The sequence below is a fragment of the Dipteris shenzhenensis genome, chromosome 15 (genome assembly GCF_047967505.1).
Source record: "Dipteris shenzhenensis isolate YYH24624 ecotype China chromosome 15, Dip_SZ_1.0, whole genome shotgun sequence".
NCBI lineage: Eukaryota > Viridiplantae > Streptophyta > Polypodiopsida > Gleicheniales > Dipteridaceae > Dipteris > Dipteris shenzhenensis.
In genome coordinates this window covers 26726315-27014672 of record NC_141610.1, presented here as the reverse complement: position 1 = coordinate 27014672, position 288358 = coordinate 26726315, and the positions used below count along the sequence as shown (strand labels likewise).

Here is a 288358-nt window from a genome sequence, read left to right as displayed (position 1 = left end):
TGTATCAGCCTCTGCTAGGTGCTGTGGGATACCCTCGAGCGGCCCCCACGTCCCCTGTGTGATAAGGAAAGTGGGGTCCTGCTGGCATGCCTCGAACAAGTGATGAAGACCAGGTGCGGTGCTGCACCAACAGAACGCGCCCCAAGTGATCACTCCTAGCTCTGGTGCTGCACGAGCAAGAAGCCCGAAAGTCCACCTCCACACTTCCTGGGCGCGCGTGCAGCTCCACAGGCAGTGTTTTGGTGACTCCTCATCCGCATGGCAAATCTGACAGCAACCGTCCTGGCCTATCTGCCTCAACCAGCTCCCCACTGGAAGACCTTTGTGGGTAAGAAGCCACAGGAAGTATGAGATCTTCCGCGGCCGCCAGCTCTCCCACAAGGCCTTCCAGAATGCCTGCAAAAAGAACCTGGAAATACCCTGTGCGTACCAGCTAGGACGCTGGGTGGGGGGGCGGCTCTGCATCCTCCCGAGAACTCGCCTGCCCAGAGTCGTGCTGTAAGCGAAGAAGGAAGTCGGCCCCTGTCCTGTCACAATCTCTGGCCACCACCACTCTCCTGGGTCCCACTCAAGTTCTGACAAGGCCCGCCCCTCCCAGAGCCAAAGACGCCAAAGCTGCAACTGGTCCTGCTCGATACTAGGGTCGGTATGCCAGACCTTCCCCAGAAGGCCTACGACCCTAACCCTCTGCCACGGGAGTAGGGGGTCGATGAGCGCATCCTCTCTCCTGAGTCGTCCATCCCCTGAAACCGCGAAGAAGGCGATAGAGGAGTCATCCAAACGTCCTGCGACCACCAGTGGGATGCCACGGGGGGTGAACTGTCCCAGCCAGTGGGTGTCTCCAGGCATGAGGACCTGAGGCTCAGGTGGAGCCAACCAAGCGGCTGGGATCGCACCGTCGATCTCCGTGCGTCTCGCCTGGACTCCGCGTGCACCTCCAGCTGCGTCTGCAAGATCGGCCATCTCCAGATGTCTGTACGTATCCCTCCAAACTCGAAGGGACCGGGCTGGCCCCCTCATCCAGCCGTCCCACCTGATATGTGATCTCTCCCCCAACTGAAGGCCCTCGGCGTCTCTGACCTGCCCATTCCAGACGAGCGGCTGGCGATCGATCTCCTCCTGACAGCTGGGCTGGGACTGAATGAGACTGAGACGGAGCCGCCTCCAAACCATGAGGAGGCTACGAACGAGTGGGGAGCGGGGCTGAGTGAGCGGGGCAGAAGTGAAGATCCACCTGAAGGACGGTAGCCACTCTCCACCTCGGCGCGGGACACAAGAGCCGACTCCCTGCTGAAGTAACATCTTCCACGTCTGCCCCCCTGGGGTCAAACCGCGGATGATAAGCTTGCCTAACAAGGCCTGACTCTGAAGCTCTGGATCAATGACCCCCAGACCACCCTCAGCCTGCGGAAGAATGACTGTCTGCCAAGCAACCCTGGCTCTGGTATCTCTATGCCCATCCTCCCCAGACCAAAGAAAGTTCCGAACCAACCTCCTGAGCTGTGCCACGCTGGATCTCGAGAAGCACCAACAGGAAGCCACATACCAAGCCGTGGCTAGAAGGACCTGGTTAACTACCAAAGCACGACCTGCAAGGGAAAGCTTAGCAGTGCTCCAGAAAGCCAGCTTCCGTCGGATGGAATCTAGCACCGGGAGAAACTGCTGAGCTGGCGTAATGTCTAGGCCAACCTGGAAGCCAAGGTATCTAGCTGTCTGTCCACGTGGAATCCATCTGAAGCCCAGAAATCGCCCCCACTGAGAACACGCCCCCGGGTCTGTGAGAAAACCAACTGATTTGTTCCAGTTGATTTTCGCACCAGCGGCCGAGCAGAAAACCTCCCGGGCCATCCGCACCCTCTCTAGCATCCTCTCATCGTCCTGGACATAAAGGGCTGTATCATCTGCGTACTCTGAGTCCAGAAGCTCCGTGTCCTCCCGGAGTGGAAGGCGAACACCCCTGAGCCCTGTGGACCTCGCCCGAAGGTAGTAAGTCATGGCCTCGGCGAAGAAGAGAAACAGATAAGGAGCCAGGGGACAGCCCTGACGTACTGATCTCTCCAAGCTGAATCGCTCACCCATCCTGCCTCCAATGATGACTCTGCTGGACGCTGTCCTGTACAAAGCTGAGATACCCTGAATCCAGCCTGCCGGGAAACCTAGCCGCTCCAGAGTCCCCTCCAAAAAGGACCAATCCACGCGATCGTAGGCCTTCTCGAAGTCGAGAAGTAAAATGGCAAGGTGTGATCCGCTGTACTGAGCCCACTCCGCCGCCTCTGAAAAGGTGAAGACATTATCCAGGATACTGCGATCCTGGACAAAGCCTGTCTGAGTGTCATGGACGAGGTCTGGAAGTAGAGGTCGAACTCTGGCACTGATCATCTTGGCGAGGATTTTGTAGGCAGTGGTAAGGAGAGTGATCGGACGCCACTGGCGGATCTCCTGTCTATCTCCTCCCTTCGGGATGAGGCAAATCAGTCCCGAGGAAAGGCTCTCTGGCATCTGACCGCTGCTGAAAATCCCCTGCAGAGCTGCAAGGAGGGGCTGATGGATCTGGTCCCAGAAGGAGGTGAAGAAAGCTCGGGATAGCCCATCCTCACCTGGGCATTTCTGCCCATCAATGGCCATCAAGGCCTCCAACATCTCATCCGAGGTGAACGGCGCCAACAACGTCGCCTGCATGCTAGGCTGGACAAGGGATGGAATGTGCCTCCACACCTCCTCACGGTCACGACTAGCACGAGGGGCAAGTGGCTCCTGCTGGAAGAGGGTCCTGTAGAAGTCAGTGGCCAACCCCAGGACCTCCCCCGGGTCCGTAACAATGTGACCATCCGCTGTCCTGAGACTCCGTAGCTGATCCCCTGCAGCTCTCTGGCCGTGTGTCCTGAAGAACTCCCTGCACATCCGGTCACCCTTCCGGGCCCAGAAGGAGAGAGAGGCGTGATAGGAGAACTCGGAGCGACGCTGGAGGGTCTCCTCCAAGAGGGCTCTGGCTCGAAGGGCCTGGATCCGAAGCTCCTCCGAGCCCGGGGAAGACTGCTGAAGTCGCTGAATGGAGGCGAGGTCCCTCCGAAGAGCTCTCTCTCTGCCCCACCAATCCTGTCGAACCTGTAGGGCTGCGCGCTGGCAGATCTGGCTGGACTCCTGCAGAGCCTGCGCGACCGAGTCTACCAGATCCACGCCCTCCCCCCAGTCTCTGTCCCAAAGACTGCAAATGCTGCTACGGACGTCCACCCTCGAGAAGATGGAATCGGGAATCCTGCATGATCGGGGGGGGAGAGTCTGGGCTGCCGAATCTAATGAAAGGAGCACAGGCGCATGGTCGGAGAGTGTCGTCCCTGGAACAATGCCCGCCTGGCCACCTCTGCTGATGGCCCAATCACTGACATAAAACCTATCAAGCCGCTCCAGGAGTCTGCCTCCTTCCCTGCGGAAGCCCCAAGAGAAGTCCAGGCTCCCGTGCCAACGCCGGAAGGACGGGTCTCTCCAACTGTCCCTCCCTCCTGTCGCGAAGATGAAAGAGTCCCAAGCTGACTGCTCTGCCTGAGCCATACATGTGAACTCCGGATCTCTACCCTGCTGGTCCTCCAAGGTCTCCAGGTTGTTGAAGTCTCCTCCAACAATCCAGGAATCCATGTCTGGAAGAATCCCTGTAAGTGTCCTCCAGAAGGTGGCTCTGCAACGGAGGTCTGTGGGAGCATAAATGTTGAGGATTCCTATCTTGGATCCCTCCAAATTCAGGCCTACCCAAAGGGCTCGGCCTGGGATCAACGTGCCGTGACCGAAAACTATCTGAGCTAACTGCTCGCACACGGAGGTACAGACCCCCCCGCTCCTCCCCTGTGCGCCGATCGAAGGCTCCCAATAAGTGTAGGAGCGTCCAGGGAGAACCTTCCCGCAGCTGCGGGCATGAGCCGCAGAAAGCTTGTGCTCCTGGAGCAGCAGTACATCCAATCGACCAATCACTGCAGGCTGAAGTTCCTGACGCAAAATGAGCTTCCTGGGACCACGGGTGCTCGAAGAGTGAAACCCGTTCACATTCCAGGATACGAGGTGTAGGCTCATGGAGAGGGATGGGGGGCTGCGAACAGCTGTCTGCTCGCAGTCGAAGTCGAAGAAGAATCAGACATATCGGAGTGGAGGCGCTGCCGCTTGTGAGAAGGTTTGGAGGGGGAGACGGGGTCGTCCTGCCCGTTCTTCAACACCTTCAGCAATGGCGAGAGGCCTCTAGTGCCATGAGCAAATGCTTTCTCGAGCCAGCTCGAGATCTCTGAGGTGGTCATCCCGTAGAAGGTTCGGAGTTTCTGTTGGGACCAAGCTCTGACATCCTGGGGAAGAGGCCATGCCAGGGGGGGTCTGAGGATCACGATCAATCGGAAACGTTTGGCAGCGCAACGCCACCGCAAGCGCACATCGCCCTCGGACCACTGAGTCTCGAGGAGCTGCCCACCGGACGGGCCTATCCAGGAGCAAATCTGGGCGTGTGTCTGCTCTCTGAGAGCCTCCCACACCGAGTCGTCTGTCCAGGTCTCGGTGCCATCGCTGAGGAACGTGAAGGCGAAGCTAGGGCCATCCCTGGGAGCCAAGGCAGCAATCTTCCCATCCGCCCCTTTGCGGAGCATGAAGATACTAATGTCGAGACAAGCCGGGAAGGTCCCAAGGTCGGCCACATCCAGGTAGTCCCAGGGGCCAGATCTGTAAAAGTCTCGAGGGAGCTCTCTCTCCTGGAGCTGAGACCCAGTTGAGTCTGCCACTGAGGGGCTAGCGGGAAGGGAGACCTGCTCCACTGGTGGTACAGACTCCGGGTGTCCTACAAGCGGGGGGGGAGGGGGAGGAGGCTGCGGGATAGGCGACTCGTGCTCCACGGAGGCGACTGGCGGAGAAGGTGGAGGAGGTGGAACGGAGGCTGCACTCGGCTGGGAAGGCGACGGTGCAGCTAACTCTGTAGGAGGGGCGAGGGGAGCAGGGGGGGGAGGGGGATGGGGATGCATCTGGAACTGGGGCTGAGGGGGAGGGGGAGGGGGAGGGGACTGAGGGAAAGGAGGCGGGGGCTGAAACTGCGGGGCGGGCGAAGGGGGGGGAAACTGGGGAGAAGGCGGGGGGGTGGGAGAGAGGAGGATCTGAGGCTGTGGAGGGCGGGCTGCCGTCGAAGAAGAAGCTCTCCCAGGTCCCTGGGGCATCTGCCTGTCAGGTCTCTGGAGTGCTGCTGCAGGAAGGGTGACCTCTGCCTCCTTGCCTTTATCCGAAATCTTCTTATTCTTTCCTCTTTTCCTTCGAACCTCGGTCCAACCGCCCACTACCTCTGGCCCAGGCTCCGACTGCCTCGGCTCCTCCTGACGTGGCTGTCCGGGGGGGGGGAGGTGGGGGCGGAGGGGGCGGGGGCGGGGAGGGTCGAGACGAGCTGGCAAAGCGTGGACAAGCAGCCGCCAAGTGCCCAAAGCCATGGCACCGCAGGCACTGACCTGGCTGTCCGGTGACTATCATGCTCTGGGTGATACTGCCGGCACCTGTCACGATCTCGATCACTGCAGGGAGAGTCGCAGGATCCGCCACAGCCACACGGACTCGGGGAGCTCCTGCCGTGGTCACCGCGTCGGCAAAGGTGTCGTGCATAACCCAGCCAAAATGGGAGCCCAAGTCCCTGACAATCGGCCGCAGCTCAGTAGCAAGCCCTGGAAAAACTAGTGTCACTGGGTGGCGAGGTATACGGAACCGAGTATCGAAATCCGCTGCGCTGAAACCACGGTACCACGGGACTATCATGATGATCTTCCCATCCACCGATGTGGGGGAACCGGCAATCAGATTGCTCGCAGCTTTCTCACTGGAGAGTTTGAGCCAGAAGATGCCCCTTCCCATAAGGGCCACCTCCTCAATGTGGCCATCCTCTAGCAAGAGAGTGGACTGGAGCCAGTCCCTGATGGTAGACCTGGAGGGGGAGTGTCCAATGACTCTACCGTAAACAGAGGTACGAGCAAAGTCACTGGCTACCGCCTGAACACGGGATGATTGTTGCTCTGTCAGGATAACGCGGTAGGCATCTGGAGAGGGAGGGTCCGACTGGGCCTCCGGATCCGGGCTGGGGGCCGCCATACCGCCAAGACTAACTGCAAGCTTCCGATGAAGAAAAACAGGCTGCCACCCAAGAAGGGGATGAAGCGGCGGTGGAGCCTGGGGGTGAGGCGGGCGAGGCGAAATGAAGGGTCGGAGGGGTCGAAGCGGAGGGCGGGGCGAAGGCTGCGGGATGCGGGGAGTACGGAAGGGGGCGAGAGGGCGGGGGGGGGGGGGTGAAGTTGGAATGGCGGGGGTGGAGGGGTGAAGCGGGGGGGCGAGGGGAGCGGAATGAGGCGGAGGCGGGTGAAGCGAGGGGGCGGGTTGGAGCGGGGTGGATGGCGAGGGAGCAGCGAGGGGCGGAATGGAGCGGAGGCGGGGCGAGGGCGAGGCGGGCTGAAAAAAAAAAAGAAGAAAAAAAAAAAAAGGGACGAGGCGAGGCGAGGCGGGATGGAGCGGAGGGGAGGGGGCGGTTGGAGCGGCGGCGAGGGGGGGGGTTGGAGCGGGGGCGAGGGGCGGGTTGGAGCGAGGGGGCGGGATGGAGCGGAGGTAAGGGGGCGGGATGGAGCGAGGGGGCGGGTTGGAGCGAGGGGGCGAGGGACGAGGGGCGGGTTGGAGCGAGGGGGCGGGTTGGAGCGAGGGGGCGAGGGGCGGGTTGGAGCGAGGGGGCGGGATGGAGCGGAGGCAAGGGGGCGGGATGGAGCGAGGGGCGGCTGGAGCGGAGGTGAGGCGAGGGGTAGCGGGGTGCCGGCGGGGGGGGAGGAGAGGGGACGGGGGTCGAGGGCGGACGGGAGGGGTGGAGGTGGTCGCGGCGAGGGGGGGGGGGGGGAGCGAGGGGGGAGGTAGGGGCTAACGGCGAGGGGGGGAGGGGAAGCTCGCAGGAGCGATGGTCTCCTTCCTTATACAACAGGTTCATACACTGTGTATATATAATATGAACCTTATTTTGTGTTTGCTGCTTTCCCTGGACTCCAAGATTGTGCGTTGCAATCATACCTCCATAGCATCACCATCTGAAGAGGGTGTCTCCAAGAGGAGCTCCGCTTCTAATCTTATGACCAGTGTCTTATGTCTTACATCCACACTGAATGTAAAAGTGTTCATGGTCTTCTTTTGCTTTCTTAAACTAAGCCTGTCCAGGGGCTTGTTGGCTGGCTCGCCGTGCACCTTGCGATGGATTATCTGATCACTCTTTTGATCCAATAAGTTCTGTAGGAAGACTTCCGGTCTTGGTGAGTAGAATTGAGCATGGTGTGGTTTCTTGATGATCAAGAAGCTGGCTATGAAGCATTTTTAAAAATTTTCCACATCATTCCACTCTCTTTCCCCTTGGTTACCTTTGTAGAAAAGTGTTGAAAGGAGGTGCTTGTATGGTTTATGAGAATGACCTTTGTATTGTTTACATTGACTGTGTCTTGTATGCTGGTCCCAAGGCATGCATCATTTTCCATCTCTTGCAACTTGAGTGTGTCAGAAAATTACCACATCATCCACGTACAGTAGGCAATAAGATGGCTGTCTGTCCAATTCTAGGCATTTCTTTTGTTATGCACAACCACCAATTTGTTCCAGCTGGTCCATGCATAGACCAAAACAAGGTGGAAGAGAGTGGCTAGCCTTCCTTGTCTCCGATGTCACTTGAGAAAACCTCTGAAATCCCTTCTTTCCTCCATCATACATGCTTGTATATTCTAGCCATGGCATCCATGTGATTTGCAAGGACTCCTATTTCATCAATCCCTACCCACAAATTGAGTCTGTGGACTCTGTCAAATGCTTTTTTAAACAAAACGACAAACAGGACTTCACCTTGCAGTAGACTCTCTTTTCCATGAGAACACATAACGTGACCATCTGTTGTAGTATGCTTTTGTTACACTGAATGATATTGTGGGATATAACAGCCAGCTAAAAGAAAGAGGCACTATCCCTCTAGATATTTAAATCCAAATAAAATCTCCACAACATGTATTTGCATGCATTATTACCCATAGGTTAACCACCTTGCTTGCTTGGGCTACCATCTCACTTGTTCGGGTGAACAGTCAACCATCAATATCATTAATCCAAGATACACAAGATTTTACTTGCAGAATTCACTCTTTTCTAGGTTGATATACAATTGATTTTCCCTCAAATTTTCCTTCTTCATTATCGTTGATGGAGCAGCTATCTTTGAAAAGTCTTTCACAAACTTTGGTTCATTGACCATGCCATGGAAGCTTTTCACTTCCATTTCATCGCTGAGGTATGGGTCATGTAACTATGGCCTTGACCTTTGCTGGCTCATTTCCAGCCCTTCCTTGGATATCATAAATCCAAGATATACAAGGTTTTGCTTGCAAAATTCACTCTTTTCTAGGTTGATATACAACTGATTTTCCCTCAATTTTTGCATTACAACTTCCACTTGTATGAGATGCTCTTCAAGTGACTTGCTATATAAATCAGGATGTCATCCAGATACACGAGAAAAATTTGCCCCAAAAAAATGGGCGTAACACCTAATTAAGCAATTGGTTGAAGGTTCAAGTACATTGGAGTGGCTAAATGTATAACCATCCATTCATGCAGTCCATCCTTTGTTTGAAGGCTGTTTTCCATTGGTCTCCATGTCAATCCATATATGCCATAACTTGATTTCAAGTCCACTTTTGTGAAGAAGCTTGCGTCTTGAAATTCATCGATAATATTGTCCATCCAAGGTAAGGAATATCTACACGTAAAAGTGATCTTGTTGATGACACTCTCTCCACATGTGGTCCTTCTTTGGAGAAAGCAAGACTGGACATGACATCCTCATATTGGATGAGCTAAAGTTTGAAATTTTGGAGATAACCCTTCAAATGCATCTATTTTGGCATTTTCTTTCTTTCGTAGCATTAGCAAATAGCATTGTTTGTTCTCCTTGACAACCTTTTTGAATTGTTTTGCTATAAGCAACACTTAATGTCGACTACCAGCCTTAGCCATCTAAATGCCACACTCGTTCAAGGGATACCATGTGTATTTAACACCATCATTCTTCACATTATACTCATTTTTATTTGCATGATGCATGCCACTCCTATCATACTGCCAAGGTCTTCCAAGCAAAATGTCACAAGCTATCATGGGAAAATATCACACAATACCCCATCCTGAGATGCTCCCAAATCTATGGGAACAATGCATTGATGCAATACATAGAGCTCATGTCCATCTCATAGCCCACCAAGTTTATATGGGTGTGGATGAGGAATCTTTTTTAGATTTTGCTCATCTGACTCGCAAAGTTATCAATGCTCCCATTGTCCACAAAAATGCTGCATATTCTCCCATTGATCATGCATCATATATGGAATTTCATCTTCCTTTGTGCATCCTTACAATGAGCATGCCCCACGATGTTGATTGTCATTGAGGCATTCTTCCTTTCTTTCAAATCTCAATCTTGGTTGCTCTTGGGGTTTATTTTTAGCCACTCTTGTAAGTTCTCTTTGTTGTGCCATTGGCTTTCCTTTCTACGAGTTTGGCCATTCAAAGGCCTTGCACTCCACGCTTGTAGCAAATGATGCTATTGCGAGCACTTCCTTGGCCTCTCTTATACCTTCCACCATGGGATGCATATCGTCCCCTAAACCTTTGATTAAGCCTCTTTGAAAGGACTAATTTTTTTCTTGTTATTCTCTATCATAACCAATTTGTTGATTCTTGTCTCGACCAACTAGGTGGTTCGTGATGTCATGGAGTGGAGCAACACAAAACTCCAGTTTCTTGAACTGCAATGCAAGCAAACCTCTGAAGAAAGAGAGAGAGGGACCTAGTCTCTATTGAGTGTCTCAGGGAGCATGAGCCAGCATCTCAACGGCTAGAAGACACATACGAGCTCGAGACTTGACCTGTAGGCGATGTAGATCCGATAGGGAGAGTACTCTTATCACTCTAGAGTGAGGTGGGTGTAGCAAGGAGGTAGGATGACACAATAGATTTTTTAGACCATGGGCCTTAGGTGGCAAGGTCCTACCTCTTGCAGTTGAGAGACAAAAGAGGTCAAATGTATTGGATCCACATGACATCCTAGGGATGACTAGCTCCTATTGGCAGGTCTTCCAGGTAGAGGAGGAGATCTCGTAGGTATTGGCAACCCAAGAGGAGGGCTGCCCACATCCCTCTGTTGTCACCCCAAACATTATGGAATAGTTAAATCTCCCTTTATGGATGAGGGGATCTTAGAATCCCTTAGGGCTTCCAATGCGAAAATGTGTGGGTGAAGATGGTTTGTCTCAAAAGTTCTTTCATTGCTTTTGGGAGCACATTCGTGCTCCCTTGTGTTTGTTTTTTCAAGAGGTCTTTGCTTCAAAATTGCTCTCCTAGTTGCTAGCCCAAGGTTGGTGGATTTACTTGATCCTGCAAATGGACCGAAAAGGTGACATTTGCCACTGATCATCACATTTTTGGACATTGCATACAAGATCTTAGCCAAGGGTCTTGAGTTTGAGGCTTCATCCACACCTCCTTCATTTCATCCACGACACTCAAATAGGTCTAGGAGAGGACAACATCTTTGCTCTTTGAGAGGTAAGAATTTGGGCACTGGAGGAGGCTTAGCATCTCACTATCCTTCTGTTGGATTTTGAGAAGGCTTATGAGACAGGGTCGACTAGGCTTTCTTGGAGGGCTTTTTGGACCAGTGGGTCCATGAGACTTTTGCCCTTTATGTAGGTAGATCTAGCCAAGTTCTTAAGGGGACCCTTAGGAGAGGCCTTCTCACTCAGTGCAACAAGACTTTCCCCTAGCTCCTTCCTCTTCCTTTTGTTGCTAGAGGACGTAGGACTAATTAGGTAGTAGGAGTTGCCGACTCATAGGTTGCTGATGATTCTTTGCCACTTCATTGTGCTGATGATTCTTTGAATCAGGGAGATGCCTTGTTCTCCTATACCACCCGCATTTGTACACCACTTCATTGGCATGGACCCCCCAAGAGAGTGGCACTTGCTCGAGTAGCGGGTGCTACATGAGGTTCTTATTAATTTTGGGCTTGCCTTTGGGCAAGCCTGCACCTAAAGTTCTTTTCGCTAGCAGCTCGTGAAGATTTTGCCATAGGCCTTGGTTGGAGCAAATGAGGGTGGATGGTACGATGGACTGAGTGTCACTCTCTTGGATATCCAAGAATCGGTTCTCCCTCTCTCCAAAGACCAGAGTTCTTTATAGAGGACAATATCTAGGAGACATTTGCCAGGATCATGGTCCAGAATATCTGGGCATCATGATGCAATTTAATGATGGGGGGACAACAAACTCGGTCTGTAGCCATCCTTGTCAACGTCTTGCATGATATCATCTACACTGTGTGAGTCAATCTAGAGCATTGCTTTTGAGCATTCCAAGAAGACCATCGAAATCTGGAAGTGTTTTAGAAAGGCATGGCTGCACTCATTTTTTACACTCTCACTATTTGAGGAATTTGTTGATTGTATAGTCCTTCATCTTAGTTGCGGCCACCTGTTTTCAGGTATTCTAGGAAATGAGCTTAAATTCTAAGAAGTAAGTAGCATAGCTTCCATATGTAATCAATGACTTTGTCCATATTTGTGTACCCATGGGTAAAGTGAGGTGATACCTTCCGGGGCATTGCATTAGAATATGCTTCTCTACTTCCACCTTGTGTGTGTCGCAAAGAGTACAAAGCCTCAAATCTCTACGATGTCGTGTGGCTAAAAAATCCATGGGACGAAGTTTTGAGCTGGCCCATAGTGATCTATACTACATGGGAAAGGTGAATCTATACGTACCCTAGTGCTTAGATGAGTTGTCCTTATTGAGGTGAAGGAAATGCTTATACAAGGCCATTTTCGTTACTTATGGTTGCAGGGGGGTATCCATATCCTATGGGTATATACCTACCATTTATTCTCCTAATGACCTAATGAGTCTTTTGTTGTGCCAAACCCAAGAAGGAAGCATCTAGTGAATGGTAATCTTTGTCGCCCTACTTCTATCATTTGAGTTTCAAGGCGCAAACCTCATGCAGGACAGCCACTTCCTGTTAAAGATAGTGTAAATTGCACTATCCACATAGGGCATAGGGGCGAACCCTAACCCTAACCCTAGCCCTAAGGGGTTCACCCCTCAAAGACAATGAATCACTCAAGGAATGAATAACACACTCAAAAGAGGATATCTCGAGCTCCATGTAACGGAATGGAGAGCTTCTTGTACTGAAATGAAGAGGAAGACTAGCTCTACAAGATGGAACTCGCAAAGAGAAGAAGATGTATGCAAGAACGCTCCTTGCTTGCAATAAAGGCTCTAGCAACCACTGTGACGTGTGGCTCGACCCACAGCTTTCGAGCTTCTTCGACATGTTCACAATAGACTAGCAGCGGCGGCTCAGCCCCTTAACGACTAGACGCCCAGCGAAACAAGCTCATAGTAGCAACAAATCCTCAACCCGCAACTCAGCAACACAAGTTTCCCACGCTCCAAGTGGTCATAGCTAGCCGGCTCCTCCATAGGCTCCCCAGCTCACCTCAGAAGACCTCTCCAGCGTCACGCCAACCTACTCCACTGGCTCCCGCTACGAGCATCGCCTCCTCCAACGCTGTTGACCAGCTACTTTCAACACCCTTAGGGGCCCTGGAAGGTCAGCACGGTGCCCCTTGTCGCCACACCTAAGCGAGACAAGCCACCGAACTTCAGCCAAAGCAACGAGCGGCCGACCTCCTATGCAACATAGCTTCATCGACAGAATCTTTGACAGCTCAGCTTCCAGTTGTTTTGGATGGAATCTTCTTAGCATCTATGCCTCCACTACCGTCTGCCATATGGTGGATAAACTTGACATGTGGCAAACGGCCACATAACCCCACGTGCATATAAGGGGTTAAACTAACCCAAGTTAAGTTACCCTTGGGTCAGATTTTTGGCTAGCCAGCTTGGGGCCACGTGGCACCCAATTGTCATTTGGTTTATCCACAGGGTCATCACACAGGAGCGTAAGGTCATCTATCTCCACATGGAAGATCTCAACACCCCTTGCCACCTCATCACTATAGTCCAATCAATTGCCAACTAAGTAGCCACGTGTCAAATGCCACATCATCATAATACCTCTTCAAATTTTTCCTCTCTTGTGATCTATCCTTCCGAGGGCCGTATCTTTTGATCCAAGAGGAATTTCGCAACGTTGGCATCAGTCCATCGGATCTATCATCAGCGTACACATTCACACATTGTCAGTCTCTTGGAACCCAACAGTTCACCACACCAGTGTGACACTTGGCAGAGTTTTCCTCTCTCAGATTTAGGATTATTGCACCTTGCACGCACACATGGCACCCATGTACAGTCACATTTGTTGACTATTTTTAGCATTGGTTTCCACACACATACATAAGTCTTGTACAGCCTCTTGGCTACACCCGACACTCAGTTGTCATCTTCATTTTATAGGCTTGATCCTTGGCACACATACGTTCTCACATGACTTGGTTTTGACCATTTAGTGTAAGCCCCCCCAATGGCAGCTCACACACAGTGTTCTCATGGATAGACACTCTCGCCTGTACATGGTAAGCTTCCAGCATGGAGTCATTCTTATCACACAGCTAATGATACACCAGTCATGACTCCAAACGAGATCCATGAGTGAAAAGAGAACCTACTTCGACCATTTATTGGCATGGGGTATGTACTAGTCTATGATGCAGACTCGAGCCTCATTGGCCTTGATAGATCAGACGCAAATGCTTCACATATTAGCATGGATCAAACCACAGTTTCTGTGAGTGAAAAGAGAACCTACTTCGACCATTTATTGCCACGGGATATGTACTAGTCTATGATGCAGACTCGAGCCTCATTGGCCTTGATAGATCAGATGCAAATGCTTCACATATTAGCATGGATCAAACGACAGTTTTTTATCATGCACATTCCTCGGTAAGCCCTCAACGTGATGCACACTTCTCGGTAAGCCCTCAGCACGAGGCACATTCGACAGTAAGCCCTCAGCACGAGGCATATTTGACAGTAAGCCCTCAGCAACTGACTCCATCTAATGTCACATCAAATGCATATACTCAGCAGGAGTTCACCAATGATCATGCAATTATTCAGCAGGTAAGTCCTCAGTACGATGCACTCACATCTCCAACTGCATGCAAAGATTTATGCCATGGTGCATCCAAATCTTCAGGTGATTTCATCCCAGCATCCATCATTGATGCTTTCACTTTCGATATGGAGCACATCATATCCTTGGACACAATTTTCGTGAGTAGTTCAGATTAGCACATTAGTCTTCAGGACATTCCAGCATCAGCAATTAACTTAGTCTTAGTGGGGTGGAGAGAGAGGGGAGAGGAAATATACAGTTTTTCAAAAAAAAATAGAGAGGGGGGAAGAGGAAAAAAGGGGGTAATTTAAAAAGATAGAAGAGACAAAGAGTGTGTTAGGGAGACAGGATAGAGAAAGAGAGAGGATAAAGAGATAGAGTGAGGGAGAATAGAGAGAGGGAAAGATACATAAATGGAGAGAGAGTATAAGTAGATAGAGGGAAGAATAAATGGAGAGATTGATGGGATGGGGCCAAATAATGCACCACCTACATTCCAAGCCTAGATACAAAAAGTATTTGCACGATATTTAACAACTTTCATGATGGAGTTTCTTGATGACTTTAGTGTGCTCGGAAAGAAAACAAATCACATTGAGCATTTGCAAATGTGTTTCACCAAATGTAGGGAATCCTAACTCGGTCTAAATCTGACAAAATGTGCTTTTGTAGTCCAAAGAGGAATCCGATTGGGGCACATAATTTCTAAGGAAGGGATGGCGATCGATCCGAGGAAAGTGGCAGCCATCCAAGAGCTAAGGTGCCATACAATGCAAAGAAAGTCATGTGGTTCATCGGATAGATCAAGTGGCACAATAGATTTTCGTGGTACCTTTTCTATGTTTATCAGTTCTTGACAAAATTAACAAAGAAAACAAATCGTCTATGCTGAAGGAGGACCGAGAGAAAGCATTTTAGTTGCTAAAGAAGATGCTAGTTGTAGCACCAATTCTGGTCCCATCAAACTGGGGTTTGGATTTCCATGTGTTTGTGGACGCATCTGACATTGCGCTTGGAGCAATTATGATGCAAAGACACAAGTTTGGATGGTTCCATCCAACCTATTATGCAAATGGGACTTCGACACCGGTAGAAGGAATTATACAGTCATTGAAAGAGAAGGCTGCAAAAATTTTGTCATTCCCTTCTGGGTAATCACATCATATTTCATGTGGATCATCAAGGCTTGCTATAATGAAAAACCCCAAGTCATCAAGAAGATTAGCATCTTACTAGATTATTTGAGTCGATTGGAGTCAAGAGAAAGTCTGATGGGAGGAGTGCCATATGAGAGGAGAAATTTTGATGGGAGGAGTGCCATAGAATTTGCCAGATGCTTCACTATTTTTTGTATAGTCTATGCACACAATAGACTGGTATGATTAGTAGATATAACAGTTCATCATGGATGGAGTATGCCTAGAAACACTTACAAAGGATTACATTCAAAACCATTTATAATAATTGAAAGAGCATTGTATAGTCATGGAATTGATCAGGTCATTTGCCGATGTTGTGTTCCAAAACACGAGCAGCAAACCGTGTTACAGGAAGCTCACCAAGGAGTGTCAAGAGGTCATGAAATAATAGCACGGAAGACTTTTTAGGCCAGGTTTTGGTGGCTGACAATAATCAAAGATTTGCACAGCTTTGCAACAAAATGCTGGTACTGTCAGAGGGATGGACAACTGGAGATGTTACAACATGCCTTTGAATCTTGTACTCCCACTAGAACCATTTCAACAATGGAAACTAGATTTTGTAGGGCTGTTCAAGCTAGCTGCATGGCATATGACAAATAAATACATTTTGGCAGTAACAGATTTATTACCAAATGGGTAGAGGCATCACTCATTTTCGATGTCCGATTGAGTTGGTATCAGATCAGAGTGCTGAGTTTCTCGGTAGAGCAATTAAGAAATCTACTATAGTACAAATGATTGTTCATAAGAAAGCATCCACTTATCATCCACAATGTAATGGTCAGGCAAAAAGTACAACATCAGTCAAATGAGTTTTGAAGTGACAACAAGACAGATTGGGACACTAAGCTCAATTCCACTTTGTGGGCATTTTGGATACCATATAAAGTGAGTACCAAGATGACACTGGTTTATGAATTGGAAGCAGTAGTCCTAATTGAATTCATTGCTAGAAGCCTTCAGATCATGGTAGAGAAATGAAGCCCTAAAGAGTTAGTAGGATTTTGGCGTAATCAACTTGCATAGGGCGATATGAGTAGAGGTGAAAGAGAAAGTGCTTCATAAAATTCATGGAAATGCCTACAAGCTTAAACACAAAAGAAGCACTAGAAATGCAACTGTAACATTAAAGCAAATCCTTGAAGACCATGCATTACCACAGCCTCATCTTCACCAAACAATGCTAGATGGAAGTGTGGAATGCCAACATCATCTTCCTTTGGGAATGACAATGAAGGTTGTGCTAGAAATAGTCAATAAAACTTTACAAGATAGAGAAGAGAGCATGATTTCAAGGTCAACCTTGTATAAAATTTGGCGTGGATAGTTTTGCCATGTCAAGACACCATCAAAGTAAATGATGTCAAAATGCAAGACATATGATGAATTGAAAAATGCCATTTTTGGGAAAGCTGAAGCTGCGATATGATGGTACATTTAAAATTGTTGAGGATTTGGTCAGGGCACATTCTAATTGCTTGATTTGCATGGATATATTTTACCCAAACCAATAAAAGGATTTTGACTCAAATCCTTTGCCGAACTTTGGAACTGAGCGAATGACTCAAAAGTAGCAGTCCAATACCTTGAGATTATAAAAAGTGTCATGAGTAATGGGAGTGGTGATTATGACTGCTCACATATGTGGAATTCATCCCTTTAAAACTCGCACTCCCAACTCACTACACTCATTGTTTGATAGAGAAAATAAACATCCTTAATCCTAGTCACTTGGCACGATCTTCCATCTATCAATCCAATTTGATAATCTATCATGCAGGGAATGCTCCAAACAGTTTCAAAAGAAGGGGCAAACAGAGAGCAAGCTGGTAGTAGTTCCTCAAGTTTACATTTTGTAGCAGTCATTTCCAACCTCAAAAGTGAAAGAGAGAAAGGTTTCTTGGGCAAAGAAATGGTTGTTGCATAGCTAGGCAACAAAGCTAACAACGAGTAGACTTACTCATCAAAACTGCTACACATTTTGAAGACTTTAAGCACAATCTCGATGATGTGGTGACAAAGAAGGCACTTTGGTTATGTGCGATGAGGTTGCATGCATTCTACAAAGCTCCCTGGTGGATGTGGGCTCTTAAGATGGAAGCAGACAAATAGTTTTAACTCCTAAAGGATACTGGTGGCCAATTGACACTAGATATGCATGTGACTCTGGAGTTAGTTTCAAAAAATTTCCAATAACCTCTAGATCCCCATGCCCCAACTAAAGCTCGGTATAGATACTCAGATGAGGTGAAGATCAGGGAATTTGGCCCTCATTCCCATTCCAAGGGGTACTTCTTTGGTAAAGAAAGCGTAGCCAAACCAGTGAAAGGAGAAATGTTACTCGATTTTGGAGAGGCTTGTTGCTAACCAAATACGACTATATTTCACATGACAATTATGATTTGATGCGTTATGTAGAGACAGGAAACCCAGTAAATTGGGCACAACTATTTTGTGATAGAATTATGGAGGAGGTGTAGAATAAAGATAAACACCACATCTGGTGCACAGTAACTTTGTTGAGTTTTATTTGCTTTATTTGTAAACATGCCCAATGCACCCAAGCCACATCAATGCATTCCCAAGTCCTTTGAAGCGGAGGTTGTGGTACAAGCAAAGGCATTACAAGGAGCATAAAACAAAGATGAAGAGAAAGTGCTAAAACAAGACAAATAAACAGAGAATGAGATTGATGTGGCAATTGAGGACAAGAGGAAAGGACTACAAGAACCTTGCATGTGACTAATACATCACAAGGGAAACATAGGAAAGATTCCCCTAAGAAAACAATCAAAATTAAAACCCCTCCAGTAGCTAAATAAGGCTACAACCCAAATCCTAGAATAGGAAAAATTTCCATCATAGGAGAATCCATTAGAGGAGACACTAGTTCTTGACAAAAACTAAATATCTGAATTGCCAAAGAAACAAAATAAATGTTTCTGAAGTTCAAGAGGATAGGTCCCCACCACTAGAGGAAGCATACCTAGTAGTGGAGGAATCTAAATCTCAATTAGATGACAAACCTCCTAAGAGCACATTGATTTAGAGCCCTGCACTTTTTGCAAAGATTCCACCAGGAAGAAGAAAACAAGTGCATTGAAATGCAAAAGGTATATGAGGAGTGGCAACAGATGAAACATGATAATGATATTCTATTACATCAAATTCATAGCTTGAAAGAGGCTTGAACTTCAAGGTTGAAGAACAAAAGATAATGCAGGAAGATTTTGTTGTGCAAAAGGACAGTTTGGAGAGGACAATGCAAGAGTTGCACAATTGGTCTGAAGAAATAAAAAAGAATATTGGAGTGGAATTTGAGTAGCTTGCCAGGCAGAATAAGGTTTTGGCAGTAGAAAACATCATGCTTAGAGAGCAACTGGCAACACTTGGACTTGTTGAAAAATATGGTTGAGGAGGAATCTAAAATTGTGAGAACATTCATGTCAGACACAAAATTGGAGCAATTGAAATCATAGGTGACAGAGTATATGACTGGATTGTGGGCATAGGTTTAAAATAGACTGCTGTACTTGGAAAGGGAACCTCTGCAATCTTGAGGATAGCATAAGGAGGGAATCTTGAATTTCTTACTGCAAAACAAGTTCAAGAGTTGCAAAGGGATGTGTACCTCTTGATATCAAAGTTTCCAACTGTGGAAAGTTCTAGCATGACAGACTCATGTATGGAAGAGGACTCCCGACAGTCCTGACTTGAAGATCAAGAAAGCTCTTCAACTAAGTCTATTGACTTTATTAGCATTTGCATTAGATGATTAGCATCATCTGTTGGCATTTGCAGCCAAGGTGGTAAAAATAACAGAGAAAGTTGAGACTCAAAAGCCACCACCTACTACAGTCAAGATTGTTGCAACAATCTTGGTTATGGTTTCCATTGTGGTTAGTGAAACTAAAAATACTGATGAAGATGCAGAAATCCAACCTGAAACATTACAAAAAATTGATGAATTAATGGATAAAATTGGTAAGCATCTTGATATCCATTTTCCTATTGATGATGGACATACGGAGATAGTGTAGAAGCTAGTTTTACAACTGGTGGATTATGATTATTCGAATGTGCAGATAGATGATGCCAAGTTTAATGATACCTCATAAAAGGATGATGCTACAGCAGTGGAGTCTACTCAAGCAAAAAATTTATTAAAACTTCTTTACAATCTTCAGTATTCTCAGTATTTAGTTTATTAGTTAATCTACCTTTTGTTTCATAGCTGATTTTGTCTACTTGGTACTATTTTTGCAAAGAATTTCTACTTTGGATTGTAGGTGACAACTATGTATGGAATATCTTAGTAACTTGCTATTGCACCAAGCTCTACTATCAGTTAGCGCATAGCCTTGGACTAGTGAGATGTAGCACCAGGAAGGGGTTCAACTATAACTTAGAGTATGAAATGAATAAATTTTTTATCAGGCTCTCATGGGTTCAGGTCGGAATTTTTGTGCCAAAATTTCTATCCACTGGGAGGTGCCTGTGGGGGTTAAAGGTCACTGTGCCTTTATCCCGGTTATGTACAATACTCAAACACATATATAAATGAATGAAAAAGAAGATTAGGGTGGTTCTGCACCCACCAAAACTTGTGTGGCTCTCCATTTCTCTCTCTCCCTCTTCCGTTCTTACTTCCATTGAGAGCACTCTCAACTGGTATCAGAGCCCGGGTGATCTAGCTGAGCGTGCGTGAATGCCTAGAAGCTCAGCAGCTCTGTGGGAGGAAGGAGAAGCTTTGTGGTTGACTTTACTTGCATCCGAGTGTGCAGAGACCTTGGAGGAACCTTTGGAAAAGTCACTTTGGTTTTGTGAAGTGGTTTTGAGAGCCTGTTAAGCTCGGGTGTTGGAACTCAAGTTTGGAGCAACCATTTGCAGATTTGTCAGTTCCGCTAGACTCAGGAGGTCCTAAAACTTCTATGTTGCTCATCATTCGCACTCCGGTGGAGTTTACAAACAGCTCTGTTTTCAAAAGCGTTTTTCAGTCCGTGTGTTGGACCCAGTGATTGAGACCACGGTTTTCAAAATCGTCTGTCCCATTGCGTTCGGGACACCCAAAAACCCCTACCTATCAATTCTTGCGCGATTCAGTGAAGTATTTTTAGAGTTATAGATCTCTATGTATTTGATTTCGTCTCTCTGTTATGCATTTTTCATTCTAAGGTTTTGAAACCTTAGATTTATGCCACATGGCAGTGGATAAGTGTTGACTCCCATTTCTCACTCATCGGTTGGGATTTTGGAGTTCCGATAGAAGAGAGATATTTACAGATTTTCTTGCTGAGTCCGATTATGCAATGGCGCCCATGTTGTGAGGCATCTCATGTTCTATTTTTAGTAGCGGTCTTTTTCGTGGGACTATGATTTCTTGAGCATACCTTATGCAGATCACTCTGGTTGCAGTTTGAGCCATGTGCGCTCATTCGTGGTGTGCATTGGGTTGCAATGGATGATTTATAGGCCATTTGGATGCATTGCGATCCTTATTGGATGCGTTGATAGGCCCAGATTGCCTTGTGGGATGCTATTTTTATGGACGCTTTGCACATGGATGCTATTTAATGTTGAGGGACAGCTTTGACACATTGTAGGTGATGCACTGATAGTGTTATGCTCTCTTGGATGAGATATTATTGATGCATATGCCCATGGACGGTGTTTATGCTTGAGCCATTTGGCACCTATTGGCATTTTGGATTGCCATTGTAGTTGGCATTTTCTTTTGAGCCAGATTTGCTCGTATGGATGCATAGTACATGCACATGAGTCAGCTGCATCTTTTGATGCTTTGAGCTTTGAGTTTTTGGTGATATTTTACTCTATTGTGGCATACACATTTGGATGCACCTAGTATTTGGGTGCACCTAGTATTTGGTGTGATTCTCTCTTATAGGTACTAGCATTTGGGATTTTGCTTTATTTGGATCATGGCATCCTCTTCCATGTTTGAAAAGGAGTTTTTCAACATTAAAAAGTTTGATGGGACAAACTTTTCTTTGTGGAAAGAACAAATAAGGGATGTGCTTATTCAAAAGAAGCAGATTAAACCCTTGGCAGGGATTGAAGCTAAGCTTGTAAATATGTTTAAGGATGATTGGAATGAGTTGGATGCATTAGCAAAGTCTACTATTAGACTTCATCTTGCAGAGTCAGTTTATTTCATAGTAGTAAATGAGCAGACTACGAAAGATTTGTGGAAAAAACTTATGAGAAGGAAACTGCCTCTAATAAAGTGTACCTCATGAAGAGGTTGTTTGAGCTGCAGATGAAGGAAGGGGTCTCCATTGCTTCTCACTTGAATGGATTCATTATTTTCAGCTAGCTTCAGGCTCAGAAGATGAATTTTGATGCGGAGACAAAGGCACTGTTACAAAGTATTGCAACGTTTCAATATGGAGAGGAGGAAGGCAGTGAGTATTCCATTGCCTCCATATGTGAAATAGAGTCATATAGATAGTCCCAAATCAGATGAGGAAAGGGCCATGATGGCCAAGGTTCCTTATGCATCAGCAGTTGGGAGTCTTATGTATGCTATGATAGCTACTAGACCAGACATTACATTTGCAGTGGGAGTTGTTAGTTGGTATATGGCTAATCCAAGAAAGAGGCATTGGGAGGCAGTTAATGCATCATGAGGTACATGAAGGATACCAAGGAGATGTGCATCTGCTTTGGTAAAGAAGACATGCGTGTACTTGGGTACACAGATTCAGACTATGCAGGGCATGTGGATAGTAGGAGATCCACTTCTGGTTATGTGTTCACCTTTGCAGGTGGTGCAGGGGTCTCCATTGCTTCTCACTTGAATGAATTCATTATTTTCAGCTAGCTTCAGGCTCAGAAGATGAATTTTGATGCGGAGACAAAGGCACTGTTACAAAAGTATTGCAACGTTTCAATATGGAGAGGAGGAAGGCAGTGAGTATTCGATTGCCTCCATATGTGAAACTGAGTCATATAGATAGTCCCAAATCAGATGAGGAAAGGGCCATGATGGCCAAGGTTCCTTATGCATCAGCAGTTGGGAGTCTTATGTATGCTATGATAGCTACTAGACCAGACATTGCATTTGCAGTTGTGGGAGTTGTTAGCCGGTATATGGCTAATCCAAGAAAGAGGCATTGGGAGGTAGTTAATGCATCATGAGGTACATGAAGGATACCAAGGAGATGTGCATCTGCTTTGGTAAAGAAGACATGCGTGTACTTGGGTACACAGATTCAGACTATGCAGGGCATGTGGATAGTAGGAGATCCACTTCTGGTTATGTGTTCACCTTTGCAGGTGGTGCAGTGTCGTGGATGTCTCACGCACATAAGTGTGTTACTTTGTCTACCACAAAGGCCGAGTATGTTGCAGCCACAGAGGGTTGCAAGGAGGCTATATGGCTTGATCGGCTAGTGGGAGATTTGGGGCTTCATACAGGTGTACCGACATTGCATAGTAATTCCATGAGTGCTATTTAGCTAGCACGGAATCCGGTCTTTCATGAAAAGACCAAACACATTGAGGTCAGGGAGGTACTTGAGGACAAGCGCCGCATAGAGCTTGTCAAGGTTCATACAGATGATAACCCTGCAGATATGCTGACGAAGAGTCTACCTAGTCAGCGGTTTGAGTATTGTCATGCATTGATGGGCATTGGATAGTATGCTCACTGGTTGTTCTCCCTTAAAGGCGCATTGTCCTTTAAGTGGGAGGTTGTGGGGGTTAAAGGTCACTGTGCCTTTACCCCGGTTATGTACAATACCAAACACATATATAAATGAATGAAAAAGAAGATTAGGATGGTTCTGCACCCACCAAAACTTGTGTGGCTCTCTGTTTCTCTCTCTCCCTCTTCCTGTTTTGCTTCCATGGAGAGCACTCTCAGTGCCAAGTGTTAATCGAGCATAATATCTTCTCAAATAAGTATTTTAGGATATGGTTAGTATAAGATAATTTTGTAAGATTTGAAAAGGCACAATGAAACATTGGAACTGCTCGAAGTTAGCTCATGTGATATCCACACATTTTGTGTTAGGGTTGTATCTTATATCTTGCCATATCAGATTTTGAATATGATTGTATGTGTATTTCTCATTTATCTCGTATATATCAATTATCTGATTCTATTGTTCTTCCTTGAATCCAAAATGAAAGAGAGTGTATTTGATTAATTGTTTGTCATGGTTTATTCGAAGTAGAGATAGAAGATCGTTGCATTGCAAAGTCTTGGACCCCATTAACAATAGTCTCTTAAATATTGAAAATCCAAAACCATTTGAGCATCTAAATTAGTGGGAATTTATACAAAGCAATTCATTTTTCTTAAGCTATCTATGCTCCAAGTACAAGTATATCATCTCATTAATTTATGTAAAATGATGTGTCCACATGATTTTATTGAATACAAAGAAATCCATACACATTCATAAGCAAGGGTATTTAGATCATATGCCAAATATCAAAAGTGCAAATTTAGATTATTTCGCTACGAACACTTGTGTAGGATCCCAAAATTACATTGTAGATATATCGATACCATAGGATTGTTTTTCTAAAAGCAATTCCAAAACTAAGCTAATGCATCTTCATACATATCCTGAATACATACTATAAGTCCAAAATGAACCTATGTAGTCTCAAAATTCAATCGAGTGGTTGGCCAATGCTTGGATGGGTTCTATGAGAAGCTAGTGCTTGGAACATTTTGACCTTTGTAAGGGCTCCTTGGTGCATAAACTTGTGCACTTTATCAATCAATCCCAAGACACCAATGAAAATGAAGATAAAGTAGATGTGTTTACATGAAATATACATCCCTTTATTTGCATCTCATTGCATGAAGTCCTTGTTGGAGCAACGTGAACTTCATTGCATGAAGCCCTTGATGGAGTAATGTGGAAACTCAGATATTGTCACTATGCCCTTTGCAATAGAGCTCTTTGTATGCACATGGAAAAGATGCATTTCATATGGATTTATTATTTTCACTTTGACCACTTCAACATTCAAATACCGAGCCTTCTAAACCCTCTCTTGAAAATCTTTATTTAGCTTGGATCTCCATTTCACTATTCTATTATCCCTTCGACTAGCTTGAGCATGACTCAAAGCGGCAGTTGCATGCCTCTACATGTTTGGTCTTTGCACATGCAATCTTTATCCTCCTCAAGCACAAAAACTTCTTGCTAAAATTTATCCTTTTTATATATCTTTACGAAAGTCCCAATCGAAACCTTCCACACCCAAGGTGAACTACCATGCACATCAAGGGTAGGTTGATCAATGTTGCATGTATGGGCTATAGAGGTATTGCAAAACTAGACAAACGATTCTTTAATACCACTAGGACGTTGTCTTCTCCTCTTGAAACAATGTGCAAGGACACCTAGAGTTTCACTTTGACCCAATGAGTACTCCTCGTTAAGCCTTGAAACAAGGTATAGGGACACTTATAGTTGCACTTTGACCCAATAAGTACTCCACATTGAGCATTTGTGGCAATAATGACCCCAAAGCATGTCACCACACTGTGTGGCTCTATTATTTTGATAGCCCAATTAGTGTCTAGGACAACACTCTCCTTATAAGGATCTCCTATTCTTATAAAATTAAAGACATAAGTCTTCTCCCACCAATTGGTAGCTTACCAATAACGTTAATGTAATCCAATCTATGATTGTCATGCTCCATCACTACAGCAGAAGTTGTAGAACTACATCTTCTTCTAATTTGGGTTTGCTCCATTGATGGACTTTGCATTTCAATTTCTAAAGCCTAATCTCTTCTATAACACTATGGCCCATATCAACTGGTCTAGACATTGCTAGAGTCTCCTCTCATAATCCTCTTTGGTAGTTTGCCAAAGTAGGTCTTGTTCCCAAATGTTTACTTGCCATGTGGGCATTGTAGTGTGTAGTTTGTAGCACAGACATTGCCAAGTCTATAGTAGTGGCTTCATATAAGCTAATTTATTTGGCATAACCATGAGCAACACTCATACTTGAGTGCTTAGTATATTCACAAAAGGAACAAATCCAGTGTCATTATGTTGTTGCATGGATGAGACCCCCCATTTAGAAACCGATATATCTCAACACGCCCATTGCCAACCATGTCCAAGGAAACTCACCATCTTTCACTTGCAAAGGTGTCCACCACTTGTTTAGAGCCTCTTTACAAATATTTGAATTAGCATTCGATGCTTCTATTCTCTAACTTCTATAGAGTTTCTTATGCTCTTCTTGAAAATGGAGCCTAATGCATTTCTTGGTGTGCTCTAACATGCATTTCTAGGTGTGCTCTGTCATGCTCATTTCTCATCTCAAAACCACAAATTCTCTCTTTACTCTCCATCACATTATTAGGTCCACTATTATGTACTATTCTAATAGCAAGTCCATTTGCACCTACCCCATCTACCATAAAGCCTCTAAATTTAGGCAAAGGGAACCCATTTCAACTATCCAAGGGGGAGGGATGAGGATCTGAAATACTTGACTAGCTAACAGGTCATGAAGGGGAACTACCTGTAGAATCCCATAGGATAGAATAGATGCATCTTGAAAGAGGTGTGAGAGCACAATGAAATCTCTATATGATTGTGAGAGAGAGGACTCTCTCTTATAGAAAAAGGGAGAAGGTAATACCTTCCCTACATAGTGGCAATCAGCCCCTACATCAGTGGGAATCAATCCCTACATCAGTGGGATTGCCTTTGTCTTACATCATCACTTAGGTCACACACTAGACACATAGCACTTGATGTGCCTTTACAACACACACAAACACACATGTGACTCCCCTAGATGCACACATGCACCATAGAGCAAGCCCTTGATCATACTTACCCCAACAAACCCCCCTCAAGGGATTGCCTCTTGCAGTGTCAAGGATACATCTAGTCTCATAGTTTCTCATGCCATCTCATGGTGGTCAAGGATTAATCTATGGCTAGGATCTCATGCTAGCAAGGGTTCCCAAGGGTGTGAGGTTTACAGAAATGGGATAGTCAAAACACATATCACATGGCCTACATCATATGGTGACCAGAGGTGATTTACATAACATATTCTTTTTGGAGTACTACTCCAGGCAGAGAACCTCAAAATTTGACCAAGTGATGATAAACAAAAAAGACAAAGTGCCTAAAAAGCATAGTCTTCATCATGTGGAGACTCATCAAATGAAAGTAGATTGGCGGTTTCTGACTTTGTAGTTTCTTCCTTTTTGGCTTTACAATACTTTTCATGGTGATTGTTTTTGCCACAATGTTTGCATGGATTGATCTTGAAGCAATCTTTTGAGAGGTGATTAGTCTTCCCACAATGTTTACAAGGTGAAAACTTGCCCTTCTGAATTTTTATGGCATAGGCTGTGTCATTGCCTCTCTGGTAGGCTGTATCGTTGCCTCTCCGGAGTTCCATGTGCCTTTCTTCTTCTTGAAGAGCAGTAATAAGACCTTCAAGAGTAGGATTAGGAAGATTTTTCAGAGTGGTAACAACATGATCATAATCTTCAGGATACTTTTGAGCAATACTGCCATTGCATCATTTGTAGTGATTGGAAAGTTGATAGAAGCAAATTGAGTCATGAGGCTCCGCATGTAATTGACATGGGCAGCCAAGGGAGTGCCACTAGCCATCTTCAATTCAAAGAAAGCAATCTTAAGTGACAATTTTGAGATGTGAGAGCTAGCACCAAATATAATGTCAAGCTTTTGCCAAGCTTCAGAAGGAGACTCTAAATAAAAAATGTGATGAATATAGTCATCTCCTAAGCCAAGAGCAATGATGCCATAGGCTTTCTCCTCTCTAGCATGATCTCTTGCCGGATGTGTCGGAGCTGAGGATTCTCCATCATTAGAGGCTGTTGAAGAAGTAGTTGAAGCAGGTTTGACAAGCCCCCAGAGGTTTTCCCTCATCAATGCAAACTTAATCTTCATCTACCATGTGTGAAAGCCTTTACCATTGAACTTATCCATATTCAAGATGGTAGCCATGAGAGGGTTTAACCCAGAATGGGCAGTATCTACTCTCTTACAAGGCTAGAAAAAATTGAAGAGCTTCAAAATACAAGCATTTAGAGTAGCAAAGGCTTGCAACCAAATTCCATACTACAAAACATAATGGAAATGATGTTTTCACTTGCATGCTTCATAGAGGTGGCTAAATGAAAGCATTCCAAGCAAATCTAGGTGTAGCAACTTAAAGCAAAGCTGTAGCCATAGTTGTACTGAAGCTATTCAATACTTTAAAACATCAGAAATGCTAAAGTAGCATCTAATGTAGCATCAAACTCACAACATTGTCAAAACTGTCCAAAACAGAGACCTGAACTTGGAGGGCACAATTCTCACAGCTCATAGCTCTATTCAAGGGGATTTTTATGCAGGAAGAAGGGTCTTATACCAGAGAAGGGCTACCAGCAAGGAGAGGCGCAATGTTACGTCAGGTCGCCATAGCCAAGCTTGAGAAGACCGACTGGTTTTTCGTCTGTTGTGCCTCCATTCCTTGTCCAAATGAGCTTAGATTTCAACAGCAGGTTCCCTTCAGTGTCCTGCAGCTCGGGCTCAGAGGAATCGACAGAAGGATAAGCACAGAGGCAGCATTGTGCAAAATTTTGTCAGAGAGTGTGAGTGTTGACGTTTCACGTACAGTCGAAATTTCACCAAAAGCTTGTAGCTAGAAGTTTGCCCATACAAGAGGAGTTTGCAGCTCAGAGGGTTTGGGCAATGGTCGTTTGTAGGCAGAGTTGTAGGCAGAGAACAGAGCTCTCAAATATTTTGGGAAGAAGGAGGAAAATGGAGAAGATGAAGAAACTTGTAGTTTATGCTTGAGATAGCATCTAATGCTAGGCTAGGCTAGATCTAGAACCTAAAGCTCTGATACCAAATGTAGAATCCCGTAGGATAGAATAGTCATGTGGAATGTAGTAGTAAATATAAGAAGCCAAAAAAATCTTAAAGTGCTAAAAGAAAGGCCATATTTCCTTTTGCACATGCCCTATAGAGGGCCATAAAAATGGGGAGAGGAGCCTCCTAAGAGGCGACAATATCACAGCCGCCTAAGATGCTCCTCTCCCCATTTTTTACACCCTTCACATGATATATTCTAGATATTTTCCTCTGCAAAACTTGCCATTTGAAAGTAAAAAAGAATGGGATGAGGAGCCCTACAGGAGGCTATAATATCGTAAGCTCTTAGGAGGCTCCTTCTTCCATCCTTTTTGCAGTTAAGCAAAGGTGAAAATAAGGCATATTATTTAAAAGAAAATGGTACATGCTAAGGCCCTTAGAGAAAGGGCATCTCAACTCTTGCACATGCCTTATAAGGGCAAAAAAATGGGGGAAGGAGCCTCCCAAAAGCCTACATTATCATGGCCTCTTGGGAGGTATAGTAGCTCTATAGTAGCAATTGATTTTTACTGAAAATGGTTGAATCAACATGACACTATTAGAGATTGGTTATTTATTTTATGTATGATTCATGTCATAGTGGGGTATACATTCTTTCAAAGAGAAAACTTATTATTGAATAAATGTGCCTTTTTAATCTTGGTATTGACTATTTTTGTTCGGATGCGTCAATTTTACGAGCAAAAACCTATGAGTAGGTTTATACGAGCGTGTTTTTCAAGAGATTTTAAAAATAGTATTTCTTTAGGAAACATGGTTTTTACACTTTTATTTTCATTAGAACTAGATCCCTTTATCATAAAAATATACAGACTAGTCACTCATTCATTTTTACATAACATAAATCTTCTTATTCATAGACATCCCTTTGTACCCTTGTTATTACCTTAAAAAAGTATTGAAAAATAATTCATTTAAGAAACGTCCCTTATAATCACTCTCAATATAATAATATTATACATAAATAATTACTTATTAAACACATTTATATCATATGGCAATATCTTTCAAGTGTTTTTATAGTATTAATAACAACATATTTATGGACATGTTTCTACAGAAGTTTAAATTACTGTAAATAAGTATTAACTTGGGCTTATATATCACTCTCATAAAATGCATGTAATATTCAATACTGAGTTGGTGCCCTAGTAGATGAAACTACAATCTAGTGAGGGTGGTGAATAGATGATAAGGGGAGTGATTACTTTCACTATCATTTTAGCTAGTTATGAAAATGCTTTGGAATGTTCATAGTAATCCATTGACAAACATATGTAGAAAATTTACTCTAGCAAACTCCCTATCCATATCAGATCCAATTCAAACCTATTGACATTAAATGTGTAGTCAAAGTACCATCATGCACATCAATGGTAGAGCCCCTAGGTGGTGGAGATGGTGTCTATTCCACATCATCCACCTACTTTTTCTAACTACCAATAGGAAGAAAAAGAAAGGTTAGAATCCATATGATTATAACTTTTTTAACACACTATACTCCATGTAGCATGCTTGAATCATAAAACAAAAACCAATCTTCTTTATAATCCTTCTTCTCCTTGTTCCTATAGAGATCAAGCTCGAATGTTAATACATTACCACCCAAAAAATCTAACCACCAAGGATGATTGGTCAACTCCCACTATGAGTGGTCGTGCATGAACATAGGATACATCAACATAGCAGGAGTGGCAATCTCTATCCAACCCTTTCAATGTCATTGGAGCTCATCTAGATTGTTTTCATTCTTTAAATAGGTAAGATATCTACATGATTGTCATGAAAGAAACTATTGCCTTCTATGCACAAATCAAAGATCTACTAGTAGAACATAAATGGAGATTACTATAAAGAATGAATGAAGAGTTTACATCAAGTTTTGTCTTCTTGCCACACACATTTTCTCCCTTCCCAACACCTTCAGTGACTCTATGAGTATAGTCAAAGGGCTACCTAGTGTTTGCCATAGACCTAAACTCAAGCACAACAATGGCATGGTTTTGTATATTCTCCAAGAAAATCTCTTGGCCTTACCATCTTTATTTTACCAAAAAAAAAAGCACAAGAACAATGAATTCAATGCAAGCAACATTTTGAATGCATAACAATCATACCAAATATAGGATAAACCTTGACCTCACCCTCTATATGGAATATCAGCCTACAATAGGTCATACATATTCTACATAATTGTGCTAACCTCCAATGAAGAAAAATATTGAATTTTCTTCTTTACTTTAAGGGGAGCAAGTGAAATACTATTAAATTTCTCAAGAGTGATTACTTTTTTTTGCATCCTCAAAATTCAAGGAAATAACTTTGATTTCCATATGTCTCCTAAGTATGGGTCAAGGTAATTAGAGACCTACATGACATTAACTTAGGAGTAAGAAAACTTGAACTTCTTGCACTATCCTTTATATTGAAATGCCAAAAAAAGAGTGTACTTTACCATGCCCATCTGATTAGATATTCTCTTTTGTACTATGTCAATCTCCTTCTTTTGCAACTATTCTCTCCTCCATGGGAGCTGTAGCTTTCATCCTATCAAGTGCTCTCTTAACATCTGTGTTAAATTTAACTGCAACACATTGACAAAGCAAAGAGAGCATACCACCATACAAAGAGACACAATTTATGAGATAAAAAAGACAAAAAAATTCTCACTTAAAATACAAGCTGATCCAATTACCATCTAATTAAAGGGTACCGCCGTCCTGAGTGCCCTTTGACCTCCCTAGTTATTGCATTTTTTATCACTTGACACTTTTGGGAGTGAAGGAGATCATGAAATCTTGAGCGCTGCTCTCAAAAATATTGTTAGCATTTATGAGCACATCTCCCAATCTTGGCTTGATCATAACATGCTCATTCAATCAACAAACATATAATTTTCAAAAAAGATATGAATCAATAAATTAAATGAAGACATCAATAACAAAGGAAAAAGTGAAAGTTTTATGAATTTGTATGTTGAAGGCTCGCAATAAGGGCAATCTAACTAGTCTTTTGTGGGTCAATTAAAGTGCACATGACCCAAATATGTTGTGCTCTAGTCTCTCTCTATGACTCAACAATCACCATCATTTAAGCCATAGTTCTATGACTTCCTAAAAGATATTGCAAATCAAGATTAATTCCCAACTCATTCTTTAATAATGATGTCACCCCCACCCCCACCAACAATATCCAAGCTAATTTCATCAAAATTAAGAAGCCTACACCTAGAAATGATGTCCCCCCCACAAACAAGATCCAAGACAATTTCATCATTGAAAAAGTCAGTCTCGTCTCCCCCTCCATACAGATCATGTATGTCTATAGATGTGTCTTAGTGCTTCTCGGAACTTCAATCTCTGATCTATCCTCACAAAGATCCCCTCCTCAATGTTAGTACAAAAATGAGGCTTTCTCTTTCCCCCTAAACATTTAAAAGTTAATCATTTTGTGCTTCCCATGTGTCGAATTTCTACAACCCAATATATGTCAACAGCTTGGTAACTCTAACAACACATTGAAGTGACAAAAAGTTTCTCCAAAATTCAATAAAAATTTTAAAACTCATTATAAAACCATCGATATCTTCATTCATGTTAGCATCGATCACACAAACGTGTCCTAGTGCATGCCACTAGGGTTTTCATGTCCCATTTAGAGGCAAGGGACATATTCAGCCCATCCCATGCAACTCACGATTGAAAACAATCCATGCCTTGTAAAGAGGACACTTTTATTTAGGCCAAGCATTGCTGAATCTTGCGATTGTGCACACATCAACAAAACATGGCAACGTACTTCTAAGTTGAGATATTATCCATCTCTCTCTCTCTCTCTCTCTCTCTCTCTCTCTCTCTCTCTCTCTCCATATGCATGAAACTATTACATCATGCCCATCCCATGAAAATTACAATTCGTGGAAAATTTGGAACACAATCATGGAATCCTTGCAAAGGGAATGCGTGCATGACAGAAAGCCCTTGCTTAATCTCATTATTGCATGTGAGTCAAAATTATAATACACTGCACAGTCCCTAGATTGAGGAGCAGGACACCATCCTCAAAAAAAAATCACAATATGCAAATTGCATGTAGCTTGCCATTCATAGACTATTGAAATAGTGCACAATTCAAGATAACAGACCATGTTGTTTTGGAATGCACAAAACAAGCATGGACTACCCAGACCATCCAAAGTGTATGCAAAGTTCAAATGTGGCCTCCAAAAAAAGGGTATGCACAAGCACTACAATTTTGAGGACATGTTGGGATAACAAAACATGTAGGAAATTGGGAATTTGGAAAGAAGCTCAAAGTTAGGGGAAATTCAAGATTAGAGAGTAGACATGACTTGTTAATGGTCATTCTACAATCTACAGTCCTCACCACTCAATTAGTATCTAGTTTACGCATTGAACCTTGGTTGGATTGTCGAAAAAAATGATAGGCCCTTTTACAAATTTGCAATCTCAAATTGCATTTCGGTTTTACAAGTCCAGTGACCAAATTGCACTGTGAAAGTTCAAACTTTGAATCACAAAATTGAAGTTACAGTTTGCAATCTACAAGCATTAATATTCAATAGGCATTTAAAGCTAGCTAGATGGGACTTTGATGCTAGATACTAGAGTTTAGATAACCCCCATTCCATAGACGTTAGACTTCAATGGAAGATTCCATATTTCCTAGAATCCTATCATTTATGTATTATTGAGCATAACAACAAAATATAAATAATAATATTATTATTAATATTACAAAAGAAAATTGCAAAAAATAGCACTTCCCTAGAAAGGCTATTTTTTAAAAAGTATTTGACCTTCTATAGAGGCCCCTAAAACTTTCTTTCAATTCTCTTGAAGGGACAATGTCCCTAAGCATGGTGTCACAACTTACAAAGATTAAACGTTGATTTAGTTTTACTTTTAATTTGCCAAGCATAACTCCAAGGCAATCACACCTGACATAATAGATTTTAGTAGGAGGCATAGCTAGCATGCCAACAAGTTCTCCTATTGATGCACAAGAACACTCTATACATTAGAGTAGAAGAGCATGATAATAGACTTTCCATCATCTCCCATATTAAGAAGCATCAACCTAGAAGAACAAAGAAAGATCCAAAACTATTTTAGGTCCAATGACATAAACCACTCTACCCAAATGTTCATCTTGCATGTTAGGAGCCTCTTAGACTTTTTAAATATAAACCACCCTTTTGTATATCAACCTCTGGTCCTTAACTTACTTCCTCATGTATATATAAATCTATAAGTAACGGAATTAAGAAAAACACATCTATTAAACTAACGTGATAGCGAGTGACCACCCTGAGCAAAGATTGGTGCACAGTGTTGATTAACAATATTTAAACATTAAACCATTTGAACTACATGCAAAAATTACTAATTGCTTGCTTGTGTGGTGGTGAGTGCTTTCACCTTCTTAAGAACCAATAACTTGAACTAGTTCTGAGTGAATTATCAATAATTAACTTCCACTGTGTCCAAATTAATACTATTCACCCTCTCTTGTCTAATTATTCTCTCCAAATTAGCTCTATACTCCCTCTCTTGTTTAATTATTCCCTTCAAATTGTGACCCTTGTAAAGACTTGGTAAATCTCATCTAGATGCATGACACCATTTGAGATGTAATGCATGTCTATTTTTTTGTCTTTTGTCCTTTTGACAAGGTTTCTTTTATGATCATTGAAGTTTCACAAAATTACTATCTTACTTACTGAATCCTTTCTTTTAAACTTCATTCTTCTTCATGGAAGAAAAGAAATGTTCACTTGAAACATACCCTCACTCAATGCATACTTTGACTGCTTTGAGCTTATGTCCATTGAAGGAAGATGGCACAATTGAATGTTATGGCTATTTCTAATAAAAATATTTAACATTTGAATAAGTGTAAACTATTGAAAAAAGACAAGGGTTAAGCCTATGTTGAGAGATTTCTTATCTCATTATAAAAAACTATGCAATTCGAGTAACTTTATATCATAATTTAATATGAAAAGAGTCGATTATTGCCTCGCTTCCATGGCAAATAATAATCCATGCATGTGAGGATAAAACGAATTTTCTTATAGATTAATGGTAGACTTTGACTCCAAGGTTTCACTCATAAATATGTAAGCATATCACGTGTTGAATATCATGTGGATTCAACAAAATGAGTTTTTAAAATTCCCCTTTTATACATTTTTCACATTCAAAAAGGTATCATATAAAGAGAATATTCATAGTTTGAATAAAAAAGGATGTGATTTATTCATGAAATAAGGGATTTTAGAAATAGGCTTTGAGGACATGTGATATATGATTTATACATAGTTAACCCAAAGAGAGATTTGTGCTATACCATTGGCAAACTCTTGAGAGATTTGTTCTGCCTTTATCTCTACAACAAGCAACATTGTCAACGCATTGCAATTGTTTGCTTTATCTCTGCAAGCAAATTTGTCAACTCATTGCAATTATAAATTAGAAGCACTTGAAGTGAGGTGAGCTACCCCAACTCTGTGGGTAGTGATATCAAAGCAATGCAATTGGAAAGCTCAAGGAATTCAAGTCAGTTAAGCTGTCCCCACTCTGTGAGCAACATTGTCAAGGCATAGCAATCGAAGAGTCGGAGATTTTTGAGTGAGATGAGCCACCCAAGCTCTGTGGGCAACATTGTCAAAGCACTGCAATCAGAGATTTCAAGCATTTGAAGTGAGGTGAGCTGCCCAAGCCCTATGGGCAATGTTGTCCAAGCATCGCAATAGGCGAGTTCGAGTTGTGCGAGTGAGCGCAATTGTCCCAACTCTGTGGGAAGCTACCCCAACATTGTCAAGGCCTTGCAGTTGTGGAGACGGAGATCCTTGAGTGAGGTGAGCTACCCCAACTCTCCGAGCAACATTGTCAAGCTGGGGCAGTACAAAGTCAAACTTCAGAGTGAGCCTTTGAGAGAGCCTATACTTCAGCCCTGAAATTTGAAGCCTTCAACGATCTTCAAAGCCCTTAAGGCATTCTAAGGAAGGCCATTGGAAAAATTAACAATTGAACAAATTTTTGCATATAAATACATGTATTTACCCTTATTTACTTACTTTTGAAGGCCAATGATAGATTTTGTTCTTCAATATGAAGGTTAGGGCAGGCCTTCAAATTTTAGGGCAATATCCCAAGGATTTCAAGCCAACGCCAAATTCGATCGACGTGACTGCTCCCGTGTCGATGTCCATGACCTTAAGCGCTCCCATCATGTAGGCTTTACACCCCCCAATAACTACGCAGTTTGAGCAGTCCAATCCAGCGTTGCAGTGAAGGGCCAACTTAAATTCGCGTGTGAACCCACCTGGGCACGTGCACCCCAGGTGGTCTTCTGTCCACAAGACTCCAGTTGTGCCACCCCTGCTCACACCACATGCCTCCCCTCTATTCATTGACTCTGTGCATCGCGCCTCCCCTCTGTTCCGTCTTTTGCCTGACAACATGCACGTGCCTCCTCTCCGTTCTGACTCTTGCCTGACGTGTGGATTTCTATCTTTTCTATCGCACTCCAAGTCTGTTTTGGATCTCCCCAACACTCGAACTTCGTCTCACATCATCCAATCGAGATCCCCAGATTGACAGAATTCGACCTAAGCAGTGAGATTTTTTTTGAGATTTGAGCATATTCTCTCTCTCTCTCTCTCTCTCTCTCTCACACACACACACACACACACACACTCTCTCTCTCTCTCTCTCTCTCTCTCTCTCTCTCTCTGTGCACACATCTCTCTCTCTGCACATTCATTCTCTCTCTCTCTCTCTCTCTCTCTCTCTCCCTCCACATTCATCTCTCCACAATGATGAATGTGTAGAGAGAGAGAGAGAGAGAGAGAGAGAGAGAGAGAGAGATGAATGTGGAGAGAGAGAGAGGGATCAATTGTGGAGAGATGAATGCGGAGAGAGAGATAGAGAGAGAGAGAGAATAATGAGAGAGATGAATGTGGAGAGAGAGAGAGATCAATTGTGGAGAGATGAATGTGGAGAGAGAGAGAGAGAGAGAGAGAATGAGAGAATAATGAGAGAGATGAATGTGGAGAGAGAGATAGAGAGAATGAATGTGCAGAGAGAGAGAGAATAATGAGAGAGAAAAAGTTTTAGAGAGAGAGATAGAATAATGAGAGAGATAATGTGGAGAGAGAGATAGAGAGAGAGAGAATAATGAGAGAGATGAATGTGGAGAGAGAAATAGAGAGAGAGAGAGAATGAATGTGCAAAGAGAGAGCGAGATAGAGAGAGAAGAGTATTTTTTTATTAAGATACTATTTTTACAAATGTTTTAACATAATAATTCAATGATGATTAAACAATATTATTAATAAGTTTTAAAGATAATTAATTAAATATATTAACTCTAAGGTGTAGTACATTAACATTGGCTATTATATGATGCCACAAGCTCCTAGAATAATAATATTTTTAAGACAATATTTCATATGTCTTTTAATCAAGAGAATGCATTAAATGTGGAGAGATAGAGATCGGACAGAGTGAGCAAGAGCGGATGTTGGAGAGTCTGACACCGTCTAGCGGAGAGGCATTGTCAGCACGTGCAGAGAGGCGATGTCTACAAAGCTAGAGGCATCAGAGACGGACGTGAATGGAGGCGGTGCCAGTAGATGCGGAGGTGTTGCACCTGGATGGAGTGAGAAATTGTATAAGAAATGTGGATCATTAATGCCCATTTTTAAGATATGGCAATACGTTAAACATACATGATAACTATTCTCCTTGCATTCTTATGTAATGAATAGGCTTCACATCCAAATCATATGTTTATAAGTGCCTATGGTTATGTCTGGCAAACATTTTCTACAAAGGCCTCAATGTTGGTCTTGTAGGTGCAAAAGCACAATTTTATAGCTACACAACCTAATTAAGCATCTGGCTTATATATGTCTCTTTCACACACACATTGATCACCCTAAACATTTTATGGCATAAGCTACTTTTTCAATAAGGAGAATAGTTATCATGTATGTTTAACATATTGCCATATCTTTTTAAAAATGCATGAAATGGGCAATAATGATCCACATTTCTTATACTTTATAAGGGCAAACCTTCATTGAGAATGTGTTATAATGGAGGGCAATAGGTTAGGGACTAATGGTGAGAAATAATAAGGTATACCTTTGCATCTCTTCTAATTAAATTTAAAACCTATGAAAGATGGAGTGGTGTACCTTATGATGTTTTATATAGTTTCCTTATAGCTTAGAGTAGCCATCCATAGTAATCTATTTGTATGATGTCTGTAACTATAAAAGTGCATCATGATTTGAGAGTATAATCTATAAGGTATTTAATATGGTAAGAATTTGTATGCATCACATGATTTGTTAAGCTAGAGAAGGCAAAGTGATAGAGAGAGAGAGAGAGAGAGGAAGCAACCATAAGGAGAGGGGAGGAGAAGGGCTTTAATTATATAAAGTGCATCCATGCATGCAATTCTTATGTAATGAATAGGCTTTTTCTAGCAAACTTTTTCTACAAAGGCCTCAATGTTGGTCTTGTAGGTTCAAAAGCATAATTTTATGGCTACACAACCTAATTAAGCATCTGGCTTATATATGTCTCTTTCACACACACATTGATCACCCTAACCATTCTGTGGTGTATACTACTTTTTAAAAATGCATGCATGCATGTACTTTATATAATTAAAGCCTTATATTAAGTAAGAAACCTTTGATGAGAGCCTTGACTCTCCCTTAGCATTGAAATATCTAAAAATTCCATATTTCTAACATATTACTCTCTCTCTCTCTCTCTCTCTCTCTCTCTCTCTCTCTCTCTCTCACCCTCTCTCTCTCTCTAGGATAGTACTCTCTCTCTTTCTCTCATTTTCACCGTCTCTGTGGGAAAGTAATATGTTAAAAATGTTAAAAACATAGAGAGAGAGAGAGAGAGAGAGAGTAATATTCTTTAGGATAAAAACATTTTCTAGGATAATTTTTTAGGATAAAAATGTAGAGAGAGAGAGAGAGCATGCATAGAAAGCATATGGTAGAATGCAATCCAATTTAAATAAACATTCAATCACATCTAAATCATATCTTTATAAGTGCCTATGGTTATGTCTAGCAAACTTGAAAACACAATAAATCTCTCTCTCTCTCCACATTTAATACATTCTCTTGAATAAAAGACATATGAAATATTGTCTTAAAAATATTATTATTCTATGAGCTTGTGGCATCATATAATAGCCAATGTTAATGTGGGACACCTTAGAATTAACTTATTATACAATGCCTAAGAAAGATTAATTATTATTATCTAATTGCTTCATTAAAAACATCTTTTAGAAAAACATAATAAATCTCTCTTTTATATTATATATTTTTTACATTATAAATTTATTATCTTAAAAACATATTATAATTGATTTATTATGATCATAAAATCATATTAAAAAATATTATCATAAAAACATAATAAATCTCTCTCTAACATAATAAATCTCTCTCTCTCTCTTCCCACATTGAAAACATATTAAAAATAATATTTTTTATATTAAAAAATGCCTAAAAACATAATAAAAACTCTCCATATTTTTTAAATATGTTTTGAGAGAGAGAGAGACACATTGAAAGTGTGAACATGCAGAGAGAGAAAGACATAGGGAGAGAATGTGGAGAGGGAGAGAGAGAGAGAGAGAGATGATTTCAAATACTTGATGGGGGCGGGATGGATTTTGATGGTCGTGGGGACAGAATCTATCGGCAAATTCTGGAGACAGAAGGTCGTGGGCTGCCACGTTGACGGACTTTGATGGAAGTTGAGATGTAGTCAGTTGGGGGGAAAAGTCTGATGCGAAGTCATCGAACAAAGTGAGCAAGAGCGGACGTTGGAGAGTCTGACGCTGTCTGGCAGAGAGGTGTTGTCAGCACGCACAGAGAGGCGATGTCAGTAGAGCCGGAGGCGTCAGAGACGGATGTGAATGGAGGCGGTGTCAGCAAAGGCAGAGGTGTCGGAGCTAGACAGAGCGAGAAAATGTATAAGAAATGTGGATCATTAATGCCCATTTTTAAGATATGGCAATATATTAAATATACGTGATAACTATTCTCCTTGCATTCTTATGTAATAAGTAGTTCACATCCAAATCATATGTTTATAAGTGCCTATGGTTATGTCTGGCAAACATTTTCTACAAAGGCCTCAATGTTGGTCTTGTAGGTACAAAAGCACAACTTTATGGCTACACAACCTAATTAAGCATCTGGCTTATATATGTCTCTTTCACACACACATCGATCACCCTAGCCATTTTATGGCATAAGCTACTTTTTCAACAAGGAGACTAGTTATCATGTATGTTTAACATATTGCCATATCTTTAAAAAAATGCATGAAATGGGCAAATATGATCCACATTTCTTATACTTTATAAGGGCAAACCTTCATTGAGAATGTGTTATAATGGGGGGCAATAGGTTAGGGGCTAATGGTGAGCAATAATAAGGTATACCTTTGCATCTCTTCTAATTAAATTTAAAATCTATGAAAGATGGAGTGGTGTACCTTATGATGTTTTATATAGTTTCCTTATAGCTTAGAGTAGCCATCCATAGTAATCTATTTGTATGGTGTTTGTAACTATAAAAGTGCATCGTGATTTGAGAGTATAATATGTAAGGTATTTAATATTGTAAGAATTTGTATCCATCACATGATTTGTTAAGCTAGAGAGAGCAAAGTAATAGATGTTGGGGTAAAGGGCAGTGTGCCCACCCACTTGTACAGTGCCCATGTATACTCATATATATATATGATAGAGGAATAAGCTGGAGTAGCTTTTGCTCCACCACTTTTTTGGTGTCTCCTATCCCTTTGTGTGTGTGCTCTCCTCTCCCACAACTGGTATCAGAGCAGGTCGTGGTGTTCGATCTGCGGGGATCTTCGGGAGGGCTTGTGGTGTGTGCGAATCGAGCATTGAAGGAGCTTTGGATCGATGTCTCTCGTGGAGAAGACGGGGCAGCCATAGCTATGCTTATCTGCTGATCTGAGCTCCGAGAGCTTGAGGAGAAGAGCCTGAGGAGAGAGTTCAATGGAGCCATCGAGGGAGCCCAGGCTGTTGAGGCACCCATGAGCGTGTGTTGCAGGACACTGTTGTAGAGTCATGAGTAGGAGTGGTTGGAGAAGACATCATTTGGGAGCTTCATTGCCTCGTTGATGGAGGCATTGCTTCGTAGATACTTGCTGGAGATCGTTGACATTGGTGTTGCGCAACTCACGAGTGGATATTGTTGGAGCTGCCCGTATGGCGGAGGAGCTGTGGTTGAAGCGTATGTGCTTGGAGCTTTGAGCGATGCAATCTTGAGGCTGAGCCTTCATTGGAGAGAGCCTTCATTGGAGAGCGTTGTTTGGAGAGGACTGTAGGGAAGCTCTTTGTAGATGTAGCTGCTGCAGATGGCTCGTGAGCCACTGCGAGCTCTTAGATGGAGTAGATAGGAGTCTCTTTCTCTCCATACCCTTATCCTTCCTGTGAGCAAAGGAAGAGCAGCCCAGTGATAGCAACAACATCCACTTTGGAGAAAAAGAGTGAGTTCTTTGTTTTTAGTCTGGAAATCTGACAGTATTTCAGACAGTAAAAGTGAGCAGAATGCCATTTTCGACAGCAAGTATTTGCAAATCCATAAGGATTTAGGCTCAGTGCCCAACAAAGGAGTCGGAGAACTTTGGAAGGGCTACGTTTTCTCAGTTGACAGCTCGGTCATCCGAGTTTACAGTACAGAGTTATTTACTGTCCAAAATAGGGACAGTTCGTGATCAGTGTGCAGACAGCCATTTTGCAGACTATATCTTTTCACCTGTGCAGAATCTGCCGCTGCGTTCAACTAGAGAGTTGTAGTTCCTTTAAAACACTACAACTTTGCTTTTGGACACAAGTTGATCCAAATTTTGGATCAAAAGATATTGCTGTTTAAAAACAGTGACAGCACAAGTACAGTGCCATTTTTCTTTTTGCAAATGTCACAAGGGTACAACGGATGCATGATATTGTCGCTTACTTGGATGCACAAATGATATAGTGGTACATGCCATTTGGATGCCATTTTGGTTGTCAATTGACACATTTTGGATGCATCATTCCTCACATGCTGTGAGAGGTCTCAAGGTTGAGCAGAAAATACAGCCTTGGTAACATTTGTGAGGTGTCTTGATGCTGAGTTCAGTGACATTGATACACTTTGCACTGATTTGGTTGGGCATTGTACTTGCCATTTTGCTGGTGTTGCAGTTGACATACGGGGTGATCTGCTGGATGTATTTTGACCATTTTTTGGGGCTGTTTTTTGCTGGAGCAGATGAGTGCTGTAAAGGGCAGCAAACATACAAGGAAGCTGCTGTTGCTGTTTTTATGACAAAACAGTCATTTTCAGGACTGAATATCTCTTTTCTGGTGCGGAATTGCACTTTGTGCCGAACTGGAAAGTTGTAATTCACAAAACATACTACAACTTTTCTTTTGGAAGTAAGTTGATCCGGTATAAGCTGCAGGAGTTACAGCCTCTGCAAAACCACAAAAAGTTGCAGTCTACTGTCTATTTGTGACCAATGTGCAGGAAGCTGTTTTTCAGGTGAGAATATCTGAGAATCCACAAGGATTCGGCTCTTGAGGTCAACTGGTAAGTTGTAGATCTTTCTACCAGCTACAACTTTGCTGTTTACAGCTTTGGCATCTGGTCTTTCAGTGAAAAGATATCGCTGTTCAAAAACAGGGACAGCGTGTTATTTTGCCCAAAGTGGCTGTGAGGTATTGTTGTAGGGATTTCTCTTGCACAACAGTGAATTGGGAACTCACAGTAAATTACAGAAAGTGATTGGGATCTCACTTCAGTCCAAGGGCATTATTGGCATTTTGGCAAATCACTTTGGCACATTTGGCAAGTGGTGAATGCTTGATTTTGTTGCCAAAGGATTGCACACTTGAGGTGATGCATTGGTGTTGCAGTAAATGCCATTTCGATGCATTATGGATTTGCATCAATGGATGCCGCACTGATGTGTATGGATAGTTGAGCTGGGCTCCTATTGCCATTGGTTGAGCAGGCATTGCTCATTTGGTTCAGTGCATTTCTTACTTGGATTGCCAGGCATTAGCACGTTACTGGGCTGCATATATTCTTGTTTATGCCTCTTTATGGCTGAGTGCTTTTGAGCATTGGATCAGCCAATTTATTTGGAGACCTGATTGGTTTGGACAACACTATATTTTTTGGTCATTTGGGTTGCCTATTGCACTATACTGCTCTTTGGTTGTGACCTATTGTGCCACAGATATGGCATCTACAACTGGTAGTGCCCTCTTTGATATTGAGAGGTTGGATGGATCAAACTTTCAGTATTGGAAAGAGCAGATTTATGATGTGTTAGTGTAGAAGAGGCAGCATAAGCCCATTCAATGCAAAGGTGTCAAGCCTAATAGCATTAAACAGAGTGATTGGGATGACATGGATGAGCAAGCATGCTCTATCATTCAGTCATCACTCTCGAAGTCAGTCTACTTGCAGGTACAGGATGGTGTACAGGGTGTAGACTACCATGCATATGAGTTTTATACTCGTATATGCCAGATGTATGACCATGATAGTGTTATGTTACAGCATGATGGGCTGAAATGTCCTGATGGGCTGAAATACAGCCTTGATATGCACTCCAAAAGTCGATCAATTGGTAGAAACAGGTCATGTTCAAGGGGGAATTCCAGGAGCAAGTCTAGCTCTCGGACTTGTGTTAGATGTTTCTATTGTGGAAAGTATGGCCACATGAAAAAGTATTGCTGGAAATGGCTGAGAAAATACAAGAAGAAGAGCAAGGTTAAGAATGACATGAAGAAGGAGAAGAAGCATGTTGAGCTTCAAGGCATGGATGCCAGGGTTTCCACTGGCAGTAGCAGTGATGAAGGCATTCTTTTGTCTATGTCTGACACCTCCTTCTTGGCCACTGATGTACCCATTCTCGGCGATTGGATGTTAGATCCATGTGCTTCATGTCATATGACCCCTCATAGGTCATGGTTCAGTGCATATCAGGAATGCATTGTGGAGAGTGGTTTGATGGGCATTGATCATTCTATGGATGTCTATGGTTATGGGGATATCCACCTTGTTATGCCTAGTGGCTCTATTCTTGTTCTACAGAGGGTTAGACATATACCAGGACTTGCTACGAGCAAGATCAGTACTGGACAGTTGGTTGAGGCAGGTTATCATGTCTCTTTGGGTGATCATGCATGGAAGATTGCTAGAGGCAATCTGGTTATGGCTAGGGGATCACGGGTTGGATTCTCTTATGCATTGCATGTATCAGGTGTCCAGGATAAGATGCTTATGATTAGTAAGCAGCCATCAGCTAGTTTATGGTATGCCAGACTTGGACATATGTCTACTGCAGGTATGGAAGCCCTTACAACATTGAGATACATTCCTCTTATGGATGTCTCTCAAATTTTATGTCATGATTGTGATGATGGTCAGCAGTCAGGATCCTCCTTTGTGAGGAAGACAGTCAGTGAGAGGTATCTTGAGCCATTGCAGTTGGTTCATAGTGCAGTTTGTGGGCCTATGCCTACCGTTTCACTGGGTGGCGCCTCTTACTTTGTGACATTTATTGATGCCGCTACAAAGTACATATGGGTCTATCCGATTCGGCAGAAGCATGATGTATATGATACATTTCAGCGCTTCTTGGGTAATGCTGAAAATCAATCAAGAAAGAAGCTATTGAGCTTGATGACTGATGGTGATGCAGAGTTTACCTCTTCTAGATTTCAGCATCTATGTGATACACTTGGTATCAGGAGGGTGTTGACCACTCATCTTTCTGCTCACGATGCCTTAGCAGAAGGCATAAATCGGATTCTATTGGACAGGATGGGTAGCATGCTACGGTATGCAGGTCTTACCGAATGCTATTGGGCTGAGGCATGTAAGACAGCTGCATACTTGCTTAACAGGTCACCCAGGAGATCTCTGAATGGTAGAGTGCCATTTGACTTCTTGACAGGCAGGGCACCATGTTATGAGCATTTACGTGTGTTTGGCTGCGAGGCTTATGCTCATGGTTCCCGATCGAAGAGATGTATCTTCCTTGGATACAATGAGTCCAGTGAGGACTACAGGTTATGGGATTCTTCAACTAGAGAGTTGATACGCAGCCATAATGTCTATTTCAGAGAGGATGCTATGTTTAGACAGCCCAGGACTGTGGATAGCAGGAGAGTGGTGTTCCAGGAGGGTGTAAGTGCACTGATACCTCCGAATTCTTTGCAGGGGCAGCCCATATACCTTGGAGTGGGAGGTTTTTCCCATGGTGAGCAGGTTATAAAGTTGGGACAGCCACGATTACTTCCTGATTTTGGTCAGAGACGATCAGATGTCTCGAGTATTCCACAGGTTTATACTCCTATGGAGATTGTTGATGCATCTTCTATGTACAGTTACAGTTTACTCCCAGGATGCGGAGTGCCTCTTGCAGATGAGGATGAGGCTATGCATGGTGAGGAGGATACCTTGGCTAATGATGCCCGGTATGATCCATTGGCTGGTTATGCCAGGACAGATGTAGTTTCTGCAGTTATTGACTCGGGTCATATTGCGCAGGGCAGGAATCATTGATATGTTTGCTTCGTAAGTGCCTCCATGGCCAGAAGCAAATCCCCTCGAGCTTGGCTTCATAGGTTTGATACCGTTATGAGAGCTCAGGATGTGATGCGCAGTGAGATAGGTTATGGTCTCAGTATTCAGGAGGTTGCTATCCTTCTGAGGTTACTTGCCATATGGTTCCTTATGGACAGGGATGCTTTGCAGTGGGAGCTGCATGGTCTTGATGATGTTTGTCAGATACTTGGTTGTTTCAGTATGGAGAGGGGGAAGTTACTGAGTACTCCATTGCTTGTATTGGCTTCATACTTGAAACACAACAGGTTTGACGATCACAGATTAGTTGAGCAGCAAGTTATGGTTGATATGGCAGCCATAGTACTTCATGCATCCATGACTGTGTTGAGACTTGGTTCTCACATGTTTGCCATTGGTGCTACACTTCCAGTTCTTGCTTCCGTTGCAGTGGGAGTTGGTAGCATGATTATGGTAGATTTTGGCAGTAGGGAAGCGGTTGTGGACATCAGGTCCTTATGCTTCCAGGAGCAGCATGCAGGTGATGCAGGTTGGGTAGACCAGCAGAGGTCTATTGTAGGTTATGTGCTTATGGTCACAGGTGGTACAGAGACATTTTCTCTGCACAGTGACAGTTCAGGTGCTATGGACTTAGCACAGGAGCACGTGGTGGTGAGAGTTCACTCTCCCAGTGAGATCTGGCATGAGATCTTGGTTGACAGGCATCTACAGCTTGTCATTTTCTATCCTGCAAACCTAATGTCTGCTAGCAGCTTATCCTCTATGCACTTTGCACATTGTAAAGTGCCGATGGGCATAGGATGATGGTGTGGTCATCTTGTTTTTCAGCCTATGGCTGATTGTATTATATGTATACTATACTCCCTTAAAGGCACACTGCCTTTAAGTGGGAGGTTGTTGGGGTAAAGGGCAGTGTGCCCACCCACTTGTACAGTGCCCATGTATACTCATATATATATATGATAGAGGAATAAGCTGGAGTAGCTTTTGCTCCACCACTTTTTTGGTGTCTCCTATCCCTTTGTGTGTGTGCTCTCCTCTCCCACAATAGAGAGAGAGAGAGAGAGAGAGAGAGGGAGAGAGAGAGAGAGAGAGAGAGAGAGGAAGCAACCATAAGGAGAGGGGAGGGAAGGTGGGACATAGATTTTTCTTTTTTCTTTAAAGGGGGGGGGCAGCCACAAGGAAAGGTTGGTGATTAGAGGTGAGGGGGTTGAGGGAGTCACCATCAGAGGGGTAGAGGGAGAGGTGGAGTGAAGTTGAAGGGGGTTGAGAGAGCAACCCATGAGAAGGTGATGGTGAGTAGAGGTGCGGGGCTAAGGGAGTAGCTGCACCACAAGGAGAGGGGAGCGAGAGGTGAAGCAGGTACTAAGAGAGCAAATGCAAGGAAAGGTGAGGGGGATGTCCATGTTTTTAAAACAAAAACATTTATGGCATTTTTAGATATTTTGATGCTAAGGGAGGCTCAAGGCTCTTATCAGATGTTTCTTACTTAATATAGGGCTTTAATTATATAAAGCACATGCACACATGCATTTTTAAAAAGTAGCATATGCCACGGAATAGCTACAGTGATCAATGTGTGTGTGAAACAGACATATATAAGCCAGATGCTTAATTAGGTTGTGTAGCGAGATAAAATTATGCTTTGGAACCTACAAGACCAATATTGAGGCCTTTGTAGAAAAAGTTTGTCAGACATAACCATAGGCACTTATAAAGATACGATTTGGATGTGATTGGATGTTTATTCAAGTTGGATTGCATTCTACCATATTCTTTAATGCTAAGTATGCTTTAATGGTGACAAGTGGGAATATCGTGGACATCTATACTAAATTATAGTGAGGATGGGAAGCCTATTCATTACATATGAATGCAAGGAGAATAGTTATCATGTATGTTTGACATATTGCCATATCTTTAAAAAAATGCATGAAATTGTTTAGAATGATCCACATTTCTTATACTCTATAAGGGCAAACCTTCATTGAGAATGTGTTATAATGGAGGGCAATAGGTTAGGGGCTAATGGTGAGAAATAATAAGGTATACCTTTGCATCTTTTTTAATTAAATTAAAAACCTATGAAAGATGGTTTATATAGTTTCCTTATAGCTTAGAGTAGCCATCCATAGTAATGTATATGTATGATGTCCGTAACTATAAAAGTGCATCATAATTTGAGAGTATAATATGTAAGGTATTTAATATGGTGAGAATTTGTATCCATCACATGATTTGTTAAGTTAGAGGGAGCAAAGTGATAGAGAGAGAGAGAGAGAGAGAGAGAGAGAGAGAAAGAGAGAGAGAGAGAGAGAGAGAGAGAGAGAGAGAGAGCGAAAGCAACCATAAGGAGAGGGGAGGGGAAGGTGGGACACAGATTTTTCTTTTTTCTTTTGTCGAGGGGGGGGGGGGGGGCAGCTACAAGGAAAGGTTGGTAATTAGAGGTGAGGGGGTTGAGGGAGTCACCATGAGAGGGGTAGAGGGAGAGGTGCAGTGAAGTTGAAGGGGGTTGAGAGAGCAACCCATGAGAAGGTGATGGTGAGTAGAGGTGCAGGGCTAAGGGAGTAGCTGCAGCACAAGGAGAGGGGAGCGAGAGATGGAGTAGGGACTAAGAGAGCAAATGCAAGGAGAGGTGAGGGGGATGTCCATGTTTTTAAAACAAAAACATTTATGGCATTTTTAGATAGTTTGATGCTAAGGGAGACTCAAGGCTCTCATCAAACATTTCTTACTTAATATAGGGCTTTAATTATATAAAGTACATGCACGCATGCATTTTTAAAAAGTAGCATTCCACGGAATGGCTAGGGTGATCAGACATATATAAGCCAGATGCTTAATTAGGTTGTGTAGCAAAAAATTTATGCTTTGGAACCTACAAGACCAACATTGAGGCCTTTGTAGAAAAAGTCTACCAGACATAACCATAGGCACTTGTAAAGATATGATTTGGATGTTTATTTAAATTGGATTGCATTCTGCCATATTCTTCAATGCTAAGTATGCTTTAATGTTGACAAGTGGGAATATCGTGGACATCTATACTAAATTATAGTGAAGATGGGAAGCCTATTCATTACATAAGAATGCAAGGAGAATAGTTATCATGTATGTTTGACATATTCCCATATCTTTAAAAAAATGCATGAAATGGGCAATAATGATCCACATTTCTTATACTTTATAAGGGTAAACCTTCATTGAGAATGTGTTATAATGGAGGGCAATAGGTTAGGGGCTAATGGTGAGAAATAATAAGGTATACCTTTGCATCTCTTCTAATTAAATTAAAAACCTATGAACGATGGAGTGGTGTACCTTATGATGTTTTATATAGTTTCCTTATAGTTAGAGTGGCCATCCATAGTAATCTATGTGTATGATGTTTGTAAACTATAAACGTGCATCGTGATTTGAGAGTATAATATGTAAGGTATTTAATATGGTAAGAATTTGTATCCATCACATGATTTGTTAAGCTAGAGAGAGAAAAGTGATAGAGAGAGAGAGAGAGGAAGCAACCATAAGGAGAGGGGAGGGGAACGTAGGACACAAATTTTTTTTTTTCCTTTTGTCGCGGGGGGGGGGGGTAGCCAAAGGAAAGGTTGGTGATTAGAACTGAGGGGGTTGAGGGAGTCACCATGAGAGGGGTAGAGGAAGAGGTGGAGTGAAGTTGAATGGGGTTGAGAGAGCAACCCATGAGAAGGTGATGGTGAGTAGAGGTGCGGGGCTAAGGGAGTAAGTTACACCACAAGGAGAGGGGAGCAATAGGTGGAGCAGGAACTAAGAGAGCAAATGCAAGGAGAGGTGAGGGGGATGTCCATGTTTTTAAAACAAAAAAATTTATGGCATTGTCAGATAGTTGGATGCTAAGGGAGACTCAAGGCTCTCATCAAATGTTTCTTACTTAATATAGGGCTTTAATTATATAAAGTATATGCACGCATGCATTTTTAAAAAGTAGCATTCACCACGGAATGGCTAGGGTGATCAATGTGTGTGTGAAAGAGACATGTCTAAGCCAGATGCTTAATTAAGTTGTGTAGCAATAAAATTGTGCTTTGGAACCTACAAGACCAACATTTAGGCCTTTGTAGAAAAATTTTGCCAAACATAACCATAAGCACTTATAAAGATATGATTTGGATGTGATTGGATGTTTATTTAAATTGGATTGCATTCTACCATATTCTTTAATGCTAGGTATGCTTTAATGGTGACAAGTGGGAATATTGTGGACATCTATACTAAATTATAGTGAAGATGGGAAGCCTATTCATTCATACTTCTAATTAAATTTAAAACCTATGAAAGATGGAGGGGTGTACATTATGATGTTTTATATAGTTTTCTTATAGCTTAGAGTAGCCATCCATAGTAATCTATTTGTATGATGTCCGTAAACTATAAAAGTGCATCATGATTTGAGAGTATAATATGTAAGGTATTTAATACGGTAAGAATTTGTATCCATCACATGATTTGTTAAGCTAGAGAGAGCAAAGTGATAGAGAGAGAGAGAGAGAGAGAGAGAGAGAGAGAGAGAGGGAGGGAGCTACCATAAGGAGAGGGGAGGGGAAGGATGGACATAGATTTTTCTTTTTTCTTTTGTTGGTGGGGGGGCAGTCACAAGGAAAGGTTAGTGATTAGAGGTGAGGGGGTTAAGGGAGTCACCATGAGAGGGGTAGAGGGAGAGGTGGAGTGAAGTTTAAGGGGGTTGCCCATGAGAAGGTGATGGTGAGTAGAGGTGTGGGGCTAAGGGAGTGCATAGAGAAGACTTTTGAGAATGCTTGGATTTGTTTTGATCTTTGTCTTCTCAGAGACCTTGGGGTGATTCTCCTTAAATACCCATACAAGAAGCACTGGGGGGAGGGAAGTTTTGGCTTCCACTAATGTTCATAAATAGGAGGTGAATGGAAATTTGTGAAAATGTTTTAAATTTGAAAATAGAAGGTTTAAAACTTACAAATCGCAAGGCATTTCAGATATATTTTTGCTTAAAACTTTCAAATTTTGAATGGTCTTTAAAAAATATCAACTTAGAGGTTTTTGTAAACGCTTTTGGTGAATACTCAGACTTTTAGAGCTGCAAAACTACATTTGCATGTGATAGGTTAATTCAAAATAGTCGATGAATTCGACGCAACCTTCGTGGTCGAGAACTATAATGACAAAATCTACTTGAAAGGATGGGTCAAATATGTTTGTGTGTGTGTGTTTTGTGAAAGAACAAACAAACATTCTTTTTAAAGGTTTTTTAAAAATATTACTTTTTATTTTTGTAGGCACTCCATTGAGATATTAGCAGTAGCGCTCCAGACTAGGACTTCTTTTGTTTGGTGAGGTAGGTGATGTTTTCTCCTTGCCACTTGCATTTAATATAAATGAAGAATGAAATTAGTTTTTATTTAAAGTGTGTTAGACTCTCTCTCTCTCTCTCTCTCTCTCTCTCTCTCTCTCTCTCTCTCTCTCTTAAATCAAGGCAGTGTTGGTTTTATTTGGGCAGCTTAAATTAGGCAGTGTTGGTAATTAGGCCTGGTTTATAATAATTCGTGAGGAAGGTACTAAGGGTTGAAAAGTTTATTTGTGGCCGGTGATGAGAAAGGCATGATGTAGCTCAGAGAGCACATTTGAGTTGTAGGATAGGATGCCGACAGGGGTGAGAGGGAGAAGGACATTGTAACCCGTTGATGAGAAAGGCATGATGTAGCTTAGAGAGCAGGTTTGGGTTGTAGGATTGAGAGGGAGAAGGACATTGTACAAGGCATATAGGCCTTGGGAATGTCCCTGTAGATGACTATGGGAGGTAGAAGAAGCATTTGTAAAATGATATAGCTTGCATCATAGCTTAAACGAGATGAGGCTTCTTCAATAAGGAGTTTAACATCAATTAAGCATCCAATATAGGAGCCTTTGATAGATGTCTAGGAATAGATAGGAATGTGTCCAAAGCCAATGGTGGTGGGCATTTCATAAATTTTAGGCACTGTTGGTATTTAGACTTAGTGTATGATGATTCGTGGGGAAGGTAGTAGGGTTGAAAAGTTTGTTTGTGGCTGGTGATGAGAAAGCCATGATGTGCTCAAAGAGCAGGTTTGGGTTGCTGAATGGGATGTCGAGAGGGGTGAGAGGGAGAAGGACGTTGTTGGGGGACATGTAGACCTTGGGAATGTCCCTATAGATGAGGATGGGAGGTAGAAGAAGCATTTGCAAAATGGCATAACTTGCATCATAGCTTAAAGGAGATGCCCTTCTTTAATAGGGAGTTCAGCATCAATTAAGGATGAAATGTAGGAGGCTTTGATGGATGTATAGGATTTATCTCAATCTTTAAAGCCTTGAGTCTAATGTAGTTTGGCTCTTAGTCAATATACATCCCCCAAAATGTTTTTCTATTTTGTTTTGGCCGCAATTTGCAAGGATGACTTCTGCCATTGTTCCCCACATTGAAGAGGAAATTTTTGGCATTGTGGTGCCATCCTTTTGTGAACAACGAAGTGTGTATGCAATGCAACAAGTTGCAAGGGTAGAGAGTTCTACAATTTCTGACATTGTTGTGTCATCTTTTCATGAATGATGAAGCCTTCGTGTAATGAAATGAGCGGCAAGAGCGAGGACTTCCACTAGTGGGACAAATCAAACAGCAAAGTGCTTCGCCAAAAAAAATGGCATTACTGTTAAGTCCATCCATGAACATCGCACTTTTGCTATAATGAAATGACTTAGAGGGGAGGGACCTTCCACTCGTGCAACAAAGCATGCAAGGAAGTGTCTGTCATCTTCAAGGCAATATGGTCTCTCTATTATGTGTCCTTTGAAGTCCATTCAAAATGTATGTGAGCATAATGGTGATGTGAATGCTATGAATACAAGATATCTAACATCCTTATGGAGATAAGTCCATCCTAAAAATGATGGAGTGGTAACAAAGGGTAAGGGTGCATCCTCTGAAACTCTCATTGAGAGGATTTCTCATATTGAGAATAATTTAAATGACACGAACCAATATGTACGATAACTTTTAGGGGGGGTGAAGAAGGATCAGTAGTATGTGATAGAGGATGTAGGTTGCAAGTTGACAAGCTAAAAGAGCAAGTTGATCTATTGTGCACCGAGGTGTCAACATTCAAAATTGGTTTGAAGAGGCTAACAGCCTTGATGACAAGGATGAGCCATAAGTTGGAGCATGTTATAGCTCATGAAAATTGAGATGGTTTTGGGACTTCTATATTGCTTTTTGTAAAGGATCGCAAAGTTCTTCTATGTTATTTGCATACTGGGGTCAATCTTAAGTTATTTAGTAGGATAGCCTTTTGTTAGGCCACACAAAACTTCTGTATTTGGTTTTCAATCGCAATAATAAATTTCTTTGAGCTTTCTTATCTTTATTTGATATATGTCGCAATATAAGTCAAATTAATGTAACATTTTAATAATTATGGATTGTACATGTAAATAGAAATACACGGATATCTGTGAGTGAGACACTTATTTAAAGTGTGTTAGAGTCTCTCTCTCTCTCACTTCCCAATATTTGTATTTTACTTGCATATATGTTACAAGAAGGTGTCACTCTCCTCTTTAGGTTGCATCTAAGTCCATTTTAGGAGCATGCAATGTATGCAATTTGATGCATACTATGTTTTCTCTAGTTATCTTTATCTTTTGGAGGAGGCCGTAACCTAAATCTTTGTAACATAGTACTCTATGAGTAGAGGTCTTACTTATGCAATTTCTTATGTCATGGAAGGTAAGGGAGAAAGTTCAATGAGGCACTTAATATATGATATATAACTGAGTAACCTTGAATGAACCTAGGTCCTTTATATACATTTATTTAATGCGCTCTCTTTTCGATTACATATTTAATTATGGTATTAGTGTATGTCATGCACGTAGATACATACATACACACAACTTACCTACATATATTGCTCATGTGCATGTAGTCACACCCTTATGCTGTTTATCTTAGTTCCCAATCTTTGTATTTTACTAGAATATGTTACAAGAATGTCTCACCATTTTTTAGGTTGCATCTACATACATGGAATTGAGTCTTTACATACATATGTTTGCATGAATTTACACATATATGCATGCATCATGTGCATGCACTCACACCCACAAAGCATTTACACCTACATATGTTTCATGGATGCGACAAGGATGCAAATCTTAAGCAAAAAGGTGAAAGCTTCATTCTACAAAATTACAATAGGAAGTTATAGGTTCTTTTTGCCTTTTTCATTATCAAGCATTCCATTTAGCATGCATGAATATTTCTATTAGTTGACTCCATTTGGCATGCATCATTACTTCTACCAAATGAGTCCATGTACACTCCATTTATTTGATTGACAATTTAATCCTTTGCCTTATATGCCATAAATCCCAAACCTTATATATATATATATATATATATATATATATATATATAGAGAGAGAGAGAGAGAGAGAGAGAGAGAGAGAATAAGATATATATGGTTGTGTTCATAAACAGACAATGGCAAAAGAAACAAGTTGTCATAGGAGAAAATAATGGGATTCAACACGCACGGCACGCCGCAATATTGCCAGACAGAGAACAATGTTGAAAAAACAAGGTTTTAGTCACATGGGGCCAATTGTAAAGGTTGTTCATTGTGTAGAAAACATAATCAAATGCAAGGACATAATGATGTACAATGGAATGTAGATAATTTAATGTGTCTTGATAAGAGAAGTTTATTGCGTTCAACACGTAAGGCACATCGCAATGTTGCTAGGTAGAGAACAATGCTCAAAAAGCAAGGTACGACTACAGCTATGGAATGTATGAGTATGGAGTTTGCTAATAGTCTTAGAGAAGGGAATGTCTTTTGTACTGCAATTAGAAGTGTGAGTGCAGACACATGCAAGCATGGATTCTCACTTTCTAGAGCTAGCAGAATCTACTTTTTGCCTTAATGGTGCACCGAATGTGCAGCATTGTGTTGTTGGGGGAAGAAATACAATAGATGCTCCAATAATAGGTACAACAATTCAATTGGATGCAGTTAGAGATTATGGGCAGTCAAGGGCATGAAAGCATGTTGTTGGCAATAATAGGAATGCAAGTTTAGGTTCTAGGGTGATCCTATCTCTCCTACATCGATTTCCATTAAGGGATGACATAGAGCACCCATCTTTGTATCCATTGGTTTCCAATTGTCATGTTGTTCATTCACTTGGAGGTATGGATTGCATATGCAGTTTCTATCATGCTCAATTGTGGAAGCAAGAGACCAAAAGTATGCATCAGGTTGTGGGAAAGTATTGTTGTAAAGTTGGCCGTGTGTCATTGTTGCCATTGGAAAATCCACCAGAGATTTTAAAAGTTCTACTTCATGGAAGTGATGCTAGAAGCATATCATTTAAGGATAATATAAGAGCCTATAATAGTGTCATGGCGTTTGCCTCATTGGGAACCCAAGATGATTAAATGTTTTCTAAAAATAGGGGTATACATAATTTTTGGATTCATGGTACAGTGTACCAGCATGTCGGGAGTTTGCTACCTGATGAGTCTAGACAGGAGCTTCCACGGTTTGCACAATTATATGTCCATGATACAAATCATGAGTTGCAAAACCATTTGGATGGGATGCCTGGTTTGAATCTTGGCATTTTGGAATTGTTGCAAAGGATGATGCATGAATGCAATCCGAATGCCAATGCACTGGTTGCTGTGGGGGAAGTATTGAGAAGAAATCCACATGCAAACTTGAAGATGGTAATTTGTGAGAGTAGGTCAACCTCAAGATAGTACTTGGTCCCAACAACTAGCGAGGTTGCCACTATCATGCTAAGGCAAGGGGATGATTCTGATGTTGGGAATCGAGACATCCAGTTTTTAAGACACAATGGATTGATAACCAGAATATCAAATTTGCATCGATCATACATGTCACTTATGTATGTTCTTCTATTTCCTGGAGGGGAGGATGGATGGCATTTATATATCCCTTATAGAGATGTTCCTACTCACTTATCATTACATGATGTACAAAGGAAAAATTGTGTGACACAGAGATAGTATCATGCATACCGTCTGCAGGTAAGGCGTGATACAAGTGTGTGCCTTCTATGAGGGGGGAGATTATTGCAACAATATATTGTTGATGCATATAGTAGTATGGAAGAGTCCAGATTAGTGTGGATACACAACAATCGATCTTCTTTACATGCAAAAGCTTATCAAGGATTGATGGACATGCTAAACGTAGCAGCAGAGCTGATGTAGTGCATAATGTACTGGGCAATGCTGTTGGGTGTAGAGTTGTGTTGCCATCCTCTTTTACAGGAGGACCGCGGTATATGTGCTAGTTATACCAGGATGCAATGGCAATTGTGAGAAAAAAGGGGAAACCAGATTTGTTTATTATGTTCATCTGCAACCCAAAATGTTAGAAATATCTGAAGGATTGTTGCCAGGTCAAAGAGCACAAGATCGCCTAGATTTGACAACCCGTGTATTTTATAAAAAACACAAGGATCTGATGCACTCGATTATAAAGCATGATTTGTTTGGAAAAGTTGTTGGGTATGTATGTGTGATTGAGTTTCAAAAGAGAGGTCTTCCACACTCACACATACTATTGATTTTGGAAGGTGCATTCAAACCTACTCAGGTTGGTCACTATGATCAATGTGTATGTGCAAAAGTTCCAAATAAAACCCTTTTCCCTGAGTTGTATGAGATTATTGTACAATGCAATGTTCATGGCCCATGCGGTGCACTTAATGTCTCTGGTGCTTGCATGTTTGATGGCAAATGCAGTCATCACTATCCGCATCCCTTCTCTCAGTCTACTATGGTGGGTAATGATGGTTACCCTGTCTACATGCGTCAAGATGATGGTAGAAAGATACGGGTGAAAGAGGGTATAGTGGATAATCGTTAGATTGTGCCATTCAATCCTTTCCTTTCTATGAAGTACAAGGCACATATTAACATTGAAATTTGTTCCACAATTACTACAGTCAAGTATTTATATAAATACGTGTATAAGCGACATGACAAAGCAACCGTCAAGATGTAGATAAATCATGTGGAAGGACAAGGACAACTACTTTGTGGAATTGATGAGATAAACAATTACCTAGATGCACATTATGTATCAGCATCAGAAGCATGCTAGCGCATTTATGAGTATGATATGCATGATGAAAAGCCATATGTACAAAGGTTACAGGTCCATCTTCCGATGGTGAATAATGTGATATTCAGAGATGATGATGATTTGCACAATGTGGTGGATAGGGAACATAACAGAAAGACCAACCTCACGGAATGGTCTACTTACAACAGATTGCAACATCGTGCAAATAATTTGCTTTATAGTGACTTTCCATGCGAGATGGTTTCGAACAAATCCAATAAAAAGTGGTCTAGAAGAAGGCGGGGCAATAGCATTGGTCGGATGTATAACATTTCTCCATCTACTGGTGAATTATATTTCATGCATATGCTACTTAACATTTGTAAGGGTTGTACGTGTTTTGATGACTTGCGCACTTTTGATGGGCAAGTTTACCCTACTTTCAAGCCAGCATGTGTAGCTAGAGGGTTATTGGAAAGTGATGAGGAATGGTTTATATGCATGCAAGAGGCTGTTTTACATCAAAATAGCACATAGTTGAGGCACCTTTTTGTTGCAATTTTGATTTTTTGTGAGCCAACATCTCCAAGAATTTTGTGGGAAAGATTCTCAGACGATCTATCGGATGATTTCTTCCATGCATTCGAATCAACTATGGTTGACCATCGTGGATTGGCATAGAAGAAGGCTCTATGGCACTTGGAGCACATTCTCCAACAACATGGAAAAGGTTGGTAGAGTTTGATGGATTGCCTACCTTGGATACATCATGTATATTGGCAACTACAATGCTCTATTGCAAGAAGAAAGAATGTTTGATTTTCAGAGTGAGGCATGACTTGGTCAACAAATGGAAAGTACCTTAAATCATTGTCAACGGACTGGCCTTCGATCAGATTCTGGCAACGGTCTAAGCAAATGTTGGTGCGGTGTCTTTTCTTAGTGGTCCGAGAGGATCTGGAAAGAATTTCCTATACAATTGTTTGCTTTCTCGGTTGCGTGGGGAGGGGCATGTTGCTTTGGCATGCACTTCTTTTGGGATTGCAGCATTGTTACTAAGTAATGGATGCATAGCACACTCACGGTTCAAGATACCACTGGATTTGGATGCCACCAATAGTTGCAATATAAAGGTTAACAGGCATCTTGCAAATGTTTTGAAGATAGCAAAGTTGATAATATGGGATGAAGCACCTATGACTTATCGATTTGCATTTGAGGCACTAGATAGGACGATGCAAAATGTCATGTCAAATGACCAATTGTTTGGTGGAAAGGTGGTGTTGTTAGGGGGGGATTTTAGGTAGGTCTTGCCACTTATTCCCAAGGCAAGACGAGAAGATATTGTCAACTCTACATTGTGCCACTCAAGGATTTGGAGATGCATCAAGGTATTGAAGGTGGTACTAAATATGCATGTTATTCAGGAAGGTGATAATTCAATAGAGCAGGAATTCATACAATGGGTGTTAGATATTGGAAATGGAACTAGCAGGCGTATAAGAGAAGACACTGTTGCAATCCCATCAAAGATGCTTTTAAGGACAAATTCTATGGAAGGTCTGATTGAGTGGGTGTATATAGGACTTGCAAGGATTGTAAAGTATCACCGTATTTTCGAGACTGCGCTATTCTTGCACCTCAAAACCTTGAGTTTGATTCAATCAATGCTATTGCACTAAAGGCAATGCCTAGCAAGGAAAAGGAGTATCTAAGTGCAGACTTAGTAGAGAGCTCATGTGGAGATTATTTTTTGTATGCAGTAGAGTATCTTAACATGCTTGATCTTGGTGGTGGATACCCACCTCATTAGTTGGTTTTGAAACAAAATGCTCCCCTTATTTTGTTGCGCAATCATCCTCGACAGGGATTATGCAATGGGACTCGGCTGATATGCAAAGAGTTCCACACGAAGGTATTGGAAGTTGAGATTATCACTGGCACCAATGCTGGAGATAGGATGTTCATTCCAAGAGTAACTTTCATTCCCAGTAACTTGAAACTTCCATTCGATATGAGAAGAAGGAAATTTCCTATTTGGCTAGCATTTGGCATGACGATAAACAAGGCACAGGGCCAAAATGTCTCTCCTAGGCTTATACTTGGCGACACTGGTGTTTAGTCATGGACAATTATATGTGGCTTTCTCCCGTGTCCGATCATTAAGTGCAATCAAAGTATTCCTTCCAGAGAGTGTGGATCAAGTTAGTGATGAGGATGTTGAAATGAGTTGTACCACAAATGTATACAAAGAGGTTTTACAATTGACAAGAAGAACCTAGCAGTATGCCAATGCTCTTTACAAGCCTCTTCAGACTTTGTTGGGTGACAAATTTTCACAGTCTTTTTTGTATCATTGTGTTCTTTTAGGCGATCGAAGGTCTATCAATTGTAAGCCTTTGAAGCGTGAATTAAAAATCAGTGATGACTAATTTTGTATAATTTTCATGAGCTCATTCCATATTCCATTCAAACAATTTCTTCTCTGGAATTTTGACAATGTATGATTTTTTTGAGTTTTATGGGTTCACACATTGTTATTTTTTCTTCAAATTATGGATTATTAAATGTACTATAACTAATGTTCTTTTTAATTTGTGGCTTGGTGAAGCCTTTTAATTTCTTCTCTATATTTAGGTTGACACATCTATTATTACTGTAATATGATATGTATTGTTATTATAATATGATATGATAGGATGGCAGCGTCATTTACATTCACCACCGAGACAATTGCACGGGTAGTAGGTACATAATTGTGTAGTAGTCAGTTGCTCAGTTGACTTATATTTAATAGTATAGTCATTTACCTTTAGAAATATATAGATCCCGATGGTTGGAGAGCTGAGGTGTGCGCCTAGATATTGGTTGACATCTTGGAGTTGGAGAGCTTTGTTGGGTAGATAACCTATATTTTTTTTTGTTTTGTTTTTTTCATATAGGTGAAAGCTACCTAGGTTACATATATAAGCGAATAAACATGATATTATTTTTCTTTAGGATGGCGATTCCCGACTCTAAGTTTTGCAATGAATCTCCTCGATCCAGCATATGATGGGGTGGAACATCTCAATTTTGGATATGTTGCCGTGAGTTCTCAGTGTCTTCCTGGGAATAATAGTCCCCAGACCATCTGTGTGCGCTTCATTGGGTACCTAGAGCCGATGGGAATAGATGTATTTTATTGAGGGACAAACAAAGACTTTGTATATGCATTTATGTACCACATACACACTCTTGTGTGCCAGCGTAAGAATTCTAATTGATGTGTTGAGTATTATTAAGACACAGTTCTAAATTTTCCTTGATTTAATGATTATAATTCTTGAATGATCTTTTTGCCTTGTGTAGGTGGACGTCACACATGTGTGGTGGTGCATGGGGTGGGACACAAATGTATTCTGTTTTCTTAGGGGAGCCGATATAGACACTCTATATCTAGATATATGAATTTGTAAGATTTTGTAGTACTATTTTATAGAGCGTATATTTTGTTAGGTATGCTATTTTTAAGTAAATCTTCTTTTGTTGTGTTTATTGAAGCATGCGCATATATGTTTATACTTAAACAAATTCATAAATTCTATTTATTTATACTCAAACACATTTAATTTAAAAAAATCATGAATTCTATTTATTTATACTCAAACTAATGTATTCCATAAACCAAGATTGATTGTGTTGCAATCTAGCACTACATTAGCATACAATGCATTATGCACGTAATCTTGCAAAGTTCCATGTATGAACGCAGAGAGGGGATATGCATACAAACATGTTTAATTGAAACAAATTCATGAATTTTATTTATTTACACTCAAAATAATGTATCCCATAAACCAAAATTGATTGTGTTGCAATCTAGCAGTACATTGGCATATAATGCATTACACACGTAATCTTGCAAAATTCCATGTATGAAAGCAGAGAGGGGGTATGCATACAAACATGTTTAATTCAAACAAATTCATGAATTTTATTTATTTACACTCAAACTAATGTATCCCATAAACCAAGATTGATTGTATTGCAATCTAGCGCTACATTGGCATACAATGCATTATGCACGTAATCTTGCAAAATTTTATGTATGAAAGCAGAGAGGGGTGGACAAAATTACAACAATACCCTAAGGAGTAATCCTACACTGAGTGAGCCAAGCCAAGCGGTTTTAGTGTTGGAAGGGGTCATCAAACTTTAGAATTTCTCTTTTGAAATTAAAGATCCCACCTTGAGACCTAGCAGAGTGGGTCTCCAACCCATCGTAGATGAGTCAGGCTACTTGTTGCTGGTGATTGCTGTGAATATCAATTTTCAAGAAGATTAAAGAGCTCAAGGCCGAGAAATCCTCCTCCACACAGTGTGTGAGATTGTGCAATTGCATGAGCTTCTTATAAGAGATGGCACCAGCAAATTAGGAATCTTTAGAGCAGACCTCCATATTCCTAAAAGTTTAGATTTTTTAGATATCCTTCTTTTGAACACCAAAACTTTCACAATGATTTCCAAGGAATATGCCTATCTCCATTTGCTCTCTATTTCCTTGATTGGTTATCAAGTTCTTCTATTTGCATTGTCTCTCTTCTCTAATCTTGCTATCTTGATTGGTTTGGGGAAAATGTCGTAAAGAATGACAATGAACACACATATTGTGTCCATTTTTTTCTCATTTTTCTTGTTTTCAATAATGGACCTCTTCATTTACATCTTTTTCTTCTCTTATTTATGATTTCTCTACAAATTTTAAGCAAATAAGCATTTATCTTGATTAAGTTGATTGATAATGTTAGGAAAAAGAATGGCAACTAGCACGCATATCCTTTTTATTCATCACTTTTTCCTTATAAAAGTAAATGGAAAAGAAAAGCACACGTTAATTTAATGGCAACAATAGAGATGGAGATGGAGATGGGTTTGACATAAGGATAATTACTAAAAAGAACCTAGCTATTACTTTGATGAGAAAAAGAATTAAAATGAACACATACATATGTCCATTTTGTAATCCTACTTTCCCTATTTTCAATTATGGGATTCTTCATTTGCATGTTCTTACGTCTCTTTTTAAAATCACTCTACATTACGACACTAGTCATTATCTTGATTGAAGTGACTGAAATTATTGAGGAAAAATTTGAGAATAAGCATGCTTGTCCTAAATTCCTTCTTCTCTTTTTCATTGTAAAAGTAGATTGATGAAGAAGTGCACATTGATTTAGTGACAATAATAGAGATGAAGATGGGGACAAACTGGACATGAGGCCAATTATAAAAAAGAACTTGACAAATAGTTTAAAAGAAAACATTGATTGGTTTAGTCACATGTGGGCTCCTTCTTTGCACCTTTTCCTTTCTTTTACTCATGATCTATCCACGTTTTCAACTAAAGCACTTACTATCAAACCACACTTTCAACTACGTCACTCAAGCATTCTATGAAAAAATATTAAATTTGAGTTGCCAATACCATGTGTGTAAAGGTAGATTGATCAAATCTTTCATAAAAGTAAAGAATCAAGATGGAAATGCATTGGCAAATGAGGGTAACAAGGAATACGACAACTGTTTTGATTTAAAAATTAAAAAAAAGACAGGAATGAGATGAAAATAAAGAGACACATGACTTAAAGCAAGGAAAGGATATGAAAATAGAGACACCCATAGCAAGGATTTAACATGAGGAGAGGGGAGGGAATCAAAATTCAAAGCTTATATAATATCTTACTATACATAAAGAAGACAAATCCCAAACCAACCATGTGGAGGGATTTGGAGATGAGAAACTGGCTTGTGAAGGAATTCTAGAGGTTCAAGGAGAAAATATGGAGGCTCGGAGGAGGTTTGGGGAGAGACGCTAGAGTGCCATGTGGCACAGAATGGAGGAAGAGGCGTGGAGACTGCAAGCAAAGAGGGAAACAATAGTGGAGTTCCACATGGCGAATAGACAGGCACGAGGCAGAGACTTGTAAACAAGGCAGACATGCATGGCTGCAGGGGCAGAGGCTGACGAATAGACAGGCAAGGGGAGTGCCACATGCAGATAAGCGTGGAGCATAGACTGGCAAACAAACAAGTGGGGAGTGCCACATGGCATGCAAGCAACAATTAGTGGGGGGCGAGACTGCAACAATGGGTCTCAGGAGGCAACTACCATGTGCACAAATGCACCACGTGGCAGTATCAGTGAGGGACGTGGGGGACAGAGGAGCAAGACTACCACGTTGTAGGTGGGAGAGGGGGAGATATATGTGTGTGTGTGTGTGTGTGTGTGTGTGTGTGTGTGTGTGTGTGTGTGTGTGTGTGTGTGTGTGTATGTATGTATGTATAAATATATAAGTATATATTGTAAATAAATAAATAAATATAAATGCGATGGGTATAATATCTTTTTGTGTGTGTGTGTGTGTGTGTGTGTGTACAAACATACGCTCTGTGTGCATGTAATCTCTCTCTCTCTCTCTCTCTCTCTCTCTCTCTCTCTCTCTCACACACACACACACACACACACACAAGATGGATGAGTCTTTTAGAGTAGGAGATCTAACCACACCGGGTGGGGGTTTCTATTGGGGTGGTAGTCACCTATCCCCATCACTAACCTAGGTGTGTGGTACATGTATGCATGCTCCCTCTATGATGTCCAGATGCAAACACAACCGAACATGTCCTCTATGCCCAAGCCCACCACTTGTCACTTGTTTACCACATAAAATATATGGGCTGCACTCCATTGACTACACAATCGGAAAGAATAGGATCATGAGGGCCTACAGACTGAGCACTTTGCACATGGGTAGGAGGTTTTAGCTCTGGTCTTAGCACAGATGTTCAACCAGGTTGTTTGTCATGCCTTCCCACCTACTTGGAGCACCACCATTATTGTGCCGATACACAAAGCCGGGGACCCTATGGAGACTCGAAACTACCATACCCTCATGATTGTCCATACTCTGGCCAAGATTTATGGATCGGTATGAGAGAGGGAGATCAACAGTCATATAGAGGCTTGGGGGCAGCGGGCACCAGGACAAGTAGGATTCCGGACGTAGCACTTTACTCTAAATCACATCTTCACTTTAAGGTCTATCATTGAGGAGGTGAGGTCTAGACACCTGAAAGTACACACACGTTTTGTAGACTTTCAAAAGGCCTTTGACACTATCCCATGATCTCGCATGGTCAAGAGACTACATGAGATGTAAATTCAAGAGACACTAATTTGGGGTGTGGTGAGCCTATTTGAGTCAATCAAAGGTAGAGTTTGTGCCCTAGGTGGTTTATTAGATTGGGTTGAGAGCATGATCGGGGTGAAGGAGGGTTGTCCACTCTCACCGACCCTCTTCGGATTTTACATCGATGAGATAACATCCTTCATAAATCTCCTAGGAGGTGAGAGATCACTACTGTGGCCAACCTCATGATATAGATAATGCTATATGTTGATGACATAGTCCTTATATAATCTTCAACAGAGGGGCTACAAAGACATCTAGAGGCTCTAAAGATGTTTTATAGAGAGAGAATCGTGATGATCAACCTTGGGAAGACCAAGGTTAAGGTCTTCAACACCTCACATGCAGCGGCCCATCATTTCAGTTTCACTTACCATGGTGAGCCAATGGAGATAGTGCAGTCCTATACATATTTGGGAGTAGTCTTCATAGGACCCATTTTCACAATGACCCATGCAGCCTAGGCATGACTCACATGGGGGCGGAGTGCTTTGGCTTGACTAGAGAGACAGTGCTTTCAGGCACACTTCCAAGACCCACCGACAAAAAGCTGGCTCTTCGACACACTAGTATGACCGACTACCATGCATGTAGCACCCTTCTAGGGAGTGATCTACCGAAGAACAGTAGGAAATTTGAGCGGCTATAGGTGATTATGGGGTCCAGGATGATTTGGAGTAAGCCCTTAGTACATGAGATAGTATAGGCATAGTTCGCGAGACAATGACTCCTCTACAGGTTGATGCCATCTTTCAGATACACTCAATCTAGGACTTACCTCGATGGAGACTATCGATACTAGCCTTAGAGTCATCTAGACAACTAGTAGAGAGTGGAACAGACACAGAATATGCATGTTTATCCACATGGTTTTCCACGCACGATAGTCAGATGGGTAGGCTCCCCCCTTTTTAATACAGCATGGATGCACCCCCTGAGTAGCTCCCACAAGATGAGATTAATTGTATCATACAATTAGATCTCCTCCATCTCCATACATCTCGGACTTGGGGGGGAGACCATGAGCTCCCCACCAAGTCCTAGCTCTATTGCAACCACTTCTTGAGAGTATCGAAGGAAGGATCCATCATCCGACCCGAGTATCTCGAGGACAAAGGAGTCTCGTATGCAATGAGAATCACCATTGGTGGATATATGCATCTTTAATCCCATCACCTAAGGATTGACACAAGGAGAGCCACAGGCATACCTAGAGAGCACTGGATCTATATGCTATGCATATTGGGAGTGGTTGAGACAAAGGACCATTTTCTATATGCCTACCCAACCTATTATGAGATCAAGGGACGTTACCATTGCCTCTACTAGGAGGGGAGCAGCTTCAGCCCACTCTCACGAGACTGATCCACTTCCATTGTCTGCATCGGCCTATATCTATTTGATATGCACCGACACAGGGAGACTATACTATGATAGATTAGAGAGCAGTAGGAGGTGACCAGACCACATGGTATAGAGGTTGATAGAGCACAACGACATGTCACAGACTTCTATGCATTTGAGACAGCTCCAAGACACATCACAATAAACAAGGAGGAGAAAGTTGATATGCGAGTCACCTAGATCACTGAGAGAGGGATGCAGAGACCACTTGCAGTGAATAGCGACTAAAGCACACTCTATTGAGGTCTGGCGTATCACATCTTTCCTCAAGGAGACCGCCAAAGATGAGGGGTCACTCTGAACATAGCCAAGCAAGATCAGAGATGGTGGAAACCATGCCCTCCCTCGCCATCACAATGTGAGATAGCCCGATAGACGTACATCCAAGACATTTTTGGAGCTCACCGAGGAGCCATCACGATGTTGAGCTTTGATTTCTCAGCCTACTTCAGCTATTTTCTCATTTGATTTCTACTCAAGCTATTGAGCTCTGTAGATCACTTTAGCATTTTAGCACTCAGCAAGTGCCCTAGCGGGCCTTTTGCTCCAGCCCACTAAGGCTTGTATGAGTTTTTCCCTTTTTGGTGTACTTTGAACTTTGTCCCATACGCCCACGAGGCCCCCACAGACGTTAATATATCTTTCTTTCGCTCTCTCTCGCTCTTTCCTTTCTCTCTCTATCTATACATACATACATACATACATACATACATATGTATGTATGTATGTATGTATGTATGTATGTATGTGTGTGTGTGTGTACAAACATACTCTCTCATTGTGCATATAATCTCTCTCTCTCTCTCTCTCTCTCATATATATATATATATATAGAGAGAGAGAGAGAGAGATGTGTGTGTGTATATAGGCATACTCTCTCATTATGCATAAAATATCTCTCTCTCTCTCTCTCTCTCTCTCTCTCTCTCTCTCTCTCTCTCTCTCTCTCTCTCTCTCTTATTGTACATATAATATTTCTCCATCCATCATGGCATCAGGAACCCACTCTCTCTCTCTGTCTCTCTCTCTTTCTCTCTCTCTCTCTTATTGTGCATATAATTTTTCTCCCTCCATCACGGAGTCAAGCACCCACATGTGCTCTCTCTTCCCTGAGTGTCTTTCTTACATGCATACACACATGCACACTCAAATATAGGAGACGCCCCCCATGCCCTCCCCCCTTTCTCTTTCTCATGTACACCTACATACACACACCTTTGCACATCATTGTTTCAGACTCTCTCTCTCTCTCTCTCTCTCTCTCTCTCTCTCTCTCTCTCTCTCTCTCTCACACACACACACACACACACACCCCCTAACTCACAAAGACACGCATGCACATATACACACACAAACACTCAAGCTTAGAAGACATACGCACGCAAATACTAAAATTTAGGCTCTCTCTCCCCTTTTGCCACCAAAAACCAACTCTTCCCTAATACGAGAATAGAAATATATATAGACATGTCTTTATGAGTGTAAGTGGCCTTGATTGTGATACACACAAAGATATATATATTTATCTATATATATCATGTGCTCTCTCTTCCCTAAGTGTCTTTCTTACATGCATACACACATGGACACTCAAATATAGGAGACACCCCCCACCCCCTCCCCCACCTACATATACACACCACAAAGACACACATGCACGCATGCACATATACATACACAAACACTCAAGCTTAGGAGACATACACATGCATATACTAAAATTTAGGCTCGCTCTCCCCTTTTGCTACCAAAAACCAACTTTTCCCTAATACTAGAATAGAAATATATAGAGACACGTCGATATGAGTGTAAGTGGCCTTGATTGTGATACACACAAAGATATATGTATCTATCTATATATATCAGTCAAACTTTTGGCCTTATATACATGCCAAAATTTGAAAGGATGCAAGAAGCAAATCCCAACATCTCCTACAGTTTCCCTCACTTCGATTTTCTAGAAGTTGGCTCTTCCCTAGCTCTGGCCACCTTGATGGAAGAGTTCAACACAACATTCGCATCCATTCCAGATCTAGCTGTTGTAGCAATAACGTATTTTTTCCAGTTGCTGATTATTTTGCTAAGGGATCTACCTGCTCTAGAATTACTGGCAGAAGAGCATCACCAACAGCTACATGGAGAGATTGTGTTCAATCTCAACGAGGGCCCCTTATTCCCTCAAGTAATGTGGTTATATATATGTGTCCAAAATCTTCCTAGTCATCACATCCAGACCTTTGAAGATATGTTCGAGACACATTTTTGAAAACTACTGCATCCGTTTTGCCGCATCTCTCACCGGATGTTCGATCGCTTCCACACAATGAAAAACTCCTTCAAGTCCAATATTATGCATAGAACACAACCCATGGATAGATTGTGAGCAGGAAGGGGGGCATGTTAACCCGCCACTCGGTTAGCAGTTCTTGTATTACAAGAAGAAAGCGAAAATGTAAGAGAGAGCAGGATAAATAGCAAGTGATAATTCCCTTGGAGCCAAATGGGCCCAAGCGGTTGTAAAATGAGAGAAGAGAGGCACAAAAGAGTGCAAGGGTTAGCCCTGCCCAACTCCAGCATCGGCATAGTGGCAAAAATGTGGGGTCGATCTACCGTTCGAGCCCCACACAGCAATAGGTCCTCCAAAACACTATGTGCTTCAAAAATGGGATTCTCCACTGAGGCTGGAGACTCGTATGACTATCGGCTTGGGGTACAATATTGTAATAAGGTCGTGTGTATCCTCCTGGAGTATGCTGATCATGTTCATGCTGCCCTCGTGCCACAATTTGCGTAGGACTCTGAGAATTCCCAGGCCTTGACCAAAGGGTACTGTTATAGTTCCAAATGGTGCAAGTGAGGGTCTTGGTATCCTATGTCTCATAGACCACGCTCCCCTATGTGGGAGGGTGGTCAGGTCTGCGACGGGGCCCGGTGATGAGACATCCGTCTCACACTATTGCCCATTTTACCTCCTTGTTGGCCGCATCCTGCTGTTGCTGCAAGAGAGCACGCCTCTCCTCTATTTGTAAAGGTGATAAGTCCTCATCCATGGATATCGAGCGGTGATCCTATAAGGCCAATCTACGACGCAAATGAGCCCCCTTTTTTCCTAATGTGGGCTATGGCCGGGCTGTTATGGCACTATATGAGGGTTTCTAACAGGGTTCAGATGAGTGCTGGATGGACAGATGAGACCATTTGGATCAAATAAGGCTGCCTACTTTCATTGACCTTGTTTGGCCTTTATATAAACGAGCTTGAGTCTTTTATGGGACCCTAGGAGGAGCTGGTTGCTCTCTTGCCGGCTACATGCTCCAAATTTTATTATATGCTGATGAGGTGGTGCTCTTATCTTCGTCCGTTGAGAGGCTCCAGAGACACCTACATGCACTACTCACATGACTTGAAGGTCAACTTGGGTAAAACCAAGGTTATGATCTTCAACACCTCTAGAGCAGTTGCACATAGAGAGCAGTTTACTTTTGATGAGTCACCAATAGAGATTGTCTCATCATACACGTACCTGGGCGTTCTATTTTTGGCCCTATCTTCACGATGAGACCAACGATGCAAGCCCACCTAAGTAGAGGATATGCCTTGCCCAATAGGAGAAAGAGTGCTTCCATTCGCATTTACAGGATCCACGGACCAAGGTCCACCTTTTTGACTCCTTGGTTACACTTGCGAGCATGCATGATGGGAGGCCTTTCTGGGAACCAAACCTATTTGATACAGAGTGGACTCAAGTGGAGAGAGTACATGTTCTATTGTTATCACAGATAATCTGCAATAAGCCATTTGTTCCCCATCAAATCATTCAAGCTGAGTTCGAGACATCTCCATTGCAGTTAGATGCGGCATTCCAAACCATCACTTACCTATACCATGTGCGCAATTATGGCTCCTGTACCGCAAGTTGACGCAAACTACTTTGGTTGGCGCTAGCCTCTTCTATGGCATTAGCAACTCAGGGTGATCAGAGATGCCGGTATGCACACATAGATGGTTTGAGAGATTGGGTTTCCATATAGACAAGTTGCCACCCTTCCAGTACAACATTGACGCTCCGTTTGTCTCGTTTCAGGGCAACGAGTTCAACTCGATCATCTGAGAGAATCTTCTACAGTTACACTTTCAGGACCTAGTTGGCACAAATAGAGCTTCCTGTGAAGCTCAACTTCTATTGAGACCACTGCTTACGCATCTCCAAGAAAGGTTTCATTATCCCACCAGGGTACACTCAATCCACCTACCACATTCACTTCGGATTGCCATGGGACGGTTCTGTGTGTCATCGCATCGACTCCATATCGAGAGTGGATGAGCAGAGGGGATCCCCAATACGAGATCCATGGAGGATACCATAGCCTTTTCAAAGACGGATTCGAGGGCCTTGCCAGACTTCTCTTATACCCAAATCAAAGGTGCCTCGCTGCTTTCATTCATGAGGTGGTCTAACATAGAGAGCGCCTCATCACATCGCAGAGATAGGGACAGGAGACCTTATCTGATCCATCTCATAGTGTGATCACAGAGTTCTTCCAACCAGAGCATGCTCCCCCCCCAATCACACATAGCAAGAGGGGCAGAGACCTCAAGTCCGAGATGCGACACACTCACCAAAAGACTAACGCACAGATCAACACTAGCTGACATCTCATCTACTTTTAGACTTAGATACATCCAACAAGGGTTATAGTGGCGCTTGTCATGCATAGAGTAGCCGCCAAGAGGGCAAGACAGACTACTACTCCAAAGAGTAGACAACGATGTATCACGACTTCTTGCCTACACTACCTAGCCTGTCACTAGGCATACCTTGATACTTCATGCCATGTATGTGTTGCATTGTATTGTATGGTATCAGATCAAATTGCATATGTTATGATGATGATGATGGCAAGGGGGACTATGACTACAGTGATATGTATGATGATAGCATCAACTATGTCTACACAATTTTCTAGCATGGGTTAGGATGCTCACTTAGTAGCTTCACCCCGTTGCTCATTGTATTAGGTTTTCTATCAATCTCATAAACGCATCAGTCTTTAGTAGATTTTTATAAACTCTCTCTCTCTCTCTCTCTCTCTCTCTCTCTCTCTCTCTCTCTCTCTCTCTCTCACACACACACACACACACAAAGAGCTATGCATAGGTCCTATGCTAAATGCCAATGCACCTTGCCTCATCTCTGATTCACATTCTCTCTTGCTGTCTCGTGTTCCATGGTTCCGCATGTGCAACATTTGACATGGTATCAAAGCAAGCTATTTGTTCGGAGCTGGAACCTAGAGAAGAGACGATTGGAGGCATCTAGATCAAGGCTGATTGTTGCATTGCGTTTGGATGAACCATCGCACGTCTTGATTGTGTGGTGACTGCACAATATAGTGCCGCATGGACAGTTCAGGCAAAAGGTGAACCATGTGATTTGAGGTCATGGCAAGTCCAGGACACAAAAATTACTTGGAGAAGATCTGTGTGCTGCTGTTCGGAGATCAAAAAGGGATTGCTGGAGCGTGTTGCAGTGAATGGTGGGCAGATTAGGTGTGCAAAAGGAAGGCCAGCCATTCAGGGAGCTCAAGACATGCCCGAAAAAGGCTAATGCAAGGCATGGACTGGAAAAGGAGAAGTCATTCCTCCTTTCCCTACCTCTACCTCTTCTTTTTTATTCCCACCCACCCTCCTTATCTTAAGGGGCTGTCCATCTAATCAAGTGTGTAAGAGCTTGGATTGGTTCCATGTGACCCCCTTGTGTAAACAAGGATAAACTCGACAGCACCAACTACACCCATTGAAAGCTGAATATGAAGGTCTGGTTTATCCACAAGGGCATATGGGAGAGAGAGTTCAGGAATACAAGCGGAAGCCCAAACATCCCAAGAGCTCGATCCATTGAGATGCTTCCCGGGAGGATGCTTTCCTGAAGGAGCTACAAAATTGAGAGAACCGTGGCTCCAAGGCACATTCAGATTTTGGTACACACCATTACCAAGGAGGTCTCTCCAGCAGTACAAAAGTTGACTAGTGCTTTTGAAGTGTGGTCTAAACTGGAGGATCTCTATGCTCAGAATTCTGCTATGCGCACTGTCAATTGCAACGTCAGCTATTTAGTCTGGAGTTCCCCCTAGGGAGTACCGTGCAGCCATTCTTGATGAAGGCCAAGATCCTCCATGACCACCTTCTGGCAATGGGCGCTACCCTATCCTCTCTTCAGTTGGCTGCCCTTTTCCTCACCAAGCTTCCACCAAGTATGATATGTTCAGATATGAAAACCAATTCTGAAAGCAAGGAGCGTTACATTCATTCATTAATGGGAAAAACAAACATTACTTGATTGTGAACCTTTATTTGCAGTATTTTTTATAAAAATTAAGCAGTTTGCCTTACAAACCAACCATCCAGTGCAAATGACCCCTTTCTCAAACGAAAAATATATCTACATGGATCAAGGCATATGACCACACTCATCCTCTAAAGACAAACAGTATTCTTTTGATCTCATGATAATCAACCACAAGATGAGAAACCATTTCCTCCATCACATCGCAAAGCCTCTCTACATCATCTCATTCCCAAGGGATTGTGGAAAACTTGGTCTCAGACTTCCAGATAGCATTAAAACACAGCATACGTGAAATTCTCTGGAGTGCAAGCTTCCTTGCAGTAGAGAACTAACCTTCAAAATCAGTGCTTGGGAAAGGAAGCTAGTAAATTGACAAACTCCAAGCCAGTCATGCTGCCATCACGGCCGGTATTGAATTGCATTAACAATGATGTTGACACTGATGTCACAATCATCACAGCCCCCAAAAATGACAGAGGCTTTGTCCCTTCCAGACCTAACTCTCCAATCATCCAGCCTTTGTCTCTCTTAGTAAACAGTCTCATAAAACAAAAATGTCACTTTATATTTGAACAAGCGCGTGCACCAGGGGGCTCCCTCAAGCAAGCACCAATTGCTGACACAGCTGCTTCTATGGATGCATCCTCGCCCTACAAAGAGACACTCAATTCGAACAGCAAGAAAATGTGAAGGAACAATGTTCTCTACAATAGTACATATTGAAGATGATTAGACACTCTACCTTTTCCTGCCAATAGAAAATATTCCCGTACTTGCCAGCTAGGCGATTCCAAAAGCTACGAGGAACATTCAAATCAACTGCTGCTCCTACATTGAAGTTTAATATGTTACCTGCAGCCAGGACAAAATCGCACACTAGTAAATGCAAGGCATATCAGAACTTGCCCATCCCTTAGTCAAAGCAGCTGTTGCAGTGCAGATGCAGTAAGTACGATTCCTAACAGAGTACTGTCCAAACTAGACCTCAGAAAGCCCAAGAAAAAATCACACTTTTATCAAGCATTTGCATCGATCAAGTTCCCCCTCCCCTCAAACAGCCACTCCCACTCGTGCACATACACAACCACATGCATGTGCACACAAGCACACATGCAAGTGCAGAGTATCTAGAAAGCATCATTTCATAGCTGTTCACAAACTACCAAGAGATGGATCTGCAACGAAAACTATGGTGTTGTCATCCACTTTCCAATAATCTCTTATTGCAAGCCCTGTTTGAAACAGCATATAACGCATTTACTCAGAAAGTGTGCAAATAAGTAGATCTTAAAATATTTCAGAACTTCTTCTGCAAAAGGGAACAAAGGTTATTTAAAGTCATTATGTAATTTACGGAAAATTCATTTGTGCAGATAGTATCTTTAAAGCTCTCTCCTTTTCCATGTTACACCTGGTGTGTTCGGGTAATTCTGTGCAAGCACTCTGAGTTTGAATCCTGTGTCCTTCTCAAGATTGGTCACTTCCTTCACAATTCGTCCCTCCTGCATGTACCCCTGACTTCAATGTTTGACAATGCAAGCATGAACAATATATTTCCTTCAAAAAATTAATTTGCAAGATTGGGTTTAGGCAAATGAGTTTTACAATGATTATTTTGTCGGATAATTATTCAACCTATGCTGTCAAGGTTTTCCAACAGTGTTTCAGTTGAAAAGTGTCATACAAAGGAAAATAAAGTGCCTCTAGCTGAATTAGAGGGACCAACTTAATGTACAGTACAGATTGAAAATGTTCCAACTCCTACATCTCGTATGATTGTAAAGTCTGGACATAATACTCTCAGAAAAAACTCAAGATCTACAAGGAAGTTAGCATGTGTTCTCACAATTCTAAAATCAAAAACTTTCCAAGTATCCACTACACCCATTAGAATCCATAACTTTCTTTTCATCGCAAAACACAAGCCTAATCTTGTTGCCAGCTGCCCAAATTTGTGCACAGAGTTCAACCATAAACTCTTACCATGCAGCACGGACTACACACCCCAGTATCCCTGCCTTCATCACTAGCACCCAATAAAAGGATCAAAGCCACATATATACAAATATATAAATCCAGAAATTAGTCATCCAAGGCTCACAAAGGTCCCTATGTACAATGCATCAACCTTTAGATGTCTAGCCTTATAATATGCCAAGATTCGATCTGTAGATGAAAAATCCGTACTAGATTTCTGCCTTTTGAAAGCAAGTGTCACTAAGCTGTAAATACTCCAAAGTCAAAGTTCCAGTTGGCCATTTATTGATCATAATTAATGAGTTCTTCATTTATTTAATTATGTTCAAAAAATTATATTCATTTGGTCAAAGCATTGACTTCGGTCAAAGATACTTAACTCCGGTTAAGTAAGCCTAACCCCGATTAGGAAGACTTGGCTTAGACCAAGATGGTTAACTACGGTTAACCAAAGAACCAAAGCGTTGACTTCGGTCACAGAGTGTTGACTTCGGTTAACGAGACTTGGCTTACGCCAAGAGGGTTAACTTCAATTAACCAAGATGTGCCAACCTCGGTTGGAGAGACATGGCCATAATTAAGACGCTTCGACTGATGGTCAAGCCCCTTAATCACAATCAAGAGGGTTGACCTCGGTCAATGAAAGAATTTGTTTAATGTTATGTGCACATGTTTGCCGCCCACAGAGACTAGGATTAGTCTAGAATTTATTTGCATGCAAGCTAACGATTAATGGGTGCCATGGCTACATGCGCTTTAATTAATGGTTGCAGGCTCTAAGAGGGGTGGATTCCCAAAGCGCTATAAAACCCAGAGGGTAGCCACGAGAAGCCCATGTGACCGAGGGCTACAAAGACCCTAGAGTTTTGCCTTTTGAGGCATGTAACTAGAGATAGCTTACATTTTTGACACTTGGCGCATTGCCGAAAGAAATGAGCTGAGAGCTCTTTTGTAAAGAAGATTTCACGTAAGTTTTTCAACTAAGCAGCCAGTGAGCTGATTTGTCCTGGGCCCTAGTGCTGTGTGTGTATGTGTGTGTGAGAGAGAGAGAGAGTGTGTGTGTGTGATTTTCCTAGCAAAGAATTTCTGCACAGCCAACCAAAGAGAAGGAAATTCACGCTGTTTTTGAGAGTGGTTTTACATTGGTATCAGAGCAAGGCCTGCTCTTTTCCTCAAAGGGGCATGGTTCAAGATTGCAAGAGTGTTGGGTCCCAAGCGTATGCTAATGGGCTGGTAAGCCACCATGTGTGCTGTGTGCCAGGGAAATTGGATGGCACTGTCCGGTGATTAGGATGTAGTCTCTGCGCAACGTTCACAAGGCAAAAGCCTGCAAGTTTTGCACACAGTTGCATAAGCTTCTAGCCAATGCTCATCGAAGGTCTAAACAGTTGTGAGGATTCCATAGCACTGACGAAAGGACCAAGCGGAGTCTCGTGAAGTTACTCAGGTGGTGAGTGGTTGGGTGTACGCATCAGCGCGTGAAGGTCGCAAAGCGTGGAGAATTCAGCGCCTAAAGGAAGTATCATTTGGGTCACGCTATATATATATTTGCACGTCGTGTACGTGCGACGCCGCACAGGCCTAGCGTGAGATGCGATTGAGTCTTCCTTGCTGGGAGCAGATGATTGATTGCCATATCTTTCACGCCAGACACACTCATAAAAGGCAGACTTTTTAATCGGAGGTATATACGCCGATTGAATAAGCAAGGGAATCGACGGAAAGGACGATTGTGACGAAATTCCGTCGTCATTTCCTTTACCTCTATATGCACTGCTGCTGCGCAGGAGTTAGGCGTTGATGTGGCGTCTCAAGTGCAGCCAGCTGACGTGGCAGTACACGTGTGAAGGATGACGTGGCGCTGACATGGTATGCAAGTGCTGGTGTGGCAGACCTGTGGTTAGTGTAACCCTGGTCTAGCTAACTGCAGTTAATTCATCTGGTACCAATCTGTTCACCAAACCAGAGCCAGTTGGTCCAGTTAGTGTAACCAGACAGTTACCCATCCAATTTCTGTGGAGGGAAAAAAAAAGAGAGTTTTTTGGCCACCAGTTTCCACTTATCTGCTGTCAGTTAATTTCCTGTCAGAAAAACAGAGTTTTGCAGAAACATAGAGATTTGCATGCTTTTTGAGCAGAGAAAAAGGGTGTAAGATGCATTTTTGAATGCCATTTGCAATAACCAGAAAAGGGGCACGCCGTTTGAGGTTATGCTTCAATCTTGACAGCCAGTTTGGGCTAAGTTGTGAATGCAATACAGCCCTTGTTGAGGTTTGAAAAAGGCAGGCTGAGTGCACTGGTTGCATATGTGTGAGTTTGCAAATCTCAGGATAAGTTGACAAAGAATGGCTTCACAGCAGGATGCCATATACTCCCATGAGGAGAGTGCCAGGAATGATCAAGCTATGCAAGAGCAGAGTGTGCAGTCAAAGACAGAGGCAAGTTACGGACATTTAGCCAGAAGGGATCCATTGTTTCGCGGGCTCGTAAAGGGGCGCAGTTCCTATAGATGATGTTTCCAGGAAGAGCAAGAAACCTCAAAAAGAGGACAGCAAAAAGAGGAAAGCAGGTAGTCAGGAAGGGAGTACCCCTTCCAAGAAGAAAAAGACTAAGTATCATCATAGCTCAAGTTTCTCTTATTCTTCTAGCTCTACCTCTTCATCCTCATCATCGTCGTCTTCTTCTGATCATCAAAGCCAAAGCATAAGAAGAAGAAGAAGAAGAAGAAGAAGAAGTCAGGCAAGAGAGCAAAGACCAAGGAGTTCAAAGAAGGTGGGAAATCTGTCAGGTTTGCAACCTTTAATGGCTAGTATGGCCAGACAGAAAAAGCCATGCAGTTCATTGGACAATTTGATGCAGCTTTTGGCACAGAGAGATTTTCCGAGTCTTCGAAGCTGCGCATGGTTAGTTTACACCTGACAGCAATGGCTAGTGCATGGTGGAGCGCCCAAGCAGTTCAAAGACCATGTCCTTGTCGCCTGGGACAGCTTGCATATGGATGCAGAAGATACAGTAGATGACTACAACCAGAAATTTTGGGATGCATTTTTACAAATCACTCCCTTCAAGATGGTCTCAAAGAAGACCCAGGTAAGAAAGTACAGGTCTGGTCTCACGCCAAAATTTCAGGTTGTGGTTAATACCCAGCAACAACATAAGGGCACACAGGATATCATGCACACAGCCATTGTGGCAAGCTTAATGTATATGCATGATCCCGCCACAGTACCTTCTCTTTATGCCAAGACAACAGACAAGAAAAAGCCAGCCACACCTCAATCAGAGAAAAAGGAGTTTCCCAAGGCTCAGAAGAGGGAATTTCAGCCTCAGAAGCCAAGGGGAACCAAGTACCAAAAGCCTTTAAGGGTAAACCCCAGTTTTCCCTTGAGCAGATAGCCCTTTTTCGCAAAGAAAAGAAATGTTTCAGATGTGGGAAGGAAAGGCATGTGGCTGCCTAGTGCCCTGAGAAGCCTTCGGGTTCTAGGGAGCAAAGAAAGCCACTTGAACAGCAAAAGCCGATGGCAAAAGGAATTCCGGACATTTTGGGTCGAGTGACAAATCCAGAGAAAAGAGAGTTGCTGCTATCTTGGGGCAAGATAAGAGACCAACATGCACTTATTTTGTTTGTTGATCCGGAGGCTACAGATAGCTCCATCTCAGAGGATTTAGCCTTGAGACTCCGGATAAAGACGGAAGAGTTGGGCAAAGCTGTGGATGTTGACCAGATGTTCTGTGGGAACCATGTGCCAGTTACTCACTTGATAGGGAAGCTCCGGCTTCATGTACAAAATTATATTGACCAGGAAGACTTCTTCATCTCTCTACTAAAACATCACGACGTGGTTTTGGATATGCATTGGTTCCATCGCAAGGCAGTGAAGTTAACTCTTCCTCAGAGAGTGCTTGAATTTGTACATAGGGGTAAAACGCAGCGTGTGGTTGCCAAGAATAGAGGGGAGACTATCCCCATTGTATCAAATATTTTTGTTGGAAAAGCAATAAAGTCTATAGTTTCAGCGTACATGGTTTTTATAAAGAAAGGGATGTAGAAATGTATGCTGAAATGAATGAAGCAGATAAGGATAAGTTTCAGTTCCTTGTAAACTATAAAGATAGGGGAGTAACCCCTTGAGACTTGAAGATCATGGCATAGAACTTGTTCCTGGTAGTGAGCCACCTAATAGGCCCACATACAGAGTTAGTGCAACTCAGCGAGAAGAAATTATGGCCCAGGTGCAGGACTTGTTGTCCAAGGGGCTGATTCAGCCTAGTTCCTCTTCATTTTGTTCCCATGTAGTACTGCTTGTACAAGAGAAAGATGGTTCATTTTGTACATGCTTTGACTATCGCGCACTGAACAAAATGACCATCAAGTTCAAATTCCCAATTCCGCGCATCGATGATGTGCTGGACCAATTAAATGGGGCGTAAGTTTTCAGCATGATAGACTTAAACAGTGGTTATCACCAAGTGAGGATACAGCCACACAATGTGCACAAGACAATGTTTCGCACTACTTTTGGTCTGTATGAGTATCTGGTGATGCCTTTGGGTTAACAAATGCCCCGGCGTTCAACAAGAATGATGAATCGTATCTTCCGACCTTATAGACAGTTCACAGGAACCTTCTTCAATGACATCATTGTTTTCTCTAAGTCCAAAGAAGAGCACAAGGAACATCTTGCTACTGTTCTCCAAGACTTGTGAAATCACCAGCTCTATGCAAATAGCAAGAATTCCTTATTTGTATCAGCCATTTGGTTTGGATTGTGATGCCTGTGGCGAGTGTGTTGGGGCTGCGTTGCATTAGAATCGTCATGTAGTGGCCTACGAGAGCAGGAGACTCGAGGATGCAAAGAGATATTTGGGAATCTATGAGAAAGGGCTGCTGGCTGTAATTCATGCCATCCATACATGGAAGCATAATTTTTTGAGTGTAGACTTTACGGTAAAGACTGATCACCAAAGTCTGAGATATTTCTTGACTTAGACTAAGCTATTTGAGAAGCACATGAAATGGGCAAACACATTGTCAATGTATCATTCTCAGATTGTCCATACCCCGGGAGCTTAGAACAGAGTGGCAAATGCCTTGTCTTGAAGACCCCAAGTGACCCCAAGTGAACAATGTAACTATTGCTTATCATAGGGATCTGGAAGACACGAGGGAGCAACATGCTAATGATGCAGATTTTGGTGAGATTTTATAGCAAGTGCAAGAGGGGCAGTCCACCAATCACTATTCTTTAAAAGATGGGTATCTAATGAAAGATGACTACCTATGCATCACCCAAGAGATGAGGAAAAAGATTTTGGAAGAATGCCAGGCACCTCCATATGCTGGGCATAGAGGAATTACAGCAACAACTCAAGCATTAGAGAGGTATTTCATTTGGCCAACAATGCAAAAAGACATACATCAGTTTGTTACAGAATGTCTTACTTGTCAAAAGGTTCAATATGACAGACATAAGGCACCTGGCCTACTTATGCCTCTTCCCGTGCCTCATGCACCATGGGAAAGTATTGCAATGGACTTTATTTTTTATTTGCCAAGATCAAAGTCACAGAATGATGGGATTTGGACTATCATTGATAGATTCAGCAAGCAAGCTCATTTCATTCTAGTACGCAAAACTATAAAGGCAGATCATATGGCTAAGCTTTTCATGGCACACATCTTTAAGCACCATGGTTTGCCTAAGTCCATTGTCAGTGACCGAGATCCCGGATTGACCAGTCTATTCTGGAGAGCTCTTTTTGATAATATGGGGACAAATCTGAATTTTTCTTCTTATTTCCATCCCCAGATAAATGGTCAAAGTGAGGTAGCAAATTCTACACTGTTACATTTACTGAAATATTACGTGGCTGACCAAAGTTCAGACTGGGAAAAGTAGCTACCATTGGTGGAGTTTGCATATAACAATACAGTTCACAGTGCCACAAGGAAAAGCCCCCTTTAAGGTCATTTATGACCTATCCTGAGGACCAAAGATGAAATATTTGCACCTGATCAGTTTGTCAGAGACCTCCAAAAGAACTTTCAGCCACGTCTGGACAGCAATGGAAAGGTGCAGGTAAGCATAGGAGACAGTTAGATCTCAAGGAAGGGTATTGGGTGCTTTTGAAGTTCGAGAAAGCTAGGCTCCACAAGCTAAAGGGCAAGCAAAAGGTGTATGCCAAGTTATCTCCCAGATACTATGGCCCTTTCAGGGTTATAGAAGAGATTAATGAGGCTGCATACAGGTTGGCACTGCCGGAGCATTGGAGGATTCACGATGCCTTTCATGTGAGTCTTCTAAAGAAATTTTAGGGTTCGGAGCCTATAGAGCCAGTAACAGAGGATCCACCACAAGTGGATGAGCTGAAGGAGGTCCTTCAGCCAGAACATATCGTGTATCATACTGTAGGCAAAGGCCCACAAGGCAAGGAATTTTACACGTATCTTGTAAAATTCAAAAATTATTAGGCATTGGATGCCAAGTGGATGGATGAAGACATGTTGTCTGATTATCCACAACTTTTGGATATTTACAAGGAAGCTTTTCACTTGAGGTCAACTAAATAGAAGCCAAGGGGATGTCACTAAGCTATAAATACTCCAAAGTTCAAGTTCCAATTGACCATTTATTGATCATAATTAATGAGTTCTTCATTTATTTAATTATGTTCAAAAAGTTATATTTATTTGCTCAAAGTATTGACTACCATTAAAGATACTCAACTCCGGTTAAGTAAGCCTAATCCCGATTAGGAAGACTTGGCTTAGACCAAGATGGTTAACTACGGTTAACCAAAGAACCAAACCGTTGACTTCGGTCAACGAGACTTGACTTATGCCGAGAGGGTTAGCTTCAGTTAACCAAAATGTGCCAACCTCGGTTGGAGAGACTTATTAAGGCACTTCGACTGATGGTCAAGCCCCTTAATTATGATCAAGAGGGTTGACCTCGATCGATCAAAGAATTTGTTTAATGTTATGTACACATGTTTGCTTGGTGGGGATGCCCACAGAGACTAGGATTAGTCTAGAATTTATTTGCATGCAAAAGCGCTAATGATTAATGGGTGCCATGGCTATGGTTGCAAGCTCTAAGAGGGGTGGACTCCCAAAGCGCTATGGAACCCAATGGGTAGCCAGGAGAAGCCCATGTGACCAAGGGCTACGAAGACCCTAGAGTTTTGCCCTTTGAGGCATGTAACTAGAGATAGCTTAGATTTTTGACACTTGGCATGTTGCCAAAAGAAATAAGCTGAGAGCTCTTTTGTATAAAAAAATTCACGTATGTTTTTCAACTAAGCAGCCCGTGAGCTGATTTGTAATTGGTACTCAGTTTTCATTGAATGAATAAAGACCGGGGGAGGGGGGAGCACAACTGTTGCCCTGGGCCCTAGTGCTGTGTGTGAGAGAAAGAGAGGGTGTGATTTTCCTAGCAAAGAATTTCTGCACAGCCAGCCAAAGAGAAGGAAATTGACGCTGTTTTTGAGAGTGGTTTTACAGCAGAAGGCTTCTAAGTCCTCTCAATCTTACTACACGATTTTAAGACAAGAGAAAGAATTTCTGCTTCATAGTCCTGACTCGTTGGTTCAAATACACAGAATTTGGTGGAACTCTATATGGTTTACAACTGAAACTAAATTTAATATCAATGGCAATTACCTGACCTGCTGAAAGAAATCCTGCAACATCGATCACCGGAGTGAAATATTCTGGGAGCAATTCTGGCCTATTTACTCCCTCAGGCCTTGCTTCTGCAGAGCCAACTCCTGCTTAACATCCATTGAAAATCATCAAAGGGAACTACCAACTCTTTACAATCAGCTTTCATCTTAAACATCATGAAAAACTGATCACTGACATAAATATTTACAAAAAGTCATATGACTCAGAAAATAGAGTCTAAATTTCACTTGAATGTTTATTGAGGTATCATGGTCACTCTGCATTATGATGCACTTTCCCTGAAGCCTGTGTTCATTGTTATCCATGTGCTACAGTGTCTCTATACAGATATGTGCAGATACACACACATGCAAGCTCATATGAACACATGGAATGATTTTAAAAAAGACAGAAGTACTGTGACAAAAATGAGTACACTCAAATAATCGTGTAAGTGATGATGCCTCTGTAAGCGGCACACTGAAAAAATATCTTCCAAAGTATATCTATGGACTCTGAAACGTCTGGCCTCAATACCTATTGATTGGGTATATTATCCTTCCTTGACCTTATAATGCATCATGTGCTGCTTAAAGCTGCTGCATATGCATGAGCCAGGTCACATTTTATAAAATTTGGTCTATAAAGATAGGCCTTAGCAGCTAAAGAGCATCACATAAGATTTCTTCCATAGTTACCTTGCTGATTATTGGTGTAGCTAGTGTCAGCACTCGTTGGCCCCTCTAGTTATCAATTGTAAATTGAAACAAAAAGAATATCATGCAAAGAATTCTGGAATGAGGGGGAAGCTAGGCTAAGTAAGCATTGGTTGGGCTAGGGATTAGTATTATTATAGAGGACAAACTTTATCTATCCAAGCAAACTTTGTCTATCACCCTTGGATCTACAAGCTTTATCTGTGTGAGACTTGGAGTCATCACCAATATAAAATACGTAATGACTCCCTGATGTGATGCTCATATCGTCATTTTGAAAGTATACTCATATGAGAAGAGGTAGTTACATTAGAGGGAGGACGCTAGACAGAGATGGAGGACGTCTACTTTGGTTACAGCTAGCCCCCCAATTTCCAGATTGTACTGGTTCACTTAGGGAGCTCATTCCGAGCTTGTGTCCAGAGACAATTGAGAACACTTCCAAGGGTTATCGATAAAGGTTTACGGATGCGACTAGAGAATCATTAGGTTGAAAAGAGCCAGGATGTTTGGTATCTTAGAGTATCGTTCCCAGATTCTGAGGGGGACAATGTGGTGGACCTATTGGTGCCTACATATATTGAAGATTCCAGCATGCTTGTGATTTGGATGAGCAGTGCCACTAATGGGTGGTGCTAGGATGGCACCATTTTACAAACTGGATCCCATTCTTAATGTACGATGCGAAGCAGGACCTGGAGGTAAACGAGGTGTGGTCTGACAATGACAACATCTTCAACATTTTCCTAAAATCTTTTGCAGAATGTGTAATGTTTTGCCTTTGCTCCTTAGCCATGATGTGTGTTGTGCAACGACCTTCTGGAAGAGGTTGAAATCCTGTGCCTGTTTGTCATAGAGACTGATCAAGACAAGGAGGTAGGTGAGGGGATGAACCATCCATAATCTAAGGTAGGAAAAGAATGAAGTCATAGGTGAGAGGGATCGACCCATCAATAATTATAGGTGAGGGGGATGACCTATCCATATGTTGGATATCGGAGTCCTAGCGTGAGTAGAGTCCTAGAGTGAGAACTATCCTAGAGTCCACTTGTCCTTTGAAAGGTTGTAGGGTCACTTGACCTAGTCTAGATTAGATGTGTTGCTTCTATATGACATCATCAGTGATGTAGAGTGTGTCAGGAGATAAAGCTGCCCAGCCTATAACAAGGCCCATTGTACTTGCCGGATATCAATCCATCACATTGGTTGTGAATCAACACTCGTGTCCATCATATGATTGCCTGGCTCTATCTCCCTCTCACCATGCATTCTAACATGGTATCAGAGCAGGCAGCACGAATACGCCACTTCTCTCATGCCAACTCCTTGAGATGCCGACTTGCTATCTTTGCTTCAATTATATCATTGTTCTCCTGAGGAGTGAATGCCCGGTTGCTGCCACCAAGTCTCAATACTGTTGCAGATCTGCCCACTTCAGATTTAACGCTGTCATCAACATTTTTGCTGCTATTACTGTTTGTGAAGAGGGCGGCCTGCACATGAGCGTCCATCCAGTTTTGGCCGTCATTATGACAGAAATATCTCTTTCTTTCTTCATTTGGCGATGCCTACTCGTCATAAACTATGTTCCTGTTATGCATAGATTTTATTCTGTATTGCTGAGCTGAATTATAAGTCTCTGATCCTCTGGAAGTCTCATAAAGGCCTGCTAGGCGCCTACTATAGAAGCAGGTCCCCTCTCCCATCTAGAGCACTGCACATAATGTGACACTCCAAGTGGCCTGCCATGGTCATCCAAAATCGAGTCATTCCACATGACTGGCTGCCTGTGAATTTCTTCACGAGAGGTGGGTGGAACTCTGCGAAGAGTGTTTCTGAAGCAACCCCAAGCTTTCAAAATAGCAGCCATGAGAGGGGGACAGGGAGATTTGAGATGGGCTGAAGTAAAATGCTATCCATCCAATCTCCCCCATAAGATGGGGTACAAGAATGAATGCTGAGCGAGAAAAAATCTTTCCAGGGCTCTTGTCCAAGCATCAATCCACGTACTACGAACTTGCAAAGCAAGGCCATACACTGCAAGTTTGGGTCAATGATATTGAGACCTCCTCCTACTATGGGGAGAATGAGGGTCTCCCAAGCCACCATGGCTACAACATCTGAGGTGCCATCTAAACCGCTCCATAGGTACCTAAGCAATCATGCAACCCAAGATAATCATGCATTGTCCACATCAGAATTCCTTTGACTTGAAAGAGACATTGTCCCAAAGACCTTAAAATGCCATAGCCTCCATCCCAGTCCATAATATTAGCAACTCATCTATCAAAGGGACTAGATGGGTATATGCAAGATAAGGTGGACTGTTGTTTAGCCCAAACAAGGCTATTGTTGGTTCCTTACTCCGCATCCCCTCCGATGTTCCTACAGGCGAGCTAGCAAGCTGGGGAGAGCCCTACCCTAGGTAGAAATATCCATTTGCATGCACCTTGTAGAGACGATGCATGCGATTAGACACTACAATGAATGTAACAGCTATCCTCCGTCCCAGCACAAGATGACATTTGGGAGAACTCTACTAGCATTATTTCCTTCTTCTTTAGGTTGGCCACTCCAGTTTGAAATGTGTGGCCAACATACTCAACCCCAGCCATGCTTATATATCCAAAATCATACAATGGACGATATCCACCAGCATGCTGGCTAAAACACCATTATAGCCCAATGTTGACTGCATCCAATTTGCAAACTCAAAATCAAAATACATTCTTAATGAACAAAAGGAGACTGGAATAATCACGTTGTTCATCGTTCAAGTTTGCTAGATCACCCTTCAAAACAAAATAGTTGCCCTCCCCAAATATTATTTTTGAAAAGCTAAGAACAACTCCCCAAACTCTGTATTATGCCTGCTAAACACTCAAAGGATCTTATGTGTGCGAGGACAAGTATAACATGTGTAGAAATACAACCCCACACACACATACACATCCTTTTTTCTTTTTTTGGTTAAAAGCAGTATTTCATTTAGAAGAATGTACATTCGTAGCTGTTCCTGTTCCCAGCTACTAGTCATAAACTAAAAGCAGTGATAAAACACGTCTAACTGGGCCAAAGGAAGGTCTCCAAGATAAATGTGCATCTTGGAGAGACCGATACAAGATGAACGGAAGAAGTGATTAACATCCAGCGAAGAGTGCTTGTACAGTCGAATGCTACGAGCACAATACAACTACCACAGAGCCCAATATTGACACCAACAGAAGAACTGAACATAGCCTGGCATAGAGGCATATCGGCCAAACAGCCAAAACTGCCTGCCAAAGAAATACTCTCGGATCCACGGCCGTGGGAGTAACTCAGAAGTACTCTATCAAGCTTCTGATCCAGGAAAGGAAGAGTACTAAACAGGCGACGTGCATGGTGAAAAGGTTGCAGCATAGAAGACAGAATGCACCAAATAGGCCTATAATGCAAACCCAAACAATATTATCTTCTAGCCTAAGGAAAAGGAGTGCATCCCTGATCATCCACCACATCATCCACTGTAGAAACACCCACATCCACCAACCACCCCCCCCACACACACACGTTTGTGTATGTGTACATGTGGTGTGTTGGGCATCTATTCAATATCACAATGCTCCAGTCTGTGGGTTGGTAGGTCTGTCCTTAGTTGTTCTCTTAAAGGCCCTCATTCGAGGCAAAAGCCAATGAGCATATCAAGATATGAACTGAGAGAGTCAAGCTGATCCAGCGATTAGCTATGCGCCATGTACGTTGCTAGGCAAGCCAGACATGAGGCCAGCAAACAGATGGGTCAGATTTGTGCCTAAATCTAGACAAACAAAATGCAGGACACATGACAAGACAGCCACATGTGAGCCTGTGAGCCAGCTAAAGGGGGTTGCCATGTGGCATGTCAGCTCTCTGGTTGGCTGTATATCAGCTTATGGTCAAAGCCAACACCAGCCTGTTCGGCCTTGGTTAGGCTCTATATATAGTCATTAAGGAACATGCCGAAACTCATCCTCTAAATAGTGCAGTTTCAATCTCATGATATTAACCATAAAGTTGACAACTATGACATCCCACCAACGTCATCAGTGCCCAACATGGGGTGTAGACCATAATATGATGTATCAATATAATGCTCTCACACATACAAATCCACACACCTGTCACCGACACATACTTGAGCATCCAAATATACAAAGGTCTTCGTAGTGAGTTTCTATCGGCACTCCGGAGGTGAAGGGCAAACTCAGCCGTGACAAAGGCTAGCACTAAAGGAGAAAGCTCAAAAGTAGTTCACATTCTCTTCATTCAAGCTACAACTACTTGTAAAGACTATTTAGTAAAGCAAAAGAATGCTTAGACAAACTAGTTGATAGGGCAACACACACTGAAGATAGAAATATTTTATCGCAATATCAGCAAGCCACAAAGGACGAAAACTTCACACGGTGAAATTCGCATGTCTGCTAATACAGCCAAAACATATATCTAGATCAATCCAGGAACATGCCCAAACTCATCCATTAAAAACACACCAAGTGCAATTTCAATCTCATGATGGGCAATCATAAGGTTCAAAACCATAAACTGTATCACGCATAGCAGGGACTAGCAACTATGACATCCCCACTAACGTCATCAACCCCTAACAATGGGTGTAGAGCACACTATAGACACACGCTCTCACACATACAAAACCACACACCCACACATACTGGAGCATCATTCATACAAAGGTCTTCGTAATAAATTTTTGACAGCACTCTGGAGGTGAAGGGCAGACGAAACCATGACAAAGGCTAGCCCTAAAGGAGAAGGCTAATCAAAAAGTAGTCCACATTCTCTTCATTCAAGCTACAACTACATGTAAAGACTCTACAATATCATTTTAGTCTCCCCCAATCGAGCATCTAAGCAAAAAATGCTTAGCAATCTAGTTGATAGGGCAACGCACCACAAAAGATAGAAAGAATTTATCACAATATCAACAGGCCGCAACATGGACAAAAACTTCACAAGGTGAAATTTGCATGTCTACTAATATGGCCAACCAGCAAGAGGCTGGCCCAGCTGGCCCCAAGAACATGGCATTGACTCGTGTAGAGGAGGGCACTCCTATTGTAAGCAAAGATCCGCCCCCCTCCACCCCAAACATTCATTCACTGCTCATTCAAATTGCTACTCAACCTTCAGTGTGTAGAGGTTTGGCACATGAGAGCATCAAACTTGTACATCTTTCACCGACACATAATAAATATATGCAAGTGCATACAAACTTTTTTTTTTTTTGGTAATATCCAGTGCAGTATATTTATATGCTCATAAATTTACATGATGGGAGGTCTCTGAAATGGAGAGTATCCCAAAGATCAGAAACATAAAAAGAAAAGCTCTATGCAAGAAGCATCCATATCACCCTCATGGCGAGCATCATATAAGGATTGCCGCAATGAGGCTCGGAAAGATTCATATGACTTGTGAATCTGCCGACCAAGTATGCCAAATTATGCTCACTCCAGATTGTCCAAAGAGCCCAATATCTCACCCAAGAGAGAAATAGTGAGTATTGAGACAAAGACCTCATAAATCTGCCAAAGAGCCAGAAATGTTTCCCAAATCTGTGACTCGGGAAACGGAGCAGAAGATTATCTGAAATTATCCTGAGGAGGATCCTAGAACACGGGCAGTGCCATAGCAAATGAAGAATAGTCTCTGAAGGAGCCTGACATCTTAAACATGTGGATGGTGCAATAGCAAGTGTGACCCCCACTGACAATGTGCTTGTCATACATCTCCAAAGAAAAAGTCTTTGTTTCAATGGCATTTTACACTTCCATAACATCCCGAGATTCTTCCGCCACCATGAGAGGGGCTTCCTTATATGCCACAGAGAATTAGCATATTGCTGAATCCATGGAGCAGGCTGAAGAAGCATGTAGGCTTTGATGGAGGTTAAGGCAAGAAGAGGAACAGGATGAGTGCATGTAGCAGAGGGGTGCAATTGCCAATCCGTAAGCCTGTCTGTGTCAGCCACAGGAGGAACACGTAGAAAATGATGTAATAAATCAGCAATTTTCTTCCATATAGACCTATGATGCATTCCCAATGCATAGGAAGCAGTGGCCTGAGGAAAAGATATGACATAGCCCTCATCATCTACCACATCATGTATGTATCTAATTCCCAATTTCATGAGATTGTATGCCCGAACAGGTTCCTGTAAAGCGAGTGGAATGTCAAAGATGGCACTCCAATGAATACTTTCTTTCCTCATTGAGTTTGTCCCCGAGCAATTATCAAGAGCCCATTTGACCTTAGAAAGTACTTGTTTCCAGTCAAGTATCAGAGCAGTAGAGAAAGGACAGCCAGGTATCTTTCCTACAAATCTCCCAATGACAACCTCCTAATGATCAGTAGTCCAATGACCATAAGCACAAGTCCTCATGTTGACACACATGGATGCTAGCATACAAGTCCATGGCTGTTGTTGGCAAAAAAAAGTATGCAGCATAGTCGCCTTCCTTGCAAGTACATGATATCTTATATTGAGGACATTAAGTCCACCATGCATCCTAGGAGAGCACACCATTTCCATCTTCATCAGTCTCAATGCTTTCACAGCAGTTTTTGTCCTCCATAACATCTCCATAGCTTGAGACATAAAGGCTGAAATATCCTTGGAGGACCGATGCAGCAAAGGCAAATAGAACTGGACATAGGACATTACAATGGACTGTACTATTCTGAGCCCGACATGAAGAGGCCAAGTAGAAATCTTCCAGTATTCCAGTTTATGTTGAAGTCTTTGGAAGATCCATTTTAGCTGCTGCTTCCTGGTGATATGCCATCCTATGGGATATCCCAAATGCCTGACTACATCTTTGGAATGCACCACCTGACCTGGCCAAAGAATAGAATGCCAATCACATTGTTTCAAGGGAAGTAATTTAGATTTGTCAAAATTGACATGCAATCCCGTTGCCAAACCATACAATGAAAGAGTGGTCATAAGCATGTGAACTTCCCAGGGAGAATTTTGTGGCATAAAGAAGGAATCATCAGCATATGCTTGTGCCAAAAAAGATGCAGCCCCAGGGATTTTAAGACCAGTCATCTATCCTGTGTTTGTAAGATGATCAAGATACATTAAAAGGGGATGGGTTGCAATGGCATAGAAGAGAGCACTAAGAGGACAGCCCTATCTAACTGATCAACCCAATGTCCATGACCGAGACAGATGACCCCCAAGAATGCACTGAGAAGTAGAGCCAGAATAAAGCCAGTAAACTGCATTTGCTATCTTGGGACCAAAGCCCAACTTCGTCATGATTTGAGAGATAAAATCCCATTGAACAGTGTCAAATGCCTTAGTAATATCCACCTGCAATATAAGCACATCTTGATGCGAATACTTAGCATATTCAATTGCAATCAAGGCATTGGATATATTGTCATGGATTTGTCTTCGCGGCACAAACCCATACTGATGAGGATGAAGTCCCACATCCAGTATCCTGTGAAGCCTATGCACAATCATTTTGGCAATGAGTTTATAAACTACAGGCATCAAAGTAATAGGCCTCCAATCTGACATATGGTCACACAGATGTTTTTTGGGCACAAGTTTGACTATGCCATGCTTCCAAGAGTGCAACAACTGATTTTCTTGACAGGCAACATTGATCATTTGCAAGAGGACTTCTTTCAAATCATCCCAAAAAGAAATATAAAATTCCACCGTAAGGCCATCCCAACCAAGGGACTTCTATTTGCTGAGGTGGAACAATGCATTATTAAGTTCTGTGTCAATAAAAGGTCTCTCCAAGGTAAGAGCATCATCCATTTCCACTATTCCAGAAACATATTGGAGAAATTCAGTCCTAGCATCAGTCATTTGATTTGATGGGGAACCAGGAGCGGAGAACAATTTCTAGAAATAATTTTGGCATTCATCTTGGAGATCAGAGAAAGACTGCGTCCAAGAGCCATCTAGCTTCCTTACCCTTAGACATGAGTTTTTCTTTCGAGTAGCATGCAAGCCCTGGAAAAAGGCTTTTGATGAGCAGCCCTTATCCATGAGGGGCTTCATTCTTGCCCTAATCTGCCATTTGTGCAATTTCCTCTGATCATTAACAGTCAATTTAATCTGAGCATGTGAAAGGGAATCGTTTTCTCAATCAGAGAGAGGCCTTAACTGAGAAAATTCAGTCAATTGTTGTGCTGTCCTTTTTGCCCATTTAACCTCATTCCTCCATTCAATCATATGCTAGTTGCCGGCCCATACTCCCTGATGACATTCTACATACGAGAGACAAAACTGTCCCAAGCATAATTCATGTCCTCTTGGGCATGCAAAGGCAAGGGATGAATTGCAAGTCTGATCATTTGCTGGAAATAGTGATGTCGTAAGCCTGATTAACATGCAATAATCTACTGGAAAGGGGTGGCAAATCATCCAGAGGCATGCCAAGCTGCAAATTCATCCACAATGGGGCATGATCTGACAAGCCCAATGAGAAATCTATAAGGAGATGAGGGCTAAAATCTGCACATTGTTGTGGGTAAAACAAATACCATCTGTCAAGCCTTGCCCAGTACGTAGTAAGTGCATTATGATGAAAAGTATATCCAGGCACTGACCCTTGGAGAAGAAGCCATAAATCTTCAGCCTGCACAGAAAGAAGCATGCTATCCCATTTCTGCCTTTCCAATGATAGCATATGAGATCTTGAAGTGGTGTTATCTCTTGGCAAAGGGGAATTATTAAAATCTCCACAGATGAATGCATTGGATCTCCATGGAAATCTGCATAAAGAATCCCATAATGAAGCCCTCATGGCAGAGGTCTGGGAAGCATAGACTAATGCAAAGAATATCACCATTGACATTACATTATATAACCATCCATCTGCCACTGCTGTCATTGAAGGCTAACTGAGGTTCCAGCTCATGTCTAACCAGTATGCATACACCTGAATAGGTAGTGGTACCAGCATAATATATATCATAACCGCCAAAATAACCATGATGACCAACCATGGAGTGTTGATTATGCTCTTGCAAACAAACAATATCTGGCTGCATTTTATATACATAATTCCATAAAAGCCTCCACTTGGAGATAGTGCAGAGGCTCTGTACATTGTATGTAAAGCACTTAAGTGTTTGAGGCATGAAATAGGTATATACAGCGAAGTATCAGAATAAAACAAGACATCAGAGAGGCAAAGCCTCTGCCTGCATGGGCTGCATTCCTTCATGATCCATGAAAGACATAGCATTCTCCCCTTCTGCTGAATCACATATGGGGATGCCCTTCTTCAATACCCCCACCCAATTTTGAAGGACAGGAGCTGAAGTAGAAGCCTGTCCTGGTGAGGGAGAAGAAGCATCCCATTGACGAGATTAAAGGGGGCGTTGCTTCAATACAACCACCTTCTTAGGTTGTTGAAAACCATCCTGATCAATCCCCGCAGATTCCTTCATCTTCTCTTTTCCTTTATCTTTTCCTTTTCCAGCAAGTGACTGCACCTGATTGATTGGTTTGGCATTCTTTGCTCCATTTCTATTTGCTGTCTTAGCTTGCAAATTCTCATTCTTTTCCTGTGTCTGGGGCGGCAAGGCATTGGGAGGGGGTTGATGCACAAGCATTGGGCATTCAGAGGCTGGCTGCCCAAACTTGTGGCAGACAAAACAAGCTCCTGCAAACACGTCCCACTTCAATTCAAAATACTTTTTCCCAATTGCACTCCCTCAACTTTCACTGCAATAGGAGGGATAGGTGTATCAGTGTCCCAGAGAATGTAGAATCTGTTCCGGTTTCCCATGGGGCCTGGAGGACAAATGACCTGTCCCAAAGAAGCAGCCAGGCCAGGCAACTCTTCACGCATATAGTCCGGGAAGTTAACAACCTCAACCCATACAGGACAATGATGTCGTATAAGACTTTGATAATCCTTGTTTGGGGACCAGGGCATAGCATGTACCATCTGCTTCCCGTAAAACAGGGGAGAGAACTCAAGAAGCCTCTGCTTACACGAAGCATCTGATAAATGCACCTCATTAAAGCCTCTGGAAGCAAAATACACTCCCTCTACAAAGCATCCTCCAAGGATGGACTTAATCCACTGCACGACATCACTGGCCGCTGGGATTCTTCCTGAAAAGAAAATTATAACCGCATTTTGAGACAACTTCCTGAGAGGATTCATGAGGGACGGCAATTGAAGTAAGTTCATCATCTTGTGATGCAGGCTCTGATAGGCGGCGCTTAGCATCTACGGGTCTTTCTTTTCAAGCATATGTACAAACATCCAAACCTAAAGCCATGATTAAAATACGACAAGAAAAGAACGAAAAAAAAGAGCGTACAGACGCAGGATTGTACGGAGAAGTACAGAAACAACAAACGTGTACGGAGCTGCAGACGTGGTCTTCCTGAAATCTATACGGAGATGCAGACGGGACTGTACGGAACTGCGAGCAGAACTACACGGAGATACGTCTACCTAACCTATATAAAATTTGCAACCTAGGTTTATACGGATGTACGAACAGCGTGTGAACGCATATCTTCATGCGTGCTTCTCTTAAATGTTTTTCCTATAATATACAGGGCCTTTGTAACCAGAATAAATGGAGGCTTCTATGGCATTATATAAATACAACTCACCCAGATGTTGTGTGTTTACAAGAGCATAATCAGCATTTTTTTGCTGGCCAGCATGGGTTTTTTTCTAGATATGATATATTTTATTCAAGATCTGAACAATTTTCAGGGCTGTGCATTCTAGCCAGACATGAACTGCAACCTTGGATAGCATATAATGATCTTAGTGGGCGATGGATGATCATCCAATGTATGGTTAATGGAGAGATTTTTGAAATAGGATCTTTGTATGCCTCTCAGAATTCAGCTTCCAGAGCTCAAATGTGGAACTCCATCAAGCAATATCCTTGGTCTTCAAATGCTTTACTTTGTGGTGATTTCAACAACTCTCCTCATTGGACGGACAATACCACACATAAATCTCATACGCTGCCCTCTGAAATTCAGCAATGGGAACATATGACATCATCTCTTCAATTTGCAGATTTATGGACAGCAACTCACCCATCAGTTATGGGATTCACATATCATCATAATGCTTTTACAGAATATTGGGCCAGGCTTGATAGATATTATCTCATTCATGCTCAGCAATATGATGGATATACATGTCAAATGTGGACTGATTATTCACAACAATTATCTGATCATACTCCGCTTTGGCTAGCCCTTTCTTTTGATATGCCTCTGGATGATTTGCAGCTCTCCTCAGTCAGGTATTTACAGGTCAATCAAATATATCTCACACATGAAAAATTCCAGCAAATGATCAGACTGGCTTGCAGGCCATTGTTATCTCATGCTCAGGAGGATCAGGAATTTGCTTGGACCTCTTTCACACATCATATTCAAAATGTCATAAAGGAATATGGAAGATGGTACATGGTAGAAACTAGACAGCATATCCATTGGGCAAAATCAAACAAGCAGTATTTGGTTCAGCTTGGTCATCAAAGATCTCTATCTGCTTCTGAGCAGCATTTATTGTCCTATGCTTCCTCTATAATAGATGCCAATGATAAACGCAAGCTGTCCAAATGGCAGATGAGGGCTAGAGCTAAACCTATGCTAGATAAGGACTGTTCCTCAAAATCTTTTTTTCGGAACTTACATGCAAATAGACAAAGCCAATCTATCATGAGGATCAGGAAACCAGATGGCCTTTGGACTCAGACTCTATCTCAGCTGGAGAAACAATGTTTGGATCATTTTCAGCTTCTTTTTTCTCAGCCATCTTTCTCTACGCCTCGGGTTGTTGCAGCTCGAAACAGATTTACTGCACTTGTTTCTCCTATTGTCTCTCTGCAAAAAGCCTCAATGCTGGAAATGTCTTTTATAGATTGGAATTGGATGAAGCTCTTCGGCATTTGGGTAAACATAAATCCCCTGGTTGGGATGGTCTGACGGTTGAATTCTTTGACGCCTTTTGGCCTGAATTGAAAGGTCCAATTCTGCAGTTTATAAACGTAGCCTGGCAACATCAACATCTTCCCTCAGCTTGGAAGCATGGTCTGGTTAAGCTGGTGCCCAAAAAACCTCTATGTGAGACTATGGATGACTGGAGGCCCATCACTTTGATGCCGGTCGTATACAAACTGATTGCCAAAATGTTGGTACATCGGATAAAGGATATCCTTCATGATGGACTTCATCCCCGGCAATATGGTTTTGTTCCAAGACGGCATATACATGACAATATCTCTAACACTCTCATTGCAATGGAATATGCAAAATATACAGATCAAGATGTGTTGGTTATGCAGGTGGATGTGGCGAAGGCTTTTGATACAGTACAGTGGGATTATGTCTCTCAAATCATGTCAAAACTTGGTTTTGGGCCAAAGTTAGTTAATGTCATATATTGGCTCTACTTAAATTCCACTGCACAATGCTTTATAGGGAATCATTTGTCTAAGTCTTGGACTCTTGAACGTTCAGTTCGACAGGGATGCCCTCTCAGTGCTTTGCTATATGCCATTGCTTCACATCCTTTGCTTCTTTATATGGATCACATGGTTGATACTGGACAGCTAGAGGGGCTTTAGATTTTTGGTTCACGACCCTTCATTGCTCAGGCCTATGCAGATGATTCATTCTTCATGCCAAAGAATAGCCCTTTGGAGATTCGCCTTTTGATGGATACCCTATCAGATTTTGGGTTGGCGGTTGGTCTTAAAATCAACTTTCAAAAATCAAAACTCTTGCCTCTCAAGCATTGTGATTGGCATGCTACCCTGTGGCCAGGCCAGATTATTTATCCGGAAAACATAGTAAGACATTTGGGCTATCCCATTGGCTGGAAAATCAGCAATAAACAACAAATGTCATGGGTGTCAAACAAAATTCAGGACAAATTAGAATATTGGAAGATCTCCACTTGGCCTCTGCATGTACGGCTTCGAATTGTCCAGCCTATTGTTCTAGCTTATGTCCAGTTCTACCTTCCTCTATTACATTGGTCATCCCGAGATCTCACCTCCTTTATGTCTCAAGCCATGGAGATTTTTTGGAAAACAAAGCTTCATAAAAAAGCTTTACGGCTGATGGATATGCTTTGTTCACCAAGAATGCATGGTGGTTTGAATATAATCAACATCCAATTTCATGTGTTGGCAAGAAAGATCACTATGCTCAAGATATTTTTTCAACAAGAGCAGCCTTGGTCCATTATGTTGGCTTTTTTGTGTGTGGACAGATGACCACAAATGCTTATGGACATTGGCTAGTTGATCCATCGGAAGTAGTACTGGGCAAATTTCAAGGTAAAATACCTCGCTGCCCATTTTCTAATTCCTTGATACAGGACTGGAAGCAAGTACTTTCGCACATCAAATGGTCTCCCCTTCCTACTTCTACAGATTCCTCACTCAAAATGGAAAGTATTCATTGGAGTGCTGTGTTCTCCTCTCCCCTTGCAGCTCAACAACCCATCCGAGCTTATAATCTTATGAAAATGGGTATCTGTTTCATTGATGATGTAGTAGATATGCAAGGAAATATCCTCACTTTTCCAGTATTCATTGGAGTGCTGTGTTCTCCTCTCCCCTTGCAGCTCAACAACCCATCCGAGCTTATAATCTTATGAAAATGGGTATCTGTTTCATTGATGATGTAGTAGATATGCAAGGAAATATCCTCACTTTTCCAGTAGCATGTCGACAATACAATCTGGGGATGCATCATAGACCTATATGGAAAGCTATTGCTGATCTCTTACTCCCTCTGGTTCCGATACCGACATTGAATGTCAGAGACAGGCTTCAAGATTGGCACCTTTAGTCTTCAAATACAAGCATCTCCTCTAAGCCTTTGCATTTATTGACTTCTATACATGCTTATCGATTGATATTACCTCCTCCTTGGATTGCCCATCATGCTAATTCTCTATGGCATTTGAACAAGTCATTAGCCTGGTGGAAGGGAAAGTGCAATTGATATGGAAGTTGAAAATGCCATTGAAGCAACGTCTATTTTTATGGAGATGTATTGTTGGTATTCTTCCAGTAGGGGTGAAATTGGCTCAAAGGTGGATAGCTTCACCTCTTTGTCCAAGATGTCACCTTACTTCTGAGAGTATTCCCCATCTACTGTGGTCTTGTTCACATTCCAGAAACCTTCTAGACAGAATCTCCTATTTCTTATCTCTCAGATTTCCAACACACAGGTTCTAGAGGTTTTTCTGGATGTATGGCAAACTATCGGCATCTCTGTCACAGTATTCTCTTTTCTTCCACTGGATCAGATACTGGGCCTTATGGACCCTCTGGTTGCAGCGTAATCAAGCATATCTGAATTCTCCCCTTCAGCATCCATATGAGTTCTTCTGAGCCTCATTGCGGCAATCATTATATGATGCCTTACATGAGGAAGATTTGGATGTCTCTTGTATTCAACTTTTCTTTTACTGCTTCTGATGCATAGGGCTTTGGCTCTCTTTTGAGCACTGCCCAGATGTAAATGAAAGTTTCGTAATATAAGTATCTTGGTTTCACCAAAAAAAAAAAAAAAAAAAGTGTGTGTGTGTGTCAGTATGTGTGTGTGTGTGTGTGTGTGCAACACATGCAGTGAGTGACCTCTGCTGTTCAGCCTCGTCAAGGTTTTCGTACAGCCTCCCCCTTCTGTCCATACACCTGTACGGTCCCCGTACATATACAAGAGATGAGCATTCCTCCAAAAGAACGGGAGGCCTCAAGCCTCTGCCATTGCCACAGGGTCTTGCTGACCCTCAGCATCCAATTCTCTGATAATATCATCTTCTTCACAAAGGGGAAGACCTTTCTTGACTGCATTAACCCATGCCTTCAAGATGGGGTTGCTTGGAGAGGTAGAAGATTGTCCTAGAGAAGGAGCAGAGGCATCCTAATTACGAGATTGGAGTGGTCTTTGTTTGAGAGGCACCGTCTTCTTTGCAGTCTGCCATCCCTCGTGGGAAGATGTGTTATTTTCCCCTAACTTACTTTTCCCTTTTTCCTTATTTTGAGCTGAATTGGCCTGGCTCCCTGTATGCAGTGAAGGCTTTGCTCCTTTAGCCTCAAGTTTTTCCACATATGTCTTCTGAGCTCCTTTATTAGAAAGCAGAGGGATAGCTGCTGGAGGAGGTGGATGAAGGATAGAGGGACACTCTCAAGCAAGATGCCCAAACTTGTGACAAGAAAAACAAGCTCTAGCAAAAATGCCCCATTTTAGAGTGAAAACACTCACACACTCACACACTCACACACACACACACACGCAAGTGCATACAAACGCAAATATATGCATGTGCACACATACATACACACAAACACATACACATACAAATGCATGTGTATGTGAGTGAGTGGGGGCGTGAGTGACTGTGTATGTTATATACATATGCATAGACATATACATATACATTTAAAGAGAGAGAGAGAAATGCACACACATGTATCACATATGTGCACATCACTCTTAACACGATCACGTGTGGACGTAGACAAAAAGAGTTGTTAGAAAAAGATCTGAAACGAATTTAAAGAATAATGGACGGTGCCTAACCAAAATCCAGTCACATATCAGACCACAGATACATAATACCTTCTTGCGAATGATGACACAAAAAGTCTGAAACAAGCAAGTTCTGAACAGCATACGGGAGGCCATATCGAGATCAATCTTCACAAATGCAATTGGCCCCAACCAAATGTCCAGTCCTACCATCCCTCTCACTTGCATGGAGGTTAGAACAGCTTGGCAGTTGACACCCGTAGCAGAAGAGGTGCAAGGCAACTTCTGCCTACTGGACTGGCTTATCCTACCAAGAGGCAGCCTTGACAATCAGAATATCATCAGGAACATAGCCACACTTTGTTGGATCTACTACAGCCCTAGATCAGTTGGCGTTACTCTGCCTTCACTCCATTCTCGTAAAAGCCATCACTGGACACACAAAGGTTCTGAGCACGCAGCTCAGGTCAACCAACTTACGGGATGCATTTCTTGCAGGAATACAAGAGCGATGTTGTATAAAAACGTTCTGCATTGAGCGTCTCTATGGCCACGTTTTACATCTCTAGCAAAAAATGGGAAAATCGTATAGTAGCACTACAAAAGCAGGACATCAAACAAAAAGCTTCCGCGGTCGCTGGTTGGCTAACATGAGATCAACTTCTGCATAAATTGCAACCTTCCTTCGTGGACCACAGAAAACATTTCATTGGTTATATTTCTGACGCCCAGGCAGGGCATAAATGAGCGAAGAACTGACCCCCTAGAAGGACGGAGAAGCCGAGAGCGGCAACCAAAGCTGCATTGGAGAGACTGTGGCGCGCTGCAAGCAAAGGCAATGGTGAAGGAAATTTTGGAAGAGCGGAGCTTGAGCGAAGTGGCGGGTTGCAATGGGGACTTGAGGTGGGTCGGGGGAAGGAACAGCCTGTAGCGTGTTGATGATGATGCACCACCACACACTGTAACGATAGCTCCATCTTATTACTAGCCTCCTAATTACAAATGCATCAACCTTTTGTCAACCTTCCTATAGTCCACATCCAATTATCCACACGAAAATTCAAAAGGAAAGTTGGCTTTTCTTTTTTGTCGTACAATTTTGGTTCCCCACACTCACTCACCCACTCACATACCTGTGTGATCCAAACGCCGGCAGCCAGCTCAAGTGGGCATACACCCAAACCGCCTGCTCCGCAATTGTTAATCCTTATGTTCCTTTTCGAAGAAAGTGGACTTAAGTGTAGAGGATTGAGACCAGTAGACTTAAGTGTAGAGGATTGAGATCAATACGGCTAGAATTCTCAAACAAGGAAGGAAGAGAGAGAGAGAGAGAGAGAGAGACCCGATCATCAACCACAGCAATGGACATTTTGCATTGATGTGCAATGGTACACTCAATAAGATTACGTGCTTAATCTTGATTAATAATCATGCAAGCAAAGTATTCATTGCATGAAGTGAGCCACAAAAATGGAGGAGGTTTCACAATAATGAGTTCCACAAACATATAGATGTACGTTACAAAAGTACCTTTTCAATTATCATCATTCACGTATAATTTGGAGACAATGCATCAATTGAATCAAGTACATCTCCATCACATTGTCTTAATTTTGTTGGAGCAAGATGGCAACCCCACCTCATGATTTGAGGCAATTCTGTATAGAGGGCAAGACCTTCAAATTTTGTGATAGACCCCCAACTCTTCTTCTTTTCAAGAAACCTTTGAACATATAAAGAACTTCATTGATGGATGGTCAAGGGTAAATACATTGAAAGCTGTAGATTCTTATCTTTGTTCAATAATTTAGAATTAAATGTTGTTTAAGAAGCAACAAGCATAGTCTTCAAAGGAAAGGGAAGGTTAAGACTCAACTAAAATCATATACATGCAAGTGAATCGAGTTTTAAACAAAAAAGGATTCATAGACCTAACAAAAAGTACTTAAGAAGAGGCCTTACACAAGAAGTGAGAGAGAGCATAAAACAAAAAGACCTTGAGACTAGCAAATATTTTTCCTACTTTGTTTCAACTTTGAGGAGCTCATGTTTTCTATTATGGGCAGACTTGTGTGTGTTTTCAAGATGTTGGTATTTTATCCGTGCCTTGCAGTCCCTTCTTACTTTTAAATGACTCAATCATGGGGATGGTTTTTTTGAATCGGTGTGCAGGGTCCAAAAAGGATTATACTGATTTGTGAACAATGAGAATCCTTTGGATTATGTGAATGATGCAAATTTAGAAGGATGGTCTATCTCATCTAGAGATGGATGGGAAACATTGGCAACTCATGTGGGTGATTAGCCAGATATTCTAAATTGGACTCAAACCCCAATCCCTTGAGTATGAGGGTATCACTTTGTCTTTTTATGGGTGAATATTTATCCATTATGGTGGGAGAAAAGATAAATTGTTTATTTTTTCCATGTATATTTTCCATGTCTGTTGGTGCATTTGTGGTGTTTACTGCAATTGATTGAAATACAAAATGCTTTTACTTAGTAAGGCTAGTGCCCTGTGTGTGCTAAGTCAAATGGAGATGAAGAAGTATTTGTGCTATATTTAGGATAGCAAGTCAAAGTCTAGTTTTACAACTACCTAGGTTTACCAGTTATGGATATCTTAGCTATGGATTCGGCTACTTGCTTCATTATGTTGATGATAGGAGTTCAATTAGTTTTGCAACTACCTAGGTTAACCGCTTATGGATATCTTAGCCATGGATTCGACTACTTGCATCACTATGTTGATGATAGGAGTTCAATAAGTGTTTGTCATAACTAATGTTTGATATATCCTTGAGGATAATCCACTTAATTGAAAACCAAGACTTTGTAGGTCACTAAGGTGATATGTTTGTGTCTCTTTTGAGACAAACCAAATTAAGGTTGGTGCTTTGGAGTGTGGATTCGCTTGGGTCTCACCTAAATTGAGAGAAACATCTTATTTCCAATTCTTTAGGTGGTTTGTATTGAGCACCAAAATGTTGGGTACCATTCATTGATTGAACTATGGAACCCCTTGCTATATGTTGTGCTTTTGGGATTTAAGTAGCCTTGTTTTGATATGTCTTGGCAGACATAGATGAGGATCTACTTTCCTAGGTTTTGGAGAATACAAGGAAATATTGTGTGAAGATGGAAATGACAAGGGATCGCCTCCATGATAAGAAAATGTGTTAATCTCACATGTTGGATGACACATGTGGACACTGTAGAGTCAAGTTGTGTAGTTGATGAGTTTACTCCTATGTGAGTAAACTTCATATGAATAGTATGGAGTCAAGTTATGTACTTGTCTAAGTTTCCACCCTTAACTCTCTCTAAAGGACAAGATATTTCGGTTGTCTATAGGTATGGGCAACCCTATTATTCTTTTATGGGGAGAGAGAAGAGAAATTTGGAATTATTGATAATAGAGTAGATTCACTACGTCACAAGTCTAGGATGAATTTGTTTAAGACTTGATCTTTTGATTTGGATCCTACCAAGGTCTAAGGTTACAATGATCCAGATATGTCATCCAAATGGATGGCCTATATTAGTATGTAATAGAATGAATACTATTGTTTGATGCATAAAAATTCCTCAGTGTTAGGAATTTAAGATCTATACCAATGGGCCTCTAATTTTAATTAATGGTTTATGGTTTACTACCTTCTAGATGGATTGGCATCTGACTAAAGAATAAGCATTCTTTATGTTATTTGGTGAGTGCTCAGTAAAGATAATCACGTTACTCAGACCAATGTATTGTGAAACAAGTCTTGTCAGAGAATTTTAGACGCTTGATACTTTATGGTATCATAGTTTTCTTTTGGCAAAAGGAGTCTTGTAAAAAGGCATATTTGATGAATTTTAGGTAGTGTGAGGGAGGGATCTCAAATCACTCCTCTACCAAAGAAGCCTATAGTTGGCGCTTGGAAGAAAAATAGAATAAAATCGTATGCTAGGACTAATCTCAGTTTCCATGGTAAGTAGCTAAGTAATGCTATTTGGACAACTCAAAGACCTCCCAAATAAATTGTCTTAATTTGGATAATCTTTACAAAAATAAATTGCAACCAATGATAACCACCATAATATTTCTAAAGTCTTCCCAAAATCTCCCCTTGTCCTAGGGTCAAAGAAGACATTGCCCACTATTTGTGAGAGTGTCATATGCCTAAGAGGCATTGGAGGTGCATGACCTTTAATATCACTTTCCATAAACAAGGAGCCTTAATATTGGCTTGGATGCTAATGGCTAGAGCCTTCCCTTACACCTATACATGCAGGGGGATGGTGATGTTCCACATGTGGAAGCCAGATGTTCTTGGGAAATTGACAAAGGCTCTCTCTCCCCTGAAAGGACTCAAATTAACATATAAGCAAACCTCAATTTTTTGGTTTTAACTATTAACCCCACTTATAATCATTGGTTCAAAATCCATAAAACCAACATACAAGACTAAGCAATAATTGTTTACTTAATCTCTTATTTGTTCAGTGTGTGGAAAAACTATTGTAGTGTTTAAGAAATTTTTGATTGAAGAGTGATTCTTCAAAAAGAAAGAACTAGATTAATAGATTTGAGATTATCTCAAGGAAGAGAACTAAAGATTTTCTCACAAGTAAAAGGATATAAAGAAATCTATGATAATCCACTGCACAAAACAATATAAGACACAATAGATACCATAAATAAAAAAACACTATCATATGAATTGACATTCTCAACCAAGAAAGGACCACTCACTTGATAAGACATATTATGTCAATTAAAATATTAGATTTAGCATATAATAAGAAATCTCTTATTTATGTCCATACAAAAATGATGTAATCTTCAAAACCACACCCATGTACTTAAACTTTACTAATGATCGTATCTAATACATGAAAATTACTTTTACAGTAAAAAAAATTAATCAATATTTTTTTATTTCTCGAACTATCATGTGGGTCAACCAATAGCATAATACGTGCCATGTGTCTTATCGATCGCTTTGATATGCTAAATGACCTAAAAATGAAAGTTGTAATTGTTTAAAGTTCATGTTTTTTCAAGCTGTGTTTCAAAATCTAATTCCTGAGATTGGAATTCAGCTTCTTTTGCAAAAAATCTAATCCCAAGGATCAAAATTTCACGTAGTCTAATTTTTGTGGAATCGCATGCAATTTCCATGGGATTGAAATTGCAAGAGGACTACATGCGATTCCGATCCTTGAGATTGGATTTTTGCCCAAATGAGTGAAATTCCTATCTCAAGAATCAGATTTTGAAATAAGGCAAATGAATACGTCATGCAAATATCAAATCAATCTGCAAGAAAATAGGCATCTATTGATGCTATTGGTTGACCCATGTATTACTTTGCAAAATCTAAAAATTTTGATTATCAGTATTAGACAGAATCACTATACAGTGTAAGCACTTGGTGCAGTTTTTTAGTTTACATCATTTTTATGTGCACATAAGTAAGAGATTTACTATGACATGCTGAATTTATGATCACAAATGACTCTTCTATTTTAAAATTTTAAGGTTTGAATTTAAATTTAAACGTATTTTTCCCATTATATGTTTATTCAATCTAAATTTGTAAAATTTTAGGATCTCATATAAAACTTCAAAAAGCATTTTTCCATTCACGACATTGTATTTTAAAATGCTATTAACTAATTTTCACAGCAATTCAATTTAACATTTTAAAGATGTAAGATATTATTGAACTCAAGTTTATGTAGAATGGTTTGACCCTATAAAACTAATTCGGCATGTAGAAGCTTTGAGTTATTTGTTATTATAAATGAATATTGAGTCAAAGTAGTTAACTATACTTTTAAAATAGGACAATTCATTTTCTCCTATTTTGAATTTACAAGGACTTTATATATGTTCAAATAATGTCACTTAAGGATATTTAGATGTTTGTGGTTTTGTTAGAATAGGAAACTTTAATATTTCAATGATGTTATGCTAGAAATTCGCTACAAGATTCAAGTGTTGTGGTTATAAGGAAACGAGTGATCAAAATTATGTACTTAAAAAAAAACATATGAGAAATGCGTTCAAATTTTGGACCTGTTTTTTAATTATGTTTTCATAGTGATATTTCCTTTTTCACTTAAAAAGGAAATATTCCATTTGTTTCTTGTTTGTGTGCAATATTACCACTACCCACTACATATGCAATAGTGTTTTCTAGGCTATATCTTCTTAAGGCAGTTAATTCATTCATAGTCTTGCCAATTCTTGACAGATTACAGGAAATCATTTTTGTGCAATATTGGTCCATTTCAATTTTTTTCCTTGATGTAATTCTATTTTAAGAGGAAAAAAAGGACACAAGAAAAAAGTGAAGCTAGAAGGGGGAAGAGGCAAAAAGCAAAATGTAAGAAAAAATATTTATTATCACCCTGTGTAAGGAACAAAAGACCTATGAGACCAAAAGTTGAAATACATTATGGTCAAGTCATGATTGAATGCTCCTTTTAGGGGAGCTAAACGTGTCTCGCAGACCTCCATATTTGCTAATGTAAACTAGAAAATAGCCATACTACATTTGAGAGAGAGAACAATCCAAGAATTAGGGCTATGTATAGATTAACTAGGCAGTATGTATATCTCAAGTAGCTAGGCCTTCTGCATAACGTGTGATAGTGTATCTAGGCTACACTTGAGCTTGGTTGGGGTCCCTATGGGAATCCTGATGTCTCTTGGCTTGTTTAAGCACCACTATCACTATCCTCTCCTCCACTTCGTGGGGCAAGCCAATTGGACATTATGAGATTGCCTGGCCCTGTGAGTCTACAAATACTGTAGCTCAAATGGCATGCTTATTTAGGGTATGTGTAGATCAATCAAGCTATGTATGCACACATGCATTCTGTGCATGTGCGTGTGCGCATATGTGTGTCTGGTGTGAGAGAGCTCCTAGAGATTGTGACCCTAGTCATCCCTAGCTTGTGTTTTCTCTTAGCCTTAGATCAACCCTAGTTTGATTGCGCCATAGCCTTGCCTTCCTTCTAGTTCAATCAGCCCCACCCTTTCCCTCCATGTTTTATCTAATTTTGAATTTTCTTTTGGATTGCTATCACCCAATGGCTATTTTTCTGTCGCTTTTGCTTCCACTTACCCCCTTTTGTGCGTGCGTGTGCATGTGCGTGTGTGTGTGTAGGAGACATGTGGTAGAAAGCACTTGAAATTTGGCTTTGGTTTGGCCCTAGTTTATAGTACCTCAACCTCGTTCCTTTATTGCCTATCTTTGTTCATATTTCTCACCTACTTCTATCCTTTCTATATGTCTTTTACTATTCATATCCCACCCTTGTGCTATCATACTCCATCACATTTACTCCCTTTTCTGTCATAATTCTCTCCTCATCATGTCCATTCCCCCCGTCTTTTACCGTTCATACCTAACGTCTACACATCTGTTCTATTTCCGCCCTGTTTAGTACTCTCTTTCCTCTTATCCGAGTCTTTTTTTGTCTTCAAATGGACTATGTTCACTACAAGAGGTGCGACCTCAAGCATCACCAAGACTTGGTTGCAGAAACTTTGAAGCCATGTGCCAATCTCAAGTTGCACAATTTGCTGATAGATTGCAGGAAGGTTTTCCATAAATAAATAAATCTTGAGGTGATGAATATGCCTTAATGTCTTTGGCAGCTGAAAGAGCATTGGCATTTTCTTTCCTAAGACACATGCTTAATGAAGGAGATTTGGCACAATGGTTGAAATTCTTGCTTTAAAGGATGTTTTGTTGAGGGTTGTTATAAGTCAGATAGAGGATTCTATGAGCTCATTTTTAGGGATGACCAATATATGGAGCAACTCTTGCAAAAATCTTGTCTCTTTTTTGGGAATCAGTTGGCGCATGTCTATCCATGGATGCCTTCCAAGGACTATCAAAGTTTTATTTGACACAAATGCCCAGCATGGGTTGAGGTGGTAGAACTTACCTGACTATCCTTGGATGCCTTCCAAGGACTATCAAAGTTTTATTTGACACGAATGCCCAGTATGAGTTGAGGTGGTAGACTTACCTTTATGTTGCAGGCCTGCATTGCCTTACCTGGCTAAAGCATTGGGGAAAGTGGTTTTCCTCCACACTCTCTTGGAAATGTGAATCAATTTTGTGTGTTGTGGGACACTGACTCCACATGTGGCTTTTCATGTTGGCATGGTGGAATGCCATCCTAGCAGGTTTTTCTCAAATTGAAATGGGAAAATTTTGTGGGCTCTTGTTTTGAATGTGCCAAATTAGAAGATATGCAATCAGAACATCCATAGGTTTTATTAAAATGCTTCTTTGGTAAAGCGTAAGGGGACAAAATGCCAAGTGGAGAGAAAGCCTCTTCATTGGATTTGCAATTGCATAAAATCCAAGGACAATGGCGATGGTTTGTGTAGACCCACTTTGTTTACTACTTATACCAGCTATCTCTTTAGATAGTCATGTCTCTTCCCCTAGCCCTATTTCAAATGATGAGCAAGGGAATGCCTATCCGGAATATGTTAGCCTGCTACATAACCTGGCACAGCCATGTAGGAATACCTTTGATGTTATGTTACTTTAAATGCTTTTTTGTAAATATGTACATACCGATCAAACTCTTTATGTCTAATGTTTAGGGCCTCTACAATATGACTAAATGGAAGTTTCTTTGAAATCGCAATACTACTCACAAGTTACATACTATTTGTTTGCAAGAACATAATTAGCACTCTTTTGTAGGCCGTGTATGTTTCTTTGCGGGATTTGACATCGTTTATACTAGCCATGCTCCTTATCTGGGGTTGCCATGTTGATTAATCATGATTTGACAGCTACAAATGGTACATAATGACCCACATGCTCGTTACCTTATTGCCAAATGCATTATAGATTGGAATACTTATGAATTTTATTCAATTATGCCTCCTAGACTTCACGGTCTGGGCTGAAATGTGGCATTATTTGGCAGAGTATCCCTTGGAGGGGCAATGCTTTCATATGTGGAGATTTTAATCATTCTCCTGGCACTAAGGATACTCATCATTCTCACATGAGCTTTTGTAGCATCCAAGGTCTCTTCTGGGGTAGAGAGATATACCATCCAATAGGGAAACCCAAATGACACACCACTTGATCAAAAGGAAGCAAGAGGCCAGGCACAAAAGGCAATGCCAATCACACTCACATAGAGGCAAAAGTTTTGATTTAGACAAATTCACTTTTAGCTCAAGTGGCAGAACCAAACAATAAGTGCTGCATAAGATGCGTAACATTTGCTTTCGAGTTTCATAGAAAGAAAAAGGAATCATCTACATAAGCCTGTCTTACAAATGGTGTGCCTCTAGGAAAATCAATACCATGCAAACACTACTATGAAACTAAAGCATCCATATGCATCAACGGCATATGAGTAGTGATTGCAAAAAGCAGGGCACTAACAGGACAGCCTTGACGAACAAAGCGTCCCAATGACCAAGAAGAGACCATCTTCATAAAGCCAATAATTCTGAGCATCAACCTCTAGAGGCAAAAATAGGAGGGGTTGCAAACATGTTAGAATAATATTTCTGCACCTCATGATCAAGTTGTTGCCTATTCATTGTCCATGAGCCATCTTGACACAACACCCAATGCAAAGTATGCATGTGATGGGGAGTATGAAGACTTTTAAAGTAATCTTGGTAGTGCAACCTCTACCCTACATGGCTTTCTAACGAGAACGAAGTTGCCATTTTCTTAACTTTTGTTGATCATTCTTAGCCATGCAATGAAGTGTTGCCTAAAAAGTGTATGTCATCCAGAGACAATTGGCATTGTTGTGCCATAGAAGTAAAGTGCTCAATTAGAGTCTTTGCATGTACCACTTTGCAATGCAGGTATCCCAGGTAGCAATTGCCATTTGCCATAATCTTTTATCAACCCAATGAGAAACAGTCCCATGCCTAGTTTGCATTGATTGAAGCATGCAACACAAGTCTACGCATAAGAGCCTTTTTCATAAGCTGGCTTATTGAAATTTGTCTACTTGTCAGCTACATGTTCGTCTTTGGATTGTGCAGTCCGTTCTCATGGCATATGTGCAATTCTATTTGCCAGTTATTCATAGGTCATCCCTCGACATTCAAGGTTATGGAACGCCTTTGGCACACCAAGCATTATCGTAAGGCGCTCTGTCTTCTCAAATACAATTATGTTTGCTTACCCAAGATGCATGAGGATTTGAACATTCTCAATATTCACATTCATTTGTAAGTTCACAAGGCCACATGCTCTCCTTTTTAGAGCAACATTAGCAATGGGCTATTATACTTTCTTGTATGATTGACTCTATCCACACACATGCTTTTGGCCATTGGATTCCTGCTAACTGTGATGTTCTTTTTAGGCACATGCATGGTCATATTCATGGCTATCCTTTTTCCTCTCACTTGATTTATGATTGGCAACATCTTTTGGCTTATTTGCATTGGTCTAGTCGCCCTCTAGATCCAAGCAATTCCCTCCATTTCGCACAACATTCATTGGAGCTGGCTCTTTGTTTCCCCTTTGGCCATCTTCAACCTGGAAAGGCGTATTTCTTGCATTGTTTGGGTGTTTCTACATTTAGGATATGATGGATGATCAAGGCTGCACTGTTTTATTTCCACAAACTGCTTTTTTCCTCAAGCCGAGAGATAGTACTGTTTGGGTTTGCATCATAGGTCTATTTGGTGCATTCTCACTACTATGTGGGTCGAAAGTTTGATATGGCACTTCTAGGTTACATCCCTTTTTCATTTGTAGATCTCTTTGTGAAGAAATCTTATCTCTTGCTTCCACAACCATGGATCCAACAGCATGGAAATCTTTTTTGGGATCTTGACAAGTTTAAGACAATGAATCTAGAACAACAAACTTCCTCTCAAATAGTGGGCTTTCTTGTGGTGCTCTCTTTGGTTCAGACATTACTTGTGGGATCTTTACTCGCTACCCGACATATTGCTTCCTTGGTTTGCCCTACTTGTAACTTAGGATTACTTTTGATTGCTAGTTTTGGTTGTTTAGTCGATATGCCTCTAAACGAGACTATGCTCACTTCTTTTTTTGGTGGGCTCTCTACTGAGTATGGATCATACGGGCACCCTTTAGTGGATGTTGATATATCATTTCTTTCATTCATCCTTGCATCGGTCTCTCCAAGATACGGATTCTCTTAAAGACCTTCCCCTGGCCTAGTTAGACGTATTTTATTAGTATTTCTATTTTATGACTAGTAGCTGTTCCACTTTGAGACAACTATGAATGCACATTCCTCTTTACTGAAATTGGTTTCTTACAAAAAAAAGTGTGCATGCGTGTGTGCATGAGTGTGTGTGTGTGTGTGTGTGTGTGCGTGTGAGAGAGAGAGAGAGAGAGAGAGAGAGAGAGAGAGATGTATTAACGTCCACGGGAGGCCTTGCATGCCTATGTGACAAAGTACACAAAAAAGCAAACTCATACAAGCCTCAGTGGGTTGAAGCAAAGGGCACACTAGGACCCTTGGTGAGTACTAATCTATGCTAACAAATCATAATGATGAATAGAAATAGTCAACTGCAACTGCATAGTGGACCAGATCAATCTATCAAGTATCAAGCACAAACTGAAAAACAAGTTAGTCTCCACGCTGGGACTTAGAAACCAAATCACAAATTGAAGTCTCTCTCTGGTGGGCTACGAAGATGTCTCGTATCTATGTCTATTGAGCTATCTTGCACTACGATGGGGGACGTGGTCTCCTCGCTCTTTGAACTCTCTGAGCTATGTCCAAAGTGACTCGTCTCTGTTGGTCCCCCCTGAGAAAAGCTGTGATAGGTCAGACCTCAATTGAGTGTACTATGAGGACTCTCTGTTGCGCATGTGGTCTCTGCATCCCTCTATCCAGACTTAAGATCGATCTTGCTAAAGATTGTGGATCCTTTCAACTTGTCGACTAGATCATCATCTCTCGGAATGGGGTATCGATTTTTCACTGTGATTTTATTTAAGGCACGATAATCGATGCACATTCGACAAGTTCCATTTTTCTTCTTGACAAGAAGAACGGGTGCCCCAAATGGTGAGCTACTAGGTCGAATTAGGCCTCTAGCCAAAAGATCTTCTATTTGGGATTGAATCTCTTGCTACTCAGTAGGATTGTGCCTATATGGTGATTTACATGGTGGTGCGCTACCTGGAATAAGGTCAATCTTATGATCCTCAGGTCTAGATTGAGGTAGGCTAGGGGGTAAGTCTTCCATAAAGCAGTCGTCATAGGTAGCTAGAAAAGGCTTCTCGATCTCTTCGTACTATTCTCCCAAAAAGTATTGACTGAAAGAATTAATCCATGCAAGTCAAGCTTGTCCATCTCTTTTCCCATCATATTTTGGAAACAAAAAAGTTTTGCGATTAATCTTACCAGGCTTCTTCTTATCACGAAGCTTGAGTGCTTTCAAGATGGCCTTTCCCACATTGCCTTCATCACTGGACTCATGTGAAGGAGCAGTGTCATGATGTCATCGTACTGAAGTCTTCACATGTTGCTTCTTCTTCCTTTGATGTCTCATCTTGCTTCTTCCACGCTCACTATCACTGGTGTCTGATGATTTGCTGCTTTCACTTTTTTCATCATCTTTGTCCTTCATATGCTTCTTTGTGACTTCATTCATCTCTTTTAACACTCAATTTGCACGTCCTTCATTGACTTTATGCATGTCAGTTGCTCTGTTGATCCAGACTAATCTCATGTTGGCTAGCTCCTCCTGTTCCACTCCACTATGTCTTGGGGCTGACTCAAATGTATAGAAGTCTATGACACGTTGTTGTGCATCATCCTCTATGTCTTGTGGTGATCTGGACATCCCCTACTGCTCTATGTTCTATCATAGTAGTGTCTCCATTTGCCGATGCATCTCTATTAGATAATAGACCTAGTCAATGGTAGCACCCCCAGATCTCATAGTAGGCTAGGCAAACACAAAGAAAATGCTCCTCTGTCTCAACTGACCCCAGTGTACATAGCCTATAGACCCTCTACTCTTTGGGTATACGTGATGCTCTCCTAGCCTCGATCCTCAGCTGATGGGATGAAACTTGCATCTGACCAATGGCAATCCTCAGTGCATGGGAGACTCCTCTATCCTCAAGATACTGGGGTCTGATGATGAATCCCTCATTTGATACTCTCAAGAAGTGGTCGTGGTAAAACTGGGTATTAGTGGGGAGCTCTTGGTCCTCCCCCTAAGTCCGAGATGTATGAAGCTGGAGGAGGTCTAATTGTATGATACGGTTGATCTCATCTCATGGGATCGACTCAGGAGGCACATCCATGCTATATTGAAAGGGGGGAAGCCTGTCCATCTAGATATCATGCCTAGCAAGCCATGTAGATATGTCTGCATACCTTTTGTCTGCCCTGCTCTCTGCTAGCTATCTAGATGACTCTAGGGCCAACCTCGGAAGTCTCCAGTGGGGTAAGTCCTAGACTCTGTGGAGGAACGTCACTGTTTAAAAGATGGCATCAACCTGGAGAGGTGTCATGGCGAACTATGCCTGTACTATCTAATGTGGGACTGAGGGCTTACATCAAATCATCCTGGACCCCATCGTCACCTGTAGCCACTTGAAGCTCCTCCAGTTTGTCCTTGGAAGATTGTATCCCCAAAAGGGTGCTGCATACATGGTAGTCGATCGCACCAATGTGTCAAAAAGCTAGCCCTTCATTGGTGGATCCTTGAAGTGTGCCTGGAAGCACTATTGCTCTAGTCTAGACAAAGCACTACGCTCTCATGTGAGCCATGACTGGGCTACATGGGCCATCATGAACACTGCACTATCTCCACTTGCTCACCATGATAGGTGAAACTAAGTCGGCAAATCACTGCTCGTGAGGTGTTGAAGATCATAACTTTAGTTTTCTCAAGGTTGACCGTCAGGTCTCTCTATCTGCAAAACACCTCTAATGCCTCCAGATCTCTTTGCAGCCCCTTCGCCAAAGAGGATATAAGGACCATATCATCAGCGTATAACAATATCTGTATGAGGAGATCGCCTAGTAATGAACCCTTGCCCCCTAGGCGATCTATGAAAGATGGGATCTCATCGATGTAGAGTCCAAAGAGAGTCATTGAGAGAGGGCAGCCCTGCTTCACTCCAATTGTGCTCTCGATCTAATCTGATAGACTATCACCTAGAGCACGGACCTACCTCTAATTGACTCGTATAAGCTCATCACACCCTAGATCAATGTCTCTAGAATCTGCATCTCTTGTAGTCAATCATACGGGATCGTGGGACAGTGTCTAAAGCCTTTCGAAAGTCTGATAGCTGAACCTCGCCTCCTCAATGACAACCCTCAAAGTGAAAATGTGGTCTAGAGGAGAGTGTTGCCTCCTAAATCTTGCCTGCCCTAGTGCTCACTACACCCGTGCCCTTGTATGATTGCTGATCTCCCTCTCTAGTATCGATCCATAGATCTTGGCCAATGTGTGGCCAATCATGAGGGTGCGATAATTCCCAATGTCCATGGGGTCTCCTGATTTGTGTATTAGTACGATAGAGTTGGTGCTCCATGCTGGTGGGAAGCCGTGACAAACTAGAGACCTAGTTACAGAAAATGGGACGAGGCCTTTGCCATTTGTGAAATCAAAAATTATATCAAGAAAATTTGTGAGGCCACCCACATGTTTGATGAGGCAGCGGATAGATGGTGGATAAAATAGTAAAAAGATGGAGTGGTGTCCACTACTTGGGAGGGGTTTAAAAAAGAATTTAGAAAACACTTCTTACCTCCTGACAAAGCATCCTGAGCTTGGGATTAGTATCGAAACCTTCATCAAAGAAATTTATTAGTGGCAGAATACACTGATAAGTTCAAAGAAAGTGTAATGAAAGTTTATGATTTTACCTTTGGACTGAATGATTAGATCAAAATGGACATATGTGCAAGAATCAGGGCTAAAACCTCTTGCCCATGTGCAAAATGCTCTATTTGGAGGCCCTCGTGATCTTGTGCTTTTCAGTTGTGGAGCCAACGAAGTGCAGCCCACACATTTCACGTAGTGAATAGATGGCAAGTAGTGGGTTGCACTTCGTCGGCTCCACGACGAGAGAGAGAGAGAGAGAGAGAGAGAGAGAGAGAGAGAGAGAGAGAGAGAGATGTATTAACGTCTGCAAGAGGTCTCGCAGGCCTATGAGAAAGTACAAGACCAAAAGTAACTAATATAAGCCGCCATGGGCTAAAGCAAAGGGCTCACTAGGGCCCTTGCTAAAAGCTAAAGTGCTAAACTAGTGAGCAAATTAGCAAAATAGAATCAATTTCCCAGAGCTAACACTCCTAGTATATGCCCAGGCTCCATATATCCAAGTGGCTCTTTGATGGGATGTGAGGAGCTCTCGTATCTATGTCTGTCGAGCTACCTCTCGAGATGGCGGAGGGCGTGGTCTCCTTGATCTCCATATTCGATGGGCTACATTAAGGGTGACCCCTCGTCTCTAACAGTCTCCTCTTAGGAGGACTGAAATAGACCGGATATCGATCATGAGTGCTTTAGCGACTCTCCTGCCATGTGTGGAGTGTGTGCCTCTCTTCACACACTACCGTGGCAGTGGCTCTCACTACTAAACCATGATGCTCTCATCTCATCGAGCTCCTCTCACTCATCCTCCTCAGTAGCTAACTTAGATGCATAGAAGTCTATCACATGTGTCTATGGTTGGTCAATCTCGATGACCAGTGGCATCGCCTCCTGCTGCTCTTTGGTCTATCGCATTTGTATATCTCTATCTCATTACATAAAGCCCAACACAAACTTGGTCAAGAAAATGGATCAACCATGTAAGAGGACCAAAGCCATGTCCCTCCTGAAAGAGGTAGTGATATCGCCCTTGGATCTCATGGTAGACTGGGCAAACACAGAGAAAGTGCTCCTCTGTCTCGATCTCCCCCATCTGGCATAGTTTGCGAATCCTCTACTTTCTGAGTATGCCTGCAGCTCTCCTTGCCTCAATCCTCAACTGATGTGACATCACTCACAACTACCCAATGGCGATTCTCAGTGCATGTGAGACTCTCATGTCCTCGAGGTACTAAGGTCTCATGATGAGACCTTGCTCTGAGACCCTCAGGAAGTGGTCATGGTAGAACTGGATCTTGGTGGGGAACTCCTCTCCCCCCAAGCCCTAGACGTATGAAGCTGTAGGAGATCCAACCGTATGATACAGTAGATCGCATCTCATGGGATCATCTCGGGTGGTGCATCCATGCTGTATTGGAAGGGGGGAAGCCTATCCATCTGAATGCCATGACTACCATACCCTATGGATACCCGTGTGTATGCCATGCTATATCAACACCACTCTTTGTGAGTCGCTTGGAAGACTCTAATGCTAGCCTCGGTAGTTTCCATTGGGGTAAGGCCTAGTTTTGTAGAGGAATGTCACTATCTGAAAGATGGCATCAACCTGGTTAGGAGTCATTCCTAACTCTACCTGTATAATCTAATGGGGACGAGGGCTTACTCCAAATCATCATAGATCCCATAGTCACCTGTAGCCCCTCGAATCTCTTCCACTCAGTTGGTCACTGAAATGTCACTCCCCTAGAAAGGTGTTGCATTATGTCACTCAGAGAGAGAGAGAGAGAGAGAGAGAGAGAGAGAGAGAGAGAGAGAGAGAGAGAGATGTTAACACTTAGCCTTGGTATGAGCCTTGTAGGTTAAGTTAACTCTATGAGTTGACTTCTTTGTCAACCATATGGTTGACTTGGGGGCCATATAGGCCACCCTTGGTATTTTCCTCTTATCCTTTTGAGCAGTATTTCATTCTTGCTTCAGTTTGTTGTTTGCTCCCTTTACACTTCATTCTCATTCCATTACTTCCCGCCCCCAACATTGGTATCATAGCACATTCATTACTCTAGGCACCTACTCCCCTTGTTGTTGAGAGACCACACTCAACATCATGTGATTACATGTGAATAACACTAACACTTATAGAGTGCTATAAAGGAAAGGGTTAGATGCCCTAACCCTAACCCCCTAAATGGGTTTGTATATATTCTACATTTTCAACTAAATCTAGTGTATAGTTAGTCATTTGTGGTGTGCCCTCTAGCTGTGCCCTCTCTCCTCATCTCCATTCTTCTCCTCTCCCCTCTTCATGTTTTGTCATGGTATCAGAGTTGCCTTGCCTTCCGTTGAGGCATTGCAATCCATATGAAAGAGTGTGATTGATTGAGAGATCGAGAGGTTCTCTTAAGTGTTCTTTGTGCAAGTTCACTTCCGTCAGGAGAAGGAAAATTCCATTCAGTTCCATTCATGATGTGAGAGGAATTTTCGTCCATTAATTCCGTCCATTGAGTGATAGAGAATTATGTTCATTCAGTTTTCATTGAGAGACTTTGAATTCTGCTACGAGAGAGTGAGAGTATTCACTAGTCTGAGAGAGAGATCTTTGAGAGAATTTCGTCATTGAGAGAGATCTCTTATTTGAGTGAGTTTTTTGCCGAAGTTTGTGTGAGAGAAGCAACATCTACATAGCTACCCTACAGCTTGCTACTATAAACAAAGCCTTCAAGCAACTACTACAAGCTCTAAAGCCACCTACAAGATGAGCTCCTCCATCAAATAAGAGCGCCTATGGCAAATCGACAATAACTCTAAGCTCATAACAGTAGCATATACGACTCCTTACCTCAACAGATCAACAACAGTTTATGCTAGCCACAACGAGCTTCTATGAGTAGGCAACTATAGGTCGTCCTACCAATAGCTCTATAGCTCCGATGGCAAACTACTCAGTAGCTCCCAACGACTGTTGAAGGCACATAGCGAGAGCAGCTCCTTCAACTCCAGCAGCTAGCTTTTAGCTCCTCCCATAGCCTTCAGCTAGCCCCAATGCCTACTGCATGCAAAGGCACTACAACGAAGGGACACGGCGAACTACCTTTTGTAGTGAGTGCTCGAGCATAACTATTAATCCACGATGGACCTTAGCCCCTCCTAAGGCCTTCTGACAATGCACAGGCTACAACTTCCTCCACCGACGGATGGGTCTCCAACAAGCTTCTCGCTTACAGACGACCTCTGCTAGCAATGACTATGCCAAGCTTCACTCTAAAGGTCTTGCAGGAGCTCCAAAATAATGAGCCCCTACATGACTGCATGACGATAGACTCCCGCGTCCATGCCTACCACATGGCTCCATCAAGCTTCTTGGCAACAATGTCCAAACAACCGAACTCTAGCGACTCTATAGCACCTCGACTCCATACATCAAGGCACCTTCATACAAGCGACTACAACGGCTCTCTCCACCATCGATAGCATGGTTCATACGGGCACCCACAGCCTCATATGAATAATTAGTCCCAGCGGGCAGTGGGCGTCAGTTCTCTATAGTGACATGCACACCCAAGGCTTCCAGTGCCTTCTACGTGCCCTCTACAAATGGCACCATCAACAAAATCTTTGCAAGATTCCATCGAAATCTCCAAGATTTCGACAGCTCACACATGACACAAAAGACACCCAACCTTATCCTCAAGGTCACACCCCTTAGGCTTGGTCACCGAAGTGCCACGTGACACTTTATTGTGCCACGTCAGCAATCACCACCGCCTGCCATATGGCACCTAGCCTTATCACTCCCATGTAGGCTTATCCCCGGCTTATCTGACACGTCACCTGCCAGCTCAACTACCACATCATCAGACACATCATCACTAACATGTCATTAATCCATGTCACTTGCCAGCTCAGTTGCCATGTCATCAGACATATCATCAATGACATGTCATCAGGCCACATCACCTGCCAGCTCAGTTACCATGTCGTCCTACCACCTCAGTAGTGCCATGTGTCACTGACCCTCTGCAAGCACCATCATCACACAGTGCTTCCTAGGCACTGTCGCTCCATAGGCACAGTCTTCTTTTCTGCATGTGACCTTGAGTGCCACATCATCATTGATCACTTTGCACCCTTTTTGCCCCTCCACTTAGATCAAGTCGTATCTCTTGATCTAGGAAAGATTAAAGGGTGCTCCAAAAAGAAAAATTGCTTGATTTTTTGTGTTCTATTCACATCACACAAACATTTTGATGCAAGTATCACTTACTTTTGAGCCTCGCCGCCACCAACAAACCCAGTTCCTACATGCACATCAGCCTCTACATCGATGCATCTAACCTAACACAAAAAGAACCAAAGAAAAGAAATTATTTGCTCTTCTTTCATCGATCGATGGTTGGTATAGATCTAGATCAGAGTAGACTAGATCAACATAGAGGAGACGCTTTGAATTTCTCCAAGTTGCTAATCTACGCCATGCCTAAAATTCCCAACTAGTTCCTACTTAGAGTCACTCCCTACATTCACATACAGTTTCACATCATCACATTACCTAAAACTTGACGTTCATCAATTCAATGAGCAGACTTTAGAGTGTTCAAAGGCATTGTCGATTGATTAGTGGGAAGATAGCACATGATTTCATTTCACACACACATGCCATCATTGTAAAGCCTATTCGACTATTTTTTATCATTGTGCACTTTATTCCAGCCTTGTAAAGCCTCTTGGCTATTCCCAGCATCAAAAATTCAAGAGAAATACAAAACCAACCTCTATAATGTAGTGGCCCCAATGGGAAAGCATAGCATGCCACCATGCAAACCAAGTTTCAAGCCGTGACAAGTCTGAATCACTTGCATGGCCTGCATTCCACCATGCCCTTAGGCTTCTCATTTCGACTTCTGTAGCTTGCTTTGTAGAGGCATCCTTCTAGCGTCTACATCGGATTTTAAATTCCTCTTGGCTACCAACTTTTATACATGCCTTTGCATGGGAATGAAGACTTTGCTCCCAATGGAAAAGGCAAGAACACTCTTTCCCTTCCATTATATTGTCAGGGCCACCATTGAAAGTGGCACGTATAGCTCTCTAGTTGGCTTGGGCCTCATCTGCCATGAACCCTTTGAATTCAGCATTGTCAAACCCTTTTGAAACCATTACTTTGTTGAGAGTATCCCAAAATAGAATTTGTGCATCAATATCTTCCACCTTGAAGTCACAAGTTGCAATTGTTTGCAACTCTTGGATAAAAGGATTATACACATGGCAAGCCATGGTAGTCTAATCTTTCATTCGCTTCACAAAGTCAAACAACACCCAAAAATGACCCAATTCTCCTCTAGGTCTCATTTTATTTACCAAATCAACCCCTGAACCAGAACCTTGGGTAGACATTTCAGATACATGACACGTGTTGAATGAACTATGTTGCAATTGTCCTGGAAACACTACAGTTTGGAAATAATATATCTACAATATCTTTTCAAGTATAAAATTCCATCTAGCCCATCTGACACAGGTCGAGAGTCACGTCGACCCTCCTCAATCCATCTTGATAATCTATACACAGACATAAAGTTGGTCAATATTCATTGTTAATAACATAATTTAATAAACCAATGCAATAACAAATATTATGGTAATTACCTTCTTTTGTCGAGCAAAGGTTCACATTGTTTTAGCAAATCTTGTAGCTCAACATCCGACATCTTAATCCCATCTTGCACTTTTTTAGACAATAAAGTTTCCATAATAATGTCTTGGACAATTATATTTTGTATCCCTTTAGGGCATACAGCACCACCAACCCTCACCATTTCAGAAACTTTGGTTTTAATGGCATCCTTTGTTCTCCTAGTCAAACCATCTCCAATGGGATGATTATGATGGCCATGATGTATGACTGCATGAGTAAGATTCACACCATCTCTACATTCTGGCATGTAGAGTAACATTTCACAGTAACATCTCTCTAAGCAAATTGGTGGATGACCACAATGTATACATGATAAGGAGCCATATGATTCAATTGACACATTTGCTGGGGCCACTCTAATCAATCTCCCATCCCATTGTATCTCATTCTCTATCCTAATTCTTTTTTTATAACCACAAGTTGCATTTATACAACGGAGGTGACCTCCACATTCCTTTCTATGAACCACACCAGGAAATACTATATTTGTTGTAATAGGATCACTCCAAACATGACCATCAAATTTTGACTCTGTACCTTTTGTGCGATGTTTCAGTGAAGTAGCTGGTAGCTCAAAGAAAACATCACCATCATAAGTAGAAGGCAACTCATCCACAGTGACGTGCATTTCAACCTTCTCATAGGCCTCACGTAATCTGCTCTTTATAGGTAGTTGCGTAATAATCTCAATGACACTATGTTGTTTGTCATTCTCAATGTTGCTAGCTGAATCACGTTTCCTTGCCTCATCATTTTTGTTGCAAATAGAGTAGAAATATTTTTTGTTTTCGTGCACTAGAGTCTTCTGAAGTTCATTGTCATCAAGCTTGAATCTTTCTCCCTTCACGGTGAAAATATCACCAAACTACGCATCAAGGGGAAACATTTTGTATCCATCGTCATGGACTTCGGATTGCAGCTCCATTGTCAAATCAGACCCATTATCACCAAAGTGCTGATGGGCAGATATGGACCCAAGTGTGAATTGAAAATGGCTAGCAAGCACCATCTCTGACAACACTCCTCTACCTACGGAAGTGCGAACAAACATATGCAAAGATTTATCCTCATTTTGAATTGTGATAGATTCCATAAGAATAGAATGGTTGAGCTGTGCAACTCAATGAGATGAAGTCCAAAGGGTGAGATCAAGAGTAGAGTGTCCATTTCAAGAACTCATTTGAAACAAGAGTTTGCCGTAAGAAAAGTTGCTCACAAATGCTTTGCACACACTACCCATTGTTTATACTCACAACTTGGTAAGATAGGTCTTGTGAAAGTCGGCACAAGTGTGACAATGGTATTGAACCATGATGTAAATTTTAGCCATCATTTGTTAACAACAATACTATAATACCATGGACTCTTAGACCTTTTAATCCCCAACCTTTCTTTGACACGTATGGGACTTATTGCAAGCCATTCTCGCTAGCAATGACATTTCATTATTGCTACATATTCATTCTGACAATTTGATATAAGTATTTTAAAGTTGATAGATAGATATAAATTATAATTGTGGTGAACAAGAAATGGTTGGTCAGCACATCTCTAACCTTTTAAATATAAATTATGATGTTAAAAATATGCCAAAAGACTATTTCATTGATGAAAGGGGTTTATTGGACTCTATCTTTCATCAATTATTTATGAAAGATAGAGGCCCATAGACCCCTTTCATTAAAAGACTGTTTCGTCGATGAAAGGGGTCTATTGGACTCTATCTTTTATCAATTATTAATGAAAGGTAAAGGACAATAGATCCCTTTCATCGACAAAAGGGTCTATGGGCCTCTATCTTTCATGAACCATTAATTAAATATAGAGGCTAATAGACCCCTTTTGTTGACGAAAGGGGTCTATTGGCCTCTATGTTTAATTATTTTCTCCAAAAGGGCTCTATTGGCCTCTATCTTCCATTAACAATAAATAAAATTTATTTTCCCCAAAAGGGGTCTATTGGCCGCTATCATTAATTGAATATTAATCAAAAAGATATTTAATTGTATGTCGATAAAAGGGATTTATTGGGCTCTATTTTTTTTAATTTAAAAAAACAATTATGAAAAATTATCAACCTCACACAGTAATGATGTTTAATTAAATGATCACTCATCATTGCTGCATTCTCATTAGCAATCGAATTCGTATGATAATCATTATAAGTCATGGTTCCTATTAACATCATAGTTTGGTAGCATTTCTATAGCCAGTATGTCGTCCCGTCATGGTGAATAAAATAAACGCATTGATTGTAATGATTTGAAATAATAAAAACGATAAAATAAATGAATTTTTGTGTGGTAAGGAGTGCTAGCTAATAAAGATAGCTAATAAAGAGGCAAGGTTAAGTACTTGGGTCGGTCGAGGACATGTGGTGGTCCCTTGCTAGCAAAGGTGTTCTTTATCATGGAAGAGGGATGCATATTTCTACAAATATCAATGTGAACTTTAATTTTTATGAGAGCCCTTAAGAAAATTAAAGGCCAATAGACCCCTTTCGTCAATGAAAGGGGTCTATTGGCCTTTAATTTTCATGAGAGCCCTTAAGAAAATGAAAGGCCAATAGACCCCTTTCGTCGAGGAAAGGGGTCTATTGGCCTTTCATTTTCATGAGAGCCCTTAAGCCCTCAAGAAAATTAAAGGCCAATAGACCCCTTTCATTGACGAAAGGGGTCTACTAGCCTTTAATTTTCTTAAGCTCTCATGAAAATGAAAGGCTAATAGACCCCTTTCGTCGATGAAAGGGGTCTATTGGCCTTTCATTTTCTTAAGGACCCTCCCTCCCTTGCTCCCTCGCTCTGTTGCCTCCCTCCCTCCCTCCCTCCCTCTCTCCCTCCCTCGCTCCCTCGCTTTGCCTCTCTCCCTCCCTCCCTTGCTCCCTCACTCTGCCTCTCTCCCTCCCTCCCTTGCTCCCTCGCTCTGCCTCTCTCCCTCTCTCCCTCCCTCCCTCCCTCGCTCTGCCTCTCTCCCTCCCTCCCTCCCTCCCTCCCTCCCTCGCTCGCCTCCCTCCCTCACCTCGCTCCCTCCCTCGCTAGCCTCCCTCCCTCCCTCGCTCTGCCACCCTGCCTCCCTCCCTCAGTTCCGGTAGCATCGGATCGGCTTCTTCAATCCGATTGCCTTCGGCCAGACCTCAAGCAATAGCAAAGAAGCTATCTTTGTTCAAAGTTCAGCCCACAAACCCATCGCGTCAGAGTCCTCTCACACTGACGATTGTTGCCAAAGCTGGTAGAGATGAGGCTCGCAAGGAAGTAGAGCGAGCGGGTTTAGTGCTTGCTCTTGGTACGCTTTTGACCATCGCCAGCTGTCACTGCACAGGACATCACGACTGCGCTCTTGAAGGTAGGATCTTCCACCTCGTCTTGATGTTTCCAATTGCCTTCATCATCCCCACATGTTAGATCACACCTCAACCTCTTGCTCTAAATACGTTGTTTTCTTGGACGGAGGAATTGGGAGATCTTCTGAAGGGTAGTTTCAATGCCATTCTATATTCTTCACCATCATTTCAAAATTTAGCATGCCATTCCTACACAAAATAGTGCTTTTGGCTGGAGCGCCAATCCCAGCTAGTGATGATGCATCCTGCCAAGTTATGGTGGAAGAATGAGAGATTTTTATTGAAAGAAGAATGAGAGATGTTAATGTTCGAGTGTGCTTGTACGGTCTTGGATTGTTCATTCTCTTCAAGTCGGTTTGGATATTGCTTCTGTGCCATTCGCGTCCCTCCCTCGATAAATACACAGATGGCTGGCAAGGAAGCAATGGAGCTTCGATAAATACATAGATCAAATAGGTCTATGATTTTCTACTTTAAGTTTCTGGTTGCTCACGAGAAGCCATTGCTTGTGTTGCAAAACCACTAAAGTTCACAAGCATATATACATTGTAGAGCGAATAAGTATCCACTCAGCTACACTCCAAGGGCTATGTAATAATCCACAATCATGTGTGACTCTACGTTAGGATGATAAGAGATCATCGAAGATGTAGCTCGTTGATGGAGTATACAGATTTGTGAATGTTATGGTTGAAAGTTTTCTAGGCTAAGTATTTCATGGCACTATTATCTTTTCATGGTACTATTGAAGACTGCTTGTAGCAAGATGAAGACAACCTCTGTCTTGTGAAACGTCCTCCACTCGGAGAACTATACTCAACTGCTCACTTTCCTTGTGAAAAACCATGATCCTCCAATGAGAGGCTTTGACTAGTCTAGATTTCATGTTATTGCTAACTTGAATGATTTGGGACTATCTTTGCAGTATCTTTTACAATCGCTTAATGGCACTGCTACTACAATAAGAAATCATTATCCATGAGATTTTAGGACTTCAATGAATTGTTGGACCTTAGGCTCTGCCATTTGCCTCCCTCCCTCCCTCTACCTTGCCTCCCTCCCTCTATACCCTCTCTGTGTCCCTCCCATGTACATCAATTGGGGAAGAAGTCTTGATCGTAAAGAAATCTAGCTCACATGTCACCTTGTCATGCAAGTGCTTATCCGGGTTCCCATTAGGTATGAATTCTAAGATCAATGCCTTTATGGTAGAATTCGCAACACTGCCAAGTATCCTTACCAAATTTCTATGCCAGACCTTACCCAAGGTTTGGCATTCTGCCGTGAAGATTCTATACATTTTGGGTTCATGCTCCAATGCTCTTAGTGTCTTTACAGTAATAGCTTTACCATCGGGCAAAATGCCCTTGTATACAATGCTGGAACCTCCTTCTCCAATAATACTGTTGTCACAGAAGCCATTCGTTGCAGCTTGAAGATGTGCTTCTGTTAAATTCAAGAGCTTACTATGCAAGACAGGCAAAATCCATCCTAGCTCTTGTGGGGATGCACTGGAGCAAACTGTGATTAAGACTACTACAAGCGACGTTACACCCACCAAGCAGGCTGCAAGCGGAACTAGAACTTTCCAACTGATTAATGTTCTCTTTGTTATTGTAGTGTTAGCATCCCCACTTTTCTTACAAGATGGCAACGGAAACCCGCACAAGTCAAGGTTGCCCTTATAGGAAGCATTGGTAAAGGTGTTAAACTAATTGGTCCAGAAAGATGGTTGTTGCTAACATCGAAACTAGATAGTCTATGTATTGCAACCAAACTCCATGGGATCTCACCATCCAAGGCATTATTGGACAAATCCAAAGTCTGTAGATTTGATAATTTACCAAGGCTTACAGGAATCGGACCACGGAAAATGTTTCTAGATAGATTCAAGTAGGTGATGCCAATTAAAGAACCTAAATCAGAAGGGATGTCGCCGTCTAGAAGATTCCCTAACAAATCCAGGGATGCCATGGTTCCAGAGATATACAAGTACTATAAAAAATTGCCTTTTCCAAAAATTGTCAAATTGTCCAGGTAGAGAACTTCGGAACCATTCAAGTGCAAGGCAGGGTTAGGATTCCGAAAGGCTGGTAGATTAATTCTCTGTGGAAGACTTCTTGAGAATTGATTGTCGAAAAGATGAAGCACTTGGAGCAGTGGAGAAAAATTGAAAGCTATGTGTCCAGTTAGGGAGTTGTTTTGCATCATGAGGATGTGGAGGGATGGCAGTTTACTGAGGACCGCTGGCAACATCCCTGATAGGGTGTTGTTGGCTAGGTTGAGAACGGCCAAATTGGAACAATCTCCAAGTGCACGAGGAAGACCACCACCGAAAGCATTCCCTGACCAGTCCAAGACCACCATCGAAAGCATTCCTTGACCAGTCCCCCATATTGCATGTTCATATTGTAGCTACTCATGAGGCTCAATCAAGTTGGTGCATGATGAGCCTCTGAGAGCCTTCGCGGTACTCTCACTCGCTCGCTCGATGTTGTAGCCCGATTTTCAGTTTTCTATCCGTTTGCTATGCAGCTTGTCTGTTGTAGCCATATGTTGTGCTCGAAATGAGTCTGGTGTGCTTTGCCTTTAATTTTCATGAGAGCCCAAAAATAAGGCAAGGAGGGGGAGGCAAGGAGACGAGGAGGCCTTAGGAGACACAACACAGTATATTCGAGATATTGTACGCTTTTGTAGTTAATAACTTGTTCTTGTATGCTTAATAACTTTTCCTTGTATGCTTTTGTTGTCTAGCTAGTCTCCTCAAGCCCCATCATCTCGTCAAGTGCAGCTTCAATTAGCAGCATCACGATCAAGCTTCAGGTATTTTCTATTTTGAAGCCTCTTGGGCTTTCTTTGTATGCTATTGAAGTAATGCTGGGACTTAATTGACCTTGTAAGTCTATTCTATGCCATGCGATGACTTCTTTTTTTAAATGCATTTTTGTCACATTGGTAGAATGGTAAAAATAAAAACTTCTGAGAGGAGGGGGAGAGGTGGAAGAGGAGAACGAGGAGGCAGGAGATGTGGAGGGACAAGTAGCAAGAGAAGTTTACAAGTGGAATCTACACCAAATTTAGAGTTTCAAAAAGAGGTTGAAATTGGAGTTGAAGAGGATAAGGAGATGGAAGACTTTGAAGACACTACTATAATTGTGGAGGAATCTTCTAAGAACTACTATAATTGTGGAGGAATCTTCTAAGAAGAGAAAGAAAGAGGATAAACAACTGGATGAGGAGTTTGAGCAAGAGTTTCTTACTGCACTTGATATTGGCCAGGGGAAGGATGTTATTGAATCTCTTGCAATCAATCCTGGAAAGATTGCTCCCTTGATCCCATTATGTCGTTGTGTTGTAAACACAAGAGTGAGAGGCCTACGAACTGATATGGATAGCCTAAAGCAAGCACTAGAGGTAGAAAAATATATTCAACAGAAAGGAATGTTTATTTTATCTACAACACTTCCGGATGGTGTTTCACAAGAGGTGATAGATGAAATTGAACAATTATGGGATTCTTGTTGGAGGGATGTAAATGCAAAATTTGAGGCACAGATTATTGATGATGCTGATTGGTCATTTTTGTCTCGAAAGATGTTTTTTGTGTCGGAGGGGAATCACCGTACTGTTGCATTGATGTCTCTAATTGAAGAGAAATTCAAGACATCAAAGGCATGGTATATTCGAGTTTTAGCAAGTTTTATTACTCCAGAGAAAGAAACAGAAATGAAGCTAATAGCTGCTCTTCAAAGGTTCAATCTGTAAGTGCGAGTTCTTGCTTATATGTGTTACCTTTTTTCGAGCTTTTAAGGGTTTTGTGAACAATTCTTAATATGTTTGAAGCTATATATTTTTTATTTTTCAGCCTTAATGAAACAACAATTATTAAAACAAGTATCAAGGATTATTTGTATAACACGAAGACAATGTGTTCCTGTGATGAGAATAAGTACTTATCACTTTTTTCTAGAGGATGAAAAAAAGACACTTGAAAAGCATAGGGCAAATGAAAGCAGTAAAGGATCAAGTACTTGGTATCCTTTGACATCTCTGATGCTAGGGAGAATGGTATTTGTAGTAAGTTTCATACCATTTGTCATGGATGTCTTTTGAATTAGAACTAACTAATTCATTGTACTCATTCATTTCTTTGGAATATATTCTAGCCACTATACACGCAAGATTATGAGGCAAAGCTAAAGGAACTTCAGCCAAATTTGAGTGTTGCTGATATGGAGAAAGCACTTAAAAGTATTCGAAAGGATGTGAATCTCAAGTATGGTCAAAAAATGATCAAGGTATGGTTAATTTAATGATTCTTAACATAAAGTTGATTTTTTAACCCATTTGATGATAAATCATCCATTGTCACATTGGAAAAGTTGTATAACATCTCCATTGCAAAAGTCTCAAAGGAGACACAACTAGCAACCCTCAAAATCTTAGGGTCAGATTCAAATTTGAGAACAAGTTATGGGATGCCAAAAGCTGATAGAGAATTCATAAAGTGGATGGCGAAAGAGGCATGGATGGATCAGTTGCTTTGTGAATCTGAGAGGTTACTCTCTCAGGTCTTGGTTGCTACTCAACAAGCTAGCTTTGTGCTTCCTCAAGATCCTACGTTGAGAGAGTATTTTGGGGAAATACAAGCGATGAACAGACTTGAACTTTATAAAGATTTAAAGGATTCAATGACTGTTGCTACAACTGCAACAGGACAAATGGAGATGACGAGGGCATCTCGACGATTGGTATTTAGGTAAGCAATACATGTTTTTTCCTTTTCAATTAAAAATCCATCCTTAAGTATTTCGCTTTTGTACTAAGACTCTTATTGTGTGCACATTCTTGCAATCCTTAAAAGTTGTTGGTAAGATTGAAAAATTGTTGCCCATATGTCGAGTATGGACAAAAATTCAAGACTTAAAATTCTGTATGTACTCTCCAAACATGATAGAAAAAGAAGGGAAGCAAGTGCTCTCTGAGTGGGAGAGAAAGAACTACCTGTGGTGGCTCGATATGAAAAAAGGATGTTGCATCGAGGAGGAGGTAGAGCTGTATACACAGCATAAAAAGGGAGAGATGGGTTCATCAAGCTCAAATTCAATCCACGAGGATGATGCGGTCATTGAGGTTCAAAAAACACTTGAGAAGATGACTAAAAAGGACAAGGATTCAAGTATGGAACTAAAGAAGGGTAGTAGGCCACCAAAAAATCTTGGTACTAATAATGGTAAGTTCTCTTGATCTTTTTTCAAGCTGTTATTTGTTTGTGTAACATATGTTGTTATCGCTTTGTGTCTTTATATATGTGGTGTGGGTACAAATGTGCAAGTACTGCAGTCTACACCCATTTTGAAAGGATGTAAATGGAAAGATAGGTCTGTCCGCTTTTTGTACATTCCATTGACCTCTCTAACTTTGAATCAGAGTGGCACATGTGATGCTTCACATTGCAAGGTTTGGTGCTATGATTATGTCGAGTTTGGGAAGCAATTATTTGTCTCAAACTTCACACAAGCCTATATAGACATGAAGGAATACTTTGTGGGTCTTGGAGGTGAAAGAAAAATAAGAAATGGTAAGAGTGTTGCTTGGGCTGCAGATTTTGTCATTCTTGATCTGCCTACACAGCTAGAAGCTCTTAGAGTAGAGGATTCCACATCTCCATCTTGGAATTTATTAACAGAGGACCATGTACGCTACTCCTTGCTAGTAGCGGCCACAATTGTTTCAGATTCTGGCTAGATCCTAGTTATGTGTGCTCCTCATGTTCTTCATTTGGTTGAGCGTTATGCTAGGATCAGTAGATTGGAGTTTGCATGTTGAATGTACATGCAATGCTTGGATGCATATTATACAATCAAAGTTGGTAGTATTGATCATAAGGTGAGACAATTATCTTACAATGACCTATTGAAAGAATTTATGCTCTTGTATAATGAAATGGCTTGTACTAAGTATAAGTTTAATTCTTTTCTTGTCTTTAGGTGGATGTTGTGGTTTTATGCCTTCTTCATTGGGCTGGTATGTATTGTGTTTGTTATCCTAGAAATGCTTTTGTGGTTGGTACCAAATTGGGCATTGCTTTTGGAAGTAGTTTGTTTCATCATTATTTACCACCAAGTGAGCAGACTATAAAACATGGAGAGAGTATTCCATGGAGAGGTGCATTAGAGAAGGCTCCATGCATGATGTTGTACTTCCTGGAGTTCTTGTGTCCAATTTCTGGACATGTGGTGGACTTAGGTGCTAGGACTGGGGTTCTATGCAAAAAGCATGCGTGCATTCTGGGAGAGCATGCTTATCTATTGAGAATGATTCTGACATTTGCAATTCTATATTGCAACCATTTTTGGATGGACAAAAAGGAAAGGGAAATGTGTTAAGCAACTATGGGACTCTAAATGATTCCAAAGATGTGGAAATGGTTGTTAACCTTCCAGACGACTAGTAAGTATGTTACTCTCGTGATTTATCTTTTTAAACCTATTTGTTGGAGAATATTATTATCAATGAGGCATCGATATTGATTGATCTATTTTAGCTTTTTACCTTCTTATGGAGGTGCTATGGCTGAGATGATGTGTAATGACATTGCATTCAATGCCCCCATCAAAGAGAGAAGGCATCATCGCAATATCTATGTGGATGACATCAGTAGAGAAGATTGAGTCTAGTAATTTGACATGAGTTTTTCCCTTCAAGCAATTCATTTTGCTTGTGATGCCCTAGTATTGAACATGCATAACTTTTGTGGTGTCTTGCACCTATTTCATTTGCTAGAGATGTAGTAATCATATTGAAGAACTATTAGTACATCATGTGAGTACCCATCATGAATATTAATCTTAATATTGCATATTCAATTTTGAGCATGTTGGTTTCATAAAACTTTTTCTATTTGCTAGAGATGTGACAATCATGTCATATCTTAGTTAAGGTTTGCATGTCAAAACTATGAGTTGTGTACAAATGATCATCATGGTGAATTGAATCTTAGAGTATCTCCTTGATGCAACTAATAAATGTTTCGGCATAGATGCATGCAAATTTGCACCCTAAATTCTTCACCATGTGACTTGCAATCATTTCATCAATAACTCACTATCTATCATGATAGTATGAATGACAGATGATATAGGTGGAGGGTGTTGAAATAAAGTAGACATGAAAAGTAGTTTTGTGAATAAAGGGATCTTATAAGCCCTAAATACTATTGGAAAGAAATGTAATTAAATGTATATAGCATCTTTGTGGGGTAGTTTTATGACTAAAGGGTGTGTGATGTTAGCGGCATCTTTGTGGGGTAGAAATGTATATAGTATCTTCTTGGGGTAGTTTTATGACTAAATGGTGTGTGATGTTATGATAAAATTGTCTACGAAATCACAATATAGGCCATGCTCAGAAAAATGTGCTCAAACCAAGACGCTTAGAGAAAAAACGTACCCCAACTGAAGCATAATATAAAGCACTCACTACAGGTGCATGTGAGCCTATATGGCTTAGAAGACTTGTCAAAAACATATTACTTTGATGAATCAAACCAACAACAATATACTATGATAATCAATCGGCTCAAACATTGGCTAAAAATCCAGCATCCCAAGTCTGATTTTTCTCAATGGATTGCAACTCATTGTGCATGGCATGCATGCAATGCACATTATCCTTAGCTTCTTCAAAAGAGTCAGGCTCCTCTTCATCAAGAAGAGTCCATGCATAAGCTGTCTCAACTGAAAGAGCTCCCCTTGCGTGCCTTACTGCACTACGAGTTCGGCCAGGCAATGGGGCGTCAAAGCCTACTCTCACTGAGAGTCAGTAGCAACCAATTCGGGACTGTTTTGGTTGCATGTATCTCTTGAATCTCTTGCCTGACAACTTCATCCACACCCTGTGGAGGTACAAAATCAACCTGTGGTTGAATCGGGGCATGTGGATCAAGAGGAGGTTGTTGTAAATTTTGATTTTCAGCATGAACCTCAACGGGGGAACCCAATGCTATAGGAAGCATTCCCTCAAAAACATCATCTGAAGAAGCTGGAATTTGAAATTCAGCATGTGTATGTGCTGAATTTCATAGAATATAACATCTCTTACAAAAATCTTACGTGAAGCAGGATTGTAGAGACAATACCCTTTGCTTTGTGAACTATACCCCACAAAAATGCATTTAAGTGCCTTATCTGACAACTTCTGTCGAAATTGCGCAGGCACGTGGGCATATGCAACACAACCAAAAACTCTAAAGTGATCCACTGAAGGCTTTCTCCCATTCCATGCCTCATAGGGAGTGATTGTCTTCAAAGCTTTTGTGGGAGCTCGATTCGAAACATAGTTGGCACATATGAGGCTTTCAAGCCAATACCTGTGAGGCAACTTTTTATTGGTAAGCATGCATCTATCCATTTCCATAAGACTGCGATTCTTGCGCTCAGCTTTGCCATTCTGGTGAAAGCTTATGCGTGATGCCTTTCTCCTTCAAAAATGCCTCAAACTCATGAAACATATACTCCCCCCCTCTATCTGTGCGAAGTGTGTGTACCTTGAGTCGTGTCTCATTCTCAAAGTTTTTAAAATGCATAAACACTTCTGATTTTGCCTTAAGACCATAGACCCAAGTGTAGTTGGTGAAGTCATCTATGAATGTAACATAATAAAGATAACCCCCAAAAGCAGGTGTTCTCATGGGACCGCAAGGATCACTGTGAATAAGCTGTAATTTGCGTCGTGTAGCTTTCACTGCACCATCCTTCTTGAAAGGAAGTCTATGCATCTTGCCAAGAATGCAACCTTCACATGCATGAGGAGGAGGTGACTCTAAAGGAGGCAATGCATCAACGATATCATACCTCTAAAGTGTCATTAAGCTGCCATAGCTCATGTGCCCATACCTGGCATGCCATAACTATCCTCAGATGTCTTTGATACATTGTTGCCTCTCTTTTAGTTGCCCACAGATCCAGAGTAGCCAATGCAAAGTGTTGTGCCATACACTTCTACTAGTGCACATCCTCCACCAATAGCTCCTACTCAACCTGATATGCCTTTAGTTGATGATCCTGCTATTGAGCAGGCAGTTGCACAGAAGAGTCATGTCATTAAATAGCAAAAATCAGTCCCGAGATGGCTTTTGGACACACTCAAGGACAGAAAACAAGCTGAGCCTTTGCCAGCCCACACTAGAGGTGCGCATAAACAAATGCATGGCAACTATTTGGCTGTAGCTTTGGTTGCTACTGCTTGCAATGAGGAACCCTTATGTCACAAGGATGCCTTTGACAGCAACGAATGGATGGATGCCATGAAGGCTGCACTTGGGAATTGTGTGACTCGCAACAGGCAAGCGTGCCATAGGCACAATGTGGGTCTACAAGGTGAAAAGGAAAGCTGTTGGCAGTGTCGTTTGCCTCAAATCCCACATGGTTGCAAAGGGATATGCACAGCAACACGTCTTTCATTGACTTTGAGGAGACTTTTGCTCCCACCTCACGCATTACTACTATCAGATGTGTTATTGCTATGGCATCTCATCTGCAATGGGAGGTTCATCAACTGGACATCAAGACTACCTTCCTTCATGGTGAGATCTTCAGGAAGAGGTCTATGTCACTCAGCTGCCAGTTTTGAACAATTAGGTTCTGAAAATAGGGTTTGCTCGCTCAGAAAAGCCTTCTATGGCTTGAAGCAAGCACCCTGGGCATGGTATGCGAAGATACATGCATTTTTGACAGCCCGTGGCTTTCAAAACAACCCAATCAAGGCCACTCTTTATGTATGAAATAGTGCATCAAAATTTTTAATTCAAATTTAATATGTGGATGACATGATTATCACTAGGCCAGAAATGGAACAAATTACAAATTTCAAGGCTGATTTACAATAGTCTTTTCCCATGATAGATATGGGCCGGTTGCACTATTATTTGGGCATACACTCTGCATATGTTGAGGGGGATATAATGATGAGTCCTGGCTTTCATTTCTCCTTCGAGGATGTAAGTCTACCATTTGATGCATCCCTCTATCAGCAAGCTGTTGGTTGGCTCATATACCTTTGTCAAACTTGTCTTGATCTTCAATATGATGTTTCCCAGCTTAGCCGATACATGCACAAGCCTAGTACGCAGCATTGGCAAGCAGTGAAGAGGGTCTTTCGATACTTAAAGGCCACACAACATTTGGGTTTACTCCATGCATTCATGGACAACGACTAGGTAGGATGTTACGACACTAGGGTGTCACACAACAGCAACTATTTTATGCTTGGAGCTTCATGCATCTCTTGGTTCAACAAGAAGCTACCTAAAATTGCCACATCCAGTTTTGAAGCTGAGTACAGAGTAGCTTTCACAACTACAGAAGAGTGCAACGGGGCAGGTCTTTTGATACTTGAAGGCCACACAGCATTTGGGTTTACTCCATGGTTCAGAGGCCCCACTTGTTTTGCATGCATTCACGGACAGCGATTGGGCAAGATGTTATGACACTAGGATATCACACAGCGGCAACTGTTTTATGCTTAGAGCTTCATGCATCTCTTGGTTCAACAAGAAGCAGCCTAACCAAGTGTAAAGCACATCGAAATGCCTCAAACTTGGGCCATTGCAAAGCTTTCGTGAAAAGACTTGCGAAGTTGTCCTCGGTGGAAACATAGGACAATTGGATGTCTCCACTAGATAGTCGCTCTCGAACATAGTGGTAGTGGACCTCAATACGCTTTGTGCACGCATGAAACATTGGGTTTCTAGCAACCGCCAAAGCACTCTGGCTATCCGTGTAGATCATAGTAGAGTCGGACTGAATGATATCAAGATCTACAAGTAACTTGTGAAGCCAAACGCACTCTACTATAGCTGTGAAAGCTACTCTGTACTTAGCTTCACAATTGGATGGGACAATTGCAAGAATTTAATATCAGACTAATATAGTGGAAGGGAAAGTTAAATGTGGTAGGAGATTCCCTAAGCTGAATGGTAATGGATAATGAAATAAGTTTTACTCAATACCAAAATGATTTCCTAGAGTTCTTAAAAGAAAAATGTGAGTTCGATCCTCACTTTTCTAAAATATGAAAATCAACTATGAGGAGGGCTCCAACAAATCAAGGAGCTTTCGTTGAGTCACATGGAAATGTGACACACCACATGGTGGTGATAAGGGGATTAGGTGGAAACAATATAGTCTTGGAGATGGTGACCTGCTCAACAAAGGTAGAGTATGTGTCTTGAATAATAATGACATTAGGCATTCTTTTTGTTAGTGTCATGATAGTCCGAGTGCTGGAGACCTTGGAATTTAGAAGATGTATGTGTTCTGAAAAGACAAATATTTTGATTCAACTCAAGGTTTTAGTCCATTTCAACCTACAGTCCTAATTACGGTGGGGCTCGAAAAAGAAAAGATTCAAGCAACCAAAGACTTTCTCGATGATATGAATTAAATACTTAAATTAGCTAAAGATAGCATTATAAAGCCTCAAGATAGAGCAAGAAGTTATGCAAACCCTCATCGTAGAAAATGAGAAAATGAGAGTCTATCTTAGCTTGTTGGAATCTTCAGAATCCCTTAAGACAGGTAAATGTTCAAAGTTGTCTCCTAGGTATTACGGACCATTCCAAATTCTAAACAAAATTGGAGAACTTATTTATGAGTTCGCCTTTCCAGAGGGATGTAGAGTACATTAGGTTTCTCACGTAAGTAGGGTAAAAAGGAAGTAATGAGATGACAATCTCATTGGAAATGAAGTCCTAGTCGAACTCATTGAGCTTGCTACTTCACCGCATGAATCAAAAATAATTTTAGATAGACGAGAAAAAAGAACAAGACATACAATGTTACGTGGATCACTCTGTACATATCATAGGTTGCTATATCCCTCTAGGACAAATATAAGCAACCATGATGTAGTTTCCAAGTATTCCTGAGATATTTCTAGGATACTTCAGCCATACCATGGAGGGGGGTTTGTTAGCACTTAGCCTTGGTATGAGCCTTGTAGGTCAGGTCAACTCTATGAGTTGACTTCTCTGGTCAACCATATGGTTGACTTGGGGGCCATATAGGCCACCCTTTGTATTTTCCTCTTATCCTTTTGAGCAGTACTTCGTTCTTGCTTCAGTATGTTGTTTGCTCCCTTTGCACTTCATTCTCATTCCCTTGCTTCTCGCACCCAACAAGAGAGAATTAAAGAAAACCCGTGTACAATCATCATGTCCAATGGACATTAATAAAAACTGAAAATAAAAGTACAACCTGGGTACATGATCAAAAGTCCCACAGTGAAAGGACTATATATAGAGGAGGTGTTTGTGGCTAGGCTCATTGCATCTCTATATCTCTATCTATATGCCTGGGAACAATACAGAGCATGATAAAATGCATCTAGCTCCATCCTGTGCTAAAAATTGGATGTAGGAGGTCATGCATTAGACAGAGGGCAAGATATCTCCCTAGATCTACCAAAGTGAAGCAGAGTCGACTTGCAGCCTCCTGGATAGCTTTGTTGGGTCTCCTCAATATCTCATCAATCTGGGCCTGGTGGATCCTTGGAAGACGAAGTCCAAGTGGTCAGGGTCATCTCCTGCCTTCTTTTTTTTGTCAAAAAGATCTGATTTGCTTTAAACTCTACAATACATAATAGTATTGATCAAAAGATTTGCATTTCAACTCCAATACAGTCCATCCTCTGGCTCAAACCTCTTTGTCTCTGGATACTGTCACCTTCGGGCTCAGGTAGCTGGGGGGTGTGTGTTGAGGATATTGTGGGGGATGGGAGGCTCTAGGCCAGGTAGTGGTCAGAAAAACCTAGTAATCCTAGTACTCTGACTCCGCTGCCGCTGCAGTAGACTCCCCCTGTGGCTTCGATAAGATACATCCTCAGGCACCTCTGATTATAGCACCTCCAACTGAAGTTATTTTATTTTACAATCAAGCAGCTAGCCAAGAAAAGATACACCAACGTTAAGAATCCAACCATTTCATATATGTTTTAAAACATATTAAATGTTGCATTCTTTATTGTGTCGACTTTTGACGGGCCTTACAACCACTAATAAACTACAGTGTTCCTGAGAATGCCCAAGTACTTTAAAACTGATCATTCTTGTTTTAAAGAATGAACAATGCAAGTGTACGCAATTGTTGAACAGGCATTTCACAAAAAATTCAAAATAACTTTTAACATGGCCTGCTTTATTGGCTGACTCTGAATAGGCTTTACAACCTTAAGAATTCCCAAATGAGTGCTCAAATTCTTTAAAAACTCTTAAATCGAATATTATGAGTCTTCTTTTAGAGAAGATAAACTATATTTGTGCAGCACATTGTTCATCATCTTGAACTGGAAAATTGTAAGCTTCATAAACATCCAGAAACATCTCTCTGCAAGGAACAACAGCTTTTAGCTTTATGCAAGCCAAAAATGCTCCCGAGAGCTTCCTATGTAAACTGTAGGCTTCATCAGGTGGCGGTGTGAGTCGGTGTCGCAGCATTGTTGCACCCAACTCTGAAATTCTTCGTGTCATGTTGGCAGACTGAAAGTCAAAGCCTCCAGACTTAGAAAATGGCAGCCCCACTACAAAGGAAGCCTCAGTATGTGCATCCAGCATGACAGTTGATTCCTCTCCAGTAAGAAAACCTAGTCTACGAGACATCTCAATTACCTTCTCCCTGTCCCGACTTGCACATGCAAATACCTGCAATTGATTACAATGATTATTCATCAATCTCAGTTTATAATCAATCTCATTTGCCGCTCGATCCCAATCATCAACCCCCTCCCCCTTTCCTTTTGGATTGTTCCATTTCTTGTTCATCATCGTACCATCTCCCCTCGAGAAATTTGTGTTCACACATAACCACCCCATTCATAAACCTAGTTGATGTTGAATTCTCTAAGACATGGTTATTATAGGCCTGATCAACCAAACAATCCAAATGCATCATTCAGCATAGCCTTGCTTCTTTGATGAATGCAACCAAGAAGCCAAAATATTGTGATAGCACCATCCACTGTATAAGGAAAAAGAGAATCATTTTGAAAGGACCCTAGTGTGCAGGAATCTGATGTCCAGACCTATCTGCAGCATTGTCATTCATTGCCATTATTAAAGACGCAAAATAATTTCATGTCTTAGTGCCATTCGAGATAACGTTAGTCAGAGGACTGGCAGTGGGTGACACCCGAAGGGCTCATGCTAACGCCTTGATTAACAAGATGAGATTATCCTCCTTTAATGCAGCCTGGAGAGTCCGTAAAGCCGATGCACCAACAACACCAATGATGATCAGATTCCAGACTGCAGTGGACAGATTTACCTTTGTAGGCACGAGGGCAACACTAAAGGGGACTAGGACATACCTAGATGATAAAGTCAAGCTCTTGCAGCAAGATCACAGGAGGGGATGATTGAGTACGTCAACAAGACAGGAAGGTAAATGGGCTGCGTATAGAGATGGTAAGGTGATCCAGAGAAAAAGGAGAAGGATAAAAACAGCACATGGTGGTGTGGGACTTATTGGACGGAGGTACACAACAAATTGCACATGGCTGTGTGGAACTGTAACGGCACCCTTTGGTCTATCCTAGGAGGGTTCTCAGAGACCTACACTAGTAGAGATCTGCGAGCCATCATCAAGGAGGCGAGATTGCGATCCAAAAAGTCTACGCTTGCTTTGTAGACTTGTGGAAAGCTTTTAACACAATTCCACAATCTCGTATGATTAAGAGATTTTAGAAGATGCAGATCCCAAGACTTTTGATCTGGGGGGGTGATGAGTCTATATGAGTCAGTCAAAGGAAGAGTACATGCCCTAGATGGCCTATTGGATTGGATTGAGAGCACAATCGGAGTGAAGCAAGGATGCCCAAGCTCTACATTAATGCAATCACGACCTTCATTGACCACCATGGAGGTGAGGGGTCATTGCTTTCTGACCTGATGATACAGATATTGTTATATGCAGATATATTGTCCTCATATCCTCATTCACAGCAGGCATATAAAGAGGTTGTCCTCATATCCTCATTCACAGCAGGCATACACAAGCTGTATTGCATCAACATAGTTCACTTCTTGGGGGTAGCCGATGGAGATCGTGCAGTCCTACACTTACCTAGGGGCAATTTTCACAGGACCAATATTCACGATGATTCATGCTGTTGCATTTGTCTGATCGGTACATCAATCCATGGAGGGGTATAATCAGGGCAATTGGCATCAGGTATGCAGGCCATGCTTATTACTCTTTTCCATACCAAAATGATACGTCGATACTGTTCCAATTGGGATATTATTGAAGGATGGAATCATTCCTAATCTTTACTTGTTGAGCTAATTGATAAGATTGTGATTGCCTTGGTCTAAGCTGCTTATCCTCCCATTTGCAATCCTAGGGATATTTGCCAGTTTAGAGGGAATTTGTAGCAAGCTGGTTTTCTGCTGGTACGCATTTGCATCTTTGAAAAAATCACACTTAGCTCAGTATATGCATTTCTTTCAGAACCTAAATCCAGAACCGCGAAGGATAAAATCACATGTCAAGCTAAACCTTCAGTGTAGGGCTTACGAGAGGTTAGAGAGCTTTGGCTCGACTTGCACATTTCAGGGATCCCTCGACCAAGTAAAGATTGTCTAATTCACTGGTACGGCCGACAACCATGTATGCAACACACCTTTTGGGGGAGTGATCTGTCGGTGCATGTTTGACATGGTTCAGGTGATTATGGGATCTCGGATGATTCAGAGTAAGCCCTCAGTCCCTCATCAAATAGTACAGGCAGAGTTTGCCATGACGCTACTCTAAATCAATGTCACTTTCCAGACAATGAGATATCTTAGTCTGATTTGGGCCCTGCCCAGTTGGAGACTACTGAGGTTGGCACTAGAATCATCCAGACACCTAGTGGATAGAGAGGTTAGCACGGCTTGGTGTGCATGTATTTCCAAATTAATTGCCAGTCACGTTATTTAGATGGATCGCCTCCCTCCTTTATAGTACATTGAGCACTCTGGATGTCTTGCCCTTTCCCATGAGATGAGATCAGCAGAATCATACGGTTGGATCTACTCCAACTCCATACACCACACACTTGGGGGCGAGCCAGGAATTCACTATCAATTTCTAATTCCATCGCAATCACTTTCTAAGAGCATCGGAGGATAGAGTGATTATCATATCCTAGTACTTGGAGATAGAAGAGCCTCACATGGAGGACAGATGAGTCTTCCAATACCTATGGACGAAAGAGTCTCACATGCATTGAGGATTGGAATTAGACAACTGCGGGGCTCGTCCCACCAGCTAAGGATCTACTGAGTCATATCAAATAGCAAGAGGTGATGGAGACATGCGAGACAGAGCTAGACTGGACTTCAGAGGAGACCATCAAAGTAAAAGACTCACAAAACCACTCTGCAAAATTAACATGTATTGCACCCTATTTTCTGCAAAATAATCCATACTCATCCAAATACGTTCTCTCTGTGTCTTCATCAACCAATGATTGGCTTTTCTCTACTTTTTTTCGTTGAAAGCTTGTTGATGGTCTGCTTCCTGTTCTTTTCTCAGTCAATTTCTGGCAGCAAAAGAAGTGTAGAAAGTCAGCTTGCAAATGAATTTTAAGATGCCCCCTCGCACGCATCTGCATAGACATTCATGATCAGCTAGCGTGCCAGATAGCCCCTAGGGGGTACAGGGACCCAATCTGGTGTCGTCTACATTCTCTCTCTAACCCCCCCCCTCTCTCTCTCTCTCTCTCTCTCTCTTATGGTGCATACGCATACGCCTTGCACAAAGGTTTAAAGAAGGTCTTGTTGCGCATTACACGATCATTAACTATTGCACACAGGAGGCCTCGTAGGCCTATGAGACAAAGTACAATCAAAAGGTACTTCATACAAGCCACTGTGGGCAGAGGCAAAGAGCTCCCTAAGGCCCTTGCTGAGTGCTATGCTAATAATCTCAAAAATTCAAATTTTCCAAACTAGTGCTCAAAATACATATCTAGGAGCCATGGTGGCTCTTTGGTGGGATGCGAAGATGTCTCGTATTTAGGTCTGTCATGTTGTGTCTCGCTGTGGCGAGGGGTCGATCATTGTCCTCTAAGGAGAACTAAGATAGGCTGCACCTCCATCGTACGTGCTCTGGTTACCCTCTGCATGGTGCGTGGTCTCTAGCTCAGCCGCTCTGCATCGTCTCTTCCTGCTGATCCACTTTGCTCTCATGTTAGCTGTCTCCTGCTCTACACCTGCAGGGCTCGTCCCATTAGCCGAGGGTCAAGGCAAGGAGAGCCACATGAACGCCTAGTGAATAGCGCATCTGTAGGTTATGCACGCTAGCAAGGTGGAGACAGAGGAGCATTTGCTATGTACTTGGCCAGTCTAGTATGAGATTTGAGGATGGTACCACTGTCTATTTCGAGAGGGACACCATTTTGGGCCACTCTCCCGGCTGATCCACTTTGATGACCAAGTCTATTTTGGTCTCTATTTGATGGAGACGCATCACCACAGATCGACCTTGTAGCGGCAGATTAGACAGAGGTGACTGTGCCACAAGAGATAGAGATAGATCAGGCATAGAGACATGTCACACACATCTATGCATTCAAATCATTGGTTCCCCCCAAATACCATTATGTATAGAGCTTGAGATATCCAATTATACGATGCAATGGATCTCATCTTGTGGGATTGGGGGGATGGGGCATCCAAGTTGTACTAGGAGAGAGAGAGAGAGAGAGAGGCCTTTTGGAGACCTTAGGCCCTATGAGACAAAGTACGCTAAAAAATAGTATCTCATACAAAGCCATTATGGGCTGATGCAAGGGTTCACTAGGGCCCTTGTTGAGTGCTATACTAAGAAATTCGAAAACCCGAAACTCAAAACTCAAAATCTTGAGAGAAAATAGGAGATGTGATCAACTATGATCTTGGTGCTTGGCAGTTCTCCGATGGGATATGAGGATATCTCCTATTTGCCTCTGTTAGGTACTCTCTTGTTGTGGTGGGGGGTGTGGCGTCCATGATCTTCATATTTGGTCAGCCATCTCAAGAGTGATACTGAAGTTTCTGAAGAGGGTGAAGGTGATCTTCTCTTTTCTGGCCTCCCCAAATGGGGAAGAATTTACTTTATACTTGGAGAACTACAAATTATACAAATGACACTCCTTCAAAGAGCTCAGGATGCAACTTTGAGGATGACCCTTCGATATGGAGAGCTGACCCAGAAATGCCTGAGGAGAAACCCAATCTCGACCAAGATCAACGCTGCCCACACGGAAGATGTACCACTATGCAAGGCTATTGAAGAGGCTTGTGCTGTCCCCGGGCATGCAGCGGAGCTGTGTGAGTGTGAGAGACGAAGGAAAGACGGAAATCTGAGAGTAATGGAAGCTGAGAGAGAGCTAATATAAGAACTGAGAGATGGAGCCGAGAAGTGAGCTGTGCAAACTGCAAAAGAGAGCTTCAAAGAGCTGAAGAAACAGTACCCAAACCTTACTCCGTTTGCGAGTCCAAGTCCCCAACTATAGTGCTGCGTGAACACATCCAGATCTGGCTGAACTGATAACCAAGGAGCTGGGCTGATTGGGCCAATTCCTGCTCAGGTGCTGCACAAGGGCCTAGAGGAGAGCTGCAGGAGGGCTGAAGGCTGGAGGCACTGAATGGTGAATGAGGTCAGCAAAGGGCCCTATTTATAGGGGCTGGGGAGCCAGCCAACCAACCAGGATGAACCGACTGAGCAGTCGGTTACAGCCAACTGGTTTGCTGGCCCTTGCCTATAAAAAGCCCTCCCTAGCTCATTTGCCAGGGAGTTTTCTGGGCAGCCCTTGCAGGCTGCCTTCCTTGCTTGCCTCTGGTCCAAATGCCTTTGGAGGGCCTTCTAGGGCTCCTACCCTAGGCTATGGCCTAGACCTAATGAAACCCTAAGATGGAAACACTACTATATACTGTTCTCCAGTGGTACTAGTGAACAAGGACTTGATTCTGACTTGACCTAAGGCTGAGAGACTGACCTACGTAGCTGGTGCCTGACTGTCCCCAGACAAGAGCTCACAATGGGGTCACAGCATACAACAAAATATCCTATCATAGGAACTATCTGCACTTTGTCGCTCAACCAGTTGTCACCTTGCAGCCAAGTGCAGGGGTGCATGTGACAGATGACCAGAGCTCCCTCTCAATGTTCCCCTTTTTGGGTTTCCCTCTCTCGCAGCAACAACGCAATGTATTTATTTTTTCTCGTCTAGACATCAACCCTAGGTATGAGTGTCCATTTAGTTGCCCCACCCTTAGCTATCATTGTATCTGGGATTTTTTCAGTCTCATAGACTCTTCGATCTTCCCCAGATGGTAATAAACGTTGTTTCTTTCTTGTCCTCCCCGCCCCCCCTTCTCTCTCTCTCTCTCTCTCTCTAAGATGGGTGTCAACCTTATGTCTCAGACAGTCTTAAGGTTGTGAGACAGCCTAGAGGGTAGGCAAGGCGGTGGCACCAACAAAACCATTAGTGCTGGAACTCCGGATTGTCATGGATAGGTCCACACTCATGAGTATGAGGGCAACACGCTCTAAAACAAGGCCTTGTGCTACTCCAAATGCAAAAATATGAGCATGAATTTTTTTTTCCATTGTGATTTAGAGGCCTATCAATATTGGTCCTATTTCAGCCACTTAGTGGAGGTTCTAATCAGACTTCAATAGTCCTCCAGTTTTTTCATGTTTGTAGTTCAAATAATAGCTTGTTAATACGCATTTGAGTCGGCATCAAGTCACAATGTGGAGAGCAGGAGGTGGATCTAGCAGAGATGAGACAGAGTGGGTTAGTAGGAAGAGGAGATGAGGAGCAGTGGAGCAAGAGCCATAGAGACCATGCACTATGCAAAGACAGGCAAAAGCATGTAGGATGGAGGTCCAATCTATCTCAGTCTTACTTAGACGGAACCATCAGAGGCTAGGTATCACTTTTGATGTGGCCCACCCCATACAATCATGGGATTTCCTTTATTGTTCAAAAGATTAGTTGCAAAATAGCTTGCATTTACTCCAAATATTTTTCCTATACTTGGATGATGACCTCACTCTCTTACAGCAGGAACACAGAAGGGAGGGGATAGTAAGAGTAATGGCAGAAAGAGAGGCAGGAAAGTGGGCTGCATACAAAGATGGCAAAGTGATTATCCGGGAAAGAGTAGACGGGGGAGAGGAGGAAGGGGAATTATGACGGTATCGGCCCAATGGGATGAGTGCATGAAGTGGTTTGAAAATCATAGTTAGGGGAAACGGGAAACGGAAACATTTCGGGGTTTCTAAAAGGGTGAAACAAGGAAACGCCACGTCATCAAGGGTGGTTTAGAGAAAAGGGTTTTGAGCTGGGCACACACAGATTTAGAATGCTACAGGCTGAAAGAGAGGGCTGAAGGAGTGGAGGCTGAGCTATGAAGGAGGGCGGAAGGCGAATGGATGATGGAGAGTGGCTGAAGCAGCCTGCAGGAGACAAAGGACTCCCAGGGAGTGAATGGGGATCAAGGAGGCTAGAAAACCCTCAAAAGTCCAAGAGTGAGAGGCTGAAGGAGTAGAGGGAGTGAAAGATTGCAAGTGGAGGCCAAAACGAAAATGCAAATAGAGGAAAAACCCGCTGGCAGAAATCGCAAAATAGAGGGAGGGGGTTGTTCTGAAAAGCGTTTCATTGGGCTGAAACATTTCAGTCGGCCGTTTCAGGGGTCTGAAACATTTTAACCTGAAACACAGTTTCTAGTTGGGGCCTTTCTGAAATGCGTTTCAGTGTAACTATGTTGAAAATGGCATTGTGGACTTGTAATAATACACTTTGGGATATCCCAGCTGATCATAAAGTACGACGGCGCTCCTGCGAGCTTCCTTCCCCCCATCGCTAGCTACCTCCACTCCCTAGCCCCCCCCCCCCGCCGCGACCACCTCCCGCCCCCTGTCTCTCCACCCTCGCCTTCCGCTCGCCATCCCCCTCACCCGCCGCCTCGCTCGCCTCACCCGCCATCCCGCTCACCCGCCACCCTTCCCTCCGCCTCGCTCGCCGCCTCCCATCCCCCGCCCCCTGCCTATCCGCCCTCGCCCCCCCGTCCGCCCTCGCCCACCCGCCCCCCTCGCTCACCCGACCCGCCCCTCGCTCACCCGCCTCGCTCACTCCACCCGACCCCCTCGCTCCCCGCCTCCTTCCCGCTCCCCCCCGTCCCCCGCGCCCTCACCCGCCTCTCCGCCACTCCGCCTTCCACCCCCCCTCGCCTCCATTCCGCTCCCCCGTTTTTTTTTTTTTTTTTTTTTTTTTCCGCCTCCACTCCGCTCCCCCGCCCTCCGATTCACCCCTCCGCCCCCGCCACATCACCCCCGCCCCCCCCGCCCTCCCGCCTGCCCCGTACCCTTCACCTCGCCTCGCCCGACCCCCCCCCGTTCACCCACCTCGCTTCGCCCGCCCCTCTGCTTCACTTCCCCACCCCGCCTCCACCCTCCGCCTCCGCCACCATCCCTTCCATACCCAGGCGCCATCCTCCCGCTTCGTCTCCCCTTTTGGGGTGGCAGCCTGTTCTTCATCGGAAGCTTGCAGTTAGTCTTGGCGGTATGGCGGCCCCCTGCCCGGATCCGGAGGCCCAGTCGGACCCTCCCTCTCCAGATGCCTACCGCGTTATCCTGACATAGCAACAATCATCCCGTGTGCAGGAGGTTGCCACTGACTTTGCCCGTACCTCTGTTTACGGTAGAGTCATTGGACACTCTCCCTCCAGAGCAGCCATCAGGGACTGGCTCCAGTCCACTCTCCTGCTAGAGGATGGCCATATTGAGGAGGTGGCCCTTATGGGAAGGGGCATCTTCTGGCTCAAACTCTCCAATGAGAAAGCTGCGAGCAACCTGATTGCCGGTTCCCCCACATCGGTGGATGGAAAGATTATCATGATAGTCCCGTGGTACCGTGGATTCAGCGCAGCAGATTTTGATGTTCGGTTCCGTATACCTCGCCACCCAGTGACACTAGTTTTTCCAGTGCTTGCTGCGGAGCTGCGGCCGATTGTCAGGGACTTGGGCTCCCATTTTGGATGGGTTATGCACGACACCTTCGCCGATGCGGTGACCACGGCAGGAGCCCCCCGAGTCCGAGTGGCTGTGGCAGACCCTGCGACCCTCCCTGCAGTGATCGAGATTGTGACAGATGCCGGCAGCATCACCCAGAGCATGATAGTCACCGGACAGCCAGGTCAGTGCCTGAGGTGCCATGGCTTTGGGCACTTGGCGGCTGCGTGCCCACGCTTCGCCAGTTCATCTCGACCCCCCCCGCCCCCGCCCCCGCCTCCTCCGCCCCCGCCCCCCCCTGGACAGTCACGTCAGGAGGAGCCGAGGCAGGCGGAGCCCGGTTCAGAGTTAGTGGGTGGCTGGACCGAGGTTAGAAGAAAAAGAGGAAGGAACAAGATCTCGGATAAAGGCAAGGACGCAGAGGTTACCCTTCCGGCAGCAGCACCCCAGAGACCTGACAGGCAGCCGCCCCAGGGACCTGGGAGAGCTTCTTCGTCGACGGCAGGCCGCCCTTCACAGCCTCAGATCCCCCCCTCTCCCGCTCGCCCGCCCCTTTCCACTCAGACCCAGTCCCCTCCCCAGTTTCCCCTCCCTTCGCCCGGCTCGCAGCCTCAGCCTCCGTCTCTTCCTCCTCAGTCTCCTTCTCCTCCCTCTCAGCCCCAGCTCCAGAGGAGTCCCTATCCCCCCCCTCCCTCCGCCCCCCTCGACTCCTCTACAGTGTTAGCTGCACCCTCGGCTTCCCAGTCGAGGGCAGCCCCCGCTCCGCCTCCTCCACCTACTCCGCCAGTCGCCTCCGTGGAGCTCGAGTCGCCTGCCCCTCAGCCTCCTCCCCCTCCCCCCCCGCTGGCAGAACACCCGGAGTCTACACCACCACCGGAGCAGGCTTCCATGGCCGCTAGCCCCTCAGTGGCAGACTCTGGTGGGTCTCAGCTTCAGGAGAGAGCGCTTCCTCGAGACTTTTACAGATCAGGCCCCTGGGACTACTTGGACGTGGCCGACCTTGGGACCTTCCCGGCTTATCTCGACATCAGCATCTTCTTGCTCCGCAAAGGGGCGGATGGGAAGATTGTCGCCTTGGCCCCTAGGGATGGCCCTAGCTTCGCCTTCACGTTCCTCAGCGATGGCACCGAGACCTGGACAGACGACTCGGTTTGGGAGGCGCTCAGAGAGCAGACACACGGCCAGGTCTGTTCCTGGATAGGCCCGTCCGGTGGGCAGCTTCTCGAGACTCAGTGGTCCGAGGGCGATGTGCGCTTGCGGTGGCGCTGCGCCGCCAAACGCTTCCGACTGATTGTGATCCTCAGACCTACCCCGTCATGGCCTCTCCCCCAAGATGTCAGAGCTTGGTCCCATCAGAAACTTCGCACCTTCTATGGGATGACCACTTCAGAGATCTCGAGCTGGCTCGAGAAAGCATTTGTTCATGGCACCAAAGGCCTCTCGCCTTTGTTGAAGGTGTTGAAGGACGGGCAGGACGATCCCGTCTCCCCCTCCAAACCTTCTCATAAGCGGCAGCGCCTCCATTCCGACATGCCTGATTCTTCATCGACTTCGACCGCGAGCAGACAGTTGTTCGCAGCCCCCCATCCCTCGCCATGAGCCTACACCTCGTATCCTGGAATGTGAACGGGTTTCACTCTTCTGGCACCCGTGGTCCCAGGAAGCTCATTTTGCGGCAGGAACTTCAGCCTGCAGTGATTGGTCGTTTGGATGTACTTCTGCTCCAGGAGCACAAGCTCTCTGCGGCTCATTCCCGTAGCTGCGGGAAGGTTCTCCCTGGACGTTCCTACACTTACTGGGAGCCCTCGATCGGCGCACAGGGGAGGAGTGGGGGTGTCTGTACCTCCGTGTGCGAGCAGTTAGCCCAGGGAGTTTTCGGTCATGGCACGTTGATCCCAGGCCGAGCCCTTTGGGTAGGCCTGGATTTGGAGGGATCCAAAATTGGAATTCTCAACATCTACGCTCCTACAGACCTCCGATGCAGAGCCACTTTCTGGAGGACACTTACAGGGATTCTTCCAGTCATGGATTCCTGGATTGTTGGAGGTGACTTCAACAATCTCAAGTCATTGGAGGACCAGCAGGGCAGAGGTCCGGAGTTTACAGGTATGGCTCAGGCAGAGCAGTCAGCTTGGGACTCCTTCATCTTCGCGACAGGAGGTAGGGACAGCTGGAGAGACCCGTCCTTCCGGCGTTGGCACGGGAGCCTGGACTTCTCTTGGGGCTTCCGCAGGGAAGGAGGCAGACTCCTGGAGAGGCTTGATAGATTCTATGTCAGTGATTGGGCCATCAGTAGAGGCGGTCAGGCGGGTATAGTTCCAGGGACGACACTTTCCGACCATGCGCCGGTACTCCTCTCATTAGATTCGGCAGCCCAGACCCTCCCCCCCCGGTCATGCAGGATTCCCGATTCTATTTTCTCGAGGGAGGACGTGCGTAGCAGTATTTGCAGTCTTTGGGACAGAGATTGGGGGGAGTGCACGGATTTGGTGGACTCAGTTGCGCAGGCTCTGCAGGAGTCCAGCCAGATCTGCCAGCTAGCAGCCCTACAGGTTCGTCAGGAGTGGTGGAGTAGAGAGAGAGCTCTTCGGAGGGACCTCGCATCCATTCAGCGACTCCAGCAGGCTTCCTCGGGCTCGAAGGAGCTTCGGATCCAGGCCCTTCGAGCCAGAGCCCTCCTGGAGGAGACACTCCAGCGCCGCTCAGAGTTTTCCTATCACGCCTCTCTCTCCTTCTGGGCCCGGAAGGGTGATCGGATGTGCAGAGAGTTCTTCAGGACGCATGGCCAGAGAGCTGCAGGTGATCAGCTTCGGAGTCTCAGGACAACGGATGGTGACATCGTTAAGGATTCGGGGGAGGGGAGTCCTGGGGTTGGCCACTGACTTCTACAGGACCCTCTTCCAGCAGGAGCCGCTTGCCCCTCGTGCTAGTCGTGCCCGTGAGGAGGTGTGGAGGCACATTCCATCCCTGGTCCAGCCTAGCATGCAGGCGATGTTGTTGACGCCGTTTACCTCGGATGACATGCTGGAGGCCTTGATGGCTATCGACGGACAGAAATGCCCAGGAGAGGATGGGCTTCCCCGAGCTTTCTTCATTTCCTTCTGGGACCAGATCCATCAGCCCCTCCTTGCAGCTCTGCAGGGGATTTTCAGCAGCGGTTTGATGCCAGAGAGCCTCTCCTCGGGACTGATTTGCCTCATCCCGAAGGGAGGAGAGAGACAGGAGATCCGCCAGTGGCGTCCGATCACTCTCCTTACTACCGCCTACAAAATCCTCGCTAAGATGATCAGTGCCAGAGTTCGGCCTCTACTCCCAGACCTCATTCATGACACTCAGACAGGCTTTGTCCAGGATCGCAGTATCTTGGATAATGTCTTCACCTTTTCAGAGGCGGCGGAGTGGGCTCAGCACAGTGGATCACACCTTGCCATTCTACTTCTCGACTTTGAGAAGGCCTACGATCGCGTGGACTGGGCCTTTTTGGAGGGGACTCTGGAGCGGCTAGGCTTCCCCGCAGGATGGATTCAGGGTATCTCAGCTTTGTACAGGACAGCGTCTAGCAGGGTCATCATTGGAGGCAGGATGGGTGAGCGCTTTAGCCTGGAGAGATCAGTGCGTCAGGGTTGCCCCCTTGCTCCTTACCTGTTTCTTTTCTTCCCCGAGGCCATGACTTACTACCTTCGGGCGAGGTCTACCGGGATCCGGGGGGTTCGCCTTCCACTTCGGGAGGACACGGAGCTTCTGGACTTGGAGTACGCAGATGATACAGCCCTTTATGTCCAGGATGATGAGAGGATGCTAGAGAGGGTGCGGATGGCCTTGGAGGTCTTCTGCTCGGCCGCTGGTGCGAAAATCAACTGGAACAAGTCAGTTGGTTTTCTCACAGACCCTGGGGCGTGTTCTCAGTGGGGGCGATTTCTGGGTTTCAGATGGATTCCACGAGGACAGACAGCTAGATACCTTGGCTTCCAGGTTGGCCTAGACATCACGCCAGCTCAACAGTTTCTCCCGGTGCTAGACTCCATCCGACGGAAGCTGGCTTTCTGGAGTACTGCTAAGCTGTCTCTTGCAGGTCGTGCCCTGGTAGTTAACCAGGTCCTTCTAGCCACGGCTTGGTATGTGGCTTCATGCTGGTGCTTCTCGAGATCCAGCGTGGCACAGCTCAAGAGGTTGGTTCGGAACTTCCTTTGGTCTGGGGAGGATGGTCTTAGAGATACCAGAGCCAGGGTTGCTTGGCAGACAGTCATTCTTCCGCAGGCTGAGGGTGGCCTGGGGGTTATTGATCCAGAGCTTCAGAGTCAGGCCTTGTTAGGCAAGCTTGTCATCCGCGGTTTGACCCCGGGGGGGCAGACGTGGAAGATGTTACTTCAGCAGGGAATAGGCTCTTGTGTCCCGCGCCGAGGTGGAGAGTGGCCACCGTCCCTCAGGTGGATCTTCACTTCTGCCCCGCTCACTCAGCCCCGTTCTCCACTCGTTCGTAGCCTCCTCATGGTTTGGAGGCGGCTTTGTCTCAGTCTCATACAGTCCCAGCCCAGCTGTCAGGAGGAGATCGATCGCCAGCCGCTCGTCTGGAATGGGCAGGTCAGAGACGCCGAGGGCCTTCAGTTGGGGGAGAGATCACATATCAGGTGGGACGGCTGGATGAGGGGGCCAGCCCGGTCCCTTCGGGTTTGGAGGGATACGTACAGACATCTGGAGATGACCGATCTTGCAGTCGCAGCTGGAGGTGCACGTGGAGTCCAGGCGAGACGCACGGAGATTGACGGAGCGATCCCAGCCGCTTGGTTGGCTCCACCTGAGCCTCAGGTCCTCATGCCTGGAGACACCCGTTGGCTGGGACAGTTCACCCCCCGTGGCATCCCACTGGTGGTCGCAGGACGTTTGGATGACTCCTCTATCGCCTTCTTCGCGGTTTCAGGGGATGGACGACTCAGGAGAGAGGATGCGCTCATCGACCCCCTACTCCCGTGGCAGAGGGTTAGGGTCGTAGGCCTTCTGGGGAAGGTCTGGCGTACCGACCCTAGTATCGAGCAGGACCAGTTGCAGCTTTGGCGTCTTTGGCTATGGGAGGGGCGGGCCTTGTCAGAGCTTGAGTGGGACCCAGGAGAGTGGTGGTGGCCAGAGATTGTGACAGGACAGGGGCCGACTTCCTTCTTCGCTTACAGCACGACTCTGGGCAGGCGAGTTCTCGGGAGGATGCAGAGCCGCCCCCCCACCCAGCGACCTAGCTGGTACGCACAGGGTATTTCCAGGTTCTTTTTGCAGGCATTCTGGAAGGCCTTGTGGGAGAGCTGGCGGCCGCGGAAGATCTCATACTTCCTGTGGCTTCTTGCCCACAAAGGTCTTCCAGTGGGGAGCTGGTTGAGGCAGATAGGCCAGGACGGTTGCTGTCAGATTTGCCATGCGGACGAGGAGTCACCAAAACACTGCCTGTGGAGCTGCACGCGCGCCCAGGAAGTGTGGAGGTGGACCTTCGGGCTTCTTACCCGCGCAGCACCAGAGCTAGGAGTGATCACTTGGGGCGCGTTCTGTTGGTGCAGCACCGCACCTGGTCTTCATCACTTGTTCGAGGCATGCCAGCAGGACCCCACCTTCCTTATCACACAGGGGACGTGGGGGCCGCTCGAGGGTATCCCACAGCACCTAGCAAAGGCTGATACAGGAGTTCGGGAGAGGCAGCCAGTCTGGGAGATTATCAGCAGCATTACAGGATGGCACATCTGGACCTCGCGCTGCGCGCAGATCCTCGGTGGCACTTCCTTATCGACTGCCCAGATCATGGCGGAGATTTGGAGTGAGATTATTCATACCCTCAGAGGCCAGTGGGACCAGATTCAGGGAGACTCCCGGGCTGGTCAGGAGAAGCGGAGGCGCTTCCTCCAGGCTTGGGACACACAGAGCCTCTTCTTCGAGCAGACTACGCAGGGCCTTCGGTGGCACTACTCACCACCCCGATGGCTGTTCATTCACACTCAGCATATCCCTCCGTGAGAGTATGATTTATTATGCTACCTTTTAGGGCTGCGTCCGGTTTGTGAACGCAGCCCGTCAGCTATAAGCTGACCTCTTGTATTTTGTTCTCGAAGTAATATAATTAGCACTGTTTTTTCGGAAAAAAAAATAAAATAATACACTTTGGTCCGATCTAGGAGGTTTCTCAGAGACATACATTGACATAGATACGATCTTTCATACCGAGACACATGAGATCCTTGAGAGAGGGCTGCCCACAGGGACATGATATACTTGGGAATCAGCCTATAGGAGGGAGGTGAAGAGAGAGAGGGGGGTATAGGCCTCGAGAGGTGTAGTTGTCCTATTTAGGTCGCACTTGAGTCCTTTCATATCTATGGTACGGAGAGAGAAGCATGCACGACACATGGATATGGGTCTAACTATCGGATGCACGACTGATCTTCATTGCGGTGTGCTACTTCCCCCCAAATACATCATCCTATGCACATGAGGTCACTACAAAGGGACACAGCCCATATGAGACGATATATGGTGACATCACAGAGTTCTCTCGACAGGGAGGCATCCTTCTTCTCGGTCACTTCAATGCACGCACAAGAGACATGTAGGTGGGCCTGCTAGACTTTGACTCTGACTCTCTCATAGAGCCGGAGTTAGACCCAGCAGAGCTTGAGATTGTGAGACACTCAGCAAACACAGCACACGTGACAAGGTACGAGCGACATCTACTTGAGTTGGGAGCGGTCCATGACCTGATTATATATAACGGCCTTCAGAGATGGCCGTAATCTGGCAAGCTTACTTATTTCCCACATGGAGGGACCAGCACAGTGGATTATCTAATGGGTCGCTTGGATTTTGCATCACGGATACACGACTTTACTATGCCTCCCCCACCACGCGGCACTGACCACTCATACCTGGCCTTCAACATCTCGGCTACTATGCCATCCACAAGGAGATCCCCCCCCATACCCACTCGTGTCCGGATCCACTTTGACCATACTCTCGACCCACTCTACATGAGCCACTTGGCTCCTGAGCTCTCACACCTATTTCAAGATGATGCATACCTCAACTGGGCCTCGAACACCCTAGTCTCAGTACATGACGCAACCGCTAGATCCTTCCCCACGACCAGATCTACCCCCGTTGGGACGATGCCCTAGAACCCTTGGTACGATGATGAGTGCAGAGAGATGAGATCGCACCTCACACATGAGCAAGCCTTGGGCCATCTAACGACACTTGAGGCACAATGGATTTCATGACGGAGCTGACACGTCATAAGAGGCGGACTTTCCTCACACACATGATGGAGAAGGTATTCCTATCCTTTCGAGGGGGGGACCCAAGGGCTTTTATATGAGGGAAAGCTGCCTATTCCCATCACAAATCCAGAGGTTTGACACACTGATGCGAGCTCACTCTATGAGGTCTCGATGCAAACACCAATTGACATGTCCTCATGCCATCTGTTCACTACACAACATGTAAAATGACGACTGAATTGCTGCAGCATTATCTTCACATGAAGGCGCATGGCATGGAGCCAGGACAAACTACCAGAGAACTAGTTGGCGGCTAGTAGGCACGAATTGACGCAAATGGGCAGGAGCTCGGGCTGGAGCAGCAACAGTTCCAAGGGTCACTTCTAGTCGACCATCTGAAGGACGACCAAGACCACGAACGGCACAAACAGTATGGACGGCAAGCAAACAGGACCAAACATACGGCAAACGTACGGTGCAGGTACGATCGTACGACATGTAAGCCGTACAGGCTGTACGGTTGATTTGCAGTGGGTTGTACGATCTTCTTGTAGGTCGATGAAGAGGCTTCCGGGCTGACTAAAGGATTGGCCGTTGGCGAGGCATTTGAAGCGGAAGGGATAGTTGATGGCGAGGCTAAGGGAATGGAGACTCTATCTAGGAGGAGAGAGGAGCTTCCATTTGCGGGCTTCTCTCATCCTCTAGGTAGAGTGAGAAAAAGGGAAAGCGCAGATGTTCAATCACACAGTCTATCATGGCTTCCTATCCTCTTGGAGCACTACCACCGTTGTGCCCATACACAAACCCATGGACACTAAGGAACTACCATACTCTCACACTTTGGCCAAGATCTATGGTTGGTACAAGAGAGGGAGATCAGCAGTCACACAGAGGCACATGGGCAGCGAGCTCAAGCACAGACAGGCTTCCGATGACAGCACTCCACCCTTGATCACATCTTCACTTTGAGAGCCATCATTGAGAAGGCGAGATTGAGGCACCAGAAAGTCTATGCTTGCTTTGTAGACTTTTGAAAGGCCTTCGACGCAGTTCCACACTCTCGTTTGATCAGGAAGCTTCAAGAGATGCAGATCCCGGAGGGCTTGATTTGGGGGTGATGAGCTCAAACGAGTCCGTCACAAGGAGAGTTAGTGCCCAGGGAGGTATATCAAATTGGATTGAGAGCACCATCGGTGTGAAGCAGGGATGCCCCCTATCAGCGACTCTCTTTGGGCTCTACATCAATGAGATCACCGCTTGGGGGGGCGAGGGATCACGACTGGTGAATTTGATGATACAGATTTTGCTATATGCGGATGATATAGTCCTTTCATTGTCCTCAGCAGAAGGATTGCAGAGGCGCCTAGAGGCCCTAAAAGTGTTTTGCAGAGAGAGAGACTTGACAATCAACCTTGGGAAGACCAAGGCAATGATCTTCAACACCTCGCGCGTTGTGCTGCATCGACATGGTTTCACTTACCAAGGAGAGCCAGTGGAGATAGTACAGCCCTACACATACTTGGGAGTAGTCTTCTCACGGCTAGTTTTCAGATGACCCATGCAGCCAAAGCACCTCACACCTGAACAAGGGGCTCTGGCCCGACTTGAGAGGCAATGTTTTCAGGCGCATTTTCAGGATTCATTCACGAAGAGCTAGCTTTTTGATACACTAGTGAGATCAATTGCCATGTATGCAGCACCTTTCTGGGGGGAGCGACCTTTCAGCAGCAGAGTGGAGGAGATTTGAGTGGCTACAGGTGATTATGGGTTCTCAGATGATTCAAAGTAAGCCCTCAGTACCCCATCAAATTGTGCAAGCAGAGTTCACCATGACATCTCTCCAGGTTGATGCCCTTTTCCAGACAGTGACTTTCCTCCGCAGAGTGTGGGCCTTACCTTGCTGGAGATTACCGAGACTAGCACTATAGTCATCCATACACTTAGCAAAGAGTAGGGTAGACGTGGTCTGGTAGGGACGTGTATCCACATGGTTTACCAATCACGGTATCCAGATGCGCTGGCTTTCCCCCTTCTGTACAGTATGGATGCACCTCCCAAGTCTATCCCTACATATGAAATTAAATTTATTATGTGGTTAGACCTCCTCCAGTACAAGCTTACGGAGGGGACCAGGAGCTCCCTGCCAAGACCCAGTTCTATCGTGACCACTTCTTGAGGGTATTGCCAATTGGGGATACCCCTATGGCTGAGGCCAAAATCCTCTTCACCAAGATGGGTGTTAATCTCACCTGTGAGACACCTTGGAGGGTGGGGAAAGTTGAGGCACCAACAAGGCCACTGGTGGTAAGATTTCGAACAAAAGAGGACAGATTCACTCTTATGAGCATGAGGGCATCATTGAAAGGTACCAGGACCTTTTTAGATGATGATCTCACCCTTCTACAGCAAGAGCATCTAAGGGAGGGAATGGTGAAAGTGATGGCGGCAAGATAGAAATGAAAATGGGCAGCATACAGAGATGAGAAAGTGACTATCTGTGAGAGAGCAGCAAGAGCAGAAAGAGAAGAGGAGAGAGAGGAGGGTGAATTGTGACGGTGTCAAACCAATGGGCATGGCACACAAAGGGACCTGAAAATAGCAGTGTGGAATTGTAATGGTACCCTTTGGTTTGACCCAGGGGTATTCTTAGAGACATACACTAATCGCGACATGATCTTCTACACCGAGACACATGCAAGCCCAGAGAGAGGGCTGTCCACCATGACAGGATACGTTTGGGAATCAGCTCATAGGAAAGAGATGGAGGAGACAGTGGGATATAGGGCTCGGGAGGGGTGGCTGTCCTCTTTAGATCACAATTGAGACCACTCATATATGTGGTACAGAGGGAGGAACATGCACGACATATGTGGGTATGAGTCCAGCTACCAGATACATGACCGGTCTTCATTGCAGTGTCCTACTTCCCCCCAGACACATCATCCTACGCACATGAGGTCACCACAGATGGACACCGCCCATATCAGACCATACACGATGATGTCACGGAGTTTTCCAAACAGGTGACTTCAATGCACGCATAGGGGACAAACAGGTTGGCTTGCTGGATTTGATGCCGATTCACTCAGTGCCAGAAATAGATGCAGCAGAGTTGGGGATAGTGAGGCACTCAACAAATGCACCACATGTAACAGGATCGAGCCACACCTACTTGAGCTGGGGGCTGTCCACGACTTGATTATATACCATGATCTCCAAAGATGGCCTTTATCAGGAGGGCTCACTTGTTTTCCACATGGTGGGGGTACAAGCACAGTGGACTACCTGTTAGGTCCACTAGCCTTTACCTCTCAGATACATGATTTTGTTGTGCCTCCCCACCACTTGGTGTAGATCACTCATATCTAGCCTTCTGTATCTCGGCTGCCTTGCTAGTCATGAGGAGGGCCCCTCCCACTCCCACTCCTGTTCAAATCCACTTTGACCACGCTCTCAACCCAATACAACCTCAGGTTATGCAGGAAAATCAGTTGGGACAGCAAGATGCTCATGGTAAGCAAGTGTTGAGATATCCACTAGAGTCTCACCACCTCCACAAAGATATGCTCCATCTCTAGATTATGTCATGTTGACAAATTGTGGTGAGCCTTCATGCTTTGAGGATGCTATGTCTAGGAATGACAAGCATAAGTGGGAGAAGGCTATGCAGTCAGAGATGGATTCTTTGATGAAGAATGCTACTTGGGATTTGGTTTATTTGCCCGAAGGAAAGCATGCATTGCCATGCAAATGGGTTTACAAGCTGAAGATGTCTCCAACAGATGCATTGCCTAAGTATAAGGCAAGGTTGGTAGCCAAGGGTTTTAAGCAGGAGAAGGGTATTGACTTTGATGAGATCTTTTCCCTAGTGGTAAAGATGACTACCCTTCGTACTGTCCACTCTCACCGACCCTTTTCGGGCCTTACATTGATGAGATCACATCCTTCATAGACCCCCTAGGAGGCGAGTGGTCACTTTTGGCTGATCTCATGATACAAATATTGCTATACGCTGATGACATAGTCCATATATCATCCTCAGAGGAAGGATGAGGGCTACAGAGACATCTGGGAGGCTCTAGAGGTGTTCTGTAGAGAGAAAGACTTGACAGTCAACCTTGGGAAGAGCAAGGTTATGGTCTTCAACACCTCACATGCAGTGACCCGTCGACTCAGCTTCATTTACTGTGGTGAGACAGTGGAGATAGTGCAGTCCTACACATATTTGGGAGCAGCCTTCACAAGACCCCTCTTCACGATGACATATGCAGCCCAGGCACGACTCACGCGAGGGCAAAGTGCTTTGGCCCGACTAGAGAGACAGTGCTTCCAGGCACAGTTCCAAGACCCACCGACGAAGAGCTGGCTCTTTGACACACTCCTACGACCGACTGCCATGTATGCAGCACCCTTTTGGGGATGTGATCTACCGAAGACCGAGTGGAAGATATTTTCAATGGCTATAGGTAATTATGGGGTCTGGGATGATTCGGACTAAGCCCTCAATCCCACATGAGATAGTGCAGGCAGAGTTTGTCACCACGACTCCCCTACAGGTTGATGCCATCTTTCAGATAGTGACTTTCATCCACAGAGTCTGGGATTTACCTCGATGGAGACTATCGACGTTGGCCCTGGAGTCATCCAGACGACCAGCAGAGAGTGGAGCAGACACATGGTATGCACGGATATCCACATGGTTTGCCAGTGGTATTCAGATGGACAGGCCCCCCCCTTTCAGTACAACATGGACACACCTCCTGAGTCAATCTCGCGAAACGAGAATAACCGTATCATACGGCTAGATCTTCTTCAGCTCCCCACATCTCGGACTTCAGGGGGGGGGGACCAGGAGCTCCCCACCAACTCCTAGTCTACCGTGATCACTTCCTGAGAGTATCAGAGGAGGGTTTCATCATCAGACCCCAATATCTCGAGGATAGAGGAGTCTTGCATGCACTGAGGATCGCCATTGGACAGATACGTGTTTCATCTCATCAGTTGAGGATTGAGACAGGAAGAGCAGCAGGCATATCCAGAGAGCAGCGGATTGTATGCTATGCACACTAGGAGTGGTTGAGACAGAGGAGCACTTTTTATGTACCTGCCCAGCCTACTATAAGATCAGGGGGCGATAGCATTGCATCTTCCAAGAGGGGAGTGGCTTTGGCCCACTCTCACGATTGATCCACTTCCATGACCAAGTTTGCATTACTAGAGATGCGCAGACACAGGGAGACTCTACTACAACAGATTAGAGAGCAGTAGGAGGCGACCACACCATAGGATACAGAGATTGATAGAGCACGACACGTCACAAACTTCTATGCATTTGAGTCAGCTCCAGGGCACACTGAGGTAGAGGAGGAGGAGATAGCTAACATGCGGGCAGCGTGGATCGTTGAAAGAGGGACGCAAAGACAACCTGTAGCACAGAGAGCGACTAGATTGAGGTCCAGCCTATCACAGCTTTCCTCAAATGAGACCGCCCGAGACGAAGAATCACTCTGAACATAGCCCAACGGGTTCAAAGATCGAGGAGACCACACCCTCCCCCACTACCACTATGTGAGACAGCCCGACAGACGCAATTCTGAGTCCCAGCTTTCAGCCTACTTCAGTTAGTCTTTGACCCGGATTCATATATATTTGCATCTGTTTTTGTTCGAGCTATTGAGCTCTGTAGATTAGTTTAGCACTCAACAAGGACCCTAGCGCGCCCTTTGCTCTAGCCCCTTGAGGCTTGTATGAGATTTTCCTTTTGTTGTACTTTGTACCTTGTCCCATAGGCCCGCGTGGCCTCCCGAGGACGTTAATACATCTCTCTCTCTCTCTCTCTCTCTCTCTCTCTCTCTCTCCGCCCCTGCTCTGCCTCCTTGCTCCGCTCTCTGCCCCTACTGCCTGCAGCTCCGCCCTCCATCTGTGCTGCCCTCCGCTCTCCGCTGCTGCTGCCCTGCGGCTCCACCCTCCACCCGCGCTGCCCTGCCCTCCACCCGCACTGCCCCTGCCCTCCGCTCCTGCTGCCCTGCCACTCCGCCCTCCACCCATGCTGCCCTGCCCTCCACCCGCGCTGCTCCTGCCCTCTGCCCCTGCTCCCCGCCTGTGCCTCAGCCTGCAGCTCCTGCTGCTGCTCCTCCACCCCTCCACCCGCGCTGCTCCTCCTCCCTCCTGCGCTCCTCCCTTCCTCCCACGCTACACTGCAGCTGCTGCAGCTCCGCCCTCGGCTGCAACTCCCTCCTCAGCCCGCAGCTCCCCTCTCCGCCCCTCTGCTCCTGCTCCTCCTGCTGCTGCAGCTCCCTCTTCTGTGCCCCCTCCACTCCAGCCACCAGCTACCATTCAGCTCTCCCTCACCCACCCCCTCTCAACCCATCAGCTACTCCCTCCCCTCCACTCCAGCCACCGGCTACCATTCAGCTCTTCCTCACCCACCCCCTCTCAACCCATCAGCTACTCCCTCTACCACTCAGCCACCCCCCCCTTCCCTACTAGCCCCCCCGCCTGCTCTCAGTCTCCCAACCTACCTACAGCCCCCCCGCCACCTCCCATCATGGGGAGGGAGCCCATCATGCTCCCGCTCGCACTCCTGCTCCTGCAATAAGACTTGCACTGAACACGGATCAATCAAAACGCAATGGGAAAAGGTGGCAAGGATATAGATAAAGCTGCCAAGAAAAAACAGACACAGCTGAAACTCGAAGATGTGAACACATGATACAATCGCAGTGGACTTGGAGTGGACAGCAAAGCAAAGATGGGGCCCACTTCCGCCTCAGTTTCAGCCACAGCCTCACCTTCAGCACCAGCTCCAGCCTCAGCTTCGATTTCAGCTACATCACCTACATCCTCATACTCAGCCTCAGCGCCAGCCTCAGCGTCAGCTCCAGTTCCAGTTCCAGTTCCAGCTCCACTTTCAGCTCCACTTCTGCCCACAGCCTCTACTGTTACAGCTACTGGCTCTGATATACCCCTACCCATGACATCGATTGCCCCATCCTCCCCTAGGATTGAGGGGTTGTCACTGACACCATCTCTTCCTTCTTCTCCCGCTACAGTTCTCTCCCCAGTTATGACACCTACTTTGGAGGGGTCGTACACTGTTCCGCAGTACTCAACCTCTCTCCCCTCTGCCTCTCAGTCAGCCCACACTCCCTCACCCTGCTGGGATCGCCTCATCCTCCCCATACCACACCCATCTTACCCGATCATCACCCAGTCTCCAGTCTCTTCCTCACACTTTCAGGCCACAGTCCTATCCGTACCCTTTAGAGCACGGACGAGCTGACCCATCAGAGGCTTGGGAGTATTTGCTGATGGAGGTCTAGAGCATCCGAGAGCGCGAGAGGGAGCTATCATGCTTCGCACAGGAGCAGACACGCTTCACCTAGGAGCAGGCACGCTTCACCCAGGAGCAGTTTCAGGCTATCTGAGTACAAGCTGATCTTATTCAGGGGCTCAGACAGGAGATCTCACAGCTCCGACAAAGGTCACTGCTGTACGTACAGTCCCAGGGAGCACCTCAGTCGTGGAGGCACAGATTGCGAGCATGCAATCTGCCATCGAGGAGATGTCCAGATGGGTCGACGTAGCCAAACGGGAACCTGCGAGGCTAACCGTTTCGGCTACCCTCCTAGAGCAGCAGCAGAGAGCCAGCAAGGCTCTCAACATCAGACTACATGGAATTCCCCGCACTAAGGCTACCCCGATGGCAGATGCACATGTCTTCGTGACCACTACCCTAGGGGTGACTAAGCACAGGATTGAGAGTATGGCGGGTTGGGAGGGACCCCAACCGAGAGTAGCCCCTTATCATCTGGTTCCATGATGCTCATGCACGACTTTCGGCTTTACGTCGTAGGTCGGCCTTACGAGACCAACCAGCGATCTCCATGAACGAGGACCTCACTCCACTACAGGTTGAGGAGAGGTGTTTCCTGTTGCAGCAACGGGATTAGGCCTACAAAGAGGGGAAGAGGGCAGTAGTACGAGATGGACGACTCCTTACAGGCCCCCGTCAGGCACCCACCTCTCCTTCCACATAGGGAGGCAAGGCCTATGAGACTCAAACATCCGAGACCCTATCCTATACCATCTGGAACTGTAATGGTACCTTATGGTCAGAACCACGGAACTTCTCGGAATCCTATACAGGTCACGACATAGTCTTTTACACAGGGACACATCAGAGTCCCGAGCGCCCACTACCAGCAGTCAGCGGGTATACATGGGAGTCTCCCTACAGAGATGAGACGAGGGATACAGGAGGGGTTCGAGGATCAAGAGGAGTCGCAGTCCTTTACAAATCCACACTTTTGGGTATCATCTCAGTGGAGCAGAGAGATCCACACTCCAAGTTTCCTTGGATTCGGATCCGACACATGGATAGCCGGGATTTGTTTATCGCAGTTTGCTCCCCCCGAGACCTCCCGCTTGCTAGAGATATTCGAGGGGAGGATGAGACATCCCCATTTGGTGCTCTTTATCAATTCATTGTCGACTTCTCCAGCCGCGGGAAAGTTCTCCTAGTTGGGGACTTCAATGCAAGAACAAGCGCTCGTCAAGTACCACTCCTCAACTTCAGGGATGATTCCACTCTACTGCCAGACATTGACCTTGAGGAGGTAGGTATGCTACGAGTTTCGGCTGACAAACGAGGACCGTTCACATCCTATGGGCAGGCACTATTAGATCTCGGTAGAATACATGATCTCATTATCTATAATGGTCTTGACAGATGGCCCGCATCAGGTGGCTTCACTTGCTTTCCACATGGGGAAGGCTTCAGTGTTGTGGACTAAATCATGGGATCCCCTACGTCCACATCTCGCATCACTGACTTTACCGTAGCACCTCTCCCTCCAGGGGCTGACCATACCTATCTTTTCTTTAGCATTTCTACCCCCCACCGTACAGCACTTTCTACCCCGTTGAGCTCCTACTCCACTTACCATGATATACACTTTGATCGCGATCACTCACCTACTTACTCTGGTCGTCTGTACATTTTTCTCGCATACATTGACTTTATACCCTTACCAGAAGACCCTGCTGCGCTAGTCACTCGCTCACTACATGAGGCTGCTCTTTACACCTTCCCCCACACCACCTGCTCCACCCGTCCACCACCTCTTGGGACCGTACCCTGTAATAGCTGGTATGATGATGAGTGTAAGGCTTTACGCCGTCAGCTCAGATTCGAAACAAGAAACAACCTTCTGAGCGAATCAACGATGCTACGCGAGTACCGCCATCTGGTACACAAGAAGAAACTTGAGTTCGTGCATTAGAACGAGGAGGAGCTACTGAACATTCTGTTCAGTAACAACTCTAAGGACTTCTGGCGGAGATTTCTAGAGGGACGGTCCCCCCCACCACTCACTAACACTCAGGTGTGGTCTGATTATGCATGCACGCTCTATGATATCCCAAATCAGCCAACCCCTAACCTATCACATATGCCACGTCTCACATCTTGCACCCTCTTCACTAGGAGGGGGGTAAAGGAGGCCGTAATGAAACTTCATAATGGCCGAGCGAAGGATCATGAGGGACTATGCACTGAGTTCATTGCATATGGGATTAACCTCCTAGCCCCGATCTTAGCCAAGCTATTTAATGAAGCCGTTTTCTTGGGGTTTCCATGCACCTGGACCATCAACACTATCTCACCCATCCACAAGGCAGGGGATCCCATGAACCCAGAGAACTACAAGACCACCATGATTGGACATGTCATGTCCAGGATTTATGCATCAGTACTTGATTCTGAGGTCAGCATATTTGCGGAGTGTCAAGGACTCAAAGTAGCGGGACAGGCCGATTTCAGGTGGGATCATGGGACATTCTCGCACTCAGATGTATCATCGAGGAGGTGAGGGCATGGAAGCAGAGGGTTTACTCTTGCTTTGTGAACTTCCACAAAGCATTTGACACCGTTCTGAGAGCCCGGCTCTTACGACGCCTATAGGATCTGGGATATGACCAGGAGATCATTTGGGCTGTCATGGCACTTTATGAGCAAGTTTCAGGCAGAGTCCAGACAGGATCTGGATGGACAGACGAGATCATGAGCACTATTGGGGTCAAACAAGGGTGCCCATTGTCACCTACATTGTTTGGCCTCTACATCGACGAGCTCGAGACAGTGATGTAGGCACAGGGTGGGGTAGGTTGCTCTCTCACGGACACGCTGATCCGAATATTACTTTATGCAGATGACGTGGCTCTCTTGTCGTCCTCAACAAAGGGGCTCCAGAGACAGGGGGCTCCAGAGACACCTTGACGCACTACAGTCCCTTTATGAGTCTCATGATTTGAAGGTCAACTTGGGTAAAACCAAGGTTATGATCTTCAATACATCTCGAGTCGTCACGCGCAATGAGCATTTCACTTTTAGGGGTCCCCTGTTGAGGTAGTTTCATCATACACTTATCCCGGGGTCGTCTATTCTAGACCCACCTTCACCATGAAACTCGCGATGTAAGTGCGCTTGAGCAAAGGATATGCTTCATTGGCTAGACTTGAGAGACAGTGCTTCCGCTCTCATTTTCAGGATCCACGGACCAAAGGGTTGCTCTGACTCCTTGGTCCGCCCCATGTTGGGGACCAGATTTGTCGGATATAGAGTGGGCCAAGGTGGAGCGGCTACAGGTTTTCATGTTATCACGGAGGATCCGTGGTAAGCCATCCGTCCCTCATCAGATCATTCGGGCAGAGTTTGGGTCACCCCCATTACAACTAGATGCTGCATTTCAGGTCATTACATATCTGTATCGAGTTAAGGAGTATGTGGATTACACATCCGGGCGTAGCATGATACCATGGGTAGCACTGTCCTCTTCTATGGCACTTGCAGCAGGGGGAGATCAGAGGTGTTGGTATGCAGGCACAGAGAGATGGTCTGCAGGATTAGGGCTCCACATGGACAGAGTGCCCCCTTTCCAGTACAACATGGATGCACCTTTCTCTCCCCTCCTATCACACGAGGTCAACCAAGTTACCCGTGAGGATCTACTACAGCTACACACATTCCGGACTAGGTTGGGCCCGAGTGATCTTCGAGTGAAGTTGGTTTTCTACAGAGATCACTTCTTACATATTACAGCGGAGGGTTTCATTGATCCACCAGGATACACGTAGATTCACCTACCCCACTCATTGAGGATCTCCCTTGGGCAGTTCCGGGTCTCTTCACATAGACTTCGTATCGAGAGCGGCCAAGCAGAGCGGTTACCCAGGGAGATGCGCATATGCACACTGTGTGACATGCAAGAGGTTGAGACAGAGGGGCATTTCATCTTCAGATGTCCTGTTTACTATGAGATCTGAGGGCATTTCTACTGCCTCTTCAGAGATAGTTCTGGGATGTTGGCTCGTGTCCTCTCCTACCCAAACCAGTAATGTTTGGCTGGTTTCATTCATGAGATGCTCAGACACCGAGATAGGATACTCTGAGCACGGAGACAGGAGCAGACTTCTCCCAGAGCTCTATCACGGAGTTCTTTCAGCCAGATCACAAAGACCCCCATGAGGCGAGACCTCGACATGACCGCGACTCGGAGCCTGTGATCCGATAGCTCAGACAGAGGGTTGACTCACAGATCACACTTGGGGACATCCCCTCCTTGTTTAGGGTCGGAGCCCGATTGACAGGGGTCACGATGGCCTTGGTTAGACGCAGAGCTACAACGAGGAGACGTACCAAGACTGCACCCTTGAGGGGGCAACATCGCTCTATTGCTGACCTCATGCCTCCGCTTCCACGGCCTCATCCATCCTGATGTTCTGTTGCTAACGATGATGATGATGATGGTTATGATGGTGATGCCGACGACGATGCTGAGATTGATATATATATATATATATATATATAGTCGGGATATGACTATGATGTACTTAGGACTTAGTAATGCCATTTTACATAATATTGCATTCCACATTGGTGTGGACGCTCGTTTAGTAGCTCCACTACCATAGCTCATTGTATTGAGGTTTTTTCGCAGTCTCATAGACCCATCGGTCTTCCGAAGACTTTAATAAACTCTCTCTCTCTCTCTCTCTCTCTCTCTCTCTCTCTCTCTCTCCACCATGCTGCTCCCCGCCATGCTACCAGCTCTCTCCCCGCCATGCTGCCCCCCCACGCCTTGCTCTCCATGCTGCTCCCCACCATGTTGCTGCTGTTGCATCTGCTGCTCCCCGCCATGCTCCCCTCCACGCTAGCTGCTCACCCCCCCCGCCACCCTTGCTCTCCACCTCCACCTGCCTTGCTCCCTGCTCCTTGCTCACCCTCCCGCCACCCTTGCTGCATGTCTCCACCCTGCTCGCTGTTGTGGGAGCCTCGTCTTCCCCTCCAAGTTATCGCAGGCGTCGCAGGAGCCCTCTAGCCATTGCGGGGGCTTCTCATCCCCCCTTCTTTGTGTGACGCCTGCTGCTGGGGTAACGGGGCACATGTGTGTATGCAGCTACCAGCTATGCGCTATGCACTGCTTGTGAGGCAGGCTCAGGCTGCTAGTCATCGAGGCTGACCTTGGTGGCCAGCGCCTCAAGACCTCAAGGCCTCCCTCAACTCTCGCAGTCTGCACCGAATCTGCACCTGCAAGAAAAAAAAAACACTCCAAGAAGATTACAAGATGAAGAAAGGCTGCCAATATGGGGACAAAAGAGAGCTCACCCAATCAGAAAACAAGAGGTGAGAAGGACCGGAAGTATAGCCTCATTTGGACGAAGGCAGAGAAGATAGAAGACCCGAGTGTCAAGGCTTGCATATCAACACTCAAGGAAGTATAATTGAATGCGTATGCAAGAAGCTGAGAGAGACCAAGGGAGATGAGCTCTCAAACCTCCGAACCCAAATGCAAGATGAAATGAAGAAATGGCAAGAGGAGATGCAAACCAAACGGACATGCGAAAAAGGTAAAATGTTGCAGGACATGAATTGTGCTCTAGGTGAAAAAACCAGTCATTTGGCCTCTCAGATTGAGATATTAGAAGCCCAGGTTGCTGCCCTCTAAGATGAGAATGACAAACTGAAGGCAAGTGCACACTGGGAGGAAGGGGAGTTTCAGCCACCATTTAACGAGGCGCTGAACACCATTAAAGAACAAATGCAACAGCTCAAAGATGCAAAGAAGGTGCCAAAGGAAGGATGCACAACACCAAAGAAAAGGGAGCTGATCTCTGAAACCCTTGAAGAAGAAAAACGACGGGGCAGTAAGATTTTGAATGTGCTGGTCAGAGGTCTACCTGTAGGTGATAGCCCCATGTCAGATGCCAAACCCTCTTTGACAAGATGAGAGTCAACCTTACTTGTGAATCAGCTTGGAGAGTGGGTAAAGCAGATGCACCAACGAGGCCCTTGGTTGTAAAGTTACGGACAGCCACAGATAGATCCACCCTCATGAGTACACGGGCAACACTGAAGGGGACCAAGATCTATCTAGATGAAAACCTCACACTCCTACAGCATGAGCATAGAGCAGAAGGAATGGTGCGGGTGATGGCTGCAAGACAAGAGGGGAAATGGGCAGTTTACAGAGATGGCAAGGTGATCATTCGAGAGAGGGCAGAAAGAGAAGTACGAGATGCAGGAGAAGGGGACACCACATGACGGTGTCTGAACCATGGGACGAGTACGCAAAACAAATTGAAGATGGCAGTGTGGAATTGTAATGGCACCCTTAGGTCCGACCTAGGAGGGTTCTTGGAGACATACACTAACAGAGATATAGTCTTCTACACTGAGACACACGAGAGCCCAGAGAGAGGGCTGCCCACCGGGACACGATACACATGGGACTCTGCCCATAGGAGGGAATTGAGGAGGGATAGTGGAGTACAAGGTTCTGGGGGTGTGGCTGTCCTCTTCAAATCAGCTCTCAGGCCACTCCTTTCAGTGGTTAGGAAAGAGGAACATGCACGGCACATGTGGATTAGAGTTCAGATACCAAAGGCACGACCGATCTTCATTGCAGTGTGCTACGTTCCTCCGGATACATCATCCTATGCACATGAGGTTGCTTGCCACAGAAGGGACAGCCCGTATGAGAGTATACATGATGATATCACAGAGTTCTTGATACAGGGTGACACCCTCCTCCTTGGTGACTTCAATGCACGCACAGGGGACAACCAGGGGGGACTACCTGACTTTGCATCCGATTCCCTCATAGTACCAGAGTTAGATGCGCCTGAGCTCAAGATAGTGAGACACTCAGTAGATGCTCCACACATGACAACATATGGGCGGCACCTACTTGTGATGGGAACACTATATGATATGATCATATACAACGGCCTTCAGAGATGGCCATCATCCGGTGGACTCACTTGTTTGCCACATGGAGGGGGGGCAAGCACAGTGGACTACCTGATGGGCTCCCTTACCTTTGCATCTCAGATTCACGACTTTTTAGTACCCCCTCCCCTACTCGGTGCTGATCACTCATACCTAATATTCTGTATTTCCACTACCAGGCCAGTCACAGAGAGAGTCCTCCATGCGCCCACTCGGACCCATGTTCACTTTGACCGAACTCTCGATCCAGTCTACGTGAGTCACTTAGCTCGAGAGCTTCTGACCCTACACACAACGGAGGTGGACCTTGCTCAGATTTCCGCCACTTTGGCTTCAATGGTACACGAGGCTGCCATCATATCTTTCCCTACGACTCGATCTGCAAATGCCCCAGTTGGTAAGATGCCTCAGAACCCCTGGTATGATGATGAGTGTAAGAAGATGAGAGCTCACCTCACATGCGAGCAGGCCCTGGGAGTCGGGACACCTGACCTTATTTTGAGGCGCATCGCATCTCATGTCGGATGACACAACCTAAGAAGCGGACTTTTCTCACTCGCAAGATTGATGAGGTGGTCGGATCCTTTCGAGGGGGAGACCCAACTATCGGCTAGGGACCCATCACGGACCCAGAGTTTTGGCACAGATATGCATGCTCCTTATCCCAAGTCAAATGCCACCAGATATGTCCTCTATACCCAAACCCACTACTTGTCACTTGTTCACTGCACAGAACGTGAGGAATACCCTCCTTCGTCTACACAACCAGAGAGCATCAGACCGTGAGGGGCTACGTACAGAGCACTTTGCACATGGACAGGAGGTCCTGGCCCCAGTTCTAGCACAGCTATTCAACCACGCACTATGTCATGGATTCCGACCTACTTGGAGCACCACCACCATTGTACCGATACATAAGGCAAGGGAATAGGGGAACAAAGGACCATGGACAGCAAGCTCTTGGTGGGCAAGCAGGCTTCCGAAGACAGCATTCCACACTGTACCATATTTTTAACCTAAAAGCCATTATCGAGGAGGCAAAGTCCAGACGCGAGAAGGTATACACTTGCTTCGTGGACTTTCGGAAAGCTTTCGACACTGTCCCTCCCTCTCGCCTAATCAGGCAACTATAGGAGCTGGATCTCCTAGAGGTCATGATCTCGTGAGTGATGAGTCTATACGAGTCCGTCAGAGGGCGATTCCGTACTCTTGGGGGGCTATCAGATTGGGTTGAGAACACTAGGGGTGAAGTAGGACTACCCCCTCTCATCAACTCTCTTCGCACTATACATTGATGACATCACATCCTTCATTGATCGCCTAGGAGAAGAGGGCTCCCTATTGGCTAATTTGATGGTACACATACTACTTTAAGCAAATGACATAGTCCTCATTTCGTCCTCAGCAGCGGGTTTGCAGAAACACATGGAGGCCTTGTAGAGAGAGGGACCTGACAGTCAACCTTGGGAAAACCAAGGTTATGATCTTCAACACATCCCAAGCGATGCATTTCCAGGATCCACCGATGAAGGGCTGGCTTTTTTACACTCTCCTGAGACCGACTGCCATGTATACAGCACCTTTTTGGGGGAGTGACCTTTCAGCTACTGACTTAAAGGGATTTGAGAGGCTACAGGTGACCATGGGGTCTAGGATGATGTCACGAGGACATGAAGTTATGAACCGTCACTAACTTTGGCTTAGGGGCCTAGCCCAAGGGAAGCGACACTTTCCAGAAGTCCCTAGGTGCACACACTAGGCCTACTTGCTAGGGGCAAGGCAAGGTTTAGAGAGGTCTTAAAGTTAGGCCCAAGGAAACCAATGTTTCATTGGTTAGAAAGGGTTAGGATTTTAATGTGAGGGGCAAACCAATGTTCCATTGGTTTGCAAGGGTTAGAGCTTTAATGAGGGGGCCACGTGGCATTCCCTCATGCATACCTACCCTCTTCCTCTCCTTCCAAGGCCAACGTACGTTTTCTATGGGGTTATTCATTTTTCACGCATTTTGGAGATCGCCTTTTCCCCACGTTACTTGCTGTTGCACGATTTTCGAGGCTGCTCCTTTGCTCACATTTTTGGCACGAATCCCGAGGCACTTTGATCATCAGCTGTACGGACTCCTATGCACGCTGCAGGTTGTATGGCTACTGCACGCTCCTCGAGGTCACATATGGCTGTATGGACCTGCTGTTGGTGATTTGAAGCAGCTGTACTGCTGTACAGGCTGCTGGTTGGGCCTTTGTGCATTTGTGCGGTTGTCTTTTGCTGCAGGCATGCATTTCCCAAGATGGGTGGCTGGCACGCTAGTCCTTCGGATACAGAGATCAAGAGACCACGCCCTCCACCGCATCGAGAGACAGCTCGATAGACACGGATACGAGAGCTTCTCACATCTCATCAAAGGGCCACTAGGTTACCTAGATATATGGAACCTGGGCATGTACTGGGAGCATTAGCTCTGAACACCTCACACTCTCCTGATTTTTTGCTACTCTACTACTTTGTTCACTAGCTTAGCACTTTAGCTTTCAGCAAGGGCCTTAGTGAGCCCTTTGCTTCAGCCCTTAGTGGCTTGTATGAGTTACCTTTTGGCTTTGCATTTGTCTCATAGGCCTGAGAGGCCTCCCGCAGATGTTAATACATCTTTCTTTCTTTCTTTCTCCCCCCCCCCCTCCCCCTTTCTGCTCTCCCCCCCAACCCCGCCCTTCATCCCGCTTCTCTCCTCGTTGCTTAGCCAAGCCAAGTCCAACCCACTTCTGTCCAGCCCATCCCAACCTCCAAACAGCTCCCTCCGGAGTTGGGCTGAACCCCATCTCGACCCCACTTGGAAAATTCCTACACTCTGCAGTTGCTGCCTCCACGCCATCTCCCTACACAAAGACATACCAATGGGGGGGCCTTGACCATCCCATCATTGGCCCCCATGAGCGGATTTTCTATTTACAGCAAGAACTGCGAGACTTAAAGTTACACATGCCAGTTTTGGTAGCCCAAATCCAGGACCTCTAAGGACCCAGACAGCAAGCCGTAATCTCTGAGGTAATGCAGACCTACCATGCCTCTCCTCCTCCCCAGTTGTATCTACAGTCAAAGAGCTTGTTCAAAAAGAAGTGCAAACAATCAAGAAGGAAGTGACTGTAGAGGTTGACACAAGGGTAAAACCTTACATTTAGGCTGACATTAAGGAGCACAAAGCCAGGCACGGCAATGGACTGAAGATCAGGATAGGAGACCTTCCTGAGGGCTGGTTTCAATGAGGAGGATACGTACAATGAGTCTCTACCACCCCGAGCATTGAATGGCTGGAAGAAGACGAAGATGGGACAAATCCCACAACTAATATCCGCCACTCCCAGCAGCATGCCATGATTACACTTGCACACTGCATATACGGATTGAGCTTCTTCACCAATCCTACAAGCTGAAAGGGACCAAGATATGGACAGCTGAGGAACTCACATGAGCTTATCTGAACCAAAAGGAAATGGAATTAAGGTCAAGGCCTCGCTAGGAAGGATGGAAATGGGGAGTGTATCCCGTGGCCCTCATCAAGGAATTTAAATCAAAACCAAAAGACCCTCAGTCTTAAACTGATGTATGGCTGTTTATTGTCTTATTTTCAACCTACAATGTAGATACTTTATAATAGCTTGAAGTCGCTTTATGCACTCCTTGGGAGCTCCCTTATGCCCTCCTGGAACGGATGTATTAACTGGTTTTTGAAGTGTCCCATAGACCTATTGGTCTCCCATGGACATTAATAGACTTTCTTTCTTTCTCTCAGCAGATTTTGCTGTGAGACCCCTCCACACAGATGTCTCATTCTACATCATCACCTGTCTGGAACGAGTTAGACAGCTCGGCTGGACTGATGGGATGCGTCAATGTTACGAGCAAAAACCTATGACCAGGTTTATACGAGCGTGTTTTTCAAGAGATTTTAAAAATAGTATTTCTTTAGGAAACATGGTTTTTACACTTTTATTTTCATTGGAACTAGATCCCTTTATCATAAAAATATACAGACTAGTCACTCATTCATTTTTACATAACATAAATCTTCTTATTCATAGACATCCCTTTGTACCCTTGTTATTACCTTAAAAAAGTATTGAAAAATAATTCATTTAAGAAACGTCCCTCATAATCACTCTTAATATAATAATATTATACATAAATAATTACTTATTAAACACATTTATATCATATGGCAATATCTTTCAAGTGTTTTTATAGTATTAATAACCAGATATTTATGGACATGTTTCTACAGAAGTTTAAATTACTGTAAATAAGTATTAACTTGGGCTTATATATCACTCTCATAAAATACATGTAATATTTAATACTATATATGCAAGGTTTTCCAAAATATAACCCCATAGATGTACTCAAATGGGGTTTTCCGATCAATTTGAGTGGCTGAATGACTATATTTGGACATTGGATGTGAAAGTTATGTCACTTTTAAAAGTGCTGTCCAAGGTAGTTTCGCCAGCGAAACTACCTTGAAACACCTTGTTCAAAGGGGTATCGCTCGCGAAACTACCTTGATGGCTTGCTTCAATGAGTTTTCTTTGGAGAAACCCTTTCATGAAGATAGGTTGAGAGAGGTTTTTCAATGTCACCCCCTATTAAGTAAAAAGTTGTAAGAAGGATCATAAGGGAATTTTCATAGAGAAGTCTACTCTACATGTGGGTTTCTTCAAAAGCCATCCCATTATGTTCTCACCATTCCCAAAGATTCACATAAATATTCGTGTATAAAATAGGCATTCCTATAATACTTTTCATATTTCTAAGTGAAACTATGTTTTCTTCTTATCCATTTTTGTCATATTTTTGCATAGTTGGAAGCTTTTTTTTTCCTTCACTCGGACGCTCAGAAGATTTCGCTCGAAAAATGCTCGTCCCCAGACTGATGTACATTAGCAAAGATTGCCACGGAGAGCCCTTTCATCATCTATGCAGCTTGTAGCCGAGGGAGACAAGAGGTGATGGTATGCATGAGTATCCAGATGGTACCAATCACAAGGCATATCTATTGACCACATACCACCGATTAGTACTCACTAGATGCCCTGTTCTTGCGCCTGACACAGCAAGAGGCCCATCGGATCATTCCTGAATATGATCTATGGCAGATATGCATGCATCTGACATGGATATCTCTCATGCACCCACTCGTGAGGACAATCTATGGCAGATATACATCCATCTGACATGCATATCTCTTTCTATTCCAATTGCGACGAAGATAGCCTTGTACTAGGAGTGTTTTCTTCATTTGCAAGGATGGCTTCATCCAGACAGCCCAGGTACCTATAGACTCATTTTCTCATGTAGTGTGGATCGGCATGGGCCAGCTCAAGACCTCATACCACAGGCTTCAGATTGAGGAAGGGCACGAGATTGCACCAACTCGACACTTGGAGACTTGAGACTATGTGCGCTTTGTGACACGCATGGGGTGGAAATGAAGGAGCATGCCTCAATGCCATGTCCTAGATACTATGGGATTCAAGGGAAATATCTTTGCCTTTTTCACATGGATACACACATATGAGCGGTGTCATTGACTACCCTAACCAAAATGTGCCACTCTCTTTGTATACAAAGTCACCCACCTCAAGTCTAGACTCACGAGATCAAGCGTGGGACACAGCCATAGACGATAGGGATCACAAAGTTCTTCACAATTAAGGAGATAGTCAAGAGATGCCCGAATTGAGATCTTGACTTTCAGGCACACCAAGTCAGTAGGAGACAAGACACACGTCCCACAAGCACCCATCCCATTCGAGGTACCATCATTGTACTATCTAGGCGACAAGCAGCCTCACGCCATCCTCAAGTATGCCCTTCAGAGAGGAGTCCAGAGTCGAGGAGAGCAACAGGTGATCTCAAACATATACCTAGATGAATCCAAGAACATTCCCAAACTCATTCTCTAAAAACACAACATAGTACAGTTCCAATCTCACGATAGTCACTCATAAGATAGAAAACCATAAACTTCATCACGCATAGCATGGACTAGCTATTATGACATCCCCACTGACATCATTAGTGCCCAACAGTGGGTGTAGACCATAGTATAAAAATATGCTCTCACACATACAAATCCACACACCCACACATACTTAAAAATCCATTTATACAAAGTCTTCGTGCTGAGTTTCTGTCGGCACTCCGAAGGTGAAGGGCAGACTCAGCCATGATGAAGGCTAGCACTAAAGGAGAAGGCTAATCAAAAAGTAGTCCAAAAACTCTTCATTCAAGCTACAACTGCTTGTGAAGTCTAAACGATTTCATTTTAGTCTCTCCCAAACGAGCATCTAAATCTAGCTGATAGGGCAACACACCATTTAAGATAGAAATAATTATCGCAATACCAGTAGGCCGCAACTTGGATGAAAACTTCACAAGGTGAAATTTGCACGTCCACTAATATGGCAGAAGCATATACCTAGATGAATCCAAGAACATTCCCAAACTCATCCTCTAAAAACACAACATAGTGCAGTTTCAATCTCATGATAGTCACTCATAACATAGAAAACCATAAACTCCATCACGCATAGCAGGGACTAGCTACTATGACATCCCCACTGACATCATCAGCGCCTAACAGTGGCACTCAAACATACTCCAGAGACACTCGCACTCTCAATGGACCCTCGTCGGGCGGCGGGCCCACACTAGGCTCAAACTATTCATGACGAACACTTGACTCACGATACATATAGGACATGACAACAAGTACTCTCATACATGGAGTCTTCCATGTAGTTCCTAGGTACATTAGATCTTTTGTTTCTGGGGGTGTGATGGACATCTCTAGTTCCTCCCACGAGAGATGTACTTTCAAGGTGACTTCAATCTCTTCGTCTCATATACTTTTTCGGCCGTTCACAACCGTAAATGAACATGCATGAGGGGTGGTAAGGTCTTTATCGATGAGGAGCTCATGTCTATGCAAGCAAAGCAACACCGAGAGAGCATCAACCCTTAACACCATTGTCTCAACCCATAAGGCAGGGGATCCCACGAGTCCCAAAAACTATAGGACCATTACAATTGGACATGTCATTTCCAAGATTTATGAATCACCACTTCACAATCAGGTAGGTTAGTTTGCGGAGCATGAGGAAGTCAGAGCTGTTGGGCAGACAGGCTTCCAAGTAGACCATGCTACAGCGGACCACATTTTCATGCTGAGAGCTGTCATTGAGGAGGCCAGGACACGGCAGGAGAGAATCTATTGTTGCTTTGTGGATTTACGTAGAACTTTTGACACAATGCCACGGGTCCAGCTATTTAGGCAACTACACAACTTGGGGCACAGTCGAGATATCATCTAGGCAGTCCAGACAATCTATGATATAAGGCATACTCAGGACGATGACTAGATGGACAAAGGACATCATGAGCACGATTGGGATCAAACAAGGTTGTTCTTTATTAACCTTGTTTGACCTATACATTGATGAGCTCCAGTCTCAGCTCCAGTCTAACATTGATGAACAAAGCACCACATGAGCACGACTGGAATCAAACAACGTATTAGCCTTGTTTGGCCTATACTTTGATGAGCTCCAGTCTAACATGACAATAGGTAAAGTTGGCTCACTTGTAGCTAGTATGCGGATTACGTGGTCCTACTCTCCTCATCAACCAAGGGTCTCCACCAGTGACACCTAGACCTTCTGTGAGACACGTGACCTGGAGGTCAACTTGGTAAAACAAAGGTCATGATCTTCAACGTCTCGAGCGTACACATATTAAGAGCACTTCATATTCGACGGGGCACCAGTTAAGATTCTTACACACTTGGGAACCTTGAGTATCTGACAACATCCATGTTTACACCGGACGAAGTAGAGCATAGCCGGACATGAGAGAGAAGAATTAACGTCTTCTAAAGGCCTCATGGGCTTATGAGACAAAGCCACCGTGGGCTGGTGCAAGGGCCCGCTAGGGCCTTTACAAAGTGACATACTAAACACAAAACCCAAAGAGAATCAAAATATCTAGAATCTAGAAGTAGCAACTCGGAGTCCATGAGTGCTTATCATGGAGAGGTCCTCTAGTGGGATATGAGGATACCTCGTGACTACCTTTGTCGAGTCGTCTCTCGATGTGGTGGGGGGCATGGCCTCTGTGATCTCTATATGTGGTGGGTTATATCAAGCGTGATACCTTGCCTCCGATGGTCCCCTTTGAGTAAGGATGGGATAGACTAGACCTCCATGAGAGAGAGACTGAGAGAGAGAGAGGATGTTTGCAAGTTCAAGGCAGGTATTTTGTAGTCCTTTTTGTACTTTGCACTACTACTTTGACGACAAAAGTCTTTTGTTTCATACTTCTACACAACCTCTCCAAAACCTGTAATGCTCTTCGTGGCCTCCCAAGCTCTTCATTGAGCTTAAGTATCTGTAGCACGGGAAACTTTTGTTCCGCCATTATCTCTTTCTTGGGAAAATTAATATTGTATCCACCTTGAAAGCACAAACGTTTGCATTTTATGTGATGAAAGCATCAGTACCATCTTTAAGTAGTTACCCACGAACTGTTTTGGATACTCCCTTGCAGCTCCAAAATCAATTAGATTAATCGTATCGCTTGCTTTGTCATATAAGAAGTTGCTCCAATTAGGATCTGTCTGCATTAAAACCAAGTGGCACATTAGATGCATAATGAAAGTTACCTCTACTCCAGACTTGAGAGCAATCTCTTTTTCAAAATAAATGAACCAATATCACATATTTATAAAGTAATCCATATACAACTCTCTCCATATAAAAACCTCCAAGTTAACTACCATTCTGAAGTTACATGTTTCTTTTCGAAATTTCTATAAGTTCAACTCAGCATGTGTTGGAACACACTAAGACATCAAGGTCTAACACAATGTTGATATAATCAGAACCTTCTTATTATTTTTCTTAAAACCAGATTGCCAAAATCTCCTCCATTGATGTCATGGATCAACGTACATGCAAACACACCACACATACCCCTTTTCCTTGTCCCCTGCCCCAACACACATAGACACGTGCGCACAGCAACGTTTGTATATACACCCACCCATATCCACAAAATTACTCCCCCCTCGGCAGCTAATGTCATGACTATTCGAGATATATACTCTACCCTTGTAGAGTAGATAATGATGTTCTATAGTATGGTTCTTCCATTTAATACCTTCTTCACCAACCTTTGGTTTGTTGCCGTTTCCATGTGATTCCTCTATGAAATCCTCTAATTAATTAGATCTCTTTCTTTATTTGATTTCCTTCTTTCGAAGCACGGAGCATCATGCTCACATTTTCGTTTGGAGGACTCTAGAAAGTGAGTAAATCCCAATTGCCATTCAACTAAAGGAATTTACTACGATATTAAATTTTCATTTTCAATACCTCAGCTAGAAATAAAATTCCGTCATTCACTCAATCCATCGAGTTTTTCTTTCCTTGAACTTTCACTAGTAATCCATTTGATACTTTCCTAATCAAGTAGGATTTCGAATTTGACATCATACAAATAATGCCTCCACTTTTTCAAAGAATAGACTATAGCATGTAATATGCTAAGTAATTTTGTTGTGCGTGGTCTATACTCTCAAAGGCAATTGGTTGATCACTTTGTTCAAAGTGTTGCAACTCTCTGTCATGAATGGTCCATTAGGATCCACTAACTTCAACATTGCAGCTGCAACTATAGCCAGTTTAAGGTTTTATTTGGTGTTCTTCCCCAAATGTCCCCTTCAGCTGATCCATCGGTGGAACACTAGTTTAGCACTATCCTTATTCGATGGTAGAATCCTAACAAACCTAAAAATACTTGCAATTCCTCTAAATTAGTGAGATGTGGCCATTCTAATATGGCCCTACCTTTTCAAAGTCCATACAGATTTCATCTTGGCACATTTTATATATTTATTATTATTATTTTATTTTTTTTAAACAAAAAAAAGAGCTTTCTATTAATGCTTGAAAACAAAACCATATAAGTCAGCTATCCCAAAGGCACCGACCAGAAAACCCGTCAAGCCTGGCATAGGCCAGCTTGCATCCCAGAAACCCAGCTCTCTACCTAGGGTATCTTTGGGATACGGGCTAGCAACCGGGGGAGGGACTACACAACCAGAAAATCCATCGCGGTGTGAGAATGCGGTGTGAGAATGTAAAGAACACCTGCAAGCCAAGCCTTGCAGAAACGCTCCTGCCTTTTGGCGGTCATTGTAGAATCTAATGTCCCACACTCCCAGATGGCGCACAGAGTATATATGATATCCTACCAAATAGCAACCAAAGTGGCCGCCAATGGAACACAATGACCTTGTTAGAATTATTATTATGTTCTAGGCAGTGGCCAATGCAATGTAATAAGTGGGTTAGGGGCACTTTTCGCTCTTAGAGGTTTTTCCCCCTAGCCACGGTCTAATATCTAACTACGGTTAGTGATTAGATAGGGTTTTGTCACTTAGACAAAACCCTCATCTCTTTCATTGTACTTTACTTCATTCAATACACTTTCGGGAGTGACCAACGTTCAGCTCACTCTCTCCATTTTGATCACTCTTGCCCTTTGCTTCCTGTTTTCTCACATTTGGTATCAGAGCAACTCTCCTTCCCAAACCTGCTCCCTACTCCCGCACTCCAGCTCCCGCTCTTCAACTCCAACTCTTCCGCCCGTACAATCCGTACGACTGTATGGATTCCATACATGTGTGTTAGTCCTGTACGTCCGTATGGCTCGCATTCCGTATAGCTGCGGCATCAGAGTCCGTACAGCACCGTCCGTGCCACCCATACGATTCTGTCAACGCTGTCCGTACAAATTGTACAACCATATAGTCATCCGTACACTATGCAGATTCCGCACATAACCGTACACTGATAGTTCCGTACTGTCAGCTCGGTGCAGACTGAAAGTGTCCGTACACTTCTGTTGCAGGCCTTCTATGCAAGTTTTATTTTTGCACGTACTCTAGCAATTGGTTTTTTGGCAGGCATTGTTTGCAGATAGCCATTGTTTGGCTTAGATCTTGCAGAGAACTTGGGGCATTCTATATTTGTGGGCAAACATTGCAGTTGGTTTGCAGGTTGTCCAAAAATTTCAGGCTTTTGCAATTACACTGCAATTTTGCAATGAAATTTGGGGCTTTTGCAGGCAGAATACGATTTGTACAACATTTGGGGCTTTCAAAGCATTTGCGCTCTTTTGTATGCAATTTCCCACAAGAAATTGGGGCTTATGCATTTGGGTTGCAATTTTGCAAGTAAAATAGCATTTTGGAAGTTTGCAAGCATTTCTGGACTCAGTACGAGTCAATTTGCAGACTTTTGCCGCTTTTTGCAGATTCTATTTGCAGATTTTTGGACATTCAGCAAAGCATTGAGGTGCATTTTGAGCCTTGGATAGGCTTTGACAGTATTTTGTGGGAATAGGGAGAGAGCAAAGTGTGAGAGCACGAGCAGGAGAGAGAGAGAGAGCTGAAAAAGATAGTTGCAATTAGATGAGTATATTACAACAGAATAGAGTGATAGGTTTTGTCTAAGTGACAAAACCTTATCCTTCACTAACCATAGTTAGTGAACTAACTGTGGTTAGGGGGAAAAACCTCTAAGTGAGGGAAAAGTGCCCCTAACCTACTTATTACATTACATTGGTCACTGCTAAATTATAACAGTAATTCTAACACCCCCCTGCAATGCCAATGTCATGTACAAGGAAATGATCAATCACCAAAAGGAGATAAGTTCAGGGCACTACGAAATGCCTCAAACTTTTCACGTGGAAGTGCTTTGGTGAAAATGTCTGCAACATTGTCATGTGTTGACACATAGATCATACTAATCTCTCCTCCATGCAACTTCTCTCTAACGTAGTGATAGTGAACCTCAATGTGCTTCGTGCGAGCATGAAACACAGGTTTCTTTGCCACTGCAATAGCACTCTGACTATCAATGAGAATTGGAGAAGGACCCTCCAATGAAAGATGAAGATCAGCAAATAAACGACGCAGCCAAACACATTCAACTGTCGCTGTGAAAGCTGCCCTGTACTCAGCTTCACATGAAGAGGTAGCCACTGTAGATTGTTTCTTGCTCAACCAAGAAATACAAGCTTTGCCCAAAAAGAAACAATTGCCACTTGTGGACTGCCTAGTGTCATAGTCTCCAGCCCAATCTGAGTCACTGTAGGCATGCATCTGCAAGTCACCCCCCCTGGGAAACATCAAGCCAAAAGACTTGGTACCTTGCAAATAACGGAAGATGCGTTTTACAGCCTGCCAATGCATAGTCTTTGGGCTGTGCATATATCTGCTCACCTGAGAAACTGCAAACCAAATATCAGGTCGTGTATTGCAGAGATAAATGAGGCATCCAACAACCTGACTGTAGAGTGTGACATCAAATCATTCACCTGCTTCATGCATTGTAAGCTTCAGCCCCGGCTCCATGGGAGTAGCTATGGGCTTACAATCCTGCATGTTGAATCTGTCCAAGAGTTTTTGCACATACTTGGATTGAGACATACCGATGCCACTTTTCCTTTGAGTGAACTGGATCCCCAAAGAAAAGTGTAGCAGCCCCAAATCTGACATGTGAAAAGTGGTCTGCAATTCAGCTTTAAAATCTGCAATATTATCTTCATTTGACCCTGTGAGCAGTAAGTCATCTACATAAAGAATGATGACTAAAATATCCCCCCCATCCTTCTTGATGTAGAGGGTGCTCTCAGTTGGACTGTTGTGCAGCCCCTTGCTGGTCAGAAAGGCATGATTTTTTGCATACCATGCACGTGGGGCTTGTTTCAACCCATACAAAGCTTTATTCAGCTTGCATACTTGAAGTGCATTTCCTGAAATTTCAAAGCCTGGAGGTTGTTTGACATAAACCTCTTCCAACAAGTCTCCATTAAGGAAGGCTGTTTTTGTGTCCAACCGATGAACATTCCATTGAAAATTTGCAACCATTACTATAACTGACCGGATGGTTGTCATTCTAGATGTAGGAGCAAAAGTCTCCTCATAGTCTATGCCCTTTTTCTGAGCATATCCTTTTGCAACCAGCCTTGCCTTGTACCAATCAATGGTGCCATCTGGCTTTCTTTTAACTTTGAAAACCCACCGTGTACCTATGGCATGTTTACCTGGTGGCAAATCGACAACTTCCCATGTCTGATTTTTTTGAATGGACTGCAACTCATCGTGCATGGCATTCATCCAATGCACATTATCTTGTGCCTCTTCAAATGTGTCAAGTTCCTCCTCATCAAGAAGAGTATCTGCATAAGCTGATTCAACTGAAAGAGCACCTCCCCCACGCCTTACTGCACTCCGAGTTCTGCCAGGTAATGGAGCATCAATTTTACTCTCCCTGAGAGTTTGTAACAGCCGATTTGGGACTGTTTTTGCTGCATGTATATCTGCAATTTCTTGCCGAACAACATCTTCCACGGCTTGTGGAGGTGGTAAGACATCCTGTGGCTGAATCGGAGCATGTGGAGGTATCTGAAAATTCTGATTTGCATCACATATATCAGTAGGGGAACCCAAGGCAATGGGTAGTAACCCCTTAAAGACATCATCGGAAGAAGAAGGCAAATCAAATTCAGCTTGAGTATGAGCTGAATTTTCTGAAAATATAACATCTCTACTGACAATAATCTTGCGTGTGACAAGATTGTAGAGACGAAACTCAACTTATGCCTTATCAGACAACTTATGCCGAAACTCAACGGGCACATGAGCATATGCAAGGCATCCAAAGACACGGAAATGATCCACAGAAGGCTTTCTCCCTTGCAAACTTCATATGGAGTCTTGGTCTTCAAAGCTTTTGTGGGTACCCGATTCAAAACATAATTGGCACACATGAGACCTTCAAGCCAAAATTTGTGAGGCAATTTTTTGCTTTTTAGCATACATCTATCCATCTCCATAAGAGTACGATTTTTCCTCTCAGCTTTGCCATTTTGCTGAGGAGTTAGCCTTACTGGAAGCTGATGTACAATGCCCTTGTCTTTCAAAAAAGCATCAAAAACTGCAGACAAGTACTCCCCTCCTCTATCTGTGCGTAATGTCTGTATCTTGACTCCAGATTCATTCTCAACCATGGCTGCAAAGTGTTTGAGAACCATAAACACTTCTGATTTGCGTTTCAGCCCATAAACCCAAGTGTAGTTGGAGTAGTCATCTATAAAAGTGACAAAGTGAAGATGACCACCCAATGATGGAGTCCTCATGGGACCACAGACATCACTATGGATAAGCTGTAATTTTTGAACAGCTTTTACTGATCCATCCTTCTTAAAAGGAGATCTGTGCATTTTACCAAGAATGCACCCTTCACAGGCATGTGGAGGAGGTGTTTCAAGAGGAAGCAATGCATCAACCATGGCATGTTTTTGAAGCGTCATTAAGCTGCCATAATGCATGTGTCCATATCTGGCATGCCATAACTCCGCATTCTGCATAGCAACAGTAGGAGTGGAAACTGCAAGAGCATGTGCTGGTCTTTTCTCATACATGTCAAGCTGAAAAAGACCACGTAACAAAGTGCCAGACAATCTCAAGGCATAGTCATGCTCTCTGTCATGGACTGCACACTTGTCATCTTCAAAAATGATCTGAAATCCAGCTCTGTTAAGAGTGGACACTGAAAGTAGATTTTTTGTGATACCAAGCACATACAAGACATCAGAAATTCTGAACGTTGAGCCATCAATGGCTGTAAGTTCAACTTCTCTTGTACCACGAACTGAATAGGAGGAGTTGTTGGCACATGTGACCTTTTTACCAATGGGTGGTGGATGCAGAGATGTGAAAAGACACTTCCGGGAAGTGATATGCTTTGAGGCACCACTGTCAAAATACCATGTATTTTCTGTCTCATTGACACTGAAAGTTGATGCATCCTTGGAAGAATCATAACTGCATGTCAGAAAAGCATAAGAGTCATCATTACAAGTGGCTGTACTATCCGGAGCAGCCAACTCAGAGCCTGAAATGCAAGACAAGAAGGCATAGTCGTGCTCCACAAAGTTGGCTGTAGCTTGCTCATTGTCAGATGCATGAGGAGCTGAATCTGAAACAGCCATACCGGAGCTGTTTTTCTTTTCTTTTGCAAGCCTTTTCTTGCATTCTCCAATGTAGTGACCTGGCTTTTTGCAGTAATGACATATTCCCTTCTTCTTGGGCTTACCTGCATCACCCTTAGCCTTTTGAGAAGGCTGTCCTGAACCACTGGAAGGCTGATTTGCTGAAGTCTTTGCCCTTTAGGCTTAAATTTTGAAAGCATGGCATGTTCACCTGCTTGTGAAGCCATGTTTTCAATCCCATCTCTTCTGCTCTGGAGTTGTAGGTATAACTGCACCAATAACTTGTGCTACAGCTGTACCCTGTGCACGACCTCTGCCTCCTTGTTGGGGAGGGGTATTAGGTGCCACATTTGCTGGCCGGAACTCATCCCCATTTACATAGTCCCACAAATTACGAGAAATCAGAATATTGCGTACCATAAAACTCCAGAGGGAGTAGTTGGTACCATCCAGCTTATCCTCTTGTGAGAGACCATTGAAACCGAAATCATTCTAATTTTGATGGGCCATGTCTGAGAAAGAAAATACAGCAAATGCAAATCTGAATTCCCTGCTAGGAATGGAGTGCACAAATCCCAAAAAAACACAGCCAAACACTGGCTAAAAATGCAACTCAAATCTCTGTAATGTCTTTGTCAGAAATCTGCCAGAGCATCCAATCTCTCCCAAAACCTGCCAAAAGTGCTTCAAAACACTCACAGAAAGGCAGTGTCAATTGAAACCTGCAAAATTGCTCTCCCAACACAAAAGCCCCAATTTGTGGCTTGAAATTGCAACCAGAAAGGGGCCAATGGTCTAAAAGCCCCAAATGTTGCTCAAATTGCTCTCTGCCTGCAAAAGCCCCAAATTTCACTGCAAAATTGCAGTGTAATTGCAAAAGCCCCAAATGTTGAGGTGAAATTGAGTTGAAATTGGGGCAAATCCACGAAAAGCCCCAAATTTTGCAAAATGCCCAATTCAAGGAATATGCTCAAATCTGCCTAAAAATCTGCTCTGCCAAACAAGGGTTCCCTGCAAAATGTACCTGCAAAGAAAATAACGTGCACAGAGTCTTCTCCAGCACAACACCTGCAAACGAAGCAATCCCGTACTAGTTGTACGGACTGCTGCAAGGAGATGTGTACAGACATAGGACGTGAGCTGCACAGTTGGCAAGTGTACGGTCGAAATCCGTACACCTGTACGGATCTGTACGATGAGCTGACTGGCAGTTTGTACGGACGGTACGAGAGTTTGTACGGAATGTACGGGAGCTGTACGACTGACGACGGGCTGTACGGCTAGCGACGGCGTACTATGTACGGAATGGGACTGCACAGTCTGACGTCGAGCTGTACGGCGTTCTGTACGTGCAGCCTGGTACGGACGTACTGAACAGCCTAGACTGGCTGTACGGACTGATGCGAAATGATACGAAAGCTGCACAGGCTGGGGCTGTACGGCGACGATACAGGAGGATCTTGGGCAAGGAGCTGGGAGCACGTCCCGGAAGGAACACTGCTCTGATACCAAATGTGGGAATAGATAGACAGCAAAGTGTGAGAGCACGAGCAGGAGAGAGAGAGAGCTGAAAAAGATAGTTGCAATTAGATGAGTGTATTACAACTGAATAGAGTGATAGGTTTTGTCTAAGTGACAAAACCTTATCCTTCACTGACCGTAGTTAGTGAACTAACTGTGGTTAGGGGGAAAAACCTCTAAGTGAGGGAAAAGTGCCCCTAACCTACTTATTACATTACATTGGTCATTGCTAAATTATAACAGTAATTCTAACATATTTGTCACTGTGGGTAGATTTTCTTTGCAGGTTTTACTTGTACATTTGGCATCCCCGAAAGGGATTTTACTTGGTCAATTTGCTGTGTTTTCTGAGTTTATCTGGCAAAAATGGCTCAGAACAACCCCAATGAGGTGTTCGGAGTCCTCACACACGAGGATGAATTGGATGGCACCAACTACTCCTTGTGGAGTTTCATGGTTTGCAATATTTTGATTGGTAGACATCTTTCAGATAATGTCAAAGGAGATCAAGCAAGACCAAATACAGTGGCTACACCTATCACTCCTATAGCTGGAGGCAGGGGTAGAGGTAAAAATGCAGCACAAGTAGTTGGAGCTGCCGCTCCAGGAGCTCCCACAGCAGAGCCGAAAAGATGGGACTCTAGAGATGCACAAGCTCTTTCATTGATTTCTCTCTCTGTCAAGAGGTTCATTATACCTCACATTCGGTCATGCAAGACATCAAAGGCAGCTTGGGAGATACTAGAGAGTATGTTTGCAGCAAGAAATGATGCCAGAGTTTCCTTTCTGAAGCGAGGGCTTTCCCATAGGCATATGGATGAGGGAAATTCCATGAATTCTCACCTCACAAAGCTTCAAGACTTCAGGGAACAATTGCTGAGAATATTGATGAAGTCATTCCAAATTCAGAGATGATTACCACCATGTTAAATTCTCTTCTTGAGTCCTATCTTGGTTTTCATACCTCGCTGAATTTGTCATTGAGGGGGGGCAGCAATCCTCTCTCTTTTCACGAGTTGGTAGGACTTCTGTTACAGGAAGAGCAGACACAAAGAAATATGGCAACCCCGGCTGGCGAGCATGCCATGCTTTCCAAGTTCAAGCCCAAGCGGAAAGGGCAGCAAAAGGAACATGCCAGTCAGCCCTCACATCAGCATAAAGCCGATTCACGACAGCCCTCTTACAAGGCTGAGGGTGATGCAGATAAGCAAAAAAAGAGGGACATTTGTCATTACTGCAAGAAGCCACGTCATTATATTGGTGAATGCAAGAAGCGCATAGCTAAAGAGAAGAAAAGGGGTTCAAGTATGGCTGTGTCAAATGCATCAGCTCCTCATGATGGGGGCGATGTTGTAGCCAACTTTGTGGAAGAGCACTATGCCTTTCTGACTTGCACTTCAGAGTTTTCAATGGGTAGTTCAAATGCTACAGCCAGTAATGATGATGATCCTTATGCTTTCTTGACTTGCAGTTATGATCCTTCCAAGGATGCATGCTCACTCAATGTCCATGAGACACTGAATACTTGGTATTTTGACAATGCTGCTTCAAAGCCCATCACTTCCAAGAAGAGTCTTTTTGTATCTCTACATCCTCCACCTACCAAAAAGAAGGTGACTTGTGCAAATAATTATTCTTATTCAGTGTGTGGAGTGGGAGATATTATTCTCACATCCACTGATGGCACAGATTTCAAAATTTCAGATGTTCTCTATGTGCTAGGCATAAAGAAGAATTTGCTTTCAATTTCCTCTCTTAATAGAGGAGGATTTCAGGTTGTTTTTTATGATGATAAGTGCGCAGTCAGAGACAAAGAGAATGACTATGCTTTGATGTTGTCTGGCACTTTGTATTGGTGTCTTTTTCAGCTTGATTTATATGAAAAAAGATCCGATCTTGCATTATCAATGAGCACTCCCCCTGTTGCGATGCAGAATGCGGAGTTATGGCATGCCCGGTATGGGCACATGAGCTATGGCAGCTTAATGACACTTCAGAGGCATGATATCGTTGATGCATTGCCTCCTTTAGAGTCATCTCCTCCTCATGCATGTGAAGGTTGCATTCTTGGCAAGATGCATAGACTTCCTTTCAAGAAGAATGGTGCAGTGAAAGCTATACGCAAATTGCAGCTTATTCACAGTGATGTCACGGTCCCATGACGACACCTGCTTTTGGGGGTTATCTTTATTTTGTTACATCCATAGATGACTTCACCAACTACACTTAGGTGTATGGTCTCAAGGCAAAATCAGAAGTGTTTATGCATTTCAAATACTTTGTGGCTATGGTTGAGAATGAGACAGGACTGAAGGTGCAGACACTCTGCACAAATCGAGGGGGAGAGTATATGTCTCGTGAATTTGAGGCATATTTGAAGGAGAAAGGTATCACGCATCAGCTTACAGTGAGGCTTACACCTCAACAGAATGGCAAAGCTCAGCGCAAGAATCCCACTGCTATGGAGATGGATAGATGCATGCTTACAAGTAACAAGTTGCCTCACAGGTTTTTCTTTAAGGGCTCAAGTGTGCAAACTATATTTTGAATCGTCAACAAAATGGCAAAGCTAAGCGCAAGAATCGCACTGCTATGGAGATGGATAGATGCATGCTTACAAGTAACAAGTTGCCTCACAGGTTTTGCTTGAAGGGCTTATGTGTGCAAACTATATTTTGAATCGGGGTCCCACAAAGGCTTTAAAGACAATCACTCCCTATGAGGCATGGCATGGGAGAAAGCCTTCAGTGGACCATTTCAGAGTTTTTGGTTGTGTTGCATATGCCCACGTGCCTATGGAGTTTCGACACAAGTTGTCAGATAAGGCACTTAAATGCATTTTTGTGTGGGTATAGTTCACAAAGCAAAGGGTATTGTCTCTACAATCCTACTTCACGCAAGTTTTTTGTTAGTAGAGATGTTATATTCTCTGAAAATTCAGCACATACACATGCTGAATTTCAGATTCCAGCTTCTTCAAATGATGTGTTTAAGGAGGGGCTTCCTATAGCATTTGGTTCCCCCACTGAAATCAGAATTTACAGCAACCACCTCCCGATCCACATACCCCATTCAGCCACCGGCAGATTTTGTACCTCCACAAGGTGTGGATGAAGTTGTCAGGCGAGAGATTCAAAAGATACACGCAGCCAAAAGAGACCCGAATTGGTTGCTTCAGACTCTTAGGGAGAGAACTTGAGGCTCCATTGCCTGGCACGACTCGTAGTGCAGTAAGGCACGCAAGGGGAGCTCTTTCAGTTGAGATAGCTTATGTAGGGACTCTTCTTGATGAAGAGGAGCCTGACTCTTTTGAAGAAGCAAAGGATAATGTGCATTGGATGAATGCTATGCACAATGAGTTACAGTCCATAGAGAAAAATCAGACTTGGGATAATGTGGATTTACCACCAGGTAACCATGCCATTGGTACCAAGTGGGTTTTCAAGGTAAAGAGGAAGCCAGATGGGTCTATTGACAGGTACAAGCCAGATGGCTCTATTGACAGCTACAAGGCAAGGCTGGTTGCCAAAGGCTATGCACAAAAGAAGGGCATAGATTATGAGGAGACTTTTGCTCCTACATCCCAGATGACCACCATACGGTCAGTTATTGCAATGGCTGCAAATTTTGTTTGGAATGTCCATCAGTTGGACATAAAAACAGCTTTCTTTAATGGGGACTTGCAGGAAGAGGTTTATGTCAAGCAACTCCTGGATTTGAACTTTCTGGCAATGCACTTCAAGTTTGCAAGCTTAACAAAGCTTTATATGGGCTGAAACAAGCCCCACGTGCATGGTATGCCAGAATTGATGCATTCCTGGCAAATAAGGGGTTACGTAATAGTCCCACGGAAAGCACCCTCTACATCAAGAAGGATTGTGGGATATTTTAGACATCATTCTTTATGTAGATGACATGCTGCTCACAGGGTCAAAGGAGGATATAATTGCAGATTTCAAAGCTGAGTTGAAAGCTGAATTTGACATGACAAATTTAAGCATATTAAATTTTTATTTGGAGATCCACTGTATACAAGACAAGCATGGTATTGTTATGTCTCAATCCAAGTATGTGCAGAAGCTCTTGGATAGGTTCAACATGCATGATTGTAAGACTATTGCCACTCCCATGGAGCCGGGGCTGAAGCTTACTATGTATGATGCTAGTGAATCAGTGGATGTCACACTTTACAGCCAAGCTGTTGGATGCCTCATCTACTTGTGCAATACATGGCCCGATATTCAGTATGTAGTATCTCAGGTGAGCAGATATATGCACAGCCCAAAGACAACACATTGGCAGGCTGTAAAACGCATCTTCAGATATTTGCAAGGCGCAAAGTCTTTTGGCTTGATGTTTCCCAGGGGGGGTGACTTGCAGATGCATGCTTACAGTGATTCGAATTGGGCTGGAGACTATGATACCAGGCAGTCCACTAGTGATAATTGTTTCTTTTTGGGCAAAGCTTCCATTTCTTGGCTAAGCAAGAAGCAATCTATAGTGGCTACTTCCTCATGTGAAGCTGAGTACAGGGCAGCTTTCAAAGCGACAGTGGCTGCGACGTTTGTTCGCTAATCTTCGTCTCATATTGGAGGGTCCTTCTCCAATTCTCACTGATAGTCAGAGTGCTATAGCAGTGGCAAAGAATCCTATGTTTCATGCTCGCACCAAGCACATTGAGGTTCATTATCATTATGTCAAAGAGAAGTTGCATGCAGGGGAGATCAATATGATCTATGTGTCAACACATGACAATGTTGTAGCACTTCCACGTGAGAAGTTTGAGGCATTTTGCAGTGCCCTAAACTTATCTTCTTGTGGTGATTGATCACTACCTTGTACACCACATTGGCACTGTATGGGGGTGTTAGAATTATTATTATATTCTAGGCAGTGGCCAATCTAATGTAATAAGTGGGTTAGGGGCACTTTTCCCTCTTAGAAGGTTTTTCCTCCTAACCACGGTCTAATCTCTAGCTACGGTTAGTGATTAGATAGGGTTTTGTCACTTAGACAAAACCCTATCTCTTTCATTGTACTTTACTTAATTCAGTATACTTTCGAGAGTGACCTACATTTAGCTCACTCTCTCCATTTTGCTCACTCTTGCTCTTGCTTCCTGTTTTCTCACAAACCTCCCATCACTAGGCTACAACGCACAACCCAGATGTTCCACGTCGTGATGCTGGCCAATGTCTCCCACACACCATCCTCAAGAGCCGAGGGAGGACGGTGTCAAGCTGGAGGGGTCCCCTCATGCAGCTCGGTTTGATGAATGCTCTGTCTATGTATCCTGTAGGCTAGAGAAGCCTCATCAATGTCGAAGGCATGACCCCCCTCCATCAACCAGGCTGCCATGCTCCAAGTAAAGTCCCGATGAATATTCTACGTCTGGGCCACAATCCAAAGGAAACCTAGCCATAATCCTTTGAGCTCATGCAACTCCAAAGGCAATGTGGGATCGTCTCCAAGACACCCTCCATGCAACTAAGACAACACCCATCCACCCTCATCTGCTCTAACCAAGCGCCTACACGCAGACCCTCGTGAGTGGTCAACCGGAAGAAAAGTATGAGATCTTTCAAGGCCGGAGGCTGGACCATAGCCGCATCCAGAACCAAGATCAAACCTCCTGAGAGACTTGCTGCTCCCCCCAATGTCTCTCTCTCAAAGGAATCCAATCGAGGTCTCCATCTGTAGTCGCCGTCTAGTTCATGTCATGTAGGAGAAGAAGGGTATCTTCTCCACCCTCTCCGTGTGACCTACCCTGGACGACCGGAATCCCTCTCTTGGGTTCCACTGAATCTCCCGAAGGGGGTGGCCCTCCAGAGCCAGAGTCACCACCGAGGGACCTCCTAATCCGAGAAGATGGGTTGATGAACCATGACTAGCCTAGACGGCCCACTATCCTGATCAGCTGCAAATGTAATGAGTCTAGGCTCCCATCCATCTCTGGGTCTCCCTTTGACACTGATTGGAGAACTTCCCCCCATCCTTACTCTGAAGAAACTCGACCACTACTGTGCCACATCATGACCCTCATAGGGACACTTGTCCTAGAGAACTGTCCTAGCCATCTACCGTCTGCCCAAGTTTACAGCCCTCCATGCCTCTGGTATGGCTACGTCTATCTCCTTCATCCGGTGCCGAGCTCCTCTCAAGTGAGAGATAGCCCTCAGATGCGCCTCAAGGTCGGATGGGAGTCTACTCCAAGCCCCAAACTAGCTGGCTGGTCCATTGTCCCACTAAGCCCAGCCTATGAGTGTCTGTTGTCCAAGCATATATCCATCCTAATCTCGGGCCTCCGGGTGCCAAATGAGGGGCTGGCCCTCAAACTCCTCTCTGCACCTAAGTGGGGCCTGTATGAGCTCTCCTGCTAGTCTCTGCCAGATCCCTGAAAAGGCTCTGCATCAGTAGGGATCCCCTCCCTATGAGAGGGGGGCTTCCGAGAAGAGCCACCAATGGGACTACAGCCACTAATTGTCTGTGCGTGGGGTATTCCTAAGAAGCCCCTCTATAGGAGGAGCTTCCAGGGCTCTGTTGTTACGTCAGCCATAACCATGAAAGCTCTGCGACTTGGTTATGGCAAGACGGGATGCCAGAGTGCTCAACAATGCTTGCATATTATAGGGCCTAGAGGGCTCGGATCTAGGGTCAAACCTAGGACTACGCATTCACGAGGGGTGCAAAGGATAGCCCAACAGAGGGCTTACTGAAAGAGGTCTGTTATGGGACACATGGCACCATGAGATGAAACCACTTTGCAAGCATTGGGCTAGGGGGAGACTTCTAAAGAGAATGCCAAGGTGGAAGGAGAGAAGGATGCAAAAACAGGAAGAAGGATGTGTGATCTCTCTAATGAGGAAATCAGGTTCTCTCGTGCATCTCGTGGCTGGGAGGAAAAAGTTGGAGAGCCCTCTATCACTTCGTTGTATCATCTGTACCTGGGGTAAGGCTGCGAACCACTAGCTTGCCCAAAAGGGCTCTACTTTGCATCTCCGGATCAATGATGCCCAAGCCACCTCGAGCCTACGGCATGCTGACTATCTGCCAAGCAACCCTGGCCTAGTGTTCCTCATGCCGTCCAAACCAGCCAAGAGGAAATTGTGCACCAAGCGCCTGAACTGTCCCTGCAGCCCCTATGAAAACACCAGCAGGAAGCGCTATCCCAAGCCGTGGCTAAGAGAGCCTGGTTGGACACAAGAGTCCTTCGTGCTAGAGAGAGTTTGGCAAAGCTCCAATATAGAAGCTTTCGTCATACGCTCTCCAATACCGGACAATCTACTGCTCCGCTATAATGTCGATCCCTACCTGAAGACCCAAATATCTTGCTGTCCACCCTTGCAAGATGCACTGAAAACCAAAGGCAATAGCCCAGTCTCGAACCTCCTCGACCTCCTCCATCCTGTGAAGAAGCCAGTCGATTTAGTCCAGTTGATCCAAACCCCAGAGGCCTTGCAATAGATGGCCAAAGCTCCTCAGATTGCCTCAAGGCTCAATGCTAACCCCTCCACGTACAACATCGTGTCGTTTGCGAACTCCGAGTCCAAGAGCTCCTCCTCTTGCCGGATCGGAAGTCTCATCCCTGTTAGTCCTATGGCCTAGAAGCATAGGAAATAGCCAAGCGCCCCAGCTACAAAGAGGAAGAGCAAGGGGGCAGTCCTATCGTACCAAGCGGGGGAGAGAGAAGGCCTCGCCAGTGTGGCCGCATTGAGCATCTGGCTAGAGCTCCCTAAAGGTCTGAAATCCCCCAAACCCACCAGTCTGAGAAAACCCAAACGGTGCATGGTGCTCTCTAGAAAGGACCATTCCACCCTATCATAAGCCTTCTCAAAATCTAAGAAAAGGATGGCTAGGGGCTATGAATCCTCCTTGGCCCAGTATAAAATATTGTCCAAGATACTGCATTCCTGAACAAAGCATGTCTGCATATCGTGAATGATGTCAGAGAGATGGAGCCGCAACCGTGAGCTCAAGACCTTAGCTAGGATCTTGTATGCGGTGTCAAGAAGGGTAATCGGCCTCCATTGGCGAATATCGGACCTGTCTCCTCCCTTCGGGATCAAGCAAATCCAACCCTGGCTCACAGAATGAGTGAGCTAGAGTCGAAGATCTCAATAGGGTGACAATAAGCTCCCAAAAACTCCGAAAGAAGACTAGAGTCAAACCATCCTCCCTAGCACACTTCTAAGGAGGGAGGGCCTTGAGGGCCTCCCCCAGCTCCTCATCTGTGAATGGTGTCTCTAGTTGTCTGCTCACTCTCATCAAGACCACTCATGGAACCTGGTCCCAAACTGCCTCCCTAGCTAAGAGGACCGAGGGAGTCTCCACCTCTAGCTGGAATAACTATTGATAAAAATCCATGGTCACCTCAAGGATCTCCTACGGTCCGAGTGCATCCGCCTATGCTAGGAGTTGGATATAGGCCCTATTATCAACGCGATCGATGGGGTAGTTTTCGAGGAGGACAGGGAGTCGCAAGCAGAGGTATCAACCTTTGAAGACCCGTCATGTGCTATAGATGTGGGGAGTATGGCCACTACCACGATGATTGCACACCACTGTTTAAGCGACCATCTTACACCCAGACCATCTTACACCCAGTGCAACACCAACGATCATTAGAGTAGAGATTGCCCTAATGGCAGGGTGGAACCAACATCTCAAGTCAACATGGTTGATGTAGTAGTAGGAGAGGGAGACAACCCCCATGTGATAAGGGCAATGCTGGGAGCTGTGACAAGGTCACAAACAAAAGGTAACAATTCTACACCAATCGCACCAAAGGCTTCCTTGCCGATGACCAGTACTACCTCCATCACGAGAAGATTGTCCCCACGGACTTCTTCAAGGAAGTCATCCCCTCCCTCTCATGTGGAGAATGTGTCCAAGAAAACATCGCCCGTGTCTACTATTGTCCCAATGGACACACAGCCTATGACAACCTGTGAAAGTGGTCCACCTTCACGTGATTAGTCTATGCCTTCAAGGTACCAAGCGGTGGTCAAGAATGCCACCAGAGATCTACACACTTCTGAGGATGAGGGAAGCACACCTCAGTTTCCTTCCCATAGGTTGAGAACAGTGAGGTTCACAAATGAGGTGATGACACTAGGACAGGGCATGGACAAGGAAGAGCAAGCAAGACAAGCAGGATCTTCGACTCTCCAGACAAGCAACAAATTCAATAAAGAGAAGGAGATGCTAGTGAGACACAGTACTGCCCATGATAAAGGCAGCGAGTGATCAAAGACATACTGCAAGGGTCTCGAAGTTCAAATTTCCATCCTCGACACCAGTGACATGTTCCAGACGAGGTCAACTGACACCAAATCGTTCAGCCTATGCTGGCCTCAATGCCCTTAGGCTCCACGACATTGGAAATCTATATGATCACACGACGGTCATCGGATAGAAGTGTTACTCCACCAATCTTCAAGTTGACACCTTTGACTGCTCCCAGAGGCTTCACCCTACGTTGATCAGCCATGCGGACTAGAAAATGGACGTCACTTGTCAACTTCAAACCAAGTTGTTGCAGCGTACTTTTGGGCATGATGTTCACTGCTGCACCACCATCCAGGAAAATGTCCTTTACTTGCACCCTATTTATGTCCACAATGATCCTGGGAGATAGAGCTCGGAGAAGAGGATTTCGAAGAGGAGGCAGGAGTGGCGGGCTCTTGGGGATTGGCCTATTCGGGGAGAACAACTGGCCTACGATGAGGGCTCACCCTTTCAAGCTGAAACCTATGATGTAGCAGCCCGAGAGGATGCTGAGAGCTTGGCATACTTGTTGGATCGGGCTGGTTCAGAAGAGGAAGAAGCTATCATCTTGGATTGGATGGGAGCCCTGGGCTCCTTAGCAATCAACATGGTGGAGTTATGCCAACAAGAGGATTTTGAAGCACATCTTCGTACTTCATGTACGGTACCAGAAGTAAATCAAGAAGCATGTGCACCTAGTCTAGCTGAGCTAATTTATAAAGGATGTCTATTGGTCTTTGCAATAATCCCCACATGTATCAAAGACTGGTGACTATAAGTACCACACAAGGGGTGGTGAGGTTAGGAGTATGACTCAGGGTCATAACTATGACGCAGTAATGGAGATACAGGGCATGGATAGCTCATACCAAACCAAGGGCAATGCGGCAACAACAAAGGCAGAGGACATTGATGATACTACCGAGGACACTAGTGGTACTACGGCAGACACTAATGGTATTGTAGAGGACATTTGATGACACTGCAGATAACACCCATGGGACGGAGGACGTTGATGGTACTGCAGAAGACATTGATGGTACTGTAGAGGACATTAGTGGTAGTGTAGAGGACACTGATGGTACCTGTCTGATACTGAGGGTACCCGTCTGAAACTGAAGTCTCAAACAGACCCGTCTGATACTGAGGAAGATAACTACCAAGTGCTTAATGTCTTTGGGAGACAAGTGGTGCACACCCGATATGGAGATGAGGACATGGCTGACCTTACTTTGCTTGACCTTTATTTCTCAGAGGCAGATCATTCCCCCACTAAAGATCTTCCAGGAACCACTTATGAGGTGGAAGGCTTAATGTACCAAGGAATGCTCAGACAGGCACAAAAGCATAAAAAGAAAATAACAAGTGCTGCCTCTACATCTCAACCATTGCAAAGAGAACACACCAATAGCTTTTCCACAGTCTTGGTGGCAAGATGTGGAGGGGCCCCTCGAGGATACTCCTGCACATGCAGGATTGGGAACAGGGAAGACAAGTAACCCCACCTCTCGAAGCATGCCCTAGGTTGATCAGGCACGGAACTGGCGAACCTCAACATTGGGACTGAGGACCAACCGCGGCATTTGAAGGTAGCTAGTTGGGTTTGGGTACATGATTATCTTCAAGCAGTGGCAGCAAATTCTTTCCAAGAATATGTGGATGTCTTTGCCTAGTCGTACAAGGATCTGAAGGGGCTGTAGACTAAGTTCATGGAGCACAATTTTGACTCATACCCTAATGCAAACCCAGTGATTCGAGGACCATACCCCACGAATCCCAACTATGGTAAGGCTTTCCAAGCTGACATACAAAAAATGGATCAAACAGGGTTGATCTACCCAAAAGATTACCCCAATTGGGTCAGAGGAATTGTAATTGTGCCCAAAAGAGAGACAGGCAAACTCTGGGTATGTGTTGACTATAGGAGCTTGAATGCTGCCACACGATGGGATAGGTTTCCCCTTCCCTTCACTAACAGAATGTTGGAGACAGTGGCTGGTCATGCTCTATACTCATTCATGGATGGATATAGCAGGTCCAACCAAGTTCGAGTCACAGAACAGGATCAGTCGAAGACCACATTTGTCACTCAATGGTCAACGTACGCCTACAAGCTGATGCCCTTTGGGCTGTGTAATGCACCGGTAACATTTCAACTACTTGTCACTAAACTCTTCTGGGAGAATATTCGCAAGTTTCTTGAGGTCTTTTTAGATGACCTCTCTTGTTTCAATGGTAAAACTGCCTCCCATCTTGATCCAGCCATACAAAATGATCATCTACACAAGTTGAGATGGGTTTTTGATATGTGCAAAGAAGCCCGCTCGTGCTTGAATCTTGACTAGTACTTCTTTCTCCCACTCAGAGGTGTTTTCCTTGGTAATATTGTTTCTAGCTAAGGAATGACTACAGATCCAGCTAAGGTACACGTGGTAATCCCACTCAAAGGTGTTTTCCTTGGTAATATTGTTTCTGGCTAAGGAATGACTACAGATCCAGCTAAGGTACAGGTGGTAATCTCGTACACACCCAAAGATCTGAAGCTCTTTTTACGGCATATGGGATATTACAAGAGGTTCATAGGTTTCTATGCGGACATCAGACAAAACTTCTCACTAGGACGGTCTTTTGGTTGGTCCCCACCTCAACAACTAGCATTTGATAATCTCAAGGACTCCCTAGTTAAGGCCCCAATTCTAAGACAACCGGACTGGGACATCATTTTTCATGGTCATGTGGACGCTAGTGGATGGGCCATTGGCGCTATAACTTCTCAACCTAGCAAGGACCACAAGATTGATTTGCCCGTGTACTTTGCCAACCGACAATGGAATGGAGCAGAACGCAATTACTGTACCACAGAAAGAGAGGGTCTAGACATGGTTTATGTCATGACCAAGTACCACCACTACCTCTTGGGAAACAAGTTTAGAGTCATCATCACTGATCATCAGGCTCTTAAATACTTATTGAATAAACCTTCTTTTTCAGGAACTTGAATTTGGCATTGTGGTGAGGGCCAGCAAAATGCATAAACCTGCAAACCACTTGTCCGAGCTAAGTTCCGGGGAAGCAACCACTGGTATTGAGGATGAATTGGCCAATGCGGGCCTTTTTGGAGTCACATCATTCCAAGATGAATGCTTGTTTGCTGTAGACTGCTTCCCACCATGGTATGCCAACATAGTACATTTGTTGTCCACGGGTGGATTCCCTCAAGGGCTGACCCCAATAGAGAAGCGGAAGAGCATCATTTAGGCCACTCCCTTCACATTGATTGTTACAGGTCAATTATGACCTTTATAGTGCATAATAGAAGCTGGCCTGGAGTCGTCATCATGCTGCTCATCATCATCCGTCCATGCAATGTTGGGCAAGCCTGCTTTGATCTTTGTCAATATTTCACTATATGTGTCCTCCTCTTTGTACCAATCTTCTGGGAGTCCCCCTATTCTGGAGTCCCCCTATTCTAATCTTCAGCGCATTATCACATCAAGCTTCGTGTTCTTTATTTTTTGCTTGAATATCAGTCTTATCTTTGAAAAAAAAAAAAAACAGAATATCAGTCTTACTTGCTTTGGTATCCACTTCCACAATCACTTCCTTCTTAGCAGTTTGTACTTCAATGTGAACTAGATCTTTGATAGTAGAAACTAGCTGTGGGGTAGGGGGGGAAGCCTTACAAGATTTTACAGCTTCATCAATTATTGCCTGCTTACCAAGCCCTTCTAGAACTTGAAGTCGAGCCTTTACCTCTGCTAGTTCCAGTCGGAGCTCTCTCACTTCTTGCTGCAGATAAAAAATCTGATCCTGTTGCCCAAGGATGGGTCGTTTTGAGCCTTCTTGCTGGTAATTGCGTGCATACGGAGTGGGTGTCATGGCTGCAACTGTAGAGTACCGAGTCCTAATGGAGGTTGAAGGAGTTGAGGGGGGCTTGGAGGAGAGGGTAGGCCAGTCCATAATTGACTGTCTCTAGAACCCCCTAGCTGAACCTAACCCCCGGGTTGGGTTGGGGGTTTTGCCCAACTCAGGGTTAGGGTAAGTTTGATGTTGACGAACCTGGGGGGGGGAGTTTGTTGTTGACGAAACTAGAAGGGTTGGACAGTCGGGGGCCGGTGGCTAGTGGCTGGTGGTGGCAGCTGCTGGTGGCTGCTAGTGGCAGCTGCTGGCGGCTGACGACGACGAGCTGACGCAGGTACGAGAGAGAGGTATGGTAGGTACGGGAGAGGTACGACATGTACGATGGGAGAGATACAGATAAGGTACGGCGGGAGAGGTACGGCAGATACAGCTGAGAGAGAGGGAGAGAAGGAGAGAGAGAGAGGGGGAGTGACAAGGGGTGGAAAGAAAAGGTGTAATGTAAGAGAGAGAAAATACAAGATGTGCATGACACTATATAAAACCAATCATGTCGTATACAGTGAAATGCATAAAAAAAGCCCATGCAAAATACAATGGTGTGCTCACAATGTGAGACTATAGATCTCCAATACAATGACATGTAATAAACTAGCAACCCCCAATACAATGATATACCCTAAACTACTCCTCACGATCCACTCTCATGCAAATAGTTGCAAGTATGCTCTTGTGATCCTCAAGAACAAGGCACCATCGAGGAGTGGATGCCATCTTGCGACTGCGAACACGAGTCAGCTCAACCCTAATCGCAACAACAAGATGTGAATATGTGTACGCCTCGCGATCTGCCATGTACTCCTAATACTCGAAGAAGCGACCACGCCTAGAAGGGTGGGATGTAGAGAGAGGTTGGAAGTGACAAGGGGTGGAAAGAGAAGGTGTGAGGTAAGAGAGAGAAGGTGGAAAGACAACATGCTTGATTGGATAAAGTCAGATGACAATTTGAATTATAGGAAACAAACGCACTCTTTTTACATTGAATGGTATGTACAAGCGTGGGAGGGAATATCCCCTCTGAATATTTCTTGACTTGTGACCCATTCATTGGGGCATGGCCCTCCAAAGTGGCCAAGTTCCCCCACTCGGAATAAGCTTGGTGAGGAAAAATGGGCTTGTCCAGCCACTGACAAACTTGGGTTTGTGTTTGAGAAACTTGCTTGAATACAATAGTACTAAATCACCGACTTTGAACTCTCTTTGTTTGAGGTTGTTTCCATCATACCATGCTTTTTGTCTCTTCTGCCACACCTCCTAAGGGAACATTGCCTCGCGTCGATGCTCTTCCAGTGCTTCAAGATCCCATAGACGTTCAATAGTGCACGCTTCTAAGTTGTTATCCAGCTCTGCTAGCACTTGGCTTGTCTCCATATGGAATTCATAAGGCATAACTTTCTCCAAGTTATAGACCAAATCAAACGGCGAACACCCAGTGCTGGCCTTGTATGCAGTCCGGTAGGCAAACAAAGCAGTTGGGAGTAAAACATCTGAACAGCTGAGGCATAGACGAGTCAAGATCCCACACATTGTCTGATTGGAGCTCTCGGCTAGACCATTGGCACGAGGGCAATACGAGGTGGAAAATATATGAACTATTTGTAATTGTTTGACCAAGGCAGCGATGGTGTCATTGAGGAATTGAGCTTCTCGATCACTCATCAATTCTACAGGACAGCCAAACCTGGAGATGATCTAATCATATGAAAATGTGGCCACAACCTGGGCTGTGCATGTTGTCATTGCCTTGGCCTCGACCCATTTGGTACCATAATCGATGGCTACTAGAGCATACCTGTTCCCCTATCGTGTCGTAGGAGAGATGTGCCCCTACAAAATCCAAACCCCAGCAAAGATAGAAGGGGGGCACGGGACTGCATTGTTTAAGGGTAAGATACTTATGCCAAGATACTCACACCTCATAGGCTTGGGGCCTGCTCGTTGACATGAGTCACATCTGCGCACACGAGTGTCGCAATCCTGGAACAACTTGGGCCACTAGAACCCAGCACGCATTATCTTCATAGCAATAGCGTCTGGAGCCATATAACCTCCTTCGATGCCACCGTGTGCCTCCTCAACAATAGACTATGTTTCGTGTTGAAGCACACACCGTCTCAAGATGTGGTCCTTTCCTAGTTTGTGATTATGAGCAACGGGGGGAGAAAAGGAGAGACTTCAAGCTCCAGCCAAGCCTTCCTTTCCAGGGACGCTCAACTTCACACGGTACGATGGTAATCAGGAACCCTTAATGTTGACTTCGTGGCTCAATTAGTCCGAAAGTTATTTTTCAGTGATGCCTACAAAGGACAACAAGCGGTCCATCCTAGCATCCATGCACCTCACAGGCAAGGTGGTCATCTAGTGGTTCAAGTGGCAGAAGGACCACTATGATGCAAACGAGGAGACACATTTCTACAGCTGGACGAAATTTGTGAAAGATCTTCAATCACGGTTCCTGCCACCGCAATACTTGGACACGCTCCAAAGTCAATTCTATAAGCTACGCCAGGGGGACAACGAGTGAGTGAAGCATTATGCCAATAAATTCACGCACGAGTCTACACACTTGCAGCTGGACAAGAGTCAGAAGATGAGCATATTCCTTCATGGGTTGCGATCAGACATCTAATGGTACGTCCGTAGTTTTCGGCCAACGGACTAGCTTTTCGGCTCACGATCCTCCCGCATCTCCTGAAGCTGGGTCAAGCGGGTGAAGAGAGCCTCAGACTATTGTTGTTGCATCTACATCATAGCCTGCGAACTCATGCTGGGCTTTCTCTGTGCAGAATGCTGTCTTCTAAATATCCAGCTCATGAATCCGGATATGATGGTACCCACTCTTCATATCAATCTTTGAGGACATCTTAGTTCCGTTCACACGCTCCAACATCTAGTTGATCCTCGGCATGGGGAACCTGCTCTTGATAGTTAGCTTGTTCAGTGTGTGCTAATCCACACACATCCTAGTTGAGTTGTCCGTCTTCTTGACGAAGAGGATCAGAGTTGCATACGATGAGTTATTGGTGCGGATGAAGCCACTGCGTAACAACTCCTCTAACTGCTGCTCAAGCTCCTCCACCATCTCTCGCTGAGACGGTACGGATGCTTGCTGGGAGGTGATGATCCAGGCAAAGCTCAATATGATGGTCCTCTGGCCGACTTGGTGGTAAGGCTGGAGGCAGGCTCGATGTATGGAAAATGTCCTAGTACTGTTGGCAAAGTTTCATGCTCGGGGTTCCTAGCTAGAACTTCTGTATTGGTCGCATTGACATAGACAAAGTATGCCTCTCCTCCCTTGCAAATCTTGTGTGCCATCTGGATTGTGGAAATCAAAGGGTGAGGAAAAGTGTCTTTTAGTGAAGCGATGAACTTACCCCCGTGATGTGGAATTCTGAGGTCAAAACCCTGGTTCTGATGTCTAGGCAAAACTTTGAACTAGTGCCACCATCGGGCTCCCAATATGATGTCCGCTGCTTGAGTTGGTGCTACCCTGAAAGAACGAATATCTACCCACCCTCCTATCTTTAGAGTGGCTCCCGAGGCCACTTATTGCTCTTTTCTTGCTGTCCTATGAATGCCTCATTCAGGGCGATGATATTTGACAGGATGAGAGTCAACCTGGCTCGCTGAGCGACTTTAGTAGAAATGATGTCCTTGGAACTCCCTAAATCTGCGAGAATGAGGACTTTATGGTCGCAGATCTGTCTGTAGAACTACAACATCACAGGAAACTAGTGAGAGTCCCCCTTCTATTGATCTTCTTCGACCTCCTCTATAACCACTGAGGTAGTCTTGGCTGGAACCAAAGTTGTAGAAGAACCACTTGACATGGGCTTCTTAAAATGTGGACAATCCTGCTTTTTGTGCCCCCACTCATGGCAAAAGAAGCAACGGTTCTCTTTGGCATAGGTGACTCTAGTGGCTGCATCTAAGTACCCTCCATAGCCGTTGATGTCTTTTGCTGGCTAGATCTTCCTTTGTTTCCCCGTGCTGGCCTTCTTCCCTCCATCTATAGCAGCGGAATACGGAGACTCCTTACTGTTGACCTGTTTGGGTCCTTGACCCTTGTGCATGAGCTCAAAGTTCTGAGCCACCTCATATGCACACTCATAATTCCATGGCCGAAAACTACGGACGTACCACTGGATATGTGATCACAGCCCATGAAGCAATTTGCTCAGCTTCTACTTTCCCTCTAGCTGTAACTGCACAAATACCTTCGTGAATTTTTGGATAATGATTCACTAGCTCGGTAGAATTTACTCTGGAGCTTGTCCAGGTACTCAGGTGGCACGAACTATGATCGAAGATCTTTCACGAATTTCGTCCAGCTCTAAAAAGGTGTCTCCTTGTCTGCATCATAGTGGTCTTTCTGCCACTTGAGCCATCGGGTGACCATCTCGCCTATAAGGTGCGTGGATGCTAGGATGCACCGTTCATTGTCCTTCGTAGGCATCACTGAAAAATAACTTTCAAACTGATGGAGCCATGAAGACAACACTAAGGGTTATGCTTACCATTGCACCATGTGAACTTGAGCTTACTCGAAAAGGCTTAGCTGGAGGTGGAAGTCTCTTCTTTTCTCCCCCCGCTGGTCAGAGTAGAGAAACGAGAAGCTGCCAGTCTCGTTCTTCCTTCTCTTCTTGAGCAGTACGTTCTTGGAGCTCCTTGGCCTCCTGAGCCTCGCAATCACTTCCCGCGAGCCTCTCAATCGCGTTTGTCTTTTGCTTCTCGAGCCTTTGCCTCTCAAGCTAGCCTTTCGTGCTCTTTGGCAGCCTGCTCACGATCTTCCCGCACAACCTGAAGCTGGGTCATACGGGTCAAGAGAGCCTCGGACTGCTGTTGTTGCATCTGCATCATAGCCTGCAGCATGGCTGTCATGGCAGACATGGAAGTCTCTGCAGGATTCTGTGGTGGGGGTCGTGGTGGTGGTTGAGGCACTGAACCATCATCCCCCCCTGTGTTGGACTACTCACCGGTGCTCATGGTGTCCTTACCAGATCTTGTCTGGACCATAAAACAATAGAGCTGCCCCTAAACCGACCCTTCGTATCTCAGAAAATAAATTACGAAGCTCTAATACCAATGTAGTGGGACATAGACTATCCTCACTCTCTCTCTTGCTCAATACTAACTCCAAACTGCGAGATAATGCACTCAACACACAAACTGATGCTGTGGATGTGAATGAGAGAATCAAAGGGTGAGAATGTGGTGGGCCTCCGAACAGAAATAGATACAACTGAATAATGAATGCCCAAAGGGCTGAATACAACTGTATGGAGGGGCGAAAATCCTCACTGCTAAACTGGAAAGAGCTAGAATACCTAGAGGAGGTGAATTCTCACTAGATCCCTTAGAGGCTGAGGCACCTTGCTGGGCTGCTGCAGGGAGGCCTAGATACTGCTGCACTGAAGGCTGGAAGGCCTGAGGTGGGGATGAGAAATGAAGGCCAAGGGGCCTGCTTTTAAAGGCCCCCTTGGGCCTGACTGACCAGCAGCCTGTTGCTGACTGACTGGCTGCTCCCTGCTCACCGACCCCTTTTGGCAGGCCGACCTGCTGATGTGGCAGCCGACCCTGCCACATGGCACTTGCTGACATCATCACTGCCAGTTGGCAGCCTGTGACTACTCCTGCGTGTCTTGCATCTGCTCAATGTCTGCATGGCAGTCCCACGTGACAGCTGCTAACATGGCTGCCTACGTGGATTGCTGCCGAGCTCGCTGCCTGCGTGGCAGTCCACGAGCTGTGGATGCCCGTGACATTCTCTATCTTATATCACACCTCTTTCCACCCCTTGTCACTCTCCCTCTCTCTACATCAGACTTTCTCTCTCCACCCCTTGTCCTCTCACCACTTCTCTCTACATACCACTTTCTCTTTCCACCCCTTGTCACTCCGCCCCCTCTCTCTACATCCAACCTTCCCTCTCCACCCCTTATCCTCCTACTACTACTCTCTACGAACCACCTTCTCTTTCCAACCCTTGTCACTCTGCCCCCTCGCTCTACATCCAACCTTCCCTCTCCACCCCTTGTACTCCCACCACCTCTCTCTACAAACCGCCTTCTCTTTCCACCCCTGGTTACTCCACCCTCTCTCTCTACATCCAACCTCCTCTTTCCACACTTTGTCCTCCCACCACTTCCCTCATTTTCTTTTCTTTTCATTGTTACATCCAGATGTATTTGATTATGTATGATCAGACTTAGGATTCAGCACGGGTGATGATGCTCGTTTCAGTAGCTCCACCCTTACTGTGATTTGTATCACGTTTTCTTTCAGTCACATAGACCATCGGTCTTCCGAAGACTCTAATAAAATTTCTGTCTTTCTACTTCCAACCTTCCGTTTTCACCCCTTCTCCTTTCACTTTCTCTCTCTACATCCCTTCCACCCCTCTCTCGCATGGACTACTAGGAGAGCCTCTTGCTATATTTAGCTTAAACTTCTAAAGTGGGCTCTCCCTCCCTAACTCTATCGCTCGCTCTCTTAGGCAACACCCACCTCTCCATCAGCCTCCCTCCATGCGATTTCATGTCCCCCCCCCCTCTGCCACCTCATCCCCCCTCCTCCTGCGCTCTCCATCAGCCCCCCTCCTTGCGATTTCCAGCCCCCTCACATGGCGATTTCCAGCCTCCTCCCCTCCTTGCGAATTCCTCCAACCCCTCCTTGTCTCCTCCCCTCCTTGCGAATTCCTCCACCCCCCTCCTTGCAAGTTCCAAGCCCCACCCCCACCCCCTCTTGCCTCCTCCCCTCATTGTGAATTCCTCCACCTCTTCCTTGCGGGTCCCCCCCCCCCCTCCTTCCGGGTTCCCACACCTCCTTCTTCTATACTTTTCTATCCACCGAGTGCCTATACCTCCTCTACAATTTCCACACCATCCTTTTCTACACTTACTACACGGAGAGCCATGCCCAAGGCAGCCTCTACAATAGAATCCACAGGGCCAAAATCACGACGGCGTCTACAACAGAATCCCTCCTTTGGTAGAGCAATGTGTCACACCTGCCAAAGAGGAAGCCACCATATGTAGAGCAACATCTATCAAACCTAGCAAAGAGGAAGCCAGTGTGGAAGTCATCTCGTGAACGCCTAATGTCACCTCTTGAATATCTGGTGTCGCCACCTATAAGGAGCTCATGGTGGAACCTGATGTGACCATAGGTAGTGTATCCGATGGTTCCACTGGTGAATCATGGGGCACAACCTCTACCGACGTATAAGAGGTCTCACTGTCATTGTTGTGGAACTTGATGTCACCATAGGGAGAGTATCCAAATCCACTGTTGAATCATGGCACACCACTTGTCCTGGCATACAAGAGGTCATTGCTGTTGAACCTAATGTGACCATAGATAGAACATCGGATGCGGTCACGCCAGACACATGCTCTACCAGTGGAGACACGGGCTGCTCTACATGTGGTCACATCAAGTCCAACAGGTGTTCTACCCGAGGGCACATCGGATGCTCTTATATCTGACATTCGGTTCAATGGGCTCCTTGGAGGCGGTGACATCAAGCATACATGGGTTGACTTCCGGCATTGCTTTTTTATGCCCATTACTATCACACATGCCATCATCACCACATCTGCCCAAGATCAAACTGATGTCACACACTTCCCACATGGGTTGGATTTGAACCTTACTTTGGGCACTAACTCTAGCTTCACTCCATCTATCCCTGATAACTCTAATGAAGATGTTCATATTTCTCTTCGGCAGCCCCCACTACACACTACTTCGCATTGTCTGACACCACCTCCGAGGAGACACGGGAGTGTGCAAGGTGTAAAACTTCAGGCGACTCCACCAACAAGCAAGGTATTTCAAAGCGAAAAATTGCATCTGCCAGCTGATTGTCCACCACTCAATGAAAATGACATGCTGTCACAATACATAGCCTCCTCCTCAAGACAATCCTTCTCCAATGTGGCCCTAATAAAGCAACAAAATGAAGACTACAGAAGACTATTGTCAGCCCTTAAAAGGAAAAGGTCTCCTGTTTGCTTGGAAGAGGAAGACTTTATCAAATCCTCCTAGAAACCACCCATTGAGAGTCCACAAAAAAAAAAGTGTCTGGTGCAATTACTTTTGCACAATGTGTATCCACAAGCTTATTGAAAACAATAGTCTCCCAAAAAGGAGATAATTATTAATTCTCTACATTATTCCTTTGATACCTTTGCCAACTTTTAGAGGGAATTCTTGCTCTCTAACTAGCATCTCTAAGTAGCACATATCTAGGCCTTCACAACATATGTATGAGTCAATCAAAGATAGGTGCAACGTTCACAATAATAGAAGAAGGTGTTAGGATTTCAAAGTCATGAAAGCATCAGTATGTCAACTTTTAAGAGCTAATAAGTACCTGCATGAACCGATGGACAAAGAGCTCTTGCAATGTAAGTTGCAATAGGCGCCGTCCAACACTATCTCGAACTTCTTGACTCATTTCAGCGACTTTGTCAATAGAAACACCTATTGAGCCATCAAATGCCTTCATGAGACTCTAAACTACCATTAACTAAGCACAAATTGTGATTTTAGAAAACAGTATAACCCACCAGGGACAAGCTCTGTTGTAAGGACATGCTTGCTTGAGAATTCGGTAAAAACCTTTGGGACATATAACCCATTTGTGGCTGCAAAAAGTTGTCCAAACTTCATTTGGTTTGCTGCCTCTAAATTGTAATCACATTCCCTAGCCAACTCTTCCTTGGCCACCTACATCAACAATTGGATGGATTAGGCTCACATGGACATGCACAACCAAATAATTAAAAAAATATGGTAGTAATGCCTTGCAAATTTCTTACAAAAAATGAGCCAGCATTGTTCTTCGTTACAAACAATATAGTTATTGAGCAGGTTATGAAATCAATCCACCCAAGAAGCAGAGGTGGGAGGCCATCTTGCTAGGTATTCTTCATCAACAAAACCAGTATGTATGCACCTTGTCAAGAAGTGCTAATATCAACTCTCAAATGTCAAAGAATTGAACCCCAACCAAATTTATACCTTTGTAAGCCTAAAATATATCTAATCTTGCGAATCAATGTTTTTATTTCAAAACCCATCATCAACTCCATACGTTTGACTATATAATAAGTCAATATCTGTAGGAGTATATATGTAAATGAGTCTAAGGAACAAACCCCACACTCCTGAGAACAAGAATTGAGCAGTTGGCCAAGGAGGGGGGGTTTCACTAGTAACAAATAAGAGGCATCTTATATTAAAGACCTTGTTTATTTATCCATTAGTTGAAGAGAGTTGTGAATCGCTCAACTCACATCTCAATCTCTTCTGTGGAAATCACGAGTGATGGCACACTCTTTTTTCCTCCCAGCCAAATCTCTGTGCCAGCATACTTACATAAAAAATTTCACACACTTAGAACTCGCATGCTAATCCACAAAGCCCCATTTCCCTAGATGGATCTAGCCTGCCACATGTCATCATTCTAGGGTACCTCTTAAATGCATCTTTTACCCCTCTTGGGAGGACATTACATTCACTTGCCCCTAGGCACATTTACACATTTAATACATTTAAGACCCATAGCCTTAGACCCATCTAGTCCGTGCCATATCACCCTCATCAAGGACCTTGACACCGATTCCTTTGACCATTTACATGAAGTGCTAATAGCGACCTCTGATCTCATCGTATATAGGGCATGTGAAGGTGAAATGCTCCTCCAGCTCAATCTCCTACTAATCACACAAAGTGTAGATGCAACCCTCTTTGGGTATGCCCTCTACCTATCCACTTTCAATGCAAAGCCTGTATGATGAGATGCAGAACTGCCCGATCAATAAACGTCTCGTGAGCCTATGAGACAAAGTACAATCAAGAGAGTAACTCATACAAGCCATTGTCGGCTAATGCATAGGGCTCGCTAAGGCTCTCACAGAGTGCTATACTAAGAAGCTCAAAACAAACTCAGAATCATACTCAAAAGAACTAGTACTCAAAGGACACAAAATGCATAACTAGGCGCCATAGTGGCTCTATAGTGGGATGCGAGGATATCTTGTAGCTGTATCCGTTGTGTCGTCTCATGCTGCGGTGGGGACACAGTCTCCATGATCTCTATATCCAATGTGCCATGTCGAGAGTAACCCCTCGGCTCTAGCGCTCCCCTCTAAGAAAGGCTGTCCGGTGAGTTTTTGCATTGTGAATGGTCTATGTGACTATGGCTCCCTTGCTCCATGTTGTCTCTTCCCACTGATCCACTCTGTCCTCATCAACTATCTTCTCTATCTATACTCCACTGTGTCCCAAAGCTGACCTGAATATGTGACAAGTTGCAATGCTCCATCTATCTCTACCTGAAGGCCTTATGACATTGGAGGGGTTTTGTGAGAAATTGTATTTCCTATATGATGAAAGGGTTTTTTATGGGAATTTGTTGGGAAATTCACCCTATGTGGCAGGTTGTAATTTCCCACCTTTCCCCCTAGCATTTGACCTTGGTGTATTTGTGTAAAAAAGTGAGGGCCTCCTCCTTATGGCATGCAAAGATGTCCACATCATAGGAAAGTCTAGAAATGGTGGGAAATATTACTCTTTCCCATGTTCCCAATTTCCCACCATATCATTACCTCTTTAGGTGGCACTGTCGCCTCTAGCTATCTGACCTGTCTCAGTAGAGTCTCTCTGTGTCATTGCATCTCCATCACATAGAGACCTACATAGACCTAGTCTTGAAGTGGATTAGCCTAGAGAGAGGCCTAAACCCAAGCCTATCTTGGAATAGACAATGGTACTGCCCTTGAATCTCATTGTAAATTGGGCATAGGAAGTGCATGTCTGTCTCCAGCTCTCCCAAAGTGGAAAGCATGCATGTCCAGTGCTCTCTAGGTGTGCATGTGGCTCTACCTGCCTCAATCCTCAACTAATGGGATGAGACTCGCATTTGTCTAATGGCTTGATGTTTATGAAGGCCATCTTATGATAGTATTAGAATGCAATTATGCACTACAATAACTCAGGTGAAGCTGAGATTTGTGCACTCCCTAGACTCTCTGGTTATCCATATGTAGCACTCTCTCTCTCTCTCTCTCTCTCTCCTCTCTCTCTCTCTCTCTCTCTCTCTCTCTCTCTCTCTCTCTCTCACACACACACACACACATGCGCGCGCGCATACACAACTATTCAAAGACCTTTTCTATACTCAACCGATCCATGGCGTAGTCCCATAGAATACAAAGGTCCAATCACCCGGATGGATAGCTGATTGGGCGGTCACCAGCCAAACGGCATCCCATCATTGCCCTTTACTTTTAGTTTCTCCATCTCGCAACCGCATCGCAATGTATTTATTTACTGTCATGTTTCAGACACCAGCCTTGAGGTATGGGTGCCCGTTTTGGTGGCCCCACCCCTTAGTTTCCATTGTATCTAGTCTTTTTCCATTCTCATAGACCCTTTGGCCTTTCATAGTTAATAAACTTTCTTTCTTTCCCCACCTCCTGTCCTTCTCCCTCTCCCCCTTCAAATTTCTCCCACTCCCACTCGACTCCCCTCTCAACCCTCTACCTTTTGCTCTTTAGATTTCGATCTCATATAGCTCTCTCACTTCCACTCCCACCCCCTCCCCCTCTCCCTTTCCCTCTAGATACAGGCCATCCAAGGCGTTCTGCCGCCTCAATGTGACCATATCATCCAAGACGAAACCTCCGGGGCGTGCGGCCTTCATGTAAGGCCACACTAGCCCAAACACAACATTTTCCCCCTACGTGAAGCTCCTGCTATCTGCACAAGATGTGCACTTAGACATAAGAAGACCCACAATTGGCTCTAGAATCCCACGGGGATCTAGAGGATCTATCACATGCAAAAACATCACAAAGAACATTTCAAATAAAAAGCATTACATCCCCTTCTATTGAAGCTAGAACTAGGGTAGATGAAAAGACTATATAGGAATGAGACTCCGATCCTAAGAAATCCATGTTGAGCCAGAGCGCCTACTACTTGGGAAGACTCCTCCCACTGTCGGAATGTCCTTCTGAACAGATGCCTCCCTATGAAATGGTTTGTCCCATCCAATGGTTCCTTCATTTGATTGTGCTTTGCTCTAGCAAAGCACACATTACTGTTAACCAATTTCACTATTCCTACGGAATATCACGGGAGACGCACCAAATTTACCTCCCAGCCAACTCTACCAAGACTTCACACAAGAGAGAGATAGAGCTGTCAGCCAAATCACGTAAAATCCAAATTCCTTATCTTCTCTCTCAAGTCTTGACAGACCCCAAATCCCTAGATAGATCTAGATGCCACATGTCCTCCATATAGGGCCTTCCTAATGCAACATTTCACCCCTCTCTTGGGATGCATTTAATTCCTTGCCCCTAGGCATAATCTTTGCACTAGGCCCTTGGCCTCAGATCTATCTAGTCTGGTGCTATCAGCCCTCACCTAGGACCTTGACATTAATCCCTCCCGATCATTTACATAAAGCGCAAACACATATATTACAAAGATAGATCCTATAAGGGAAATGTCGACTGATTCTTCCGAGGTCATGCTACCTCGGCTAGAGCGTAACATTCCTTCCCTCTTCAGACATCAGCGTCCTCGATGATAAAGTCTGGGAACACTCTCCGCAACTGATATACGGACTCCCAGGTAGCTTCGGATAGAGGCTGACCATGCCATGCAACCAACACCGTGGGTATCTTCCGATTTCGTATTTGCATCGTTCCTCGGTCCAGGATTCTTGTTGGTTTGCGCCTTGCAATATCCTCTATCTCCTGAAACAAAACCACACCTTCGATTAGTGAGTCACCAGTATGTAAAAATTTCTTTAAACGTGAAACATGAAAAACCGGGTGCACCTTACACCCCTGTGGCAACTCTAATTTATAGGCTACACTGCCTATTCTCTTTAGAATTAACCACGGCCCACAGTATCGAGGTGATAACTTAGCACACTCTCCTGAAGTCAACGACTTCGAGTGCGAAGGAATTCTGAGAAAAACTTTTTCTCCTTCTTCAAATACTCTTATAGACCGATTCCGCATACACCTTGGCTCTATCCATAGCCTGACGGATATTAGCTCTCGCAAGTGCTAGCATCTCCCGCATCTGAACTACAAAGTTCGCGGCACTAGGCACTTTCTGAGGTACTCCAACGATAGTTGGATTGGTTGGCCTATAACCATAGTTCAGCTCAAACGGACTGAACCCGGTAGATGAATGTTTCCTATCATTGTAGGCAAACTCCAACAATGGCAACCACTTGTCCCATGTATGTTGCCTCAATGACACATATGCTCTCAGCATATCCTCTAAAGTCTGGTTGACTCTCTCCGTCTGACCATCCGTCTCAGGATGATCCCCACTACTCATTCCCAACTCAGTCCTTAGTGTCTCAAATACCGCTGTCCAAAAATGACCGGTAAACCTGACATCTCTGTCTGACACTATGGATCTAGGCAATCCATGCAGACGAAATATATGTCTAATAAACAAATCCGCTACTTGCGGGGCACTAATAGACTCTCTAGTCGGAATGAAGTGAGCCATCTTGGTTAGACGATCAACCACCACAAGGATAGAATTATACCCTCCTTGTGTTGCAGGTAGTCCTACAATAAAATCCATGGAAATGCTCTCCCACTTACTTAGTGGTATTTCCAAGGGCTGTAAAAGTCCGGGTGGCTTCACCCGCTCGGCCTTACTTACCTGACACGAGAAACACCGTGTCACATATTCATGAATATGCTTTTTCATCTTTGGCCAAAAGAAATCTCGCTTCACGAGATCATATGTCTTCTCGACTCCTGGATGTCCCGCACACGGGCTATCATGGCATTGTCGAATGACTCTCTGCCTGAGATCATTCTGACCAGGTACTACAACCTTGCCATTTCTAACTAGCATACCATCCCTTATGGTATATCTTGCATAAGTTTGGCCTTTTCTGGATGCCGGGTCATCCTTTTCATTTTCCCCGGGTTTTAACACATGAGCCTTAGGCCATAAGCTCTGGACAAACTCGTCCACCTTCTGAGTTTCTCTGATCTCGGTCATTAGAGCACTCTCTAATACCGTGAAACTCAGATTGTGCATAATGCGAGACAACGCATCAGCTACCTTATTGTCTTTTCCTCTTCGGTACCGAATCGTTAGATTAAACTCCTGCATGAGCTCTGCCCACCTAGCTTGGCGGCCCCTCAAGTCAGGCTGTTTACAAAAATATTTCAGAGTATCATGATCTACATCCACATAAAACTCTGAACCATACAAATAATGCCTCCATGTTTTCAAAGCATGGATAACAGCATACAACTCTAATTCATGAGTTGGCCAATTTCTTTGAGAGGAAGAAAGCTTCTTGCTTTCAAAGGCTACTGGCCTTCCCTCTTGAAGGAGGACTGCTCCTACCGCAATGCCACTTGCATCGGTTTCTAGGAACAACGGTTTCAGGGGATCAACTATTTTTAACACCGGTCCTGAGACCACAGCTTGTTTTATGGTGTTAAAACTTTTCTGTTGATTTTGTCCCCAAATAAAAGGTACTTTATCTGAGGTCAGATCAGTCAATGGCGATACTATTTCAGAATATCCTTTGATATGCCTTCTATAAAACTGGACAAATCCCAAGAATGATCGCAACGCGGTCAGACTCTGAGGGATTGGCCAAGTTAGTATCGCAGCCACTTTCTTCGGATCCATTTCTACCCCCTGTGGAGTAATTATGAACCCTAAATACTCAAGCCTAACCATACACAGTATAGTTTTCTTTTTATTCACGTAAAGACTGGCTTTCCTCAAAGTACTGAACACTATCCTTAAGTGTTCACAATGCTCAGTAACACTCTTACTGAATATCAAGATATCGTCAATAAAGTGTACTACGAACTTTCCGATATACGGACGTAGTAAATCGTTCATAAGCATGACGAAGGTCGCTGGAGCATTGGTAAGTCCGAAAGGCATTACCAAAAACTCATAATGACCAAACCTGCTTCTAAAAGCGGTTTTATGCACATCCTCGGCTCTAATCCGGATCTGATGGTAGCCACACTTAAGATCTATCTTGCTGAAAATCACAGCTCCATGTAATGCATCTAGCAAATCATCAATCCGAGCCATCGGATACCTGTGCTTAACAGTGATATTATTCAATGCTCTATAATCTATACAGAGGCGAAACCTATCATCCTTTTTCCTCTTTAATATCACTGGTGAAGCAAAAGGTGAGAAACTTGGTTGAATCTGCCCCAACTTGAGGTATTCTTCCAGTTGCCTACGCACCTCCGCTTCTTCAGTAAAACTCATTCTATAGGGAGGTCTATTTACAGGCTCTGCCCCCGGGATCAGTTCAATCTTATGCTGAACTTTCCGCTCTGGAGGTAACCCATAAGGTAGTTCATCCCTAAAGCATTCAGAGAACTCCTCTGTTATAAGATTAGCCAGCTTGGCCATCTCATCACTTTGCGTAACATCAGTGCTAGTCGAGGAATCATTCACCGACTCTACCGATGCAGTGCAAAGGTATAAAAACTCTACTTGAGCCTTTCTGATTTCCATCACGGAAACCAACGGTCCCTGAGGTATATCTTTTTCACCTCGCAAGACATAAAGCACATCATTCATCTTGAATTGATATACGTGCTTTTTCCAATCAATGGCTGGATTCTTACTAGAATGCCACACCATTCCCAGGGCTATATCCGCATGAGCAAGCTTGGTCATTTCAAAATCAAGCTTCTCAGCATAGTCCTGAATTCGAAGCTCCAACTGGGTAACCCTTTGGTCCCATACTTCAGTTGAACTTCCATCTGCCATCCTGACTGTATACGCATAGTCAGATGGACTTGTCTTTAATTTCAGCCTCTTCACGAGCTTGGAGTTAATCACATTGTGAGTTGACGCTGAGTCAAACAACACAATGACATCATGATTGGCCACATGCCCTTTCATTTTGATTAGCTCCGTATCATTGAAGGATGTATACCCCGTTGCTGCGGGCTTAGATAGGATGTTATCAGGTGCACTCGTCACTAACTTAGCAACAGATACACATAACAAACAAGGTACTAACCTCTGAGAAGGTCCCGCCAGTTGCATCTGCATATGTTCCGCACTGGGACTCTCCTGCATTTCTACGTCGCATTCAGATATTATCATATTAGCCGTGCGACGATCTTTATTCAGTGGACAATCCTTCCACTGATGTCGCTGAAGGCAGCCGAAGCACAATCCTTCTTTCCTAGCTTTCTCTTTTTGTTCAGGGGTCAATGAGGACTTTGACCAAGCCCGGGCTGCCATTGGAGTTATTTTCCTTTTCACCCCAACGGTGGTACTTGTTTTTGCTGGTCCCTCAACCGGCTTCACCTGCTTGGTTTGGCCACTTGGCTGCGAGACACTTGTCTTTGAAACCCATTTCCTCTGAAATCCCCCTTTCCTCGGGTGCTCATACTGAGTCCCTGCCTGCACAAATCCACCAGATCTGCCTCTGGCATCCTCATAGTTCAGGGCTATTGCTATAGATTCATCTAGTGTAGTCACATATTTAGCCCGAACTTCCATCTTGATCTTGTCGTTCAGTCCATAGATATAGTCTTTTAACTGAACCGACATAGGGAGAGGGTCTGTTATTTTCATAACACATTCCCTGAATTTGTCAGTGTACTCTGCCACTGACAAGCTCCTCTGACGAAGATTTCTATAAGCATCCCAAGCTCGGGATTCTTCATCAGGTGGGAGAAAGTGTTTCTTGAATTCAGTTTTGAACCCTTCCCAGGTGGTTGGAGCAACTTGATCCTTCTGTTGCTTTATCCACCATCTATCCGCTGCCTCAATAAACAGGTGTGTGGCCTCGCGGATCTTCTTTAGATCGGATCTAATCTCACAAATGGCAAAGGCTTCTTCCCACTTGTGCAACCAAACCTCGATCACATCAGAGCTGCGCTCGGTCATCCGACCAGCGTACTTCTCCGGTCTATAATTAGCAATATTGGGCACTTTGACCCTAGCGCGCTCTAAGGAATGTACACTGGGCTCTGGCTCTGCTGAAGCTTTGCCCTTGTCAATCCTAGACGGTCTACCCGACAAGGCTTGCACCATCTCCCTAATCTCATTTTGACCAGCATTCACCTGAAGCTGCTGGTTCATAATCTGCTGTAAAGCATCCTCTAATATTGAAATCCTACCAATCAATGTAGGTGCTGCGTGATGTGACATCTGTTGTGTAGATTGAGCTCTAGACTCACTAGGATTCACCCTTGAACTCTGCCCTTCTGCTTCCATTTTGTTGAAAGGGATTTTTTTTTTTTTTTTTCACTCTTACTTTTCTGCTTTTTCTGTATCTTTTTTTTTTTCTTACCTCACGCCATTTACAAAATATATGCAGCACTAGAGTTTTTCTGCAATTTTTAAATAATATAAACTGCAAACAAAAAACTGAAAAGCGCTATAAAAACTGTGCTCCCTGGGATTCTTCGGACTCGATGTGCTCTCTCGAATTCCGCAACGGCTGTCTCCCCAATTCTGCAAGCAGCCTTTGATCTCTTGTAGACCAGCCCCACACGAGCCTCTGCTAACCGTCGTCAACTTTTATAAAACTCAATTTCTCCACAAGAACTAATCACTTGTCAGCGACGACCATGTACACGTATGATTCTTCTTTGACTGGCTTTGAACAATTATTATTCTTCAACTGATAATCGCCTTTCGCGACTAATTCCCAGCCCGTATATCTCAATCGACGCGTCTCGATCAGCCCACTGTTTCTCCGCCAGAGATCGTGCCAATGCTTATTTGACGTTGCATTTCCGGCATCGCTTGCAGACATCTTTCCGAATTGTCATCACCGCAAACGGCGTCTCCATCTCTGCAAATTTTCGTGCAACGTCCGTTCCGATCTCGTTTCTCGCAGGTTTGAAATTGCTGAGATTAGATTTGCATCACGGCAAACTGAAGGTATTTCAATGCATCATCTCTCTCCGTTCGTAGCTTTCGTCACTTACGTGGTAGCAAATGTTAACCGTTCGTTGGCCACGGTAGCTAACCTGCGCTACTTCCCTTTCGCCTCACAGGCCCGTTCTCATGCTCTACGACCCGCTGGTGTAGGTCTGCGTCAATAGTTCGACGCTCCCATCCCATGATCGCTCCACCAACAGTCCGTCACAATCCGACGGGTTCCCTCCTTACATGAGCTCTGATACCAAATGTTAACCAATTTCACTATTCCTACGGAATATCACGGGAGACGCACCAAATTTACCTCCCAGCCAACTCTACCAAGACTTCACACAAGAGAGAGATAGAGCTGTCAGCCAAATCACGTAAAATCCAAATTCCTTATCTTCTCTCTCAAGTCTTGACAGACCCCAAATCCCTAGATAGATCTAGATGCCACATGTCCTCCATATAGGGCCTTCCTAATGCAACATTTCACCCCTCTCTTGGGATGCATTTAATTCCTTGCCCCTAGGCATAATCTTTGCACTAGGCCCTTGGCCTCATATCTATCTAGTCTGGTGCTATCAGCCCTCACCTAGGACCTTGACATTAATCCCTCCCGATCATTCACATAAAGCGCAAACACATATATTACAAAGATAGATCCTATAAGGGAAATGTCGACTGATTCTTCCGAGGTCATGCTACCTCGGCTAGAGCGTAACAATTACACTCACATTGTTTGTGTGACACAACTAATAGGCACAATGTGTCAAACTAGTCAATGCCCTCTTCTTTAAAATGCCAAGTTAGATAGAACCAATTATGGCATAAGGAAATTGAAGCTTGAGAATATTGTCAAGGTTAGAAAGCTAAGGGGAATAGTTGTGGGAGCTGATCAGGCTCACAATTTGATAAATTTACGCATCAATGATAACACGATTCCCGTGGTTAGAATTTTGAAAACCCCTAATCTACATATGGATATGCAAGTTTCCAAAAGGGTTTGGTTATAAAGAGATAGCTTAGGAGGATTAGGATGCGTGAAGGTCAACATAAATGGCCTGCTAAACCAAGTCAAGGGCCTGCTAGACCAGTTGTCCATGCACAGCGTCCTCTTCTCAATAAGCTAGCTTGCTTTGTGGGACAACTTTGTCACCGCACTCCTATATAGAGAGACAGCTCCCACTTAAATCTAACTTCATGGTTACTTTAGTACTAAGGAAACCAAAAGGCAAAGCTGAAAAATAAATGGTCAAGATGATATAGCCTTGATGACTAAATATAGAAAGCAATCAATCAATCAAGATAGATAGATAGATAGATAGATAGATAGGTAGGTAGGTAGGTAGGTAGGTAGGTATATATATATATATATATATATATATAGAGAGAGAGAGAGAGAAAGAAAGATATATTAACATCCATGGGAGGCCTCGCGGGCCTATGGGACAAAGTACACGGAAGAGCGAACTCATACAAGCCTCAGTGGGCTGGAGCAAAGGGCAAGCTAGGACCCTTGCTGAGTACTGATCTATGCTAACAAAGTCATAATCATGAATAGAAATAGTCAACTGCAAATGCATAGTGGGCCAGATCAATCTATCCAGAATCAGGAACAAACTGAAAAACAAGTCAATCTCGGCACTGGGACTCATAACAAAATCAAAAACCAAAGCCTGGTACAATGATGGCTCTCTGGTGGTCTACAAAGATGTCTTGTATCTGTGTTTGTCGAGCTGTCTCGCGTTGCGGTGGTTGCGGTGGGGGACACGGTCTCCTCGCTCTCTGGACTCTCTAAGCTATGTCCAGTGTGACCCCTTGTCTCTGTCGGTCCCCCCTGAGGAAAGCTGTGATAGGTCGGACCTCAATAGAGTGTAATCTGGGGACTCTCTATCGCGCACGTGGTCTCTGCGCCCCTCTCTCAGTGGTGCTGTGCCGGCTGCTCATCCAGACTGCTCTCATGTCAGCTAGCTCCTCCTCCACTCCACTGTGTCCTGGGGCTGACTCAAATATATAGAAGTCTGTGACACGTCGCTATGCCCGGTCATCCTCTATATCCTCTGGTGGTATGGCCATCCCCTGCTGCTCTCTGATCTGTCGCAGAAGTGTCTCCCTGTGCCAACGCATCTCCATCACATAAAGCACAATACAGACCCGGTCGTGGAAATGGATCGATCGTGATGACAAAGGGCCGAAGCCACTCCCCTCCCGGTATGAATCCTCTAAAACACAACACACAGTGCAGTTTCAATCCCACGATAGTTACTCAAAAGGTTGAAAACCATAAACTCCATCACGCATAACAAGGACTAGTTCTATGACATCCCCACTGACGTCATCAGCACCCAACAATGGGTGTCGACCATAGTATAAACATATGCTCTCACACCTACAAATCCGCACACCCACACATACCTAAGCATCCATTTATATAAAGGTCTTTGTACCAAGTTTCTGTCAGCACTCCGGAGGTGAAGGGAAGACTCAGCCGTGACAAAGGCAAGCACTAAAGGAGAAGGCTAATCAAAAAGTAGTTCACATTCTCTTCATTCAAGCTGCAACTGCTTGTAAAGACAAGCCTTCAAGACAAGACAAGGATAAGCATGAACATAAGGAATCCAAAAAGAAGGGTCTCTTCTATTACTGTGGGGAAAGGAAGAGAACTTCTATAGCTCTTCCTCACTTTGGAAGACTAGCTTCCCATTAAAGATGAGGAAGGCTTGGAAGGGTCGAATTACAGACCAGAGGAGAGTATCCCATGCAGCTTTTCCCTCAGGAAGGAATAGGAAGGGAGAAGAAAACTCTTCCTCCTCCAAGGAAGATGAAAGGAGAAATCACCTATTACACAGACTCTAAATATCTAAAGTGGTCCTCATTACACCACAATGCTACAGCTTAAATACATTTGATTGACCATGCAGACATTTATAATTGGAGTCGCGCCTCTCCTTCAACTTAAACTCTTCTGACCTTTCTGGGACCCTGTATGCTGGCGCAACAACTGCTGTCTACTGCTCTGTCTTAGCTCTTCAAAATGACTGAACACAGCAACACAGAAGCTCTTCTTGTATAATTCATATGTTTCTACTGAGTTAAAGTAGAATGGTATTTTGAACAATATTGTAAAAACACTCACTACATCTTGTTGGTTCTGTCAGGCATTTATAAAATAAATAAGACGAGACACATAAATATGTTAATCAAATTGAATAATGTATCCACATTATTAGGAGGCATATTAGATCCCTTGTATCGAGCCACTCTTGTGGCATTGTATCATTCTTTTTCTGGTGAATTTCAAAACCAACCTGCTTAATAAAGCCTTGTTTAGTCCTTGACATTTTAACATGTATGATATGCATGTGCCAGGATCAAGTCCCACTACACACCCAAGCTCAATTTTTGGCAAATGTGGCACACCTTCATGGCCTGGTCCAAGTACAAGCCCTTCGGAATTAAATTGGTGTAGTCTAGAAGCCGTTTGACATTGTCAATATCACTGTCAATGCTCTTTGCTACACCTGGATATTGTATCTTCATAGCTACCTCCATTCCATCTTTCAACACAGCTTTGTGTACCTACAAGAATTCAAAACATCAGTGTTCATCCACAATGGCTGCTGGGAAAGGTAAAGTACAGAAACTGCATTGCATATTTTGAACCTGGCATTTTGAATGTCTAATCGAATATAAAACAAAACAAAATCTATACTACACACATTCTATTCTTTTGTAAGTATCCAAGAGGTTTTCAATAATATCTGTTGGGGGCCTTCATTTTTATTGCTCATGAAGATGAAATAATGAAAAAATACAAAAAGATACAGATGCATACATAACGAAGCGATGAAACTATGACATTGTATCACACCAAGCCAATCCATAAAAGATTATATAACAGGTCATGGATATGGGCTTATTGCTACAAGCATGGTGGCATGGTGCCTAATGGTCTTAGCATGCCACAACTGCTGCAATATCAGCATAATCAAACCAGAAAAGGGAAGCAAGGTCTGGAAGGACGTGATAGAAAGGGAGGATTTTGTGAAAGTATTTTAAGGAAACCTTAGACCAATGAAAGATATGCTTCTAGATGGTCTAGATTTCATGTTCTAGAAAAAGCAACAAACCATCCTTGATGGCCAGGGGCCTACCTTCCCAAAGCCAAAGGCACCATCTGGGGGCATCCTGCTCTAGAATGCTGGAAGCATCAATGTGCTACTCCTTCCCCAGTCGGCCCATAACTCTAATCATCTGCCAATGGATCCCATCTAGACTCCTGTCCATCGCTAGGTCTCTCTCACTGAGTGCCTGAAGCAAACCTTCGGGCCCTACATGGAAGAATCCGGGCTGATTGCTGCCTCACTAGATCATCATCCTCAAGGGGACCCCAGCCGGAGAAAACTGACCCAACCAACTACTGTCCATCCACGTGCAGAGTCCCTCCCACCAACACTCAGGGATGACAAAGTCAATCTCCCTCATCCGCTGCCCTGCCCCTCGCATATGCACTATGGCTCCAAGCCTCACCTTTGCCTCCATGGGTAATCTACTCCATCTGCCAAAGGAGCAAGCAAGGCCGTTGTCCCACTGTGCCCATCCAATGTGGGTCCACTGTCCCAACATACATCCATCCTGATCTCTAATCTCCACGTGCTAAATGAGGGGCTGTCACTCGAACTCCTCCTTGCAATGAAGCTGAGCACCGATGAGGCTACTTGCTAATCTCTACTAGACCCTATGTAGGCTCCTCATCATGGGGGAACCCTTCCCCGTAAGGGGGGCCTCTGAGAAGATCCATATGTGTGATTGCTGCCACTGCCCCCCAGTGCGTGGGATGTTCCTAAGAAGCCCTTGCTGTGAGAGGAGCTTCCAGGGCTCTACTCCAAGGGTGAGGCCGTGCACAACCATGTTTGCCCAGGAGGGCTTTGCTTTGCATCTCAGGATCAATGATACCCAAGCCTCCCAATGCCTGCAGCGATCACCGTCTGCCAAGTGACCCGGGCTTTGGTATTCCTCGTGCCATCTGATCCTACCTAGAGGAAATTCCGAACCAAAAGTCGGAGCTGTCAAATGCACCCTCTATGAAAACACCAGTAGGAGGCAATCTACCAAGCGGTAGCAAGGACTTGGTTTGCCACTAAGGCATGGCCTGCTAGGGAGAGTTTGGCTGAGCTCTAGTAGAGCTGTAATATCAATACCCACCTAGCATCTGAGGTATCTCGATGTCTGGCCCCGCGGTATCTAGCGGAAGCCAGGCACTCCCCCAGTCTCAAATCTCATGTGTCTCCTTAGAGCCTTTGAAGAAACCGATGGATTTTGTCCAGTTTATCCGTGCACCCGAGGCTCCCCTGACTCTCTACAAGCTCACAGTGGTGCCCTCTAGGTACAAGGCTGTGTCATCTACAAACTCTGAGTCTAACAGCTCCTCCCACTATCTGATTGGGAGCCTCAACCCTATGAGGCCCGCCACTTGCGATCTCAAGTAGTAGCCCAGTGCCTCCGCTACAAAAAGGAAAAGAAAGGGAGCTAGGGGATAGCCCTGGCGGTCCGAGCGAGAGAGAGAAAATGCCTCACCCGTGTGTCCACCGAGAAGCATCTGACTAGAGCTCCCCGCATAAAGCGCAGAGACTCCTCTGATCCATCTGTCTGAGAAACCCATCCTCTCCATAGTGCCCTCCAAGAAAGACACTCCACCCTGTCGTAAGCTTTCTCAAAATCCAAGAGAAGAATGGCTGATTATGCGTGATCAATCCTTGCCTCAGGCGGCAATCTGATAAACCCTACTATCAATCCATAAATCGGATTCTCCCGCGTGAAGCTCAACCGAAAATTCACTTTAGCACCATGGGCGTGCCAAAGATCTAGTCCCTGTGGCCCCATACATTTGTTCATCATGTGTGAGATCTGATCCCCTAGCATAGCATCAAATACCACTGGGGACCACTTCTCCAACCCTGTGTAGGCGAGTTGGAATCTCCAAACTGGATGCGTCTGTGAGCCCACTACGCTGATCGAACCCCTTTTTCAGGGCTGCAAGATCACAAGCGCCACCTCCACTGGCAGAGGGTGAGAGTTCGGGATCTCTAGGTAATTCCAGGCCCCAATCTCCAAAAGTCCCTCAGAAGAGGATGCCTAGGCTGGAGCTTGAGAGCTGCTGACCGAGAGGACGAGCCCATTCCCTCTGGATCCCTCCCCGAATGGGAGCAGGGGACAGAATGCTGAGACGAGGAAATGGAAGGGGACTCTGTCATGCCCTTGCCTATTGGCATGGGAGTCGAGGTAGGCCCGATGGGGGGATGGGAAGGGGGGGAGGCTAAAGAGGTTGCTACAGAGGGGATAGAGGGAAGGGGGGGGGGGGGGGCGGGGGGAGGAGGGAGGGAGGCGCGTGATAAGGATTACCATAGCAAGAGGGGTGAGGTGGTGGGGGGAGCTCCGAAGGAGGTGGTCGAAATGGGGAGGGAGAGGGGTCCAAAAAGGAGGGGGGCTGCGAGAAATAGGGGCGATCACAGGCCCACCTTGCTGATCAAGCTCGTCGAGGCTCTAGGTCCCTGCCTCCTTGACCGCTGCTGGGCTAGCCTCTGCAGCTTCCACCATCGCAACGTCTAAATCTCCTAAGGCTCGTTGCTGACGCATGGGTGACTAGTTTGCTGGACCTCCACCAAGGGAGGATCACCTGGTTGGACAGTGGCCCTGTCGCTGGAGGGGAGGGGTCTCCAACCAAGGGCTCCTGCAGCTGCAGGTGCCTCTCAAACTACTATGTCTCTCTCCCTGCGTCTAGCCCGTTGCCTGCGGTGCTTTCGAGCCAATTTGCTTGGTTTCTTTTTCTTTTTCACCTAGGTCCACTCTCCCTCTAAAGGTGTCGCCCCGAGGCTCTAAGACTCCTGCTGCTCCTGTCTAAGGAGGTGCTGGGCCCTGGCCTACTAACTCTGTTTGCCCTGCGGAGTGGGGGGGAAGGAGCCCGGCCCTGACCACAAAGGCAATCTCAAGCTAAATGGCCCATCTACCTGCAACGAGGACATTGGTCTGGTAAACCAGAAATATCCACACTGTGATGAAGTATACCCTTCTCAAGGGTCTCGAGGAGGATCAACTCTAGGAGGGACTCTGGGCTCTCAACCACCAATTTGATCCTGGGAACCCCGTTGTCTACTACCACTCATGCTGCTGAATCTAGCGGGGACTCAAGCACCGTGCCAAACGCTCTACCAATGGAGGGGAGGATGGCTCTGTATTCCTTTGTGAGTCTCGAAACGCGGGCATCACCGGGAATCAGGGAACATGGTGTGTCGTGTCCATGTCCTCCCCTATAAAGCCATGGTACCAAGGGAAAAGGTACACCAAATGCGGACCAAGGAGGATGGGACTCTACTCCACAAGTGTCAAGGCGGTAGCGGGGGAGCTCAGCTGGATGAGGAAGACGCCTCTTCCATAGATGATGACCTCCTGGATGTGGTCACCTTCTAGTGCCAAGCTCGCCTAATCCACTCACCTGTCTCCTTGTGGGTGTGAGGCCCACAATTCTACCCACGACTGCCTTGTCCTGAAGAGACTAAAATGCATACTGCACCTGTTGCTTGTCGGCTGGAGAAAGAATAACCTTAATGGCTCGGATTCGAGGGTGCTGCCATAGAGCCCCTCTGGTCAAACCAAGGGTCACCACCAAGATTTTCTTTCTTCGAGAAAACACAAAAACTCCCGCTCCGAGGAAGGGGGAAAGATCAAGAAAGGGCACCTGCCCTTGAAGAACCTTGAAGAAGCCCCTACGACCCAAACCCGAACACACCCAAGGCTCGAAGGTCAATGGAGGAGTCAAGAGAGGGCTGGAAGATTCCAAGGAGATCATTGAAAAAGGAACAGAGGGCCTAGCCTGCTTCCTAGGACGGTACCTGTCCACACATGGGCTTGAGTAGCACGAGCTGCTCACTAAAGCAGCACTAGCTGAAGGTTGCTACTCCAAGGTACACGAGGCTTTGCAGGAAGCTCTGAGTTGCCACCCATAGGCCACGAACCAAGAGGCGAGGCACAGGTACAAAGGGCGGGGTGGAGAGGACAAGGTGGGGAAGAAAGAAGGGCATGGGAGGGGGATGAGAAGGAGGCGGTGGCAAGGGAGGAGGAGAATGAAGGCCGGAAGGAGACGGAGGAGAAGAAGGCAGAGAAGGGGTGGGATGGGGCGAGGAGAGGTGGCAGAGAGAAGGCGGGGGGAGGTGGCAGAAGATGGCGAGGAGAGGAGGCAGAGAGGTGGTGGGAGAAGCAGGCAGGAGATGGTGGGGAGAGGAGGCAAGGAAGAAGGCACGGAGATGAGGCAAGGAAGGAGGCGGAAGATGGCAGGGAAAGGAGGTAGCAGAAGAGGGTTGGAGGGAGAAGGCGGAGAGGGTGGGCAGTGGGAGCAACCAAGGAGCCTAGTATCAAAGAGATGTAAGAAGATTTCTCTGCTGTTGCTTTGATTCCTCAACAATCTTTCCATTGAAAGTTTCAAAGTAATTGGAGGCTTGATACAAACACATGGCACAACTGAGTACATACAAAAAGCTGTCTTTTGAACATGCTTTAATTCAATCTTAGAAAAAAGGTGACTTCTTTCACCCTATCAATGATATCGCCGATTCTTGGAATAAGGAACCAATTTTTCATAGTAATATCATTCATAGCTCTATAATCAACTCAATTTCTAAACGGAACAACCTCCTTTTCTACTAAGCCAAGTATAATGTTTCATCTAAATGTTCTTGAACTTGCTCAAAAATTTCACAAGCCCAGTCCGAGCCCTTAACGCCACGTACCTCCATAGCTAGATGGGCGTTTCATTACTCTATTGCATATGCAAAAGATCACAATTCAAGCACAAAGGGCATAGCAAGGTGCAACAGAGATGCACCTGCTCTAGATGAATCTGTTTACTTTCCATTGGGCTTATATGTATATATATTACATATAATTGTGTATATACATACATGCACGTGTGTAGGTGCGCGCACGCCTGCAGTATTGGGATGCCAGCAAGTTGGAAAAAAGGATTGGCTAAGCTTTTCCCCAAAAAACATTTATGTGAGTCGTTTGCTAATCGGTGACCCATTACTCTTATGCATGTTGTCTATAAACTAGTTGCAAAGATGATAGTGGCTCGTGTCAAAGGCTATCTGGATGATAAGGGCATTTCGTTCCCCGTAGGCATATTACAGACAATATTGCCAATGCATATGAGGTAATTGAATATGCAAAATACACTGAGCAAGATGTTCTCTTATTACATATGGATTTGCCAAAGGCTTTGATACTATACAAGGAGATTTCATCTCACAAACCATGAAACCTCTGGGATTTGGGAAGAAAATGCAGCATGTTATTTACTAGCTAGATCAAAACAGCACAGCTGTTGGCATCTTGGGAGATTAGTGGAGTCTTTCTTGTTCAATGCAGCAAGGCCGTCCTCTAATTGCTTTGTTTTATGCGATCGCTACTCATCCTATGCTTCGATATATGGATTACTTAGTAGCTACAGGTGCTTTGCATGGTTTGGAGATACGTGGAAGGAGGCCATCAATCGCACACGCATATGCAAGTGATTCCTTTTTCTTGCCCCAAAACACAGAGAGGGATCTTTCATGCCTCACGTGTGTGCGCTTTATCTTTATATGGCCTAGCTACTCGTCTACATGTAAACTTTCAGAAATCTAGACTTCTTCCTCTCCATGAAAAAACTTGGCATCATATTATATAGCGAGGGGACATAGTTTTACCCACACAGCTTGTACGCCACCTTGGCTACCCATCGGGATGGACAGTCACTCGTCATTAGCAAATGGACTCCATTCTTGATATGCTTAAAAAGAAGCTGGAATCCTGGAAATTGGGCCTTTACATGTCCGCTATCACATTGTTCAATCCATACTGGTGGCCTACATCTAGCTTTATTTGCCCTTGATGATGTTTACCAATCACGACATTGCTTCCTTTATGTCAACTATTACAGAGATATTCTAGAGGTTCCACGATCGCCACAAAGCCCTCATGCTACTTTCAATGGATCACCTTTGCTCTCGTAAAATGCATGGGTGTAGCAGGAGATAGACTATCCTCACTCTCTCTCCTGCTCAATACTAACTGCAACTGCAAGATGATGCACTCAATACACAAAGTGAGCTGTGGATGTGATGTGAGTGAGAGAATTAGAGGGAGAGAATGTACTAGACCTCCGAAGAGGAAATAGATACAACTGAATAATGAATGCCCAAAGGGCTGAATACAACTGTATGGAGGGGCTGAAACCCTCACTGCAAAACTAGAAGACTAGACTACCTAGAGGAGGTGAATCCTCACTAGATCCCTGAAGAGGCTGAGGCTACCCTGCTAGTCTGCTACGGGGAGGTCTGACTCTGCTGCTCTAAAGGCTTGAAGGCCTAAGGAGTGGATGAAGAATGAGGACCAAAGGCTGCCCTTTTATAGGCTGATAGGTCAGCCTAGCCGACTTGGTCAACGCCAACCGTTGACCTAGTCGACTAGTCAACGTCGATTGTTGACCAAGTCGGTCAAAAGTCAACGTTGACCAAAAAGTCAACACGTTGACTTTTGACAAGAAAGACGACTCTGCATTCTTTGACCTATGATGACGTGACGTTGACTGCTTGTTGACTGTGTGCTGATTGTTGATTGCGCAAGGCTGATATAAATCCCGCACCATATCATCAAACACCTCCTCCTTCACGGTCTCATGAGGTAATGGCGGAGGGCTACTATCACCATCACTCCTTGGCTTCTCATGCCTCTCTATCGCGTTCGTCTTTTGATTCCCAAGCTTCCCGATCGCGTTCTTCTTTTGCTTCCCGAGCTTCTCGATCGCGTTCTTCTTTGGCCTCCCGAGCTAGCCTTTCACGCTCTCTGGCGGCCTACTCACGATCTTCCCGCATCTCCTGAAGCTGGGTAATGCAACTAAAGAGAGCCTCAGATTGTTGTTGGTGCATCTGCATCATAGCCTGTAACATGGCTGTCATGGCAGACATGGAAGTGTCTGCAGGATTCTGTGGTGATGATGGTGGCAGTTGAGGCACTGAACCCTCACCCTCCCCGGTGTTGGACTGCTCACTAGCGCTCATGGTGTCCTTGCCGAATCTTGTCTGGACCATAAAACAATAGAGTTGCCCCTAAATTGACCCTCCCTATCTCAGGAAAGAAAACTGAAGCTCTGATACCAATGTAGCAGGAGATAGACTATCCTCACTCTCTCTCCTGCTCAATACTAACTGCAACTACAAGATGATGCGCTCAATACACAAAGTGAGCTGTGGATGTGAGTGAGAGAATCAGAAGGAGAGAATGTACTGGACCTCTGAAGAGGAAATAGATACAATTGAATAATGAATGCCCAAAGGGCTGAATACAACTGTATGGAGGGGCTGAAACCCTCATTGCAAAACTAGAAGACTAGACTAGGTGAATCCTCACTAGATCCCTGAAGAGGTTGAGGCTACCCTACTGGTCTGCTACGGGGAGGCCGGACTCTGCTGCTCTGAAGGCTTGAAGGCTTGTGGAGTGGATGAAGAATGAGGGCCAAAGGCTGCCCTTTTATAGGCTGATAGGTCAGCCTGGCCGACTTGGTCAACGCCGACCGTTGACCTGGTCAGCTCGTCAACGCCGACTGTTTACCAGGTCGGTCAAAAAAGTCAACGTTGGCAAAAAAGTCAACGCGTTGACTTTTGACCAAAAAGTCAACTCTGCGTTCTTTGACCTGTGATGACATGGCGTTGACTTCCTGTTTCTGATTGCACAGGGCTGCCTGAATGGCTGTACGGATGTCTACGTGGCCGTTGACTTGGTTGCCTGCGCTGGCCGTGTGGATGCTCGTGACAATGGGGGACTGAATATCCTCAATATTCACATGCATATTCTTGCTCACAAAGGGAAAATGATGATGCAATTTATGCAGGTGATCAGCCATGGATTTATATCAAATGACATTTGAATCTGCACTTATCTTCCACTACTTTTGGTCACTAGCAGCCTACTCAATGGGATTGATGGCAAAGTAAAGGGATGACCATTTGTCACGTGCTTGCTTTATGATTGGAAGTAGATACTTTCCCACCTTAAATGGATACGCTTGTAGAAAACTCCTTGCGTGCTGAGAACCTTGATTGGTCAAAGTTGTTCTCACCCCCTTTCGCTTTGCAAGAACCTTGTCATTCTTATTTTCTTTGGTTTGAAGGAATTTCACATGTGAATGATGTGCTTGATCCTATTGGTATGGTCATCTCTTTTCCAGTGGCAGTGAGACAGTATGCTTTGGGACAACACTATAGACCATTGTGGCATTTAATATCACACATGCTCCATGATTTTCAGCCAACTCCTCAACTTGAGGTTGGTGATCGCCTCAAAGACTGTGTTCTTCATTCAAATGATTATGTTTGTCCTGGGTTCTTCATTCAAATGATTATGTTCATCATGGGAAATCGCTAGCTGACATCACGGTTACATCTCTATACAAAGCCTTGCTGCCTCCTCCTCAGGTTTCTCTTCATGCTAACCGTATATGGTCTTTGGCACGCAGCTCTCGATGATGGCACGCACCTTTTGATGGTGGCAGAAAAGATTGCAGAATATTTGGGATCCAAAACTTCCTCTTTGGCAAAAGATCTTATGGCGAGTTTTGATTGGGGTTCAGAAACATTCCCAAACTCATCCTCTAAAAACACAACATAGTGCAGTTTCAATCTCATGATAGTCACTCACAAGGTTGAAAACCATAACCTCCATCATGCATAGCAGGGACTAGCTACTATGACATCCCCATTGACGTCATCAGCGCCCAACAATGGGTGTAGACCATAGTATAAAAATATGCTCTCACACATACAAATCCACACACCCACACATACTTGAGCATCCATTTATACAAGTCTTCGTACTGAGTTTCTGTCGGCACTCCGGAGGTGAAGGGCAGACTCAGCCATGATGAAGGCTAGCACTAAAGGAGAAAGCTAATCAAAAGGTAGTCCAAAATCTCTTCATTCAAGCTACAACTGCTTGTGAAGTCTAAACATTTTCATTTTAGTCTCTCCCCAACAAGCATCTAATCTAAATCTAGCTGATAGGGCAACGCACCATGTAAGATAGAAAGAATTATCACAATACCAGCAGGCCGCAACTTGGACGAAAACTTCACAAGGTGAAATCTGCATGTCCGCTAATACGGCAAAAGCATATACCTAGATGAATCCAAGAACATTCCCAAACTCATCCTCTAAAAACACAACATAGTGCAGTTTCAATCTCATGATAGTCACTCACAAGGTTGAAAACCATAAACTCCATCATGCATAGCAGGGACTAGCTACTATGACATCCCCACTGACGTCATCAGTGCCCAACAGTGGGTGTAGACCATAGTATAAAAATATGCTCTCACACATACAAATCCACACACCCACACATACTTGAGCATCCATTTATACAAAGTCTCCGTACTGAGTTTCTATCGACACTCCGGAGGTGAAGGGCAGACTCAGCCATGATGAAGGCTAGCACTAAAGGAGAAGGCTAATCAAAAGGTAGTCCAAAATCTCTTCATTCAAGCTACAACTGCTTGTGAAGTCTAAATATTTTCATTTTAGTCTCTCCCCAACGAGCATCTAAATCTAAATCTAGCTGATAGGGCAACGCACCATGTAAGATAGAAAGAATTATCACAATACCAACAAGCCGCAACTTGGACGAAAACTTCACAAGGTGAAATCTGCATGTCCGCTAATACGGCAGAAGCATATACCTAGATGAATCCAGGAACATTCCCAAACTCATCCTCTAAAAACACAACATAGTGCAGTTTCAATCTCATGATAGTTACTCACAAGGTTGAAAACCATAAACTCCATCATGCATAGCAGGGACTAGCTACTATGACATCCCCACTGATGTCATCAGCGCCCAACAGTGGGTGTAGACCATAGTATAAAAATATGCTCTCACACATACAAATCCACACACCCATACATACTTGAGCATCCATTTATACAAAGTCTTCGTACTGAGTTTCTGTCGGCACTCCGGAGGTGAAGGACAACAACATACAACTCTAATTCATGAGTTGGCCAATTCCTTTGAGAGGGAGAAAGTTTCTTGCTTTCAAAGGCTACTGGCCTTCCCTCTTGAAGGAGAACTGCTCCTACCGCAATGCCACTTGCATCGGTTTCCAAGAACAACGGTTTCTGGGGATTAACTATTTTTAACACCGGTCCTGTGACCACAGCTTGTTTTATGGTGTTAAAACTTTCTTGTTGATTCTGTCCCCATATAAAAGGTACTTTATCTGAGGTCAGATCAGTCAATGGCGATACTATTTCGGAATATCCTTTGATATGCCTTCTATAAAATTGGACAAATCCGAAGAATGATCGCAAAGCGGTCAGACTCTGAGGGATTGGCCAAGTTAGTATCGCAGCCACTTTCTTTGGATCCATTTCTACCCCCTCTGCAGTAATTATGAATCCTAAATATTCAAGTCTAACCATACACAGTATAGTTTTCTTTTTATTTACATAAAGACTGGCTTTCCTCAAAGTACTAAACACTATTCTTAAGTGTTCGCGATGCTCAGTAATACTTTTACTAAATACCAGAATATCGTCAATAAAACGTACTATAAACTTTCTAATATACGGACGTAGTAAATCGTTCATAAGCATGACGAATGTAGCCGGAGCATTGCTAAGTCCAAAGGGCATTACCAAAAACTCATAATGACCAAACCTGCTTCTAAAAGCGGTTTTATGCACATCCTCGGCTCTAATACGGATCTGATGGTAGCCACACTTAAGATCTATCTTGCTGAAAATTACGGCCCCATGCAATGCATCTAGCAAATCATCGATCCGAGCCATCGGATACCTGTGCTTAACAGTGATATTATTTAATGCTCTGTAATCTATACAGAGGCGAAAAGTATCATCTTTCTTCCTCTTTAATATCACTGGGGAAGCAAAAGGTTAAAACTGGGTTGAATCTGCTCCAACTTGAGGTATTCTTCCAGTTGTCTTCGCACCTCAGCTTCTTCTGTAAAGCTTAATCTATAGGGAGGTCGATTTACAGGTTCTACCCCCGGGATAAGTTTGATCTTATGCTGAACATTCCGCTCTGGAGGTAACCCATAAGGTAGCTCATCCCTAAAACAGTCAGAGAACTCCTCTGCTGTAAGATCAACCAGCTTGGCCATTTTACCACTTTGCACAACATCAGTGCTAGCCGAAGAATCATCAACCGGCTCTACCAATGCTGTACAAAGGAATAAAAACTCTTCTTGAGATTTTTGGATTTCCATCACGGAAACCAACAATCCCTGAGGTACATCTTTCTCACCTCGTAAGACATACAGCACATCATTCATCTTGAATTGATATACGTGCTTTTTCCAATCAATGGCTGGATTCTTCCTAGAATGCCAAACCTTGCCCAGGGCTATATCTGCATGAGCAAGCTTAGTCATTTCAAAATCAAGCTTCTTAACATAGTCCTGAATATGAAGCTCCAACTGGGTAACCCTTTGGTTCCATACTTCAACTGAACTTCCATCTGCCATCCTGACTGTATACGCATAGTCAGATGGGCTAGTCTTTAACTTCAGCCTCTTCACGAGCTTGGAGTTAATTACATTGTGAGTTGACGCCGAGTCAAACAACACAATGACATCATGATTGGCCACTTGCCCTTTCATCTTAATTAACTCCGTATCATTAAAGGCTATATACCCCGTTGCTGCGGGCTTAGATAAGATGTTATTAGGTGCACTCGTTACTAGCTTAGCAATAGACACACATAACAAACAAGACACTGACCTCTGAGAAGATCCTGCTAGCTGAATCTGCATCTGTTCCACTCTGGGACTTCCCTCCATTTCCATGTCGCATTCTGAGATTACCATCTCAGCCATCTGACGATCCTTATTTCGTGGACAATCTTTCCACTGATGAGGCTGAAGGCAACCAAAACACAAACCTTCTCTCCTCGCTTTTTCTCTTTGCTCTGGGTTTAAGGGAGACTTTGACGAAGCCCGGGCTGCCATTGGTGTTACTTTCCTCTTTACTACAATGGTGGTACTTGATTTAGGAGTTTCAGCTGGTTTCGCCTGCTTGGCTTGACCACTCGGCTAAGAATCACTCCCTTTACTAATCCACTTCTTCTTAAACCCAGATTTCTTCTGGTATCCATACTGGGTTCCGACCTGCGCAAACCCACTTGGCCTGCTGCCCTTGGCATCTTCATAGTTCAGGACTATGGCTATTGCATCATCCAACGTGTTCACGAACTTAGCCCAAACTTCCATTTTAATCCGATCATTCAATCCAAATATGAAATCTTTCACTTGGATTGATTGAGGTAGGGGTTCATCAACCTTCATTACGCTCTCTTGAAACTTATCAGTGTATTCTACCACTGACAAATTTCTTTGACGAATGTTTCTATACTGATCCCAAGCTCGGAATGCTTCGTCAGGAGGTAAGAAGTGTTTCCTAAATTCCCTTTTAAACCCCTCCTAGGTAGCGGATGCAATACAATCTTTCTGTTCTTTAATCCACCACCGATGCGCTGCCTCACTAAACATGTGGGTGGCCTCGCGGATTTTCTTGATATCATTTCTGATTTCACGAATGGCGAACGCCTCGTCCCATTTGTGCAACCAGGTCTCAATGATATCGGAACTACGGTCATTCATCCGACCATAATACTTTTTCGGCCTATAATTGGCAATATTAGGTACTTTAGCCCTCCTAGGCTCGACCGTATGGACACTAGACTCCGGTTTCATCGGAGCCTTTCCTTTCTCATCTCGAGAAGGTCTGGCAAACATACTGTGTATCACTCTTCTAAGTTCAGACTGCCCTGCATTTGCTTGTAATTATTGCGCTAATAACTGCTGCAAGGCATCCTCAAGTAATGCAATCCTGCCAGATAAGGTGTGAACTACTGGGCGCGACACCTGCTGGGTCGGCCGGACTCCTGACTCTACAGGGTCCATCCTGGAAGCTCCTTCTTCTGATTCCATTCAGGTCAATGGGTGTTTTGCTTTTCTTTTCTTTCTTTTTTTTTTTTTTAAAATCATAAATAAACACCGCTAGAACATTGTATTACAAACTGACACAATTCCCTATACCAAGGAATACCTGCAATCTGACAACTATACTGACTAGGTAATTGACACAGGCATATAACCAAATACCGCCTTTCCCTATACTAGGGAAATTCCTGCAAACAAACTGGCTTTATCACAAAGGTATATGCACAAGCATAGTCTCCCAGATTGCCCACAGGAATTTGAAGAAGTCAAAAGAATCAAAGTCCGCTATGTACCCTGCTATGCCATCCAACCTTCATGCAGACTAAATATTCCATGATAACCTCTTCATGCAAGCGGAGCATCAATAAAGACTAAGGTCGGAAAAAAAAACACAGGATTTGACGAATGCCAAAGAAAGCTCCCTGGTTGATTCGCCTCTGCACACACCTCGCACTAACTATCAAGATTTTGCTGCGTCAACAGTCACCAAGATCTAATCACCAGCGCGGGAGGACCACCGAAAATCGATTCGTCACCAAATGACACGATCACTTCAGATTACGCTGCCATCAACTAGCAGCCTGCGCTCTACATACGCAATTCTCCGCACGTCTGCTGCGTCACATCACGTGTCTCCACGAACCGCCTAACGAGCAATCTACAGTCCTATTGCACTACATTCACGAACTATTCGTGCTCCTGCTCTCCGCTCATGATCACTTAGATCAGACCCACGTGACGCCTCACGTCCATTCTCGCTCGTTCTACTCAACCACCGAATATGTACGCAATCCCACTTCAGCTACGCTCCACGCTGCTTATTCGCTATGTCTACACTATACCTACGCCTTGGATACGGGCCTTCCGCACAGATGTGCGTCAATTGCATGCAGTCACGTCGTCCACGAGCTTCGCGTCACGTCAAGCTGGCCACCGTGAAGCCTCACGCTATCACTTCCCAAGCTCGCCTAACCTGGCTCTGATACCAAATGACACGAACTTCCTACTTACTATAGCAGATCACAAGAGTAGCACCATAGAATATCCTCCCAGCCAACCTTGCTGGAGCGTGAGAGTACACACAGAGAAAATCAAAATCTGAAACATACGTGAAGGTCCATTCTCCTTCTCTCACTAACTCCGACAAGCCCCATCTCCCTAGATGGATCTAGATGCCACATGTCATCATCATAGGGCCTTTCCTAATGCATCTTTTCACCCCTCTCTTGGGATACTTTAATTTCCTTTGCCCCTAGGCACATTGCTTGCATTAGGCCCTTAGCCTTAGATCCACCTAGTCTGGTGCTATCAGCCCTCACCTAGGACCTTGACATTAATTCCATCCCGATCATTTACATGAAGCGCAAACAAATATATTACAAACGTAGATCCTATAGGGAAATGTCGACTGATTCTTCCGAGGTCAATGCCACCTCAGCTAGAGCGTAACAAAGGGGCTGCCACATGGACAGCACATGGGGTCTGCCATGTGGGCAGCACACTGACAGGACAAAGGCTGCCATGTGGGCAGCACAAAGCTATGGAATCCAGGTGCCAAGATAGGGCCTGGCAGAGGCTGTACAATGGAGAAACAGGGCGCAATTGGAGGCGCAACATGGCAACCTATTTGGGCAGGTCTGTGTGCAGGGTTATGGCCTGCAGCAGGTCCTGAACATAGTGGGATAGGCGCGGACCTGCACGGCTGCAGTAAGGCTGCATGGTGAGGGCTGTGGGCGGGGTCTTGGCCTGCAACAGGCCCTGGAAGCAGGCCGTACATAGGCAGATCAGGAACAGCTACCAGGCGGGGGCATTGGACAGGCCATGGGCCTGCAATAGGCTCCGACTGGGGCAGGGCAGTACATGTGACGGTGGCTGAAAGCCACGTGGCAAGGCGGGCCAGCATGGGGCAGGAAATAGGCTGCCCACTGGTTGGGGTTTACAGACCAGCATGTCAGGTGGGTAGGGGCAGTCTGGTCGGCTAGATCTGGCCCCTACCAGGTCGGTTGGTTCAAGGGCCTTGTGCCCAATAAAAGGAGAGGCCCCTTGGCCTCATTTCATATTTGCTGGAGCAGCAAGGAGCAGCAGAAGACCTACTCTTGGAGCCTATTCCCAGAGGACCAGGAGAGCAGGAAGAGCTGCAGACTAAGCTTGAAGGGCTGCCTACCTAGGCTGAGTACAGGCAGTAAGATAGAGAGAAGAACACTCTGGACAGAGAGTCTACATACGCTCGAGGTGGAGCATGCAAGCTCAAAGATCTAGAAGTGCTTGACATCTAGTAGGAGAACCTTTTGGTATTGTATCCTGTCCTACTTTGTGGACGGACGGAAATATAAAGAGTTGCTTCTATATTTGTCTCTGAGCATTGTCTATTTACTGGCTTGCACATCTATGCGCATTAAGTTAAGAAGTTTGTGATTCCACACCCCACACCACACTGTGTGAGCTCCTGGGCAATTCTATCAGTCTTCCGCTGTGCGTACCCTCTGTTGGGTAATTTCTAACATTTAGCAATGAGAACTTGTAGACAGTTCTCCTCAGATTTTGAGGCAGAGTGATATGATCACAGGTAAGGCTGCCAGCTAGAACAAGTGTCTAGAGCCCAAAAGATTGAGATTCAACTGAGAGCATGGGCAAGTGCAAGCAAGATTCATGGGCTGTATATGTCAATTGTGATTGGCCCATGGGCTGCTTTATCAGTTACCAGACTAGCTGAGTGCATAAACAGCACAAAAACAATACAATTTTAGCAAGGGAAGAAGGTTTGCACAAGTGTTAACTTGGTAAGCTCCAGATCCAACCTTGGATTACAAATGCCCAATTGACCATCTCAATGACAGTTTGACAGCGGGATATTCCACTCAATAAGTTTCTTTCAGCATAACCGGTCAGACTTGACAATATGCCTCAAACATAGCTTCTGAACCTTTATTGTTTTACCTTCCCCCATGTGTAGGTAGCGGCTTTTGCCCAATGATATTTGGCCTGGGACCTCTTGGTCCTTGCAGTGAACATCCTAATGTAACGATCAGCCTTGATATGGTTCTTTTAAAAAAACAATGAGTATAGTTGGCCCCCCACCTCCCCAAAACAATAAACACACACACACACACACACACATCTTGATATGTAGCAATTCACAATCTGAGGAAGACTTTACACTTGCAAACAAATCCTGCAAAAAATTTATTTTCCCTATAAGACAAAGGATTCTGTACCTGGCCAATGCTTGCAGCTGCCATTGGCTCATCATCAAAACTCTGCAGTCTAGACTTCCAATCGGAACCCAATTCTGCCGATATAACATTGTACAATTGTCGCCTTGGCATTACATCTGCACCTTGTCTTACAGTTTCTAGAGCAGCAAGAACCTGTAGGTTAACCATATCAAAACCAGATGTTATTACATATCAAAACCAGATGTTATAACATGGCAAATAGAGATAGCAGAAAAGATGACGTTTTTCGAGGCCTTAATGAAGATTTTGAGGAGTAATGAAAGAAGAGAACCCATAGAAAATCACAATAGCATTATGGTGTGAACAAAAGAGCTGATACAAAAAACTTCTCATAACAATGCAAGTAGATATCTTGAATCTCAAAGGCAGAAGCAATAATAATTAGTCAATTAGCAAACTTCATGACTGGCATCAGTATTCAATCAAAAGAATGAGATCAAAGAATATAGAGAGGCAGATCTGGCTTGAATAGCATGGAAAGAAACCATGCACTAAGCAAGGTACCCCTATGATAGTCCTGAGCTTGGTAGAGAATAGACGTTTCATCTTGCATCATTGTTGGGAAGCCATTCAAACAAAAGATATCTGAGACAGAACGCATTCCCCCCAAAATCTGGATGAAAGTGTCTAAGCAAGGGAAACAGATTGGATGACCAGTGGTTAATTTCATGCAAGAAACAACGACCAAAGAGAGTTTTATTGTTAGTATCTGTAGACAATACCAAGTTGCGGGACAGATACAAGGAGGACATAAGGTATGTCATAGAATATGACAGTCTTGGATACCTCTAGATAGTCATTATGGTGGAATAAAGTGTTGCAATGGAAAGGAGATGGCATGGCAATTTGCAGCAGTCTAACCATCTTTGAAAGCAGACAACCAACTGGCAACTTACGCCCATCTTTACTGCACATCATTGTCATGCCAATTGGACAGCCTAGGTCTGATCTCATATAACCAACCCTGGTTGGTTGGGTGGGGTAAAGTAGGGTATACAGCCTTCCTCTGACTTTATAAAGAAGAGCACCCACCCCTCTGCTCATCATCCATTGAAGCCTTCTCAAGGCAGTGCAAAAGAGGGGAGGGAAGCACACTCATCCATCATGACGTAGAAGAATCTAGAACAGATCATTGCTGCTAAACATTAGGGCACCAAGTTATACACTTTGGGTATTAGATTTTGGTTTCTTTGCTGTACTTGTTGATGGTTTATGAAAGCATACATTTGCACCTCCATCACTTGTGGGATTGAAAAGCGTTTTGTGGTCTTGTTTGGATTTACTTCCACTGCAACTAGTTTTAGGTGCGCTGGTTTTTTCTCTGACATTGGATCAAAGACGAAATTCAGCTCTTGTAACTCCCTTAGAAGGAGCACCTCTGTGATGAAGGAAACCCAGATACAGCATAGTGTTCTTCTCTTGAACAGCTGCCTCAACGACATAGTAGTTGCTGACATTGTTGAAACAAGGCCTTACGTTTGCACATCCTTGACTTCAGTGGGGGAAACGCAGGATGGTACGAACTATTTTCTCTGAAAGGTCAAAATAAGGAGTCGAATGGTAAAACCAAAGATATGGAAGGTCGCCATTTGGGGGGGCCGAGCTACAGCCCATGAGTGTGAAGATGGAATTAGGATTCCAGAAGGCAGAACCAGATGAGCTAGAAGAGAAAGAAGGGTGTGAGAAGTGTCACCATGCACACATGTACAAACGGTGGAAGCAAATATTAACCAAGAAAGGTTTACAATTGAGAGAGAGGGAGAGAGAGAGAGAGAGAGAGAGAGAGAGAGAGAGTATGGGTGTGTGTATGTATATGTGTGTGAGAGAGAGAGAGAGAAGACTAAAGTAATTCTGTGTAAAGGTTGCCCTAATCAGGCTGAAAATAGAAGCTCCAGCAAGTACAAACAAGAAACCACATTCTCCTTCTGCTGGATGTACGTAGCCTAGTCTCCTGAGATGGGAGATGTGAAGGACACTGTGCGGACACTGTGCTCCATGTGGTGTTGCAAAACCTCCTCCTTGTTTTCTCCTTTGGATGAGTGAAAGCCTTGAGATGATGTGTGTGGAGAGGAGAGTGAAACTCTCTCCTTCTATAGGCCATAGGGTGGCCTCAATATGGACAACCTGGCAGGGTATATGGCCGACCAAAAGGGGAGCTGACCAACCTAGAGCAAGCCATCCTACCGCATCAGAACCAACTGCAACAGGGTACCCCACATGCCAGGAGGCCAACTTGCCACATAGCCATTTGCCATGTCATCTGCCCACTTGTCATGTAGCTGAAACTGTTGAAATAAAGAGGTCAACGCCTCACTTGTGAGCGCCCATAGGGAGTCAGACCAATAGATGGGAGGGGGAAGGGGGTGGGCAGCACATTGGGCCATATGGACAGCAAGAGATCTCCTTCTTATGTTTGATTGGACCGACGTTGCATTCTGAACAGTATGGTGCACCCTTCCTTGAGGCTGCACACGGCTTGTAGGGAGGGGCCAATGGGTTAGATTTATGCCCAACAATGAGCCCCCAAGGTGTGGGCAGATGGGCTGGCAGAATTCCGGTAAAAGGTGCCTATGAGAAGGGCCTTATATAGGCCAGGTTGGAGCAGCAGGTCAGCAGCATACCCGGGTCAAAAGGGCCAGTCGGCCCTAGGCAGGTCAGTAGAACCCTAAACTGATTGACCAGTTTGGGAGGGCTTCAGATCTATTAAAGGCCCCATTGTGGAGGGTCTTTGGCAGTTCACAGTGTGCAGACCAACAGCTTTGCTGGAGCACGACTGTGAGACTGTGATCTAGGACACTCGAGTGCTCATACCAACAGCCCGTTGAAGAGCAACTGGGAGTGGATAGATACTGTGCAGAATGAGCAGTAAGAGATCTATATTGAGCAGTTACTGAAGCCTATGAAGAGCCGCACGGCTGTAGGCAGAGTTCCACAGAAGGAGCAACGAAGAGTCCATAGTGGTGCCATACCTGGCTGTGCTTGCAGCAGGTAGTAGTACACTCTTGGGACAGGTTTTGTACATAATCTACACATCTATACATGTAGCTTTGTCTGTACATCTGTTTGTGTTCTTTTCAGATCTATGAAGTGGTGTATGTCTACTGGTCTGCACTCGTGTGAAGGGAGATAGGTCGTGTGTAGTATCCTTGCAATTACCTTCTGCATTAGATGATTGTGATCAGGTCATTGTTCTTCTAATATGGTGTCTGAGCTTGAGTTGTGACTTCTGAGCTAGAGATACATACTTAGATTCCCCAAAATGTGCCATGTCAGCTGCCAATTTAATGCCAGCATGACATGGCCAAATGCGGCATCGTTGCAGCCATACACTGCCACATCATCATGCCATGCTGCCACATCAACAACCGGCCTATTTGTGGCTGAGTTGACAACCAAAGATGCCTGTCCACATATCTGCCTATCTATCTGTCTAATAGACGGCTGATTCATGATGCTATATGCATCCATCCAGTACCCATGATACTGCTCATGGCTTCTTCTCACTTGGGGGTCTTACAAATGAGCATCCGATCTAGGAGATGGCGGAGCATTAGGTCTCCAGCACCCCCCGTCAATTCCAAACTTTGAACTATTGCTTAGGTCCAGTATCATGGTGTTGTAGCCTCCATGATCCCCCAAAAACTTCTGTGCTAGACTCAGCATCATCAAATGGGTACCAAAATGCTCCATGCGTAAGTACACCATTTAGCCGGATGCATTTGGTGCCGAGGTTTTGAGGCACGTAAAGCCTCAACCACTTCTTGTGGTTCTTTCTCCTCTTCTTCCTTGTGTCCAGCAACTGTGATTGCCAGTACATCCATTGAGGTTCAGCAACTTCTGGGTGCCATTGTCTCTGCTAGCTAGTATCTTCTCGGGATAGTCTTCATGAAAGTGGAAAAGATCAACATGAAACGTTAGTTAAGGAATGATACTAATGATTGTATCATACCTAAAGCCCCTTTAGGGCATTACACATCTTGTAGCCACTTATTTTTCTTGTTGAGCAAAACTCTTAGTCATCGATACAATGAAGGCAATTCAAGATTTAATTGGGTTGATTCATAGCATCCTTCACCCATTCCCTTTTATGCATGCAAGTACTTTTTAAAAAAATCATAGTAAAATGCATTATCAGAAAAACAAACTTTCGTAAAATGCATTTATGTGTAATATAATTTTTATTCCATCCTTTTTCACTTTCGAGATTTGCTCTACGAGGAATCACACAAGCAACAGTCATTCAATACATTATTCATTTATTGCAATGACCAGAGCCAGCCAGCCTTGATGGTGATTGGCTCGATGATGATGATGATGATGATGATGACGATGATGCCATTACTGATGATATGACTATGTACTACTTAGCACCTAGCATTCAGCATGGGTGATGATGCTCGTTTAGTAGCTCCACCCTTTCTGCTTGTTGTATCAGTTTTCTATCAGTCTCATAGACCAATCGGTCTTCCGAAGGCTTTACTAAACTTTCTTTCTTTCTTCCTTTCTAGTGATCATCAATCCTTTGTGACATAGTTTTCTCTTAGAAATCTCTCCATCCGAAAACGAATTTCCAAACAACCCTTTCGAAACAATTTATCCTTAATCACTTCAGATCAAATCATAACATCCTCTGGGTTGGATCCATCTTGTCTTGCACCAAGCGACCAATTCGTATGTATCTCCCTCTACAGTAACTCACATGCAATGTAAGAACTCTGCAAATGAATGGTGCATGAATATTACACGTCCAATCTAGTCTACCTTATCCAAAGATTACTCCTTCAACTTGTGCTGTCCTTTCAGCACACAACAACAACGAAACATTCTATGCTCCCGTCATATCGTACCTCACATGGGACCTTCTCCCCACAAAAGCATTCAGTCCTAAAAATCGTACCTCTATAGCAGTCCCTGTATGTACTTGGACTATTTGAGAACAATGCCTCATCTAATTGCATAAACAGAATGCCAAAAATAGTGTAACAGCCTCAGACATTTTAAATGAAGCTTTAAGATATCATCTAATTTATCCCCCTAGGCCAAAACCCCAACACGTCTGTCAGATCCTGATTTCTTAGCCATCTCAAATGTATGCACAAGCTGCTGGGCTGCCCACGAATTCACATGTTGAGAATGGTATTGCACAACAAAATCGCACTGCCCCCACTAGCCAATGCTTGGGCAAACAAAGCACAATCTGACTAAATTCACATTACCTGCAAATGACTATTCCTGTGGCACAAGGGCCAACAATGCAAGCCAAATAGAGCCACAAATTTCTAGAGATGTACTCCAAGTTCCAGCAAAAATTAGGGCAAATCCTTACCAGGTTAATCCCAAAAGCAATCCTGAGAAGAGCACTCGATCTGTCACTGAAGAAGGGAACTGTAGTACAAACTGAACTGACAACAAAGTCGAATTCTCTTCTGCCAGGGTAGCCACAAGGTTTACCATCTAGCTTCAAAGCTCAAGACTGAAACTGGTCGAATCAGTTCAGCAAAGCAATCTGCCTTGAAACTAACAGGCTGAACCTGAAACTAAGGTACGGGAAAGCCACCCAAAGGGTTTGTCTTCCTGAATTATTGGTATGATGATTAATTATGTAAAGTGTGTAGGCAACGCTACCATTACAAGACCAAACAGGGACACCCAGACAAGAAGCATACCAAGAAAAAGTATCGATGTTTGCGATGACAGTTCCATGCCCAGCACAAGCAAGAGCTCTTAAGCATCCTATATAGCAAAAATTCCAAAGAATTTTGGCTGATACTCTTGGAAAGGAGATCACCATGTCCTATCCAGAACCCTAGTCTTTGGAAACCCTATGTAGATACACTCTACGGCATTCCTAATCAACCCATGCCAGATCCACATGACATTCCCCGCCCCACCACCTCTACAGTTGTCACTACATCACGTCTAAAAGAAGCAATAAACAAGTTGCAAAACGGCAAGGCCAAAAACCAGTATATTAAATGAACTGACCTTGTAGGCTACTATGAGCCACCCTAGCCAATAGTAGATTTTTAGGGTTTGAGTATCATGTCACCAATTTAAGGGCTGTTATATAATCTCAGTACTCATTTGTATTTTCCAATGTTGAATTGCTTTGGTGGCTTATGTGTAATAGACGTTTGCTTCCTTGCACTTGTAAATTTCAGAGGCAGAATGAAATATACATAGTGTGGGACCATACTACCTCTGCTTTGTTATTCTAGCTAGGATAAAGCTCTTAGGAAGTAGTAAATTGTCTTTTGTTATCAGTATGTAAAGGTCAATCAGAGATAAAATGCAAAACAAGGTAGCTGGTGCAAAACAAGACCCGTTACGAACATCGTAACCAGTCAGTGGTGCAAACCAAATGGCTGGATAAACCTAGCAAGCTGCCAAACTAGCCAACTATGCAAAAGTAGTACATCATATAGTCACATAATACTAGTTACTTGTGTGACGGTCCATGATTAGAAAGGAGGCCAAACTAGCTATTTGTTGCCTGTATATCTAGCTTGCAACAGAAAACTTCAAATCATGGATCTCACAATGCGTAGCAGGAGCTATTGCACGCTGTGACACACCAATGCATACAAAATAAGAAGCTGTCGCATATATAGAAATTACGAACGATTAAGTACTCATGCAATTGTCTGGAGAAGAGCATTCTGGGTCTAAAATACCCGAGAGACAGATGAAAGGCTCATGCATGACTAAGGCACGCACAAAAGACAAAGCTACATAAAATGCAGTACTTACCATCTTGACCACTTACATGAACAGTAGCAACATGTACACAGAGGCCAGAATTCATTGCAGTGACGCTAAAGAACAAGCCTAGAGTCTACATTCTTAAATTACATGAGAGTGAAACTGGCAGAGAAATTTTTCATGGCAGAAAACCAAACCGGTCCCATCTGAGTGAAGAAAATGTGTGCAGCCGGAGCTCAGGTTAATGAATCACAGAAACCTTACACAACAGAAGTCCATATCTAGCAGCTTGTAGACTGTGCATTATTTGTCAATCCTCAATAACTAAAAATCCAAAATCAATATTAAAGAAAATACACACAATCATATGACAAAAAAAGAATATTTACTTGAGGGGGTAATAATGATTCATCTTGGATGCTCAACATTTGACCGAGTTTTAGAGCAGCACCACGCATTCTACATAGAGCCAGGGCTAGCCGTTCTGCATTCTGCTCAGTTAGAAAAGGTGACAAAGCGAATTGCCCTTGATCTAAACGACTCTTCCCCTCCCACAATCTCTTTGCTGATTCTTGCAGTGTCCCTAGTGCAAGTCCAGCTCCTAGCCTTGCAAACCTGTGAACCCAAAGAAGGCATTGTCACAACGTGCGTTTTTTACATTAACTGAATTTCTCTACTAGCCTCCACCTCGCATTTTCCCATTTTCCAATCGTCCCAATACTTAATTAAAAACTACTAAGCATCGCTCATTTCAAGCATGCCTATAGGAAGAGCTCCATCATCCAGTTTTGTCGGAGATAGGGCAGCAAGCCTATGCTAACCCTCGCAGCTAAAAAGGATCTCACGACTCTGTCCCACCTATCAAACTCACAAGGGCACAATGGAATGAATGAGAAACACTGAGTTCTGGAAATACATGAAGGGAAATGGAAGCAGGAATGCAACAGCAGAAGGCGACACAACAGTGGAGAGCAAAGGCGTCTGTAGATTGCAGTAAGTTAGAAATGAAGTGCAAGTAGAAGTTATTATGATGAACCCTAGAACCAGGGCTAAGACTACCAAAGTGTCATACGTCGACTAAGTGTCCAAAACTTGAGTAGAACTAGCCTAGCCTTCAAAGCCATACCAGGGGACTTAGTCTAACAAACCCCCCTCCATGGTATGGGTGGAGTACTCTTGAAACATGTCAGAGATACCTGAAACTAATGCAATGCTTGCACGTAGCAACCTATGGAAGTATTGAGATGGCAGTATCATGTAACAACTAGAATCAAGTGTAAAGCTTGCCAAAAAGCTTCAAACTTGGGTCGTGGAAGTGCCTTGATGAAGATATGTGCCAAATTCGTCGGAACATTAGTTTGCTCTTGACCCAGTGTACGTGAACCACCTGGCCTCGGAGCTTCCAGTCTTACTTGGAGATGATATGGACCTCGCCCATGTGTCACTCGGTGTGAGATCCGCTATGCCTCTAGTGAAGTCAAATGTCCAAGTGCTCGCTCACGTGTGAGGTGGGCTATCATCTCTCTGCACTCGTCGTCAAACCAAGGGTTTTGGGGCATCTTCCCGTCTGGGACAGGTGCAAATCGAGTCGTGGGAAAGGATCTCGCGGCAACATTCTATATCACTGAGACAAGGGTATTTGAGGCAAGAAGCGGGCTTTCCTCATACACAGGATGGATGAGGTGATCGGATCCTTTCGCTTGGGGCTCCTGTCAAAGGGGAAGCCACCCATCCCCATCACAGATCCAGTAGTTTGGCACGCCGTACACACATGCATCCTCCCTCTATGATGTCCCAGGGCAGGCACCACCTGATATGTCCTCTATGCCCAGACTCACCACGTCACTTGTTTATTGCACAGAATGTACGGGCTGCCCTTCTCCGGCTTTGTAACCGGAGATCACCGAATCATGAGGGAGTACACACTGAGCACTTTGCACATGGACAGGAGGTCTTGATGCCGGTTCTAGCACAGCTGTTCAACCATGCCGTGTGCCATGGCTTCCCGCCTACCTGGAGCACCACCACCATAGTATCGATACACAAGGCAGGTGATCCCATGGACACTAGGAACTACCACACTCTTATGATTGGCCACACTCTGGCTAAGATATATGGGTCGGTACTAGAGAGGGAGATCAGCAGCCACACAGAGGGTCACAGGCAGTAGGCTCTTGGGCAAGCAAGCTTTTGGAGACAACACTCCACCTTGGACCACATCTTCACCTTGAGGGCTATCATTGAGGAGGCGAAGTCGAGGCACCAGAAAGCTTACACTTGCTTTGCAGACTTTCGTAGGCATTTGATACTGTCCCACGTTCACACTTGATCAGCAGGCTGCAGGAGTTGTAGCTCCCAGGGATCATGATCTGGGGGGTTTTGAGTTTATATGACTCCATCAAAGGGAGTGTACGTGCCCCAGGAGGTCTATCAGATTGGGTTGAAAGCACTATCGAAGTGAAGTAAGGTTGCCCCCTCTCACAAACTCTCTTCGGGCTCTATATCAATGAGATTACATCCTTTGTAGATTGCCTAGGCGGAGAGGGTTTCCTTCTAGCTCACCTGGTGATGCAAATACTACTGTACACAAATGGCAAGTCCTCATATCATCCTCAACAAAGGGATTGCAGAAACATCTAGAAGCTCTAGAAATGTTCAATAGAGAGAAAGACTTGGTAGTTAACCTTGGCAAAACCAAGGTTATGATCTTCAACACCTCACGAGCAGTGTCCCGTCGCCATAGCTTCATGTACCGAGATGAGCCAGTGGAGATAGTGTAGTCTTACACATATTTGGGGGTAGTGTTCACGAGACCAAGTTTCACAATGATCATACAGGTACAACACGACTCACACGAGGACGGGGTGCCCTGGCCCAACTAGAGAGGCAGTGCTTCCAAGCACACTTCCAAGACCCTCTGACGAAGGGTTGGCTTTTTGACACCCTGGTGAGACCAACTGCCATGTGTGAAGCACCATTCTGGGGGAGTGACATTTCAGCGACGGAATGGAAGAGATTTGAGAGGCTATAGGTGACTATGGGATCCAGGATGATTCGAAGTAAGCCCTCGGTCCCCCATCAAATTATACAAGCAGCGTTCGCCATGACCCCTCTCCAGGTCGATGCCATCTTTCAGACAGTGACATTCCTCCACAAAATATGGGCCTTACCCCAGTGGAGATTACCGAGGCTAGCATTGGAGTCTTCTAGGCAACTAGCAGAGAGCGGTCCACATGGTTTGGTAGTCACGGCATTTAGATGGACAGAGTTCCCCCCTTTTGGTACAGCATGGATGCACCACCCGAGATTATCCCACGAGGTGAGATCAACCGTATCATACGGTTGGACCTCCTCCAGCTCCATACGTCTAGGGATTGGGGGGGAGAGGAGTTTCCCACCAAGATCCTGTTCTACCATGACAACTTTCTAGGGGTCTCGGAGCAGAGTCTCGTCATCAGACCTCAGTACCTCGAGGACTAAAGAGTCTCACATGCACTAAGGATCCCCATCAGGCAGTTGCGAGTCTCGTCACATCAGCTAAGGATTGAGGCAGGGAGAGCTGCACGCATACCCAAAGAACAGAGGATCTACAAACTATGCCAAATGGGGGAGGTCGAGATAGAGGAGCACTTTCTATGTGTCTGCCTAGTCTACTATGAGATCCAAGGGCGATATCACTGCCTCTTTCAAGAGGGCCATGGCTTTGGTCCACTTACACAATTGATCCATTTTCTCGACCAGGTTTGTGTTCGGCTCTATCTGATTGAGATGCGACGACAGAGAAGTAGGGGACGATGCCACAGGTCCCCAAGATCGACAAAGCACAGACACGTGTTACAGATTTCTATGCATCTAAGTCAGCTACAGGGGAGGCTAAGGGAGAGGAGCTTGATGAAATGAGAGCATCATGGATTAGCAATGAGTCCCCGCCACGATGCTGCCTGACGAGAGGCACACACTCCACATGCTACACGGAGAGTGACCAGAGCATGCACGATCGAGATCCAGTCTATTTCAGCCCTCCTTAAAGGAGACCACCAAAGACGAGGCGTCACCCTTGACGTAGCCCATCGGATACAGAGATCGAGGAGACCATGCCCTCCATTGCGTCGAGAGACAGCTCGACAGATGCAAATATGAGAGCCACTCACATCCCATCAAAGAGCCACCAGGGTACCTGGATATATGGAGCTTGGGCGTGTACTAGGAGTGTTAGCTCTGAGCACCTGATACTCTTCTGCTATTTTGCTTACTAGTTTTAGCACTTTAGCTTTCAGCAAGGGCCTTAGTGAGCCCTTTGTTGCAGCCCATAGCGGCTTGTACGAGTTACCTTTTGTTTTTGTACTTTGTCTCATAGGCCCATCAGGTCTCCTGCAGAAGTTAATGCATCTTTCTTTCTCAATGTTGGGGCCTTGAGTACAAGTGCACAAAGTAGAATACAAATGACTGTGTGGAATTGCAATGGAACCCTCTGGTCTGATCCCAGGGGTTTCTTTGAAACCATACACTAACAGAGGTGTGATCTTTTACACAGAGACCCATGAGAGCCCAGAGAAGGGACTACATGTTGTGGCAGGGTACATGTGGGAATCAGCCCACAGGAAGAGACGAGGAGAGACAGCAGCATACGAGGATCAGGAGGAGTGGCAGTCCTTTTCAGGCCACACTTGAGGCCCTACATATCTATCAGAGGAAAGAGGAACATGAATGGCACTTCGGCAACACAGCTTCACGTATCGAGGGGAGATAGTATAGACATATACATATCTTGGAGCAGTTTTCGCAAGGCCTATCTTCACGATAACAGATGCAGCTAGGGCACAGCTCACAGGAGCCTTAGCTAGGCTGGAGAGACAATGTTTCCAAGCACACTTCTAAGATCCCCCAACAAAGGGTGGCTTTTTGATACACTAGTGAGACCGACAACCATGTACGCAGCACCCTTTTGGGGATGTGACTTACCGGCAGCTGAGTGGTGGAGATTTGAGAGACTACAGGTTGTCATGGGGTCCAAGATGATCAAGAGGATGATGAGGAGTAAGCCGTCGGTTCCTCACTAGATCATACAGGCTGAGTTCACTATGACACCATTGCAGATTGATGCCATCTTTCAAGCAGTGACATATCTACACAAGGTGTCGGCCTTACCCCGATGGAGATTACCAAGGCTAGCACTAGAGTCATCTAGAAAGTTAGCTGAGAGTGGGATCAACACAGCTTGATATGCACATATCTCCAAATGGTTTCGGTCTCAGGGCATTCATATGAGCCATCTCCCCCCCTTTCAGTATAGTATGGACTCCCCATCCCTCCACATCCCACGAGATGAGATCAACAGCATTATATGGTTGGATCTACTTCAGCTATAAACATCACGGACTTGGGGAGGGGACCGGGGTTTCCTACCAAGATCCAGTTTTACCGAGACCACTTCCTAAGGATATCAAGTGATGGACTGATCATCAAGCCCTAGTATCTGGAGGATAGGCGAGTTAGGATTGCCATAAAACAGATGCGAGTCTCGTCTCACCATTTGAGGATCGATGCAAGGAGGGCTGCAGGCACACCTAGAGAGCAACGGATTTGCAGGTTATGCACACTGCAAGTAGTGGAGACAGAGGAGCACTTCTTATGCACTAGCTAGTATGGCATCCCCATCAATGCCCAACATTGGGTTCATAGTGAGTTTCTGCCGACATTACATAGAATGCATTCATGGCACATGCCCACAATGGCGTATGAAAGAGAGGCCCGTTCATCAATTCTTCCCTTCCTCCAATTTGTGAGGAGCGACAAGGGGTTAGGGAGTGGAATAGGACACCCTTGGTAGCTTCCACGATTTGCCAAATCTAACCAAACCAAGATTAAGCGACTACCAAACCAAGATTAAGCGACTGCATCCTCAATTCCATGCACTTGATAAGAGAAGCCATCACTTTGTAGCACAATGCACTAAGACGCAAAGCTAGATGTAGCCAGATATGATTGGGAGGAGTTCATTAAGTGAAAGACATAGCAAAATTGATCTTGATGGAGGCTGGCGGTTGGGGAAAGTTTGTTTAGACATTTCATGGATATTTTTAAGTGCAATGACTCTCCTTCGACAACATAAGCGCCAAGCGTGTAAAACTTCTTAGCCTTTAAGGCATCCTTGCTCTCGATCGTACACCAAAAAAGGGAGAGGAGAAATATTTCACACCCGAACGCTCTTCCCAAAGGAGTCGAAGGGACTCGTCTCTCTCGAGGTTTGCGCTTCGCGGTCGCTCGAGGCAAAGGCAACTCATTTGCACCATTCATCTGTTCAGTTTGCGCAAAAGAAGTCGTGCGGTCACACGAGGCGTCAACGGCTGCAACGCTGGTTTCATTCGGCGCATCATCTTGAGTTGAAGAGGCAGGAGGAATGCGATGGGTTGCAAATGCGTGGGAGGCGGTGGCAGGCGGAGTGGGAGCTGAGGAATGCGGAGGTTGGGAGGGGTGATGCTGTGCAGGGGGATGGGAGTGGGGAGGGAGGGGGTGGGGGCGGCCACGGGTGAGGCCAGAGAGGTCTGCAGCGGCGGAAAGGACGCGGGAGGCGGAGGAGGAGGCGAAGCCAGGGAGGTCACCGGATCGGAGGCGGGAGAGGGCAGAATTGGCGAGGGCAGCTTCGCGAGCGACGAGGGCGATACCTGCGATGGTGCGAGCAAGATCCTGCAAACGGGAATCCCAAGCCATTTCACCAACAAGAAGAAGAAGAAGAAGAGAAGAAGAAGAAGGAATATGAAGAATGACGAAGAAGAAGAAGAACACACATTACTTCACGTGTCAACCTTTCCTTTCACTAACACTTTCATGGCCACCTTTTTGCCCTTTTTTTTCTCCCTTTTTTCCCCTCCAAGGGTCTTATGGATTGATTGATGTTCGTAGTGTAACAAGTTGAAGTTTCTTCAATGGGCCTGCCTCGCTTTGTTAGGGGTTGGTAGGGTGACACGTCTCCGCCATCGTGGGCACGGCTAGCTTTGTATTTGCTGCTGGTGCCTTGTTTTCGCATTCTATATTGTTGTATACAGTAGTGAATGGTCGGACCAGTAGATGTAGTTCGTGCCGATGTGGTTGTCGTTTGTTCAGTGAATATCCATGAGTCCTTGACTGGGCTTGCTTGGCAAAGATCTCCACAAAGCAGGATGTCTACGCCACGGAACGGCGTGTCACGGTTATGTTTTATCTCTCTCATTCTCATGTCGGCCGCAAGAAATGTACTAATACCAACCAATGAAATTTCGCCTATCAAAATAGCTTCGACAGCACTATACTGTGTCAATAGCACTTGCAGCTTTTCTGCTGACAGTCCAATGTATGCAGACGTCAACAAAGGCAAGTGAAGGGTTGAATGTATTGTGCTCCTATTGATCGTGCATGCTGCCTTCCGATGTACGCCAACAACAATGTCCTTAGCAGGCCGACATCTGTTGTGCAGTTGTGGGAGTTATGCTTGCGCAAGGCCTCAGCAACCGTGGTAGTAAATGTTTTACTAGCTCTTGCATTGCCTGTTATGAACATGCATATCTGGTTCTCTGGCTCCGTCCTTTTCCTGAGCATAATGTCGTCAAAGATGATTCGTTGCCCTGGGTTCATTTTCCTTAGTGTATGGTAGTATTTGTCATTTGTGAAGTGCGTGTTTTTGTATTGTGGAAGCATATTGATTTCTTTTTCTTTGTTGTCGAAGTCCATCTCAATCCTGAAGTCGTACTTGTCGATGGAAACCTGTGCTTGCCTACTAATCGCCATCAGAAGCGATGGAGTTGCTACCATTGTTACTTGCTGCTGCCACTACCGTATTGTTTTTGTGAAAGTGTTCTCATTGCAAATCAATTGCATGATGATGGTAAGTGTACATGTCTTTCCAAGTTTCGAACTCATGGCCCAATGTGTGCTCATGCTATTGGAATGGTAAGTACAACATGCACATCTCTCTGTAATGGTTCTCAAGCTCTTTTAGCGTGTTATAGTTATTGAACCGTATTACTCTCTCCCTCTTTCTTTTTTTTGCATTGCCTTTTGTGACAATGTAATTGCTTGCAAATGAAGTGAACGAGACATCCTGTAGAGCATCCCATCTTTTGCATATTTTTTGATGATGTCATCGAAGAATATGTCAATGCTATCTGGTTGCAAAAGCTCTAGTTGCGCCCTTTGTTTTAGTAGGAGCATCCTCTCTTCGAACGAACTTGTGTTTAAGTACATAAACTCTCGTGTCGCGCTAGTGAGTGGGAGAGAAAGGCATAGGTAGACTGCTTGCTGCGCACTGATATGCTGCATATTCAAAATTGCACTGCCGACCTTGCGGACACATTCGTTTGCAGCTGCATGCTCTTGCATACCTTTTGCTATTGCTGTGTTCATAGCATTGTTCGTCTCTTTGTCTATTTTTGTGATGTATAACGTGCAGTAAGAAGCCGCTCCATGTGGGTTCAAAATGAACTGGATATCTATGTTTGCTCCCCAAATCCTAGACAAAGTTGGGGTGAAATTGTTTGTGAAAGCATCCTTCGGGTCTCGGTGCAAAAAAACTTTAGTCTTGGACACACTACTTCGTATCACGAGTTCGTATTCCACTTCAAACATTGAAATCATTTGAAGGAATGCATCATATGTCAGCACACAATTTGTTTTGTCCTGCAAAGCTAGTGTGATCTTTGAGAAGTTACGCCTATGTATGCTCCAGGCCATGTTGCCTGGTAAAGGCCTCAAGACTTGTGTTAGGCACATGGGTGGTTTTGGAAAGCCAAATCTGCAATCTTTGTGTTTTTTTTTTTGCATATTTGTCTATGCCGATGGGTCTGCAAATCTCTTTGGTCATTGTCCAGTTTCGAGCTATCTAATGTGATGTACAAGTCAATGAATCAATACTAGATATTAGACTTTTTGATTGTGACATTTTTCAAAGATGGGTGTCTAACTTGATGAATAAAATGGTTAGAGATGAATGTAGTGATATGAAACAGAAGATATTATCACCAATATTATGGAAATCTTTTGAGGATGCCATAAGGATAATGTATCTTTCATGCTTGTGCTAAGAGAACTAAACTCAAAGGCCCCCACCATCGAAAAGCCTTGGATGCACTTTTGGAGCTAGCAAAACCACTTATTGCTAGAAATCCACCAATATATCCAATCGATAAAGATGTTAGAAGGCACTTCAGGGGTGGTAGTACCGATGCAAGGAGGGCTTATTTACAGATACTAATGTACAAGTGCTAGCCAAAAACACAAGTAGATGGAAATGGTGAATGAATAAAGCTGCTAAGTGTGAACTCTTATGTCCACTTTCCATGAGGTTCTTAGCACCCCATGCAAATAGGTTCCTCCCATGATTGAAGAAGATATTGCAATCCAAACAAATGAGGAGGATTGAAAGGTAGAATGTTATAAAACCAATGAGGAAGAGGAGGATGAGAAATACCTTATAAGCCTTCCAAACCACAATGATGACGAATCTAATGGTTGCAAACTTGATTATTTGTGAAAGTGGAGGAAAGTTTTGAACTCTTTTTAAGTTTTGATGTCATTGCAATTGTTGCAAATGGGCATCTCGTCAATCCTTATTAAACCATGATCATGCTTGCTACCCCTGTTTTGATATTCCATCACAAAAAAGAAGTCTAGTATTGGGACCGATATGCTTGCATCCCATCACAACGAATGTCTTCAAAGCCTTGAATTTGTGTACATAATAATGTGCAGCCGGTCAGACCTGGGAAGCTTTGCATTGTTGTCGTCTTTGTTGTTTGTGCCTGGGGCGAAACTTGTTTTTTTCAACCTATGAAGGCATCACAACAGTGGCTCCCACCGTTTCTTGGCTGCAAACAAGGTGATGAAGAATGTTGGAGACCCAAGTTGCCTGACCATTGCAAAAACATTTCCCTTCAAGTGAAATGCTTGTAATCGGCTGATGTTCGTAGGCAAACAAAGTCACAGAACCCAATTCGTGACTGCAGCATCATCTCAATGTTTGTGTCTAAAACTGTCGTCCTTGTGTCCAAAACTCTCCCCTACAGTTGTCCTTTTCTCATGCACACCCAGGTGGATGACAAGACTTGCCGCACCAGCACCTTCATTGTTTTGAAGAACAAGTTCACGATTGACAATGCAAATCTTTGGTCCTCATTGCGCAACTCCCACTTGACAATGTCTTGGTAGCTTGTTCGTTCTGGTATATTGTATGCCCGTGCTTGTCCATAAAACAAAGTCAGGAAAGTTAGCTCCTCACATTGCTCATCTTTGAAAAGGCTCAAAGGGCTAAAACCTTCTGATGGCGTGACGACAATTCGGCCACCCTCAAAGTCAATAACTTGTTGGCATGTGTAAATGCCATGGACCAAGGTGTCTATTTCTTTGCCAGCCCCCAGTGGGGACGTGTTAACCAGGTTGAGCGATGGGTGAGCTTCCTCATCACACTAGAGGCATTGGATGTGCTGCAGCCACATCTAGTTCACCTTTGCGTTGTTGGCCAGATAAAGTGAGGTGTCGAGCAGTTCCTATAGTGCACACATTGTCAAAGTAGGGCGCACCAACCAATGATGTAATTATGGTCATAGCACAAGCGGTGCTTGATAGCAACTGCGACTGTGGCACTATCACTCATCAAACATGACAGAACTTGTTGAGCCCTATCAATATCAGTGAAGACATTGACAATGCTGCCATACAGTCCAAGCTACTCTTCATAAGAAAGCTCCTTGATCTGTGCAAAAGGAATTCGTATCTAAAAAAGACGTTCCTCAATCTTATTAAGAGCAGCTGTGCTTTCCTGGATTGCAGACATTCTCATTGTTTTTTTGTAGAATCTCGATTTACTGTTTGCACGAGTGTGGCCATAGCATACAAAACACAAGCTTTGTGTTTCTTGTACTGCCAAAAAGGCATGTCCTCATCTTCTTGTTGCAATAGGTGCTTGATGTTGACCGTTCTTAATCGTGACTTGAAAGTGAGGCATCCGCATGAGCCATGGGCGAAGCTATGGGTGTCATTGATTTTCACAAGGTATGTTCGTTTAGCTTTATCACTGCTCCTTTTTCTCTTCAAGTATTTGCCTAGCGTGTTGTGATCCATGAGCGTGTTTGCACAGTCATCATTGTTTGGACAAAGGAATTCCTCTTGGGTAGCTCCGTAAGTAGGAATAGATGGCCTTGCGGTGGACGCATTGAAAAATGTGGTTCTCAATTTGTAAATCTTATTGCAGATGGCCATGATAGTATGGGAATTTTTTGGGTGGTGGTCCACAAAGTTGATGTGGCTTTTGCTGACACATCCTCATTTTCTTGCATTAGCCATACCAAGCACAACTCTTCGTCTTTCGTCCAAATGTTGAAAGTCCTTTTTTTGGAGGGGAAAAGAGGCACAATTGTGCCAGGATTATTGGATTGGTCGATCAGCACGATGTTGCTCTACTTGCCCTTTGCACCTTCCAAGGCTAGCATGCGTACGAGAGACATGCCATCATACAACAAAATCAAGAATGAATCGTGCAGGGCATGGTGTAGCATTGCGAGGCAGCGCGCGGTGAACATAGGACAGCCTCCTCGGCATTGCAGGTCTTCAAGTGTATCAGCACAGGGCATGTCATGGCTCCCCTCAAGTGTGTGCCTCTCTTTTGTTGTTGTGGTTGCCATTTTGTCCTTGCACATAAAGTTTACAGCATCTAACTGTAGGCGTTTGAACACCATTTTATACATCCATGCAAGATATAGAGCTACCAAATAGGAGAGAAGATCAATGTTGTCTGGGTGCTTCTTAATTCAGTTTAAGGTTAAAGAGTCCAATTTCATTGTGGAGTCCATCGACAAAGCTTGAAATTGTCTAAACCAAGTTGTTGAAATGCAGAGTCCCTGTAATGAGGGAGATTAGAGGGCAACCCAAACGCAAACTAAGGCAATCAATCTCCACGGAAGATTTCACGAAGCTTGATCCAAAAGTTGTCGTGTTCGAATTTGTTTGTGGAAAGCATTGGAAAAACTCGAACATCCCGAGGTTATTTTGTTAGAAAATAGAGTGCTTGCACTAGCTCCATCCCATATGAAAATAAGGTTGTGAAAGACCATGCACGGAGAGGGCAATACTTTAATCACAAAAGGATACAAGCATGTGAAAAGGAGGCAGGAGACATATCACATACGGTTTGCGTGTGGTTTCTTACACTTGGAAATACTTACAATGGAAATATTCACAATGGATTTTCATAGTTGGAAATATTTACAACAAAAACATTGAAAGTATGCATTAGGCAAGGAAGTTGCTGCAGACTGCACATTGCGACTTGGAGTTCAAAGACATGGACAAAAGTGATAAAATATGTACATTCAGTCATGTATCTTACAAAGTAGATAAGTATGCAAGTGAAGTCGAAACTTCGCTATCTCCATGAAAGATGTCACAAAGCCTGAGCTATTGCTTGTGAATTCGCCTGTGGGTCTCTTCTCGAGAAGCATTGAGCATGTCGCAACCACCCTCCAGCTGTGGAACCCCAAGAATAAACAGTGAAGAGTAAGGACCTCATCAATGTGGGGGCCGCAAAGTTGGATAGTGATATAGGAGTTGTCGCATAGAACAACACATCCTTTGAGAGAGGGAATTTGGGAGATGTTCTAGACACCATCACAGCTGTAGCAGTATGGGCGTGCTGGATCCCAGTTGACTCATACGCCTCCACATGACTCGCTGTGGTACTCAACCAGCGGGTTGTTTAGGCTCATGAGATGCAAGACACTGACAATTTGCAAAAAAGGAAGAGGTGGTTGTAATGCATGAAGGAGGCAACAATAGTGGGCCCAGACTGGATTGAATCAAGATGTACCTTCTTCCCATAACCCAAGTGAGAGACTTGGCGGGTAAATGCCTCATGCAAAGAGTTCTGAAGGGCTGCCTTCCAGCACTGCTTGCTAAAATGGTGAAGTCAAATACACCTATGCCACGTTGCGCATGCATATAAGAAACATTCTTCATGATGTACATAACACCACCTACCACTCCGTTGAGGAGTAATCCTTTATGTGTTTAGGACATTGACCTTTCTATCAAAAATGTGGTCTTGGAGGGTAGAGTCCTCAACATGGTACTTATATGATACAGAATGTCACTTACCCAAAGTCTCTTAAGGTAGATTTGGTTGATAATAAAGGTATTGGGTGCATTACTCTACATATAGGTAAAGTTTTCTATGTAGAGTTCGTAAAAACATTGAATGTGAGACATTGCATTTGGATAGTTAATCTATTCATTTGTGTCAAAACCGTGAGAAATTATAGGGGCACAACCGACTACCTTAACTTTTGACCCTGCAACCTGACTTCAACGGATTCCCTCTTTCCTTGTGGAGCCATACTTCCTCTCTAAAAATGGCATTTCGAAGAATAAGGGGACTTGCAAGGCCCTCATCAATAAGGGTGAGGGTAATCAACTGCCCTTAGCAACATTGGGAGTCACCATTATCAAATTAGGCACCTCTTTCAAGCATAGGGATGACCTCATAATTGGGGATGGTGCCTTGGTTGATGACTTATCACCGTACATCAATCTTCCTTACTTTTCATTTTCTAAAAGTTAGAATTACTGTTTTGAAATATCTCCTATTGATATGTTGTCAATGGATGGAATTCCTCTTCAGCTTACCTTTTAGAGCAATAGAAGATCTATCTTAAGATGGCCAAAAAATTTAGGACATGGGGAGAATGCCAATTTATATTATGGAATATTGGTGTGAAGCATAACACTCAGCCTATTTCCCTCAACATGTTGGATGCTTCCACACTCTTAACAATTAATTAATTAATCCTTGTCTTCCCTCAACCAACCAACATAAGCTTAAGCCTTTAATTTAACCTTAATAATTCACATTTAACATAGGCTTGAATTAAACTTACATCTACACTTCTCCACTTCCCCCTCCATCTCGACACCTCTGACTCTCAGCCCCACTTTGTCCCTCCATCCCCTCCCCCTCCAACCTCTCCCTCCCTCCACTCCACCCCCCCCTTCCAGCCTCTCCCTCCCTCCACTTGCTCCCACCTCCCCCTCGTTTATCACTGTGCTCCCACTCACTTCCCCTCTAGCCTCTAACTTCCTATGCTCGCTCCCACTCTCCCTCTCCCTCTCCCTCTCTCCCTCCCCCGCTCCCCTCCTATATTCACTAAAGGCGGTGATAGAAGGATTTGGAAAACTATGGACACTTTGCAGTATTGACATGCGGTGCCTTATAATCAAACTATCAATTCTCACATCGTGCCTTAGGTTAATTTAATTAATAGCACCCCCCTCATGCCTTATGTTAATTTTGTACTCCCTTGCGCCTAACATGAATGAATTAATTAATCGGGCCTCAAATTCAATTTGAGGGTCTTTATTAGCACCAATTAAGGACCCAGGTCTCTCAGCCAGGCTCTCAAAAGTGTTTTTAACACACTCACAACAAATTGTCTATGGGAACTAGGTCTCTACCCTTACAAATTCTACTTCTCTTACCTCAAATCAAATTTACCATGCACTTTGAATTGTAAACTTGAGTTGATTCTTGTGCGGGTAATTGGCGTTTTAACTAATTTTTGGGGTTAATTCTATGCTTTATGAGTCCGTATGTGTAGCCTGCAAGGAAAGCAAGATCGATAGGCAGTTGGATAAGGTGTTTGTTATGAATTGTGACAAACATACAGCTCTTCAAAAGATCCCAAAAATCAGAGGTGTGATCACTACCATTGAGGGTGCAAGAATTGAAGTCATCCTGAAAGATAACATAGAGGACAAAGTATCACAACTCACATCTCCATTCATATAGTTGCTGGAAGAAAACATGCAGTACCTCATGTATCAAGAACAATATCTCACCAATATGTTTGGCTTGATGAGAGGATTTATGCTTGCTAAGAATGAGAATGAGTAATTGGTTCTTCCTGTAACTTTCCTCTATGATATTTCACTTGTTTTTATTTCCTGAAACAATAATTTAGAATGCTTATGCAGTGATGTACTTGGTGCATACATATTTTATGGAGTAAATTATTGGAAATATCTACATATTCCACTTTTTTAAAGTAATTCTCCATACTTGGTTTTTCAAACTATGTTTTGAAAGTATGAATTTTGTTTTGTGGTACCTCTCTTGGATTTTCTAATGGTTCAATACCAAGCCTTGTCTTTAAGGATTGTCTCATAAACAATGCTTCATGAACATGCCAGACTCTAATGCACCCTTCCTTTCCTATCGTCCTTAGGACCTAGACGTGTGTGTCCACATCTTCATTAATAATCATTGACCAATGTTACATAGCTTGACTCTCGATAGTTCTAAAATTTTGAAATTTGGCTTTCCATCTCATCCAATGTTGAAGTTGTATTAGAAGAAAAACTTCTTGAAGTTTCCATACATTAGGAATGATATTGCCTCGAAATTCATCCCTCAAGGCTAATGTTTGTTTTACTTAATATGGATTATTTCTCATTCACTGTCAATATCTTTGGGCAAATTTGTTGTAGCAAGATTAATAGGTTGATTTTCAAGTGGCACAAAAACATTGTGCCTGTCATGAGGTATTGTGCCTTCCCATGAACTCGCTATTGCCCTCCTAGAACATAAACTTGTTAGATCCATGAGATTCATTAGAAGTGTCTTTGAAGAGAAGGGCATATCCATCAATCAGTACATAGAAATTTATTTAAGTCCTTTCATACATGAGTGACAAATCATATTTCAAGCTTGTAGAGGGACAATTTTGGATTCTTCCTTTGTGGAATTTTTTCCAAACAATAAGTGCATTTTCACTTGTTTGGCATACTCTTTGAATTTCCATTTTTCAAAGGAGACAATTAGAGCAGCCATAGTTGATTAAATGGAAATAGATATTGGAAACATGGTTGCCAAAGGTACATCAAGTAATGAGGCATTGGAAAGTAACTCAATGTCACAATTGTACCACAGTTAAGCAACATGGAAGGCTACTTAAAATTGCTAGACAACCACACGTTCACTTTCTTTCCCTTGGATTCACTTTTGTATAAGTACATAGTACATGTTTTCAACTTTTAAATTGAGATATATCACAACAATAACAACAATATAAACTACAAAAAATGCATGGGCAACTCCTCATCAAAGATGAACACAATACAAGTAGTTATAGAATATCCTAACATGTTCACCTACTCATGCACATTTCAAAAGGAGTGCAATAAGAAAAAATTTCAGACAACCCAATTGGAGTACTGTTTAAGGAAATCAATAATAAATAATGAAGGTAGAAGCATGAGGCATATAGCTACTACTTTCAAATATTCCTTCCCGTCTACTACAATGTCCACACAATTATACAAAAAATTAGAGATATAAGAAAGATTAATCAAGCATTGCATGTAGAGGCAGGCAATGGAAAATTCTCTTCATGAAAATTAATTTGAAGTGCAAGATAGAGAACAACACCAAATTCATCAAAAAAAGAGGAAAAGATCCATCTTTCTTGATTGGAATTTGGCCAACAATGAATACATGTCCATGTTTGGTACTACATTTTGAAATGCATAGAAGCTATTAGAGACATCCCATGCCATAAATGCTTCTCATGTGAGTGATCACATACTTTTCAAAAGAAGCAAACTTTTTACTTGAAGAGGCAAAGCCACCAATGGATTATTGAAAGGCACAAAGAACTCCAGCCCTCTTTCCACACAAAGGCATTTCAAGTATGTAAGGATTGTCAAAAAAGTATTGAGAAGAATAGAATGCCCAAATACTTTACACTTTCTCAAATACAAAGAAATCATTCAATTAGGAATTCAACCTTTTGAACAAGATAGAAGAAAGGTTGGTGTCTCCGAGATTAGCATTCACACAAATAAGAGAACTTAGTTTTGATGACCAGCTTGGAGTGAAGGGTAGCATTGTTAATGTCATGGCTGACACAACTAAAGTTCACAACATCTTCCCACGCTTTGTGGATGAAGAAGCAAGCATGATAATTAGCACCAAAAAGAAAATAGAGTACAAGTCCTCCTATATGATTGGCAATGTTCAACTGTTGATTCTCATGAATGCAATGAGACAATTGCTACCAACACCCCTTTAAAAAATGAACAACCTAACTGTAAACAGCTAGCGGTACAATCACTTGCCCGCATTGGAAGAGCACCAAAAAACAATGCAACGTGATACAATAGAGGGGACATTAGAAAAGGGAGAGGAAGACGATGTCAAGACAGATACTTTAGTGCACAACCTAATTAGTGGGGAGCAAGTTCTTGACAGTTCACTTTGTGGCACCAAGTGAAAACTAAAAGCCATTGGGATTATTCTACAACAAGCATAGTGAAGAGCTCAATTTTCCTAAACTCTTTTTTGGCTCCCTTAGGCATGTTGAAAACTCTAATTTGTCATATTTAGACATTCTAAAATGGGAACTAGCACACAAGTCCCTTGCATTTAGTCAAAACGTACCCAACCTTTTTTTCAAGTCAATCAAGGTATTTATTCATCAAGTCATGCAATCTATTTGGGTTTGGTTGTGCAAAGGCATGCTACACAACACAAGCCTTCTTGCTAAAAGATGTCATGAAGAAGATCAAAATTGAAAACATTCTACATTCAAGGATTGGCTATATGGACTTTGAATCCTTGAGAACATTGCTTGACTACAAGGAGAAGTTGCACAAGGGAAGCCTTCACAATGATGCGACAAGTAGGCCCTCCAACTTTTTTCATAACCTTCTCCTATGCAGAGCATTTATGGGAGCCTCTTGTTTCTTGCTAAAAAAACTACCACCCGTCCAGAGAAGTGCACACCACACATAAAGACTTTGCCAAAGTTGTGAGGCAATTCATTAGAGAGAACCCCTCCATATGTGCAAGATACTATAACCACAAACTCCAAAACATGATTTGCATGTTGACCTCCATACTAGGACGCATAAAAGATCACTTCTTTGTGATTGAATTCCAAAGTAGAGGCAATCAATATGAACAGAGTTGTTGTGGGTTGATGATGTGCCTATCTACACTCAAGGCAACCATCGCAACCTTTGCTGACAAGTACATACCATGAAACAAGGACTTCTGAGCCACAATATTCAAACCCACAAATGTATGTCTGCATGCACCAACCTTTGTCGACAAGTACATACCATGTGACAATGACCTTTTGAGCCTCAATATTAAAGAAATTCAAACCCACAAACGTACATGTACATGCACCAAAAACAATAACAAGAGATGTCACTTTCATATCCAAAGCCTCCTTTCCATCAAACCATGATACTATTGCCTTTGGATTGTCCTCAACGTATGTTCTCTCCATAAGATCACAAATTAAGTCCAACATTGTTCCTAAAAAGACAACCAAAGGACATGTACATAAATACTTTTAATAGGAAATTTTCCTTCTTATGGCATTCTAACATCGATATTCAATTCATTATGGATCCATATGGAGCAACATCATATTGTACTTCATATACCACCAGGATGGATAACACAATAACTACAAACTTGTAACAAACTATGAAAGAGTGTCTCCCAAAAAGTGCGCACAAGCAAATTAGAATGAGAAAAATGGGAAATGCCTAATTACATGTTCAACAAATGACTGCCCAACTCACCTCTTTTATTACACTTTCATTAGCATTCACAAAACGTCAAGAGAATTCCAGTTTATTAATACAAATGAGCCAAATAATAGAGCATTGGTTTTAAAAAGAAAACATGGACTCCAAAAGTTAAATGAAAACTCGACTAAGATAGCACGTGACACAATCATTAATAAGTACGTAAAACAACAAGGTATGGAGAGCGTTTGCCTCACCTCTTTTGTATCGGAATACAATTACTTGAATGGGACTTGCAAGAAAAGGCACAGTCCCAAAATCATCAGATTCGTGAAATTTAATATAGTGAAGGATTCAAAAAACTACTATAGGGAACAAGGACTTCTATATTTACCATTTAAGAACGATGAGTATGAGACTCTAAAGCAATTTGGAACATGGAAGGACACATCCTTTGCACATGAAGAAACCATATTGTGTAACAAGAGCATGTTTAACCATGATTATGACAAATGGTTGCATGTTGATGAGCACAATGAATCCTTTGACCATTTTGTGAAGGGTAACACATATGAGACAAGCAAATAACACTAGACAATGACATCAACTTAACGAAGGTTCTAATGCTTGCTTGCACTGACAAGGCAACTTTCAACATAAATGGAATAACTATTCGTTCAGCGTTGCACTTGCCGTCACAAGTTCAAGTGCTTGTCTTTGATGAGATTTCACTAGTTGGCCGTTGAACGCTAAACTTTACGGACCTTTTCATACATTCCTTGAAGTGAAGGTACGATGATCATTTTGGCGATGTGGAGTTCATTTCTTGTGGGGTAATTTCTATCAAGCAAAGCCAGTAAAAGATGCATGGGTGTTCAAATCCATTGACAACACATTAGATTTTATGGCCAATACTTATTGGAAAAAAAAAAGTTAAATGTTATGAGCTACAAACAACAATGAGACAACAAAATACTACTTTCATGACAACATTGATTTCTTTTAGAAAATGTGCTCATTCACAAGATCAAATCGATTACATAAACAACAAGTGCTTTCATCCATCACCCCGAGATCACACTTTCCCCCACCTCTTCTACACAAACCAGAAGATGAACAACAACAATGTGTCAATCCTTGAAACTGTTGAAGGTACAAAACATATCCTCAAAGCGATTGACCACTTCACAACCATTGAGATTAAAGAAGGTATGCTAGTTGAGCTATGCTCTGGAAACATCAATTAGCATGATGGCCTCATGAATGGCATTGATGGAGTCTTTCAAAGGGATGACAATGTTAAAAGGGAAGGATGTTGTGTGAAGAATTGCAAAGATGTTGCCGAACAAAGAGCTAACTGTTCTGACAAAAGTAGACCCAAATCCCAAATGATTAAGCACAACACAAATGAAAATCCAAGCGTATACGATCATACGCTTTGTCATAATCAAAACTAAATAGAATACACCTCTACCCAATATTGCAAGCATAATCCAAGATAGATGAAATATTTAATATGTGTTCAAAGATATCTCAGCCTTTGACAAAACCATTTTGCTCCCCAAATCTATTTTCATAACCCATGAATCCTCAGGGCCAAAGCCTTCACTTTTCCGTGAATCTGCTTTGACACTTAAGAGCTTCAATAATCCAACATTCACATTAGTAGACAAGCCTCTCTCAATAGCTCCATTAGCTATATTAATAAGGTCAGCCAAAACACTAAGTAGAACTCAATATTAAGTCCATCTAGACATCAAGAGCGATCCTTTTCCATGAGAGAAAGGGCATAGTTATTTGCAGGGTCGGAGATGGAGATGGATACAAATCTCCTTAACCTTCTCCCCCTAACAAAAGATAGTTGCTAAACCTCTTTTCTCTTAGAGAGTCATTCGCCCCACATAGCAATCTACCATCTTTGGTAGCAAAAAGTGGAAAAGTTATTGCGATGTCATCCCACTACATGCAAAGAATCTTGGGAGGATGGGAGGAAATCTTGAAGCTCCCTGCATCCCCCTTTGACTATACTCCTATTCACTTTCATGCACTTCTATTATGAGATGCTACCTACTCGAAGGAGCCAAGTCTACTCATGCTAGTGTTTGCTTTGGAGCAAGTTGGTTATGACTATGGAGCCAAGTCTATTCATGTGCGTGTTTGCTTGGGAGGAAGCTAGTTTAGGTAGAGGAGGAGCTTCAAGATGACAAGCCTTAGCTAGAGGCACCCCAATGAGAGGTTCTTCATGGGCGCCTCCCTCCTTGAGGCCTAGTTACTTGGGAATACTCAAAGAGTACAAAGGAGTATTTTTCACAACCCCTTTTGCAAAAACTTATGTTTTATTACTCCAAGTGCCATAGGGGCAAGAACACCTTCACCAAGTGGGATATTTTCCAAGGTAGTTATGGGCAAGATGCAGAGGAACCTCAGGATTGGGGACAACAAAAAGTAGCTAAAATCTCACCCCAAGTGCATGGTTCATTGATCCAAAGGGGAGTCCTTCTTGACCCCTTAGAAAGTGCATCCATAGGAGGAAGGCAAGCTAGAAGCGACCTAAGGAATCGTCGAGATTAAAGCAGTCCCCTTGTGAAGGAGGTAAATTAGGAAGCTGCCACCCAAGTAGGGACCCATCAAGAGACCTGGCAGTAGGCTCCAGCCTAGGTGGAGTAGCCCATCGCCACCCCCATGTAGATGGCAATGCAGGAATTACCTCAGATGGAATCCATCCATGAGCAGAGGAAGGACCACATGGAGTGGCACAAGATGTACAAATAGAGGGAGGGGAATTTGAATATAAGGTAGAGTTTACTAGTCCAAGTACACGTGTCTCTGCTTTTATTGATGAGAGGTTGCATGATGAGTCTATTTACTGGTTTGCCACACATGCACTTATTGGTTTCATCCCTCACACTAGGCCCTCAACCCTATTCATTGAAAATTGGGTGAGAACTAATTAGGTTAAAAGAGGCTTATTGTTACCAATGTCAAATTTTCGACAAAAGGCTTCTATGTTTTTCTCTTTGAAAGAGAAGAATGGATTTTTCTTCCCTAAACTAGGGTCTATGGACCCTAAGAAATCTGCCCCTCTATCTAAAGCCAAGGTCCCTAGAATTCTCTCCTGATAGGTAGAGATCCACCAATATTTTTGTTTGGGTGGAACTTGCTAACTTTCCCCTTTCCATGTGTAATCAAGCTGATAGACTGTGACAAGATTTGGGTGAGGTGATTGGGTTTGAGAGAGAATAGTTCATCAATCCTTGAGGAAACCCTCGAGTGTGCATTAAGATGGATCTTGCTCTTGAACTCCTTGAGACTCTAGTAATTCAAAGAAATGGGTCTATTTTCAAAGAATAGCCTCGTATATACAAGAATCTTCCTCGTTCCTAATTTTTATGTGGGAAACCCACTCACAAGGTTAAGGATTGTCCTCTCAAGAGGACCAAGAAGAAGCCCACCCCCCTCCCCATCCTCCATAGGAGAATAATCCAACTTAGGTACTGAAAGAGAACAAGAAATAGAGAACTATGCAGGACAAACCTCGGGATGAGGGTAGGAGGACCCCTCCTTTTCATTAGAAAATGCCTTTGAGGTCCTGGGAGACAAGGAAACAAAGGACTGTATAATGGAGAATCAAGACAACTCATATGAGTTTAAAATCTAGCTAAGTTGGTCATCCAAATTTGAAAATGATGGTAATCAAAATGATGCTATGATTACTGAGAATAGGGAGGACCACTTCTCTAAGGAGGAACTTCCCCCTCCAGAGACATTTGAAAAGGACTTCACAGTTAAAGGTAAAGCTGATGCTATTATGCACAATAAGAGAAGATTGTCCCAAATAGGTTAAAAGGCATCCCCCAAAGGCTAAAAAGGGGAAAAATGGGAATGGAAATGCTGTTATACACAATAAGAGAAGATTGTCCCAAATAGGTTAAAAGCCCTCCCCAAAGGCTAAATAGGGAAAAAATGGAAATGGTAAGGAAACCCATTTCTTTCCTTACACTAAATGTGTGTGATTTAACAAACCCTTCAAGAGGGTTTGAAATCTCTTACTGGTTAAGATCCAACTCTTGTGTAGAGGACACACGAGTTACCCATGTGTTGAGAATTTCCATAGGATAGATGTAGGTCTCGTATCACCAGGCAAGGAGGGCCACAAGCACACCTAGAGAGCAGTGGGTTTGCAAGCTATGCGCACTAGTAGTATTGGAGATAGAGGAGCACTTTCAATGCATTTGTCTTGCTTACTATGAGATCTGAGGATGATACCATTGCTTCCTTCAAGAGTGACATGGGTTCGGACCACTCTCATGTTTGATCCATTTCTATGACTAGGTGTGTGTTAGCCTCTTTTTGATGGAGATGCAGCAACATAGAGAGACCCTGCTACACCAAATCAGACAACGGGAGATGACAATACCATAGGACATCGACTGGTCACAGGGACACATCACTGAATTCTATGCCTTTGAGTCACACTAGGGTAGAGAAGGAGGATGTATCCAACATGAGGGCAACATGGATCATCATGAAGAGACAATGAAAAGTAGTGGAGCCTGTGCCATGACCAGAGCACGCATGATAGAGGCCCAACCCATTGCTGCTTTGCTTAGAGAATACTGACCAACCCAAGGTGTTGCTCTTGATATGGCTCATCATATAAAGAGATCATGGAATGACAAGAAACAACTCGACAACTATAGATACACTACATCCTTATGTCTCATCATAGGGCTACCATGACTCCCAGCAGATATATCCTTGGAGCTTTTGTGCTAGCTTCTAATAAAGTCTCCCATGAGTTATTAAGAATACTAACTTAGCTTAGCACTTAGCAAGGGCCTTATCGAGCCCTTTGCTTCAGCCCATAGTAGCTTGTATGAGCCTTGAGGCCATTAATTCAACTTTCTTTGTTTCTTTATTTCTTTGTCACCAAACTTTTTGTCTCTCCATGAAGTGAAAGCTACTGGACTAGCATTAGAGAAGAGATTATCCTTTGTTGATAGAAGAAGAATGTGGTACTACACAAAGCATGAATTGTGTAGGGGTGGAACTACGATATTGATACTCTCACTATCATGGGGGAGTAATCAAAGACTTCACCCATGATCAACTAGATCGGTTGCCCTTAGATGCAACATAAAAGGAGTTATTTTCAATGTAATATCCTTATATGCCCCAATTGGTACACGAAGCAGAGTTCAAACTTGGGATTCTCTTTAATTGTTGTGGGAGAGACACTATTCTCCTAGGGGACTTCAACATGGTTGAGTCCTCAGGGAATAAATGGTTAGGAAAGCCTTTTAGGATTAGAGGTACTAAGCCTCAAACCTGGGAAAGATTGCAAGACTCTCTACAAGTAGTGGACATTGGTTCCTCTATAAATTTTGCCTGGTTAATAAGAAGAGTTATTTTCAATGTAGTATCCTTATATGCCCAATTGGTACACAGAGTAGAATTCAAACCTAATATTCTCCTAATTATTGGGAGGAGACACTCTACTTATGGGGAACTTCAATCCTCAAGGGACAAATGGTTAGGCAAGGGGCCTATGATTAGGGGTACTGAGCTTCAAACTTGGGAAAGATTGAAAGACTCTAAAGTTGGTCAACAAATTTGGTTCCACTACAAATTTTACTTGGTTAATAGACAACTAGGGGGAAATAGGAGAGAGGTTATATTGGACAAGTTTTACCTTTTTCAAGAGCTACTAGTTTACCTTACCACTCTTTGATCACAAATCTGTCCTTTTTATTTGTGATTTTGGCAAGGGCAAGAGGTCCTCCTCCTAGTTCAAGGTAGACCCAAATCTTTTTGAGATTAAGTCAGTTCAAGCTCATATCATAAGCTTTTGGACTCATTCTTTCTCCTTCAATAGGCCTATTGTTGATTCCTTGCTAGAAATAGTTCATAAGACATAGGACTCTATCAAGTTGGCAAGAAAAAAGCAGAGTAGGAATGAAAGCTCAAAGGATGGATAGGATTAAACAAGCAAGTGAGAGTATTGAGCAAGAGCAAGACAAGGGGATCAAGGACCCTAGTCAAAATTACAAAGCTTAGGAACCAGGAACAGGTGAAGTTAAATGACTCCAAGATCTACTTTAGGGATTGGTGGGTTGGGAAGATCGATAGCCCCATGTAGAGACTTTCAAACTAATAAGGAGGAAGAGGAGCTCCAAAGAGATCCCCCTATTAAAAAAGAGGACCAAATACACATAGCCACTCAACTTTAACACTTGCAAACCTTTTGTAGTAAAAGCCATATATATTTTCTGTACGAGACCCATTCTTTCACAATCTCTGGGTTACAGCCAGCAACCATTGTGTATAGCAATAAGGATTCCAATAAGAGATGTGACATATAAGACAATAGAATGAAAGCGGATCATGAAGTAGTTGGGCTTGAAATCTATCACCCTTTCTTATAGCTGGAAGCTCTTAGCATCCTCGAATGCTCTACTAGATTGTTTGACCCGATTGACCTTATTTCCTTTCAATGTAGTACAATGGCATCCTTGCTATAGCTGTATGGCATCACAGTATACATTCATAACTGATTACATGCTAAGAGACTCCAAAACCGGTATACTAAGGATTCCACCAAGTTCTGCAATAAAAACTAAGTTTTCCTTGAGTCAAAATTCCAAAATGGTGCATTGAGGCATGGAAAAACTCAATGGTGGGGGTAATAATAGTATCTAAGCAAAGAATACTCTATACAAAGCATCTTTGGACAACATACATGATTAGTTTTCTCAAAATAAAAATACCATGTGCAAACACAAGCATGGCTCTCATCCGATTAGAAGGCATAGCATATCTTATTTATAAATTTGAAGAGGAAGAAAGTGAAGAGTGGGCATTTTCTACAAATGCACACTCTTCCACCACTTTGAGCATTTGAGACAAACCCCACGTACCATTGGTTCTTTACACTATCCAAGAATCCATGGACATAGCAAGGCAATCACAAGGAAAGATTTCCCATTTTCAAAGCTTGAACTCTCAAACTTGGAGTAGCATTTAGAGAAATCACAAGGCCTAAAAACACTCTTACCATCGCTTGTCATAGCTTGTCAGCAAGCTATGATGGAAGGGGTCCCAAAAAAAAAGGTTACAATGTTTTTTCACCCCCTTTGGCATAGCTCATTGGTGAGCTACGCTGGAGAGGGTCCCAAACGAAAAAGTTAGTTTTTTTTTTCAACCTCTTCCATCTCGTCCATGCATCACAACTGTTACAAGAGTTGGGATTATCCCATTATTTTTTAATCTTTCAGTATTTAGTTGTGGGATCTAGCATTTTGTCGCACAGCTGATGCAGTGTGTGCTTGCTATTCGTATAAGTGTGTAGCACTGTGTGCACTACTTATGCGATGAGTGTGTGCACGACTTACGCGATGAGAGCAATGGTATGTGTAACAGTGTGTGCACCATTCGTACCCATGGCTAGATATATATGGCTATGGGCATATGAGTGTGTAGCAGTGTGTGCACCACTTACACGATGATGGTATGTGTAGCAGTGTGTGCACCATGCGATGGTATGTGGTGCATATGTGCACCATCCATTTATGATTTGTTGATTTTGCATCGCTTAAATGCTGAAAGATTGAATAATATTGGTGATTGTTTCCAAGGTTTTTTATGCTTGAAATATTTGTATTATTGATGGATGTTGTGTATTTAGGAGAAGAGTAACCAATCGGGCGATGTCTGTATGCGGCAAGCATTTTTGTGTGCATAAGGCACAACCAGTGATGTGGGAATAAACAAGGCTTACTTTAGAAGCCTAGTTTTTGAAATTACAAATGCTCATGTACATATTTAAATTTTTGGAACATTAGAGGCTTAGCCTAAGCATATTATCTATAGTGGGAAAAGCAAACTCTATTTCTAGAAAAGGCGCTATTTTGGAAAGCATATGTGTGGCTTATCTCTAGGTTGTGCATGGAGGAGATGTACATGAGCTTGTATCAGTTGTTGCTCAAAATTATGGAATCAATCTGGAATAGAGACATGAACATATAAAACCGTGCGAGTCATGGAGAAATGCAGAGCATGAAGAAGATGCAAAGTAAACATACAATATTATCAAAGCCTTTTGGCAAAATGTTGCCATATTCATTCAACAATTGCCTGCATTGGATAGCTGGTTGTCATGCAATCTTCACAACTGCACTCATAAATTTGTTCTAGCATTTCACCAGATGCTTGTGAGCATCAACAGTCTTCTTCCACTCTTCTATAATTCTGTCATTGAAGTCCTTCCTCCCCATCAAAGAGATATTCCACTTAAAGGGAATGGGACCTCTACAAGTTAATTTCAAAGACAGTAGATCAAGATTTACCAAAATTGGGAAATGATCAGAATCAAAGACCTCTAGAATCACCTTACTTTGAGAGAAAGGCTTGATCCACCATCCTCCTTGAGATAAGTACAGTCTGTCTAGTCGACCTCCCTCCAGCGTGTACTTGCTTGCTTATTGTGCCTGGTGAAGATATGCATATTATTACACTTTCAAAACTGACAACATCTACGAATACGCTTGAAGCTTCCAGCAAGTTCCATGCATCTCTCTCGCTTGTCGTGTCTTCTGCTATTTCATGATATCTGTCCTGCATGTCGTTCACATTATTTGAGTCACCCATTACTTCTACTACTTTATTAGTCAGAGCCATTCAAAGTCTTTCCCACAAGCATCCTACAGCCATGCAGAGGTATTGGGTGCATAAATGGAATAGACAGAGAAATCCATTCCCTAAAACTTTACATCAACCAAGAGAAACTCACCGTCCGAGTCCAAGAACCAAGAGGGTGTCATTGATCAGCAGCGCAGTTCCTCATCTACCCAAAAAAGGGTATTATTGATGCAAGAGTAACCGGCTATCTGGAGGCCTTCAATACTTTGCAGCCCAGTTTTCAGTTCCTGTATTGCCAAACCAACCTCTTAATGGCCTGTTGCTTCCAGACTAAACAAATACCTCGAATGTTCTAGGAAATGAAGGCCATATGTGGCCTGTTTGCTCTGATTTCATGCATCATCGAGCGCATCTTCATGCTCCAATTCATCAGCCAGCAGGGCATAGGTATTAACGAAGGTTGAACCCTTCCTTGCTCTAGTTTTGATTACCCTCAGCGACTCCAGCTTCTTCGAGCTTTCACCTTTGACATGCAGTTGCTGCATGTTCATCTTTCTGTCTTGTTTCTTCCATAGGGCATTCTTGGCTTTGAAAAAAACCCCTTCTCTCATTTTTGGTGACGATCCCATTTCTCTTGCCTTTGGATTAGAGGTTGTAGCATCTTCTTTAGACTCTCCGCCCTGGCCACCTTCTCTCCAAGGTAGTGCATGGACCTTTTTAGTTGCAGTCTTTGCTTCCACCTCCCGATTGATCTTAGGCGCGCTAGGTGTCTTGTCCTCCGAGCTTATCTCAACCACCATGCCTTTACCCGGTTCAAATTTGTCACCATCTTCTTTCGAGGCACTCTTTGGCGAAGTGGGCACTCCTTTTGCAATAGTAACAAGCATCTGGGAAGATGCTAAAGCAGACCTCAGCGAAAATGTTCTAGCCATTTGGGAGCTCAAGCTCCATCGCCTCTGGAGGCTCTTGCATTCTATCCCAGAGGATGCATACTTTAGGGGAAGCTCGCTTAGGCTGCACCGGAGGCAAATACAGTACCTTATTGAGACCTGAAGCAACCGTGATGAGTTCAGGAACCAAGTTCTTGTTGAGCCCAAGAAAATGCACCCAACCGGGCACTCATGCTGCAGTACTTCTTCAGGGGTGAATGAGGCGCTCTAGGGAATAGCATACACGAGATTTCCTCGACACCCCACAGAGCTAGACACCACCCACTCTCTCTCACCAGGGGTTTGAACAATTGCCTCAAAGAAACCTCTTCCAATATACATGAAGTCTACACGGGAAGCATTACCCTGATACACTGACAGGAACCACTTGGGAAAGTCCTCCTTTGACGAAATCCTTCCAAGAACGGGTCCACGGTCGAGTAGTTTGCTGTATTCCTTACACAAACTTTTAGGTCATATGTTGACCTGCACCGCACAACCTTTCGTACTGTCTTGTCACCAGCCTGGAAACTCTATTTCTTCCTAAGGTTAATTCATTGGAGGTCGTGCTCCAAGCAAGCCAATTTGACAAAGTCGACATCTTCGTTTCTTGTCTTTACTACATAGACAAAAGAGCTTGGAATCTCACTGAGAAGATGCTCTCCTTCACCTACCTTTTCTGACAATTTCTGGTTGTCACTTCACTTTGAGCCATAGAAGACTAAGCCTCAATTGAGCGTTGTTTGTCCACAGGCATCTTGCCATGGGGAAGAGCCCTCTCGAGCTCAACTCATAAAGAGGCTGAGATCCCTTTAGTATGTGAGGTCTCTTTTAAAGCCCCCTCAAATGGTCCCTAGTACCCTTGGGTGGGTGGGTAGAGTGTTAGTTGAGTCCAAAAACTTGGTGCTTGCCCTTGAGTGAGGGTGCTCATCCTTCTAAAGCTTATTTTGAATTCGTAAGAAAGGATCTAACAAGAAGAGGTCACTAATTTTAGTCCTCTTTGCATTACTGCCTAGGGACAAGATCTAATGAGAAGAGGTCACTGATTTTAGTACTACTACCTAGGGACTCTCTCAATGATATCGTACCTTTTCTTAGCCATATGAGTGAGCGTTAGAGAGTATGAAGTGGACCCAATATGTCAATTTATTGTAGAAGCACAAGTTGGCTTAATGGATGCAAGCGTGTTCCTATTATTCAAATAGAGATGATTGCATGGATTCATGCATCAAAATCATGAATCTAGAGTATTGAATCAACAAATTATCGAATGATTAGTAAGGTCCTTATCACACACTAATATGTATTTAAAAGTTTGCATGATTGGTACATGATTGAGTGACCTCTTTCCATGAGGATATAGCTCATCTCCAACTTATCATGCTATAGAGAAACCCCAAGGGTAATTCCCGTGGCCCTCCCTTTTACCCTCATCTCTTTTAAATGGTGGGATGCCCACATCTCTTATGTATGGACATGAGGAGGTAAACCTAGAGAGGTTTTTCCTGGAATGCATATAGATATACCATATACATATATCTTTCAATGTCTTTTTGGGTAACAAGGGCAAGAGCAATTTTTTCACTGGAATGAAATGACATAATATTTCTTATAGAAAATCTATACCCATATAGAGAGTTTTGTTTATAATGTAGCGAGAATTTATAATGATTACACACTAATTGAGTGTAGGAATTCATCAAGGTCACTAGCTAGTTACATCATCGCCATTAATGTGCCACACAAGTGAGACTAGGTTTTAAAGTATATATTAAGCACAAAAAGGAGAGTACAAAAGATAAAAAAGCGGCCTCGAGAAAACCATAACTTAGCGGCTTGAATATACTTCTGAAAAATCTCTTCATGCAGCATGCAACAAATCTCAAGTGCACTATTATATTACTAAATACTATGGGGTGGTTTTGAGGTTACGATTGTTCATAAATCCCTAAAGTTCTTTTTTTGTTGCGGGGTGGAGGATCGTCCAAACTTCAAAGTATTCTGTATGAACGGCTTCCAATGGATCCACTGGATACGTAGCCAGGGCAAAGCATGCTGGCCAAGAAGCCTGGCGCGCCAGGGCAGAAACTGAGCAAAAGGGGCGCTGCTGGGCATTAGGCGGTCCCCAAGCTCGCAACATATGGCCCGGCGCGGTTCCCAGCGCCGTTGAGAAGTCTCGACTGTAGAGAAACTGATGAGGGGAGATGCAGACCAGTGAACCGTCATTGCACCCAATTATATTTTTTGCACTCGTGTTAGCTGGTTGTTGCCCATATGAAAGGGGCATTCATTGCACCCAATTATTAACCCGTCAATTATTAAGCTGCATGAAACGCTAGTTAGCTGTGACTGTATGAGGTCTGCCCTCAGCCCTCCTATCAAACCTTTCTTATGAGCACCTTTTTCCATAGATATGGTCCCAAGACCACTTGAAGAATATCGTACAGTCCCTTTCGTGATTGCAAAACTTTATATTACTAGAGCTCTAAGTGGAGAATCAGTTCCATCATCACCTTTGGGTGGCTCCTTTATTTATCTTTAGAAAAAGATTCATACGCAAAGAGATGTTAACCGAATGCTTTGGATGACAGCGAAGCAACATTACATCCATCAACTTTGTTGGTAAGCTTCACCAAACGCATTATGTGGTCCCAATATATTCATAGATTGCTTAATTTCTTCCTCATACACTTCATTTTAATTTCTTCCTCATACACTTCTTTTTAAATGAGGCACAAAAGAGCTTGGAACTAAGGATTGAGTACGCGCAAACCAAAATATGTCCCATTTATAAACACAAATTGAAACTCGTGGGACAATTAGTTGGTAAGGCTTCCACCAAACCCTTGGGCCCTTGGCCATACATCTCTTTAGTGTTCAATGTAGCATACTTTAATGATTTTGATTCCTCATAAGAGCAAAGCAAAAGTTAAAGTCCAAGTCGCATGCAACTCGATTTATGGGGATGTGGTAGATCACTTTGCTGATGAGAAGGGGACAACATTTGACCATGCTACAGCATGTAAATAAAAACCGAGCACGTTAGCTCATTATGCATTTTGAGAGCACTGAGCATGGTGCATACTAGCACAGGTATGGATTCATGTGATCTAAATTTAAAAGAGAAAGGGTTCATAACATAAAACATTTACATGGTCATGAAAATTTCAATCATCTTGATTGATGTCATTATCATTTCTATTAGAAGGATATTTTTGAATATGTTCGCTACGTAGGATACATGTATATCATGCATGCTTTGCATTGTTTGTGAAACAAAACCATTGATATCATGAGTAAAATTTCATATATAAGGATTATACTACCTACAATTGGTACATTATAACACATGGATTCTCTCCATGAGTATATATGTAGTAATATAAACATTGGAATGCTTGTGCTTTCTTGAGGTCTTGTCCAAAAAGTATTATTATATTCTAAATCTTATAAGCTTAAAACATTCTTGAAATGTCAAGGAAGAGCTATGTACTATCATGTTGTTAGATATTTCTTTATTTAACACTATAGAATCCTTTTTTCTTCCAAACAAAACCATGATCTTATGTGCACATAGATGAATCAAGAAAATATGAAGAATACTTAAAAAGGTCATAAAGGACACTCTCTTTATGTTTGCTTTAAGCTTCCTTCTCAAATGACTTGGGCAATGTGCAATGTGCTGGTGGTGGTGCTTCCTCTTCACTAGGCAAGCCCTTTCTCCTTCATAAAAGCAAGGGGGAAAGTGCAATGGAAGTGGTATGTATAATAGTAGGGGAAAAGGGCATGAAGAAGGTAGGTTGTGGGTGGGAAAATGTGTGATTGAAAAGGCTACATTTTGGGTGAAATAAAGAAAGAGCAGTAAAGTGTTTGAAATGGGAAGGACTCACTTGGGACGAGGGACGTGGAGCCTTGACGAGGAGAGACATTGTCGGATGGAGCAGATCAGTTTTGAAACTACGTAGCTTTTTGGATGAAGGAAGGACATGCCTTGGAGAGAAACGAGCAAGGGCACGAATGCACAGGGGGGAGGTCGGGGAGAAATGCGATTTATAGGAACGGAAGAGAGCTGCAGGCGGGTGCTGCTGTTCCAAGAATGGACAAGAGAGAAAAGGGCAAAGATACACCTGTAAGGTTGTGTGTGTGAGAGAGAGATGAACATTGACCCACTGTGTGCACTTCAAAGGGGCCTTGATGTGGGTGTAATTGTAAGGTGAAATGATGGAGGAGTTGTTGGAAGCGAAGATGGAAGGGGACAGAAGAGGTCAGTGTCGAGGGCCATGGGTCGAGAGGAAGAGCACCAGCAGGGAAAAAGGCCATGCCCAAAGCCCATACTGTGGAGCTTTGTCATCTGTCACCCGTGCTTTTCAAAAAGGAGAGGTGAGTGCAGGAAGCCTCTATTTCCTTCCTGCAAAAATACTTGCATTTACAGAGCCTGCTCGTGTCTGGGTGTGCTTCACTTTCACCACAGTGCCAGGAGCCCTCTGTCGTTATCAGGTTTAGCTCTTTTTTTGAGCTTGACCTTTGTAGTTTGTTCAGGGCCTTCTTCACATCTCCTCATTCATCAGCCCAAGCATCTTTCCATCTCTCTCACATTGTCTCTCACACACACAGGCACATCCTCAGCTCAACGTCCCTCCAGGCTCCACCCATCTTTTCACCTACAACCCCCCCCCCCCTCCCCCCTTCCCTCCCTTCCCTCTTCCCTCCTCTTCTTCCTTCCCATTCTACTCAGCGGCGCAGTCAGCTCCCCCTGTTTTTCTCCTCTTGCTCCTATCTCCTCCCCCTCCCCCTTTGGCTCTCGACTATGACCTCTCTCGTCTCCTTTCCCGTCCTCCCTCTGACACCCCCCCGCCCCCCCTTCCCCTTGATTCGTTTCCCATCTTCCTTGTCCTAGGTTCCCATCGTCTGCTTGCACGTTTCATCAGCGTAGCTATCCCTTGATCGCGACCCCCCTCTTCGCAAGAAGCGTCAAATCACCCTCCCAGCCACACGGGACTTCGCTCTGTTGCCAGCTCCAGCGACTTTTTTGATTCTACGACGTTCCTACTGGCGATACTGTCCTCAATTTCCGTGTTGCTTCACGAATCGCGCAGTGTGTTTTGGTCCCAAAGAGTCTTTGCCGTGTTGCTTTCTGGTCTGTTCAAGCACGCTGATCCAGGCAAGGTGAATGGGCCTTCCAGAGAGTTGCCAGATTTCAAAGAGCGCTTCTGGGTTTCAAAAGATTGAGCAAATCTTTGCGGAACCTCTTCTTCGATTGTCAGCAGCATTTTGCAGGTGGGTTGTTCGATCACAATGATCACTGCTGCTTCCCCTATGGTCTCGACAAGCCTAATTTTTCTGAATCTATAAAGTCTGAGATCTTTCTAAGCGCTCATGAGAGTCAGGTCTTACACGGTATAGGGGAGTTCTACCTCATCTGATTTCCAGTTTGTGTTCATACCGCAGATGCGCTAACAGTTTCTCAAATTCTTATTTGTTGTTGCGGCAATGGAAGATCGCCGCCTAACGTTACAGTTAAATCAAAGCGCGTAATCTTCGCACAAACTTTGTTTCACCTTCCGCGCAAATCCAAGAGCTTCTGCCCGCGTTACGAATTCAAAATTTCCAGTTTTAATCTGTCTTCTTATGGACGTACAAAGTCTCGGCTCTGCTGACCTCCGTAAGGCGAGAGCAATGGACAACATAAAAGTCCACCGCTTGTCAGTTCTCTTCGCTTTTCCAGCCCGCTGTTGTGCAAAAGCCAAGAAAGGCCAAGTGTTACTCCCTACACCGCATTGGATGGTTGGTAGAGTCTTCCGTAAGCGCTGTCGAAAAGTTTCGGTCATGTATATTGAAAGAACTTCCGGTACAAAGCACTACCGATGAAGGTAGCTCTACAAGCTAGGAAGTTGGTGCGCCACGCGTGGGCCTGTTTCCAGCTAACGATTTTGACGTGCCGTACTCAAATTTGGCTATGATATTATACTTTCTTCGGTTGAAAACTCGGCTGAATACTCTCAGCAGAAGTTTTGTGCATGCAGGAGTTCCTCTTTGCAAAACTTCTACCATAGATCTCCATAGAGTTACCATAGAGTGCCGTAGAAGTTACGAGAGGATGACCCTTTTTACCCAGAGAACTATCACAAGTACCTTGACGAGCCGCTCGTTTGATAATTCCTATTCGTATTCCAATTGGTGTTAGAGCCACGTCAAGCGTGGGCTAGTGGAGCTTAACCCAACGGTCACACTGGGACCTTGCCCACACGGCAGAAAAGGAAATGCTTCAGATATAAAAGAGATGCCGTGTGGCGTTAAGAATTCTTGCAGTCCTTTCTTGGAGACTTTGTTTTGCAGACTGTAATTGTCTTGTCCGAATGCAACCCCAACTCTCCTTCGTGAACAAAAAATTTAAACGGTTTGCAACCTTGGGCCATGCGCGACGTGGCTCTTAGATGTTCTTTTTCTTGACACTACTAATGTTAAGGTTGTTCACATGATAACACGTCATACATCTGCACATGCCCAGGGGAATGCAGATGTGGTTCAAGCCTTGTGCGGTGGATGCTTATAGATGACTCTAAGGACAGTTTTGAGATCGAGAATGTTTGTAAAGGTCCTATTGGTTTGAAATCATAACTCGCTCTAGACGATGCTCTAATTGAAAGTTTTGATGTTGGTCACTCACTTTTGTCGAAGGTATAGACATGTATATTGAGCATATGAAGCATCAATATCTTGAGATAATCATTCTTGACAAGTGTATTCGGCTCATCTAAATTGTGAAATGGCTTCAAATTACTATTCAAAAATAAAAGTCCAAGTAATGTAAGCTTAAAATACCCGCTTGTAATTTAATGGTAGGCATAAAACCACAACCTTAATTGATATGATACCAAGTTTGACCTAGCAAAACACGACAAGGACGAGGAGCATAGGTACAAGATCCAAGGAGCAAGGATTCTTGACTCAACTAGTCATATGCTAGGCAATAATATCTATTTAAAGCATAGAGACTCACTACAAGGGTCAAAGGAGGAAAGTTTTGGTTACTTGTCTCACGAGCAATAATTAGTATTGGCATGGGCCTCATCTTGGAGTTTTAGATACGTTATGGAGAATAGCTTTGATGAAGTTGAGCTCTATTGTTGAAGTAGTGTAATTAAAATCAAAAGATCTTTATGGGGAGGTTGAACTCATAGAGAGTCAATGGAGCAAAGCTAGTACATTCATCACCCTATGTTATGTGCATAAAGCTTATCGACAAGCACTTGATAATGCCAGATCAAAGGAGGTCCTTTCAAGCAGATTAGTACTTGGTACCAAGTTTTGTCTTTAGCTCATGCCACACTATAACTAAAAGCAAATTTGTACCCCAATAGCATCAGAGTATGAGGTCCCAAAGGGCACTAGTAAGAATTATCAATGACTTTAATGGGGCGCTAAACCATCATAGTTTAAGATTTATCGAGGGGATTGTTTGTCATCTTTCAGAAATCTTTTGTCACACCCCATATATAACATCGCGAGGTTAAGCAAGAGTGAATTATCCGGGCGCAACATGATGAGTTATGTCAGAAGCATTGGTTCTATGTTATAGGTTAAGCAAGAGTGAATTATCCGCCGGGCGCAACATGATGAGTTATGTCAGAAGCATTGGTTCTATGTTACGTAGTCCAAGATATCAATAAGAGAGTATTAGCCCCCACTAGCATACACGGGCTTTTACGAGTCTCACAGTTCTAGAGTGGACTTTGTACGAGCCTTGGTCTCAAACCTAGGAGTAGCAATTGTTATCAGCTGGAAAGATGCAGCAATTTCTTCTCAGGATTTGGGCTACTAGACCTTTAGCATTGATGAAGTTTAGAATGTATACTTGTGACAATTTCAATTTAGGGAGCAATTGAAGCAAGCATTTGATGAGCACTTGATCCATGTTAGGAGTTAGCAAGAGGGGATGTTTCAATATATGTTCGCAGAGTTTAGAAAATGCATTATGGCCCATGTTATAAGCCTTATATTTATTGGAGGTGAAAGAGGAAAAGAATGCCCTATCTCAACAAGGAGATATCAGCTCTTTGAACTTTCACAATGTTAATTGTGGGAACAAACTTTGCCTAAGTCTTGGTCTCAACTGGATGGATGGATGGATGGATGGATGGATGAGAGAGAGAGAGAGAGAGAGAGAGAGAGGGAGGGAGGGAGGGAGTGCCCAATGCCTACCTTTGCAGTGTTGGTGTGCTATGTCTTACGACTCCCCTTTTCCTAGTAAGAATTTCTCAGCATACGCTTCCCCTTACCCAGCTAGTGACAAGCAACCATGGGTTAGAAACATTGTGTTTGCAATTTACCTCAGATATTGATATATCAATCTAATAGATAAAAACAGGCGCATAATCTATAGACTAATTGGCCATTGCATTAAAATGGGTAACATTCAAATTTTGTTATGAGAGATTGATCCTTTTTCCTGGATTATGTGTGATACCGTGGATCATGCCGATCCATATGTTCGTAAAAGCTTGGTTAGTAGTGTTGTTATTGTGTTTTCTATCGTAAAGTGCATGACTTAATTGTCTTAACCGCATTAAAACGAGCCTATCGCCTATCAAACCTTTTTATGTATTTACATACTCTGCAGGTGTGCTGTTGATGCAGCCAAACATTCAGACCACCAGTGCAATCTTACGTAGATTTAAGGTGAAGATAATAATTCTGCTATTTAGCATTCTGTTTTTTCCTCAATCAATCGAGCAAACAGAGATTCTTTTGCTGCTGTATTTACATAGCATGACGACTGTTATGTGTGCTGCAGTTTTTCGTTTGTAGACTGCATACTGTGGGGAGGTTGTACTAGAGAAGTACCTTAATTTGATACTTGTGCTTCATACTGTGCAGAGCTTCTCTTTTCCCAGTCGAGCTGCCCAAGCTGGTGCAAAGCGTCCACGTGCAATATTCGCTCGTTAAAACTATTTTGGAAATGGTTTGGAGCAATCCAACCTCTCCCTGGAGCCTAAAATTTGCAATTGTTGGCAAGGTTCAAACCTGAACAAGTTTTGGTACCCCACTCAGACGAAAACTTAGCGAGCACAGAAGGATTGTTCTGAGATAGTTAATGGATGTTTCTTTATTTACTCCAACTGTAAGGGAAAACAGACGGATTTGGAGCTCAGTTTCCATGGTGAACAACTGGCATACTCAACATTGATACTCAACCTTCCCAACTGCAAATATGTGCAAGGAAATCATGTTCGTGTGGTGCTTATGAAAGTACAAAATAGCTGCAGATGTCATGTGATCGGGACAACCTTGTTGCATAATGGTAAAAAAGACTGCAACAATAACGTGCACATGATGCTCATCTAAGCCTAGGACATTTCAGGAATTGAAAAGGATCGGCAGATGGATTTCATTGTTAGGTGTCAGCTGGTTTCTACGATCCAATGTGCATAGGAAATTGGTAGTTTGAGCTAGTTGAAGCAGTGAATACGTCTGGTTGGAGTTTACAACCTACTTCACCTGCTACTATCCTGCCTTAAAACAGCCTAGAAGGAAGCTTTCTTATTAGTGAAGCTGTAAAGAACGGTGAAGCCCACATGGCTTCTTATTTCTCACGATCGAATATGCAAGCAGATACAGTACAAACACTCCACCTTATGAATCCCGGGTATGCTGGGTATACAGACGCTTCAAATGTTGAAAACCTGGTGTCTGTCAGTCCTGCAGGTGTCGGACAGAATAATTCAGCTGGAAACAACAATCCACAACAGCAGCAATATGTTGGATTTCCTTCGCCTCCTGCGGCAGCACCGAGTCCTTTGGGACAACCGTCCACATTAACGACCATGTACAGCACAGCTTTGGGCCGACAGAGTACTTCAAGTCTCTTCACAAATCGAGCTAACAATCATCCATACAACTGGACTACAGTGAATGAGCTTTCATTCCTACCACAAAATGATGTGGCACAAATTAATCAGTCATTGGCTGCCAGGCTCCTTTCCATGAACTCAGGTCAGAATTCAACCTCTGATATGCTCCAGTTTAACGTGAGACATCAGCCCCTCCATGACGAGCAGGCTTCAATGCTGAATAGAAATGCTGTTTCACAAGCCTCTACTGGGCCTAGCCAGGGTCTCTCTCTTTCTCTTTCACCACAGCAGCACCCAGTGCAATTGCAATACCATAGCATTCAACCTGATGATTCAGGCATGAGTAGCACCCCTGGCTTAAATCATATTGCTGCTGAAAGCAATAGTGATAGGGGAGAAAGAGCCCAAAACAAATGGGTAGGGAACTTGAGCCATTTCCGAGCGTCTTCACGAGATGGACTGCTAGGAACGAGTTTTCAGCATTCTATGAATGATGTAAGTAGCAGGAACATGCAGGTAGAATTAAATGTCCCAACGGTGGTCAGATCTGGAGGTTCCCTCACTGGTTCGAAGTACTTAAAACCAGCACAGCAACTCCTCGATGAAGTAGTGAGCGTTGGACGTGGAATCAGAAACAGTCCATCAAAATACATAAAATCTCAGTCTTGGATGGCACCTAGCTCGCATATGGATGTGTCACTTGTCCCAAAAAAAAGCTTAGCAGAGACTGTCACTTCTGCAAAAGAAGGGTTAGCCTGTACATCGTCAATGCCAACCATGGCCTCTGGTTCTGAACAGCAACCTGCAATTCATACCGATCTCACACCACAGGAAAGGCAGGAACTTCAAATGAAGAGAGCAAAGCTAATGGCCATGCTTGACGAGGTACTTCTAATAAATCCCTGGGTTGGTTGAAGCACGTCAATACAAGCGTAGTGTTAAGGGGGTGTGCATGCTAGCTCTTCAATTTCCTCTATTAGATCCAGAGAACACTGTTGCGACTGCTATCTTCAGTAAGGATAAGGTGAAGATACGACGGGAAGAGTGAGGGTTCCTACGCTAGCTCGTTTCACATAGCTGACCGTATCTATTTTTTCAAGGTCATTGAGATTAATAGGAAGTTGCTTGAACCAAAAATTGACAGAAATTTTCTAAAGTACATGCCGTGCCGTTAGTATAAAAATTAGAAGTGCTAATCCAAAGAAGTGACCAACGTGCTGCATGCTGGTCTTCCCGTGAATGAGATGGTCTCCATCTCGTGAGAAACAAGCTGGCATAAGCCTATCGCTGGATAATATCCTCTTTCTGCTGAGTAGTACGGTATTGTATTGAGCAGGTAGATCGGAGATACAAGCAATACTATAGTCAAATGCAAGTTGTTATCAACTCGTTCGAATCTGGGGCAGGATTTGGTGCTGCGAAATCGTATACAAATTTGGCTCTCCAGACCATATCAAGGCATTTCCGTTGCCTGAGAGATGCGATCAGTAATCAAATTCGTGTTGCAAGCAGAGCACTTGGTGAGGAAAATCCTTCATCTCCAGCGTTGGAAAGGGGAGAGGTGTCACAGCTACGCTATGTTGATCAGCAGTTGCGCCAGCAACGGGCACTCCAGCAGCTGGGAATGATGCAACAGCAGGCCTGGCGTCCGCAGAGGGGTCTTCCCGAGCGCTCTGTCTCAGTTTTAAGAGCTTGGTTGTTCGAGCATTTCCTGCATCCGTAAGTTCTTTCTACAACTACTATACAAAGTTTGCACCTCTTCATTGCCTACCCGTGAATCATCAGGAGCTGATGTGTGAGGAATTCACAATTGAATGCCTGCTTTTACCTCCATGTGCATCCATGATTCATAATGAGCTGATCTGTGAGGAATTCAAATTTGAATGTTCACATCGAAAACAAGACTTGATTCAGCGATTGTTCACTGAATGGAAGTCCTAGTCCTGCTTATCAATTGCTTACTGAATCAAAGTGCTGCGATTGCTTATTGATTCAGGTACCCGAAGGATGGAGACAAGATTATGCTAGCCAGACAGACCGGACTTACTCGGAACCAGGTAAGATAAGGCTTGAAAGTGCTCCAAAGTGATTAGCCTGCCACTATTGGAGCGGTTGAATCTTGATAAAAATTGTTGTTGCAGGTTTCCAATTGGTTTATCAATGCGCGTGTACGGCTTTGGAAGCCGATGGTAGAAGAGATGTACTTGGAAGAGACGAAGGAGTCTGACGTGGACGGAACGCCGTCTGCAAATCCGAGATGTGCAAATGGGGAGGAGAGCGACGAGTTCAGGAGTGGGCTGGTCGAACAAGGTGGTGGAGGAAACTCCGACAATGGTTCCAAAGGCAGCGACGACGGCACAGCGGCCGAGACGCAGATGCTGTCTGCTGCATCCGATCACATTTCGAGGAACGATGCTCGCGAGATGTACGAGAAACAGGGCGGTGTAAAGAAGGCGAGGAACGGCATGGTGATAGAGGAGGGATCGAGCGGAGGGGGGGAGGTATGGATGGAGGAGCAGGAGATGAAGCAAGAGGAAGGGAGATTGGAAGCGTACCAGTATGGTTGTGGTGTTGTTGCGAGAAGCAATGGCGTGTCGTTGACGCTCGGATTGCAGCATTGCGATGGAAATCAGCAGCAGCAGCAGCATCATCATCATCATCAACAGCATTATGATCTTGATCCGCAGAGCTATGGCGATGGCGGTCTGGTTGCGGAGCTTGCAGGAGGAGGATTCTCAGCAATGAGAGGAGCAAGACGACGGCAGGAGGATGTTTTGCCTCAGGATTTCTACTCCTCCTTCAACGACAATTCGAGCAGCAGCAGCAGTTTCGAAGCTTTCTCGCAGCAGCTCCAGAATCGGAAGCGTTTCGCTACCTCGCAGCTGCTTCACCATCACTTCGTTGCCTGAGAAAATCGTAGGATTAACGGAGCAACAACAAGAAGACGGCACGACGATGAGATGATGATCTTCCTCAGGAGTTCTGCTCTTTCTTCAACGACGATGGGATGATCAGATGATCTTCCTCAGGATTTCTGCCCTTTCTTCATCGACAATTCGAGCAGCAAGCAGTCAGTAGCTTCCGAAGCTTTCTCGCAAAATTCCAAGCTCCTTCACCATCATCCCTTCGATCTTCTTCTTCTTCCTCAGGATTTCTGCTCTTTCTTCAACCACAATTCCAGCTTTGAAGCTTTCTCGTCTTAGGAGCTCCACCATCGCCAGCGTCTCGCTTCCTCCCAGCTCCTTCACCATCAACTCCATTTCCTGTGCCTCTCAGAATTTTTCTACGCCTCCTTAGTCGACAATTCACAGCAGCAGCTCCAAAATCGCAACAAGCTTTTCGCTTCTTCCCTGCTCACTTCTTCATTTTTTCTTTTTCTTCATCGTCTCTGCTATGCCGTCTGATCGAATGAAACAAATCCATCCCTTCGTCCTTTTCCCTGGATTTTGGAACGGTGCATACTCTCTCGCAGATCACTCCTCTGTAATTTCCATCATCTTCCCTGCTATGCCCTCTCATTATCTGCTCTCAAATCACACTCCATCCCTCCTTCCTTTTCCCGAACGGTGCATCCTCCCTCTCAGATCACGCCTCTGAAAAGCTTTCATCCAGAACCCCCTGTATTTCCTTGATCGTTTGCAGAATTCCAGTGTCGTGCTATCCATTCGATTGCACGTTTGCTGAGGCATGCCACAAAATGCCATTACCTTCACCGTCTGTCTTTGTTGCATCACCACTACTACAACATACAGCAGCATCTCATTCTCCAGAGCATCAACGGAGAGCTACGAGGATCACCATGATTTCTTGTATGTAGCTTTTTTGTCCGACGTTGAAAATCCACGGATTGAGTATGGAATAGTTTCAATTGTATGTACGATTTATCGACCTTCACGATTATGTTATAGAATCAAACAGATTGGTGGTAGTGAGAAAGCTACCTAGTGTACTTTGGTTATGATGCAAATTATGGAAAATCCTTGCACAACTTTCCAATAGACTCGCCACAAATGGATGCTTAGTGTGATGCAGTACGATTCAATGCTTCTCTGCTTTCTTACTTCAATATGATATGGGGAACACAAAATCAGAGCCCCACTTTTGGCCTGCCCCCAATGGAGTAGGGCTTGGTAGCCATTTCTCTTTGAAAGTAAAACATTGCGTGTTCCTGAAATTTCTAATATTGGTCTTGTAACTATTGGTCCACATCTTGTTGGCGCTTTCCTGAGGCACATAGGCCATAAACTCTCCATCAAGATTCACAAAAAGCCCATAAAGCTACTATGTATCCTACTTGAGGAATTTTGCAAGCTTTTTCCAAAATATAATAATTAGGATGACAAACTTTCTTAGGTTTAGCTTTTTAATTAGTCAAAATAAAAACTTCACATTGGAGTTGACATCCAAACTCAGGTTTAAAAAAATTTGATGAACATAGAGCATGTAAAGATAACAAGATCAATGATAATTTTCTTATCATTCAAAGGGCCTGCCCAAAACGAGAATGGTGAATGCAATGAGAATCCAAGCCTTGCACAATTGTGATAGATGATGAGAATGGGCAAGAAATAGAGAATAGTGATGATGTATAGCAAAACAAAGCAGATCCATCTCACTCATCATCTCCACTAGACTCACCCTCACCCTCTTCGCTTTCGAAAATCGACTCAATGCACTCGCTTGGTATCTTAATGCTTGTATCACTAACGTTGCACAACAATGAGCCAAAGATCACAACGATTTCCTAATCGGAGGAACCTAACATGAAGTTGACTCTCTGGAGTCTCTGGCCTCCCTCTTTGAGAATAAGGTCCCCCCAGGTGTTACTTTTAGCTTTCCCATTGGGAATCCTATGTGAGAATGCAAGTCCCCCAAGGCACGGGAATCCATTTCGATGTTGGAGTAAGCTCCAAGCACCAACAATTTGTGCATTTCACAAGGATTATCTACAATGGAAAACCCTAAAGAAAACCTAGGAATGGAAATATAAGCCCATTCTTTATAACTTATGGAGAGCAAATAGTACTTTCTCCTTTCACAATGAAAATCTTCTCAAATTGTGCAAAATCTACCATTGGGAACGCCCTAAAAATTTGATTCTAGGATCAAACATTGACTATATATTAAGGAGCTACAGTTACTAAGTGTAAGTAAGAGAAGTCAATCGATAAGGAAATGTTGCAAGATAATTTAATTGACAAATTCCTTGTCAAGACTCATTGTTATAAAATATGACAATTCACACTTACAACAAGTGACAATATGTAGCAATTTTTGTTTTGAGAGTCGGCTTTACTGTGTGATCACAATTTAGAGTAGAAACATTTAGAACGTATGTGTGCAATAGTATATTGGTCCTCCCTTGGGATTCTTTAGTACAATATGTAGCAATGGATTTGTGTGGTCACAATTTAGAGTAGAAATGTTTAGACCCTATGTGTGTATAGTCTATTTGTTCTCCCTTGGGATTCTTTCCATACTCTCAAGATATTGGCTTGGTGAAGTACTATCCAATGTTTTTTTGTTAGGACTCCCATGTGCAAAACTGTTTTGCAATGAGTGTTTAAGGCCTTTCATGTGGAAAACTATTTTGCAATGAGTGTTTAAGCCTTTCAAGTGATTACTACACTTTGTACTCGAGAAATTTTAAGAAATTACTGCACTTTATAGCCTTGAAAGATCTAAAATTTAGGTCTCCCATATAGACAATTGTTTTGCAATGAGCATGGAAAAGAATCGCAAGCATGATGCAAGTTCTCTAATTCCCATTCACTCTTTAGCATCCAAATCTCTCTTTCCCCTTTTGTTTCATCATCCCCCACCCCTACTTTCCTTGAAAAGGAGGCACAACTCTTAAGTGTTGCAAGAGATGAGAATTGACTCAGACATTTTACAAGAGAATTCAATTAAAAGCCCCTTGTCATGACTCTTGTTAGGAAAAATGACAATCCCATGCTTGTACCCTTGCTTCAACATATGAAATAGCACTAAAGCACACCTAAGTAGTGGTCAATATTATAGACACACATTTACAAGGATGTCACTGCTATGCCATATTCGTCAAGCAAAGACATGGTGCACCTATACCACACCTTGGTCTTCATTGCCTCTTCTTGTTGCCAAAACGTATGTCGAGGGATTGGCACTAATTGAACTAATTATAGGATACATTTACAAGAAGTTAGCCACATTTCAAGACAAATTTTCATTAGCTTTTTGTGTGATTGCAATTCAAAGTAGAAATGTCTAAAACATATGTGCATAGTCTATTAGTTCTCCCTTGGGACTCCTTCCACACCCCTTCAAGGTACGGCTTAATGAAGTAACTACCCAGTGTTGTTTTGGGGGGGTAAAAGGCAATGATGTGTTGCCAACTAGCCTTTACATGAGAGCTTTTCAAAAATTACTAAATTTAAAATGTTTGAGAACCCCACAAACAAACATTTTGTGCCAAGTGTGGCAGAAAAGGCAAGTGTGATGCACGTTTCTCTAATTCTTGTTTGTTTGTGCCAAGTGTGGCAGAATAGGCAAGTGTGATGCACGTTTCTCTAACTCCTTTCATCTTTAACACACAAATCTCTCTATTTGCTACTAGTAGCATTACCATATGCATGTGTGCATGCACGTGCGCGAGTGTGTGTGTGTGCACAAGCGAGTGCGTGCGTGTGTGTGTGCATGCGTGTGTGCATGCGCACGCGATTGCGTGCATGTGTGCATGTGTGTGTGTGTGAGAGAGAGAGAGAGAGAGAGAGAGAGAGAGAGAGAGAGAGAGAGACCCAAGGAGAAAGCCAAGTTCAATTATTGTCGTAAGCCTGGTCATTACATTAATGAGTATAGAAAGAGTTTTGAGAAGAGGAAGAAGAGGGATATTGGCATGGTAGTGACCAATGCAGCATTGTCTAGTGGAGGAAAAGGAGGGGTTAATCATGCACAGGATGATTAGGTCTTATGCAATGCAACTATAATCCTTTTATTCATGGTGTATGACTTTTGGTTTCAGATGCATATGCTTGGTCTGTTGATAGTGGTGCTAGTGAGCACACTACTTGACAACGTGCTCCTCAAGGAGGTACAATCACATGTACTCATTGGTAAGGTTGTGCTCATTTGCTACAAATGGTGAGACAATGATGACTGTCTTTGATGTTTTATCGGTGCCAATCATAAGAAGAACCTAGTCTCAAATTTCAACCATTGCAATACAAATTTGTGGATGATAGATGCACAATTCATGATAAGAGTGATGGTAATAGAATCATTACCTCAGGGACATTATGCCATGGCATTTATAACTAAATGAATATGAAAGATTGATGCTGAGTTACTACCATACATGCTATGACAAATGCAAAGGTATGGCATGCTCATTTTTGTCACTTGAATTTTGGTGGCTTGCTATGTTTAAAAGGGCAAGATACAGTGTTCAAGTTGCCACAGCTTGACAACTTGAAACCCTTTTTTGGCATGATAAGAGGGGATACCTTGGGCAAAATGCAATAGGCATCATTCCCAAAGAATGGATTGGCAAGGGCAATCAAAAAATTACCTCTAGTGCATATTGATCTGTGCGATCATATGAGGACACATGGACACCTCTATTTTGTGACCTTCATTGATGGTTACTCTAAATTTACTTGAGTATATGCAATGAGGGAGAAATTTGAGATTTTTATGCACTTTCAACACTTTTTTGGATCATTGAAAACGTCTTAGTTTGCAAGCAAGAGACAAAGACTCTGAAGGCTCTGAAGGTTGGTTAGCAATCATCTGGGGTTGAGTCATATGGGGATCTTGCTTCCAAAGTGGCATGCCAATTGCTAGGGAGAAACTCGCTTGAATTGTGGAGCAACTAGCGGTACATTTTCAATTCAAGATGATGGTGATGGTGAGTGGAAGCTTATTGTAAGAAAGGAAAGTTTCTTCTCACATTTTTCAGTGTTTTGTCAGATCAATCTCTGTTGGTGGGTAAGTTTCTCGACAAGAAGTGTATGGAGGAGATTTGAGCGGCTACATGTGACTATGGGGCCTACAATGATTCAGAGTAAGCCCTCAGTCTCTCATCAGATAGTACATGAAGAGTTTGCCATGACACCTCTCCAAGTTGATGCAATTTTTTAGACAGTGAAATTCCTCCACAGAATATGGGACCTACCCCATTGGAGATTACCGAGGTTGGCCCTACAGTCATCCAGCCGGCTAGCAAAGAGCGGGATTGATATAGTATGGTATGCATGCATATCGACATGGTTTGCCTTGCCAGTCATGGTATTCAGATGGATTGGCTTCCCTCCTTTTTGTGCAACATGGACACACCACCGATCCCACGTGATGAGATTAATTGTATCATAAGATTAGATCTCCTATAGCTCCATACGTCTTGGACTTGGGTTGGGGACCAATAGTTCCCCACCAAGATCCAGTTCTATCACGACCAATTCTTGAGGGTATGGGAGGGTGCTCATCATCAAACCCTAGTACCTCAAGGACAGAGGAGTCTCACATGCATTAAGGATTGCCATTGGACAGATGCGGGTCTCATCCCATCAGTTGGGGATTGAGATACAGAGAGCTGCAGCTATACCCAAAGAGTAGCGGATCTGTAAGTTATGCATGCTGGAGGAGGTCGAGACAGAGGAGAATTTTCTATGTATCTGCCTAGCCTACTGCAAGATTCGAGGACGATACCAATGCCTCTTTCAAAAGGGCAAGGTTTTCATGGTTGATCCACTTCCATGAGCAACTTTGCATTGGGCTCTATTTGCTTGAGATGCGAGGACACAGAGAGACGCTATTGCAACAAATCAGAGGGCAACAGGATGATGTGACCGCACCACATGCTACTGAGGTAGACTGAGCACAAAGACATGTCACATATTATTATGAATTTGAGTCACTTGCATGACACATTGGGGTGGAGGAGGAGGAGCTAGTGGATATGAGGGCAGCATGAATCAATAGAGAGAGCCGACACAATGCTCCCAAGCGAGGGGCACCACACATGACATGGAGAGGGACCAGAGCACATATAATCAAGGTCCATCCTATCTCAGCCCTACTTATAGGGCACCCCCAAAGATGAGGCATCACTCTTGACATAGGCCATCAGATCCAAAGTTCGAGAAGGCCACATCCTCTACCATAGTACTAGATAGCTCTAGACACACAGTATCTCACAGAAGCTTAGCGGAGAGCCACCATGGTGTCACGTTTTGGATTCTCAGCCTCAGCTTTCAATTTGTGTTTGTGATTTGAGTTTTGTTTGAGCTCTTAAGCTCTTTAGATTTAGCTTAGAATAATACTCAGCAAGGGCCCTTGCGCACTCTTAGCTTTAGTTCTTTGAGGCTTGTATGAGCTATTTTCACTTGGTGTACTTCCTCTTGAGGACGTTACTCCCTCTCTCTCTCTCTCTCTCTCTCTCTCTCTCTCTCTCTCTCTCTCCCCTCCCTCCCTCCCCCCCCTCTCTCTCTCTCTCTCTCTCTCTCTATGTGACTAACATGATTGTGGCAAAGAGTATAATAAACATGGTTGGATAGAGTTGTAATGGCACTCTTTGGTCTGATCTGGGAGGCTTTTCAAAGACATACACTAATAGAGACATCATTTTCTACATAGAGACACATGAGAGTCCAGAGAGAGGGCTGCCTATAGTAACGGTCTATATATGTGAATGAGCCTAGAGGAAGACACTAAGGGGAGACAGTAGGATTCGAGGCTCTGGGGGGTAGCTGTCCTCTTTCAATCACATCTACGGCTGCTCATATCTGTGATGCATAGAGAAGAACATGCAAGACACATGTGGGTTGATTACCGCCACAAGATGCAAGGGCTATTCACATTGCAGAATGCTACTTTCCTCCAGATACATCATCGTATCCCCGTGAGGTCACCACAGAGGGGCACATCCCAATTGAGATAGTATATGATGACATTACAAAGTTCCTAGGCAACGGGAGATCCTTTTGTTAGGTGATTTCAATGCACGAGCTAGGAGTAGACAAGTGAATTTGTTTGACTTTGGAGACGACCCCATTAGAATGCCAGTGATTGACCCAACAAAGCTAAGTATAGTGAGGCACTCAAAAGATGCACTAGTCACGGGTTATGGCTGTAACCTATTGGAGATGGGAGCAGTGCATGACTTGATCATAAATAACGGCCTTCTCAAATGGCTGTCATCTAAAGGGCTCATTGTTTTCCACATGGAGGGGGATTGAGTACATTGGATTATCTAATGGGATTCCTAGCATTTGTGTCATAGGAACATAACCTCATGGTCCCTCCCCCCATTCTTAGCGCAGACTACTCCTTGGCATTTAGCACATGACCACCACGCCAATAACCAGACGAGACTAGCCACTTCCCACCCGTACCCAGATACAATTTGACCATACTCTAGATGTAGTGTATATGGGCCACCTGTGACGCGAGCTATTGTCACACTTGGGAGATGACGCAAACCTTTCACATGCTTCAAACATTTTGGTGTTAGTGTTCAGGATGCCGCTACTAGGTCCTTTTCCACGACTCGCTTTGTAGCCGCTCCCTACATGGGAAGATGTCCTAGAATCCATGGTTTGATGATGAGTGCTGAGAGATGATATTTCACCTCACATGAGAGTAGGCTTTAGGACATCTTATGAGTCCAAAGGCACAACGGACCTACCGGTGTCACACATGATGTAAGAGGCAGGATTTCCTTTCACACGGGATGGATGAGGTTATTATGACTCCACCTTTGCTTGGGGACTCTTATATGAGGGGAAATCTGCCTATCCCCATTACAGATCCTGATGTCTAGCACATGTATGCGACGTCTCTCTATGATGTCCCATCTCAAACCATATCAGACATGTCTTCCCTCCTCAGACCACCACATGTAGGCTTTTCATAGCACATAATGTGCAGGCTGCTTTATGCAAACTCCACAATTGGAGAGCCCAAGACCACGAGCGGCTACGTACTGAGCATTTTGCACATGGGCAATAGGTCCTAGCCCCGATCATAGCAAAGATGTTCAATAATGGTGTGTGCCATGGTTTCCCCCCTACTTGAAGTACCACCATTATTGTGTTGATACACAAAGTAGGAGACCCAACGAACACTAGGAATTATTGTACCCTCATGATTGGTCATATAGTATTCCCAAGATATATGGGTTAGTACCAGCAAGAGAGATAAGCTCCTATACAAAGACTCACGGGCAGAGGG

The 288358-nt window shown here is 44.0% G+C and overlaps 3 protein-coding genes and 1 pseudogene across 4 annotated transcripts; 2 read left to right on the top strand and 2 right to left on the bottom strand.

Moving 5' to 3' along the window:
- Positions 1 to 71119: 71119 nt before the first annotated feature.
- Positions 71120 to 98162, bottom strand: LOC147893614 (thylakoid lumenal 15.0 kDa protein 2, chloroplastic-like). Its single transcript, XM_087385909.1, has 7 exons — positions 98101 to 98162; positions 97740 to 97971; positions 80705 to 80811; positions 72477 to 72567; positions 72229 to 72297; positions 71808 to 71917; positions 71120 to 71715 (listed from the first exon to the last, which is right to left on the bottom strand). Exons 2-7 carry the CDS (start codon positions 97954 to 97956, stop codon positions 71623 to 71625), a joined length of 687 nt encoding a protein of 228 aa, XP_087242035.1. The 5' UTR covers positions 97957 to 97971; positions 98101 to 98162; the 3' UTR covers positions 71120 to 71622.
- A 27623-nt stretch (positions 98163 to 125785) lies between these two features.
- LOC147893613 (uncharacterized) lies at positions 125786 to 127524 on the top strand (annotated as a pseudogene).
- A 6419-nt stretch (positions 127525 to 133943) lies between these two features.
- Positions 133944 to 245917, bottom strand: ABC1 (ABC transporter 1). Its single transcript, XM_087385992.1, has 8 exons — positions 245375 to 245917; positions 239565 to 239790; positions 232453 to 232605; positions 215611 to 215769; positions 202824 to 202983; positions 202628 to 202737; positions 172979 to 173095; positions 133944 to 134549 (listed from the first exon to the last, which is right to left on the bottom strand). The coding sequence occupies exons 1-8, from the start codon at positions 245884 to 245886 to the stop codon at positions 134160 to 134162; spliced, it is 1827 nt and encodes a 608-aa protein (XP_087242118.1). The 5' UTR covers positions 245887 to 245917; the 3' UTR covers positions 133944 to 134159.
- Positions 245918 to 271770: 25853 nt separating this feature from the next.
- On the top strand, positions 271771 to 281232 carry LOC147893611 (uncharacterized). Of its 2 annotated transcripts, XM_087385584.1 has the most exons (6): positions 271771 to 272576; positions 275920 to 275978; positions 276177 to 278035; positions 278487 to 278869; positions 279147 to 279207; positions 279292 to 281232. In XM_087385584.1, the coding sequence occupies exons 3-6, from the start codon at positions 276875 to 276877 to the stop codon at positions 280057 to 280059; spliced, it is 2373 nt and encodes a 790-aa protein (XP_087241710.1). In that variant the 5' UTR covers positions 271771 to 272576; positions 275920 to 275978; positions 276177 to 276874; the 3' UTR covers positions 280060 to 281232. The 2 variants fall into 2 exon arrangements, with proteins under 2 accessions (XP_087241710.1, XP_087241711.1); XM_087385585.1 differs by lacking the exon at positions 275920 to 275978.
- The last annotated feature ends 7126 nt before the right edge of the window (positions 281233 to 288358 follow it).

Coding starts and splice junctions, on each gene's coding strand:
- LOC147893614 (XM_087385909.1), bottom strand. CDS start 97,956: ATGGAGCTATCGTTACAGTGTGTGGTGGTGCATCATCATCAACACGCT. Junction 80,812..97,739: donor CTTCTCCGTCCTTCTAGGGG/GTCAGTTCTTCG, acceptor GATGTTAAGCAG/GAGTTGGCTCTGCAGAAGCA. Junction 71,918..72,228: donor CGTTGCAGATCCATCTCTTG/GTAGTTTGTGAA, acceptor TCCTGGCTGCAG/GTAACATATTAAACTTCAAT.
- ABC1 (XM_087385992.1), bottom strand. CDS start 245,886: ATGGCTTGGGATTCCCGTTTGCAGGATCTTGCTCGCACCATCGCAGGT. Junction 202,984..215,610: donor ACTTGGACCAGGCCATGAAG/GTGTGCCACATT, acceptor TTGTTGATGTAG/GTGGCCAAGGAAGAGTTGGC. Junction 202,738..202,823: donor TACAACAGAGCTTGTCCCTG/GTGGGTTATACT, acceptor ATGGCTCAATAG/GTGTTTCTATTGACAAAGTC.
- LOC147893611 (XM_087385585.1), top strand. CDS start 276,875: ATGGCTTCTTATTTCTCACGATCGAATATGCAAGCAGATACAGTACAA. Junction 278,036..278,486: donor TAATGGCCATGCTTGACGAG/GTACTTCTAATA, acceptor TGTATTGAGCAG/GTAGATCGGAGATACAAGCA. Junction 278,870..279,146: donor TTCGAGCATTTCCTGCATCC/GTAAGTTCTTTC, acceptor TTATTGATTCAG/GTACCCGAAGGATGGAGACA.